This window comes from Molothrus ater, chromosome 24, assembly GCF_012460135.2.
Source record: "Molothrus ater isolate BHLD 08-10-18 breed brown headed cowbird chromosome 24, BPBGC_Mater_1.1, whole genome shotgun sequence".
Lineage (NCBI taxonomy): Eukaryota > Metazoa > Chordata > Aves > Passeriformes > Icteridae > Molothrus > Molothrus ater.
In genome coordinates, this window is record NC_050501.2 from 6,838,564 (window position 1) to 7,110,036 (window position 271,473).

The following is a 271,473-nucleotide window of genomic DNA, read 5'->3' on the forward strand; positions in this document are numbered from 1 at the left end:
CGAGGTCCCTCTGGCTCCCCATACCTGTGCCAGCTCACCTGGAGCAGCCGTTCAGGTGCTGCCACCAGCTGGAGGGCAGAGCCTGGAGCTCCTCACCTGCCCAGGGCAGAGCCCTCAGCTCCTCACCTGCCAGGCTCCTCACCTGTAAAAGAAGCAAGGCCTTTGCAGGCACAACAGGCTCTGCTTAGCTTTTATTAATGCATATTGCAGCTTAGAGCATTTGGGAAATATCCCAGACTCCAGGACTGCTTTGGGAAGAGCAGTGGAACAGCAAAAGCCTGAGGAAGGGAACAGGAACAGCGAGTATTGGACGTTACCGTCTTGTTTTAGGAGGAGCCTCAGCTGCTCTGTTACTGCAAGGGCCAGGCTGTGAGGAATTATAGTCCATCCATCTGCTTCCTAATGTCTAAGTCACACTGAAATAAATAATTCAGCAGCTCAGGGTGGGGATGGGCAGAGGAATTTCTTCACCACTCCTGCAGCCATTCCCTGCAGAGCTCCTGAGCTGCCCTCACCTGATGCCAGGGGACCCTGGGCAGGGGCACAGCTCGGGCTGGGCAGGACAGGGATCCCTCTGAGGGCACAGCAAGCACCCACAAAGTGGGAGTGTCTGGAGACTCCTGGCACAACCAAGCCAAATAAAACCAAACAATGTCTTCAGGAAAAGCCAGGTGCTGAGTCAGGTTCCCAGAAGGAAGCACCTGAGTGAGAGAACACCTCCACAGTTGTGTGGCCAGGTAAAGGCTCTCGTGTTTGTGAGGTCTCCACTTGGGCAATGCAGTCAGCTCACTCAGCAGAACACTCAACACATGCTCAGAGCAAAAACCACTCCAGCAAGAGCCAGGACAGCTCCATCCACAGCAAACGACTTCCTGCAGACAAAAACCCCATGGACTCATCTCATGTGTGGATGTGAGCCAGGACACCCAGGCCCAGGCAGCAAACTGGGAAGCTGCTGAACAAACTGGGCTGATAGACCCCACCCAGCTGGTCCGAGGGGTCCAGACACAAAAACATCCCCAGAGACCCTGCCCAGCCGAGAGAAGGCAGCATTTACCTGTTCCTGGCTCTGAAATCCTCCCAGGAAACACATCCTGGTCCTGTGCACCAGCAGGAAACCCCCAGGGCTCCTGCCCAGCCCCTGCCCAGAGGGTGAGAGAAGGTCAGCGGCCAGGAACAGAGCCCTGCAGGTTATCCTGGGGTTTGCACTGAAATTGGGAAGTGCAGAACTGGTCCTCCAAGTCCCAGGGTCAGAGGCTGGGCCACCCTCCATCCCTGAGCTGATCCTGTGGAGCAAACCCCACATCTGCTGCCATGAGCTGGTGACATCACAGGGACAACCTGGGAATTCTCCCCCCAGGCTCAGCTTTTCCAGAGCTCAGTTCCAGCATCACACCCTGGAAGGCCCAGGTTTCCCTGCAGGACAACAAACACTTCCCCAGAGGCTCCTTCATTTGCATCCAGACACCAGCCTGGCAGTCAGGATCCCCCCGGCGCCACCAAATGGATGAAAATGTCTTTGTGCACCTGGGACTGCAGGAATCAGCCACCCCCTGGGCAACCCCCAGCCCAGGATCCCCAAGCTGATGAGAACAGGAATGTAAAAGCCACAGCACAGCAAAGAGCACAACTTTTACTTTATAAAAAAGACCAAACCAGAACATTTAAGGCCAATGAGTGCAAAAGAATCTCCCATAAGACACCACAGGTGAACCAGCTTCAGGGACCATCGGGTTGACAGTCTTCCTCTCGGTGAGTTTTTTGGGGGGCTTGGGGTTTTTTGGCTAGTTTAACCCCCACATGCTCACTCTTCACACCCAGCCTAGCCACTAAAATGTGTATCTGCTCTGTAGCAGTGACTGCAGCTCTCTGCAAGCCCAGCTCACCCCTTGTCTCCAGCACAGCCCACAGAGCTGTGTCAGTGTGACCCACGTGAACCTCAGCACACAGCTCTGAGGAAACTTGTCCAAATAACAATGTACAAACCCAGGAGAAGCAGAAGCCAAGCAGGTCCCTCAGGACAGGCAGCATTTGGAGGGAGGTGACCTCACACAGCTCCCCTGGGAGTCCCAGCCTGGCCTTGCTTCAAGTCTTTCCCTTGTATAAACTCGATTTCTCATCAACCAACAGCTTTAAACACAAAGCAGGGAGGGGAAGCCAAATCCAAGGCTCAGTCCCTTCCCTTCGTCTTTGAAATATCTCTGTCAGTGCCTCCAGGTGTGGTCTCAGTAATGCCCCTGATTCCTGGAAGCACACTCTGAAAACAGCCAGTGGTTTACAGAAACAGGCTCTAACAGGGACTGGAACCGTCCATTTCAAAGGGTTTTGGCCTTTTAGAGAAGCCTGAGAGCTTGTGAGAGGAATTAAATCCTTCCTCCCTGCCCAAACCTCTGAAGAGCAATCACAAGCTATAAAATAAAGGCACATTTCAACTAAGGCACATTTCAGTTCAATTAAGGCACATTTCAGTCCAACTGAAGCACATTCCAGTCCATCTAAGGCACAAAACCATGGTCCACACCGAAGCCCAGGGCCTATTTGGGCTTCCCTCTCCCCAAAATCCAGTGGATGTGTTTATCCTATGGCTGGTGAATTAAATGAAGCATTTTCTGCTAATGTCCAAGGGCACCCAAAGCTCCAAACAAGTCCCATGGCTTGACATGTTTACTTTGTGATAAACAACCAAGTGGCAACACCACAGATGCAGCTTCCTCCTGCTGCAGCCCTGCAGGTCAGCTGGCACTGAGCCCTGGGGACAGCAGTGCCCATCTCCTGCCTGCAAAGGGAAGGACAAGGTGCTGAGTGCCCACAGGAAAAGGCAGGGGCCAGCAGTGCCTCACAAACCCTCTGCTGATACTCTCAGGAGCCTTTCCTTTCCAGGCAAACCAGGGGATTGGAAGGGATTTTTAGCAGAACAGTCAAAGAGCCCAGTTCTGAACCACAAGAAGTCAGGAGTGAATGGAGTGTTCCCCTCACCTGCCACAATCCTGCTCCAGGCTCTCCCAGAGGAAGCACGCACAGAGGAGTGGGGAGAGCTGCTGGCAGGCAGGCAGTGTGTGCTCCTGGAGTGCAGCAGAGCTGATCCCCATGGTCTGCTCGTGCAGGGGCAGCCCAGCAGCCACCCCAGCCCCCAGCACTGGCCCTGAATCAGGGGATGAGCCAAGAGGCCACAGATTGAATGAACCCCATAAAGCGGAACCTTCTCCTCAGGCAGCAGCAGGTGACACCAAGGCTCAGCAGGGAAAGGCAGATCTGGAAACACCATGGGTGGAAGACTTTGGGTTGGTGGGACCAGTACAGGCACTTTAAATAGAGATTTGGGTCCCTGCAGAGCAGGATCTCAGCCTGCACCTCAACATCAGCACCAGCACAGAGACACCACAGTTATTCCCTATCCAAGTTCACTCAGGCAATGCAGGAAGCAGAACTGTACAACAGGTCCTCAAAGCAGGGAAAGGGCTGAGCCACTGAGGCTGCTGGAGCTAAATGTGATTTACAGGAATCACAGAGGCACAAGTTCTCTGCTACTTCCTTGTCCATCTTCTCCTCCCTGGGCACACATTCCACCTCCAAGTTCATTAGCTCCGCAGTTTGCTTCCTTGATTGTCCATAAAAACCAAAATATCCAGTGAAGTTCAGACAGCAGGAGAATCTGGCTTCAATAAGGATCAGGGAAGACTGGGGGAAAAAAAATTAAACTTGGCACAACACACTCCACATGGAAGGAGGAGGAGGATTGTGACTGCAGCAAAGGCCTGGAATGCCTCCCTGCTGCTCGGGTCCTTTAACAGTACACCTGGAGCAGAGGGGCCCCGGACGAGTCAGTCTCTGTGTCCTGGAAAGAGGAATCTCTGCTGGTTGGAGAGCCTTGGGGAGGAGAGAGAAGAGAACAGACAGTGCCATTAGCCCAGGGGAAGCACAGCAGCCTGGCACTGGGGAAGCAGCTGCCACAAAAGGCTTTGTGTACCATGAGGGAGGAGAAAGCCACACAAAGCCATGGCAGGGAACAGCCCTGCCTGCATTGCAGCCATCTCCCAGGACAGAGCTGCTGTGCAGGAGGAAACTTGTCTTGTAGCCCTGGGCTGCTCTCTGGGAGGATAGAGCTCGGGGCAGCCTTGCCTGCTTCCCTTTTGCACAGTTCCTTTTGTTCCCAGTCTCACCCAGCTGTGACCTCTGGCAGTCACACCCCAAATACAGCCCCAAACTTTGTCAGGGTACAGAGAGACTGAAATCTCTCAGGACGGGTCCTGTGCAAGGACAGGGAATGTGCCACACTTGGATTTCCCCCTTTTCAGAAAGATCCACCAACCCAGGGAGGGTCCGAGCTCCATCGCCCCCAAAGCCCAGGAGAACCGAGGGGAGCCTGAGGAGCAGGGTCAGCTCAGGCTGTGTGGAGGGTGAGGACGTGGCCAGGGTGGGCTCAGGGCTCTCCTCTGCAGCCAGGCCCAGCCAGGGTGTGTGTTACCTGCGCTGCTGTGCCGCCTCATGTTCCTGGCCAGCACATCCGCCGGGGTCTCCTCCGAGATCTGCACGGCCAGCTCTGCAATGCAAACCAAGAGGGCCTGAGACAGGGAAGGAGGACGGAAAGGATGACTCAGCACTAAGGATCCTGTCAGGGAGCACCCTCACGGAACAGCACAGGCACAGTCTGATTCTTCCCATTGCTTCTGCCATCGTCCGGACAGTCTGAGCTGTGTCCTTAAATCCCAGGAGCAGCCTCTCTGCTAATCTGGGAAGCACAACACCCACACTGTTTCCTCTGGGAATTCTGGATATCTCCTTGCTCCCATACTCAGCTTTTCAAGGTTTTTCTACAACAAACTGTTATAGCCTGCTCTGGAGCTCAGACACTTGAGGCTGCTCCCAGAAGGAGGAAGAAGCAGAAGCTCTGGTGCTGTGGAACAGCCCTTCCCTCCTCTTGGCAGGAATATTCACTGTGTGGAGGAGGTCTGGGCTCTGAGGACACACTGTCACAGAGTCTAAGGGTGGCATGAGCCAGGCAGCACATGGGAGAGAGCCAGCTGAGTAACTGGACATCCTCGGGCATGAGCAGCTCGTCTGGTCCTACTAGTTCAGTTTGACTCACTGTTTTTCTGCCTCCCTCAGATGAGCACAGGCAGAAGCAGCAGCAGCAGCACCAACCCAGCTATTGCTCAGCACAAACCTCATGGGCAGGGGAAAGACAGGCTCAAGAAAGCCACAGCACAGGGAGGAGGGTGAGAAGCAGAGCTCTGCACTCACACACCCCAGCACAAGGTGCCCACTGGGTACAGAGCAGCCTCCAGCCCCGCTCCTGCGCCACAGCTCGGTGGCTTTGCTGGCACAGCCCCCCTGCAGCACCCAGGGACCCCCGGCACCCCCCGTACCGTCCTGGCTGATGACCATGGACTCCAGCATGGTCTCGTTGCCGCTGTCGGGCGCGGTGCCGCGGCCGGACGGGTCCTGGTGGCCCTGGCTGGCCGGGCTGCAGATGTGGGGCCGCACGCGGCTCTTGCGGGTGCTGATGCGGATGATGCCCCGCACCAGCCGGCACTCGGCGTCCTGCTCGTCCAGGTTGTAGTCCTGAGTGATGCTGTTGATGAGGTCCGAGATCTTGTTGGTCTTCTCCAGGAAGACGGTGTCCGAGGTGCACTTGGCCAGCTCGTCAATCTGGTGGACGCTGAAGAGCTCCGTGAGCTTCTTGAAGATCAGGACGTCGATCTGCCTGCTGGACATGGAGCCGTTCAGCTCGCTGATGTCCACATCGGACTCGTGGAAGGAATAATATTCCTCTGAGCTCCGGTGGCTGCTGGGGAGCGCTGGCTTTTCTATGCTGTTCCTGAAGGGCTTCTCCAGCAGCTCCTTGCAGCAGGAATCAGATTCCACGTGGTGGTTGGTGTTCCTGTTTGGATAGACAGGGATGCCCTTCAGCTTCACGTCTGGGTAACTGAAACTGCTGCCCATGATGGACTTCTTGATCTGGTTCCCGTTCTTCTCAGCAGGAGAGGTGTTGGTAGGGCTGTTTGGCAGCCGCCCATTGTAGTCTCCATTCTTCCCATCATCTGTGGAGGTCTCAGCGGGCCCTGGGTAGGGAACGCAGACACTGCAGTCCTGGAAGCAGCCCCCACACGTCACTATGCAACAGAAAACAGCCTTGTACGTGTTCCAGGCCTGAGACAGGGAGGAGCAGCAGAAGCCCTGGTTTTGGGGAGCCTCTGCTGTCCCAGAGATGAAGGTGATGGTCTCCGCCTCCCGGCCGTTGGGGTCCTTGAGCTCGGCCTTGCGCCCTTTCCTGTCCCGCATCTGCTGCGCTCGGCCACGGCTCGCTTTGATCTCGGAGCCACTGAGCACCTCCAGGCTGACATCCGTGTCCCTGCTGTCCCTGGAGTCCCTGGCTGCCCGGGCCCGCAGGGGCACGGCCTCCGGGCAGGGCTGCTCCCTCTGCCGGGCGCTGCTCAGCTCGGGGGGCAGGCGGCTCCTCCGGCCCAGCATGGCTCGGCACTCGGGCACCTGCAGGACACGGGGGAAATCAGAGCAACCCAGCACCACCAGCCAACCTCAGCGAGCTGTCCGTCAGCACAGAGGGATCTGACCGCCAGAGGTTCCCAAAGCCAACGATTTACAGGAATATTTTGTGTCAGGACTCACGCTGCTCTCACTCAGGGCCCGCGTTCCAGGGCTCTCCCACCACCTAAGCCTTGCTGCTTCCTTTGGGTCAATGCTCTCCTCAGAAGAGAGATGCTTTAAAAGGGCTATTTTCAGACATCAAAATCCCTGTAACCTTCAGAAGAGTTTCCTCCACGCAGCTGGAAGAGGAGTCGGCTCCAGAGCAATGAAGGAGCAGCACAGCTGGAGGTGGAGCCACTGACAGGCTCCAAAGGGAAAGTATCTTTTTTTAAACAACTTCCCTTTGTCTTGCATTCCTCAGGATTAGGCTGGGCCCTGACAGCACTTATCCATTTCAAAACACATCGTGCCCAGGAGGAGATGACAAGCAATCCATCATTATGCAAGCTGCCAATTCCAACTCCACGTTATTTGCTGCTATTTCAATTTAGAGGATTTAGCAATGACAGCATTACCAACACTAATGATTTTTGCCAGTCATGCTAAGGTCGGGCGATGTCAAAGACTTCCCTATGAAAACCCAACGTCTTCATCTGGATTAAGGAAAAGACCTTGTCAACAAGTTGGTCTCTATTAAAGGTCTCAAATCACCCCTCATGGGAACAAAACCTTTACAAACCCTACAGAAACAGAAGCTCCAGAGCAGACTGTGCTCAGCTGTGCCAGCACAGCTCCTGCAGGTCTGCAGGCAGGAGGAACTGTTTTTACAGTGAGCCTGTCACATTCTCTCTGCACAGAGCCAACCTTCACACTCTGGCACGTTCATTCTCCCTGGTTTTAATCTTTTTATTATTAAAGCTCAGCACGGGGCGATGTGAGGAAAGTCAGGTCAGGGCTGTCACTCTCCACTTCTGCTGTGCCTTTATCCCAGGCTGTGGTGGGTCCTGGAATTCTCCATGGTTTCCAGGCTTCTTGGCTAATGCTGCTTGCACCTCCAAGAGATCCTTTCAAACACTAATTAGGGTAATTAATAAGCAGTGAGAGCCCAGCCATAGTGTAAGTGTTGTAGGGCTGTCCTTGTTGTTTTACTGTAGACTTTCTATAGGGCACCTCAAGCATGAATAAATAAATCTGTCAGACCTTGTTAGAGCACTGCCTCTTTCTCCCTGGTTTTTAAACCCAGAGTCACATTTTCCCCACAAAGAAACAGGCCCAGACTAAAAGCCAGGCAGTTACAGCACACCACTGCTTTCCAGGAATATTTTGGCTCTGTTACCCTGTGAAAATTCATCCCAGGAGCTCCCTTTGCACATTCCTGGGCAATATGCAAAATAAAAAGCCCCAGATGCTCCAATTTCAGTGCCGAGCAGGCAGAGCTCCCTCACCTCAGCATCACTGCAGAGTTTTGATTGCTTTCACTTCAGAACAAGTCAGGAGTTATTCCCCTCAACTTCCTCATTTCTGTAATGCAGTTCAGAATTTAAAAACAGACTGAAAAAAACATGAAGTGAAATGAAAACATCTGAGCTGAACTGGGAACTGCTCACTGGGATGTTTCTTCTCATTCCAAGGCCTCACTGAGAGACCCAACATCTGCATTGCACAGCAACACTCCTTTATGTAACAACAGACAATATTCTGAGATTTCAGAGCATCTGGGACAGAGACAGGAGCATTATCTCAGCTCTGAGGAGGAGACCTGCAGGCACAGGTGTCAGAGACAGCTGTGGGCTCACCCATTCCCATCACAGCCCACACCTCTGGGACCTCTGGACCACTGGAAAAGTTCCTGAGGAGCACAGACAGGACACAGCTCCAGCAGCTCCCCCAGCACAGGAACGGGCTGGACCAAAACCCCCAGCCACAAATAAATGCTCAGACCACAATCCACATCCAAGTGTTACTCACACGATGGCTGGGAGCTTCCTCTGCTCTCACACAGGCACTGGGAGTGACTGCAGGTCCCTCTAGAGAGCCTCAGCATCTGCTCCAGAGGAGCCAGGAAGGGTCCACAGGGGGTTTGCAGCACTCAGAGTTAGCCAGGGTCTAAGATCTTCATTGTTCAGAGGGAGGGATTTCCCTGGAAAGTTTTAAAAAAGCTCAGTTAAGTTGTGAATCTCCTGAACAATGTCACATCCATCTGACAATAACCATGCTGCCAGTGTTGCTAAATTCAGGAGACAGGATTCACACACTGATGCAGCTTCTCTGAACTCTGTGGAAGCATCCACAGCTGGGAAATGTCCTAAGGAGCCTTGCCAGGAGCTGGAAGTCACCTGTTAAGCTCCGGCTCTGCACTGCTGTGCTGGCAGCAGGAGGGATGGAGATGCTGACCCAGGGTAAATGTGGATGCAGCATCGTCCCTGTGCATCCCTGGGGACTCAGCATCCCTCTGGCAGCTCTCTGGGATATCAACAACCTGCCCGAGGAACTGCCTCGTGCCAAACCCTCCCCGGTGCCCCTGGCCCAAAACACCCACCCCGTTCCAGCTGACAGCCAGGGCTCCACCACGGGGCAGGCAAACAACGTTTGACCCTTTTCCCTCCCAAACGAAAGGGAAGGAAAAGGGGAGACCCACCTGGGCACCATAGGGAGCTCCCTCTGCCTACCTTGGCCCCCAGCATGAGCTCCAGGCGGGGGATTTTGGGGAGAGGAGACGCCGGCAGCAGGAGCAGCAGGAGCAGCAGGAACAGCCCCATCGCCGCCTGCCCTGCTCTGCACCGGCTCCCAGCGCGCCCCCCGCTCCGTTTTCCAGCCCTGGGAATCAGAGCCGGTCCCAAACCCCTGGGAGAGCTCCGACCGCCCCCAGCCTCCCCAGGGCCAGCGGGAGGGGACAGCGGGAGCGGCCGGTGGCGGTGGGGGCTGCCCGCACCGGGGCTCCCTGCGCCGGGGGCAGCCCGGGGGCCGAGGGGAACCCGGTGTGGGGTGACGGGGGAACCCTCCCTCCCTGCCTGCCTCCCTCCCTGCCTCCCTCCTCCTGCCTCTCTCCCTGCCTGCCTCTCTCCCTGCCGGTCGCGGCCTGCGGCTGCCCCCGGGCCGGGCCGGGAAGCGCCGGGCGGCGGCGGCGGCGGGGTCGGGCCGGGCCCGGGGCTGATGCCGGGGCTGGGGCCCAGTTTGTGCCCGGGGCCGGGCTGGGGTCGGGGCCGGGCCGGGGTCGGGGCCGTGCGGGGCCGGGCCGGGCCGGGTCTCGTTACCTGCGAGCCGGGAGCGCGTCCGGCCCCGCCTCACCTGGGCCAGGTGCGCCACGTGACCCGGACGGGCCGCGCCGAGGGACAGCAGAGCGCGGCGGGCGAAGCTGCTCCGGGGTCGGGCACGAACCCAAGCAAACCGGGAACAAAGCCGGTACAAAGCCGGGCATAAATCCGGTGTAAACTCGGGTAACAAACCCGGCAAAAGACCGGGCACAAACCCGGCACAAACCCCACTACAAACCTGGGTACAAACCCCGGCACAAACCCAGGTACAAACCCGGCACAAACCCCAGTACAAACCCCGGCCCCAAAGGTGCGTGCCCCAAAGCCCCCCGGTGCCAGGGTCCGGTGCCGGGGATCCCTGCCGGCCCGATCGCCTCCCCGAGTGTTCCCACCCCCGAGGATCCCTGTCCCGAGGTGTCCCTATCCCAAAGAGCTGGTGATTCACTCCTGGGGTCGGATCCTGCCCCGCAGGTTCGGAGGGCAGCAGGCAGGGAGCCCAGTGGAATGGCAGCGGGGCACTGAGTCTGCTGCTGGATTCCAAAAGGATGGTGGGACAGGGAGCTGGGTCAGCCCAGGAGTCTTGGGGCTTAAACCTGAAATCCTGATGCACGATTCCTTCCCTAAACCTGCCAGGATGAAAGAGCAGCGCCCGAGTCCCTCCTGCCCTGGTAACTGGGACACCCAGGAAAAAAACCTGGGGAGCGGCTGAGAGGGAGGGCACCGACGTTAATTATTGCTGCCTGTAACGAGGCTTGGCTTTTCTGGAGCACATCCCAGCGCGGGGCTCTGCGGGGACTGGAGATGAGGCCGCTGCTCATCCCTCGGCTCCGTCCTCCTGCATCCCTAATCCCCGTGTCCCGGGGCAATGCCGGGGGCTGCGCTGGCTGCAGGACGCAGGGCGGGGTCGTGTCCTGGTGTCTGTCCCGGTGTCCGTCCCAGTGTCCCATCCCAGTGTCCCGTTCTGGTGTCTGTCCCGGTGTCCTGTCCCGCTGTCCCGTCCCCGTGTCCCTTCCTGCTGTCCCGTCTCGGTGTCCCATCCCGGTGTCCCATCCCAGTGTCCTGTCCCGGTGTCCCATCCCAGTGCCTCGGCAGAGCAGCACTGTCAGGGAAGGGAGAACGAAGGGAGAACAAAGCTCCCACCGGGTTTTTGTATCACCGAGGTTTATTCTGAGCGTTGCTAATTGCAGCCTCCTCGGCTAAATGATTAATAGCTCACCAGCCCGAGCAGGAATCCTGCAGTGCCGGAGGGGTTTGGGGACTCGGGCTGTGCCTGGCCTCAGGGCAGGGACATTTCTTGTCTTTTTCTGCGATTTGCCTTTCCCGGCCCCTGTCTGCTCGCTGCTGGGATGCGCTGGGCCAGCCTGGAGACACAAAGGCTGCTCTGGGGGCTCAGCCTCACTGCCCGGTGTCCCCAGCTCACCTCCTGGACCTCATGTCCAGGCACAGTTGCTGCCCCTTTCCGTGTCCTTCTCTCACCCTGGAGCAGGGCCTGGAGCTGGGAAGGCGTCAAGCAGCGCAGACGTGGGGGGTGGCCCAAAAAAGCGATTATTTCTGAGCAGGCAGTGACGGAGCAGGCGCCTCCTGAGCTCCCTCCAACCTCTGCCATTCCAGGGTTTCATTCTGGGGAATGGGGGAAGCTCAGGGCAGGACCCACCCCGGCCCTTTCCCCTCTTGGGGGGACCCTTGAGGGTCCAGTTCCACCAGATCAGAGAAAAAAAATGAGAGAGGAGGATGCTCTCTTGGTTTTAATTCCTGCGTGTCCCCACAGTTTTTTGGGCACCCCTCAACTTCCACACCCCATTTCGAGCAGCATTTCTATCGGATAGATGAAGGCTCAGCCCAGCCTCCGGCTTCCCCCCAGCCCGGAGAGCTGGATGGGGCAGGATCCGACCCCTGAGGAGCTCGGGGGGCGCTGGGGCCGTGCTCCGAGGCGGGCGGGGGATGCGGCGGCAGCCGGGGGTTGGGATGGGACGGGATGGGGTGGGATGGGATGGGATGGGACGGGCCGGCCGCGGGGGCCGAGCAGTGACGCAGCAGCAGCCGCTGACGCTGCTCCGGTGCCTGGCAGACGTGTGGCAGCCTGGCAGGAGCAGGAGTGTGATGCAAAGCACAAGAGATGGGGGTTTTATTCCTCCTAAGGTAAAGAAAGCAAAAATGTCACCAGCCCCGTGGGCGACATCCACTGAAGGCCTGGATGTGGTTCTGCCTGAAACAGATTTAGGCTCGGTTTTGTTTTTGGCTTAGGCTTTTATTCCAGTCTGGGGGTGGGATGAAACCTTGACACCTGGTTTCTGTCATCTCTGCTGCTCCGATGTGAGACCCACGCAGCTACACGCAGATGCAGCCGCCGCGGATGACATTCCAACAGGAGGAACCCCAAAATCCAGGCTCTGGGGGGAGCAGCGTGGCAGTGGCACCTCCTGCTGCAGCCCCCTGCCCCGCCAGCCCACTCCCAGCTTTATTAACACCGTGTAAACGACGATGACGGTGGCAGCGACCTTGCTGTGACAGCCGCACATCCAAGGACGCCCCGGTGCCCGGGACAGCCCGGCCCAGCCCCTCCCAGAGCCCCAGTGCCCCCGCGGTGCCCTTCTCAGCGCTCCCACCGGCCCCAGCTCCGCATTTCCCTCCAAGGGAGGGCACTTTTCCAGCTCCGGTAACGCCCCCGGCCCGGTGCCGTACCGAGCTGTACCGAGCCCGGTGCCCGGGACTGGTACCGAGCCCAGACCCCTGACGGTGCCATACCGGGCCAGGGCTGTACCGTACCGAGCCCGGGACCCATCAATGCCGGCACCGGTGCCGCGCCGAGCCCGGTGTAGCACCGAGTCCATAGCGGTCCGGTACCGGTACCGGTGCCGCGCCGAGCCCGGGGCCCATCGATGCCGGCACCGGTGCCGTACCGAGCCCGGTGTAGCACCGAGCCCATAGCGATCCCGCCCCGGAGCCGCGCCGAGCCCGGTGCCGGTGCAGCGCCTGCCGGTACCGAGCCCGGGGCTGCGCCGTGCCGGTCCGGGCTCGCGTGTCCCCCACCCCCTTCCCCCGTGCCGGTGCGGAGCCCGTGCCGGAGCCGCCCCCGCCGGGGCCGAGCCGCCGCCGCCGGCGCCGCCCCCGGGCTATATATCCCCGCCGCATCCTCCGCCGCCGCTCCCGCTCCCATGGCTGCAGCGGCGGCGGTACCGGCACCTCCGAGCCCCTCCGGCGGCGACGCGCAGCGCCCGTCCCGCGGCGGCCCCGGCGGCGGCAGCGACGGCAAGAGCGGCGGCCCGGGCGCGGTGGAGCTGGCGGCGGCGCGGCGGCGGCTGGTGGCGGCCGAGGGGCGGCGGCGGGCGGCGGCCGAGCTGGAGGGGCGGGTGCGGCAGGTGCACTGCGCGCTGCTGCACGCCGAGCTGCGCCTGGCCGCCCGCGCCGAGACCCTGGGCCGCCTCGGGGCCGGCGTGGCCCAGGCGCAGCTCGCCCTGGCCGCGCAGAGCCAGCGGCTGCAGAAGGGGCTGCGCCGCCGCCCGCGGCCCCGGCCCGGAGCGCTGCTCGCCGCCGCCCGCGCCCTCCGCAGCTGCGTGCCCTGGGCCCCCGCACGGAGCCGCGGGGCCGCCGCCGGCACCCCCGTGCGCCGCCTGCCCGCCGCCAGCCGCGGCTCCGCGTAGCGCGGCCCAGGGGCTGCGGGGCGGCCGGGGGGCGGCGGGACCCGGGGGGTCGGTGGGTGGGGACACGGGGGGCTCTAGAAGTGGGGGACGCCTTGGTGGGTGTGGGGGACCCCGCAGGATCTGGGGGAGCCCGTGGTGGGGGGGATCCGGTCCTTCAGAGGGTTTTGGGAAGGGTAAATGGTGGGGACGTGGGAGGTTTGGGGAGCTAGGGGGGTTTGGGGTGGTTGAGGGGGTTTGATCCGTGGGGAGCCAGGGGGTTTGGGGGCTCTGAAAGTGGAGGGACACCTTGTTGGGCTCACTGGGGGAACTGTGGGAGCCAGGGCTGTGGGGGGGTCCAGTAGGGGCTGGGGTCCTTCAGGGAGTCCTGGGGAATCTGGTGGGCTTGGGAGACCTGGGGTCGGGGGCTCCTTGGTGAGTGTGAGGGGCCTCGGGGACCCTGCAGGATCTGGGGGACCCACCTGGTGTGAGGCAACTCAGTGGGGTCTGGGGTCCTTCAGAGGAGTCTGATGGGTTTGGAACTGGTGGGTTTGGGGGTTACAGTTGAATTCTGCAGAGTGTGAAGGGTCCAGGGGACCCTGTGGGGTGGGGGAACCCAGCAGGGTCTGGGGAATCCGATGGGCTGGAACCCAATGGATTTGGGGGTCCCAGAGGGATCCTGCAGGGTGGGGGAGGTCTGAGAGGTCCACTGGGATGGGACCCAGGGGCTGGAAGGGCTTAAGCATCCTTGAGGGTGCCAGGGAGATCCTGCAGGGTCCTGGGGACTCTGTGGGGTGGGGGTACCCAGCAGGGTCTGGGGACCCCAACAGTGGCCCGAGGGGTCTGATGGGGGGAGACTCTGGGGTATTTGGGGTTCCATAGGGGACCTTGTGGTATTAGGGCACTCCAGGGGACCCAGCAGGGTCTGGGGACCTTGGGGTGCCCTGAGGGGTTTGGTGGGGAGAGCACCCCTGAGGGCTGTGGTGCTCGAAGGACCCTGCAGGGTCAGGGTCCGGGGTGTGCAGTGGGGGGACAGACGGGGGGCACACAATGAGGCTGGGGGACCCAGCAGGTTCTGGGAACCTCCCTGGGACCGGCAGAGCCCTCAGAGTCTGGGACCCCTGGAGGATCTTGCCAGGTTTGGGGGTGTTCATAGAGGAATCTGCTGCCAGCACCCCCAGCCCGGTCTGGGCCGCCTCTCCCCTGAAGGCAGCAGGTTCTGGGGCAGGGCCCCTTCCCCGCCTGAGCCCCGCGGCCCCCGGGAGGGGACCCCAGCCCTTGGGACACTGCTGGGACTGTGACTCCCACGGGGCAGCCCTGGCGTGGCCCCTGCGAGCCTCGGCGGAGAGCGGAGCGGGCTCGGGGCCACCGCACCCGCAGCACCCCGGGCAGCGCTCGGGCTCCAGCCCGGACGGGACAGAGCGGGACGGGAGCGGGGCTCGGGCTCCGCTGGCACCGTCCAGCCCAGCGAGCGAGTCTGGGACTGCTCCATGACCGACCAAACCACGCGGGGACACTGAAGGCTCCCGGGGCTTCCAGCAGCGTCCTTGGGGACACCCAATGCCACCCGGGGGCTGAGCCGGTCGCTGCGGGCTGGCAGGAAGGCACGAGGCGGAGATGGGCTCGGGGTGAAGGATCCCGGTCCGGGACGAAGGATCTGTGTCCGGGACGAAGGATCTGTGTCCGGGACGAAGGATCTGTGTCCGGGACGAAGGACTTCTCTCTGGGATGAAAGATCTCTGTCCGGGATGAAGGATCTCTGTCTGAGATGAAGGATTCTCTCCAGGATGAAGGATCTCTGTCTGGGATGAAGGATTCTCTCTGGGATGAAGGATCTCTGTCCGAGATGAAGGATCTCCCCCGGGATGAAGGATCTCTCTCCGGACTGAAAGCCTGTGCAGGGCCCTGGTGCCGCTGTCCCCGCCGCTGTCCCACAGCCCTGAGCCGGCCTCAGGACGGACGCTCGGTCCGGATGGGATCAGCCCGCTCCCGCCGGGAATTGCGGAGGCTCGGCTGGCCCCGCTCCTCCTCCTCCTCCTCCGCGCCCCGCCGCCCCCGGTGACCGTCCCGCACCGAGCCAGCAGCTCCGCTCCGCCGCTCCGAGCTTCCGCAGTGGCGCTCCCCAGCAGCTGCATGAACCCCCCGGAAAACCTAAGTCCCTCCGCTATTTATTTATTTAAATCTAAAATACCAAAACCCTGGGTTTGGGCTGGGGTGGGGGCATTTCACTGACCTCCAGCTATTTATTTATTTAAATCTAAAATACCAAAACCCTGGGTTTGGGCTGGGGGTGGGGGCATTTCACTGACCTCCAGATATTTATTTATTTATTTATTTATTTATTTATTTATTTAAATTTAGAGCCCAGACCCCGGGTTTGGGCTGGGGTGGGGGGGTTTCACTGACGCCCTGCTATTAATTAATTAAATATTTAGTTTACTTATTCAAATTGAAACCCCATGCCCCGGGTTTGGGCTGGGGTGGGGGTTTCACTGACGCCCGAATGTGCCGCCCTCCGCTGGTGTGACAGCAGGTCTGTTGTGTAACCCTGGCTGCGCTGCCCGCACCGTGCTGCCCGCGCTCTGGAATAAACTTTGGTATATATTTTATTCATGACGTGCAGTGTCCTCAAGTGCTGGTTGAAATATAACCGGGAGGGTGATTAGAACGGGGATTAGCAAATAAGCCCTGGTAATGGCATGTAATTAATACCAGAGTGGATTTCTCTGATTATCAACCTCTTCCCTCCTCTGAGTGTGTGGGGAGATGGGGAAGAATATGTTCAGAATTCCTGCAGCAGGACATCACTGTTATATACATAAATATATCTATGTCTACGCCTACAGACATGGTCTGTCCTGAAAAACTCACATAAGGTGACAACAAGGCAAACTTGGGTGACAAACAAGGCACAGCTTGCACATAAATATCTGCAGAAAATAGGTGGCAGGGAAATACCCAAGCTCCCATCCTGCCTTTGCAGCCCCACGCTCAGGAGCTCTGCCTTTCCCCTTTAATCCCAGGGTTTGAGCAGCTCCTGGTTTTGTGCTGCCCAGCGCAGAGCTGTGAATGCTCTGACACCTCTGGTGCTCCCCAGCTCCTGCCCTTTCCCTCCCCAGGGCCGGGGAGATTTTCCTGTGTGTAATCCCAGCTGGAAGGTGATTCCCAGAGCCCAGAGCACAGTTTGCTGCTAAGAGCAGCTTAGGGGTCTCAGCCAGGAGAAGAGACACATTATCTCTCCTGGCTTTCAATTAATAGTATGGAATGCACAGCTTGGCCTTAAATCCCTTGATTTTTTTTTCCCTTTCTGTGGTGATTATTTGCAAATCAGCTTTTGACCTGATTAGACTTAGAGGAAATGCAGGAAAAGACCTTAAATGTATAATAAATCAACTCCATTAAAGCAGAAAGGCCAAAATCATTAAAAATCCCTGTGTGTGCTGGTTCCTCCCCACCCTTCAGTCTCAGTAAGGATACAGTCTCACCCCACTCTGTATTCCTGGAGTATCTTCAGCTGGAACATGACATCCATTACAATCCTCACACTTATTCCCATCTTCCCCCAGGACTGGGGAGGCTGACGCAGTCAGTGAGCACAGGAGGGTTGGTGGAAGGGCAAGGAGAGCCCAGGGCTCCTCAGCAGCCTGCAGAGGGCTGGAATGAGGACACCCGTCTGCCCCAGGTGCCCAGGGAATGCCAGGCAGGGGCACATCCCTCTCCATCTCCCGGGGACTGGGATGTCCCCATGTCCCGCAGGAGGGGCAGAAAGGGCTGCACCAGGGAGGGGGAGGGCAGCTCTGGCCATGGGCTTTGGACTGGAGCAGCTCCCCAGGCTGGGCTGGAGTGGGAAGTCCCAGGAACAGGAATTGAAAGGAAATGGAAGCTGGCCCTGAGCTGCCTTCCCTGCAGGAGCAGGCAGCACATCCTGCAGGAATCTCCAGCTGGAACCATCACTGCTGGGGGGTCCTGGGCCCGTCTGGGGGGCAAACACAGAGCAGCCCCAGCATGAGGAGCCAGGTCCCTCCATGGCTCCAGGGCAGAGCAAACACAGAGCAGCCCCAGCATGAGGAGCCAGGTCCCTCTGTGCCTCCAGGACAGCCCCGGGCTGGGGAACAGAGGGATTTACATAACCCCCTGCCCTCCTGCAGCACCCTTACATAACAGCACCCACACTTGTTGGGTTTATGGGATTACTCTGTTACAGACTTTCTGGGAAAAATGAAATTAATGCAGTGTGTTAATACCTAAGCCTGGCTTCTCCCCCTTCCGCTGATAATTCCTCTGGGCTGGGCTTGGTGGAGTGGGTTGGTGTGGGGGGGAGATGGGCACAGGCACCCACGGGCAGGGACAGAAACTGCCCAGGGCTGAAATGACTCTGGGAGATTGGTGGGACAGAGGGGGAAGGCAGAGAACGTGGGAGGGTGAGGGAGAGGGGACAGGGATGGTGCAAAAGTGATGAAGGGCGGTAAAGGGATGGGGCGAGGGTGATGGAGAGGGTCGGACAGGGACAGTGCCAGAGCGATGGGGACAGGGGACAGGGACAAGGGACGGGGACAGGGGACAGAGGACAGGGGACAGAGGACAGGGGACAGAGGACAGGGGACAGTGGCAGGAGCCGAGGCCGCCCCCGCTGCGGTCACGAGAGGGCGCTGCGGGAGCCGCCGGAGCAGCCCCGGCCGCGCTGGTCCCGGTGCCGCTGGTGCCGCTGGTCCCGGTCCAACCTGGCCCCACTGGCCCTGGTCCCGTTGGTGCCGCTGGTCCCGGTGCGCTGATCCCGCTGGTCCCGGTCCAACCTGGCCCACTGGCCCTGGTCCCGTTGGTGCCGCTGGTCCCGGTGCCGCTGGTGCCGCTGGTTCCTCTCCAGCCCTTCCTCCTCTCAGCGGCGATCCCAGCCCCAGACAGCCCCAGAGGGTGGGAATTGCCCCCCTGGCCTCTGATGCCCCCGTCCAGCCCAGAGCCTGGGCTCCCCAGAGCCTTGTGCGGGGTATTTCCATCTTCCTGCTCCCTGGGACCAGCCGCCCTGTGCTTCATCCCCGGTCAGGTGTGCTGAGAAATGCCCAGAAATCCTTTATTTTCAGTGCCCAGAAATCCTTATTTTCAGTGCCCAGAAATCCTTCATTTTCAGTGCCCAGAAATCCTCATTTTCAGTTCTGTCCCCCGGGCCTGCCGGGTGGGGGACACTGCCCAGGGCCTGGGGGTGGGCACCCTGTCCTCACCACCTTATCACCCCCTGTCCCCAGCTCCAGGGGTCTTGCTGTGGCTCTGGGCAGCTCCCAGGCCTGGGAAGGCATTCCCACGGCACCTGGATGCCCTCACTGTGTTAAGCTCCTCTTGGTCCACTTCTCTCTTCCCCACTAAAGCTCTTTAAGTCACTGATCTCGTTAAAGCTCAGCAATCGGGTTGTTTTGCCCTGCAGGTTAATGTGCCTAATTCCAGCCCCACTGTGCCCGCACTGGGACTCCCTGGCCCAGCCCACGGCTCCCCCTGCTCGGGTCCTGCCTGGTTCTGACCCGGGACGCCCCCCGTGGATCCCGGGGGTCCCGGGGCAGGGGTGGCAGGGTCTGGGCAGTGCTGTCCCCTGGGCTGGCAGGGGTGGCTCGGGGGTGCTGCAGGGCTGGGGCAGGATGCTGAGCTGTGCCTCGGGGTCCGTGTGAGCCTGGCGGGTGCCCCAGCGCCAGCCAGGGGTGTGCCCCGGGCCCTCCATGGCCTGGCAGGGCTGGGATGAGGCTCGGGAGTGGTGCCCACCCTGGCACAGCCGCACCCCACACGGCCCCTCTGCTTTTGGGTGAGGAACGGCAGAAAATGTCTCAGTCAGCCCCAGCCCCTCCTCACACCCCTGCTCCAAGCGTTTGGAGATTTGTGCATCCTTTTGTAAAGGAATCCTCTAAAGGAAATGGGGTAATTAATTAAACAGGGTAATTAGTGCTGCCACGCGTGGGTTGTTAAGGCTTTTCTCCCTCCAGGAAGGCCGGGCTGGAGCTGGGCACAGCCAGGACTGGCACAGCCACGCTTTTCCAGGGTTCAGGTATCCCTGCCCACCACCTGCACCCCGGGGCTGCCTGATCAGCCCCAGTTTCCCAGCACAGAGCAGCCTCTCTGTTTCCAGTCCTGGCTGCCCCAGCCCGATCACCACAGCTGCTCCTTCCCAGGTGTTCCGTGTCCCCAGCCCGGGCAGGATCCAGGGACTGCGTCCCCAGCAGAGGGGAACCTTCCTCCTGCTCCTCCCCAGAGCGGATCCCAAGCACCCTGGGGCCTGCACCTGCCCCTTCCCTTCAGCACCAGGGCTTCCCTGCACCCGCAGCAGCCAAATCCGTGGGTTGGCAAGTCCTGGGAAGGGCAGAGCAGTGAGGAATGGTCCCCAAAATAGCTCCATGACGTGTGCAGCAAAGGGCAAGGTGCTGCTGAGTGGCTTTGCCTTGCTCACTGTCCCATCTCCTGCTGGGGGAGTGGGACAGATCCCCCCTGCAACCTTGGTGCTGTGATTTATAATAAATATATAAAATTCAATATGAAGTGGAATGGGTAGGTGTGAAGCCCAACTCCCAAGCCTGCAGCAGGGATGCCAGAGCTGACTCCAGGGACACCCCTCCCCTGCTGCTTCCTTCCCTGCCCCTGCTAATCCCCAGCACTCCGAGATGACAGGAGCCCTGTAACCTGATCACGGTTCATTAAGAGCTTTAATGAGATTAATTGCAAAAAGCACCAATTATTGCTCGCAGCCCTTCCCTCGGGAGGATCCAGAGATCCCTGGGCTCCGTGTGCTGGCCTGTAGGTGAGGATTTCCTAAAAACTGCAGCAGCAGAGTCCTCAGAATGGGCAGATTTGGGGGTTTGGGGTTCCCAATCCCAGAGTCCTCAGAATGGGCAGATTTGGGGGTTTGGGGTTCCCAATCCCAGAGTCCTCAGAATGGGCAGATTTGGGGGTTTGGGGTTCCCAATCCCAGAGTCCTCAGAATGGGCAGATTTGGGGGTTTGGGGTTCCCAATCCCAGAATCCTCAGAATGGGCAGATTTGGGGTTCCCAATCCCAGAGTCCTCAGAATGGGCAGATTTGGGGGTTTGGGGTTCCCTTCCAGAGATGCAGCTCCAGGTTTCCACATGTCCCTGGGCGTGCCGGGGGACACCAGGACCCCCGGAACAACAGCCCCGTGCCCAGCGCCCCCCGGGCAGCGGGAGTGCCAGCCTGGGGTCCCGGCGGTGTCCCCGGGCCGTGCCAGCCCCGGGCCGTGCCAGCCCCGCGCCCCCCGGGCTGACGCCGGGCACTAAATCGGTCGGTGACGGGCAGGAAAGGAATCCAGGGAGCAGAGCCAGGCTCGGGCTCCTCTCGGCGCTCCCCGCCTCGCCTCTTATGGAGCGGAGCAGGAGGGAAGAGGGGCCGGGAGCAGCTCCCGTTATGGAGAAGCCCTGGGGAAGCCCTGGCTGAGCCCAGCAGGGCACGGGGGGAACAACGTGCTCGGGACACGCCACCAGCCCTGGGCACAGCCGGAGCCTCCCGCCGCCCTGCCCGGCTCCGGGGGGCCTGGGAGGGACACCCCAGGGGCTGGCAGCTCCAGAGGCACCGGGGACAGAGGGACAATGGCAATAAAGCACAGAGGGACCGAAACCCAGCGGGAGCACAGGCAGGGCCACACTCCCCCCTGACAGCTGATGCATCTGCGAGAGGAAGAGGAGGAGGAGGAGCTCACCCCAGGCTCTGGTGCCTCGGCGGGAGCAGCCAGGCCATCAATTTACAATGAATATATAAAATTCAATGTATGAGATGGGCCCTGGCCTCACCCCGGGCTTTCACTGCCTCAGCTCGCAATGAGCTCTGGCCCTCGGTGCCCCAGGCTCGGGTCCCTCTGCAGGGCAGGAGCAGCAGCTGGGGAGCTCAGGAGCTCCTGGGTGTTCTGACAGCTCGGGCTGCCAGGGCACAGCCCTGCCCAGCTTCACACACGGGAGGATTTGGGGGAGATTTGGGGCCTTTGAGATTCTCCAGCACAGAGGGCAGGGCAGAGCCAGGCACGGCACAGACCCAGCTCTGCCTCAACACCCCCTCCCTCATGTCCAGAGGGATTTTCTGAGTCCATCCAAGGGAGATTTCCCTTCTGGGTTGCAAATTCAAACCCATTTTGTGCAAAGCCACGGAGCACAAAGAGGCTCCAAAGCCGAGCAGCTCAGCTCAGTGACAGAGCAGGGCACAGCTGAACCCCCACGGCCGAGTGCAGCTCCTGGGAACCTCCCCTGGAGCCGGGCAAGCAAATCCTCCTGCTCTTTCCCACGTGTTGTTGCGCTGCACAAATATTTGTTTTGGAAAGCGCTGCCTTGCCCCGAGCCCCGCAGCCAAGGCCGGCCCTGGCACCAAGGCTGCGGCCGGGACGGGTCCTGCCCGAGCGAACCCGGCTGCAGCGAGAGCCGGCCCGGGGCCGCATTCCGGGCAGGGTCTCTGCTCGGAGCAGGGGCTGCTGCCCCAGCCCTGGGCTCCGGCGGGGATCCCTTCCCCAGGGAGAAATGCCCCGGGAGGGCAGCCCCCATCCCCGGCCCTGGGGGCAGCACGGGGGCTCAGGGCTCTCTGGTGTCCACGCCAGGCTGGCAGCCCCCAAAATCCTGGGAGACAGGCTGGGGATGCACCTGCAGAGGGAGAAGCCCTGCTTGGAAGGCTCGGAGGGGGAATCCCCGCCTTTCTGTGCCGTTCTACGGCCTCTCCCCGCTTCTGGAAATGCGCTTTGGGCCGGCGGGAGCAGCAGACGGGGGCCGGGCCCGGGGGGTCTCCGGGACAGGAATTCGGGGCAGGGACCCCGGGCCGGCCCCCGCACGGCCGGGACACTGCCCTTTGTTTGCAGAATAAAGTTAGCGCTGTTACTCAGCCTGTCGCTATTCCAGCAATCCCTGCCTCCACTTTCGCTCGGCAGCGGGAAACATTCCTGCCCGGGGCTGCCAAGAAAAACCCGCACCGGAGGGAGGGAGGGACACCGGGGACCGGGCACGGTTCTGGGACCGCGGCTCCCCCGGCGGGCACCGCACCCGGCTCCGGGACACCGCCCCTTTTCCATCCCAGGAAAACCCGCGATTCCCGCGGGGAGCTCCATAATCCCAGCCATCGATAAACTTTGGTCCCCTGGGTGACCAGAGAGCAGCAGAGGATGCGGGGACAAGATGTGTCCCCTCCATGCGTCCCCGAGGTGAGGCTTTGTCCCCGGGTGCCACCGATTTCCACGGAAAGTTTTGCTGATGCCAGGGGGGCTCCCACACGGAGCCTGGGATTGTTTTCCCTGCCTGTTTTCGGCTCTTTCCTTGTGATAGGCAAAGCCAGCAGGCTGTCCCTGAGGTCCCCGTGTCCCCAGGAGCCGGCCGTGTCCTTGTGCTATCGCTGCCGGCCGAGAGCTCTGATAACCCCGTGCGAGGGGGGAAGCAGCTGCCTGGAGGAGAAGCTGTGGCCAAATCCCACACAGCAGCGCCGTCCTCCCGCAGCCATTCCCCCTCCGGCCGGGGCAGCCTCATCCCGGCGCTCCCAGCTCCTCCCTGGCATCCCTGCCCGGTGTGGGGCACTCGGAGCTGGGTCACAGCCTTGTGGGATCCCCCTCCATCCTCCCTGTCCCTCTGCTCCCTGTGCCCCGGGGAGATGCTGGCGCCGCACCCTCAGCCCCTCCTGAGGAAAGCCCACCCACCACCTGCCCACTCCTGAAACTCCCTGGAGATCCCTGCGAGCACCCAAACCCAGCGGCTGCCAGAGGAGGAGGCAGAGAGGCCGGGGCAGCACAGCCCCTGCTGGGGCTCCGTGCTACACTGCCCGAGCTGGAACAAAGGGAGGACAGGACCCAGGCCGGGAACGTCCTTTCCCAGCCCCAGGGACATTAAACAAACCCCAAAGCCCATTCTCCCCGTGTCAGCCTCGCAGGTCAGCCGAGGTTTGATCTACAGCCCGGTGCAGCAGATGGAAAAACTCCCAGGGAGGGTTTTGGATCAGGTCCTGGCGTTTTTCTGCTGCTGGGACACTCCGTGCCATGGGGAGCCCCAAAGAGCTCAGCTCATCCTCCAAAGGGGATCACAGGGATGTGTTTTCCCCACTCCCCTCTTCCTGAGAGCTGTTAAATCCTTCCTGTGACTGGGAGTCAAAGTCTGAGGGCTGAGCCACAGATCTGCTCACCAGCCTGGAAACATCCTAAGTTTAAAGCTCAGCTGCACTGTGAGCTCCCAGAATCTCAGCCCTCTGAGCTCCCATCACCTGCTCTGCTTTCAGCCCAGGACTTTAACCCAAATCCCCACTTTCCACCAGAATTTCAGCCAAGATGAAGCTGTATTTCCACTCAAGAAGAGCTGCTGAGAGCTTTTGCAGCAAAAGAAGACAAGTGGCAGAAAGGGGAATGGCTTTAAACTGAGTAGGTTTAGATGGGATTTTAGAATAAATTCCTCTCTGTGAGGGTGGTGAGGCCCTGCTGAGCTTTCACCCACCAAGAGCCCCAAGCCCTCCTGCCCAGGGCTGCTGTCCCTGCACCCCCAGCCCTGCCTGTGCCACCCCCGGTCCCTCCTGGCTCTCTGCACACCCGGGATGGCCTCGGGCCCGATGGGGTAACCCAGCCCGCCTGGATAAAGCAAATCATCAGCTCAGTAACCACTGGCAATTAGTGCCATTAGCAGCGCCACCATCTCCAGCTCCCTGGGCGTTCTGGGGGCGGAGGGCCCGGCCCCTCCCGGCTGAGCTCAGCTCTGACGTGGGCCCTGCTGAGGATGCTCTTACTCACGTTGTGCCCTCCTCACGTCACGGAGCAGCAGCACCCTGCCCAAAGGAGCAGGCTGGCTCCAAAGGCTGCCCTGTTCCCTGAAGGGCACGCTCCCAAACCCCGGAGCTGCTGCTGCTGGCAGCATCTCCCACTGGGAGAAGGTGACAGGCGCTCCCCAGCCCTCCCTGCCACCCCAGGCAAGGGCTGGCTCTGCGCTGCCTTCCCACCGTCCGCAGTTCGGGGTTTTTAGTCTCTGATCTCAGCTGGAGCAGCCCCGGGCAGAGCAGCACCTTTGGAGGGGCTGGTTCCTGCCGGACTGGCTGCAAACCCCTCTGGAAGGGGGATCCCAGCCCGGGGGCTCGGCCCGGCCGTGGAGCCGGCCGGGGCTGCGGCGAGCAAGGAGGAGCAGGGCAGGAACCGGCTGGACTCGTTCCACCGGTGACATCGGGAAGGGTGACTGCGAGTGGCACGTTAACCATCGTGTCCAGTCCCTAAGGAATGCACCCGGGATCCGCCAGGGGAGCACCCCTGGGTGAGTCACGGCACGGACACGCGGATTTAGCCGGGATTTCAGCCCAAGCCTCCTCTAATTGCATATTACTAGAGGGATGCTTAAAGTAATCAGCTGTTCCAGCCACGCCGGCACGGGGGGGAGGGAGGAGGGCTGCAGGGGTGTCCGTACCTCCAGCCCCTCCTTGGATTACAAGGCACAAATATAGGGCACACAAACAGCCCCGGAGCGCTGCCTTCCCCTTTGAAGGCAGGGTGACACTGCTCCAGCCGAGCCCGGGCTTCGATAGCAGCGAGATAAGGAGGGTAAACACGCCGTGGTGGTGGAGAGGGCAAGGATCAACCACCCCAGGCAGCCGGGGCTGTGTTCTGTCCCCTGTCCCCATCCTGTGCAAAGGGAGGGTGGGAACGGCCCGGCAATGGGAAAGGAGCGAGCTGCTGGCAGTGAAAACGTGAGCTCTGTGCTGGCAGAAAATGCGAGTTCTCACCTGCACAGGGAGAGATAACGCATCTCACACCGCCCTGCGCTCCCCGGGCGCCGCTCCAGCCTCTGCCCGCTCCGGAGCCGCCGTCCCGCCCTCCAGCCCTCATCCATCTGGGAATGTCGCTGTTTCCCCAGCCCTCATCCATCTGGGAATGTCGCTGTTTCCCCCTGGCATCCCCCTGGCATCACCCCCCTGGTGGGACGGGCAGGGTTTGGGGTGCAGGGGAGCAAGGACACCCCGTCCTTGGCCTCTCCCTTGTGCAACACCTCCAGGCTGCGGTGACAAGGCAATTGATTTCTTTTCCTCCTTTCCTCAGGAAACGCCTCTGCCCTGGCTGTCAGTCATCCCCCTGAGCACCTCGGGATGCCAGCGGAGGATTTCAATCAAATTCGTCAGAGCCATCGTGTTTCCACAGGCTGGAATGTGTGTCCGGGCCCGGGGATCCGCCCCGGTGAGGGAGCAGCGACCCAGCAGCAACTCCCAGCCCAGCAGCAGCTCGGGCACGTGTGGGTCATTCCCGGAGAAAAGGAGCAGGGATGAGCGGGCATCCGGGAGTTTGGGGCAGGCTGGAATGCCGTGGAGCGGGCAGGAGGCTCTGCAGGAGCTGATCTGTTCTTGCGGTGGCTCAGGAGGGACGGGAATGCCTGAGCTGCTCGCTCCAGGCTGGATCCAAGGGGCCAGAGGTGGGAGAAGGTGGCTGTCAGGGAAGTCATGGAGCTGCTAGCCAAGAAGTCTGTGGCAACCTGTGTTTGGAGCTGAACAGAACAAATACTTCATGTACAGAGGGGAAAAAAGCTTTATAAGGGTTCCTCTGCCTGTGCACACAAGAGGTTCTACACCCAGGGGTGCTGGGCACTGGAACAGGCTCCCCAGGGAAGTGGTCACAGCACCGAGTCTGCCAGAGGTCAGGAAGGGTTTGGAAACCCTCAGAAGCACACTTGGGGTTGTCCTTGATGCTCTGGGTGGCTCCATTCCAAGTCAGGGTATTCCACAGTTCCAGCAGGAGCTCAAACCCTCTGTGGAGCAGAAAAGGCTGAGCCTGGTCCCGCAGCAGGGCCAGGAGACGGGATCAGAGTGAGGGACAGAGCAGAATCCTCACCCTCAGCCTGCCCTGTGCCAGCCCTGGGACAGGCAGGGGGCTGTGCCAGCCCCGGGCAGCCCAGCCCAGGGCCGGGAGCCCTCGGGGAAGGGACACATCAATGGAGCGTTTGTCCCGTGCTTGGCAGCGGGTGCCGAGCCCGAGCGCGGCTATAAATGGCAGGGGAGGCACACAGACAGGCTGTTCTCTCCTCTGCTGCAGCCCCAGGAGCAGCCTTCACAGCCGGGACGAGGAGGAGGAGGAGGGCAGCCAGGGAGAAGCACTGGCACGCTGCAAGGAAAAAGCTCAATAGAGATAAAATGAAATGGAAATGCTGTGCTGGGTCTAGCAGCCGCCCGCACGGAGCTGGTGCCACCCTGGGCACAGGGCCAGGCTGGAGGCAGCAGGGCTGCAGCAAGATGCTTCTTGCATGCTGGAGTCAGGACAAATTCCTGCCGTTTCAGTGAGCTTGGAGCACGGCCAGGTGTCCTTCCAGGAGAAAAAGCTGCAGCTGCAAAAGCCGCAAGCAGCCCCAGGAGCGCTGCTGCTCTGCAAGGCTGGCTGGGTTTGGATGCTCCTGCAGCCTGTGCAGAGGGGCTGTGGGCACATGCAGCACCGTGCCTCCGTGCCAGCAGCCCTGCTCCCAGCACCAGCCACCGAGCTGGGCACTGCCCAGGCCATGGGCTGCACGTAGGGACTGTAATTACGGCCCTGAAGGAACGGCCAGCCCCGGCCTCAGAGCCAGGCTGAGGGGAGCCCTGCAGCAGCACCTGAGCCTGGATTGCACCCAGCACAGCCTCAGGCACATCCTGACTGATCCATCACCCCCTCTGCTCAAAGAGGAAAATAATGACAGAATACAGGCTGTGAGAAAATATATAGGTTTTTTTTTTTATTTGACAATTAACAAAAGAGGGATGGGAATCTGGGCTGTAAACATTGATAGCTCCTTTCTGATCACAACGAGTACTTTCCACCAACATCCCTTTGTATGCTCTGATCCACCCAACAATGCCCAGCCAACTCTGTCAGGGCTTTTGCTGCTCTGCTCAGGGTCACAAATCCAGAGGCAGCTTATTCACCACACACCCACAGCAGGAGCAGCCACTCACACAGGAGACAGCTGAGGGACTAAGATACTTCAGAGCTGCTTCCATCGGTGATACACACTTGGAAAAGGCAGGAGATCATGCTGGGTTTGGGCCAGAGAGAGGGAAACATCTCTAAACCCAGCAGGTCGGAGAGAAATGAGCCCTGCAAAAGGCAGAGCCTGCCCAAGCAGGGACAGGGACTGTGGCAGTGCCAGCCCAGCAAGAACACCCCAGCCCTGCTGTCAGAGGGAAGCTTTGGCCCAGGACTGTGAAGATTTGGAGATGCAGAGCCAGCAAGTCTGTCCCAAAGAGGGACTGGCACATCCTCAGCTCCATTGTTGCAGTGGAACCAGAACTGCCTGGAGCTCGACAGGGGGAAGTGAAACCTCATCTTGGGCTGGAGGGCAGCCAGGGCTGGAGGAGCTGCACCCAGCTGCCAGCCCTGCCACCCGCAGCACACGGCTTTTCCTGGGACACCACAGCCCTCCCCAGCCTCAGCCTCTCCTCCTCCAGGAGGAAGGAGCCTGCAGGTGGGTCAGAACCAAGCCCAAGGGCTTCAGGCACCTCTTGCTGCTGTCAGCAGCAGGGATGGAGCCATGGAAAGCCAGCAGGGAGGGTCCTGGTGCCACCCTCCCTCTCCAGCAACAGGGAAAGGCAAAATGCACAGCTCCAAAGAACAGTGTCTAAACCAGACACCTCCCCAGCTGCAGGAGGGCCCTGACAGCAGCCACGGCGCTCCCCAGGGCTCAGAGCTGCTCTGGACTCAGGCAGATCCAGACCAGGTGCCCAGCCTGCCCCTTTGCAGCTGCCCAGCTGGTCCTGAGCCTGGCTTTTGGTGGGAACAGGGTTGGGTCATCTCCTCATCACACCACCCAGATGGACAAGCAAATAATAAAAATAATCCAACAAAATTGAATACACTGTATTTATTCGTAACAGATTCTAAAGAATCTAGTGAGTCTATGTCAAGCCCATCGCATGACAAGTGATACAGGTGTAGGAAAAAAAGGACATTTAAAACAAAACAACGGAAAAAAAAAAAGAAATCAAGTGCCATTCAAGCTACTGGAATCTTCCAATTGCCCCCTCACAGGAGGCAGCACAGTATCACTGCAAGGTCTAGAAAAATTCAGGTTCAAGCCACTCACAAGAGCCCCACCACACACACTCCATTAATCCAAAGTGCAATCTCAATGGTAGGTGACCCTGTCGAGCTGTGGCTGTAGGGGATCTGCTCAGACACCTCAAAGGGAAGGAGGCAATTTCAGTTTACTGTGTCTGTGGGTAGGAGCAGCCTGTAAAAAACACGCTACATGGCATCTATGTTCCATTTCAAATGCAAGGGAAAAAATCTCATCTTCCTCAAAGCCACAGCAGTGGCACAGTCAGGCTCCCAAGAGCAGCCCTAAACCAGTTTGACCCTGCCTGGGAAATCCCAAGCTCCCAGCACAGGGATGAGGCTCTGGGGAGCTGGGGACTGCCATGAGGGCTGAGCTGAGCTCAGGAGGCAGCCAAAACCTGCAGCAAGCACGGGGCCAGTGCCACTCCCCAGCTGCGGGTGCAGGGAGCAGAGCTGGGCCAGCTCCAGCTGATGCCAAGAGCCACCCCCACCCCTGGCTCCCCATTCACACTGCCCCCACCCCAAAAAAGGTACCAATCTGGCTATACACATTCCAAGGATCTAGTCTTTATTTCAATCTGTCCGGGTATTACAGTTTTGTCACAAAAACAAAACAAAACAAAAAAAAAAAAAAACCCAAAAAACACGAGTTAGTAAAGGTACTGGAGTAGGTCAGCCCCGGAGGCAGCACCAGGAAGCCGCGCTGGTGTTCCCGAGCAGCATCCCTAGGAAATGCCTGCTGCCTGCCCACTGAAACCCGAGACCTCGGGGCTCGGCAGCCCAGGCACCTCCGTGAAAAACTTCTGTGCTCTGGACACTCAACAGCTTCAAAGCCACGCCGGGCTGAGAGAGCCAAACCCTCCAAACACCAGAGGGTCTGCTTAGAAGACATTGCTTCCCTAAGGCCAAGTAACTTCACCCCCCCTTCTGGCCCCAGGCTCCATTTCTAGCTAGAGAATGAATTTCAAATGCTATCAGTGAATCACAGAGCTGGGAATGGGCGGCTTTGGAGATAGGACCTGCCCAAGGGATGATCTCCAGCATGAAGAGGTCTGTCCACCTCCCTGGAGGACACAGCGACAGCTGGAAATGACTGACCAGCGACCTGGATGGTTTGTGCTTCAAAGGACCAGCCTCACCTTCCCCATGGCCCAGCTGGCCTGTGGCTTTGTGCATTAAAATCACACTGCATGTCAAAAAAAAAAAAAAAAAAAAAAGAAGAAAAAAAGAATCGGAAGAGCAGCATTTCAAATTCCCCTAGAAAAAACAGGATTAGGTTTGGCAGCCTGGGCCAGGCTCCTGGACAAATCATCTGCCTCACTATATTTTGGCACTGCAGACTTGGGAGCTTGAAGAAATCCAAGTGTAGGTCCCTGCTGCCTTTTTTCCAGCAAGCCCTGCACAGCCTTTTCCACCATGCACTCCCCCCCTCCCCAGCGCTCCCAGTTTCAGGCAATTCCAACCCCCCAGGTTAGGCAGCCCCACTTTGGCAGCCCCTGGCTCCAAGCTGGTCCTTCACAGGCAGCAAGTCATGCCCAAACCCCTCAGCCACAAAGAACCTGCTCTGGCCTCAGCCAGGATAAGAAATGATCTTGTGACCCTCCCACCCACGACAGAAACATTTTCCTCCTCAGACATTCCCCACTCGAGCTCTGGGCCATCAGCCCCCGCAGAAAATAATAAAGTTTACAGTACAGTTGTGTTTATATTGTTACAGGCACTTAAACAGGATTCTTTGGTCCTTCAAAGGAATTAGCCACCCTGGCTTCTCTCGGCAGAAACCACAAGTTTGCACACCCAGAACACCTCCTGCACTAAAAAAAAAAACAACCACAATTCAGATCCATTTCAGGGCAGTGCAGCTCTACCTTAGCATAATTCTACAGTCTCCCCTCACACACCCCACCCACCCCATTGCCTCCACAATTCCATAAGGAGTCATTCCCATAACACTGCACTTCCCATCACAGTGTACAGCAGACAAGGCTCGTCCCAACAATCCCAGGAACGAGACACTCAAGCAAGAGTCCAGGAAGTTTCCTTTTGTTGCAGTTCTGGGAAGGTTGGTAGGTTTCATTTTGTTCCCCCCTCCCCACCCTCCCAACCCCCCAAGGCAAGGAAATACCTTGGAGGACAGACCCCGGGGTTTGTCCTGGCTCAGTTACAGGGAAGCCACGTGGGGTAAGACTGATTGCAAGGCAGGAAGGGCTGCACGTGGGTCACGTAGTAGTTGAAGTTTATTTCACTGACATAAGGGGCTGGCTGGTAGAAGCAGGTAACGTTTGTGACCGTGGGGATGATGTTCTGCTCAGCCAGGACCCTCACGGCCAGCATGGCAATGAGGTTCAGGGTCTGCCTCCTCTCATGTCCCATGAGGCAGACTGTGCTCTCGTTGACCACCCTGTGCAGGGTCATCAAATAGTCATATCTGTTGCTCTCCATGCCCACAAAGTGGCTCTGCAGGTAGCACTCCAGCTTCCTCAGCTGCTCGCCGATGTCAGAGAAGTCTATGAAGAACCTGGAGCACATGTACCTCTGCAGGGCCTTCATATCCACCTCGGACTTGGGCTTGAAGCCCCTGACCAGGAGGTTGCAGTACTTGAGGAGCCCCCCGCCGCGGATCTCCTCGGGGTTGCGGGTGGCGATGACGCGGTGCCGCAGGTGCTCCATGGCCTCCTCGAAGTCCCCGTACATGCTCTCCCCGGTCACCGTGGGGTGGAAGTTCTCGGCCATGGGGTTCTCCGAGCACTCCCCGAAGAGCAGGAGCGAGTCCAGGATGATCTGGAAGGAGTCCACACTGAACTCGAACTGGCGGCGCAGCGAGTCCACGAACTTGAGCTCCACGTTCTTGCCGCTGTTGTTGGAGAGCGAGATGAGGCTCCAGCGGTCGGTCTCGTTGCACACCTTCACCAGCTTCTGCACATAGGCCTCCTTCAGGGTCATGGGCGTGATCTTGTCCTTGTTGACTCCTTCGGGGAGGAAGTCCAGCAGGCAGTCCATGACCACATCTTTAACCAGCTGGAAAACGTCCTCGGTCTTCAGATCCACCCCGAAGATGAGGTCCAGGTCCTTGTAGCCCAAGCCACTGTCCTGGTGCAGGACGTGACTGGCAGCTGAGCCGTTCAGCCTGACGTTGTGCACTGGGATTCCCTTCTTCTCCAGGCGGCTACGGACAACCTGAGACAGAGACACAGTCAGTGAGAGGCAGGAGGGAGCAGCCTGGGGCAGCAGGAGCACTCCCCGCGTTCGTACAGGTCACTCCAGTGCAAGACAGTGAAATAAAAAGCTAATCCATTGGAAATAGGTCACTTTGGAAAGCATCCCGAGTCCTGCCAGCAGCTGGGGTGGCTCTCCTTCACTTATTCCCTGGCATTAGAGATCTCACTGCACAGGATCAGCTGTTCTGCTTCCAGTGCAGGGTCTGCTCTCCCTGCCTTCCCCACTCTGGCCTGGAGGCCCTTCCTGACCCCATTTTTTGGGGTGGTCTCTGCCCTCTACATCCCCTCCCAGCTCCAGTGACCAAGCCAAGAGCAGCCGACCCCAAAGAGGAGGTGGCAGCACAGTCTGCAGCAGTCCCTGTGGATTTAATCAGGGTGGCTCACTCCTTTTAGCCATCCCTTCGGACTGTCAAGATTCATTAAAGGCAAATCAAGATGCCAGAGCAGCTCAAAAGCCCCAGCCAGGCGTATGCAAGTTCATGTCCCAACTAGTAAGTGTATCCTAACAATTTCCAGTGTGTCAGAGCTTCGTGCTGAGCTTGGCGTGCTATCAAGCACAAGAGGCAGCTTTCATCTTACGGGTGTTACTCCGGTGATTTTAATGCTGCCTGCTCAGTCCTGGCACACCCAGCAGCCCCTCCAAAGCTTTGTTCATTTACTGGGAAGCTGAATCACCTGCCTGATTACTTAACAAGCAGGAGGCTAAAATAACCCCCAAGACCATAAAATAAACTATCTGGACACCAGCTTATAATTTGAGTTTAACTCAGCTCAAAGATCCCAGGAAGATTAGGTTTGCACCTTCCAGCAGAAGCTCTCACCACATCTCATCCTGTCATCCTGCTTTCGTGTTCCCCTCCAGCCATTTCCCATTTTCCTGGGAGTCCCAACCAGCCAGCCTAGAGCAAGGCCATGGCTTGAAAGAGCCGAAGCTTGGGACACAAATGGACAAATTGGATCATCAAGAGCCAGTCTGACTGGGCCCTTCAGCCCTGTGAGCCTGCCCTAGTTTGAGAGGCCCCACAAACTCTGCATTTTGGCTGCCCAAAACATGAACTTAAATTCCAAGCTGCATCACAAGGGCCAAACCCTCTTGGCTGCCCGGGGCCTGAGCAGTTCTGGGGGAGAGCAGAGGCGTTACAGATCTGGTCCCAGCAGCAGTAAAGCTGCCTCTCCATGGGTTTTTTGGGAGGAAGAACACAGAAAAGGTCAGGGACTGCAGCATGGCACCCTCATCACCTCCCAGACCCTCGGTGACCGCGCCAAGGGCCACCAGCGAGTTCTGCTGCCTTCCCAAGAACACCCCAGAGCAACCCCACTGCTGTCTGCACACCTGGGAGGCTGTCAAGGCTCAGGAGGCAGCTTCCTGTGGTGCTTCCCCTCTCTCCATGAGCCACCCCTGCTCAGCAGCTGGGCTCCTCGCCAAGCCCGTGGTGACAGTCACATGCCAGGCACAGTGAACCAGGGGCTGCTCACCCAGGCCACACCTGCCCAGCCAGAGAATGAAGCTGTTTTCCAGGGCCGACAGTCTGAAAGGATGGATCTGCTCCTAGAAGACACGCAGGGCTGTTGCCCCAAAGCGAGCAAACGTCACCCAGGGGAGCTGCTGGCCTGGCCCTGCTGCCAGCTGGAGCCACTCACGCAGGGCACAGCTCCAGCAATGCTCGTGCACTCAGAGGCTGCTCCCAGTGCTCCCAGGCTCAGAGACACAAGATATAGGTCACAAAGTCTTAGATGCAGAGCTGGGCCCAGTGCTTGGAGAAGATCTTGTTCCAGATTAATTTCCTGACCCCAGAGAACATTTGCTTAACCCCTTTCTGGTCACGGCTCAGGAGCTGCAGCGTTCTAGGCCCACAGGCTCCAAGCTTACTCAAGTTCCCCAGGCTGTCTGTGTGAGATATACTCAGAAAACAGGGAAAAGACCCAATTGCTCCAGTCAGTGTTGTCCCAAACCATCCCAGAAATCTCCAACCCAAAGAGCAGCAGGGAGCAGAGCACTTTGCCATTTCCTGGGAGCTTCCACCCAGCAGCCCTCACCTGGAGCTCATCCCCCCTGGCTGCAGGCAGTGGGTTCAGGGCTGCCTTTTCCCCCAGAGGGCTGGATATTTGCAGGGTTAGGCAGCTGCTGACCTGCTTCCCAAAACAGCAGCTCACCTTCCGTGTGGTTGGGATAATTGACTGTGACAGCCAGGCAGGAGCAAATCCTGCTGCGTCCTGACCTGCGCCTCGCAGCTCCCTCGACAACAACAACAGGATAAATAACTGCCTTTTGGGTTACTTGTTCCAGCTTAGTCAGCCCTAAACACAGGCTCTGCCAGCACGGCCGGGCACAATTACAGCCCTCAGCTATCCCGTGCTGGAGGCTGCTGCTGGCAGCACCCTTTGGGCAGCCCCATGAGCTGCTGCAGTGTCGGTGCTGCCCCAGCCAGGGCAGCCTCCTGCCTGCAGCTCTCACCATCTGCCATTCTGCCCGAGGCAGCCAAACCCAGCCCTGCTGCCCCCGACAGCAACTCGAGGAATCCCAGACCTGCCTTTCAAATGTCACCCTTCCGTCTCCCAGGCTTAACTCTGACTCTTTCTCAAGCAGCTGAGGCTCCAAAATCCCGGTTATTGTGAAAGCCAGTTGGGTCTTAGCGCCGTGAATAGGCTTTTTAATTAGAAGCCAACATGCCCGATTTTACATTTGATGAGTCATTACTGAGGAATGAAGTCGCCTCCCAAATATGAATATGCATCAGCTCATTCGAGCTACATTGTTAGTTTAATATTAAACACAGTTAATACTTGATGGTTAAACTAAGAGGAGCTCGTGAACAAGCCAAAGTATCGGGCAGGCTCTGGAGAATTCAGCCAGGGGTGCCCAGAAATCAAAGGACACGGACATTTGATCCGGCCTTTGAATTAATAACTCTGCCTCTTCCAGCACGAGCCCAACATGTCCACCAGCACGAAGCCATTTCGTGGAAGCAGCTCCAAAAAAAGCCACTTTTGCCCTGGCCACACACATTTCACTGCTTTTAAGGACAATAAATTAACTCAAAAAGAGTAGGAACAAGGTGAGAGGGGAGGAAGCCAAGCAGGATCCATGGCACAAGCTGCAGCAGCTGCAGGGATGGGGTGAGGCATTCCTGCTGTGGCTGCTGGCAGGGGCCAGCCCCACCGGGACCCCCGGGATGGGAACTGAGCCCACAGCAGCCCAGGATGATGCGGGCCAGTCCCCCCAAAACTTCTACCTCCCCCCGGAGCAGCCAGGCCAGGCTGACAGGACTCAGAGCAGGCTGCTCTGGTGGAAGGTGTCCGTGCCCATGGCCGAGCCGCTTTTCCCGAATTCCAAGCCTGGCAGGAGTCAGCTTTGGGACACTGCTATGGGACACAGCAGGATCTCGGGCTGTCCCGGGCAGAGCGTGCCGGGCTCCCTGCGGTCCCTCAGCCGAGGCCATTCCCCGATGTTAATTTAAGGTCCCTTCCAGCGGCTCCGCGCTCCCCGGGCCCGCACCGGCCGTGGGAGGAGGCCGAGGTGCCCGGCCGGGCTGGCTCGGGGCCCGCCGGGCCGGTTATCGCCGCCTCAGCACTTTTATTTTCTGCCTGACCCCCGCCGGAGCGGGGCAGAGTCCAGCGGGGCCCGGAGCTCGCCCCTCAGCCCTCAGCCCTCGGCCCCGCGGCCCCCTCACCTGCACGATGGTGCGCGGCCGCACCGACAGCGTGGGGAAGTTGCCGCGGCCGTGGATGGGCACGGCCTCGCCCAGGATCTGGTCCAGCCGCTGCACCTGCTCCCACGTCAGGACGCTGAAGCGGCTCCCGCGCTGCTCCGCGCCGCCCGGAGCGGGCCCCGCCGCCGCCTCCAGCATCGCCCCCGCCGCCGCCGGAGCCGCTCGCCCGGAAACCGCCCGGAAACCCGCCGGAAGTGCCGGTGCGGGGGGAAGCGGGAGGAAAATTTAAAAGTGGAGGGGGGGGGGGGGGGGGGGGGGAAAGCAAAAAAACAAAAACAACCCCCCCCAGGGGCGCCGGCGAGGGGCGGGTGCGAGGGGCGGCTGCGCGGGGCGCGGCGGGAGCGCGGTCGGTGCCCGCAGGGACTCGCACAGAACCGGCCCCGGCCGCCCCCCGCCCGCCACCGGCTCCGCTGAGCGCTGCGCCCGCCCGCGCCCCGCCGCGCCTTTTATGGACCCGCGCCGCGCCCCATTGGCCCGGACCCCCGCCAATCCCGGCCCGAGCCCGGGCCCAGGGGGAGGAGCGCGGCTGGACCGGGGCCAATCGAAGCGGCGATTAGGGGAAGGGGGCGGGGCGAGGGGCGGGGCGGGCCCGAGGACACGGGCGACAGCGACAGCGCCGGGGCACACGGGTGGCACAGGGTGGCCCTGGGGTGTCTTGTGGGACCCCAGCCACGGCCTTGGTGTCCCAGTGAGTCGCCTCGTGCCACAGCAGTGCCCTCTGATGTCCTGTCGGTTCCCTTTGGTGCCCCATTGGTGCCCTTTGGTACACCCTGGTACCCTTTGATACCCCACTGATGCCCACTGATGGCCCACTGATATCCCACCGATGCCCGTGATGCCCCACGATCTGATGCCCCATGAGCTGGTGCCCCGGTGATGCCCCATTTGTACCCCAGTGCCCCACAGATGCCCCATGATCTGATGCTCCGTTAATGCCCATCGATGCTCTGCAGGCTGGCGCCCCATTGATTCTCCTGGAGTGATGCCCACAGTCTGACACCCCACAGATACCCCGTGGTCTATCACTCCACAGCTCAGTGTCCCCATCCTGGCATGCCCAGCTCCCCCTGGCCCTTGTCCCTGGCCAAAAGGGCCCCCATGTGCCAGCTCTGGGTGCCACCCTGGGGCGATGGAGCTCCAGGAGCTCAGAGCCAGCCCCTGAATCCCAGAGCGTGGCCCAGCTCCCAGCTGAGCCACCGCCTCCCCCTGGGGCCAGATGTGTCCCCAGCCTCTGACCAGCCATTTCCTTTCATCCCAACAATCCCCATCCCTCTGCAGCGCTCATTTCTCACAGCGTTTCACCCTGCAGACATTTCCAGCAGGGCCCTCCCTCCCTGCTGAGCTGCTGCCCCGCGGCCCCGGGGATGGACAGAGTGACTCCAGCTCCACACCTGCACGGCCACTCCCATTGCCCGGCTCCTGCTTCCAGCCGGGATGCTCCTCGGGAGCCCAGAGCCCCGCTAGGAGCTGAGCCAGTGCTGGTTGTGTTTTACACCCTCGCGGGGTTTGATTGCAAGAACTCCCCTGAAAACTCCCGAACATCCATCCTGGGACTTTCCACCTCAGGGAAGGCGCTGCAGCGCTCTCCCAAGATGCAAAGTCTGGCTCAGAATATCTGCCACATCCCAGGGCTGGCTGCTGGGAGCTGGAGCTGGCTGCAGAAAGAGGAGCTGGGGGAACTGGGGTGCTCAGGAGCATCCTCAGCTGGGGCTGGGGGGTAGGGAAGGGCAGTGGAGCCCTGATTCCCTCTGGAATCCTCCCCATTCCCTGATGCACTGACAGCCAGAGGGGCTCCCGGGGGTCCCCATTGGGACGCTCCTCCTGCTGTGGTCTTTTCCTCCCTGGCTTGCACCCCTGTGACTCCAGCAGGCTTCTCCACCGGGATGAAAAGCTGCTCCCGGGTGCTCCCCGTGAGGCTCCCAGCTGGGGCACAGGACAAGGGCAGCCCTGCTGGAAACTGATTTTCCAAGGAACTCGATTAAAAATCAGGCAGCTGCCTCTCATTGCAAAACCCTTTTGACGTTGCTGGCAAAAAGACTGGATCAGGGAGGGTTTCCCAAGAGGCTGAGACGGGCCGAACGGCTTTGGGGATGGCTCCATGCACCGGGGGATGCAGCAGGAGGAAGGGCTGATGGGGCTGAGCACCCCACGGGCCCGGGGGACCCCGGCTGTGGCAGCCCTGGGGGATCCAGGCAGGGACAGGAGCTGCAGATCCCTCTGGGATGAGCTGGGCAGGACTCTGGGCTGCCCGGGCCCCGGGAGCACCCCAGGACTCTGGTGCCGCTGGCTCCGGAGGAAGCCTCGGCCCGCTGCAGGGAGCTGAGGCGCCCAGCCGGGCCGGCGGAGCCGCTCGGTACCGTCCACCCACGGGTGGTGACCCCCGGGACCGAGCCCGGCGCCGGGAATGGCACCGGGGCCGCTTCCTTCCCGCTCAGCAAGGGCCAGCCCGGCCTTTATTCGTTTGTTTTGCGGGCAATTAAGGAATAATCATCGTCTGGGGGTGAAACGCGGGCGGATCCTGCCTCCCGGGGGTGGCACGGGGGTGGCGGAGCCCCTTTGGCCACACGGGGGTGGGACACGGGCGGCTCGGGCAGCCGGGACCCCGCTGGCCCCGCGGGTCTGGGGTCCGCAGCATCCCGGGCCCCGCTCCGTGCCCCGGGGAGCAGCTGGGACAGCCCGGATCCGGGCACGGGAAGGAGCGCGGGGCACAGAGAGGACCCCCCGACCCGATGGGAGCCCCTCGGGGCGCTGGGGACCCCGGGCAGGCCCGGGCAGCGGGAACTGGGGCACAGGAGCGGGAAGCGGCCGGGACTGGGGCAGTGGGTGAAAATCTCTCCAGCCTGCAGGGAAGGGACCTCGGGCGCTCCGTGACGCGCGTGGGACGGCTCCGACCCACTCGGCATTAGGCAGGGCGTGTGCCAACTCCCTGAGCAAGCAGAGGGACCCAGCCCTGCTCCCGGAGCCACCAGCGTCACGCAGCCGCCCCGCGGGAGCCGCAGCGCTCCCACGGCACCGCCACCGCGCCCGCGCCACCGTGTCCCGGGCTGGCCCTGTCCCCGTGCCCCGGCAGCTGCCACCGGGCGGGCACCGCTCTGCGCGGCTGCCCCACGCGGGCACAAAGTGTCCCCAGGCAGGCACAAAGTGTCCCCTCTCAGGCACAAAGTGTCCCCTCTCAGGCACAAAGTGTCCCCAGGCAGGCACAAAGTGTCCCCTCTCAGGCACAAAGTGTCCCCAGGCAGGCACAAAGTGTCCCCAAGAGGGCACAAAGTGTCCCCACGAGGGCACAAAATGTCCCCACGCGGGCACAAAGTGTCCCCACGAGGGCACAAAGTGTCCCCAGGCGGGCACAAAGTGTCCCCACGCGGGCACAAAGTGTCCCCACGAGGGCACAAAGTGTCCCCAGGCGGGCACAAAGTGTCCCCAGGCGGGCACAAAGTGTCCCCTCTCAGGCACAAAGTGTCCCCAGGCGGGCACAAAGTGTCCCCACGCGGGCACAAAGTGTCCCCAGGCAGAGTCCAGCCATCCCCCTGCACAAAAGCCACCATCCCTGGCCAAACACTCACTGTCCCCAGCACAGCTGCTGCTGTCCCCACTCTCGTCACTGTCCCCACGCCCACGCTGCTGTCCCCATGCACATGCCCGGGTCCACGTGCCCCTGTGGGTTTAGGAGGTGGAGTCCTCTCCATGGCCTTGTCCAAATCCTCCCTGGGCAAACACGGTTCCTGGACACCTCCCAGGCGCTGGAGCTCGCTGTCCAGCCCCGCTCACTCCCACACAGCCCGTCCCCGAGGTGCCACCGCTCCTCGCCGGCCTCCCTGGGGCAGCGCCACCAGCTGCTGCTGCTGCGGCTGCAGCTCTCCAAAGAGGCAGGACACAGCAAGGCTGGCTTCGGCATTAGGGGCGCTGTGAGCACTCACTGCATGGCATGAGGGGCGTCACTCTGCTGCCACTCTCTGATCTCAGCCTGGCGTCCCTGTGTCACCACCCTGGACCCCCAGACTCGGCCACATCCCATCCTGGAAGGGATGATGAGTGATGCTGCCGGAGAGGGGCCACCCGGGAGGCTCTGGGATGAAAGGGAGCGCAGGGTGTCATTACCGCAGGTGACACAGAGCTCGGGAATGGCACCTGTCACCTCCCCTGGCTGCTGCAAAATGCTGCCCGGGGAGTGGGGGGGACACGGCCCCGCCGGGCCGTGGGGACAGGGACACAGCAGCGACCCCAGCACTGATGAGCCTTCCTGTGGATCTGCCCGGGGCTGCCACTGGCTGGGGACATCCCTGTCCCCTGGCAGCATGACCTGTGTGTCCCCAGGCTCGGTGGCTTCCCAGTGACACCAAGTGCTGTTTTTCTTGGCATGACTTGTGCCTTTCCAGCCCTGGCAGGGGATGGCCCATCCCGGTGCCATAATTGGGCCTGGCAGGGAGCACAGCCGCTCCCTTCGCTGCGGGTTTTGGGCCCCGGGTGACACCTGAGTGCCCTGCAGGTGGTGGCAGCTCCAGGACAGCCTCGCTGTGCCCTCTCCTCTGGGGACAGCCGGGAGCTCTGCTCTGGAGGCTGCTGAGCCTGCAGCTGCTGGCTCACTCGGGCACCTCGAGGGCTCTGGGTCCCTGCTGGGGCCATGGGGACAGTCCCTCCCCTCCTGCCACCCCCTGCCCAGGCTTCGTGCTGGACCACAGAGGGAAACTGAGGCACGGGAGAGCCCTTCTCCTGGGGGGGGCAGAGGCAGCAGATATTTAATCCTCATGGAGGGGAGCTGTGGAAGGGGCATAAACACACAGTGGAAGACAAGGTCATCCTGCTCAGAGTCATCCTTTTCTCCCTGTTCTTGGTGCCACCACCAAGGCCCAAACATGCTTTGGGAGGGAGAGGGGGACATGGAGCACAGGGGGAGCACACAGAGAAAAGACATCACTGCCAGGACCGTGGGGCTGGGGGGACACGCTGGGGCCCCTCCATCCCCCGGCCCCAGCACTGCGAGTGCTTTGGCAGTGGCTCAGAGGTGACAGCACAGCCCTGGAGGGATCATTAGTCCTCCCTCATTAAAAAAAGTTACTCACCCTTTGAGACAGAAACAAGAATATCCTGGAAATGCCTGGGTTTGGGGAGTTCTCGCTCTAAAGGTATGACTGAAACCAGGCTGCAGGTGATGCTCCCCAGCACGTGGGCAGGTGAGTTACCTGGGCACTGCCCGGGGCTGCTGTGCTCCTGCTGCTTCCTCAGTGTCCGGGGTGGGCAGCGTCCAGTGTGGGCAGTGTCCAGTGTGGGCAGTGTTTGGGATGGGCAGTGTCCAGGGCGGGCAGTGTTTGGGATGGGCAGTGTCTGGGATGGGCAGTGTCCAGGGTGGGCAGTGTCTGGGATGGGCAGTGTCCAGGGATGGGCAGTGTTTGGGATGGGCAGTGTTTGGGATGGGCAGTGTCTGGGTGGGCAGTGTCCAGGGCGGGCAGTGTCTGGGTGGGCAGTGTTTGGGATGGGCAGTGTCCAGGGTGGGCAGTGTTTGGGATGGGCAGTGTCCAGTGTGGGCGGTGTTTGGGATGGGCAGTGTTTGGGATGGGCAGTGTCCAGTGTGGGCAGTGTCCAGGGTGGGCAGTGTCTGGGGTGGGCAGTGTTTGGGATGGGCAGTGTCCAGGGTGGGCAGTGTCCAGGGTGGGCAGTGTCTGGTGTGGGCAGTGGACAAACCACTCTGGACCCTGCTCGGGATGCCAGGGTGGCACCCACTAAGCTGTCACCGCCTGTCACACATCCCTGGGCACCTCATGGTGCCCCTGGGGCCAGCCCTGCGGCGGGGTGAGCCAGCCGAGTCCCGCCGCAGGCAGGGGGACCCTGGCGCTCAGGTATTCGGGCAGGTGAGCTGCGGCCGCGGGATGGCCGCGGGCTGAGTCACGGCTCCGGCTCGGGGCTTTGCGGCCTGGAACAAATTCCCATCGCAATTCCCCAGAGCGAGGGGCTCCGCTGCCCCGGGACACCCCCGGCCCGGGGGCTCTGCTGAGGCTGGAGGGATCCGGGGCATTTTGGGGTTTGGAGCCGCTGCTGCTCCTCACCCGGGTGCTGCCTGGAGCCTCCTCCCTCTCGGCAGCCCTGGGATGCTGGTGGGAACTGGCTCCTCTGGGAGGGCTCCTGGGGAAACCCGGGAAGAACATCACAGAGCTCAGGTGTTCCCAAGACCCCTCCCCTGGGCATGGAACATTTACCCCCCCCCCAAAAGCCGTGCTGCAATGCCAGCACGAGGCAGGTGCTGGCCCTTTCTCCATGGGGACAACACACCGCGGTCGGGATGGGCAGAGCCGTGCTGGGACACCGGGCTGGCATCCTCGGGCCGTGCCAGGTGATCCATCCCCCGGGAGACCCTCCCTACACACCCGCACAAGGTGCAGCTCCAGGGAGGGGTTTGGGAGCCTCTCTTGAGCCTCTGTCTTTGCCACAGCTGAAAACATCCCCCTGGGAGGGGGCTCCAGCTGTCCCTGAGCCGGGCAGGAGGGTGAGAGGCAAACTCTCCATGCCAGCAATGGGGATGGAGAGTCACAGCCACCTTGTTCCTCTGGGACAGCCGGGACCATGAGGCAGCACCAGGAGCTCGAACAGCTGGAAAAACCCCCACTAAAAATTAACATTAATTTATTAGAATATTTATGATAAAAACCAAGAATCTCTTTACATGTGGGTTTGGTTTTTTTTTTTTTTTCCTTTTTATACAAGAGAATTTCCATTGCTTTTTTTTTCCTCCTGGAAACAGAGCAGGGCAGCAGGCAGGCGCAGGCAGCGGCGCGGGCGCTCGCCCCGGTGACGCCGGCCCTGGGGGTGCCAGCGGGGCGTGGAGCGGGTGGGACGTGGCACAGGTGCCCACCAAGGCAGCGGGGCAGAGCGTGGCAAGGCACGGCACAGGGAGGGGACAGCGGCCGGGGTCCCCGGGAGGGGCGGTGAGCACCCCGTGGTACCCACGGTGGCACACGGCGGGAGCTGGGTGGCACAAGGTGGGGGACAAGGTGACAGACACAGGACACCCCTGAGCCCGGGGAGGGCTGCAAGCCACCAGAACATCCGGTGATCCCTCCCAAGCCTTGGGGAAAGATGGGTCCTTCAGGACCCCTGGCACCCCCAGTCGTGCCCTTGCTGCCAGCCTTTGGGATCCAAGGTGTCCCCGCGCTGGGAGAGCTGGCACTTGGCTCTCCCCAGCTCCTCTCGCTTGCAGGGGGGACAAACGGACAAACAACCCCCCCAGCACACCCCGGGCCCCGTCTTTGGTTAAGGAGCAGCCGCTGCCGCGCTGGCACAGGGCGAGGGGCCGAGGCTGGCCCCCGGAGGGTCCCCACGGGGACAGGTGACAGCAGTTCCAGGAGGGATGGAGAGGCTGCTCAAAGCGAGGGGGCCCCAGCTTCCCCCCTGCATGGCTCTAGAATATTTCTTTGAAAAGACCTGGCATGAAATGTGAGGCCAGGAGGGAGGATCCCAGGCACAGCCGGGCCCACGGGGAAGCTGCCAGGGCACAGGAGCAGCGGCAGGAGCCCGAGGTGTGGGGAGGGGCAGGGAGTGTGTGTGTGTGTGTGTGAGTGTGAGTGTGTGAGTGTGCGCCAGCCCCCTGGCAGCTCCTGCTGTCCCATCTCTCCGCTCCGGAGCAAGGCGAGGGGCAGGGAAGCACAGGAGGGGAGAGGGGGAGCTGTGCCATGGGGAGTGATTGTGGAGACCCCTGGTCAGAGCCGGCCGCAGGTCCTGAGTGGGTGGGCACCTCTGGGGAGCCCCGCGGGGGCTGTGAGGCACCTGCAAATCCCAATCCCGGGCGGAAAATCATCCATCACCCCCAGGCCACGCGGCCCAAGGAGCCCCGGGCATGCCAGGGCTCCTTCCCTGCTCACTGGGGCCAGCCCAGGGCTCGCTGGGCAGAGCTGTCCTGGCAATCCCAGTCCATCCAGGACAGGCTCCCCTGACTGAACCCAGTGTGTAGTGACAAGAAACCAAAACGGAGAGCAAAGAACGAATGAATGAACAGAGAGAGAGAAACGATTTGGAGGCTTTGTGCCAGCAGCTACTGGCCCTTGGGGATGAAGGGCTCCCCCTCCTCGGGCTCGGGCCGCGGGCCGGGGTCGCTCAGGCACCGCAGCATCCGCTGGTTGCTGGGGCTGTCCCCGTTGCCCGGGGTGAAGACGTCGTCAGTCCCCGGGGAGGAAGGCTCCTTCACCCGCATCACCAGCCCCTCCTCATCCTCCTCGGGCGAGGGCGGGAGGCCACTGCAGCCCTTGGGCTCCTCGCTCATCAGGTCCACGGACTCGGGGGACTGCGGCGAGGCTGGGTCGATGGTGATGATGGGCAGGTTCTCCGAGTCCTCCTTGGGCTCGTAGGCCAGCGGGTCTGGGAGGCACAGAGGGGTCAGGCAGGGAAGGGGGGGGTCTCAGGGACCCCCGGTGATGCACCCCAGATGTTTTTTTGGGGCCGGGGTGCTTGGGCTGTCTCGCTGATTTCCAATCCAGCTGTGTAATTCCTTTTCCCGATTCCCACAGCCCGGTGGAGCTGCCGGCAGCCCGGCTCCATCGGGAAGGGCGAAGGTGCCCTCTGCTGATGAGCCGCGGGCTCGGCAGCCGCGGCACACCCGACACGCTGTCCCCGGAGCGGGAGGGGACGCACAGGACAGGGGGAACCGAGGGTGCCAAAGCAAATGTGCCATGGACAAACTGGGAGTGCACTGGCAACAGGTCCTGGGCTAAGCGCCCCTGATGCCCGCCCCTGAGGAGGGCTGGGAGGGGCACGGACAGAGACGTGGCTGCGTGGATGGAGCGAGCTGGGCTCCAGAGGGACTGCCCAACCTGCCTTCCCAGGGGAATTGTGCTGGGAGCCAGCTGGGCGCTTCTGCTCGGAGCAGCAACCCTCTGGGGCTGGGCTGGATGGGCGGGGGCTGGGGACGGTGGGGCCACAGGGAGCTGAGGAGGCGCAGGACAGCTCCCAGGGCGCCAGGTGAGGGCAGTGCCGCTCCTCCTGCAGCCCCTCCCACCTACCTGAGCCGATGCGAGCCCGGGACATGGTGGGCGAGTCCACCTTGTGTGCCGGCACCGTCAGGTAGTTGTTCATCTGCAACGGGAGCAAGGCACCGTCAGCAGCCTGGCCACAGGCATGGGCAGGGACTGGGCACAGGCATGGGCAGGAGCAGCAGTGGGACACAGAGGACACGGGCACAGATCCTCCCAGCCTTGCTCCAGGGACTTGCTTGGGGCCTGGGGCAATCAGGACCCCCAAGGCTTGGGGTCACCCTCTGTCATCAAAGCTCAGCCCCCTCCCTTTGCCCTCCCAGGCTGGGAAGCCCCCCTGGCCCCCATCCTGCCCTGCCCTGGTGTTCCCCCAGCACCTTCTGCTCCAGCTGCCGGGCCTTCTGCCTCCTCAGGAGCATCTGGTTCCAGGCTTCCTCGTAGGGGTCAGCCACCAGCGTGTGCCGGTTGTAGGATCGCAGCTGGGAACAGATCCCAGAAAAGGAGACAGGTTAAAATCCCTCATGGAGAGGGAAAGAAAGGTCACAGCCCCATTTGTCCTGGAGATGGATGGAACAGCCACCAGTGGGCAGAGCAGGCCAGGCAGGCTCGTGGCTCATCCCTGTGTGCCACCACAGGATGCCTGATCCCAACCCACCCTGGCCCAACGAGGGTTTAAGGGCTGGGCTCAGCCACTGACCAAATCAGCCTGACCCTCAGACTATCCCAGCACCATCCCAGGAGGAAAAGCCTCCTGGGGAAGAAGAGTCAGGCCAGGAGCCCAAGGCACAGCAGGGTGAAGGGCCCAGCTGAGGGGCTGGTGGGCAGTGTCCCTGCCTCTCCCAGCGAGGCAAAGGGGACACACAGTGCCAGGGGACACCTCACCCTCTGCCTGGTTTTCTGCAGGTTCGTGCGGAGGATTTTCCGGATCTCCTCCTCCTTGTCCTTGGACAGGGCTGGCAGGACGCGCTCCAGAGGGAGGGTCTGGGGGTTGATGTTCCTGCACGGACAGACAGGATTTAGAGCCACCCACCATGGGCTGCTCACCCTGTGGCCACGAGCAGGGAGCACTCAGGGTGCCAGGGAGGGTGCCCAGGGCAGGGAACTCACTGGATGGAGACGGTGGAGACGGCAGAGGGGATCTTGCCGATGCCCCCGCTCTCCACCAGCTCGATGGCCTGCTTCATCTCCATCTTGTGGTAGAAGGCGATGAGCTGGGGCTCCTTGGAGCGCTCCCCCGCGATCAGGCACTTCTTCACGTACTTCTTGTTGAAGCGGTTCAGCCTTCCCAGAACGGGGCACAGGAGGGGCAGCCACAGCTCAGCCCTGGCCCTGTCTCACTCCCCACTCCCCACTCCCCAGGTCAGCACTGCTGGGCTCAGTGCTGGCTCCAGCTCCACCAGCACGGCTCAGGCCAGGCTTCCCCGAATCTCTCCCAAGCCAGGGTCTCTCCACAACACCCAGCACCTGCTGGTACCCACGAGGGATGGCCCTGAGCTCCTGCAGGGACTGGCCACTGGCAGCTCCCACCCTGCCATGAACCCGCTGTGGGTGGTGAGGCCAAGGGGTGCAGCCCTGCAGCCTCCCTTGCTCCCAACCCATAATTCCCCATAGTGATTCTGCGTGTGGATATTAAAGCCTGGCACAGAGCTGTGAAACCTTCTGGGTGGTGACTGAAACCCTTCCCCAGCCACCAAACCTCCCCACTCACTTGTCCTTCCAGTGGTGATGCCCGTAGTGACCACAGATATCCTCGATCCCTGTCAGAAGGTGATCCAAGAACTGGAAGAGATGGTCCAAGGCGTGAGCAGCTCGGAGGGCTCCTGCCCACCCCCTCCCTCCCCTGACACCCACACTGACACACGGGGAGGGCACTCAGGGTGTGTAAAATCAGGGCTGTGTGTCCAGGATGGGCTTTGGGAGGGCAGGATGGACCCACACAACCGGGCTTGGCTCTACAGGCACTGGGGGTCTGGGTCAGAGCGGGCACTGGACGACACAGACAGGGCAGAGCCCTCGCTCTGCCCCCTTACCTTGGGCTCTGATTTAGGGGCAGGTCCCAGTGACAGAGGTGGCAGAAGCAGAGAGAGCAGAGGGCTAAGGCAGCGCGCGTTACCTGCGTGTGGATCTCCTCGTTGATGGAGCGCTTCGTCTCCTGCTTCTTCTTCACAGCCAGCAGATCCACCAGGGGCCGGATGGTCATGCCCTGGGAGGGAGGGAGGGAGAGGGGGGTTAATCTCAGCCCAAGGCACAGTGGTGGCGGTGGGATGGCCTCAGCAAAGCCAAACTGCTGTCAGTGTCACTGTGCAGTGTTCTGGGGACGCAGTGACAGGGTCAGGGATGGAGGCTGGACAGGGGCTCCCCGCTCTGCACATGGGCACGAGAGCCCCCTTTCCCTCGGAAAGCACAGCCTGGGTGCCACCCACCTGCACGAAGACGGTGAAGAAGATGACGGTGATGATGGCAGTGAGGAACATGTCCCTCATGCCGAAGTGCTTGTAGTCCAGCAGGTAGCCCAGCGAGAAGGCGATGGCTCCCCGCAGGCCCCCGTAGGCGATGATGAACTGGTCCTTCGGCGTCAGCTTCACGATCCGGAACTTGTTGATGAACCAGGTGAGCACAAGGACACCTGGGGGAGCAGCACAGTCCTGGGTGAGTGGTCAAGGATCCCTTCCAGTGCCACAGAGCCCACCCTGCAGCTCCTCAGGGGCTGTCTGCTCATCTCTACGTCCCTGAGCAGCTTCCACCCCATGTCCGGCACCACCACGGCCTCGGCCCCATCTCCCCAACACCAATCAGCAGCATGGGTGATGCCCACAGTGGAGCAGTGCCACCCAGGCATCTCCAGCCTCCCCTGCAAGGCAAACCATCATGGTCCTGAGAGATCACCATGACCCAGGTGGCCACTCTGGCCAGGCTGGACAGGGCTTGGAGCAACCTGGTATGGTGGAAGGTGTCCCTGCCCGTGGCAGCTGGAACAAGATGGGCTCTAAGGTCCCTCCCAACCCAAACCATGCCATGATTCTTTTACCACCCTGAGGGCTTTGCCTCCACACTGACACTCACCCAACACCCTGGCGATGAGGCAGAAGAAGAGCGTGCTGATGACGAAGGTCCAGTTCCAGTAGTGGTGACCAGCCACGGTGGAGACACCCAGGAAGATGAAGATGAGGGTCTCGCTCACACTGCTCCACATCTTGAGGAAATACTTGATGGTGGTGTGGGACTTGTGGGAGATGTTGGCTTCCACATAGGGCCGCATGACCACACCAGCAGCGATGAGCCTGGGGGTGAGGTTGGGGCCCTCAGCAGCCATGGGGACATGGGGACAGCCCCAAGCCCTGGTCCTGCAGCAGCATTTTGTGTTGTGACACTTAACTCCAGGGTAGGACAGGCCTCGTGATGCCAGCTAATATTCAAGGCCTCCACAGAAGGCAACGTGAGGTTTCTCCTTCCCCTGGCAGGGCAGGAGTGAGCACTGGAGCACAAACCCATGGTGTCCTGAGTGCTCAGCAGGCCCTGCCTGCTCCTGTGTGCCCGGGAGAACAGGAACAGGCTGCCAGCACCCTGGGATCTGTGGGACACCTCCCAGACCCACTTCTCTCATGTCCCTCCTTGCAAATCCCAGCCCAAACACACACCTGGGCCTCACAGGGCACGCACTGACCAGGCTGGGCCAGCCCGAGGACTGTGGTCACACACCCCACAAACCCCCCGACGGTCCTGGGCAGGAGGGCTCCCCCTGCCCGCTCCCACTCACGCCATGATGCCGGACAGGTGGAAGAGCTCAGCAGACAGGTAGGCCATGTAGCTGTAGAGGAACACGAAGAGGGGCTCGATGACGCGGATGTGTGAGGTGAAGCGGGACGTGAAGGCGGCGATCACCCCGTAAATGACGCCCACCAGGACCCCGCCCAGAGACACCACGAAGAAGCTGAGGAAGCCGAGGATGATGTCCAGGATGGTCACCTGCTCGAAGCTGGCAAACTCCTCAAAGAGGTGGTAGAGGACCTGGCAGGGAGAAAGGAGAGCAGGGTTCAAACTGTCCCTCTGGTAAGGGACAGCCTCACCTCGGAGGAGACCTGTCCAGGGAGCGTGGCACACCTGCGCTGAGCTGTGTCCCTGCTTGGTGACCCCAAGCCGGGTGCGTGGCCAGGGCTCACACCAAATCCAGCTGCTGGTGCTTTGCTGTGCCAGACACAGACCTGGGGGGAGCAGCTCCCTGTCCTCTGTGCCCACAGGGACACACAAAGATGTGTCTGGGACAGCTCTGCTCTCCAGCTGTCCCAGGAGAGCCTTTGGTCACCAGCCAGAGGCTGTTCCTGTTTTCCCAACGAGCAGGTCAGGACGGATCCAGGCTGGGGAAGTCCTGACAGATGCATGGAGAGAAAAGCCTCCATCTGCCCTGCCCAGCCCAGAGAAGAGCCCAAGCCCTTGAGGTGGCTTCTGCAGCTGAGGGAAACCTGAGGGAAGGACTCTGGGCTGTGCTGCCTTCTCCCACCCTCAGACACTGCAGAGATGTTAAAGCACATGTCAGGATGTGAAACAGGATTTAGGGCATCCTGCAGGAATAGCAGCACTTGCAGGCAGGGAGAGGGCGAGGTGCCAGCTCCTGCCTGTGGGGCCAGGCCCTGGGTGGGACAGGGGCAGGGGCAGACAAAGGCATTCCCCAGGGATGAGAGTGGGGACACAGACCCTGCAGGCACCCCTCTGCTGGAAAATGGGGGAGAAGTGCCTGGAAAAAGCCCCGTGGTGGGACAGAGTGTCCTTTGTCACCAGGAACCTTGTCAGCAGGGGCTGAGCAGCCAGCTCCGGAACGGACAGCTGGGATGTGGGAAAAGAGCCAGGAAATAGCAGTGGGTTAGGAGTCAGTTTAGAGGTCAGCTCTGCAGAGAGGAGAAGGCCACGCTGACAGCCAAGCCAGCACCTGGACAGTGATGTCCTCTGGAAAGGGAGCAGGCCTGGCCCCACCTCCCAAGGGTCCCTGCAAAGCTGCTGCTTGCAGTAGGGCTGAGGGATGATGCAGGGGGGCTGCCGGCCTGGCTTCAGCCCCTCCAGTTCTCCCCTTTATCCACAGCTGATGCGCTGCCCTCCCACCTGCTGGGAGCTGGGGGACAGCAAGGGTGACCACGAGAAAGGAGACAGACGGAGCAGCAGCTCCAGGGCAGCTCTGCCCGGCCCAGGGTCAGCCCCTCGTGCTTCCCCTAGCAGGGCAGGCACGGGCACAGCAGCAGCTCCAGCCAGGAGAGCAGATTCCCCGAGCCCATGGCTCCAAGAGGCTGGCTGGGCAGGTGCCCTCAGCCTCCCCAGCCCTCCGAGAGAATGACTCCACCTCAACCCACCTCTGCGGTGTTTCAAGCCTCTACTTTTAGCTTTGCACCTGGACAGGGTTTGGTCCAAGTGGAGCTGCCAGGAGGCAGCTTGGCATGGCCCTGACAGCTGCCACCACCCCGGGATGCTCCTGCACTGAGCAAAGCCCACGCCCTGGGGCACTCACGACGGTGACGGCGTCGTTGAGCAGGGACTCCCCGAAGACCAGGATGTGCAGCAGCTCGTTGATGTGGATCTCCTCGAAGACGGCCAGCACGGCCACGGGGTCCACGGCCGAGATGATGCTGCCGAAGAGCAGGTTGGCCAGCAGGCCGATGTGGTTGAGGCCCGGCCCGCCCAGCTGGCACACGGCGTACATCAGCCCCCCCAGGAAAAAGGCGTTCCAGAGCGTGCCCACCACGGCGAAGATGAGGATGGTGCCCAGGTTCTCGGTGAAGGGGCGCAGGGGCAGGAAGTAGCCGGCATCCAGGATGATGGGGGGCAGCAGGAAGAGGAAGAAGATGTCCGACTTGAGGATGGGGGGCTTCTCACCCACCCCCTTGATGAGCCCCCCGACCAGAAGGCCCACCACGATGAGCAGGCAGCTCTCGGGAACGATGCTGGACACCGAGGGGATCACGTGGAAGCCTGGAGAGAGGGAGAGAGGAAGAGACGCGTTGGCTACAGGAATGGAGGATGCTGTCTGCAGGGGACACCCCTGCCGGAGTCAGGGACCAGTTCCCAGCCCTCCCTGCACTCCTCGTGACCCGTCACTCCCTGTGTGCCTCAGTTTCCCCTCCTGCCCCGCTCTGCCACGTGGAAACTGCAGCTTAACCAGACCGTGGTACTGCTGGTCTCAGGCCAGAACCTTGGGAGCCCCAGCAGCAGCAGGTGACAGCCACCCCTGGGACACCCCAGGGTCTCTCCCTGGACCCCAGGGTGACCACGGCAGGTGTCCCTGCCTGTGACAGCCCTGCAGCACAGACAGCTCTCTCCACACGAGCAGGCCCTGCTCCAGCTCGTCCCCCTGCAGCACTGCTGCCAGGCACACACAGGCAGTGGCATTTCCCCCCCATCAGACAGCAGCCTGCCCACCAGTGCCACTACTGCCAGCGTGCCAGGCACGGCCCCATCCCCGGGCATCCCTGGCACAGGGCACTGTGGGATGGGAGCTGCTGCTTGGTGCATTTCAGGATGCAGTTCTCCTTCCTGGAGGTCTAACCCGGCTGGTTGCAGCAGGGACACGATGCATCCTTGGGGTGAAGGTAACAGGGAACACATCTCCCCCTTTTCCAATCCCAGCCCCAAAGGCAGGCAGGTCCCTGGGGCAGCCCTGGCCCGCTGGGATGACATTCCCACCAAGCACCCCCAGCGGGCATCTGCCAGCACACCAACAACACCCACAGAAGGGTTCTGGGCTCCCTGGATCTCCTCCCAGGCTTTATAATTATTATTTTGAAGCGAGGCATATTTGTTCCCTGGCAAGGGAAGCAGTTTAAAATAAGGAACCCTGCCTTGGCATGCCGTGTTCCTCCGTTCCTTCCGGCCGTGCCATCTGCAGCAATCCCACAACAGATTCAATCCCCTGCAGAAGGAGCCAGATCCCCCCCGAGCCCGCAGGGGCCACATCTGTGCCACGGCCAGCTCATCCCTCCTCCAGCTGGGCAGACACCCCAGCTCCCACGGGAAAAGGCCTCGGTTCCACAGACCCTCCCTCGGGACCGCAGCCCCAGCCCAGCCCCGAGCAGGTCCCTGGGGGAGGATCAGCCCCCAGATCCCACCTGAGCTGCAGGAACAGGCTCCAGCCTGGGCCAGCCCAGAGGATTCACCGCTCCAGGAGCCATTCCAGCTGCTCCAGAGGGTCCCAGGTGCTGGAGGGACGCTGGCAGGAGCCTGCACACAGCTCGATGGGCACGAGGGGAGGCAGGAGGGGCTGGGAACACCCAAACCCTGTCCCAAGGCACCCCCAGCACCCAGGCACCTGCATCCAGGGACTTCCCAGCCTGGAAGCAGCTCCTGATTTGCCCCCATGGGATTTTTTCCTCTTTCCTGGATCCCCTGGAGCCCACACAAGCTCTGAGCACCCCAAGGCAGCCCTGGCACGGAGCTCCCTGTGGGAGGGGAGGTGATAATCCCTTTTCCATGCACAGCTCATGCAAACCCTGGGAAGCACCGACCCTTCCAGCACACCGGGCAATTTCTGGCTGGAATAAGGCTTAAAGCCACAGGAGCAGCGAGAAGCCAACAGCAGATCAGTTTTTGCTTGCTAAGTGTGTTCAATCATGAATAAAACACAAACACTGACAATTAAGCATCTCTCACTTCTTCCACACAGGCCCCAGGATTCCATTAAACTGGAACATTCGTGTGCTGATGGGAATTCAATGGTTTACAGCCTTTTTGTAGGGCCCTAAAAATACACTTACACGGGCTGCATTTTAATTATGCCTTTGATTTCACTGAATCTGAGCCATTTTTTGCTCCCTGCTTGCTCCACTCAGTATTTTTAGAGCATTCCAGAGCTCATTGGTACCAATCTGTTGGAGGGAGCCAGCATCCCACTTTGGGATGGGGGTTACTGGTGGCAAGGATGAGGCCAGGCAAGGGTGAAGTGCTTTGATCCCAGCCCTGTGCCTGAACTTCCCTCCTGGAAGATGAGGAAGGCTGTGGCAGGATGCTGGGAGATGACGATGCCCAGACGAGGGGCAGCAGAAAGGGTAATAAGCCTTGATAATGGCTTTAAAGATTATGATTATGATAATAATAAGAACAATAAAATAATAATAATGTGACCCCTGATCCCAAAATCCCCAGCACAGGGCATGCACAATCACCCAGGCTTCCTCCTTTGGAAAACAAACTCCATGGGAGCAGCTCCCTCCCACCAGCATCAAACACCACCTGAACCATTAAAAGAGAGACAGTTGGGTTAAACATGAACCCCAAGAGGTTGAGCAAACACAGAAAAGGAAATGCAGGAGATAACAGCTCCTGTGAAAACAGCTCCGTGCCCACATCACACAGCCAGCTCCCATGTGCCCAGCAAGGCACACACGGGGATTGCTCACTGGTGGTCAGCAATTCCTTGGGCTGGGGCAGAAAGGAACCAGGGACAGGATCCCCAGTTTTAACCACAGACTGAGCACTTGCAGATCTGGAGGAAATCCCATCCTTGCAATTAAAGAGATTTTGGGCAAGGAAAGCTGGTTCTGACAAAGTTTGTTCTGCAGCTTCTGGGTCTTTATTTTGGGGTCAGTGGATTTGCTGGACGGGGAGGGAGCAGGGAAGGGAGCACAGGACACAGCTGAAGGGCCCGGCACGTTCATGGTTAAGCCGGATGCTCCTGAGGCTTCACCCCACATTCCCAAACACCCACGCAGGGACACGGCCTCAGAGAGCCAGGGTGCTTCCAGGAGGATCCTGTCAGCCCAGAGGAGGCACGAGAAAGGAGAGTGCTTACACAAACCCTCCATCCCGGCCAGGTTCATTGGAGCAGCTGCAGGCTCCAGCAGGCAGGCTGGGGGAACCACTCCATTGTTAACCAGGGCTAGGAGCTCTCCCAGCCCCGGGGTGCTGCTCTGGAAGGAGGTGGTGCATGAAGGGGCAAGGGGGCACTGAAGCCCCCCAGGTGATGCTCTCCCAGCCCCGGGGAGCCCAGGCTGGTGCTGCTTGGGGCTGCAGGGAGGCTGGGAGTGGAGCTGGCTCTGGGAAGGAGCAGGCATGCTCAGAAGGGCTGCCCTTCTGAAGGACACTGCAGAGAGCAGGGCTGGAGGAGACACGAGTGTCTGACAGCACAGGGGCCCCTCCAAGGGCCACTTTAACCCTGCAGGACACCTGGCTGGGCAGGCCCTGCAGAGGGGCAGCAGCAATCCCAGGTGCAGGGGCGTGCAGCAGGTGTGCTCACCTTCCCACATTCCTGTGTGACACATGGAGAGCCCCACAGTGACACTCTGCTGGCTGAACCCCAAAATCACAGATGTGTCACCAGCCCCGGGGACAAGTGATCCACGCAGCCGTGACTCAGCACCGTGCCCTTCTCTCTGTGTGGAGGGAGCAGCAGGGAGGGAAGGAGGGCTGGGCTGGGCTCCAGGGGCTGCAGAGCTCCCAGCCCCAGGATCTGGCGTTCCCACGCTGTGTTTGGGGCAGGTCGAGGATGGGGTAAGACCCCAGCACGGTTAAAGCCCTGTGAGGAGGGCAGTGCAGTCACACAACATTTTGCAACTGGCTCCCAGGGGAACATCCATCCCAGTCCTCCGGAGTTTGGCTGCAGCTTCTTCCATGTATCCTCCACCCTCACAAAAAACACAGTGGATTCCTCTCTTCCCTGGCCTGGCCAGCTGCTGCCCAAGGATCAGCCAGGCTCTGCTGACTGCTGTGGCCTCCAGCAGGGATGTCAGGGTGTCTCTGCTCTGCTTCTCCCTTGAAAACGGAGCCGGGTCCAGCGGCAAAGACAGGGAACAAGGAGAACGGAGAGAGCTGCACCAGATGCAACGGGGAAGCCTCGAGGGAAGGGGATGAAAATTGAACTTGCTCAAAAGGAATTAAAAAGCTGGTGCTTTACACCTATAAATAGAGTGAGGCCACGGCTGGTGTCACCCTGCCAGGAGAGGGGGTAAAACCGCTGTACTTAAATTACATTCACTGCCTCTCACAAGCTCCAGCATCACCACGTGCCCTGAAATCCCAGCCCCACAGAGCTCCAAGCTGCCTCATTCCCACAGCATCCCACTGGGAGGGCACATGTGGGGCCAGGACGCAGTTGGGCTTTGCCAAACCCTTTTGTGTTTCACCAGAGAGCGGGCAGGGTTTTAATGCAGGTGCAGCCCACCCCAGTGCTCCCCTGCAGCTCTTTTTGGGTTGGTTTCAGCAGCTTGGGTTGATTTGGGCAACCTTTTAAGCACCCAGTGGCTTCAATGTCCAGAACGGAAAAGCGTTGATTTTCCACCCCAAAATGCCATTTCCTGGTGAGAAGTTGACTTCTTGTTTTTTGTGTTAAGGCACAGGTACAGAAAGTGCTTCTAAGCGAAACAATTTCCTCTAGAACAAACCAAATGTTTCATTCCAGCCTCATTATTTTGTTGTCGCTAATTACGAAGCAAAGCCAAGAACCAGGAAGGTAATTAATTTATGCTGCTTTTTGTGAGTCATGACTGAATGCAGATCCCACACAAGGGCCACAGAGCCACCCTCCAAACCTCGCCGTGGGCACAGTGTGCAAAGCCAGAAGGGAAAAGCAAAACATCCAGCCCTGGTTTCAGGGTCACTCCTGCACCCCAAACTCGGGTGGGCAGGGGCTGCAATCAGGCTGGTGCTCAGGACAGCGTCCAGCACTGCCCCACAGCCCCCAGGCGTTTTCAGGAGTCAGGATCAGCTTCATCCACATGGGATGGGATGAAGCCCTGGGCTGGTTCCCAGGGTCTGTGTGCCCACAGTGCCCAGCACAGCCTGGCTGTGACCCTGCCCAGCACACAACATCCCCAAAAGCCATGCTGCCACAGTCCATAGCCATCAGGAGCCCTTGCCAGATGAGGAAAGGGCTGTTTTATTGGCCCTTGGTGTGACATTATCACCCCTGTGCCTACAGACCTTGCTCAGCCAGCTCGCCCCACCCCACACACCTGCCCCTGGTTTTTCCCCTCTCTCCCCCCTCAAGCAAACAGCCCGGGGCACAAGGAAGGAGCTCCTGTGACAGGAGCCCCAGGGCTGCCTGGTACAGCCCCAGCCCCCAGGACCAGGTGTGTGTGGGAAGGTGACCCCCTGGACCCTGCCTGCTTTGCTGAAGATAAGAACAGGGCTGATAGCATCAGGCCAGCCCTGGGCTGACTCAAAACCTGAAAGCCACAGCACAAAAAGCAGACACTGCCCGGTGCCAGCCCTGCTGCAGCTCAGCCAAGCAGCCACAACCCAGAGCCTGAGCTGGCTCCACACTGGAAGACTCTGAGAAATGGCTTGGGGAGCCCTCACGGTACAGCCACATCAGCCAGAGCAGGAGGCTGAGCTCGTGCAGCCCCAGGGAAGAGCCTTCATCCCTGAGAAACAACAGATGCTCCCCTCCTCACTGTGAGAGGAGGGGCTGGCAGGCAGGTGCAGCAGGGCTGTGGTGTCTGACAGCTTCACTGTCCTCTTGCAGCACCAGAGAAATTCATCCCAAGGATGATGATGATGATGATGATGATGATGATGGTGGCACTCCCAGGAAACCCCGAGGTTGTCCCTCCCATGTGGGGCTGGGCCTGGAGATGCAGAAAGGTCCCCAGAAAGCTGAGCAGCCTGGGGAACAGGACCAAAGGCATCACTGCACCCTGCAGCAGCCAGAGGCAGGAGCTGCATGCAGATGAGCCCAGCTCCCCACCCGCCCTGAGACCCTCCAGGAGCAGCACGCTGCCCCTGGGAAGGCAAATCCCTCCCCAGCGCAGCGCTGGAGGGGTGCAGGTGCAGTGTGTGAGTGCTGCAGGTGTGCTGGGCCCCCGTGGCAGTGCTGCAGTGCTGCAGAGGGAGAGCACACAGCAACCCCAGCTCTGAATCATCGCAGGCACCCCGGATCCCAGCCTGCCACAGCTGCTGAGTGCACTCACAGAGGAGCTGTTTACACAGGACATCTCCTCCCTGGGCCCCATCCAGCCTCAGCACCCACTCCAGCACAGGAATGGGCTCCTTGGTCTGCTGCTCCACACCCCAGGGGCTGTGCCCCTCTTCCCAAACACCGTGGGACAGCTCTGGGAAGCCTGGCGAGCTGTGATCCAGCACTCCCTGCACAGCACACACTGCTGAGCCAAAGAGCTGCAGCCATCCCTCCATTAAACCCCAGCCCTGGGAAGGACTGGGAGGACCTGCAGCAGCAGCCTCCCCGCAGGAGAAGGTGCCCACACACAACCACAAGATGCCCTGAGAACAATCCATGGACAGAGGCCTTTAGAACAAACACTTGAACACTTTTTTTTTTTTGAGAGCAGCAAGGGCATGTACCCTGGTTTTATCTTGAAGCACTCACAAGAAATTAACAGATCAATTGGGAGTCTTTTACTGAGCTGGTATTAATTTCCTCCCAGCTGTAAAAAGGAAATGAGAGACAAAAGACATTAAATGGACTTGCCCACGTCCCCAAGTGAGTGGCGTGAGAGCTGGTGTGAGAACCCAGCAGCTCCCAATTTCCAGTCCTGTGTTTAGATAACGCTTCTCCTTCACACCAGAAGGGAAGGCAAGGACACTCTGCAAGAAAAGCACATATTAAGAAAGACCTGATTGCCATTAAAGACTGAGAGGCCCAGGGCCCTTGGACTGTCACCCCATGGCTGCAGCATTCCAAGTAAGGAGGAAAGCACAGAACCAATGGGAGGCTTCAAGGCTTGGTGCCACCACATCTGCAAAAACCCTCTTCCAGGCCCAGCTGTGCACAGCTGTGCATGGAGCAGCTCTCCTCCACCCCTCTGCAGGTCTAGAGCTGCCCTGGGACAAGACACCAAGCCCAGAGAGCTTTGGGACACCAGAGCAGGGTTCGGTGCCCCCCGGTGCCCCCGGTCCTGCTGACTGCATTCCTCGAACGGGCATGTTCCAGAGCCACTCCCAAACCACAGCTGCGATCACCAAACCTGTTCAGAGCCTCCGGGCAGGCTCCACACAGCTCTCTAGGGCGGGACCGTGACTCTTCAGCAGCCCATGGCACTCACCCAGCAGGAGCCAGGCACGGAGGCACTCGGGGACAAACTGCCACCCAGGTTCTGCTGTGGGTGCTTCGAGACTCACTTTGACTTTTCTCCACCAGCTCTGGATGGGTGCAGCTCACAGCCAGGCCTGCAAGGCCGGGATCTTCCCGGCACAGCTCATTTACCCTGGAAAAGTGAGTTTTCTACTGGGCAGCAGCATCCTCATCCAGGTTTATATCCTTCAAAACCGTGACAGCAGCTGGACTTGTGCGTTTTGAGGAGGTTTAAGGTCTAGAAAAACTTCTTTAGCTCCAGGGAAAGGGACAAGGAGCTAAACATAACTCACTCTCACCAGCCACGCTCTTCCCAGATTCCTTCAGCTGCTACAAGGCGCTGGATGCCTCGAATAGCTGGGTTAGGAGGGGTCAGTGCCAGGGGATTTCTGGAATAGAATGCTCCCAGTTAACATCTGCGTGCTGCAAAGGGAACCTTCACACTGTTGGATGCAGATGGATGCTCTGGAGCAGGGGGGATGCAAACAGACAGTGCCTGGTCACCCAAAATAAGGCTCCAGTTGCTCTCCCAGCTCCTTACCCTCAACCACAGGACACAGCATTTAATTCCCAGTTCCTGCTGACCCTCGAAGCCTTGGGGAGAGTTAAACCTGAGCCAGCCTGAGGTGACCACAGACAAACTCCCCAGGCAGGGCGATGCCAATGCCCTTCCCAGGAAGGGCAGATTTCCTACTGGGAACACGGGCAGGAAAGACAAACAAAAGCTTTTCAGGAAACAACCTGTTGGTCTCCACTCGGACAGCAGGGAGGAGGTAATTGCAATTAGCACTGATTACTACCGGGCTTTGCAAGCCCAGACAGAGTGACACCACTCTCAGCACACGCCAGCAGCGCGTCCGGAGCCAGCGCAAGCACCCGGCCACTGGCACCTCTTCCCAGCACTCAGAGACACCATCCTGGCCTTCAGCACCATCCCAGCACTCAGAGACACCACCCCAGCACTCAGAGACACCACCCCAGCACTCAGAGACACCATCCCGGCCTTCAGCACCATCCCAGCACTCAGAGACACCATCCCGGCCTTCAGCACCACCCCAGCACTCAGAGACACCATCCCAGCACTCAGAGACACCATCCCGGCCTTCAGCACCATCCCAGCACTCAGAGACACCATCCCAGCACTCAGAGACACCATCCCAGCCTTCAGCACCATCCCAGCACTCAGAGACACCATCCCAGCACTCAGAGACACCATCCCGGCCTTCAGCACCATCCCAGCACTCAGAGACACCATCCCGGCACTCAGAGACACCATCCCAGCACTCAGAGACACCATCCTGGCCTTCAGCACCACCCCAGCACTCAGAGACACCACCCCAGCACTCAGAGACACCATCCCGGCACTCAGAGACACCACCCCAGCACTCAGAGACACCATCCCGGCCTTCAGCACCACCCCAGCACTCAGAGACACCATCCCAGCACTCAGAGACACCATCCCGGCCTTCAGCACCACCCCAGCACTGAGAGACACCACCCCAGCACTCAGAGACACCATCCTCAACCTTCCAACACCACCCCAGCCTTCCAACACCATCCCAGCCTCCAACACCATCCCAGCCTCCCAACACCATCCCAGCCTTCCAGCACCATCCCCAGCCACGATGCTTCTCACACCCAGCCCAGCCCCTGGGAGCAGCAGCTGACACAGGAGAGGAGCTGTTCCTTCCAAGCTCACCCCCAGGGACCAAGGCTGCTGTGGGAAAAGTGTTCCCGAGGGAAACCGAGGCACTAACAGGGCTGGAAACACCAGCTCTTCTCTTCAAAGGCCTGTATGTGCTTAAATCTGTGCCCCTGGTGTGTCTGCTCTTAAATCTCCAGCAGTGGGGTGGGAAGCTGCCCTCTCTCCAAATCCGTCATTAGGATTTAGCATGCCGTGACTCCAAAATGCAGAATAATTCCAGGCACTGGAAATAAACCGGTGCCACGGGGTGTCTGCTCTGCAAGTGTGTGTCTTGCACAAGAGAGGGGAATTATTTCCCTAGCAGCACCCTCTGTTCAGTGGGATTTAAGTGCTGTCCCTGGAGGTCGATTGTATTGCAACTTTCTGGAGACAAAGACCTCAGACGCTGGGTTGTTTGTGAGTCACTCCTGGGCAACCCAAGAAAACGTGTGTGTGCTCTTCTAGCTAAAAAAGTACTTTGCATTCCTAAACTTTCCACTCCAAAAACCAGCCCAACTTCAAATGAGCCTCAGCCGTGCCCTTCCTATGCAGGCAGGTTCTGGGAAGGAACCCCAAGAGACGTGGGGTGATGCAACACCAGATTTCTGTACCACCAGAGGTGACACAGCACCAGATGCATTCTCACTGCTCCACTCCAAGCAAGGCTCAGCCTGGATCTTGCCCCTTCTGACAAACAGGCAGCAACGAGTGTGCGCACGCCCGTCTGCTGAGCTTTCAGTTTGGTTTCCTCCTTCCCAAGCAGGAACATACGAGCTCTGCTGCCCCAGGAAAGAGCCAAAGAACAGAACACGACGAGATTAACACACAACTGGAAGGCATTGTGAAATCAGAGTGGTCCCTGAGACATCCAACACCACGGGGAACAGATGGTGGGACCTCAGTGGAGTGAGAGGATCGACCACCAACACTTGGTTCAACCCAAACCATGCTCCTCTGCTGTTTCCTTGGAAGCTGTCTGATCTCAGAACACTGAGGTTTTCATCAAACCTACACTGGCAGTTTTGAGCCCCAATGGATGAGAAAAAGCTGCTGCTGACTCAGGCAGCCCAGTGCAGGGATGAGGTGCAACCCAGCTCCAGCTCCACTCAGCAAGGCTGTGTTTTCACAGAGTATTCCGTGTGGATTTCGGGTTTTATTTGAACAAATTAGGCCTTGGGGACCCAAAACAGAAGGAAAAAAAAAAAAAAAAAGAAACCAAATGTTTACAAGGCAGCTGCAGTAACTCATCCCCATTACTGTTGGTGCCCACAGCTCCAAGGATGCTGTACCAAGGACCAAGCCCTGCATGATCCTGGGACAGGCTCAGAGCCCCCACCAGCCCTGCACCTACAGCCAAAACCAGGGCTTGCAGGAGGGAAAAGGGGAAGGATTGTGATAAAGAAGCATTTATTTGCAAGTCTAATGAGCATCTGGTTTGTACAAGTGCTAGAGAGATATCTGTGTCTCTTCTGCACAGAGGGGCTGCAGTCCCTCTGTGCCACAGCATTGTTGTCACCCCAGGAAAAACCCTCTGCCCTCCACCACCACCTGGTTCTCCCTTCTCCCATGTGCAATCCTCAAACCCCAGCAGACTATTTAGCTACATTAACTGCGGACAAAAGACTCGTCCTCCACCCCACTAATTCCCAAGGGAACTCCAGCATCTCTGGCTATCGTGGGCAAGCTGTGGTTGGGTGATTGGGCAGTTTGGGAGGAAGGATGTGAACCAAACAGGCCAAGCATGAACACGTTCTGTTGTCACCCCACAAACCAGCCCAGGTGACCTGCAGGGCTCAGGGCAGGAACCGCTCCAGGCCAGCCCCAAGCTGGGCTCTGGCTGCCACAGGACTTGCAGCACCCACATCCCAAATTCCATCCACAGCCTGTGTGGGAAGCCAGCCCATCCCTGACCCCAGCACCAGGTCTCCAAGCCCTTGTTGATAAATGGGATGAAACAAAAGCTTTGGTTCCTGAGGGCCCCGAGGTCCAGAAGCTGCCACAGGCAACAGGGTCCCTGCAGGGAGCAAAGCCAAGGCTGCAAGGGAGAGTAATCCTGCCTTAATGGACATTGGGGCTCACCAGGGAGGAATGGCTGTGATTACAGACCTGCTCTGCTTTTTCCACTCCATCACCATCCCGTATTTCACAGCAGGAATCTTTCACTCTCCCGACCATAATTAAACTAATGGTTTTCTCAGATCCATGGAGGGAACAGTTTGGATGTTTTTTAGCTCAGACACCAGCAACGGGCAGATCAGAGAGGAAAAAATAAATGCTGTGGCTGTTTTTTCTGAGATGGCAAAGCAGGGGAAAAGGGAGCCAAAGCATGTTTAGATCATCCCCCAACAAGGAAGTGGGAATGCAACAAGTCTGCATTGGAAGAGACTGTTTAAATTCATCATCACGACAATTTACACTTCTGTGGCACCAGCTGCAGCAGCACTTCCAAATCCTTTCTGAACAGTCACTCCCAAGGCCCAGCTCCCCATAGCAGCTCCCTGGGACAAGGGGGGACACTGGGGTGATCTCTGAGCTCTCACCAGCCCCGTGTCTGCAGCCAGCAGTGATAAGCCAGGTTGTAAGACAAACATCGCCACCAAGAAGGAGACAAACGTTTCCCTCTGGCCCAGAGAGGGAACCTGCATCAGCCAGTGCCAGGATCCAGCAGGAACAGCCCCTTGTGCCCAGCCCAGCCCTGCCCATGGCCAGCCCAGCACAGCCAGCCCAGCACGGGCCGTCCGTGCCCAGGGGAGCCACGCCTGGGGTGGCAGAAGGGCCACAGAGAAGACCCCGGCACACTCAGGGAATCACACACACGAGTTCCCACCACTGGGCAAAGCTCCTCTGGCAGTGTTTCCTTGCTGTGCCATTCCAGCCTCGCAGGTGGCACTGGCAGAGGCGTCCCCACGCCAGTGCCTTTGCTCTGGGCTGTTCCTGCTGTGTCTGGTCTCGAGATCCAGCTCTTCCATCCAGTGCCACCACCACAGCAGGTTTCCTACCCTGCTTATCAACCCACAGGAATCTCCAGTTCCTCAACTCGCAGGGCTCTGTAGGACCTTGGGGTGGCCCCTCCAAAAGCTACGATTCCAGGGCAGGGATGTGGGCTGATAAAAACGTTTGAAAAGCACCCAAGTGTTTTAGCACCCAAGAGTTTTAGCACCCAAATCTCGCTGCCAGCCAGCAGCCACCAGCTTCTACAAACGTTTCTCTGGCAATTTTGAAATTGTCTCTTCTCCTCAAGGCACAGGAGCCACCCCCCATGCCCTGAGCCTCTGTGGGGCTCCACAACCCCACCTGCACCCCCATCAGGTTCTGCCCTTCTTCTCCCAGCTCCTATCACCAGCTCACAGGCCCTGAGAGCTTCCCTAATCTTGCTGCTCTGCAGGCACAGCAGTGCTGGGGAGCACTGGAGCTCTCCAAAGCAGTGTCACCCAGCACCAGCGCTGTGCTGGCACGGAGGGCTGAGCTGTGACACCAAACCTGCCCAAGGCACCAGCGTGTCCCCACATAACCCACCCCAGCACAGCTCTGGGCTCTGCTCGCCGAGCCCAGCTCCGTCCCCAGCTCGTTTTACACCAGCCCAACAGGCACAGGTGGGGACACGGTGGGGACGGTCCTGCGAGTGCCAGGCTGGCGCTGGCAGCCGTCACTCGGTCTGCAGGGGCAGGGAACACCCCAGGCACAGCAGGGCTGCCAAGGGGGAAGGAGAGACCCAGCAGTGACTCAGTGACTGTCGCAGCAGCAGCAGCACGCGGCAAGCGAAGGAGCTCGGCTGCCTCGGCGGAGCCAGCGCGGTCGCTGCTGTGGGGACACAGGGAGCGATGTCCCCACGCCCTGGGTCCGGCTGAGCTGGAGCCCATCTGCCCCAGAGCAGCAGCCTCAGAGGGCAGAGCTCCGCGGTGGCTGGAGGGGGGCTGATAACACCCGGTGCTGCTCACAGCAGCAAAGCTGCCCCACGCTCACCCCTCAGCAGGAGCTGGGGCTGGGCAGCAGCTGGGAGGGGACACTGCTGGCACTGTCCCAGGCTGACCAAAGGGATGTTGCACACCACATCAAGCAAAGGCCACAGAGGAAGAGAGGGTGGGCAGCTCTCATTAGGACGTTTGCTTTCCGGAGCAGCCACAATGCTGCTGAAGGTACTTCCCAGGAAGTGACTGGACATCATCTGCTGATGGGAAGTAGAGAATAAATCTTTTGTTTCCCTTTGTTTCTGCACATGGCCTTTGCTTTTGCTTTATTAAACTGCCTTTATCTTGATCCATGAGGATTTTTCCATCCTAGTTTCTCCTGCAGGGAGGGAAGTGATAGAGCAGCTTGGTGGGCACCAGAATCATGGAATGGTCTGGGTTGGAAGGGACCTTAAAGCCCATCCAGTTCCACATCCCCCACCCCGGGCAGGGCACTTCCACTGTCCCAGGTCACTCCAAGCCCTGTCCAGCCTGGCCTTTGACACTTCCAGAGATGGGGCAGCCTCAGCTTCTCTGGGCAGGCTGTGCCAGGGCCTCACCACCTCCTGAGCATGTTATTTCTTATATCTAATCTAAACCTGCCTTCATAAAACCACTTCTCCTTGTCCTGTCACAACAGGCCCTGGTATGAAGACTCTCTCCATCTGGGGGAGATGGACTCCCAGAGAAAAGAAGGAAAGGCACCACCCAGCTTTCAAACCTTGGGCTCAAGACATTTATTTTAGGTTACTTTCCAGTCAAGGTGAACCCACCACACCCTGCCATCTCCCTGAGCTGGAGTGGAATGGCCAGGACGCTCCAGGGGAAGCCATTTGGTGCAGACAGACAGCAGGACATGCCTCAGTGGAAGGTGGCTAATGCAATATCGCTCTCTGCTTCCTGGCTTCAGAAGGAAGGGCCAGCATGGCTTTGGAGGCACAGGTAGCCCCAGCTCTTCTCCAAGGTGGGTAGGAGCTGGTGCTCACCACAAAGCTCTGCCTGCTGGGCCCAGCACAGCCAGCAAAGGCTGACCACAATCTGTTATTTACATTCCTGACTCACTCCTTCCCTTTCCCTTGAAACCAGGACGTATTTACAGTCCAACTTGAATTCCCCTAAACGTCTCTGGGAGCCACGTGAGCTGAAAGGTCAACCCTCAGAGCGAGGAGAGCAGGTTCTCCTGCAGGGAATCCCCTCAGCTTACCAGCCTCTCCCTGGGCAGGGTGTGAAGGAACCCCTACAATGCCCCTGCAAACCTGGGAGAAGGGCACAGAGAGCTCCTACTGGGGTCTTTGGGAAGGTCTGGCCTTCTGCAACAATACAACAGGCCGAGACAATGTCTGGCTGCAACCTGCAGCTGCAAAGGCTTCTCCTGGCAAAGTCAGGCCCCCACCAGACACGATCTGCACATGGTTGTAGCTGCCCCTCACTCCCGCTTCCCCTGCACAGCCTTAAAATATCATGTGAGTGTTAAGTAAAGCAGCCAGCAGCAGCTTCCCCTTCTCCACGGGGATTGACACAGCAGGAACAGCCCACGCCTGCAGGACACGCAGGGCACATCCCCCTGTGCCCTGCCAGGTGAGGAATCCTCCAGGAACAAACACCTCTGAGGCATTTTACAAAACATGCAGCGAGAGGGGAAGGGCTCAACTCACACCTTAGATCCCTCAAACAAACTCACAGTGAGAGCTGCTGGAGAAAGGACAAATCCCCTGGATGGGACAAAAGGAGGATGCATTTAAGTCTGAAGGGCTGTCTAAAGCATCAAGAGCAACAGGGGGAAACTGAGCAACAGGACAAGGTCAGGTTGCATCTCCTGGCCTGGAGCAGAGCCCTGGGAGTACTCCTGAGCTCCTCGACATGGTCACCCTGCACTACCCGAGGGTGACACCCTGAAGTGACTCACAGGGTTGAAGACTCAGTTTTGTAGCAACTTGTGGCTCAGTCAGCAGCTTCAGCCCAGCAAGGAGAACTGTGGAGCTGGAGGGGAGCAGGCAGGAGGTGCTGTCATGCACAGCCCACACCCCGGGAATTCCTGTTCTTGGGAAAAGATGAGGTTGGTCCCCTCAGGATCAGCCTGATGCATCAATAAATGCACACTGACAGTGTGGGGAGAAAGAGGAAGCGCTGCAAATTCCTGTTCTATTTATCACCCCCCCTTGTTCTCTTCCTGGAAATGGGATGCTGCAGACCCTGTCTAGTGTAGGGAGCCTGGAGCTGTGTGAGCCCCATCCTGCCACTCCAGGCTGTGCTGCCAGCAGTGCCCCGTTGTGCAAGAGCCATCCCTGTGTGGAAAAAAGCCTATTTTGCTGCTGCTGAACAACACCCTGTGATCCAGGGCAGGAAGGACGGGGCTGGGATAGGGACACAGAGCACTGAGAGGTTTTTGGCTGCTCACAAGCACAGGGAGCTGTACCTGCAGCTGGGGAGCACCCTGCCAAGGCAGCACGAACAAGAAATGCAAAACGCTGGAAAGGAGGCCAAGGACAAGGGTGTCCCGGGACTGCCCTGCTGCCAAGGCCCTGTCACAGCTGTAGGTAAGCTAAGGTGTGGATTTTGGCATAACCAACACCTCTGGAGCTCTGCAGAGCACCTGCCACCTCTGCCAAACTTGCAGGGCAGCCTCTCCTAAAATACCCCCCTTGAAACACGCAGTCTTGCATAATACTTGTAGCATCAAAGACCTGACAGCCGGCAGCCACAACTTTTCCTGCAGCAGCACCACCGAGCCCTGGCTGCGGGCAAGGGAGGCAGGAGCAGCTCCCACAGCAGCAGTGAAGTGGCACAGAGTGCTGAGTGTCAGCTCCCCATAGGAGCAGTGGCACAGAGTGCTGGGTGTCAGCTCCCCATAGGAGCAGTGGCACAGAGTGCTGGGTGTCCCCTCCCCACAGCAGCAGTGGCACAGAGTGCTGGGTGTCCCCTCCCCATAGGAGCAGTGGCACAGAGTGCTGGGTGTCCCCTCCCCACAGCAGCAGTGGCACAGAGTGCTGGGTGTCCCCTGCCCACAGCAGCAGGGGCACAGAGTGCTGGGTGTCAGCTCCCCATAGGAGCAGTGGCACAGAGTGCTGGGTGTCAGCTGCCCATAGGAGCAGTGGCACAGAGTGCTGGGTGTCCCCTGCCCACAGCAGCAGTGGCACAGAGTGCTGGGTGTCCCCTCCCCACAGCAGCAGTGGCACAGAGTGCTGGGTGTCCCCTCCCCATAGGAGCAGTGCCACAGAGTGCTGGGTGTCCCCTCCCCATAGGAGCAGTGGCACAGAGTGCTGGGTGTCCCCTCCCCAGAGCAGCAGTGCCACAGAGTGCTGGATGTCAGCTCCCCATAGCAGCAGTGGCACAGAGTGCTGGGTGTCCCCTGCCCACAGCAGCAGTGGCACAGAGTGCTGGGTGTCAGCTCCCCATAGCAGCAGTGGCACAGAGTGCTGGGTGTCCCCTCTCCACAGCAGCAGTGGCACAGAGTGCTGGGTGTCCCCTGCCCACAGCAGCAGTGCCACAGAGTGCTGGGTGTCCCCTGCCCACAGCAGCAGTGGCACAGAGTGCTGGGTGTCCCCTCCCCATAGGAGCAGTGCCACAGAGTGCTGGGTGTCCCCTGCCCACAGCAGCAGTGGCACAGAGTGCTGGGTGTCCCCTCCATCCCCCCGAGCTCTGCTCGCTCTGCTGTTTGCCAGCTCTCCCCGTGGCCCCGGCAGGCCCGCGGCCCATTGGCCCCTCCTTTCTCCTCCAGCTTCCGCACAGATATTCCTGATTTCATCACTCCCTGCTCTGGGAGCAGCGCTGAAGGCGCAGTGCCACAGCAAAAGGAGCCCCGCGAAGGGAGCCCTGCCTGCCCAGGGAGAGGCTCCTTCCCCAGGTCCTTTTGGGGAGCGCCAGGAAGGCACAAACCCCACCTGGTTCCAGCCTGTACTGACTGCCTGTCTCCCAGACAAGCCTCCGGGTCTGAAGTGTTCTCACTCCTCCGCCTGCACGTAAATAAAGCACTCGGGAGGGACTGTGGAAATGGGGCTGCACCTGCCCACGCACGCTCGCAGCGGGCTGGGAAGGGGATGGGGTATTGTGAGCAGTAGCTGGGCAGGAAGGGTCTGAGCTCCTGAGGGTCTCTCAGACCCCTCCAGACCAGGACAGGGCACAGTTTACAACAGGAACCAGCTTTAGAAAGCTCCCAAAGCAAGATTTCCCTCAGCAAGCTGCAGCGCCCCATAACTGAGTGTTATTAAACCACTGATGGCAACTGAGGAGCAAAATGAAGGAGCACAGAGCTCCCTTCCCTCCTCACCTGCTCCAAGGCAAACATTTCACCTGCCCCCCTCGCTTTATCACCAGGGATGGGACCAGGGCCAGCTCAACCTCTGCACTGCCGGGGACAGCACAGCAGGTTCCATCACGTCACAGGTTTGGGCTAATTCGGCTGGTATTGATCCAGCTGCAGAAGTTTGGAAAACACTTTGTCAAGAACCCCCGCCCCGGCAGAGGGATGCTTTGATGCTTTCCCAGAGCGGGGCATCCCAGGCTCATCCCAGAGGGTGACTTTTCCAGCCCCAGCTGCTCTCTTTAATGCGGGAATCTCGGGACGCTTTGCAGCAGAGGCGAAGCCACCCCGCTCTGCTGCGGAGGGGGAGGAAGGAGAGGCCGAGCGCCGGGAGGCTTCTGAGGGACTTCTCCAAGGTTACAAAAAGCATCTGTGGTTCAGAGAGGAAGTGAGCAAACTGGGTGCTTCCTCCCTGGGTGTCACAGGGAGGAGAGCAAACCTGGTCCCAGCAGGGGTCAGGAGCATCTCCAGGCCGGCTCCCAGGTGGGAGATGAGCAGTCTGTGGGAGTGGAGGGACCGGGATGCCGCTGTCCACCAGGCCCAGGACAGAGAGCCAAGGTCGCGGGGAGAGCAGTGCCCAGCCCGGCCCGGCCGGCCTGGGAGCTCTGCAGAAGATGTGCAGCAGATTTTGCCCTGGGATGTTTGGGGTGGTCCCACCCTGGGATGTTCAGAGGGTCTCTCCCTAGGATGCTCAAAGGGTCGCTCCTCGGGATGCTCACAGGAGCCACTCCTGGGGACGGCTGGGGGTGCCTGTCCCACCCGGCCGGGGGGTCCCGCCCCGGGATGCTCGGCGGGTCTCTCGGGGCAGATGCTCACGAGGGTCCCTCTTTGTGATGCCCGGGGGTCTCTGTCCCATTTGCCCGGGGGTCCCTCCTTCTCCAGGCCCTGCCCAGGCCCTTTCCCACCACGGACCCCCCCACAACGCGCCCACCTACCCAGCTTCATCAGGCAGGCCAGGAGGATCCAGAGGGAGATCTCGAAGGGGATGCGGACGTGCGTGTAGTCGATGCCGATGACCGGGAAGGCTTTGCGGTGCTTGGCGTGCCCCTCCGCCGAGCCGTTGGCCGGCTGCTCCTTGAGCGGGTGGATCTCCTCGGGGGCGGCGGGCGGCGCGGCCGTGAAGCCGGGCACGGCGCCGCCGGGCAGCGGCGCGGGCTGGCCCTCGGAGGTGAGCATGGGGTTGGCCTGCAGGACCTGCCCGGGCAGCAGCGGCCCCAGCAGCAGCAGCGCCCAGGGCAGGGCGCGCAGGGCCGCGGCGCCCATGGCGGCGGGCTCGGGGCGCGGGCGGGCGGGGGGCGGCGGGGCGGCCGCGGCGGCGAGGGCTGGAGCCGCCCCGCCACAGCCCGAGCGGAGCTGGGGCGGCCGCGGCGCCGGGCTCGGCCCACACAGCGGGCGGGAGGCGGCGGCGGGAGGCACCGGCGGGGCGGCGCCGGCGGCGGGAGGCGGGAGCGGGGCGGGGAGCGGGGCGGCGGAGAGCGAGAGGGAGGGGATGGGGATGGGGATGGGAGAGGGAGGGGATGAGGATGAGGATGGGGATGGGGATGGGGATGGGGCCGGGGCTGGGGCCAGGAGAGCAGCGGGGCTGTGGGAGGGGAGCGGACAGGGGGAGAAGAGGGGAGAACGGGAGCTGGGGGTGCTGATGGGAGAGGGAGACAAGGGAAAGGGGAAGGGGAGAGCGTGCAGGGGCAGAGGGTGCCGGGGCAGAGGGTGCTCGGACAGAGGGAAGGTGCAGGGGAAGGGGCAGAGGGTGCAGGGGAAGGGGCAGAGGGTGCAGGGGCAGAGAGTGCTCTGCCAGGCTGGCTCGGGGGGAAGCGCAGGAGGGGCCGCACAGGGAGCGGAGCTGTGCGGGAATCAAAGCCCCAGAGCGCAGCCCGGGGTGCCGGAGCACACGGGGACAGCGGGCTGTGCGAGCAGGTGTCTGCCGCTGTCGGGGAGCGCAGCGGGCCCTGCCCCGTGCGCCGGGGCTGGCAGGGACGGGGGTGCCCCGGACCGAGCGGGACCGGCCGCGGGGCGCGGGCACGGGCACGGCTGGGCAGCCGCTGCCTCCTGCTGTGTGCGCTGCCCGCAGGGGCACAGCCTGCTCTGCCTGTCCTGGGTGTGCAGGACAGCTCGGGGGGACAGGGGGGCTGCTGGCCGCTGCTCTGCGCCCCCGTGGGGCTGTGCCCCGGCCCGCTCGCTGCCGGGCCCGTGCCCTTCTCCCCGGTGACCGCTCGCTCGCCCGCTCTGTCTGAGTCACCAGGAAATCTGATAAGGCTCCAATGAAACCTCTGGAGCAGCCTGGGGGGGCCGTTGGCACCGCTCAGCCACCCTGATTTCTTGGCTCTCCTCCACCACCCTGACTGTCACATGTGCGTGACCAGAGCGACCCAAACGGGTTTTTACCTGCTTTGCTGCCCAAACTTTAGGTGCCAAGGGGCCTTTTGGTAAAGATACAGCCCTTAATTCTTGGGAGAAGTGTATGGGCCCTTTCCATGACATGTGGCGGCTGAACCTCGAGCTTTGAAGGTGACGTTTGCTGGTTTGCATCAGTCACATTCTTGATTTAAGCCTCCCAAAGCGCTAGTGGTCAGAAGGCTGCAGGGAATAGGGAGGGCAGGAGGGGAACCTGTGGCAGCTGCAGGATGGAAAATCATCCCCAAACGTGACCCATCAATTAAAGCAGATCATCAGCCCCAGCAGGAACCCGCTAGGTGTGTCAATTCCTCTTTTCCGTTTGGCCGTGTGCTGGGTAGCCAAATTAATCTGTTTTAGCAATTAAGCAAGAAACCCTGAGCGTTTCTTGTTCTGAAGGGCTTAGTCATATCTGGGTGAAAAGCCTGAGCTGGTAATGTTTGGGTTGAGGCAGGACTGTGGGCAAAACCATGGGGGCTGCTTGGCTTCCAGGAGCAGTTCCTGGAAGCTAGAGCAGGTACAGAGCAGCTGGAAATGCTCCTGTGGAACCACTGGCTCGGGTTTTGCTCCCTCCTGGCCCCAGGATCAGCCAGAGCTGTGGTGGGGTGAGGATGCAGCACCCAGGGAAGGCCTCGTGGCTCTGGCAGTGGGTTCCTGCTGCTCTGCGTTGGACGAGGGCCTATCAGCCTGTCAGCCCTGCAAAGGATTTGCCTTGGTGTAGGTTCTTGGCCAAGAGGAAATTTCCTTGCTCTGGCCTGAGGGTTTTAACCTGCAGACAAATCCCAGTCCAGCTCCAGGTGTCTGCAGGACAAACCACTTACAGGGTAAGATCTGTGTCTGTGAAACTGCATTTGCACCCTGGGACATCCTAACTATGGCACAAGGTGTAAAATTGAACTTTATGTGCGTGTTGTGGGGTTTTTACACTGAATTCCCTTTTTTCTTCCGTTGAGGATAGAAAAGGGGACAAGTATTTATTGAAATGCCTTTTTAAATTAATAATAATTAAAAATGTCTTTTTGTATGACTTAAATTTCAACACTGTGAAAAGGGCAAGCTCTCAGGCAGATTTATTCCTTGCTCCCTGCACCTTTCCTTGGAACAGCCACAGCCCTGTTCCACAAGGATCCTTTCCAGGTGTGGTTCTCCTGCAGGAGCTGGGACCTTGTTTGCATTCCCCGGCTTTCAGACTGCATCAGGAAACTCCAGGTCTGACAGTCAGAACCAGCAAGTCCTGCTTGGCCCCAGCCCTGGCATTCCTGTCACCAGCTTGAGAGAAAATCCAGCTCGCATGCCCCAGTTTCCTCTCCACCAGCAAGGAAAACTTCCATGTCAAGGGCATCTGAAGCCTGCCTGATTTTCTGCGCGGAGCTTTGGGTCCCCATGGAGATGGCATCTGAGAAAAGAAGATAAAACCCTTTTGTGTGGATGGATCCCGATTATTATTTGTTTAATTAGAATCTGGACTGATGCAGAGGCAACAATTAACAATTACCTTCTGTAAAGGACTTTGACAGCAGCTGAATAGGTTAATGACTTGCAGGATGGAGACAAATCATTGCAGCTGTCATTTATGAGGCTGGAGGTGCGAGGAGGAGTCCTCAGGCCTGATGTCTCTGATTTAAGGGGCTTTTCCTCCTTCTTTTGGAATAACCAAGTAGGAATTTTCTTCTGCCGTGCAGCTGGGATTATCTGGGAGCCAGGGAATTGAGTTCCAAATGAAAATTTAAACTATTCATTACACTTTATTAGCAGGCTTCAGGAATGCTTAATTGTGGAAATAAATTATAGGGGAGGCGAATGGGTAAGTTTTTGATGTCTTTCACACACCTCCCCTTTTTGGGAGGGTTCATTAAGAGGATTGGGACTGGGCTTGCTTGTCCTCAGTGTCCCCAGGGCGGGCGGCCGCGGGGAGGACAAGGCGAAGGGAAGGATTTTGCAAACACTGCCACCCCCTGGCTCTTTGCTCTTTATTTTATAAAGAGTTTCATTTTCCGAGCAGAGCCGGGCTCGGTGCTGCTGCAGGGAGGGGAGATCCCGCAGGGTCAGGGGGCTCAGCTCCTCTGCCCGGATCAAAGGCTGACAGGACTGGGTGAGGACGAGAGGAGCGTCAGGGTGACCCAACTGCAGCTTTCCAGCACCTGGAGGAGCCAACAAGGGTTGGCTCAACAAGGAAAAGGGATTATTTGAAAGGGTCTGGAGTGACAGGACAAGGAGGAATAGCGTTAAGCTGGTGGAGTGTGAGTTTAGATTGGATTTTGGGAAGGAAATGAGGGTGGGCAGGCACAGGGTGCTCAGAGCAGCTGTGGCTGCCCCTGGGTCCCTGGCAGTGCCCAAGGCCAGGCTGGACACTGGGGCTGGGAGCACCTGGGACAGTGGGAGGTGTCCCTGCCATGGCAGGGGTGGGACAGGGACATTTCCAGGGACAGGAACAGGACCCTCAGCCCCCTCTTCTCTAGGCTGGACAAACTGAGTGACCTCAGCCCATGCCTTCCTGGTTTCCCCTGCAGGCCCTTCACCGTCCTGGCCGCTCTGGAGCGGTCCGAGCTCAGTTTTGGGGCTCTAACCCCCAGGTTTGGGGAAGGGGAGGCGGCGGCCATCACTCCTCCTTAACTACATCTCCCAGCAGCCCCTTCGCGCCGCCACGCTCCCGCCCCCTTGGCGCCGATTGGCGGATCTCTCCTGGTCAGTTTCCTCCCTTTCCATTGGCTTCGCGAGCTGTCAGTCCCGGCGCGGCGGCGGGCAGGAAGGGGCGGAATTCACGAACGGGATTTACGCCTTTTGCGCGGGGCGGGGCGCGGCGGCGCGCGGGGGGGGCGGTTGCGCAGTTGGCGTGGCGCATGCGCAGCGCGCGGCGGCGGCGGGGGGCGCAGCGCAGCCCCGGACAGCTGGCGGGGGTACCGAGGGCCGGGGGCGGCGGGCACGGCCGGGGCCCCGCCGCGGCCCCTGCGCTGCGTCCCGCTCTGCCCCGCATGGATGGAGCCTCGCAGCCTCCGGTGCCCGCTGCGCTCGCGCCCGGCAGGCCTGACAGGTAACGGGCCCCCGCGGGCCGGACGGGCCCCGCCGCCCTGACAGAGCCCCCCAGCCCGGTTCCCTTCCGTGCCCGCCACCCCCCGGTGCCCCCTTCCCTTCCCTGGCAGCTGCGCCCCGTACCCGCTTCGCTCGCAGCTACATCTGCCGTGCCCCTTGTCGGTCAGCCGGCCCAGTGCCCGTTCCGTGGCAGCTCTGCCCCCGGTGCCCCGTTCCCCCCGTTCCCTCCCCGGTCAAGCACACCTCGTCCCCCTTCCCTGTCAGCCTGTTCCTCCCCGGTCAGCTGTGCCCCTGTACCCTCTTCCCTGTCAGCTGCCTGCCCTGCAGGCTCCAACTCCTTTCCCTGACAGCAGCATCTCCACGAGCCCCCTTCCCTCTCCGCTGCCCCCCTCGCCTCCCTTTCCTGACATTTCCCCCACCCCAGGCTCTGTGCGGTGTCCCCTTATTCCCCGAGGTGTCACCCCCTTCTCCTTACCAGGGGTCTGACTGCCTTTAGGGATCTCTCCCTTATCCATCCTCCCACCCCAGCCCCTCACCCCCATTTTGCCCAGGCCCTGTTCCCCCCAGCCCTGCCTCATCTGCTGGTGCCACCCCTGCCAGGTACAGCTCCTGCTTTCTGCCTCCTTTCCCCCTCCCACCCCAGCACTGCCCTGTCCTCACATTCCTCTCCCCTTTCCTGGGTGTGACCCTGCCCTGCTCCCTCCTCTGCTCCCTGTCCCCTGGCTAAAGCCTTCCAGAGCCGTTCCCTGCCCTGCTGGGTGTGCTGCAGCCCCTTTCCTTGGGGAGGGGGCCGGCCTCTCCTCCCGTGCCAGTTAAACTCCTCCAGGAGCTGCTGGGCCGTGTGGATCTTGGCGCTGGGGTGTTGCCTGTGCGGGCCGGGGGTTCTCTGTTCTCTTCCCTTTTCCCGTGGGTGTGTCAGCTGGGGTCAGGGGAGGCAGGGTTGCAGTGGGAGGGCTGCGCTGCCAGCCCCGTGTGGCCTGAGTGTGTCAGAGTTCCCCTGTGCTGCCTCTGCCAGGGCTCCCCTCTCACCTCTTCTCCTGGCTCCCTGCTCCAGCCATCTGTCCTGGGGAGCCACTGCTGCTCCTGACAGCTCCTTCCGCTGGAGAAAAGCCTTCTTTTAACAAGGTGTTTGCTGCTAACCAGGGCGTTCCCTCTTGGTTCTTCAGGTTTCCTTAAAACAAACATTTCCATCTACACTTATGTATTTTAATTTGATCTGTGACCTCTTGGAAAGTCAGAAGGGCAGGGAAATAAGTTGTGAGGATAAAGAAGCCTCTCAGGGTGGGTTCTGGGTGGTGTTTGGAGGGGTGAAATAATTTATAGGTGCTGAAGGGAAGGGTCTAAGGAATCTTCCCTTGGGATGAGCTGTGTATCCAGAGACTCGTGGTGTGCAAAGTGTTGTTTTTTCCAGTGACCTTGAGTTCGGAGCCTGAGACACTTGGGCACATCCAGGCAGTTAGGAATGGGATTGCTTGTTTGAAAGTGCTGATTTTGGGAGTCCTGCTGCTCTGGGGAGTTCCTTGGGGCAGATGGAGCTTTCCCAAAGGGTGCTGGTGCCAAGGCTGGGGCTCTGCCCTCCTGTGCAGAGCCCATCGCTCTGTTGCTGTGGGTGGGAGGTGCTCAGGTGGTTCCATGAGAGGGAAATACAATCCAGCCAAGGAGCAATCCCTCAAATCCAGGCTGTGTTGGGAGCATTTGATGTTAAATTGATGGAATTATTTGTGTTATCAACGTGGAGGTTTTGTCTCCAGGCTTGGCGTGAGTGTTCCTCTCCGTGCCCTGGAGTACCCTTTGGAAGTGTACTTTCCCAGGAGCTTAAGGGGCTTTTCAGTGGCTGTCAGTGTAAACAGAGCCTGCCCAGTTTGGAGCCCATGGAAACGTGTGCCTTGTTAATTTTTGACTGTGGATCTGAGCCTTGCGAAAGCCCCGCTTGCGCCCTGCAGTTGTGTGTGGCCGCAGAGGCCAGGGCAAAGTGCAGGAGCTGCAGGTGGGCTGATCCTCTCTCTGTGTGCTCAGGGAGCAGCGTGAGCAGGGGCTGTCACTGCATGCCCGGTTTTTCCTCCTGGCCGGGGTGTTCCAGGCAGGTTGGAGCAGTGAGGGATGAGGGAAGGCTGTCCTTGAAGGGTGATAGGGAAACGTGCCCTGGTGTCATCCAAGGAATAACCCCAGAGAGGTCACAGGTCACGGAATGGGGTGGTTGGAAGGGCCCTCAGGGATGGTTTTGTGGCAGGGCAGCAGCACCTCCCCATCCCAGGCTGTTGCAGGGCCTGTCCAGCCTGGCCTGGAGCACGGAGCCAGGGCTGGGTTGTCTCTGGCTGGAGCCAAAGGGAAGCTGCCTGTGGAGTCAGCCCTGGTAGCAGCAGTGCAGATCTGTCCTGAATTGTCCCTCGCTCTGGGACTCCATCCCTCATTCCACCAGGGGCTGCTTGTGCCGGGTTAGTTAAAAGCCAGAAGCTGCCAGAATGGGATAGAGCAGAATTTGCACGGTGGTTTTGCCCAAAGAGGAACATTCTTTACCAATTTCCATGGTGGAAGTTTCGAAGGAATTTCCAATTCCTTTAGTGGTGACAAAGACAGACTCTTTGGAGGGACTTCATGTTTGGAGGCCTTTGAGTCTGAGAAATTGGGAGGCACAGTTGAGTTTTGTCTGATTTTTATTACATATATTTTGCAGAAGATCTAAAAGTCTTGGGAGATTTTGTTTTATTCCAGGGTCAGTTTGAAACTGGAGACTGGATCTGCCTGTACAGTGGTGGGGTCAATAGTCTTTAGTGTTAAGAACAGTTAATATTTATTTAATTTATTTATTATTTATTTATTTAATATTTGAATGAGGTCACTGTCCTATCCATGGGGACTGGGAGTCTGTGGTCAGTTGTGGCTAATGCTCAAAATGTGATCTGGAATGAGAATTTGGGCTTCTTATTCCTGTGTCTGTGATTCCATGGCAATTTAAAGGTTGCCAGGGCCTTTGTAGTTGGGGAATACCTGTTGAGCAACAAAAAATAGCAAAGGGAAAGGAGGAAAGGCTCTTGGAGCCTTCTTGGGCAAGCAAAGGCACAAGGTCTGGGAGACCTTTGAGCCCTCTACAGCATCCAGTTGCCAAATCAAGCACTTTCCTGGAAAGAGACACCTTGGGCTCCTGCATTCCTGTTGGACTGGGTTTTATCCAAGCCCATTACCCAAGGTCTGATTTCTTGGGTGATTTTCCTTGCCTGTATTTTTTAAGAAGTAAAGTTAAGATGTTCCACAAGGGAGAAAATGCTGCACAGAGGAGTCTCTTGTTGAAAAACAGAATTTCTAACAGTCTGTTAAGGAGTGGTGGTTTTGGGGGGTTTGGCTATTCCTTCTCTCTGTTTATACAGAGGGGTTATGGGGTATTAATGGTTTTGCAGTGACTTATTTAGCTCTAAATTGGCCTCCTGGTGTGGGTTATTTATGGCTGTATATGGGAGATCTGGATCTTCCCTTGCTCGTGCATTTTCCCACGTGTGTCCTTGGGGTTGTTTGGTGCTGTTGGAAGAGAAAGGAGCTGATTAGAAATTAGCCATAACTAGAGGTGGGAAATGTGACAAAAATACTCCCAAAAGAGCAGTGGGGAGGTGACGGCCTGCCTGGCACTGGCGTGGTGAGGTCCTGAGAGCCAAATCCAATTGCTCTCAAAGAGGGAGAGAAGAAATCTGCCTGTCAGGGAAGAGGAGGAGGGAGCTGGATGGTGCTTGGAGAGGGGAGACTGCGGGCAGAGCCTGGGGATGTTGTGGGGCAGCTCTGAGGAGAGTGGAAGGCACTGAGGTGTGCTGGGATATTGTCCCTGTGTCTTTTGAGGATGGACTGGGGAACAACCTGAGGCCGTTCCCTCTGCTCCTGTCCCTGTGCCCTGGAGCAGATCCCAAATCCCCCCTGGCTGTGCCCTCCTGGCAGGAGCTGTGCAGAGCCACCAGGGCCCCCTGAGCCTCCTTTGCTCCAGGCTGAGCCCCTGCCCAGCTCCCTCAGCCCCTCCTGGGGCTCCATTCCCTGCCCTGGACACGGTCCTGCTCCTCATTCTCTCTCCCAAAGTTTGGGGAAGCAGCTCAGAAACCTTTCAGGAGCTGCAGAGTCAGCAGATCCACCTGCCCTTGTGCCCAGATGCTGCTGCTTCCTCCCCTTCCTGTCCTTGGGAGCCATTCCCAGCTCCTCAGGGAAGTTGTTGGGGCTGCCCCGTCCCCAGGAGCGTCCAGGGCCAGGCTGGACAGGGCTTGGAGCAGCCTGGGACAGAGGGAGGTGTCCCTGCCATGGCAGGGTGGGACAGGAAGGCCACTGGAAGCCCTCCTGTGGCAGCAGAGAATCGGATGAGGGTTGCCAGGACTCCTGTTTGTTGCAGTGTTTCTGTGAAATGCTCTTGTTTCAATGAATCAGCATTTCCTCATTTAGAAGAGGAAAATTTTGGCTTGTTCTGCTTGGAAATGTTTTTAAACTAGAAGGTTACATAGGACAAGATGGGTGTTGGAAATTTCATTTTTATTCTTTTTGTTGTTTTAAAGAGAACTGTAGAAATGTCTGAATGGGCCAGGCTGTGGGGTGGAAACTGGGGAAGTTGCAGCATTTCTCAGGGACTGATTGATCCTTTGCTAGGCAGCCTGTCCAGCTCAGGGTTGGGACCATCACTCTGCAATTTGAATATTTTTTTTAGCAGAAGTAGCCAATTCCATGGGGTTTCAATTATTTAGGTTAGTACATTAAACTCCATTAAGAGTGTGCAAAACTCTTAATTTCTCCTGGAAATTCAATTTTAACTGGTCACCTCTTTTCTCTTCCTGAGGTAATTAGGTGTTCAGTTGTGACTCATGTTGTGATTTCCAAGGAATGTTTATGCCCTTTTGGATGTTTTAGGGGTGTTTTGCTGATAATCCAATGTAGTAAATGAGAGAAAAGATGTGGCCCAAAGCATCAATGCTGTGTTTATTCACTTTGTTGGTTGTAGAATTTGGGAAACACGACATTGGACATGAGTGGTCATGGAATGGCGGGAGGGAAGCCTGGGGCAGGAAGCTGCTCTGGGCTCACGGGGTCTCTGCTGGGACAGAAACATGGATTTTCCAGGCTGATGCAGTCCTGGAATTCTGCTCATGCTGAATTTCTCCACAAACCGGGAAGGGCCTTGAGTCAGACATCCATTCTTCCGTTGTTTCTCCCCTGAGTTTCTTCAGGAGCCTTTGTTCCCACCGTGCCAGCTGTTACCCCCCGTGTCTCTGGAGCTGGCAGCGTGTGCGTGGCCTAACGTGCGGTGTCCCCGCCGTGTCCCTGCTGTGTCCCCGGCTGTCCTGCAGGTAACTGAGCACCCTCAGCGTGGGTCCTGGCATGCTTGGATGCACAGCAGCTCTTCCCACTGCTTCTCTTCGTCTGCCCCACTGCAAGAAGATGGCAAAGGCCAACATCACCAGAGACATCATCCACAGGCAGATCAAGGTAGGTGTGAGCCCGTGTTCAGTGGTGCTGGCTGGAGAGAGGGGAGTCACTGCTGGAGTGGGAAAACTCCTGGTGCTGCCTCTGCTTGGGAGCCAGATCTCTGTTACTTACATATTGATAAGCCCTGTAAGGAGCTTAGGAGAACAAACACACAGGACCTGTCACTGTCCTTAATGGAGAGCTGGGATGAAGTCTGGCATGACAGGAGCACAGTTCCTCTCCCTGGCCTGGTTTGCCATCAGCAGCTCAGTTCCTTCTGAGCTGAAGAGAGAAATAGAGCTGCTTGTGTTTGGGCACCACAAAGGCCCTTAGCCAGCTTCCCTCTCTGCTTTCTGTGTTCTCCCCGTGTGATCTTGCCATCAGAGGTATTTCTGACTGTAGTAAAGCTAATGATCTCTGTCACAGCCTCTCTGTCTCCTTTCCTTTAGAGAGTGCTGTGTTGCTTCCTTTGTGTAGGGGAAAAAAAACTTGTGCAGTGGTGGGATCAGTCATCTGATGGCTGCTTTGGTGGAATATCAGCGTGAAAGGACTGGCTGCAGCAGACACAATAGGCAATTATTGCTGGGACTCAGAGGCCTGAAATCATTTGCAGCTTTGCTGATAATCAGCATTCAGGAAAGGGATCTGTGAGTGGCCAGAATAAGGAACTGGGAGCTCGAGTGCTCACTTTGCAGTTTGGTACCAAACTCGGTTATAAGCTTGTAATTCAATCCATGTGCAAAGATTTGTTTTGCTGCCCTAACAAGGAAGGGCTGGTTCTGTGGTTTGAGCCCTAGCCTGGGACTGTCTCAGCCTGTCTGCTCTGTCAGGCTTTGACGTGTGACCTTGGTGCTAAGTCAGGCAGTTCCTTGTAGGAAAAGCAGTGTCCTACCCCACAGCCCTCACAAAGCCACTGGGGCTGCAGCAGCACAGAATTATACCTGCAGCACCTTGCATGGGCCTTGCAGTGCTGCAGGAATGCTCTCCACAAAAGTACATCAAGGGGTTTGAAGTCTGTCATGGAAGCTCCTACAAAAAGCCTGGTTTGTTTTGCCTCCAGTCCTTTTATGTCTGTCTCCATTCTGTCTTCAAATAGCTTTTGGTGTGTGGAGTTCATTACTGAACACTGGGCTGGGAAGGGAATTCAGCGCTTCTGTGTGTGCTCTGGGACTGCTGATGTGCTCTGAGCACCACCAGGGTGGTGTTTTGGGCACCACCAGGGTGATTTTGGCATTGGTGTTCCCATCTCTAAATGCTGGTGACAAAGGACTAAGTTGACAAGTGTGGCATGGAGTGAGACCCAGCTGGGTCAAGTCCTAGGGAAAATATCCATTTAGATGCTCCATCCAAAATCTGACTGGCATTCTCTCTCCTTCATTCCTGCCTCTGCAGTTGGCCTTCTTTCATCAGAGCCATCTGCTGATGCATCTGTGAGCCCTGTGAGATCACAGGGGAAACAACTGTCCTGCTTTCCTTCACCTTCATTTGTACTGACGCAGTTCTGTGGCAGCTGTTCCCATCCCTCTGGAACAGGCTGTGCGCTGCAGCTCTGCTCCCTGCCTGAGGAACAGCCCATCCCTGAAGGCAGCTGGCCAGTTCCACTCCAGCTCCTCACCCCGTGCTGCTGCTGCCTTGGGACAGGCTCTGCAGTGGCACAGTTCTCCTGGGCAGCTCAGGATGGAGGTGCTGCTGAAATCCTTGCCAAGGGATAATAGCAGGCATTCCCACGTTCTTCCCTATCTTCTGCTTCAGGCCCCAGGTAGGGTCAGCTTGCTCTGCCTCAGTGTGGGCCTCCCAGAGCTGGTTTGGCTCCTCAGCTGGAGCCTGGCACTGAGGTACAGAGCATTTTAAATCAGTTCAGGGGCAAAGATTAAGATTTGTCCACCTGGAGATGTTCAGAGGATGGGAAGGCTGGAGAGGGACTTGTCACAAGGATGTGTAGTGATGGGACAAGGGGGAATGGCCTTGAGCTGAAGGAGAACAGGGTTAGATGGGATATTGGGAAGAAATCCTTCCCTGGCAGGGTGGGCAGGCCCTGGCACAGGGTGCCCAGAGCAGCTGTGGCTGCCCCTGGATCCCTGGCAGTGCCCAAGGCCAGGCTGGACAGGGCTTGGAGCAGCCTGGGACTGTGGGAGGTGTCCCTGCCATGGCAGGGGTGGCACTGGAGGGGCTTTGAGGTCCCTTCCCACCCAAACCATTCCGGGATTCTGTGACTCCCTTCTACAGTACAGGACCTGTGGACCCCCCCAGTGCCCGGTGTGGTTTTTAAGGCTGAAGAATGTTCTCTGAAAGAGCAGGAGGAGTGTTTGTTTGCCGTGCTCAGTGTGGTGCCTTTTGCCCCTGCAGGAGAGGGGAGCGCTGGGCTTCGAGCGCCACTACCACGTCACCGACCCCTTCATCCGCCGCCTGGGGCTGGAGGCTGAGCTGCAGGTGGGTGTGCAGGGGGAAACCAGCTCCTGGGGGTGCTCCTTGCTGCAGGAGGGCATGAACTGCTCTGGTTTAGCAGGTCACTGCTGATTTCTTGGTCCCCCAAACTGCATCAGAGCCAGGAGCAGCTCAGTGAGAGCTTGCGTGAGCTTTCGGCACTGCTGGTGCACCTAGAGGAGAACATTTAATAGGGTGGGCACCACCTCATCTCAGCCCTGCCTGGTGCACCTAGAGGAGAACATTTAACAGAGTGGGCACCACCTCATCTCAGCCCTGCCTGGTGCACCTAGAGGAGAACCTTTAACAGGGTGGGCACCACCTCATCTCAGCCCTGCCTGGTGCACCTAGAGGAGAACCTTTAACAGGGTGGGCACCACCTCATCTCAGCACTGGTGCCTGAAGAAGACAATTGGCAGCTGTTCAATGTGCTCAGCTCTAATGGGATCCCTAAGGAACAGGTTGTAGTGCACTCTGACATACCTCAGAAAAGGTTAAGGTTATACAGAATATTCTGAGTTGGAAGGGATCATTGAAATCTTGAGTGAACAGCCCCATCTGGGGGTCAGACCCTCAACACCCTGCTCCACCCAACTGAGCCAACCTCTAACACATCCATTATCTTGGTTTGGGGGAGAAAAGGGTTATTTTGTCCCCCTTTTCAGTCACATCTCCCACATCAAATGGTGCTCAACACTCCCCCACTTCCTGGTGCAGTCGTTGGTAAATGTGGATGAAGATGGATGATGTAGTCACCCAGCAGCAAGGTGCTTCTAACAGAGCTATCAAAAGTGCATTTTCCCTGTGTTCCCAGAGTGCCTGTACATGTAATTTGTCAGCCTAGCCAAGGGCTTTGGAAGCAAAGTCACCTTTCTGTGTGTGCAGCAGGATTTCAGCTGTAGCCTCTCAGACTAAACTGCCATTTTATTCAACACTACCTTTTTCTATTTGTTTCATTTTGCCTTTTCTACCCCAGCTGCTCTACCATGTCTGTCTTTTCTGGAGGTGCTTATCTACCAAGTGTGTGGAGTTCTTTGCAGGGTTGGAACAAAAAACCCTGCTTTTATTGGAAGAAGTTATTTGTGAGGAGCTCAGCGTGTCCTTGTCTCAGGACAGCTCTGTTTGATACATCTGAAGTTTGACTAATGCCATCTGCCCTTGCCTCCTTCCCTCAGGGTCACTCTGGGTGTGTCAACTGTCTGGAATGGAATGAAAAAGGAGAGTAAGTATGTGGCTTCATTTGGGGAATCTGCTAAGCCATAACCCCAGGTTTTCCCAAGACTAGGATGTAGGTCATGTTATCATAAGCAGCTGCTTCCCATTTCTAGTAAAGTGGAGCTCAAGCTCAAATTTTGAGCTGTAGTAGAGCTCACGCTTCAAAAGAAGCTTTATTTTGTTAAATATATCTGGATATTATTAGAAATGCCCCTTTAGTGAGTTCAGAAGGGAAATGGTCAGACTAAGAAGTGGAGATTGAAGGCTGCTTCTCTTCTCTTAAGTGGTATTATGGATTATAATGGATCTTTAGGATTTGCCCAGCTGGTGGTGACATTTCCCCACCCCCTTCACCACGCTGTTAAAAGCTGCTGCTGGGGGACAGATATCCAAGGGAAGGAGGTGGAGAATTCACCCCTCTGCAATTTGAGAGGGACACTAAAGAGCAACTTCCAGTAACCAAGTGGAATGAAGAGTTTCTGTGTGAGAAACGAGTGGATTGGAGGAAGAGTGGGTATTTCTGCACATGCCTCTTACAATGTCCAAAGTCTGCCCTCTGATACTCTTCAGAATTATTTACTAGTGAAAATTTCATGTGCTTGAAAGAGAATGGCTAAGTTTAAAAGAGCTGAGAGTCACAGATGTCAGATTCCTTTGGTCCAGATGGATGGACAAGGCCGAGAGCACCTTGCAATGACTTTAAAAGCAGTTTGTGGTTCACCCCACGAGCCCTGGGGCTGCCTGGGCACCTCAGGAGCCTGGGGATGGATGCCTTGGCTGGGCTTCAGAGATGGTGTGGAGCAGTTAACACAGCCAGGGTAGTGGGGAAGGTGGATGCCCTGCATTTTGCTGTTGACCAAACACTCCTGTTTTCCCACCACAATGTGGGTGGGATCCTTCAGTCAGCTGTGCTTTCTGTGGAATTGCTTTTTGTCTGCTTTAGCTCCTAGACCTGGCTGGAGGGATGGGTGCACGGTGAGCAGCAAGAGCGAGAGCTGAGGGAAGAGAGGAAATGGGCTGGTTAGGGCTGAATTAACTTAATGGATGTCTGTGGTCAAACAGCTCCACAGACCCGGGCACGGTGTGGAGCAGAAGAACTCATGGTGCATATTTGTCTCCTGTTCCTTGCAGCTTGTTGGCCTCTGGCTCCGATGACCAGCATACCATTGTGTGGGATCCTCTGCACCACAAGAAACTCCTTTCTATGCACACAGGACACACTGCAAACATCTTTTCTGTCAAGGTATGTGCTTAGAAGGAATGAGCAGCTAACAGAAACAGCAACCTGGGCAGTAAAAGGATAAATCCTTGCTAGAAGACATTTTTCTGCAAACAGTTTTCCCCCCTCCAAAAATTTAATATTTCTAATTATGGGGTAAAGGATTAAATCAAATGTTGCACTTAGTTTATGCAGATGCCAGGCTTATTCTCTCAGTGAATTGGAAGGAAATGGTTGTAGCAAACTGGGATGTGTGATGAAGGCACTCTTGTGTCCTGCTGTAGCTGGTGACTCTTGAGTGTGCACGCTGACCTGTGTACTAGGGAATCCCGTGGGTTAGCCCACGTTCCTGGAGCAGAATTCCTGCTCTGTGAGTGCCAGGGTGTCCCTGTGAGCCCCCCAGTGCTGCTCCAGGCTCAGTGTCCATCCCTCTGCCGCAGTTCTTGCCGCACTCGGGGGATCGCATCCTCATCACGGGAGCTGCAGATTCCAAGGTGCACGTCCATGACTTGACTGTCAAGGAGACCGTGCACATGTTTGGAGATCATACCAACAGAGTGAAGCGGATTGCCACGGCGCCCATGTGGCCAAACACCTTCTGGAGTGCAGCAGAAGATGGCTTAATCAGGTACAGAGTTCCAGCTGGTTTGGTGTTGGGAACCATCACAATGTGTGCTGTGCACAGACCTGAAGAGAAGCTGTACTAAACCGTTTAAGCTCATCTCTCCCTTTGCTAAAACTGGAAAGATTTATCTTGTAGAATCATAAATACTCTCCTCAGCTCCTCCATTTTCCTCACTGCTGGAAATGGAGGCCAGGAAAGGAACAGGTCATGACTTGGGAGTTTAATTTGGAACTTGAATAAATCTGTGCACGTTGTAGAGCTGTTTTTAATCATTATCCTGGTACCGAGGCCTAGTGTGTGCTGTCCCAGCTCAGGACATTGCACGAGTCTCTTCCTGCTGCTTCTGTTACCCTGTGGTGCGTCTGCCTCACTGCCACCCCTTTGCAGGCAGTACGACCTGCGGGAGAACAGCAAACGCTCCGAGGTCCTGATAGACCTGACTGAGTACTGTGGGCAGCTGGTGGAGGCCAAGTGCCTGACGGTGAACCCCCAGGACAACAATTACCTGGCCGTGGGGGCCAGCGGGCCCTTTGTGCGGCTCTACGACATCCGCATGATCCACAACCACAGGTAACAGCACCTGCCTCTGGGGCAGAGCCCTGGGGCTGGGATCTGGTGGGAAGAGGGACCTGCAGGGATCCAGCACTCTCCTCTTGCTGGGAAGTTTCACTCCGTTTTTTCTGACACCCAAAGTCTTTTGGCTGAGTGCACCAGGGTGGTACGAGGCTGGTGACCCCATAACTGTGTGGGCAGCTGTGTCCTCATGGGTGGACAAGGAAAGCCAGTGAAGGTGAGGCTTCCAGCAGCTGACTGCTGTGCTTACCATGAGGCTGTTCCTGTGTCTGTAGGAAAAGCATGAAGCAGAGCCCCTCAGCTGGCGTGCACACGTTCTGTGACCGGCAGAAGCCCCTCCCGGACGGGGCAGCTCAATACTACGTGGCAGGTACGGCCCTGCTCCAGGGGTGACCTGGGGCTTCACTGCTGCAGAAACAGTTACCCATCACACACAAACCCCTGCCCAGGGCAGCTCTTCCGTGGGGTGTTCCATGGAATTGCAGGTTATTCCACTGGGGAGGTGAGCCAGCCTTGCTGCTTTTTGTCCAGCATAAATGTGTTTTTGTCACTCCTGCTGGAAAGTGAAGGGTTGGATATAACCTGGGCTCTATAGGCTCTCCTGGAACTGGTCCCAGTTCAAAATCTTTTTGGCACAGAAGTGACTTGTCCTCATCCTGCAGATAAAGAATCAGTGATGCAGTATCTGAGCAATCTAGATGACATTTTTCTCCAGTGCTCATTATTTACTATGTTTTACCCCAAAATGTTTGGGTTGTTTGTTTTTTTTTTTACAATCTCTCAGACCACAATGTTCAGCAGACCAGTTCTGACAGTCCTGCTCCTGATGATTCCCACTAGAGGATTCCTCAGGTCCCCTGAATTGGTCATGCAACACATCTGCTGTCTGAAGAACAGAACCTGTGTGTGAGCTGAATATTTAGGAGCTTTGGTTTCCTTGTGCTGAGGGCTTTATTAAGGAAACCTAATTAAGGGGTTGAGGATGGAGGTATTTGCAGATGGCCACAAATCACAAAAGCCAAATCCTAGAGAATCCCCAAAACTGAGATTTGCTGGGTTCTGGAGGCTCATTGTTAACAAGGCAGTTTTGTGGGGTGGCTGTGCAAAATTGGAATGATGGAATCACAGAATGGTTTGGGTTGGAAGGGACCTTAAAACACACCTTGTTCCACCCCATGCCATGAGCAGGGACACCTTCCACTAGACCAGGTTGCTCCAAGCCCCATCCAGCCAGGCCTTGGACACTTCTAGAAATGGGGCATCAACTCCCAGAACCTGTGAAAAGGCACCTGTGCATATTTTGGTTCCTCATGGAAGGATCCCATAAACAGCAGGAAATGGAAAATCCTGTAGGTGCTTGTGCTCCATGGCTTTGCTCTTTAAAAGGGAGCAGCTGGGCTAGGACAGAGACAACAGTTGAGAGTTAAGCCAGTAATTCTGGACTTGTCCTCTCCACAGGGCACCTCCCAGTGAAGCTCCCAGACTACAACAACCGGCTGAGGGTCCTGGTGGCCACGTACGTCACCTTCAGCCCCGATGGCACCGAGCTCCTGGTCAACATGGGAGGGGAGCAGGTAGGGAGGCAGAGAAGCTTCACCTTGTGTCACTGGACATTGTTGTGTGCTGTTGGAAATAGGTACAGCAACTTCTCTGTGGGTAATGTGATGGATTTTAAACTGCATTCTGATTAATTCAGACTAAATACTTGGGATTAGGGATGTATTTGTTACGCTGTCACTGATCAAAGTTAAACCACGTTCTGTTGTGGTTTTCCAATTCACATTTCACTCTCCGGAAGAGGGGAAAGAAAATAAACAAAACCAGTTCTGGAACTGACCTTTGTTGACCTAGAAAGGATTTCATAACTCATTCTTGAAACATCAAACTGCTTCTGTAATAGAATGTAGTGACTAAGAACTTGGAGAAGCAAAGGCCTTCACCTGGAATATTGATTGCTTTAATTTTAAGCTCTGGGTGTTACTCATGGATCTTTTGTAAAGCCTATCAATGGAATGAGAAAATCCTCCTGACAGCATTAATCAGCGTGGATTAAACAGGACCTTTGCTCGTGGGCAGGTTGCACTGTGCTTGTCCTCTCCAGCTCTTTCTCACACTTGCTCCCTTTAGGAGAGGGTGAGCTGTGGGTCTGGCCTGGGCTGTCCATTCCTGTCCCAGTACAGCTTTAGATTGGGATTTCACAGAGCTGCCCTGGCAGTTTCTTGGGAAATACTGGTTTCATCTTAGAGAGACTTTTCCTCAGTGTTCTGCCTCTTTTCTGTCAATAGGTGTTTGGTTTCTTCATTATCATGCTGTTAATTGAAATACCTTAGTTGCTTAATTGAAATATGAAGCTTTCTGAGCAGGTTGGTCAGTGGTCAGGTCATCTTTTAAACTCTGCAGGTGTGGAGTAAGATCGGGTTCCTGTTTCTCAGTGTTGTTCTCTGAACTGGGCTGGACTGGGACACACCCCAATTACTGCTGCCATCCCTTGTGTGTCCATCTATAAAAAAGATTCCCAGTGAGAAAACTGGAAATAGCAAACACAAACATGGAACTGTGTACCCACTGAGCCCTCTTTTATTTCTGACTTGAGCATCTCTGTTTTGCAGACTTGTCTCATGCTCTTTTTTCCTTTCCTCAGGTCTATTTGTTTGATCTGACATACAAACAGCGACCATACACTTTTCTCCTCCCAAAGAAGTGCCACACTTCAGGGGGTAAGTGTGATGCTGTCACAAAGGGAGCGAGCAGCAGAGGGGAGTTCTGCATGCAGGGTTCATTTTCAGGGTGCAGGGGGAGAATGAAGCAGGGTGTGGGTGTTGCTGGGCTGCTTCTGCAGTGCAGTTCATACCCTGGTGCCAAAATCCTTCTGCAGTGGCACAAAACATGAGGGCAGAAGTGACCTGTGGAGAGAGGGGTGTGGGAGTTGAGAGTGCCTGAAGCCTTAATCAAGGATTAAGCAGAGTGTTGAGTGGTTGAGGTCCCTGGTATCCTCCCAGACCATTCCAGGATTCCACGATACTGAAATCAGTGTAAGGTAATTCCCTTGGCACTTAGTTCTCTGTGTGTCTGGCTTTCTGATCTAGAATTGTATTGCAAAGGACACTGCAGAGATTTGTAAATAAAGAGGACAAATCTAATCCAGGTGGCTGGAGCAGGTGGAATCATGGAAGTTTTGTTTCTGCTCTGATGGGCTGTCGTGTTGGGTTGGCCCTGCTGTAAAATAAACCCTGTGTTTGTATAATCTACACTGATACTTAGCATGGTTGTATGTATCTTTTTCTAACCCTCAGAAGTGCAGAATGGCAAAACCTCAACCAATGGAGTGTCCAATGGGATCCATCTCCACAGCAACGGCTTCCGCCTGGCCGAGGGAAGGGCACACGTGAGGTGAGGGCACAGCTGCCCCTCCTGGGCTTCTGGGGCTTTGGCCTTGCCTCTCACAGGGTGAGGGGCTGCCACGAAGGTGTGAACTGCAAACCCCTTGCCCTGTTCCTGGGTTGCCAAGTGGCCTCTGTCCTTGGGCTGTGAACAGGAGTCAGACCAGGCAAGAGCATCCTGGGACGATTTTTCCTCTTATGATGAATTAAGGTGGACAAAACTAAGAAATTATTTTTCATGCCTGGAAGCAAAGTGTCCTGAGTGGTGGTTGCTTTGTGGCCTGTGTGTTGATAGTGGTAGAGGCTGGCAGGTGAAGGAACCTTGCTTCCCTCTGCCATTTTTTGGGCAGTTGCCTGCTGCAGACTGAGCTGAAGCAGCCAGAATTGTTCTGTGGCAGCACTGGAACACTACTGCCATTCCTAGCGTGGGAGCTGGGACTGGATGGAGCCTCTTCTATTGCTCCTGCTGATTTCTTTCTTTAAAACAAAATGCATTTGGGGTGAAGGAGCAGCAGCACATCTTGGTGGCTGTTTTTCTTCCAGCTGATGAGACTTGGTTCAAAGTCAAGACACTTATTTAATACCATATATGGGTAGTCTGGGTTCTTCCAGAGTCACTTTGTGGATTGTTTCAGCTCCTCTCCTCTAGATGGCCCCTCCACCGCGGCAGCAGGAACGGGGCTGGAATTTTGGGTGGTGGAGCATGGGCCTGGTGAGCTCAGATGCTTCTGCATGTGCATTGTTGTGCATTGCTAAAAGAGCAATGGAAACGTTGTTTATTTATGCAGTCGAAACAAAGACCTATTGGTGAAGTCTGATGCTTAAAATATCCACTGCTCAATTTGGAGTGCGTCTCTGTAGATGAAGAAAAATTGGAAACAAATGATGGTCACACTGATGTAATGAGACTGCCAGAGGGTGGGGGGCCTGGCACAGGGTGCCCAGAGAAGCTCTGGCTGCCCTGGCAGTGCCCAAGGCCAGGTTGGACACTGGGGCTTGGAGCACCCTGGGGTAGTGGAAGGTGTCCCTGCCCATGATAGGGGATGGAACTGGATGGGCTTTAAATTCTCTTCCAACCCAGACTATTCTGGTATTCTGTGGTCAAAACCAAACTTTCCTCTTAAACTCCAGTTCTTCAGGTCCAGAATCCCTTCTGCCTTTTTTTGAATCTTTATGAGGAAGTTTAGCAAACATTAGCTAAGCTGCAGCTAAGCACTGCAGACTGTGACCTGGAGTGAAGGACTCACAACTCACCTGTGCTGCTCCCTTGTTCCCCTGCAGCCCCCAGGTGGAGTTGCCCCCGTACCTGGAGAGGATCAAGCAGCAAGCCAACGAGGCCTTTGCCTGCCAGCTGTGGACACAGGCCATCCAGCTGTACAGCAAGGCTGTGCAGAAGGCCCCCAACAATGCCATGCTCTATGGGAACAGAGCTGCTGCCTACATGAAGCGCAAGTGGTAAGGGGCAGTGCCACTGCAGGGGACTCCAGGGCCACCTGGCCCAGGGGCCTGGTGTCCCTCTGGCAGGGGGGGTCGGGGATATCAGGCTGAAACACAGCTGGGCACCTCTGGCACAAAGGGGTGGTGCAGCAGTCTGTGCTGGACAAATTCTGGGGAGGCACAGCTGGGATGCAGCCCATTGTGTCACCTACTGATGTGCTGGGTGAAATCCTGCTCCTTTCCTGTTTAAAAAGCAACCCAAAATCCACATCTGATTCACAGCACTCTGGATGTCTCCAAGGGTGTCTGTGTTTCCTTGGGTGGTTCTGATTTGCATTAAAGAAGGGCTCTTAAATCTGCTGTCAACACATGACGTAATGGTGACTGTGCTTTGTAACATCCCATGACAGGAGGTTGTTTTAGGGCTGCTGGGGTGGCTTTGCTGCTGCTTTCTCCAAGTACCTCGCACTGCAGACACCCAGACCTGGTGGTTCCTGTGTTACCCCAGTTAACCCAAACACTCTGACTGGAAACAAACCTCTGGGAGGGGTCTGGGGAGGTGGCAGATCCTTGCAGTCTGCCGAGGACTCTGCCCTGCTGGTTGCAAAACACCCTGTCAGCCTCTGCAGTAGGTGATGTCTGCTCTGACCAGTGGCCAGAGCTGCATCTGCAAGATACAGCTGAGTTATTTTAGTGCCTGTCCCCTTGAGCAGAGTAAGACTAAGTACCATGACTTGCCATTAACATATTTAAAATAGCTGTGGTCCTTCATCTCCATTTGCTTTGTGAGGATATCCTTCTCCTCTCCCTGCTGAAATCCCCAGTATGAATTCTCTTCTCTTCTTGCCAAGATAAAGAGCAGCCAGCAGTTGTTGTGACTGTTGGTAACTGGCCTACTGGCTGTTTTGCAATAGCAGAGATTTGGGAGCTGCCTCAAAAAGACCTCAGTGTTCAGAAGGAGAAGAACAATAGGTTGGGATTAAGGGATGGAACACAGAAGCTGAGTGCTGATCTCATGAATGACATTTTTCTTATAGGAATCGTTTTTCCCAAAGGGTGTTGGCACATCTGAACCTTTCAGTGTGGCAGCTACTACTTTGCCACAGTTTTGGGTAGCAGCAAGATGTGGAAAACACACACAGTGGGTTTCTGTGGCATGCAGGGGGTAGGATTTAAATAGCACTGAGGTGATACCTTCCAGGTGCAGAAAAGGGACACTTTTCTGCTAGGAACAGTTTGTGGAGTGTGGGGAAGGTGGCTGGGATGTCACTGAGCAGGGGGAGAGGCAGACAGTGACCCAGGCTGAACCACCACGTGTCTCTGAGGTGTTCTTGATGTCTGGAGCTGGAACAGGTACAGGCCACCCTCAGAACCCTGCAGGTTCTGCTTTGGCCTCATTCTCTGAATAACAGAGCAAGAGAAAAGGAAGGTCTGTAATTTCCTAACCTCCCCTTGTTCATCTCCCTTAAGATGCTGCTCATATTTTCCAGCACTTCTAAGGCTGGCCTTTGAAATTTTGCTCCTAAAAGCCAACTGCATCCCCCTCTGGATTGCTTTCAGCAGTCCACGTTGGCAGTTCTGAGCTGATTTCTGGTTTTGCACAAGCTGAGTCAATCCTGTAACAAAGGGAGAAGGCAGAGCCTGCTTTACATCCCACCATGTCCATTTTCACACCAGTCTGTTGGGCTGCCAGTGCTGGTAGTTGAGCTTGAAGGATGTTTGAGGGTGGCAAAGCAGTTCAAAAGCCCAGTCAGGTGTGCAAGTGTGTGACACCTGTCTGTCATCCTAACAGGTAGCTTGCATTCCCTCTTTCTCTGAGTACAAATGGCCCATTGCTGCGTGTCCTGAGTTAACCCTGGCAGCCCTGCCGAGCCACGTTCCTGCTGCACATCTCGTGGGCAGGGCTGGGCTGTGCCCACCTGGGCAGGAGGGAGCTGCAGGGTGGATGGTTTGAAAACCTGCAGGATTTGGAGCTGCCCTTAATAAGGCCAGACACTGAGACGCCTCTTCCCTGTTCACCTGTGCATGAGGAGGAGATCCTTGCTGTGAGGGTGACAGAGCACTGGGACAGGCTGCCCAGAGAGGGTGTGGAGTCTCCTTTACTGGAGATATTCAAAAACTGGACACAATCCTGAGCAGGGAAGGTGTCCTGCGTGACCTCCAGTGGTCTCTTCCAACCTGAGCCTTCCTGTGGTTCCCTGACAGAGGTTTCACGTGATCTAAAATTGTTGCTCTGTGAATTCATCCTTTCCTTGGGAGTGTTTCGGACCTTGGTAGGTGCAGTGCACAGAATCGTGGAATGGTTTGGGTTGGAAGGGGCCTTAAAGGCCATGTCATTCCATGGCAGGGACACCTTCCACTATCCCAGGCTGCTCCAAGCCCTGTCCAGCCTGGCCTTGGGCACTGCCAGTCGCAGTGAGGCATGTAGGTTACAGATATGAAACATTATCATTATTATTAACTATTATTAACCATCAAATGGAGCCGTGGCACTCTGTTCAGGCAGCGTTAGGCAGGTGCGTGAGCAGTTGAGGCTCGGTGCTGGCACGCCAGGTGTCTGCCCTGCCAGCCTGAGCTGGGCACCACACAGGGCTCAACAAGTCCCTCCTGCTTCCAGAGCACAGGCAGACAGCCTCATTGCCAGCCTCATCGCCCCAGCCCTGAGCTCAGGCTGTAAACAGGATACAAATACCCAGAACACTCCATCTGCTCTAGCGCTCACTTCTAAAACTCCAGCGATTTTCCTGTAAAGGTAGAAAAGGTTCCTGCTTGAGAGGTTTGTCCCTTTGTGTGAGAGATCCTGCAGCTCCGGCCGGGCTGGGGCCGAGCTGTGCCGTGTGTCCACACAGGGGCACGATTGAGCTGTGACAGGGAGCCCGCCTGGCACGGGAGGGCTCTGCTGCCTGGCCAGAGGGCTGCTGCATCCTCCATCTTCAAAGGACTTCCCGAAATGTGCTGCAGCAGGGAGCTCTGCTCTCTCGGATTTGAAATGGCAGGTCAGGGCTGGCGGGGCAGCCTGGTGTGGTCACATCCCAGAGCTGCCTGTGGGCGTCTGCTGAGCCCTTGGGAGGCTGGGCTGGGTCAGGTGGTGCCCCCGAGTCACAGCAAATGCTGTTAGTGAGCTCCTGGGGTGTGGGATTGTGTGGAGAGCTGGAAACAACAAGCTGTGGAGTGAAATGAGGGCTGGGAAACAGCAGTGGAAAATGTTTGCTGTTGCTGCCTGGGCTGGCTAATGCAGCGCTCTGCTTTCCTCAGGGATGGGGACCATTACGATGCTCTGAGGGACTGCTTGAAGGCCATTTCCCTAAATCCTTGCCACCTGAAGGCCCATTTCCGCCTGGCCCGCTGTCTCTTTGAGCTCAAGTACGTGGCAGAAGCACTGGAGTGTCTGGATGACTTTAAAGGGAAGTTTCCAGAACAAGCACACAGCAGTGCCTGCGATGCACTAGACAGGGACATCAATGCTGCCCTCTTCTCCAAGAGTGATAACGGTGAGTGCTGCTGCTCCTGGGCTGCTCCAAGGTTACACTGAAATCTAATGAGCACACAAGGACCTTCCTCCTTAAACTGCCCCTCTGAAGTAAAGCTCCAACTTCTGAGAGAGATTGATTGTTGCTGTGCACAGAAACTGGCCTGAGCCTGTTCTTTCCTTGTGCCTGGTCCTGGCTTGCTCTTGAGTGAGAGTGTGATAAAAGGAGTCTGATGTAGCCAGGAGATAATCTGGAAGGAAGGAAGCTCATGCTCTGAGCCCTGCTTCCTGCTGGAATCGTCCTTAACTCTTCTCTAAGGCTGCTGGGGTCTCCTGGGGTGTGTTTTGCTTAGAAGTCCCGCAGCGGTGCTGAGGGAAATGTGTTGTCCTTGCAGCTGAAGACAAGAAGGGGGGTGGCCCCATCCGGCTGCGCGCCACGGGCCGCAAGGACTCCATCTCTGAGGATGAGATGGTGCTGAGGGAGCGCAGCTACGACTACAAATTCCGGTACTGCGGCCACTGCAACACCACCACTGACATCAAAGAGGCCAATTTCTTTGGCAGGTATGCTGGCAGGTGGTAGCAGGGGTGCAGGACAGGAGTGAGCAGCAGCAGGGTGATCTGCTCTGTGGAAGTAGCCCCGTGTTACTGTTCATAAAATGACACGGGCACTGGTTTGGAGGGTTGGGATGAACTGACAGGAGCCCTCCTCCCATGCTGCTGCATGAGCAGCTGATGAGGAGCAAATCCACAGAGGACCTGGTTGGGCTAGCAGTTCAGAAATCCATTTGGGATTGAAAACAGGGCTCCTGGGGATGCAGAGAGCCAGCATGAGGAGCTTTATCTGGATGTGCAAGCATGAGGGGTGTCAGCCTGCTGATGATAGAAGCTGGGTGAAATTCTCAGCCTGCTGGAGCCTGGCTCTGGAGCGTGACCCAGGCTCTGCTCCTCTGCCCTAGCAATGCCCAGTACATCGTCAGCGGCTCGGACGACGGCTCCTTCTTCATCTGGGAGAAGGAAACCACCAACCTGGTGCGTGTGCTGCAGGGGGACGAGTCCATTGTGAACTGTCTCCAGCCTCATCCCAGCTACTGCTTCCTGGCCACCAGCGGCATCGACCCGGTCGTGCGGCTCTGGAACCCCAGGCCGGAGGTAAGAGCTGCCCTTGTTGTGGGATGCTCCTCCCTGCTGTGTTTTCCCACTGGGATCTCCCTTGCAGCAGCCCCTCCTCGGTGCTGAGTGCTGTCCCCTGTGTCTTGCAGAGCGAGACCCTCAACGGGCGCGTGGTGGTGGACATGGAAGGTGCTTCCCAGGCCAACCAGCGGCGCATGAACGCGGACCCGCTGGAGGTGATGCTGCTCAACATGGGCTACAGGATCACAGGACTGACCAGCGCTGGGGCTGCAGGCTCAGACGATGAAGACAGCTCAGAGGGGCAGGTCCAGTGCCGGCCCAGCTAAAACAGAACTGCCTCTCCTTCCTCTAAATGTTTGGCTGAAAGGGAACCGAGTTTCCTTGGTCCTGAACTTTCTCTGGTGAATGACTGCACTGTTTCGCACTATGCACAGGGTAGGACAAGCTGGCAGGGGCAGGAGCGGCCGTCTCTAAACCATCACCTCCTCCTCCTCCTCCTTTTCCATGGCAGTGCAGTCCGGGGTTTGCCTTTAGTGGAATTTAGTCCCAACAGGGGTCTTTGAGTTGTCTGTGAGCAGTGTAACTGGTGATTATTTTTCCAGAGCTGCTGTATGATCTGGTACAGGGGCTGTTGCCTGCATTGCAGGGGGGATGTTAAATTCCTGAATAAAATACAAACCTAGGGCAGGGGTTATGGAATGAATTTACTGCAGTGATTTTGAAAGCTTGACTGTGCTACCAGCCTGTCTAGAGACCCTTGGTTTATGGCTGTTGGCTATGAAACACCTGTTTTGTCCCATAACATCTATCTATCTTCTGGCTTCCATCTCAGACACGTCAGCAGATGTAGCTGTGCTGTATTGAGGGCTGGAGGTTGCCTGTCTTGTGCCCCTGTCGTAGCTGAGGGATCAGTGAAGGCACTGGGTGTGTGCAGCTCCACGGGGCAGAACGAGCTTGCCCAGTTCTGATATTCCCTCCCGTGGTCCCTGAGCCCGTGCAGGGAGGTGACAGCAATGGGCACAGGCTGGATCAGAGGCCCAGGACTTGTGTAGCTAAAGCTGCTGAGGAAAAGGGCAGGTGACAGCACCTCTCCATTGCCCAAGGTGTGTAGCTGTGTTCACTTCTCTCCATGTCACCAGTGCAGGAGCTGAGGCTGTTGTCACTGTGTGAATGATACAGCTACAGTCTGGATTTGTCAGAAGCAGCATTTTTGTGCAGCCAGCTGCTCTGTCTTGGCCAAGGTGGGCCTTCCCTGCCTCTTTGTTGGTGTACCATCAGATGGATTCGTGGTCCTCTCAGGAACCCTCCTTCCTCTCCCCACTCCCTGGCTGGCTGCACAGCCAGGGACACACCTGGAAACACAGCACTGTACTTCCATTCCTTCCCCCTCCTGTAACACACAGCCCTGTTGTCCCCTCTTGCAGTTGCCAAACACTAAATACCCCACAGATCTTACACAGCTGTGCTACAACCACCTCTGGAGGTTGTTTTTTCTAGGACTATCAACTAAGACCAAAGAGCCCCTGGAGATCTGAACCGCTCTGCGCTGTCTCGTGTCTCTTCCTGCCGAAGGTCTGAACATGTTAGCCTTGGTCCCAGGGGTGTGAGGTGTGTGTCTGGGAGTGTGTGCGCATGTGTGTGTGCTGTTCTTCCATGTGCTGCAATCCCTGGTCTTCCTGTTGCTGCCGTGGAAAGATGAGAGGCCTCCCTTTCCTGCCCTGGCTGCCTCTGGCTGCCAGGCACCGCTGAGCGCAGCTGCGCGGGGCTGCCTGAGCCAGGGCTCTGCCTTCCAGAACAATCCTGGAGCCGAGGAGCCAGGGAGGGCAGCTGGCAGCGTCTCTCCGAGGACACTGCTCCTGCAGAGAGAGGGCTGGGGGTGCCCTCGCACGCTCTGCTGCTCTGGCCGGGGCGAAGCTCACAGGGACGGCTCCCCTGCTCTGCCCGGCTCTGGGGGCAGGACCAGCAGAGCTCACCTGGCCAGGTGTCCCTCAGCCCCTGGGCCAGCTGTCCCTCAGCCCCTGGGCAGGTTTGTTGGTTTGTTTTCACGCAGTACCTGTGACTGTTGAGTTCACCTGGCTGGGGGTGTGCCCAGGTGCACCCCCGGCATTTGCTGCTCTTCCAAACCCAGAGGCAGCAGAAAATTCTCCTCACTTGGGTGGCTTTCTGACATGGTCTGCCCTTTCCTTTTTTTGCTTAAGGCTTCCTACTAGACGTATCCTCTTCTTTTTTTTTTTTTTTTTTCCTTTCCCTCTTCTCCTCCCACTCAAACTTTTTTTTCAGCTTTCAGTAGACAACGTCTGTAGACTTTGATTTTTAAACTGAGAGACTGAGATGGAAAGCTCTGAAGAGAACAGACCTCTCCCTCCCCATTCACCTTTTGCTGTGGCAGCTATTTTTTGGTTTTTTTTACCCTTGTGAGACAGTGCAGCTCTTTTACCTGCCAGTTGCAGTGTGAAAGCAACCAGATTCCCTGCCTCTGCAGTGGGTTGCTGTTTTTAATGGCTGCTTTGGTTAAAAAAAAAGAAGATTAATAATAATAGGAGAGAAGGGGAGAGAAAAATCTCTCTGCCTCTAGCCCCTTTTCCCCTTGCTGTGGGCAGATTACCTGCTTGTCGCTTGTTAACAAGGAATTTGTATTTATTGGTGAAGGAAAAAAAACGTGCTGGGGAAGTCAGGAGAAGATGTTGCTTTATTGACCTCTGCTGTTTACTTCAACCCCCTCTTTGGGAAAGCTTCTTCCTGCTCTTTCTGGTTAACTCTTTCTAGCCTGGGATATGCAGGGATGCCTCCTTTATTTTTGTATTCTAGCAATGGGCTCTCCGTTAGGAGACTCTAGGATTCTCTTAGTGTTGCAGTGACCATTGCTTCTCGCTTTTTTGAGTACTAAAGACGATCATCTCGTAAACTTTGCCCCTGCAGTTGTAGAGGTAACACACGAGCCTTACTGCCCTCATTAGAAGGAGCAGACAACTTGTTTCTCTGGTCCCTGGAAGAGAAAGGGTTAAGCGATTAAACAATTCTTTGTTCTAGTTCTTTCTTGGTGTCGTTTTGTTCGGGGGCTCCTTGTGGTTTTGTTGTACCTTTCTGCTCTGCGAGGGTGGGTGGAGGGTGGCCTGGTTGGGCCAGGTGCTCTCAGTTCCTCAGGCTCCAAAATGTGCGTGGGAAGGGGAGCCCAAAATGTGGCCCAGAAGCTGTGCTGGCCACAGAGTGAGTGCTGAGTTAATTCATGCAGGTTTGGGAACTCAGGGCTGGGGGCTTTGGGGCTGCCAGCACCGGGGTGGGGACGGCAGCAGCTGCCTGGAGGAGGGAGGGAGCTCATCCTGCAGAGCTGCTGCAGCAATCCCTGCTCTGAGGGCGCCTCCCCAGAGACAGCAGAGCTCTGAAATCCTGGGGAGGCCCCTGCTGCCCCCGGGAGCCCGAGGGGCCTCAGAGCTGCATCCATCAGAGCCCACCCTGCCCTGGAGCTGCTCTGAGAGGGCTGGGCACAGCCAGGTATCTGCCCAAGTCACCCTTCCCGAGGTGCTCTGTGACATTCCCTGCCTTACATGGTGCACCCATCACCAGCCTTTGCACCCAGAGGTGTTCCTTTGCTAAAGGATTTCATAAACTCACTTCTTCCTCTGGATTCCTCCCAAGTATTTCCTTGCTCTCCAATCTGCAGGCCTTAAGGGAGAGCTAGAAAACCAGGCTGTTATGCTCAGAATCCATTTGAACTCTTCTCTTAAAAATTCCTGTTGGACACCTTTCAGCCGAAGGTCTTTTGAGGCCTCTTCATTTCAAATCCTGTCTGATATAAATTATTGCTTCCAAAGGCAGCTCTGCTGTAACAAAGCAATGAGCATCCATAGCTGGAATTGGCAATCAGCTAATTGGGTCAGCTCTTGGAGTGAGTGGTTGGAAGCTCAGTGTTTGAATTGTGGGTGGAAATGGGTAGAAGGACCCAGAAAATTAGTTTTATTTGTCATTTGGATGAGAGGATTGGGTTGAGGAGGCAGAGGAGGGATATGCTCTGGGATGTGGGGGGAGGAACGTATTTTCAGCCTGACAACTTCACTTTTCTGTGATGGAACCATTGGCAGTGCCAGCGACAAAACTGCAGAGGGCTCAAGATGGGTCCTGTGTGTGAGCAAAATGGGAGCAGGGAGTGGGAATGTGCCTGCTGTGGGTGCTGGAGGAGCTCAGCCCTCCTGGCTGTCCAGGCCTTGCCTTGCGGGACTGGAGACTGATGGGGGTTTAGGGCTGCCTGGAGGGGAGCTGGGTTTTGTCCTGGATTTCATGGCCGAGCAGTCGCCACAACCAGCTCTGGGCTCTGGGAGTGCTTCCAGTGTGCCCCTGGGAAACTGGGGCTGTTCCTTGAGCCAGGGAAGCTGCCCCGTGCATTGGGGAGGGAGAGAAAGGGAGGAGGAAAAGCAGCTTCCAGTGGCAGGGAGAGAGAAAAGCCTTGAAGGCTGGAGCTCAGGGCTGGGGTGGCTCAGGGCCACTTTGGGGAGGGTGGCTGAGGCTGGCGTGTCCCCTGGGGCTGTGAGTGGCACCAGCAGAGCCCGAGGGACCTTTGGGCTCACACTGAGCCAGGAGAGGCTCTGGGGCTGCACAGAGCAGAGCAGGGGATGGCACAGACAGAGAGGGGAATGGCACAGCCAGAGCAGAGAATGGCACAGCCAGAGCAGAGAATGGCACAGACAGAGAGGGGAATGGCACAGCCAGAGCAGGGGAACGGCAAAACCAGAGAGGGGAATGGCAAAACCAGAGCAGGGAATGGCACAGCCAGAGCAGGGGATGGCACAGACAGAGAGGGGAATGGCACAGCCAGAGCAGGGGAACGGCAAAACCAGAGCAGGGGATGGCACAGCCAGAGCAGGGGATGGCACAACCAGAGCAGGGGATGGCACAGCCAGAGCAGGGGATGGCACAGCCAGAGCAGGGGACCAGCATGAGCAGAGCAGGGTAACAATCCAGCGCAGCCCAGCGCAGGCTCCCTGCGGCCGGGGAGGACGCAGGCCTGGTGTCATCGGCAGCCGAGCCTCGGTGACATTTGCAGTGTCAGCCGGGGGAGGGGATCCCTCCTGAGGGCTCTGGCTCTGCCTCTCCAGCGCTGGGGCTCTCACAGCAGGGAGGGTGCCCAGGGCAGGGCCTGGCTGGGCGCCCGCTGCTCCGGCTCTGCCCCGAGCCGGCCTGAACGGGACAGCCCCGGGTCCCGGCTGGGCTGGGCTCCAGGCTGGGCTGGGACAGACCCAGGGACAAACCCAGAGTGCGCCGAGCCCCCAGAATGGGCTGGGACAGAGCCACAGTTTGTGCATCTCCCCATGGCTCCCCTCAGGAAGGCTCCGGACCCGCTGGCCCCGCCGTCCTGAGGGTGTCTGGCTGAGGGCAGGCACAGGAGCCATCCCCTGGCAAAGCCTTTTGTTCCTCCTCAAATGAGAGCTTGCACAAACAATGATGGCACCATTCCTGCTCTGCACATCGATCCAGGGCTGTAGTCAGGCAGGAGAGCTGCAATAAAACCCTGGCCTTTAATTTTATGCATGGAGAACTTCTTACCTGCTCTCCCCTCCCTGTGCTCCCCCCCACAGCTCCTTTTCCAACTGCAGCTATTTTTCCCTGCTGACTTCAGGTGTTTTGTATTCTGCTTAGATCAATAGCAGCACAACAGCAGCAGCTTCCCAGTTGTCACTAGGAAGACCCTGCTGTCAGCTCCAGCTCAGCCGAGCTCTGCCGGGGCTGGAGAGCCCTTGTGCTTCCCTGACAGACACAAAGAGCTGCGCAGCCAGCCCGTGCTCTATTGATTCGGGCTTTAATTATTATTTTTTTTAATCCAGCCTGGGGAAAGCTGTGTTCTTCCCGAGCTCCAGCAGCGGGGTTTGCCTTCTTGCACTCGGTTCGGGAGGGAGAGAGGAGTCACAGCTGCCCCAGGAGGGAGGTGGCACTGCAGGGACACTCCTGTCAGAGGTGGCACTGCGGTGACGCTCCTGTCACAGCTGCCCCTGCAGGGACACTCCTGCCAGCGCTGTCCCCGCCGTGTGGCTCTGCCAAGGAGCTGCTCCCTGGTGATATCCTGCTTAGCAGCCTCCCAGCCATGAGCAGGAAGAGCAAATCCATTGCCTAATCCGAGCGATGTGGCAGGACCACATTAGCTGATGTGAACATTGGCCCTCGTTTGTGGCTTTTTCACAATCTCTGATATTTATGTTGGCCTGCAGCAAATCAATGCCAGGGCTTTTTTCCTTTGCCGAACAAAAAGTGTTCAGTGAAACACAACCTTTGTGTGCATCTGCCATCCCGAGTGCCAAGATGGAATCAGAGAATGTTCAGGGGTGGAAGGGACCTTAAAGGGCATCTCACTGCACCCCTGCCTGGGCAGGGACACCTTCCCTTGGCTGCTCCCAGCCCAGTGCCCAGCCTGGCCCTGGGCACTGCCAGGGACCCAGGGGCAGCCCCAGCTGTGCCAGGGCCTGCCCGCCCTCACAGGGAGGATTCCTTCCTCTTGTCCAAGCTGATTTCCCCCTTTCAGTTTGAACCCATTGCTCTTTGTCCTGGAAGAGGAAAGCAGAAACCAAAGCGCCAGCCATGGCTTGGCTCTCCAGTGTTTGATTTGCTCAGCTTTCTCTCTTTTTTTGGAGACAGACTGTTTTGTGGATTCCTTTCCACCAGACAGCTCAAGGGGAGCTGCTGTGGTCTGAGGGCGGGGAGGACACCCTGAGAGGGAACTGGAGTGATGTTTTCTGCTGCCCAGTGGCCCCTCCAGAGGGGAGGGCCCCTCGGGGTGGCCCCTCAGGTGGGCAGAGCTCACCCCCGGAGCCCTCGGGGTCCAAAGCTCTTTGTGCCACTGCTGCTCTGCCCTGGAACGCAGAACACCCACGGCCAGGCCCAGCCCAACAGGAGGGACCAGGCAGGGAGGGGAGGAGGGCACAAAGCAGGGAGAAGCCTTTGGTGAAGGAATGTTGGTAAAAAGGGGGAGCTGTAAGTTTGTGATGAGTGTGGGGAACGGGCTCTGTCAGTCCCCAAACCCCCTCGGCTCTGTGCTGCCTCTGTACCACATGCAGAAAGGGATTCTTGGTTTATTTATATTAATTTTATTTATTTATTATAAGAGTGTTTGTTTTTATTGCCAAGCCCTGGCAGGGCAGTGCCACCACAGCTCTCCTGGAGAGCCCTGGCTGTGCCATGAGGGGAAATGAGCAGCTCCAAGGAGAATGGGGAGGGACGCAGGGCTGGAAGGGGGCACGGGCAGCTCTGCTGAGCCTGGGGCAGGACAGCCCCAAACTGGGCTGGGCTGGGGCAGCCCTGACCCCGCTGTGCTCCCCCAGCCCCGCGGGTCTCACTGTGCTCCCAGGGTTGGGGTAGGTGGGGATCTGGAATAAACACATTTCTCCAGCTTCCTCCTGTAGTTCGAGTTTAACTTCCTAATAAAGCGATTGTTATTTTCCTAACCCGGGGCTTTCCCTCTGCTGGTGCTGCTCTGACAGTTCCTCCCCCGTCCCGGAGGCTCCGTGGGATGATGATTTCGGATTATTTCTGATGATTTCTGATTATTTCGGATAATTTCTGATTACTTCGGATAATTTCTGATGATTTCTGCCCCTGAGCTCCCCTCGGGGCTTTAGGGGGCTCCCCCTGCTCCCGGCCCTGGGGGCCCAGGCCCGGACCTGGGCTCTGGTCCTGCGGCTGCGGCCCCGGCCCATTCCCTGTCCTGTCCCGTTCCCATTCCCGTTCCCATTCCCGGCCCGGGCCCGCTCCCGGTTTCCCGGTGCCCGGAAGCGCGCGGGCCCGCCGGAAGTGACGCGCTGCGGGCGCGCCCCGGGCATGGCGGCGGCGGAGCCCGGGATGAAGCAGTTCAATGGCGGCGGCGGCGCCGCGCCGGACGCGGAGCGCGGCCGCTTCCCGCACTGCGTGGTGTGGACCCCGATCCCCGTCCTGACGTGAGCGAGGCGCCGGGGCCGCACCGGGGCGGGCGGCGCGGCGGGGGCCGGGCCCGGACGGGACCCCCGCGCCTCCCCCGGGGCCTCCCCTCGCCTGTCCCGGGAGCCCCGCGCTTCCCCCGGGCCCTTGAGCTCCTCCCGAGCCCTTCTCCCGGGTTTCCCCCTCGCCCCTCCCGGTCCCCGTTGCCGCTCCCGGTTCCCGCCTGCCGTCCCGGGGCGCTCGGCTGCCGCGGGGCCCCGGCCCGGGACGGGCTCGTTCCGCGGCCGTGGGAGCAGGGGAAGGCCCGGTGCGGAACGGGCCTGTCCCTGCGGGAGCGGAGCGAGTCGGGAACGTGGGAAGCGCTTTTGAGCGCAGGGATCTGAGAGCAGCCCGTGCCCCCGGGGAGTCTCGGTGCGTTCCTTTGCATCACCGGGACCCGCTGTGCCTTCCCGGCCAAGCGTGGGCAGGCTCCAGGGAGAGCTCGGAGCTCTGCTCCGCTCGTGAGAACGCGCAAAGCTGTGGCTGTGGGGGTTGTCTGGGCACAGCGAGGCTTGTTTTTCCACCTGCTCTTCCCCCGGGTTCCCGTCAGGTGATGTTTGCCGAGCCGGGCTCCCAGTCGGGTACAAGATGTGGGGTGGGGTGTGCCGGGATCGGGAACGGCCCGGGGAGAGGCTGCACGTCCCCTCCTGCCGTCTCTTTGATCCTTTTTATCTCTTTTCTTTTTTGATTGCTTAAAACTTTCACCTCGGCCTTTTCCTGGAGGATTTTCCAGAGCTTTTTTAATATTCCTAACCCCAGCTGAAGGGAGCTGCCAGAGCCACCGAGGCCCTCAGGGAGAGAGGAGAGGGAAATCAGGGAGATCAGCAAATCTGAGGGTGCTGGAGTAGGTGGGAGAGGGCTGGAACAGGACCTGGAGTATTCACTCCCATGGGATAGTGATGGAGGAGGTGGCATGTAGGTGTGATGAGGAAAGGGTTTGGGATACAGATCTGGTGGTGGAGGTTGGGATATAGGTCTGAGGGAAAGGGTTTAGGGATATAGATCTGGTGGTGGAAGGGGGTTGGGATATTGATCTGATGAGGGAAAGGTTTGGGATGTAGATCTGGTGGTGGAAGGGGGTTGGATAAAGGTCTGCTGCTCCCTGGGGCTGTAAGCACCCATCAGGGAGAAGGTCAGTGAAACACTGGGATCTTTTAGAGGAGGGAACGCCCTTGCCAGAGCCAGGAATTCTGTTCTCTGTCAGGAGAGCTTGGATCTGGGTTGCTGTGGAAAGCTGCAGCGTGATGATGGCAAGGTGGGCAGGGCGACCTGGTTTTTGGTTGCTGGAGTGGAAAGTCCGGTTTTGTGCCCAGGCAGTCCCTGCAGGATCTGATCTTTGTGCTTGGCTGCACAGAGGGGTTTGTGTGGCTCTGGGGCTCGCCCTGCCCTGCGTGCCTTGCCCTGCCCTGCCATGGTGTGCACGGGGTGCTTTGGGGTGGGGTGCTGCTTTGGGTGGGTGCTGCTTTGGGTGGGGTGCTGCTTGGGGGGGTGCTCCCTCCCAGCCTCCTGCCACGGGGCTGGGGCTGCTCCCTTGGTGTTCTCCCTGTGCTCCGGTCCCTGCCAGCCCTTGCCTGGCCCCGCTGCCATGGCAGGAGCAGGGCCAGGTGCCCCCTGACGTGTCCCTGTCCCTCGCAGGTGGCTGTTCCCCATCATTGGCCACATGGGCATCTGCACCTCGGCCGGCGTCATCCGCGACTTCGCGGGGCCCTACTTTGTGTCCGTGAGTACCCCTGCCCTCCCCTGCTGCTCCTGCTCAAATCACACCTCCAGGGCCCTCTCAGGGTCTGGGCTCCTTCCTGCTGCTCCACTGGAGCTCATCTGGGGGCCTGATAATAATTGGTGAGGAGAAGGGGAAAAGAAATCTCATGTTCAGGAGTTAAATTCTCTTAATTCTGAGGAGCAGAAGTGCCTTCAGCTGCCTCAGCGTGGCTGTTTCTGTCGTGCTGCTCAGCATCAGGTGTGTGCCAGGCCTCTTAAGCTGCTGAGGGTCCAGAGGATTCTGAAAGAAAAGAGGGTTTTAATTTGGCATAATTAATGCTCCCAATAGATTGAGACAATTGCAACCAAGGGTTAACAAAATATTAACACTTAAAGAGAAAAAGGGAGGGGAACAAGGCACTTGTAGGTAAGTGGTGTCACTGAGTGTGGAGTGTAAATGTGCCCAGAGCAGGAGTATGGGAACAAGGAGAATCCTGACCCAGGCACCCCCAGGATTGGTGTGGGGCAGTTGGATCACTCAGCCAGCCACCTGTGGGACCTCCAGCACCAGCCATGCCCTGAACATTGCCTTCAGCCTCCTGAGACAGCTCTCCTTTTGTTTTTGTAGGAAGACAACATGGCATTTGGGAAACCTGTGAAGTAAGTGCTGCATGTTTGTATTAAACTGAGCAGCTGCCCTGCAGCTCCTGGGGACAGACAAGCTGTGACACTGCTTTTCCTGGTGCTCAGCTGCCCTCCTTCACCTTGGTGGCAGCTGTGTCCCTGCTTTTCAGGAAACCACATTAAATTAAATCTTTTTAGCAGCATGACAGCAACGTGGTGGTGTTAATATCCAGAGCTGTGTGGAGCCTTTGCTAGAGAAAAGGAAAAGAAAAGGCTAAACTGTTCTAGGATGATGTTAACCAGTGCTCTGAGTAAACACTGCCTGGCTGTGCTGGTGAGCTGAGGTCTCTCCCATCCTGTCAGTGCTGGCTTTGTGTCTCCCAGGTCAGCTTTGTGTTCACAATGGCTGGGGGGTTCCTTTGGGACGTGGGAGCAGCTCAGGGCTGTCCCCTGAGCCCTGTGATTTCTGTCTGGGGTGCTGAGCAGCCTTTCTGCTGCCTCTGCTTGTCTCACAGCTTGTATGGGATAGAATATAAGAAAATAAAGATAGTGTAGAAAGTAATCTTACCCCTAAGGAGTTGCAGCTGGGCCAATTATCAAAGATTAGGAGCAGGCCTGACTTTAACAGGCCACAGCTGTACCCAATGAGAAGAAGATGCTGTAAAAGAGTGGGGTGGCTGGGTGAGAGGGGAGCTGGGGTCAGTGGCTGCTTTGTGAAGAGGAAAGAGTCAGTGCTCTGAGGAGCTGCCCAGGAGAAACACCAAGAAGGTGTGAAACTTCTGCAATAAGGAGACAACAGCATGGAACCCCTGTGATGAGATGGCAACAAGAGCTGGGCTCTGTGCACTTCAGAGGCGCTGGCTGTGCAGGGCCAGGAGTTGGTCTCTGAGCCTCGTGGCTCCTTTGACGCTGTGATTCCACCAAGGAGCAAGCACTGGGGCAGGTGCAGCAGTGGAACCATGCCAAGGAAGCTGTTCTCACCCTCCTAGGTACTGGAAGCTGGATCCCAGCAAGGTTTATGCCACGGGTCCCAACGCCTGGGACACGGCTGTGCACGACGCCTCCGAGGAGTACAAGCACCGCATGGTACAGCTCCTGTCCTGTCCTGCCTGGGGGGAGGCAGGGAGGGAGGGTCCCCCAGGGGCTCCAGGCATCCCAGAGACACTCTGGATACCCTGGGAGTGTTCAAGGCCAGGTTGGAGCAAGGAGCTTCCAAGTCCATCCAGCCCAAACCATTCCGTATCTCTGCAGGGCTGGGAGGGATCCCTCCTCGCCCCACTGTGGGGGGAGACCTGGGGCTTGCCCACCAGGGCTGGCAAACCTCAGGGACAGGATTTCTAATCCCTTTTTGTGTTCCAGCACAACCTTTGCTGTGACAACTGCCATTCCCACGTGGCTCTGGCCTTAAACTTGATGAGATATGATAACAGCACCTCCTGGAACATGGTGAAACTGTGCTTCTTCACACTCCTCTACGGGAAATACGTCAGGTGAGCTGAGGGACAGCCTGGATTCAGCAGCAGAAGGGGCCCTTTCCTTCTCCTGAGCCCTCTGAAGCATCACCTGGCCCACGGAGAAGGGAGAAACACCCCCCAAGCCGTGGGTGTGTTGCTGGTGCTGTCACTGCCTGTGCTCAGCAGGAGAAGCAGGAGTGCTTGCTGGGTTGCACTAGGTGCTGCTCCCAAAATCCTGTTTCTGGCTGCTGGTTTGGAGTGCCTGGAATTTGAGAAATGCTGGCTAAAGCAAATCTCACTCTGTGTTGTCTTCTGGCTGGGATAGGTCAGAACATAAGGTCACAGGATGGCTTCTCTCCAAGGATTACTGGTTTCCCTCCCCTCTCTTGAGTCTTGTTTACATAAAAACTGGTCTGATTTCCAGCTGCTGTGGAGCTTCCCACTGCACTGCAGAGGGAAACCCCGAGCTTTCCTTAAGGAAAGGCTCATGAAGCTCCACTTCTGTGCAGTCTTCCCTGTCCTGGAGGAGCTGCTTCACCTGCTTTTGGACAGCTCCAGCTGTCTTGGTTAAATCCACCAGCAGTCGGAATGACAAGCCCTGTGGTAATGGGGTTTCGTTTTTTGTGGCCTCCTGTCACCATTCCTGTCTGTGCAGGGATGAAATGGGCTTGTCTTTGACTTAATTTCAGCTGGAAGGAGACTCCAGCCCTGTTGTTTGTGGTTCTAACTGAGTCTCAGCTTTTAACACCAAATTTCCAGGATGGGGTGTGTGGCAGTGCCAGCAGCAGGTAACAGTCAGGCATCTGTCTCCCTCCGATTTCTCCAGTTGTTCTCCCATCCTTTTGTCTCTGCTGGTTTCTCACATTGAAACCTTGTCCCCTTTTCCTCCTGCAGCATAGGGGGCTTTGTGAAGACCTGGCTGCCCTTTGTCCTGTTCCTGGGGGTGATTGTGACCGTGGTTCTCACCCTGCACCTGCGGTGATGGCAGCCCTGGCCCCCCCATTCCTGAGCACACAAAGGAAGAAACTGTGACTGATCCAGCAGGATGGAGGCCTGGGGCTCTGGGAGCCTTTTCCAGGGAAGGTGGCAGCCCCACTCCATCGTGACAGCTCATCTTCCTCTCCTGGAGCTAGCTTCTTTTCCTCCTGTCTCTGTTCTGTCGATGGTGTCTCCCGGTGTCAGGGGTCTGGAAGCTTCTGCCCTCTCCCTTTCTGCAGCTGGGGAGGTGGGAATGGGATCAGGGGAGGGGAGGGGTGGGCACCTTTGCTTTCAGTGCCAAGAAAAGCCTCAAGGCAGCTCTGCCTCCTGCAGTGGCACGAGCAGATCCACCTTGGGAGGGTCTCTCTGAGCACCTGCTTTCCTCCTCCTCACCAGATGCTTCCTCAGTTCCCTGGGTCTGCAGTTAGGAGTTGCTGTTCTCCCTGTGGCACACCTCTCCAGTAGCACACATTCCAGAGGGGAGGTGTGGGTTCTTGTGGGAGGCTGGGGTGCCCCAGCACTCAGGGATGGCCCCAGCAGTGGCAGGAGGTGAGGTGGGACACTGCTCGTGGCAGGGCCGGCTCCCCTGGTCCTGCTGGTGAGCCTGGAAGGGCAGGAAAGCTGAAGGGCTGGCTGGGGAACAGCTCATGGCAGGGTGCACCCCTCAGGAGCCTGCTGCAGCTTGGGGAGGCAGCCCTTGGTCCCTTTCAGCTTGTGCCAGAGAAAATACCACTCCCCTGCTTCTCCTTGGGCTCTCTGTTGCTAAATCTGGCGCTGCAATCCTCACAAGCCACTCGTTTCCCTTTTATCCCCGAGCTCCCAGCAGGGCAGGCAGCAGCTGGGGCAGGGAGCTGAGCCTGGGGCTGGAGCAGCTCTGTGGGAGCAGCCCCTGAGCCTGGGGCTGGAGACGGGGTGGAGGCACTGGGAGCTGCCTGTCTGGCTGGGCTTTGCAGCAGAAACTGGGGCAGAGGCTTCTCCTGGCTGGTGACTGAGGAATGGTTTAGGGAGCTTTGGGGAGCACAGCTGGGCACGGGGGCTGTGCAGGGATTGGTGTGGGGAGCACAGCTCAGGTAGGATGGGCCATGGGGGGGTTGTTCCCGAGTGCCAGGCAGGGAGGGAGTTTGGGTGTGACCTGGAACCCCTCCTGCAGCTGGGTCTGCTCTGCAGGGGCTGGGTTTGGAGGGCTCTGAGCCAGGGCAGTTTTAACCCCAGCCTGGCTGAAGGGCCACGTGCAGCTGAGCGGGTCCCTGCTGACTGCAGAGGGGGAGAGGGGCTTTTCCACTCACACCTTTGCCCCAGTACCTGATGGGTTCCAAGGAATGCATTTCAAGGAGTGCTTGTGGCCAGCAGGAAAGCTTTCCTGGGGTCCCTGCCATGTCTGCAGCTTCCTCTGACTGCAGAGCCCGCTCAGTGTCAGCCCTCTGGTTCTCAGACCCCTCCCCAGGTGCCACTTCCCTGCTCCTCCAGCCATGTGGGAGGGTTGGACCCTCCTCGAGCTCGTTTCTGTGCTTCCCCTGTTCCTCGGTCACTTTTAAACCAGCCCTTAGACCTCCTGCTCATTGTTGTCCCTCTGTCACCCCATCGTGGCCTGAGCCCGGAGCTGGAGCAGCGCTGGCTGCTCTGTGCAGTCCCTCCCTTCCCTTCCCGTGCTCAGAGCATGGATGGAGGCTGCTGGGGCACCCAAATCCTGATCGGAGGGAGCCGGGAGGAGAGCACGGAGCGCTGCGAGCTCTGGTCTCCGCCCAGGAGCGCTGCCCAGCGCTGGGAGAGGGGAGAGCTTCCCCTCGCGCTGATTTCAGGGCGATTCCTTGGAGTGCCGGCCCCGGGGCTGGATCCACCCTCAGCAATAACCTCGAGCCCCTCCCGTCCGTGTTTTATCCACGAGCTCTGCAAGAATTGCCAAAGCTGAGACTTGGGGGTGTCAGGGGGCCCCTGGACTTCCAAAACCCCACTGTGAAATTCCCTCTCGTTTGCTCCTGATGCTTTTTACCAGAGCGGAGTTTGGAATGGCGAGGGCGAGCCCCCATCCCTCATCCTTTGTTCCCTTCATCTCTGCGGGGCGCTGGATTTCTTTGTAAATATTTAAACTCTGCTTCTGTGGTTTCATAATCCCGACGGCAGGGAAATAAACTGATTTCTGTGGATATCTCCCAGTGCTGTCTCTGCTCCCAGCCCTCAGGCGAGAGCAGGGTTGGGATCAGGATCTCCCTGGCCCCTCTCCTGCCCAAAGGATCCCGAAGCTCCCACACCTTTGGCTTCATGAACTCGCCCTTTTCCCTGCTCCAGGGAAAACTCCCAACCCTGCTGCTGGGAAGGAGCTTTGGGGGGCAGGAGAATTCCCCACCCCTGCAGTGCAGGAAGAGTTCCCGGGATTTAATGCCGGGGCAGGGGCAGCCAAGTGTTCTGGGGTGGGAGATGCCTTTTTCCAAGGCTGATTCCCTTCAGCTGTGAACAGCTTCCCTTTTGTCTGTGTCCTTTTTTCTGGAGGCGCTGCTTTCCCAGCTCCTTTCCCTTCCCAGCCCAGAGCCCCCATCGTTCCCAGGGGAGGGGACGCCTGGCCTGGCCCTGGGGCTGCCAGGAGCAAAGAGCCAGACTCATTTTCCCTTCTCTCAGCAGGGTCTGCTGCCTGAGCTGGGAGCAGCGGAAGCTGTGCCTGCTGACTGCAGATGCAGCCACTGATTTTCTGTTCCATCTGACATCCAGAGGCTGGAGCTGTGGGCAGGGAGTACATCAGCCTTAAAATTAGGTTGTGTCCGAGGCCAGGGGATTTCATGGTGCAGCCATTTCATGGAAAACCACCTGGATCCTCCTGCTCAGCCCCTCCAGGCAGCAAGCCCAGCTCCTGCGGGCTGGCAGGCGGCTCTCAGGGCTTTATCCTCACACATCTGTCGCTGGGAGGTGAGGTGAGGATGCAAAGCCCCTGGGACCGCAGGGAGCCTCCCGAGCCTGGCAGGGTTTCCCAAACAATCTCCGGCTGCTGCCGGGAGCTCAGGGGCTCTGTGGGACGAGCTGTGGGGTTCAGTCACAGGAGGGAAGCTGTCGGGCCGAGTGTGCCCCACTCAGGTGCCCCGGGCAGGAGGCTGCTGTGCCAGCCCTGCTCCCCTCTGCTCCAGCGTGGCCCCGGGGGCCGGGAATGCTGCAGGATGGATGGAATCCATCTATCCATCCATCATCCATCCCCCATCCATCCATCCCGGAGCGACCCCGCTGCTCCCCCGCGCCCTCCTCGCCTGGGGCGGCCGCGTGTGACCGACCCCGCCGGGCAGCGGGGCCGGAGCGGGGCTGGGGGTCCCGACCTCCCTCCCTGCGGGCAGCCGGGAATGTCCCCGCCTTTGAAATGCGGTCACTTTTGGGCAGCTGGCCCGAGGGGAGCGGTCCCAGGGGGCGCCCCCTTTGTGGGTGCATCAAAGGCTCCCCCAGGAGCGATACCCGTGCCGCTGGGAGCTCTGGACGCTGCGGGGGCTGCGGTGCCTCCCAGGCTGCGGATCCCTCCTTGTTTCCCAGGCAGGGGAAGGGAAGGGGGGCCAGACCCAGCGCCGGCCTCCCAGCCAGGCCTTGAGTGCCATTCCCAGCCAGAGCCACAGCTGGAAACCCCTCGGGCTCCCTGCTCTGGTGTGGGGATTTGGAATAAAAAATGAAAAGGAGGAGCAAGCAAAGGGCCCCCAGCCCCAGGGAGCTGGGGTCTGTCCCTGTGGGAGCTGGGGTCTGTCCCGGGGGATGTGGCACCATTCCCGTGGGTGGCACCATTCCCGTGGGTGGCACCGTTTCTCTGAGTGCCACATCACCGGGCCGGGGAGGGCAGAGGGCACGGGAGGCTGAGACCCCAGCAGAGGAAGGGGCCAGGTGTCCCCATGCCTTGGGGGGACACGTGGCCGTGCCAAAGCCAGGATTCTGTGCTGCAAGGGCTTCCCCACCGCCCAAAAATCCACTGCTGGGTCCCCGCCCATGCTCCAGTGCCTGCTCCTGCCTCAGTTTCCCCCCAGGAGAACCAGACTTGCCTGAACCTCCCAGACCTGAGGAGCAGGACCTGGAAGGGGAGGAGGGCTGGGAGCAGCTGGGACTCGCTCCTGGCAGCGCTGGCTCGGGGCTGCACCCGGCTGAGACAGAACCTGCCCATGCCCCTGTGCCCCGCAAGCTGCCTGCAAGGAAAACCATCCCCGAGGGCTGGCCCAGCACCTGGCTCAGGTGCCAGGGTGCTCCTGGGTGCTCCTGGGTGTCACCGGTTGGTGCAGCCTCCGTCCCCAGCACCCGAGGCTGTGGCTGAGACCCAGCGCACTCTCTGCACCCCTGGGTCAGCAGGGATGGGCTGGGACACACTGCAGGACGTGTCCCACTTCTCCTCACGCCCTTCTCCATCCCATAAGGGCTCCTCACTGTGGGTGCTGCAGAGCAAAGGGCCCAGGGTGCCCACCTGGGGTGACCCAGAGCTGAGCCCCAGCCCACGGGAAGCCCTGAGGGGACTCAGATGTCCCCACATCCCTGTTCCTCTGCAGAGGCCTGGCTGCATTCCCAGGACACCCCTGGGACGGGGGGATCCCCTCCTCTGGGACCCCCCCAGAGCTGAGCAGCGAGAGCCCTGCAGGGGGACAGGGAGGGAGGGGAGTGGCCCAGGGACAGACACACGAAGCCACTGCCGAAGTCTCATTTCCTGAGACACCAGGCTAAAAATAATCCCCTTTTCTTGCAGTCCTGTGCTCGTCAAGTGCTGCCATCTGACATCAGAGCTGGGGGGGGAGCCTGTCCCCCACCCCCAGCCAGCTGCTCTCCCTCTGGCATCGAGGGAAACTGAGGCACAGGTCCTGCTGTGGTGCTCCTGCCCGGGGTTTATCCCTGCCTGGCACTGCTGGCCCCATCCTGCGTGGGGCTGAGTGCCCAGGGTGGTCCTGGCTGCTCGGGAACCCCGGCTGTTCAGGGCAGGATGGGGGTGGATGGATCTGTGGGGCAGGGAATGGGGGAGCCATGCCCTGGGGGTGGGATGGGATGGGGGAACCACGGTTTGGGGAGGGGGCTGGGGCCGTCCCGTGGGCTGGGAAGGCATTATGGACTGGGGGCACCCTGGGGATGGGGTCCTGCAAAGCCCCAGGGAGCTGGGTCCCCACGCTTTGGGGTGGGGGCTGCAGGGGGCGGGTGTGCTGCTCCCCCAGCCCCAGCACAGACCAGTGCCCCCAGTTCCCCCAGGCGCTCTCCCGGGAGCCCCAGAGGCACATCCTGCCCCCAGCCCCGCTGTGGCACCAGGGGGGGACATCTCCCACCCCCTCCCCTTTTCCACACCTTGGGGTCTCCCCCAGGCTTGGGGTGCCCCCGTCCCGGGCGCATCCCCGCTGCGCCGCCCCTTCCCGGGCGCTGACGCCTCCCAGTTCAGCCCAGTTCAGCCCAGTTGAGTCCCGTCCGGCGGGTGCTGCTGGCTCCAGTCCCTGCTTTGGTGCCGCCGGGCGCGGAGGCGCTCGCAGGGCTGCGCTTGAGTCACCCCGGGCGCAGCCGGGCCGGGCCGGGGGCACCGAGGGCTGCCGGGGGCACGGAGAGCCCCGCACCTGGGCAGGTGAGGGGGGCGTGGGGCTGAGCCGGGCCCGGGGGGCTGAGCGGGGCCCAGGGGGGGCTGGTTTCGCTCCTCTGGCTGCGCACCCTCCTCCCTCTGCGCCCTCTGTGAGGAGCGTGGGCTGGGGGCTCCCCTTTGAGGGTGACTGTTCTTGTCCCCACGCCGTGACACAGACCTGGCTCTGACCCGAGCCCCCCGGGATGGGTCCCCTGGTGCCGGGAGGAGGCGTGGGGGGGGCTCCGGGCTCTGGGACCTGCCTGGGGGCTGGGGGGGCCCCCCGGGAGGGGCCGGCCGTGGGTGCACTTTGGGGAGGGGGCCTGGGGGGCGTTTCACACCGTCTGGACCCCCCCCCCCCAATCTTGTCGGGCTGCCTGCAGTGAGAAAAGGGGGACGTGCAAGCCCCGGCTGGGGCCGCTGGGGAGGCTGAACTGGTTTGACTGGTGCGGGGCGGGGGCCGGGCGCCAGCACCCCCCTGGGGGCTCCGCTGCTCCTTCCCGGCTCGGTTTGGGGCACCCCAAGGGAACGGGGCCTGGCTCAGAGCTCGGTGACATTTTTAGGTGGTGGCTCTGTTCCGGGGCGGGGGGACCCCCCCGTGTGCCGGCTGTGAACAGGATACGAGCGGCTGCGGCGGGGAGACAGCGGCAGCATCACCCCCGCCCCCGGGCAGAGCCGGTTCGTGCCCCCGGGACCCCTCCCGGCCCCGGGCAGAGCCGGTTCGTGCCCCCGGGACCCCTCCCGAGGCGATGTTGGGGGCCGGGGGCTGGTGGGTGTCCCAGGGCGCCCGAGGGGGACAGGGGGCGTTGGGGTTCCCTGTGTGTGCTGGGGGGGGTCCCTGGTTTGCTGTGGCGGGGTTGGCACCCACTGTGCTCAGGTCCTGGGCTGGGGGGTGTCTGACACCCCGGGGGCACCTGTGGGGCAGGGAAAGGACCCTCGGAGAGGCTGGGGACAGGCTGGGACAGGGCCACCCGTGGAGCGGGGTCAGGGTCACCTTTGGGGCTGGGGACAGGGCCGCTGGTGGAGGGGGGACACCCCCGGGCTTGGCTCTGTGGGTGCCCAGAACCTGGGGCGTGCCCGGGGCGTGCCCGGGGGGGTTCAGGCTGCTCCTGCCCCACGGCTGCTGCAATTTCCTGCCCTCGGTGACTCCAGGCAGCGCTTTCCCAACGCCGGGGACAGGAAGGGCCGCGGTGAGGCAGCGCCGGGCATGGGGCAAGACCCTCTGGGAGATGTGATGGGCTGAGCACGGCCTCGGCCTGCTCCGGGCTCAGCCCATGGCGGGGGCAGCCGAGCCCCTTCTGCCATCTGTCCGTGTGCCCTGGCAGCCGGTGAATCCCTGGGAAAGCGGCAGGGGCAGAGCCAGCCCTGAGCAAACACGCTGGGCAAACAGCGGCCGCGGGCAGGGCTGGGCTGGCACGGAGCCGGCAGCGGGAGGAGCGGCCCGGTGTCCCCGGGCTGCCTGTGCCCTTCCCGGGCACCCTGGGCCCCGGCCCGGTGTCCCCTGTGTCTGTGGCCGTTCAGGGGCTGCGGGCTGAGCTCGCCCCGTTGTCCTCGCAGCGGGATGAGCGCGGCGGATCCCGCCCAGCGGCCCCCAGCTGCCCCTCGGGATGCTGGCATCGCTGGTGCACGCCCGGCGCGCTGAGCCGCCCGTGTCCCCGCGCTGTCCCCGCGCTGTCCCCGCGCTGTCCCCGCCGCCCCGCATGGCGCTGCAGCCCGAGCCGCCGCTGGACCTGAGCTTCCTGACGGAGGAGGAGCGGAGCTGCATCGCCCGGGTGCTGCAGCGGGACTGGCAGCTCCGCCGGCGGGAGGAGGGCCGCGTCAGGTGGGCCGGGGGTCGGGGTCACCCCTGGGGACAGCGGGGAGCCCCCAGCAGCAGCTCCCTGGGGCCTGAGAGAGTTCCCTGTTCCCAGAACAGCCAGGCCGAGGGTCCCCTGCCCACCCGGGGATGGGGTCACCCCCTGAGCTCAGGGTTTGTCACAGCAGCACCGGGGGTCCCGGAGGCCCTGGGGAGGGGTCCTGCTGTCCCCCAGGCCCTGCTGGGGCGGCTCCATCCACCGGGGAGGCTCTGGGGCGGTGGCACAGGGGCCGATGGCAGTGCCAGCCCGGCGGTCCCAGTGTCCCCCTCCCGCCCACCAGCAAACTCCGCAAGTCGGTGTCGGACCCGGCGCGGCTGCGGAGCCTCACCGGGGACTGGTTCAGCGACGCCCGCGCCCAGCGCCACCAGCACCCGCTGGGCTCCGACCTGGTGCGAGCCTCCATCCGCCGCAGGAGGCGGCCCCGGGGTACGCGAGGGGCACCGGGACCGGGCCGGGGCTGGGCCCGCTGAGCTCCCCGGTGCCCCAGGACGGGGTGGGGGACAGGGCTGGGCCCGCTGAGCTCCCCGGTGCCCCAGGACGGGGTGGGGGACGGGGCTGGGCCCGCTGAGCTCCCCGGTGCCCCCAGGACGGGGTGGGGGACGGGGCTGGGCCCGCTGAGCTCCCCGGTGCCCCCAGGGACGGGGTGGGGGACGGGGCTGGGCCCGCTGAGCTCCCCGGTGCCCCAGGACGGGGTGGGGGACAGGGCTGGGCCCGCTGAGCTCCCCGGTGCCCCAGGACGGGGTGGGGGACGGGGCTGGGCCCGCTGAGCTCCCCGGTGCCCCCAGGGACGGGGGAGCTGGAGCGCGGCCCCAGCCTGGAGGCCATCGATGAGCCGCTGGCTGAGGAGAGGGAGGATGAGGATGGCGCGTTGGAGACGGATGAGAGGTGAGGAAGGAAGGGCGTCATCCCGCAGGTGCCCCGGGGCTGGTGGCATCTCACTGGCACCCACTGGGGGTGGCACGAGGGGGCTGGAGGGGGCAGAAGCCCCGGTGGAGGGGACGGCGCAGTCAGGGCTGGTATCTGCCCATCTGTCCCCCACTGCCTCTCACCATCCCAGCATCTGTCTGTCCACCATCCCAGGGTCCATCTGTCCCTTGTCCCACTGTCTCTCACTGTCCTGGTGTCTGGCTGCCCACCATCTAGGCCAAACTAACGGTGGTCTCTTCCCGCAGTTCTCCCCCCGAGGAGGTGCAGGAGGCCACTGAGCCCCAGGTGGGTCCCTGCTGGGGAGTTAAGGAGCACCTGGACCCCGGTGATGGGTGGGGTTCACCCTGCAGCACCCCCAGTGCCATCCCAGGGTTGTGCTGCACTTGGAGTGATGGGAAATGTCCCACAGAAGGTCCCATGGGGTGTCCCTTGGGTTATCCCTAATCCTGTCCCAGGAACACACAGGGGAGGGCTGGGCCGGGCTGGGGGAGCAGCTGGGGGAGGAGGGGGTGCCCGGGGTCCCCTCTGATCCTTTCCCTCTCAGCCCAGCCCCCCCGGCCCGGCTGTGGAGGGGACCCCGGGGTCACAGCCCGTGCTGCAGGGTGGCATCCCCCCGAGGGAGCAGGACAGCCCAGGTGAGCGGGACCCGGGTCAGTGCTGGGGGGCTGGGGCTGGAGTCCCCCAGCACTGCAGGGACTCCCCTCCTGCCACCCCCGGTGCTTGGACCCCCGCCCACCCCTTGTCCTTGCAGGTGACACGGGAGGTCCCTCCCTGGGCTCGAGCAGCACGGAGGAGGATGAGGAGGAGGAGGAAGAGCCGGACTCGGCACACGGCAGCCACAGCGCTGGGCAGGTGGGATGGGGCTGGGGGGGCTCTATGGAACTTGGGGGGCTGTATGGGATTGGGGGGCTGGAGAGGGTTGTCAGGAGTTTTGGAGGTGTCTTTGTGGGGTTTTGGGGACCTGGGGGGACTGGACAAAGCCAGCACAGCATGGGCTGCACCCAAGCACCAGGCACTGCTGGGGACTGGCTGTCCTCAGTGGGTCTGGGGGCCCAAGGGGGGGTGCTGACCCCTCTTTGTATTTCCAGAGACCAGAGACCCCCCAGACGGATCAGACGCCCCCAGAGCCACTGTCCCCACAGAACGGCCACACCCCCCCGAGGCTGCTGAGCACCAGCTCCTCCGTGTCCAGCCTCAGCTCCTCCACAGTACGGGACTGGGGTGGGGATGGGAGTGGGAATGGGACTGGGAGTGGGAAAGGGACTGGGGCTGGGGGTGTGGTTTGGGCTGGGAATGGGACTGGGATGGGGATGGGAGTGGGACTGTGGCTGGGAGTGGGGTTGGGGCTGGGGCTGGGGTTGGGGCTGGTGCAGGGTGGGCAGGGGTCACCTCCCCATCGCCCCTGCCTGTTTCCCGCAGCTGAGCGGGAGCCTGATGAGCCTGTACAGCGAGGGGGAGCTGGGCAGGGTGGCCGTGCGGGGCTGCGTGCAGTTCTCCCTGCGCTACCAGGCTGCCGAGAAGGAGCTGCAGGTGCACGTCCTGCGCTGCCGCCAGCTGGCCGAGGCCAAGAAGCAGCGCTCGGACCCGTGAGTGCCCCAGCCCCGCGGCACTGCCCAGGGGACGCCCCTCGGCCCCACTGCCCCCAGCTCGTTTCTCGGCCGCAGGTACATCAAGACCTACCTGCTGCCCGACAAGTCCAACCGCAGCAAGCGCAAGACCGCGGTGAGGAAGAGGAGCTTGGACCCCGTCTTCAACGAGACCCTCAAGGTTCCTGACCCTCCTTTGGGGTGGGCTTGGAGGGTCCCCGTGGCTCAGACTGGGTGGGTGGGGTGGCTAATCCCACCTTGTGTCCCCTCCCCACCAGTACAAGCTGGAGAAGAGGGACCTGCAGGGCCGGACCCTGAACCTCTCCGTGTGGCACCATGACAGCCTGGGCAGGAACCTCTTCCTGGGCGAGGTGGAGGTGGCGCTGGGCACCTGGGACTGGGCCAACACGCGGCCCGAGTGGTTCAGCCTGCAGCCACGGGTGAGCTGCCCACCTCCCCAGCCCCCCGTGGGTGCAGTGCCCCTGTAACCCCCTGTGCTCCTCAGGTGCCCATCCCCTCGCACGGCCTGGCCAGCCGTGGCAGCCTCAACCTGGCGCTCAAATTCATCCCCGCCGGCTCGGAAGGTGAGAGGGGCCCGTGGGCAGCCAGCAGGGCTGGCATGGCATGGCATGGCATGGCATGGCATGGCATGGCATGGCATGGCATGGCAGGGTGGCCCTGACCCCTCTGGCCCGCAGGAGCGGGGATGCCACCCACAGGCGAGCTGCACATCTGGGTGAAGGATGCCCAGAGCCTCATCCCGCTGCAGAGCGGCACCGTGGATGCCTTCGTGCAGTGGTAAGGGTGGGGGTGACGCTGGGGACACCCGAGGGGCAGCTGGGGCGTCCCCCTGACCCCAGTGTCCCCCCAGCTACGTGCTGCCCGACGACAGCAAGGCCAGCCGGCAGAAGACGCGGGTGGTGAAGCGGAGCCTGAACCCCCTCTTCAACCACACCATGGTGTACGACGGCTTCCAGGCCAGGGACCTGGCCGAGGCCTGTGCTGAGTTCACCCTCTGGCACCACGAAGCCTTCTCCAAACGCCAGCTGGGCGGCATCCGCCTCAGCCTGGGCACCGGTGAGAGCAGGGGCTTCCAGTTCCCGGGGTGTCCCCAATCCCCTGGGGTGTCCCCAGGGTGTCCCCATCCCCGGGGCTGACGGGGTGCTCTCCCCGCAGGCAGCAGCTACGGGCTGCCCGTGGGCTGGATGGACTCCACGGCGGAGGAGCAGGGCGTGTGGAAGCAGCTGCTGCAGCAGCCCGGGCGCTGGGTGGAGGCGCTGCTGCCCCTGCGGACCAACCTGGTGCCCCGGGGGTAGCCCCGGCCCCGCGGAGCAGCTGCTGCCAGCGGGACCGCGGGGTCTGTGCGGGCTGGGGTCTGTGCCCTCCCCTCCAGCAGCAATGAAGTGGCACCAGAGGGCACAGCTGGCAGCTGTTTATTGCTGTGGGCACATCTGGCAGCTTTTTATTGCTGTGGGCACATCTGGTGGCTGTTTGTTGCACTGGCCAGCATCCCCTGCCTTCTCCCTCCACTGTGGGGCTGGAGCTGCTGCTCCCAGTGTGGGGCTGTGCCCTCCATCCCCCGGGGGTGGGGGCCCTGCTCTGCCCGGGTGCCCCTTCTCTTACTGGGGTCCCCCGCTCTGGGCTGCCCACCCTGGCTCCCAGTCACTGTGGGAGAACAGCCAAATCCACAAAGGTGTTTTTGCTGTCCCAGGACTGCTGGGGCTGGGGGGTGACAATGACACGGACACCAGAAATTACAGGAAAATCCTTTATTGGTTTCTGTCCCCCTGTTCCAGCTCGGGCTCTGCCCGGTGTGGGGCTGGGGCCACCAAGGGTCCCCCAGTGCCCCCCATGGCCGTGTCCCCTGGTCCCTGGGTGCCCTGGGCGAATGGCAAGCACAGGGTGGGGGCCCAAGGAGGAATTCAGGGCTGGAGGGGCCCCCCCGGCCCGGCTGCACCCCTGGGAGCAGCCGGGGGGGCCCAGACCCCCGGAGCACCCCCAGGCACTGTGCAGGGCAGGGGGGTGCCTGTCCCGCCCTGGGCTCCTGGCTTTGCATAGTCGTGGTGGGGGGGCTGTGCAGGGGGGACACCAGCGGTGGCCTCTTCACCTGGGGGGGCCGGGGACAGCGACCCCCCAGCCTGGAGGAGCTCAGATCCTGGGGTTGGACAGAGAGGAGGCGTAGCAGGAAAGGTCCTGGGGGCTCCACCCTGGGGTCCCAGCCCCTCACAGCCCCAGGGAGGGGTTTGGGGTGTCCCAGGGCCCACCCACACCAAGAGGGAGGGACGGGGGGTCCCCTGCACCCCCCCAGCCACAGCAACCCCCGGACACAACACAGACACCACCTGGCAGAGTTTAATGGGGGCAGCCCGAGCTACAAGTGTCACCCCACAGCACACGGCACGCAGCCCCCTCCCCAAAACAGCACACAGAAAGAGGGTGGGGGAGAGGGCCCCCCCGAGCCCCCCCAGAGCACACAGAGGCACAGCAAAAGCACACAGCGAGGCCCTGGCTCCCCTCCTCTGGCAGGCATGGGGGGATCCGGGCATGGATGGGTGCTCCGGCCAAAATCCTGCAGGGAAAAGCACCCGGGAGCCCACGAGGGGAAGAGGGGACCCCCCGGCCCCACGAGCCTCAAGGCTGTGGGGAGGCGGTGGGGCAGGGGGTGCTGAGAGAGGGAGGGGGCCAAACTGGGGCCAAACTGGGAGCCCTGCGGTTCCTGTGCTGTCAAGGAGGCTCAGGGTGGGGCTGGGGACGCTGGGGACACCTCACTCAGGTGGCAGAAGGGGCTGTATGGGGCTGCCCCCCCGAGGGGCTCCATGCCAGAAAGGGGCTGAGGGGGGACCCCCTTCCTTTCCCTCCCTAACAACCGACAGGAAACAGCAAAACCAGTTGGGAAACACCGTCATGCAAACCAGCAGGGAGGGCCCACGTCCCCCTCTGCCGGGGAGGGCGAGGCAAGGGCGAAGCTCTGGGGGTGGGGGACACCCCCTCCCCTCTGCCCAGCACCTACTGGTTGTCCTCTCTGGCAGCGTGGAAGGAAAGAGAGAGGGGGCCACGGCCCCACATCAGACACAGCGATCCTGGGGAGTGGGGACAGCACCGAGCCCCACGGCAGCTGTGAGGGACACATCTGGGACCCCCCCCGACAGCTGTGAGGGACACATCTGGGACCCCCCCCGACAGCTGTGAGGGACACATCTGGGACCCCCCCCGACAGCTGTGAGGGACACATCTGGGACCCCCCCCGACAGCTGTGAGGGACACATCTGGGACCCCCCCCGGCAGCTGTGAGGGACACATCTGGGACCCCCCCCGGCAGCTCGAGGGACACATCTGGGACCTTCCCAGCCCCAGGCGGGGCTCAGAGCCAGGGCCCAGACAGACAGACAGACAGAGGGGGCAGGACAGCCAGACAAGGGGACAGGCAGGGGGATGTGAGCCCCTCCATCTCCCAGATCATCCCCTGCAGGGTGGGGACAGACTGGCACAAAGAGCCACGGGACACGGGACTGGGGACACGGGACTGGGGACACAGGACAGAGGGGACACAGGACAGAGGGGACACAGCACTGGGGACACAGGACACTGCCCAGGTGAGCCAGTCCTGGCTGTAGGGGGGGGCTTGTCCCGGGTCCCCCTCCGTCCCTCCCGGATCCCCGGGGAGCACAGGGGGCGCTTACAGCGTTTGGTAGGTGCTGTCCTTGGACTTGATGAACTTGAAGAGGAAGAAGGCCACGGCCTGCAGGCACAGCACCAGCACCATGCCCCCGATGAAGCTGGCCGTGTCGAAGCCGGGCGCGTGGAACTCGGGGCTGCCCGTCAGCGGGGCGCTGGTGGTGGTGGTCCCTGGGGGCCGGGGAAAACGGGGGCTTTGGGGAGCCGTGGGGGCTGCTGGCACCCCCGAGCACAGATGGGAACACCAAAGAGAGGGGGTCTGGGGCTGCTCAGAGAGGGATGGCAGCTGCCAGCCTGGGGCTGGGATGTCCCCACCAATCCGTGGCTGTTGGGATGGGCTCAGCCCCTTGCCAGAGCAGCTGGAGCTGCAGGAAAGGAGCCAGCAGCAAGAAGATCCCAGTGGATCAATAATTCAGCAGGCTCCAGGCTCCGGTTTCCTGCTGTGCTCTCCAGTTCCCCCTTACTGGAAGAGGCTCCTGCTCCACTCCCAGCCAGGCTGGAGCTGGCAATTCCCAGCAATGCCGGGATCAGGGCTTGTTCGGGGCGGGCTGATGGGTGCCATGAGCCACTGCATGGCCCAGTGCAGAGGGGGGACAGGGACAGGGCTGTGACTGGGGACAGCGGGTCATCCCTTGGCCCAACACCGAGTTCAGCTCTGCTCATCCCTCCCAAAAGAACGTGAGCTAGAGAGGGAAGAGCCTTGCTGGGACAAGTCCCTGGTCCCTGGGGCACCCAGGACCCCCATCCCACTGCCTCCCACCCCTCCCCAGAGCCACTAACTTGTGGAGTGTGTCACTGGCTCCTTGCTATGGGACCGTGGAGGCTCCTCCGTGTGGGACTTCAGTGCTGGAGAAGGCAGGGACAGAGGGAAGGGGGTAAAAGGGGTGTCAGGGGACATTGCCCCACTCCCCTGCAGCCGGTCCCTGTCCCGGTGATGGGATTTCAGCCCCATGGCCCTGGCAGCAGCTCTGTCCCAAAGGCCAGAGGGTCTGGGGGGTTTGGGCTCGGGGTTACCTCGGCACAGGGCGCTGCTGTTGTAGAGAGCACAGGTCCCCTGCACTGCTGAGCCTCTCTGCACGCAGCTCCCTGCTCCTGGGGGGAGAGGAGCAGAGTTTTCCAGGCATCCCAAGCAGGGCAGCCAGGGCTGCCCAGGCCCAGGGTTGCCCGGGGCACCTGAGGGGTTGGGATGAGGAGGTTTCATTCCCAGGGTGGGCATCCCCCTGAGGGTCTGGGAGCGGGGGCTCAGAGCTGCACCCGCAGGGCAGAGCCCCAGGCAGGGCCTTGGGAGCAGCTGAGATGGGGAAAGCAGCTGGGCCTGGGCACCCAAGGGTGCTGAGAGCCACCAGCCCCGGGCACTGGGGCGCTGCTGAGAGCCCCTCTCTGCGCCCACCCAGCCGAGCCCCTCACCTGGCTCCTCGGGGGCCCCTCACCCCTCACCTGGCTCCTCGGGGCCCCTCACCTCACCTGGCTCCTCGGGGGTCCCGCAGCCCACCCAGACGCAGCCGGTGCCGTTGTGAGAGCGCACAGCTGTGGTGCACAGCTCGCAGGAGCTCAGCTTGCCACACTCTCCTGCCAAAGCCAGGGAGAGGCCGTGAGGGCAGGGCCAGCACCCACCCTGCGGCCCTGGGGAGGGGGCTGCACCCCGGCCCCACGGAGGGGCAATTCTGATGGTGCAGCAGGAGGGATGAGGGCACATCCCACAGCACCAAACCCGTCCCCATGGGGTGTTTGTAGCATCCAGCCAGGGGACAGCCACAGCTGCCAGCGCCCACCCAGCTCACACAGGGCTCCCCCATCACCCACAACGCAGGAAACTCCCCCAGCGCCGGGGTCGGGGATCCTTGGTGGAGGCTGGAATGAGAACAGCAGCAGCTCCGGCCTGGCCGGGGTCACCCGGGCAGTGTCCCCGCTCTGCCCGCCCCGGCCATCCCGCGGGACCCCCGTTCCCGGCCGGGGGGGCGGTGAGTCACCGCTGTTTGCGGAGCTGCTCTTCCCCCGCTCGCGCTCATCATTAATTTACAGCGCTGGCTGCGGAGGGAGGCTGCGGGAGCCCTGCCCGCGCCGCGTCCCGCGTTTCCCCATCCCGGGAACGAGCCGGGAGCCGCTCCCCACGCTGCGGGTGTTTCAGGCTCGCAGGGCAAACCCTCCTGGCAGGGCTCGCCGGGGGCTGCTGGGGCTGGCGTTCCCCAGGGGATGGGACGGGCACAGGGCGCCCTGCCGGCAGCGCTTCCCTTTGGAGCCGCCACTGCAGCCCCCAGCTTTGAGGGCTCCCCAAAAACCCTGCGCGGCTGGGAGAAAAGCCCCTTCCCATCTTTCCTAGGAAAAGCCAAGGGGGCAACTGGCGGCGTAGGGCAGGAAGCGGAGATGCTGCGGCCCCATTGCCATGGCTACGGGAGGGGGTGGGCACGCCGCTGGCCCCCCCTCCAGCATTTGGAGACCTGCCGGGAGCCAATGGGAAAGTAGGACTTTGTTCGCAAGGCTTTAGGCAGGTTTATAATTTATTTTTATCGCGGCAGGCGCAGGAACCGACGCGCGAGCGCAGCGCTGCCAGCTCCCGCTCCTGCCGCCAGGTGTGGGGAGGGAGGGGGCGGCCCGGGGCACCCCCGCTCCCAGGGGGAGCACGCGTGGGACGAGTCAGGGTGGGAACTGCAGCAGCCGGGGGATGGGAGCGGGGGAGCAGAGGGAAGCCTGGGGTTTGTGTAATTAATGCCCGGAGTTGCAGCACCTCGGAAAGGAGGGGACGGCTCCGCTCCCCTCTCCCCACCACGAGATCCCCACAGTTTCTGGGGAGGAGCCTGGGCCCTGCTCGCCGCTCATCCGCTGCGGCCCAGCGCACCCCCCTGGCCCTCGGGGGTCCCAGCCCCCGAGCACGGCCGGCAGCGGGGCAGGGCTCCCTCTCCCCCAAACCAAGCTCGGCAACCGGGTCCCGTGGGGGCGAGAGAACCCCTGGCAAAAACCAACCCCCACAAAAAAGTTCAGCTGCCCCGGAGCTGCGAAGGCCCGAGTGCCCCTCCCGCGCCCCCGGCCGTACCTGCGCGGGTGGGAGCGGGTCCGTGCGCGCAGAGCAGCGCGCACAGGAGCGCGCAGCGCAGCGCCGCGGGGCCCGGCGGGGCCATGGCCCGGCCCGGCTCGGCTCGGCCCGGCTCGGCACGGTCCCGGCGGAGCTGCGCCCGCGGATCTCCCGGGAGAGCGGAGCGGAGCAGATGCGCGCCCGCGGGAGGCGGCCCCGGCGGCGGCGGGGGAGGGGGGGCGGCCCCGCCTCGTCCCGCCCCGCCCCGCCCCGGCGGGCCCGGCCCGGGGCTGGGGGGGCTCTCGCGGGGTGCGTCCCCCCCGCCGCGCCCACCGAGCGCCCACCGAGCACCCATCGGCCGTGGGAGAGCCGGGGCTGCACGGACTGCACAGGTGTGCCCCTGTACCCCCTGTACCCCCTGTGCACACCTGTGCACACCTGTGCACACCCCTGTGCACACCTGTGCACCCCTGTGCACACCTGTACCCCCTATGCACACCTGTACACACCTGTACCCCTGTGCACACCTGTGCACACCTGTACCCCCTGTGCACACCTGTACACACCTGTACATACCTGTACATACCTGTGCACCCCTGTGCACACCTGTACACACCTGTACTCCCTGTGCACACCTGTACCTCCTGTGCACACCTGTACCCCTGTACCCACCTGTGCGCACCTGTACACACCTGTACCCCCTATGCACACCTGTGCACACCTATATACACCTGTACACACCTGTACCCCCTATGCACACCTGTACACACCTGTAGCCCCTGTGCACACCTGTACCCCTGTACTCCCTGTGCACACCTGTACCTCCTGTGCACACCTGTACCCCTGTACACACCTGTGCACACCTGTACACACCTGTACCCCCTATGCACACCTGTGCACACCTATATACACCTGTACACACCTGTACCCCCTATGCACACCTGTGCACACCTGTACCCCTGTGCACACCTGTGCACCCCTGTGCACACCTGTACACACCTGTACCCCTGTGCACACCTGTACCTCCTGTGCACACCTGTACACTCCTGTACCCCTGTACACACCTGTGCACACCTGTACACACCTGTAGCCCCTGTGCACACCTGTACCCCTGTACACACCTGTGCACACCTGTACCCCCTGTGCACACCTGTACCCCTGTACACACCTGTGCACACCTGTACACACCTGTACCCCCTATGCACACCTGTGCACACCTATATACACCTGTACACACCTGTACCCCCTATGCACACCTGTACACACCTGTACCCCCTGTGCACACCTGTGCACACCTGTACACACCTGTACACAGCTGTACCCCCTGTACACACCTGTGCACACTTGCACCCCTGTGCACACCTGTACCCCTGTGCAAACCTGTGCACAAACCTGTACACACCTGTACACTTGCACACACCGTGTACACTGCACACACCGCACACCTGCACATTCTGCCCGCCCTGTACACACCTGCCCGCTCCGTGTGCCTGCAGCCGGCCCGTGCCCAGCGCCCCGCACTCCCCGCACTCCCTGCCCGCTCCAGGGCCGTGCCCGGGACACTCCGGTCCCTGCCCGGGCTCCGAGGGGTCCCAGCAGAGCCGTAGCGCGGCCCGGGCTCTCCGGGACCCCCTCTCTCCTCGGTGGGGACAGATCGCCGGCTTCGAGGAACCGGCGCGGGGGAAGAGCCTGGAGGAGCGCAGCCCTGTCCTTCCTCCTCTCCTCCTCCTCCTCTCCGGGGGCAGAGCTCCCCGCAGCCCCCCCGGCCGGGCATTCCCGCTCCTCGGGGCCCTGAATTATTCAGCCCGGCTGTGGGAACGTCCCACGGGGACGCACCGGGAGGGGAGGGCGCAGCGCAGCCCCGGCCGTGCGGGGGCAGGACGGGACCCATCCTCGACCACCCCGCACCCCCTGCTCCGGGCCGCCCCCTCCAGCGGAGCCCCCAAACCTCCGCATTGCGGGGAGAGCGCCGAGGCCGCCCCGTGCCCCGTTCCCTCCTGGCAGCACGGTGGTGCCCCGGGCTTGGGGGGTCCCTCGGGGGCTCGGGGGGTCCCTCTGGGTTCGGGGGTCCCTCTGGGTTCGGGGGCGGCGCGGGCGGGGGCGGGCGCGGGGCTGGGGGGGGCGCGGGGCTGGGGGGGGCGGTTGTTGCTGTTTTTATGAATGAGCGGCGATTACTATGCGGCGCGCGCGCTCCCGCGCTGCCCGCGCGGGCGCTGATTGGCTCCGTTGCGGCATTGACGTCACGGCGAGGCCGGGGGGCCGTGAGTCACCCGCGCCGGGCCCCCCCGGCCCCCGGTCGGTCCGGTCGCTATAACTCGGCGGCGCCCATGGCACCGGGGCGGCCCCGCGCAGCCCCGGCAGGTGAGTGCCCGGCACCGGCGGCACCGGCGGCCCCGGCGGAGGGGGACCCCGCTCTGGCGGAGCGCCGCGCTACGGGGAGGGTGGCGAGGGGCGGCCGTGCCCCCCCAGCCGGTCCAGGCGCTGCGCTGCCGGCCCGGGGAGGGCTAGACCCCCGGGTAAGGAGGGACGCCATGGTGGGGACGGGAGGGGGTCTGCTCCCGCGGGGTGATGAGCGGGGGGCAGGGGGACCCCCTTTACCTGCTGCCGGGATCCCCTCACTTCGGTGTTTTCCACTGCCAGTCCTGCTCCCCTGGATTTACCCATCAAAATCAGGCAGTGCCCAACCCCCAGCAGCTAAGGCAGGCAGGAGCAGGGGTGGTGTGTGTGTGTGTGTGTGTGTGTGCGCGCGTGTGTTCCCTTCCCTTTATTCACCTATTTATTTTAAAACTAAACCATCTCATCCAGAAAAATCCCCTCGGAGCAAGCAGCGAGTGCACTCTCAACCTCCACTGCTCTGCCCACCCTCCTGAGGACAACTTTTGGGGGCAGGCAGTACTGTCCCATCGGGGCAGCTCGTGGACAGCAGCTGCTGAGGGGCTGCTCCTGCAGGCCAGCCTCTGCCACCATGATGGAGAAAGGGCCCCCCAACTCCAGCGAAGGCCAGCAAGGCTGGTTCTCAGCCAGGAATGGCAGCGGCAGCTCCTTGGACCTGGAGTCTGTGGTGCAGCCCCTCGCCTTGAACCCGTGGGATGTTGTCCTCTGCATCTCGGGGACCATCATCTCCTGTGAGAACGCCATCGTGGTGGTGGTCATCTTCTACACCCCGGCCTTCCGCGCCCCCATGTTCCTCCTGATCGGCAGCTTGGCCACCGCCGACCTCCTGGCAGGCGTGGGGCTGATCCTGCACTTTGCCTTTGTGTACTTCATCCCATCAGAGGCCGTCAGCCTCCTCACCGTGGGGCTGCTGGTCGGCTCCTTCACGGCCAGCGTCTGCAGCCTGCTGGCCATCACCATCGACCGCTACCTGTCCCTCTACAACGCCCTCACCTACTACTCGGAGAGGACGGTCACCAGGACTTACATCATGCTGATGCTCACCTGGGGAGCCTCCATCTGCCACGGGCTGCTGCCCGTCCTGGGCTGGAACTGCCTGGCGGAGCCGTCGGCCTGCAGCGTGGTCAGGCCGCTGACCAAGAGCCACCTGGTGCTGCTCTCGGCCTCCCTGCTGGCGGTGCTGGCCGCGATGCTCCAGCTGTACGTGCAGATCTGCCGGATCGTGTGCCGGCACGCCCACCAGATCGCCGTGCAGAGGCACTTCTTGGCCAGCTCCCACTACGGCACCAGCACGCGCAAGGGCATCGCCACGCCGGCCGTCATCCTGGGCACGCTGGCGTCCTGCTGGCTGCCCTTTGCCATCTACGGGCTGCTGGGGGACTGCAGCTCCCCGGCGCTCTACACCTACGCCACGCTGCTCCCCGCCACCTACAACTCCCTGCTGAACCCCGTCATCTACGCCTTCAGGAACCGCGAGATCCAGAAGGTGCTGTGGGCCGTGTGCTGTGGCTGCGTCTCCCCCTCGCCGCCCTTCCGCTCCCGCTCCCCCAGCGACGTCTGACCCCCCCATCCCTCACTCACCTTCACTTCACTGCAGCCGGGGGATTTGCTCTCATGCCCCCTTTTCATGCAGGAGCTCTTGGAAACAAGCAGCTCTTCCCAGCCTCGTCCTTTTTGGGCACAACCCCTTCTTCTCCTCTATTTTTCCACTTTTTGAATAGAGAGAAAGACATATTTTTTATCCATAATATAATCTATATTTATGTGTGAGAGAGAGGGGGCTGATCCTCATATTTTCTTTAAAACTATTTATGATGCTTTATTTTTTTAAGGGTGGGGAAACGCCAGGAACGTTCACCCCACTCTTGTTTTTTTTACAGCCTTGTTATTTACCTCAGATAGTCAGAATATATTTTATACATTTGGGGAAGGGGAGGAGAGACTCGTTGCCAGAGGAGGAGGGACTCAACCCCCTCCCCCCCTTCTCCAGCCACCCATTTATTTATTTATCGGTATTTGAATTATTATTTAATTTGATTTCCATGCCTCCCTCCCGCACCCAGTGCTGGGCCCTGCTGCCCTCTAGTGCTCGCTGCCTTCAGGAGGGGGGGCTGCCCGAGCCTCTGCACCCCCAAACCCACAAGTTTTGGGGTCCCCTGTGTGCTGCCACCCCCCCCCCTCACGGCACCCAGGGCTCCCCCTGCCAAAGCCTTTCTTTGCACTGGGGTTGGATTTGCACATTTCTGGGGAGATGGATGTGAAGGGCCCCTCGTGAAGGGCCCCTCGTGAAGGGGACCCCTGGGGATGGGGACCCCCTGGGATGGGGACCCCTCTGGATGGGGACCCCTCGGGATGGGGACCCTCGGTGGGTCAGGGTGGGGGGGCTGCTTCTTGTTTACAACTCTGGTAGGGGAATAAATCAATTTGTGGTATGAGGTGCGGCTGTTTGATGCTGGGGAGGGGGTGGGACGGTGTTTCCCGAGGGGGCAGAGCAGGGGGAGGTTCCCGAGTGCCACCAGGGCCATCCCTGCTCCGTTTCCCTGCTCCCGGATGAGAGATGCCGAGTGACAGCGCTTCCCGCACCCATCACATCCTGTTAGCAGGAGCTGGCCCGGGGGGAGCAGCACGGAGGCCCCTGACCATCCTCATCCTCACAGCCCCAGCAGGCACAGGGGCTGCATCCGGCTCTGCTGGTGACATCTGACACGTCCCCCACCCGGGGATGGCAGGGACTCATTCACGGCTTCCATCCGAGGGGTGCAGCCTGGGCCCTCCATCCAGGGGAACGGCGCCTCTGCCTCCAGCTCTGCTCCCGGTCCCTCTCCTGGTGAAGGGGGCACGGGGGCCGTGCCCAGCACCCCTCGCTGAGATCCCCAGAGTCGCCGCTCACATGGGATCCGAGCAGCCCCCCGGCGGCCCCAGCTGCCTGCCGGCGGCAGGGAGGGCGGGTTAATGATGGCAGAGCTAATTAGGGCAGCTCGGCCCCTCGGGTACCGCCCTGCGCGCCCCCCGAGCCGCCCCGGCCGGGCCAGCGGGGCTCCCACGGGAATTTGTGCATCTCAGATGCGCTGGGATGCGGCAGAGCCCGGGGCTGGGCGCGGCCGGGGCCGGGGGTGTCTGCGGCCCCCAGGCTCTGCTTCGCCTTGGCTCGGGACCTGGTGGCAACCCCGAGGGCCGCGGCTGTTTATTGCAAAGGAAATGCAGATTTCCCTGAGCGCTGGCAGGGGCTGTGCCAGCAAGTGATGCGGGGAGGGAGGTGGGGCTGAATGGGGGGGCCGAGGGCCCCACAGATTGTCCCCTGCTCTCCCAGGGCTGGGCTCAGGCTGGGGATGGGGAATTTCGGGCTCCCCCTGTCCCCAGTGAGGTTAAGCCAGAGGGTGGAGCTGTTCATTCTACCCCAGGGCCCCGCTGAGATCCCTCAGGAGATGAATCCCAAGCCTACCTCCCCCAGCAGTGAAAAATCCTGCAATTCCCAGCTCTGCTGTGCTCAGGGGCAGTTTTTACCTGGTGATTCTTATATCAACATCACATGGCAGCTGAAACTGCTTTTCTCTCCCTCGTGCCTCCCCTGCTGATGTCTTCAGAGGGAGCTTCTCCACGGTGTGCAAGCCCATCCAGTTCCTCCCACTCCCCGGGCTCCCTGTCACTTCCCCTGGGGACAGGGTGACACACCAGAGTGTGCAAGGCACAGAGGCAGCACCATTCAGGTGTGCTGGAAGCCCTGCTCAGGCTCCCACCCAGCACAGCCAGTGCTGGGGGGCACAGGGCTGCAGCCCCCCATTCCAGCTCCTGGCAGGGCTGTGCTGATGCTGTGCTGAGCTTCCCAGGCTGCTGGGGGCAGGCAGAGGGCTCAGGAGCTGTGGTGACAACGTGGCACCAGAAGCCATCACAGCTCAGGCCAAGGCGCTTCCCCAGCACCAGGAACTCGGGAGCTGAGCCCCCACTGAATCCTTGTCACCCCCACCCCGAGAATGTCACCCCCAGGCATCCCCTGCTGCCAGCACGGGGTCATTGCCCAGCTCCGTGTGCCCCTTCCCGGGGGGAGGAGGCACCTTTGGCTCCCGCCTGTGGCCGTTCCCTGCTCCAGGAGGGCTGGGGGAGCCTGGGCCCTGCTGGTCGCTCTCCAGCCAGGCCAGAGCCATTCCCGGCTGCTCCAGGCCTTTGGGGGAGGATGGAGCAGGTGGGGACACACAGCAGGGCCCAGCCTGCTCCCTTTTGTGTGGAGAAAGAGGCAGAAAGTGAAGCTATAAAAAAGAGTCAAATCCATCCAAGAAGGTGCCAGAGTGCTGAGCAGCCACCCCCACGCCAGGGATGTGCAGGAGAGGCTCGGGAGGGACCAACAGCCCAACTTTGGGGTTAAAATATGAGCTAAGAGAGGTGGGCATGGCCTCACCCCAGCTGTGCTCGCACATCTGGCAGGGCCAGCCCTTCCCAGGCTCCCAGCAGATGCTGCAGGCACAGGCAGCTCCTGTCTCCAAGGCCTGGCTGTGCTGCAGGGCAGGCAGGGGGGTGGGCTGGGGTTCTCTCCCCTCTCTGCTGGCAGCAGTGGGGCCCAGATCTGGCTCCAAGCACTTGCCCTTGGCCACCGTGCAGGTGAGAGAGCTGGCAGCACCCACAACAGAGGCAGGGCTGGTCCCAAACCACCCTGCTCCAGCCCTGGTGCCAAAACCTCCGGGGTTTTGCCAGATGGGGGAGGGAAGGAGGCTGCTGCTACTGCAAAACCTCCCCCTGGCACCCTGAACCCCAAGTGGCCTGCCTGGGGTGCAGCTGAGAGCTGCCCTTCCCAAACCCCACCCCAGGGCTGGGTCTGTGCTCTCAGTGCCTTACTGAGTGCCCATGATGGGACCACGAGTCCTGAGGTGCCTCCTCCTGCACCACCCTGGGACCGCCGGGCCATGGGGAGGGCTGGCAGCTCCAGTTATGGGCCTGGGTTACATTTAAATGAGAAACCTCAGCCCTAGCTTGGGGGATTTTGTTTCCTTGGAAGCGGCAGCAGGCAGGAAATGAAGAAAACACGGCCCTGCTGTAAGTGTTTTACCAAATGCCGGAGGCAGCGGGAGGCACTTCCCAGCACAGCCCGGCCTCGAGCATCATCCCCGGCCACCACCACCACAGCCACGGCTCTGGGGCATCCATGGTGCTTCCCGGGGAGGGAGGCCTGTCTGAAAGGGCTCTGCTTGGTGGGAGACAGCAGAGCTCAAGGAGAGGGGCTCAGCAGCCTCCCATTTTATCCCTGCTGCCTCGTGCCACGAGCCCACGGCTGTGCAGGGACCCGGGGCCAGCAGGACCCTCTGCTCTCCACAGAAAGCCCCCAGAGGACCAGGCTTCCATGCTGGCTCAGGGCTGGGGCTTTGTCTAACTGGATGGGCAGAGTAATTCAGCCCTGGCCACCTCCCCAGTCCTGCCTTAAGCCCTGGCCATGGCGGCGCTGGCCTTTGCAGAGCGGCTGAGCCCGGTGCAGAGCTGCTGCCCTGCCAGACTGCAGAAACTTGAGCTCCAAATAACATAATTCCTCTGGCACCCCGTGGTTATTTGTGAGCTGCTGTGAGCAGATGGAAGAGTTACAGATAAAGCCATCCGCAGCACGGGAGCCGATTGCCTTCCCCACACACCCGCGTAGGCAACGGCAAAGGCAGGGAGGAGGAGAGAAAAACCCACCAGGCAGCGGGAGCGCCAGAGAGGAGTCAGCCATTTCTGAGGGGCTGAGCTGCCATCTCAGCACACCTACGTGCGAGGAACGGGGACTCTCTGCTGGCACCGGGCCCTCCCAGGATGCTGGGAGAGGGGAGCGCTCTCCCACCGCCCGTGGCCGCCTGGGCAGGGACGGCAGCGCCAGTCGGGGGTGACATTGGCACGGCGGAGCTGCCACACACGGGGAGAGCAGGCTGCTAACGCTGATCCGAGCTGGCAGCGCCTGCACTCGCCTCGGTCCCAGAGGGGGAATTAAGGGAGAGAAGCTGACGTCAGTGGTGGAAAGGACACACAGCCCACTCGTCCAAGGCAGCCGGCAGCATCTTCTGGGTGTTGCTAACACCACCTTGAAGGAGAAAATTAAATAGGTCTTTGGAGACGGGGGCTCCTGTGAAGGCGCAGCCTGGCCAGCTGTGATCCTGTGCCGAGTCATGTGGAAGAGACAGACGGGCACGGAGAGGGATCAAAGGCCGGGGCCGAGCTGGGTGTGCCAGGGCTGCGGAGCTGCGGAGACGCTGCCCCAGCTGCGGCAGCAAAGCGCTGCTCACGGGCAGGGCTGGGGCTCACACAATCGATCACTGCCAGCCTTCTCCTCCCTGCACCCGCTAAACCTCAGCCTCCAGGAGCTTCCCCGCTCCGCGGAGGGTGGAAGGATAGGGCTCTGTGGGTTACCCAGGAAGGCAGATCTGGAGCTAAGATCTCCCTGTTGTTTAGGGGGTTAAACCAGCACAAAACTCACCAACACCCGACTTCCAAGGGCTCCCACTCCAAAAGCACAAAGCTAGGTGTTGTCCTGAACCCCAGAAAAGCAAAGGCACCACCTGGCCACAGCCACGCCCAGCCTAAGGCAGCCAGGAGCTCCAGTTGCTCCTCCCTGGCTCCAGCTGGAGCCAAGGGCTGGGACAGGCAGCTCGAGGGAGCGTGGAAGCCCCAGAGCTCCCTCCTTCCCCTGCCCTCTGCGCCCCTGCACGACTAAAGGCCTTGCTTGTTCAGGAGCTGGCAAGGCCAATTAATCTAATGAGGTTTTGCAGCCAGGGACCATTGTCAGCCAAGAAAGGCACAGCGCTGCGGAGCGAGGCACCGGTGTCTCCTAAAGCCAAGGGAATTTGGCAGAGCACAGCCCGCGGTAAAAGCAGGGATGAGGAGCAGCAGGGACAGAGCCTTTTGTTGCTTTTCACCAAGCAGCGAGAAAACAGAGCCCCACGGAGCGAGGCCAGACGAGGCACCTGAGCTCGGGGCCAGCAGCCACCGCTGCCAGGCACATTCACTGCACGAGGGAGCTGGAGCTGTGAAATGGAGGCAAAAAGCTGCTGCAGCCCCTTCCCAGCCCAGCTGCAGCCACTCTGCTCTGCAAGATGGAGCCCGGGTTCATTTCCTATGGCAGGGAGGGCTGGAGGGAGGCTGGAGGCTGCTCCTGGTGGGGCTTCCTTGGCGCTGGGACCTCAAATTGCCACTGGTAATAGCCCTCAGCCCACCTCGGCGTGGAAAAGGTGTCTGTGCCGAGGTGTTTGTCTGGGCAGGAGGCATTTGGCACCTCCACGGACTCTGGGCTTCCCAAGGGACGCCCTGGTGGCTGCACGGAGGGCACAAGGACAGGCACGACTGGCTCGGGTGGCCCCGCACCTCCCACGCTCCCAGGAATGAGCCGGGTTTGCCCAAAGCAGCTGGGGCTGCCCCTGGATCCCTGGCAGTGCCCAAGGCCAGGCTGGATGGGCTTGGAGCAGCCTGGGACAGTGGAGGGTGTCCCTGCCCCCGGAATGAGAGGAGCTTTCAGGTCCCTTCCAGCCCAAACCTTCCCAAGTCACACAAAGCCACAGCAGCCCCTGTGCCAGGCCCAGCTCACAACCCCACAGTAACACACACAGGCACCGACTGGATAGAAAGATTTTATCAAGTTTTTAAAAAGAATCAAAAAAATGATTACTTTTTTTTTATACACGTACATTACAAAATATTTGCAGTTGGGATCTTCATCCAGGGGTTACCGAGCTGATTATTAAAAACAACAAAACAAAGCAGCAGGAAATCTGGCTTGTACAGCAACTGACAGGGAAAAGCACAGACATTACATGGGAATACGGAAGGCAGAGTCTGCACTGGGATGTGCAAGGATGGGCCAGGGGCAGGCTCTGATCCCCCACACCCACTGCTCCCTGCAGAGTCCGGCCATCAGTGTTTGTTTTGCAGGGGTAAAAACAAAAACCAACCTGACAAATCTACAGTATTTTGCTCACATGTTTGGGGTTTTCCGTCCTTTTTTCTTCTTTCTAAGCAGAGTTTCACTGCTGAAACTCCTTTGGTCTGAAGTGAGGAACCCCTTGCACCCTGAGAGTATCCATCAAACGTCGCCCTTCCACCCCCAGCCTGGCTGGGTCCGTGCAGGGCACTTCCCATCCCTCCTCTCCCACCTTATCTCCTGCTCAGCAATAAACCCCTAAGATATAAGTGGAATAATTACTCTTATAAATATATTTATATCATGTAGGAAAATAAGGCACTTCAGGAGGGGTTACAGCTTGTCTAATTCTATGACATTCTAATCAGGAAGAAAAATGGGTTAGTTTCTGAAGTGAATTAAAATGAATGTTAATACAGTAATAAAAACATCGGATCCACTTCCACTTCAAGGCTTTGTTTAAAAAGGAAAAGAAGAAAGCACCCCCGAAATCCAACAGCAGTGAAACCTGACCCGGGGCAGCTGCATCTGCCCTGCCAGGCAGCTCCGTCCCAGAGCCCCTCCAGGGCAGGAAGTTCCAAAAGAAACACGTTAAATAAGTTCACGTTCTGAAAAAAAAAAAAAAAAATAAAATCCAATCTCCCCTTTCCCTGACATGACACTTGCAGGACTCCTCAGCCCCTGGGAGCTCCGGGAGCCCCTGCCCGGCCCTGGCCGGCGCTGTGGCTCTGCTAAGGGAGGAGAAGCAGTGAAGGTCACCGGGCAGAGCCCGGGGAGAGCGAGCGGCGGGGCAGAGGCTGCCGGGAGCAGCAGCCGAGCACTGCGGGCGAGGACACCGCCAGAATGGTTAACCAGGCAAGGCAAGGCAAGGCAAGGCAAGGCAGGGAGGGAGGGAGGGAGGGCGGCAGAGCCTGCCCGGACCCGCAGCATGGGCGAAATGGCTGCGAGGGGCAGCAGGAGCGCAGATCGTGCCCTGGGCTTTGGGAAATGCCTGGGGGTCGCCCCAGCCCCACCAAAGGGGAGGAAGAGTAAGAGTCCCCACCAGGAGGGCAAAGGTGGCAGGGCAGCCCCGGGCTTCCAGCGCAGCTGCTCTGTATTGCAAAGGTTGGTTTTGGCACCTCTCCTCCTCCCCTGCTGCTTTCAAAAACACTGAGCTCACTTGGTGGCCCAGAGCTCTGCGATTTTGCAAGGACACTCAGAGATGGTCCCTCTCTGGAGCAGCTGTTTCTCAGGGATCCCCACATAGGCTAAGGCAATCAAAGATTTAGGAAAAAAAAAGGGAAGGAATCAAAGGAGATTTAAAAAACACTCCAACAACCGACCTCCCCTACCCGTCCATAACCCTTCTGTTTAGGATCCTGCAGTTCTGATGCCTGCCCTGGGACGGGATTTGGGAGCAGAGGGTGTTTCCAGCAGGCTTGCAGGGACAAGGCAGTGTCCCTCCCGCTGCCTGGAGGCCAGAGGAGCCACCTCCAGCCGTGCCCACACAGCAGCATCCTTGTTGTGCAATAGGCAGAGCGAGGGACGTGTCCCAGGGCCCAGGCACGGCCCTGCCTGACACACCATCATGGGGCTCGGGGAATATGGCACTTCTGCTATTTCAGGCGACAGGAAGACTCGCTCCCCTTTCCCAACAAGGGCTAAGTCTAGTTAATGCAATCTCAAATTGAGCCAGGTTTGGCATTTGCGGGCTCCGCGCCTCCCTGTGTGATCCTGCTGTCAGCCCAGCTTAGCTCAGGGCCCGTTTTTGCTGGGAACTTGTCTCTCAGAGCAGCCAGAGGAGGATGCTCGCAGAAAGAGCAGCAGAACCAGGCAGTGCCTCTCTCATCCCCTCACCCAGCTTGCAGCGACCATCCCTTTGCATTTCCAAGCCTCTCAGTGCACTGCACTCCAGGGGTTTGCTCCCTCTCCAGAACCTGGCACTAGTGCTGCTCAGGTGCTCCCTGGCTGCAGACAAACCCGAAGGTGCTGCCATCCAGGGAGCCTCTGGGGCCTCACTGGCTCCCAGCTGGGTCTGCACCCCTGAGCCCATCCTCCAGCCATCTCAACACACACACACACACACACACACACACACACACACACACGCAGGGAATCAGTAAGAACTCATGGCGCAAGCTGAAGCCATCAATCAACTCCCAAGCAGGATTTCCAGCCAGCCTCGGGCAGAGCCCAGCGTTCCAGGTATCAGCAACATCATTAAAGGAGGCGAGGCAGGGAAGAGAGACAGGCACAGGCTGGTGAAATACTTCAGGAAAGGCAAAAAGATGGGAGAGTTGGTCTTAGTGGGACACACATCCCACAACAGCTGGACCCATAACCTCAAAAAGGCTTTGGAATTGCTTTTTGCATGACCCTTACTGAGTCATGTCCAAATTAAAATACACATCAGGGGTATCTGGGTTAGATTTCCAAGATATGCTCATATTCTATGTAAGGTAACATAAAACAGCAATAAAACCGAGGTCAGCTAGTTCAAATTCCCCATTTTCCCCTGCCAGTACTGGATCTATAGTGAGCAGTCTGGGAATTAATTCACAGGGTTAGTGAGGAGAAAAAACGTTCTCTTAAAATTAACTAATGAATTATAATAACAAAATTAGGGTAGGTTAGGTCTGATGTAACTGATGGGCAACTCAGTTCATACACACGATGTTTTTAGGCACACAAACTCCCCTCCCTAGGGGGAAGGGAGAAGAAGCAAAGGCAATACCAGCATTTAAGTCCCTGTGTTAAAAGTACGGTCACCCCGCTAAAAAAAGCACCTCTCAAACTGCCCTGGCAGGCCAAGGACCACCACAGTGCCTGGTGCTCAGAGAACCCCTCCCCACCCCATCTCCCTGTCTTAGGCACTGGATTTGGAATTTTAAAACACAATCTCAGCATGAATTGGAGAAAATCAGCCCGGCGAGGTCTGGCCACCGCTCGGAGCTGACCACAGATGTGTCCCAGTGGGGCAGTGGCTCTGCTTTCCCAAGAGTGGGAAGCTGAACAAGCATCCTGCCCTGGTTTTACATCCCTCTGTGCAAGTCTCCTCTTGGCAAAGCCGTCCAGGAGATTTGAGGAAGGTAAAGGCAGCTTCTAAAATAAAAAAAGTCTCTCCTTACACTGCACCCAAGGCACTCAGCACCCTTGGAGCTGGGAAATGCACCCCACACAGGGTGATCTGGAATTAATACTCAGGGTCAGGGGGGAAGGAATTGTGCACTATTGCCAAAAACCTGATTATGTGACAGTGGGATGCAGCAGAGAACTGACATTTAAAGCCCATTTTCTTGCAGCACTACCAGTATTCACTGGCAAGGAAGAGCCATCAGATCAACTGTCTGCTGTTGCACTGAGAAAACCAGCTGAAAATGTCCTTCATCCAAAAGGCCACATGGCCACAACAGGATCATCCATCTTTACTTTAAAAATCCCTCAGGATGGAGGGTTTATATGTGCTCTGCCTGGTGGCATCAAAAATCTGGAGGTTTAGCTCTCTTTTAAATAAGCAACCGTTACACCCCCTCCAGCTAAATCCCAGCGCCGCATCCTCAGTGTCCGTGAGGAGACCTTTTGGAAAGGCAGAGCACGGAGTCCTGCCAGAGCTGCAGGGGGAGGGAGAGGGGAGACATGCTGCTGGTTGTCTGAAAACCCTTGGCACATCTTTGGTGACGGGATGAGAAGGCTGTGGTGCGAGGTTTGGCCACCTGATCCGGGAAGAAGCGAGCCCAGGAGAGGAGGGAAGGAGGGGCGGGAGCGCGGCTAATCCGACCACTCGTCCTCGTCGAACTCGGAGGAGTCGTCCTCGGAGTCGCTGTACTCCACCGCGATGCGGCGCGACAGGATGGTGGCCACGTCGTTGCCCACCACGTCCCGCTTCTCCTGCTCCCGCTGCTCCTCCACCTTGCGCAGCTGGAAGCCTGGTGGGCACAAGGGAACAGAGCGGATCACGCCAAGCTCTTGGTGCGCACTGAAATCTCCCTCTGTCACCGTGCTCTGAGCGAGGCAGGCTGGGGTGTTGGGGTAATGGTGACAGCCAGCATGGGCTGGGTGGGGAGGTGGAATGGGAAGCAAATCCCTCGTGTGCCCCTCCCCAGGGTAACCCCAGTGCTGTACCTTCCCCGACAAACCTGGATCACACCAATTCCGGCACTGCCGTCTCCAGAAGTGCTGGGGGAAGCACAAAACCCAGCAAGGCGCTCACGAGGGTGGCAGACAAGGAGGGACCACAAGGGACAAGCCTTGAGCAGCAAGGCAGTCACACTGCTCCCAGGAGACAGCTCCCAAGGGCTTTCCAGAGGCAGAGGAGAGCGCTGGCATGGAAACGCAGCCTTACCTTGCCGAATAGCCGACAGCAGGTCGCTCCTGGCATCGCTCACCGCGGGCAAGGATGACTTGGGCTTGGATGTGGAGGTGTCGGAGGGCGGCGGGGGGGGCGGGGGGCCATCCAGGCCGCCGGGAGCCAGCGGGGGCGGGCCCGGGGGCGGCGGGGGCGGCGGCGGGGGCGGCGCGGCCCCAGCGCCCGGCTGCGGCCCCGGAGCCGCGGGAAGGCCGGGGTAGTCGGCTGCCGGGGGAGGGGGGGGCGGCGGGGGGGCAGCAAACTCGGGGTGCGGGGGGAAGGAGGGCGGCGAGGGCGGCGGGGGCGTTCCCGGGGACGGGAAGCCCGAGGGGGGCGGCGGAGGGGGGGCGCTCTCCATCAGGGGCGGCGGTGGAGGGGGAGCTGGAGGGGGAGCGAAGCCCGGCCGGGCTGCGGAGGGAGAGCCGATCGGGGGAGCTGGCGGTGGGTGGCTCGGGCTAACCAGGCTGGACCGTTTGGGCCCTCCAGAACCAGAACCTCTTTGGTTGTCTACAGGATAGCTGTGGCAAAGGAACGAGAGAGACAGGGAATCAGCCCCGAGGCCAGATCAGACTGTACAGTCTCTGTGTTAATGCAAATCATGTGTGTTTGCTGCAGTCCAGACTAAAAAATCCAAGTTCCAGCTTTAACTGATGTTTCCACGAGACCTCACCGCTTGGTTTTAGTTCCCTAGCACTGTTTCGTTTGGCCTACACCTCCAGAAAAAGGAAAGCTTCTAGGGACGGCAGGAATGCTGTCCTCCATCCCATCTCCCAGGCTGAGCAGAACATGAGCCACCTCACTCAGAGGTTAGAGGCCAGGTGGGCACATCCGAGCTCAGGGCAGCTCCTGGCTCCAGAGCTCCTGCCATCACCCCTCCCTGAGGCCAGGCCTGTGACACACCAGGCAGGGATCAGGGAAGTCTGCTGGGATAACCTGCGCGAGGAGGGCGGGGGTGCCAGGAAAGCATATGCTCTGAACACCTGCTGGAAGGAAGGGATCTCCTCCCTGGTTCAGCAGCCACGTCTCAGAGCTCGCCGTGGGGAGTGAAGGGGAGGACATGGGAACCCAACGTGCTCTTATGGAAAACACCAAGGCAGGAGGGACTGAATCTCCCACTGTGGAGGCTCCACTTCCCCTGTGACAATGTGACATCTTGTGCAAGGGAAGCCCCAAACTGACACCTCCTTCCATGGCAAGACAGAAAAATAAGGTACATTTGCCACAAAAACATCACCATTTTTAACAGTGTTGATCCAAAACAGACTCCTGGACATCAAATCTACCTCCCAGGGTCCCTTAAAAACAACCATCAAAACAAAACCAGAAGAGGGGAGATCTGTGGGGTTGGGCAGAGATCTAAGCAACTGCATAAGGCAGCGAGAGCTTCATCTGAGAGCTCATGTCTGCTCTGCCCAAGAGGCACAGGCTGCAGAGTGCAGTGCTGGGTCTCTCTGACACATCAGAAAAGCCTTTGCTGCAGCATTGCTGCCTTTGGATAAGATGGACAGAAGCCAAGCAGCCCTGTCTATCAGACAGACTTTCTCTTGTTTGTCTTGACTCTGTTTTAATGTCCTTAAAAAAAAGAAAAAGTCCACTCTTGTTTCGGCCTTTGCGTCTTGAGCCACTGCTGGACTGTAACTCTCATCTCTGGAGGTGCCGGGGAGTCACCAATTCATTCAATCCGAAGTAAATGACCTGAACTTGCACCCAAGTCTCTGGGAAGGAGGCAGCTGCTGTGCTCAAGTCCTCGAAACTTAAATACATCTCCAGTGCCCATGTCGTGCATTTCTCACAGATCAGAGCAAAAGAGGTTAAAGAAGCTGTTCTTTGCAAGTCTCTGTCATGGAATATCCTGAGTAGGAAGGGACTCACAAGGATCATCGTGTTCAACCCCTGGGTCTGCACAGGACACCCCCAAGAATTCCACGATGTGCCTGAGAGTGTTGTGCAAATGGAACACAAGGAACAGAAGTCCATGCTATGGAACAACTGTATTGGAAAACCACAGCAATGGGGCCAAGCCATTCACTGGGACACGGCTGTGGAGTACATCTGCTCTAGCTCTCCCCTTCTGCCTGGGAATGGTGATGGTGGCTGGGATTCATGGAGAGCTGTGCTGCCTGTGCCTGCAGTTGCACCTCCCTTCCAGACAGGAGCATTCTGGTTCCCATGCACCACCCATTGGGAAGTTCTGCTGAACTATCTCAGCCTGTCTCATGTCATCCTTTTACACCACCTACTACTCCCTGCTGACAGAAGGGATCCCGTAGGCTTACCTAAATTCCAGCGGGGGCGGAGGCAGGCTGTCATCTGGGAACGAGGGAGGTGGTGGCACAATGGAGTCAGTCTGTGGCGGTGGCGGGTAGCAGCTCCCATCCATGCTCTCGCTGGAGCCGATGCTGCCGTTCTGATACACCATGCTGGAGGGGTACCTGCGAAAAGCAACATAAACTGCTTGTTTCGAGAGCTCAAGTTTGTTTCAAATGGCTAAAGCTCATTTTTTACCCAGAGAGTTGTCCAGAGAGGCTGGCTGCTCCTGGATCCCTGGAAGTGTCCAAGGCCAGGCTGGACAGGGCTTGGAGCTACCTGGTCTAGGAGAAGGCATCCCTGCCCATGGAACTAGATGGACTTGAAGGCCCTTTCCAACCCAAATCAATCCATGATTTTACATCATTAAAAAAACCCTTTACTTCTCAAAGACTCCTACATGGAGGATCACATACACCTGTATGTGTTTGCTCTACGTAATTCTTTGGCTAAAATTTGCTCAGGTGCTGCCCTGTTTATGGCTGCTGCACACCAGAACAGCAGGAGTATATCTTTTAATAAACAAGCAAACACCTGAAGAAATGCATTTTTTTTAACACTTGATTTTGTAAAAGCACTTGAGAGTGTTTTGACCAACTTGGACTTAAAGAACTTGCAGTTATACTGAGTATCATCAGTGACAAAAACAGGAGATACTCAAAGATGCCAAAAAACAAGCTCGAGAACAGAATATCAAAATGGAAACCACAATGCCATTAAAACAAGTATTCAAAGCTGGAATAGTACTGAAAAGAGACTCTCATGCTTTTAGCGGACTCATTTCACTGTGGGGAGGGGGAACCACCCTATTTATGGGGGCTCTGCACCCCAAGTGAATCCAAATGCAAGAACACACTCACATGAGAAAAGAGAGGAGCAAGAAAATGGTGCTGTTGTGCTGCTCGATTCCCCTGCTAGAAACCAAACCTGTTCTCTTATTAAACTAAAAGCAAGTTTTATTTTTAGCTGGAGAGTGTGATTTAAAGAGAGATTTTTTTCTTATATGAAAGGAAGCTGCAAGGAAGAAGAGCATTGTGGGGAATTCGGTCTGCTTCCAGCCTTGCTGGTGTCAAAAGTTAAATGAATTCCCAAGCCAGAAGTGCTAAAGAGAGATCTGTAGCTTGAAATACTTGGATGGGGACAGCCCCCGCTTCAGCTTTAGGGTGTGAAGAGCCATTTGTGAAATGTAACAAAGCCATCACACAATGGCACCGGGATGCCACCCTCGGCTGGGTGAGAGGGAAGGGCATCGCTGTGGGGCAGAGCCAAAGCTCCCAGCACCTCTGTGCCCACAGGCAGCGAGAGCAGCCAGAGCCACTCCTGCCACCTTGTTCCAGCTCCCTGATTTATTTGGCAAATTTTAAATCAGCAGGCAGATTTACTTGGGAGAATCTGATTAGTGGCAGTATCGATCTGGATTCGGGGGAGCTGCAGCGCAGGGTGAACTGCATCCCAATCACCCAGCCCCAGACCTGCTTACCCAGCAGGACCATGCTTGTCCTTTGACTCCACAAATTCCTGTCCCATTTTCAGCTTCTCCCACTCCTCTTTCCGGGTTTTGATTTTCCGTGGATTCACATTTCCTCGGTTCGGATTCTCCTTTTTCTCTTTCTAAGAGAGGAGGAATCAAACACAAGCTTTATTTTGCTTTAAATTCACTGGAATAGAGAGGGACAGGACAGACCCGGAGCACTTACAACAAGACACATTCTCAAAGAGGATTTTTAGTTTACTTTCCTGATTGCTGCACTCCCCAAAGATCTTCCATATAAAAAAGCTGGAGCACAGACAATATAAAAAATGCCAGACAACATCAGGTTGCCCAGGGCAGCCCAGACACAATGCCCTCATCACCTCCTGGCATAAGCAGCTTGAGGGCAGAGTAAAAGCTCAGTTTCCCAAATCAATTTAGGCTTTGGCCTCTGTGTCGAGATGCCCAAATTTCACCTTCACCCTGATGTTGTTCAGTGCTCTGGGGTGCAATATGGACACTTGCCCACAGAGAACTGGGCTTTATATATGGGCTCACTCCAAATTCTAACACACTCTACATCTCTCCTTTGTTATTTTTCATTGAAGAATCACAATCTGTTTTCATGCTTAATACTCCAGTTGCTCAAAAGCTAAATAAAGTATGTTAAGACTATATCTCTTATGCTATAATATAATTTAACATTAAGGCTCAAAGACAGTGGCATTTGGAAAAACCAATTAGAGGTATCTTTGTTCTCTTTTATTAATTAACAAAGATGTGGGTAAACCAGATAAAACTTGACTGAATTGATCCCACAGGAGTCCAAAAGTGCAAACCTGAGTTTTGGATAGTAAATTTGGAGTCCAAACTTTATTAACACTTCCCACTTCCTCCTCCTCCCTTCCTCACCCTATGTTTCCGCTTTTCCTTCATGATATCCTTGGTGTCCTGAAGCATTTTCTCCTTCCAAAGGTCGAAGAAATATGAAGGATCTGTGTAGAATTTAAGCGCCTCTTTGCCATCATCCCTGGAACAGGAGAAAACCACACAGACAAGGATCAGGTCACACATTTCTTGGAAGGAAGCACAAGGCACTATCTCAGACATCAGAGTTCACAAGTGCAGTGAGATGGTCACAGGTGCTGTTCGTGCCTCTGCCCCCGTTTCGGAACAGGAAGAGCCCCCCATCCCAGTCACCCCAGCTCTCCCACATCCCACTCCTTCTGCCCTCACACAAACTCTCCGTTACTCAGCACCTGAAGAGCTCAACTGCTCTGAGCAATCACCAGGAGAGCAGCAGGTCTCTGGCTTCAACTCCCTTTTGTTTGTGCTGTATTTTGGTGTGAAAAACCTCCTCCTGCAGCTCAGGAACCCTAAATCAGAGCAGCAGCGTCCTTGAAGCTCCTGAGTGAGTGCACACAGACTCCCTCTCCTCCCACTTTGCAGTGCAGCCGCGTCTGGCAGGAGACAGCTGCCTCCAGCTATCTGTAATTACTTTTTACCTGCTCAGAAGATATTTATGGATGTGGGATAAGCCTCTGCATTGTGACCCCCTTTACTTCTACTACCTACAAGATGGAATCAGAGTGGGACTGCTCAGAACTGGTTACACAGCCAGTGTAGGTCCCACCAGATGTCTCAGAGCAGACACTGGAGGGCACAGAGCATCACCATGCCTGCTGCAGCCACCTGGGTGGGAGCCACCTCCAGGTGAATGCTCTGCATCTCTCACTGCAGCTCTTTGGAAAGGAGCCATTGGGCTACAGAGGAGCACAAGGAAAATGCCTCATCTGCAGCACACCCAGCATGGTTCTGCAGAGCCAGCCACACCTGGCCCCAAGGCACTCACAGAAGTGACAGCAGAAAACCAAAGAGATCATTTTGTAGCTACGTTCGTTTCTATGACCTCAAAAGCAAAGTTTCACATAATCCAAAGGACAGAGATTTCCTGGTGGATTTGTTTAGCAACTCAATTTCCCAGTGGAAACAGCTACTTCAGTCCAGCACAGCACGGGGAAGGACCTCCCTGGCAGGTTGGGAGGAAGAGGTTCTTCTCTGCAAGGGAACAAGGGGGTATTGCAGCCCTACCTGTAAGGTGAGAGGATGTTGAGAGGTGGAGGGGTGTTGCAGGTCATGTAGGTTTCAAGGACAGGCATAGGGAGAGAATCTCTGTCAAAGAGCTTCTGGTCCTGAGTGGTGGAGCTTTTGAAGGCCTTCCTGCTGTTAATGCCTTGCAAGGAGACTGTAAGGAAGAGGAGAGAACAAGTGAAGAACAGCTTGACCCAGGCCAACGACCCTGCAGCCCAAGCAGTGAACATCTGATTTCAGTTGGAGTTCTTGGCATGCTTTGCAGTTCTTAAGGTCAGGTTCCTTTTCCCACAGATCCCTTGGGAAACCCATCAAATCTCCAGCGTGCTGCCAAGATCTGCTGCTCCATCAACACAGCTCTCCCTCGAGTGGCCCATGGAGCCCCTGTGACCAAGCTCAAGCAGCTCATCCACTGCCACCCAACTGCTGAGAGCACGTTCCCACGTGGAGAGTCACTGAAGAGCAAAGCTGTCCAAGTGCTCTACTGGGAGGCAGGGAAACAGTCCCTCTCAGCCCCAGAGAACACATTCCAACACCCATGGCTGTGTCATGCTGGGTTTATGGTGCTGAACCAACCACGCTGACTCAACGAGAACCTTCACCATGCTCAGCCTGTGCTCCACTCCATTACCTTCCTCCTCTTTGGGATCCAGCTGAGTGACCTTGACTTGCAAGCGGTCAACTCTCTCGACGAGAATGCTCACCCGAGAGGCAAAGGTGTTGGCTTGAGTAAACAACTCTCCAAATATGTCTTCTGCAGATTTACCTGCAATATTAAAGTGTCCACATTACCCTTATGAACCACATAAAACCATACTCAGTCTCTCAGCTTGTTTTCAGAAAGAAAGAAAGAAAGAAAGAAAGAAAGAAAGAAAGAAAGAAAGAAAGAAAGAAAGAAAGAAAGAAAAGAAAGAAAGAAAAAAAGAAAAAGAAAGAAAGAACCAACCACTCTTCTTTTCAAGTTTGTCAGGGCTGAGTTTAATATCCAGGAAGAAAGCGCTTTGTTCCACCAAAACCTGACATTTCCAAGGGATCTTCAAGCAATAAGGAAACAATTGAGACACACTTTAAAGTCTATTGGAGTAACAAACTAAAGAGGGCTGACAACACTACACTGGTCTGAATGTGGATGCATCTGAAGGTCCTTTAAGATTCTCTGCTGTTCTGTTTATTAGACAAGGAAATACAGTTAGATTTTTATTGCTCTGGAGAATCTCAAAGGCTCCCAGTCTCCAGCAGGCCTGCTTCCAGGGGAGCTGGCACACATTTGCAAGCTCAAAGTACTCTGAAAGTAGAGAGCAGACCCAGTCCTGGATCCTGAAGCTGGAGCTGAAACCACAGCTGACAGCACTGACCCTGCTGTTCCTTCAGGTGGCAGTGTCTGAAAAATTGATGCATTCACATTGATTCCAAATCAAAACCAAAGGGGAACTTCTCAATCAGGGACATTCTCTCTGGAACAGCTTGGACTGCCCAGTGGGCTGCTATGACAAGCAGCATCCATGGTTTGGGCCATGAGAGCTGAGCCTGGGGCTCAGATCAGGAGCTGCACCACTTACAGGAGTAACAAGAACATGGCCCCATCCTTAGGAGTTTAAAACCTACAGTGCAACAAGAAATGGCCACAGGTAGACAGAGGTGGCAGACCTGGAAGAAACCCAAGAAGTTCCACTGAGTCCTGCTCTTTTGTTCTGCTCCCAGGCACAAGCCAAGAGGGGAGCCCCCAGCAAGAGGACAGGGAGAGCAGAGCAGACTTGGCACCGAGCGCAGACATGGGCCCGTGGTGTTCCACTGATGGGAAACATTTCCAGCCACGGCTGCTGAGTACAAGGCTGCTCCCAATAAGCAGTCTGGTTTTGAAGTGCATCATCATATGGTCAACAGTTTGCTCTGGAATCTGTTACTCCTAAAGATCCTCTCCGACATTCAGGAAAGAAAAACCAGTTGGAAGTCTAATTTCAACAGCAGTTTTGGAAAACATGGTTGTCTACAGAGTCAGAGAGACAAAGCACCCTTGCACAAGGCAAAGCGAGGGCATCCCCCAAAGCCCAGCTGCACAAACACTCCCAGCTATCTAAGCTGACATATCAACTCCTTGTTCCTGCTTCCAGGAGATCTCCTTACACTGCCAAGCACGGGGAACAAGCCAGGTTAAAATTCAACCTTCTCCACCCCTTTTGGAGGCAATGCCAGGTCCAAGTGTTTGTAGAAAGCAAATGCTGAAGGTTAACTTCCACTGACCTCTTCCTTCCACCCTCCTAGGCAATGCAGACTCTGCATATGCTCAATTAACAAACCCAAACTCATGAGAAGGATTTTATGTTTGGAGATCTAAGGGCCAGGTAGCTCTCGTTGTAGCCAAGTTTCATGAAGCAATCTCCATTTTCAATATCAGCACAGACCAACTCTCCTATTTGACCCAAAGAGAGTAAAAATTTATCTGTGGGAAAATGCAAAACCTTCCAGCAACAGTTCAAAAAAAGAAAAGTTGCAATTTCGTTTCTATTTCACAAGAAGTGAAAAACATTTCTGAATTTCACAAGGAACTGCAACAAGCACTAGGGGAAAATTAAGTCTTTGGCTTGCAAAGTATATTTCAAGTATTAAATAATATATATACTGGTTTTGACCCTGAAGAGAGAAGAGATGGTCTGTGTTTGCTTGCCTGTGTAAGTGCACCTGGAGTTATCACCCAGCATCTCACATGTCGCCTGAGCTTCACAAACACTTTTAGATGGGGTGAGACAGAGATTAATTTTTTAGTTTAGTTACTTTGACTGCAAAAGTGCAGCTTACAATCAGAATTATCTTTGTCATGCACTGGCGGGAAGACAGACAGCATGATTTAATAGGTCCTTCCATCTTTAGCTTGTGGATTCTGTAAAATCACACAAAACCGCGCAGTCGACTTATACAAAGTGCTCCCAGCTGCGATAGTAACGAAGGGTAAACTCACTGGAATATGAAAGTTTGACAAGATTTATGTTTGCATCTTTGTAAAGAGACTGTGGTGCACCAGGCATGGCTGATTATTCACTTGACAGGGCTGTCACAGCCTACTGAACCTGCTCTACGTTCCTGTAATAGTCAAGGTACAAGGAGAGAGAGAATTTGTTTTTTGGAGAGAGGAAAGGGCGGGGGGCAGGAGTTTGGTCATTTGGGTGCAAGCATAGTCTAAACACTGCTTTATTTAAAATAGCGCTGACCCTGGGGAAGGGGACGGTGCTCAGCATTTCCCTCCCACCCGCCCTGCTCTCCTCTCACACCAAGTGTCAGCAGGAAGCGCCTCTCTTCTCCTCAGTTTCCCTCCAGGTACCTGTGACTGGTCCAGCAGCTCACACCTTCTCCCCGCATCCCCCCAACCCAGCTCCCAGGGTACCTTCCCAAAGAAGAAACCAGGCTGTGATTTGGCCCCCAGCGCCTCAGAAGCAGAGCAGCTTGGAATATCTGTGCAAAGAAGGTCTAAACCTGTGGGATCTGGCCAGGGCTGTCATACTAACCCACAGTGTCTCTGAACAGGATGAGCCTTCCCTGCAGCTGGGCTTTGCACAGCTTTACTGCCTCCTTCCTCACCATTTCACACGCACGAGATGGATTTCACTCACACTCCACAACCATCTTGGCTACCAGACCTAACAAATGAGCAACGAGGGCCAGTTGAACACGAGCAGAGAGCCTGGTCTCGCCTGTGCAGTGACATTTCTCCAACCCAACAGAATGTGACACCGACTGGCAGCAAACACGGGCCCAGATTTCAGTGACAGCCATGGTTTGCACTGCTGGAAAGAGGCTGCACCCAAACTTTGCCTGCCACATGGCGGAAGACAAGGGCTTGCTTTGCAGAGCAAGCAGAAGGGCTTGCAAACACCCCAGAGAAGCTAAACAATAGATTAATTTGATTATCAAAGTCTCGCTTCAAGGACAAAGGTGGTTAATCAGAACCCAGAGCACTTCAACAGAGAATGCAGTCGTCCCGGAGAGACCACAATTAACTCTTGGTTTCTCCTACGGCATGTAGGCCTCTGTTTTCCCTCCAGCTTTTCCAAGGCTATGGGTCAGCCCACTGGAGAGCTGAGCCAGGCATTGCTCCAGCTCACGCTGCCATTTGAGTGAGCAGCCCCAAACCACCGACGCTCTGAAGGCACCACTTGGCTCACACAGGTCTTTGGGTCTCACAATGCAACAAACAGCAGCAGGGGCAAACTGGAGCTTCTGCATGGGGGCTTTAATTATCTTTCATTAAAAATAAGACTACTGACATGGTGTAGATTCAACAGAGTCAAGCTCCATTTAGTAGCGCATGCAATTACAGGCACGTTCTCTGACACAAGATCCTGCCTGCTCCGAGAGCCTCCCATTTTACAAGCCTGAGTTGTGCTCCATCCTTCCATCTGCAGTTTCACTGCAGCCTCTCACATGCACACACACATACACACACCCCCCTCCCCATTTTCTCTTAGATAGGAAGGCAGTGGGACCAGGGATATGAAATTAGCATCAGATTTCTTTAGGAAAACATTTTAGCATTACCCAGGGAAGGCAGATGGGGGAGAAATAGGAACACGAGAGTAGAAAGGGAGCTAAATAAAGAGCAGTAGCGACTCCTGAGGGCAACGCGCAGGCTCGCCATGGTACTCACTCAGGCTGCCCAGCTGTCGAATGACATTTGCCAGGGTGATGTTGGTCACGCATTCCAGCTCGCTCGGAACGCTAGGCAACGTCTGACGGCACAGGTGCCTTGGCTCAATGTTCCTCGTTACTAACGGCATGGTGGACCTGCTTCAGGCACTGTTCTGAAAGATGAAAAACAACCCAAAAAAGAAACAGGAAAGGATTACTCAACCGCAAATTCCAGGCACACCAGAGCCATGGTGTTCGTTTTTCCTGCTCTCCAACAGCTTTACTTATAAGCCTTCTTCCCCAGCTCCCCACCCTGAGAAAACTGGTTCATCAGACATAAAGATCCTCCTGTTCTCTGACTTGCAGTGGCAGCAGAGCCCCACCAGCCCAGGTACGGAGGCAGAGATGGAGCACTCCACACCTCCGCCCACGCTGCCCGTGCTGCCGCAGCCCGAGCCCGGACAGGGCTCCTGCCTCCCGCGCTCGCACCCTGCCGGGCACGCCTCTCACGAGCTCCTCTTCAGAAACATTCCCAACTCGCAATCAATAGTTGCTTAAACCGTGGAGATGAAGGCAGGAGATGTTATTACACAAAAAAAGAGAGAACAAAACAGGCTTCCCCCAGCACGCCAAAGCACACGTGGTGCCTCCCTCCTGGAGCAGCACACGGGGCTCTCCTGGAACAACAGGAAGCGCTTGCAGCTGACCAGGAAACTTTCTGGTGACTGTTCCTTATCCTGCAGGCTGCACCCCTCTTCCCTTGGGAAATCCCCCGGGGATGAGGTTTACACTGGACCATTGTTTTTGTGCTAGAGCGGTTTAAGGTTGAGGGAGCTCTAATCAGGATGCAGGACTGGAGTGTGCTCAGAGGCAAGTCAGGATTGAATTGTACAACAGGCAGGACAAACTTCCAGTGCTTTAAAAAACTAATAAAATAAAAACCCCGGAGAAAAACCTAAGTGTCTGGAAGTTATGTTTTGGACGCTTTCATGCGCAGGTCAGTGTCTTGAACTAACAAAAATCTCCTTTGCTAAGAGGCCCAAACATTTAAGCCTCAAACAGCTCCCTCCCCAGTCATCCAGCTCCAGGAGGGAGAAGGAAACCTGTGTGACCAGCTCACTAGAAGGAGCATCATACATGCCTGAAATCTTTAGGACTAAGTGAAAGCAAATACATCCCAAGTTCTTGATTAATTTAGAAGGGGAAAGAATCACTTTTCTAGGTCAGCTGAGGAACAACCCAAGAGAAGCAGGCAGCTCCCATGTGATAGGCATGCGGATCTGCTCGGGCTGGGTGTAAAAATAAAACAGGAAGCTAACAGCTTGGGGAACATGGCTTCCTGTCACCACCAGCAAAAACCCAAGAACCATAAAAAATCAGCTGTTTGCTCTTGACTTTGAGCCACCCTTTGATAGTCTCTGTGGCAGCTGGCAGCTTATCTTTGAGGTCCAGGAGTCCTTCCTGGATGCTTTTCTATCAGGGTGTTAAGAGGAAGAAGTGGGCATTATCCCTCCTAATTACCTCAGAAGCCAGATTTTGAATTGCTAAATTTGACCCATTAAGGCAGAGGAGTTCAAGAGCCGCAGCACCGGGCGCTGGGATATCTCCCAGACAAGCAGATGTAGGTTGCTACCATTTTGCAACGCCTCTGTACGAGGGATTTCACAGCATCTCAGAATGCCAGGATGGTTTGGGTTGGAAGGGACCTTAAAGCTCATCCTGTTCCAACCTCCTGCCATGAGACCAGGATGCACAGAAAGGGTCCCCAAAACCGAACGCCTTACGGAACAGGGGAGCCAGATCTGCATCCAAATAAATAAAAGCAAGACCCTCTGAGGATCGAGTCCGTGTTGTTTTTCCTCGTGTCCACTGCAGCCATCAGTAACTGCTGGGATATTTAAAGGACAGGGTGAACTAAGGAAGGGCTCTGACCTTCCCTTCCCAACACCCCGTGTTTTATCGATTCCAGCCCAAGCCCTACAATCTTTTGTCAGCTTTAGTGCTTCATGCCAGACAAACTTTCCCAGCTCCCCCCAGACTGCAGTCTGCACCAACAAGCAGCTCTCATAAACAAGGCAGCATTTGCAGGCTGCCTGCATCCAGCTTCTCCCCTGTGCTTCCCCAGGGCTTGGCCAGGGAGCACACACGGTGGGATCTGCAGAGCTGGACTGGACAGCCTGGCTGGAAACCTTCCAAGGTGGAGGACAGGCAGAAGGAAAACAGCAACAGGAAAAATAAGCCTGGAAGTGGGGGACGAGATGTGAGCATTCTGTAAAAGGAGACAAAAAAACCCCCCAAGATGATGAGTAGCATGGTTGGATAAATGCAGGTAACACTGATCTCTGCAAAGATGGGGAAGACAGGGCAGAAAATGGGAGCAGTGCCTCAAATACCAAAAAAAAAGGCTCTAAATACACTGCCTGCATACAGACACCCCAAAAGTGCTTGCCTTCAAAGCATGTTTTGAAAGTAAAACAAGGAGTAGTGGTGAGAACTGCATTTCTTAAAAGAAAGACTAAGGTAGAGCACATGTACAGCACAGATTTGCACTGGCGCAAGAGAGCAGAGATAAAGGCTAAGAAAAAGGCTCCCTTTATAGCCCAGCTCATCCTGCCAGCCACCCTCCCAGCCACACTCCACTGCAGAAGGAGAGTTTTGCCCTCATGATCACAGCAGGGCTTCCCAAGGCCATAGGGACAGCTCTGGTGCCCCTAAGCCCAGCCAGGATCCAGCAAACTCAGGGATTAAATTAACCCTGGGGGGCACTGGAGACGATCAAGGCAGGAAGGGCAGGACGGGCTGTGGACAACCACCCTGCTCTCCCAGCAGCTTTTGGATACGAGGCATTTTAAAGCAAAAATTCCTCTCTTCCAAGCAGAAGGATGAGGAGCTTCAAGATTTTAGGAAGGAAATCTGGGACCTGCAAAAAGAGCAGGTGATGTCCCTACAAGAAGACTGTAAGACATTGCTTCTTCCTGGAGTGTTTGGAGGGTAGGATAGAGATAACAGCTAATGGGCTCCTGTAAAACCTTCATGCCTTGTGAGTAGGTGGGACAAAGATTAATAGTGTGGATTGGAAAATAAGTGGCGTATTTCAAAAGCAGCAGTCAGGTAGGGCAGCAAACCAGGTGGGGAGAAGGGGCAAGGTATGAGAGCAAAGGGGGAATGGGGAAGAGGAAGCAAAACACTGGAGGCAGCACAAGGCATGAGCTGGGGGCAGGGAGGAGCCACAGTAAATAAAAGAAGGGACAGAGCTAAAAAAGCTTTCTGGGAGGCTCATGCTGTTATTCTTTAAGAGAGTCATTAAGGAGGCGACTGACAGCGCAGTGCCACGCACGGGCCATCCAGAACCGCTTCACTTTCCGTGCTCAGGGCACGACAGCACAGCAGAATTCCACCCTGGCTGGCCAGCCTGCTCATCAAGCATTAGTCACTGTCACACAATGACCACAGACCATATATTATAACTAAATCCTACCATTCAGATGCAACTTAAACGAATTGCAAGGCCGAAAATCCTTATCTTTGGGGCAAAGATAAACGTTTCTATTTGCTTATGAATACTGGAGATTAGATTTCTTTTGAGAGTGTAGAGTTTTGGGGTGCAGACACTGTTTGTAAAGAAGCTGCAAGAATGACATGGGCGCAGAAGAGCTGTCCTGATCCCAGTGTAACAGGAGAGGAGATCAAGTATGTTAGAAGTAAAAGGAAACTGCCTCTAGAAACAGAAAACTCTGCAACAGATTTCTAATGAATATGGAAAACAAAGAAAGGCATCAAATTGAAACACAGTGAGAGAAAAGAAGTTCAGTGATCTCTGCTGGCTGGAAGAGCCCTAAGGAAAATCCACAAACCCTGCTGCATCAATCCACGTTCAGAAGACTCATCCTCCCAACCACTGTGCTTCACACCTTCTTAAAAACAAGGAAACAAATTATTTTCCTCTCACACTTGAACCAGACCCTTCCTACCTGCTCCCAAACACTTCCTCTGAAGCCTCCAAGTCATGACTTGAATCACAGAAGGCTCCAAAAGCCTTGATGATGTTGTGAGGGCAGTGACTAAAAGCCAAACCATCTGAAAGGCCCAGCTTTGCCCCGCAGCTCCTTTCCCCTTGTGCCCCACCTACACCCGGGCATTGCCAGGATGCCTCATAATTTCCCCTCTCCCAAAATGCTTATGCAGGCTCTGCCGAGCCCTGGCCTGCTCCAGCCCAGAAAAAAGTTTGCTGAGCACAAAAAAGCCCTGTAAGCTGAATTCACTGCTCCCACATTCCTTCTGATCTTCCAGCCTCAACTGGCACCTTGTTTCCAGGATTCATGGGGTTTTTGCTCCCCATCATCCTTCCCAACAACTCCTGTCCTTTCTCACTGCACACACTGTGGCCTTGGATGCCTCGTGCTTTCCCAAGAAAGCAGGATCCATGAGTGGAGCTTCTTCCCATGGCTGCTGCTCTGACACCCTGCTCCTGCCACAATAAGCTCTCACCTTGAACGTCCTGCTCACCAGCTTCTAAGAGGATTCTGACTTTGGCAATTAGTTCTGTAAATACTCTTGGGCACTGGGGAACAAGCGTGGCCCAATACAGGCTCGAGAAAGGGGGGGAAAATGTGTGACTTGCAATTCTTGCCTTTCAGAATCCTGCACTTTAAGCAAAGCTGAGGTAAATCCAAGATAAGCGTGCTGCTCCAAGATTTCTTATCAGCAAGGCATTGACCGCTCTCCCCGTGAGCTCTGCTGCAGCAGATCACTCAGGAATCCCAGCTCTGGATTAGAATCAAGTACAATTGGTTTGCTTCAAACAAGAACTGCCAGTCCATAAACCCCTCGCACAAAGCTGTGTCTTATTGACTATTTTTAATAAATAGGGCTGGCACAGTAAAATTGAACAATTGCTAGGAACAATAAAGGAGACAGACTTTGATTACAACTATTGAGAAGCAATACGGGGATGTTTTAGCATTGAGTATTTGCTTTCCAAGGCGAGTTCTGTCAACTGAAAACAGCAACTCGGAGCAAACACTCCTTAAAAAGTGTTTTGGAGCAGAGCAGAAAACAGCACTGCACAGCAAGAGAGGAACCAGACCCGTTTTTTGGGGGTTTTTTTGTAGAGCAGGCAGATAGCACAGTCACTGTGGTGGTGCGGAGGAGAAGGCAGGCAGGACTCCAAGGCGAGCCCTGCGGATGCAACGCACACAAAGAGCTGTAAATAACAGGTGAGGTGGAGGGAGAGATCTGGCAAGGTTCTCCTCACTGGTATTTGACCAGTTAGCATAGCGTTACTGGGAGTCACCTGGGTAATTCCCCGCTCAATGTGACACACAACCTCTTAGATCAGGGACCATCTGCAAATAAATCTGGACCCCAGCAGTGAGATCATCTGTCATAGTGTCTGGTGTAGCACAAAGCACCTAAGGAGGGCAGAGCGCTTTTTTTGGGGAAGGGAAGGGAATTTAGGGCTTGATTTCCAAGTACGTCAGGGTGACCAACCACCCTGCCCTCGGCAGGGCTTACAAAATCCTCTGCCTGGACACAAACAGGCAGCACAGTCAAGGAGACCAAGCCTTGAGCTGAGCGCTTTGGAGAGCTGCCTCTAGGAGTGCCCATCGGGGGACTGGGCACACCAGCAGGTCTGGGAATGAGGGGGAAAGGAGATAATCAGATCTGAAATTCCCATCAGTATGAAATAAGACTTAACTCAGTAGCTTGCCAACGCAGACCGACTGTTCTTTCTAATGTCTGTGACAACTCTGCTTCAAATTTCAAGCTTCTCTCAGCAGTAACTACTCCCCCATGTAGCTGTAATGGCCAGAAAGAGACTGGCTTTTATGTAACCCCAAAAGACTTGCAGAAAGGGAAGCAGCAGCCACACACACACACACACACACAGAGGGAGAACTGAGGGGGAAAAAAAATCAGCAGAAGGCTCTGCTGAGTGCTCAGGGCTATATCCAAGCTCACAATGCAGCCACAGAGAAGTGGGATGCGGCAATCAGAAATGCTCCAGTTCCACGCTCCGAGAGAGACCCAGCAATCAGTGCTGCATCCGAGCAATAGGGAGCGAAATTATAGAGCAAACTGCCATGTGATGCCACAAACTACTCCATCCCGCCAGCTGTAACAAGTATTCATTCCCAAAAATGCATCACAGGCTCATCTGTCATTACCAGCCCAGCCTGCCAGCAGCTGAGCAGGAGTCAGCAGTGAAGGGCAGCTGCAGGGCTGCTTCCTTTCACAGTGGTCTATTCTCCCAAAAAACCACGGGGGAGAAGGACGGGTGGAACCCCCCCGGGTGCAGCAGAAAACATTGCCCACCATCTCTCAGCAGCCGGTGGGATGGGAAGCACACGCTGTGTTTTCACCCACCATCACACAACAGCTCTCCTGAAGCAGGATCTACTGAAAATCCAGGACCTTTGGGAGAACGCACTTAGCTGATCACAAAAACCCACATCCACGAGCCCTCTGGGTACTAATAGCGCACTTCAATCACCAACTGGAGAGCTCTGCAGGCCCGAGCTGCCGGTGTTACCAAAGAGATGCTTGGACAGTAACGTGGGGCAGGAGCAGCGCTGCCCTTTTCCACAGCCACGTCCCCACAGCGGGAACGCCAGCCCTGATCCCGCAGCATGGCCAGGATTGTACAGCGTGCAGTCCTTGACACAACCAACATCCAGCCCGCTCCAATCCCAGAGTAAAAATAAACCTTTTTTTCCCTCCCCTGCCTTTCCCCCCCCCCCTCCAGTCTGCTGGCTCTGAAAAATGCAAAAGAGGCTCAGAAAGCCATTTTCTGCGGGTTTTTTTGTCTGGCTCATGCATTATCATCATCATTTACTGCCCTCAAGGGGATTGCACAGGTGTGACTGAAAATTTGGCTCTTCCTTTTAAACTTTTTGTTATCAGCTTTGCTGAAGATGATCTTGCTGGAATAAATACCAGGCTGCTCTCCTGGAGAGGGACTCGCTCAGAGCTGTTGTCAGAAATCTGTCTGGGGGTGGAAGGATGGGGGTGTCACTAATGGGGAACATACAGATCCTCCTGGCTTCTGCTGGAGTGCTAATAGAGCCAGCAGTTTGACCTAGACTTTTATTTTTTTAATTCCTAAGAAACAAACCATTGCACTAATTAATGTTTCCATTCATTTAGCTGAAAAACAAGTTAAACAAAGAGGGTCACCTGGTGTTCCTATCAATACCTGACTAGGATACAGGCAGAACAAATGCATTTAAATAAAACTCTAGAAGAGACGTGACAAGAGAAAGGCAGTTTAGCTCAATTAAAGAGAGCTGTCACAGGGATTTGATTCTCAGAATATAGAACTATTGATTAAACAGGAATTAAAGCTCCAGAACAGAAAGGTTTCAAGGTCTTTGCTGTGAGGGTATACATCAGGAGAGAGAGGCAGGACTCCTTCAGCGCCGCAAGAGCTCTGGCTTTGTTGCTTCCTAGGAAACAGGAGCAGCAAAGGGAGCAGAATGCTCTCTACTAAACCTGTGAATAATTTGGGCAAGGTCAGTGACAACACAGAGCGGCATCACGAGCGTCAATCAACAGGTAGCTTTGGTGTACTTGGGTATTGAAAGCGCACAATGGGCTCTAAAACCTTTCAGGAGTATGTAGGGAGAGGTCTGGGCAGGTTTCAGTCCTAGAATTCCATAATCCTAGAATGGTATGGGTTGGAAAGGGCCTTAAAGCTCATCTTGTTCCACCCCTTGCCATGGCAGGGGCACCTCCCACAGTCCCAGGCTGCTCCCAGCCCTGTCCAGCCTGGCCTTGGGCACTGCCAGGGATCCAGGGGCAGCCCCAGCTGCTCTGGGCACCCTGTGCCAGGGCCTGCCCACCCTGCCAGGGAAGGATTCCTTCCCAATTTCCCACCTAACCCTGCCCTCTGGCAGTGGGAAGCCATTCCCCCTTGCCCGCTGTCCCCCTTCAGGTCTCCTGGAGCCCCTTGAGGCACTGCAATGGGCTTTAAGGTCTCCCTGGGGCCTTCTCCAGGCTGGACATTCCCAGCTGTCCCAGCCTGTCCCCAGGGCAGAGGGCTCCAGCCCTTGGAGCATCTCTGGACTCGCTCCAAGGGGTCCATGTCCTCCCTGTGCTGAGCACCCCAGAGCTGGAGGCAGCACTGGAGGTCACCAGGGTGCAACAGAGGGGCAGAATTTCCACGCCTCAGTCAGTAACAGTGCCAAACTCACTTCAAAGGGTCTGGATAAGACAGCATGCAGGAGGGAAGGCAAGCAGTGCCCCTGGCCAGAGCTGCCCTGGAGGTGCAGCAGGAGCCCCTGGCTGCGGGGATGGCTGCGCAGAGCCCCAGAACCACAGGGCTGCCGCCTGCATCCCGGCCTGAACCGCGCTAATGAGCACAGCTCTGCTGCCTGCCCTCCCCGCAGCCTCCCCAGGCACAGAGAGCCTTGTGTCTGCCGCACTAACAAAGCCCAGCTCACAATACAGCAGCGCATTCTCATTCCTGGGCAGCGCTCGGTAATTAATATGGAAAGAGAGGGTGTGCCTTCTTCCCCCTAAATGACTTATTCGTTAAGTTCGAGCATATTTTAACCTTCCTTTTCAGCAGATAAACTCTGTCTCATTTGCAGCTAAGCTCAGCCTTCCCTTCTTTGCCACACACTAAACTATTTTGATTAATGAAAGAGTAGGAACAAACCAGTTCCAAGTGTTTTCTATAGAGCTCAACTGCTCTTTCAGTTTCAACTCACGCCTAGATAATTATATCACAGCTCTGAGTGCCCCCACCCTTCTGCTGCACTTGGGGAATACTGGAAAGATAAGTCTTTTCTTAATTATTAAATGTAAATAGCTCATTAAATATAATCCAATTACTTTAATTGTAAGAAAAAGGAAGTAATTACAATATGTACATGTATTCTTGCCTGAACAGTTTTAATATCTTAAATGAATCTTTGCAGCATTAATATTTTAAGTCAACCTTTGACATGAAGGGAGAGAAAAAAAAAAAGGACATTGACTCCCTGATATTTTCCACAAGTGTTCTATCTGCTGGGATTTTGGTCACAAAAAAACAAGAGAACAGCCTTGAGCATCTAAGTCAAAATGGTTTATAAACAGCATCTTAATAAACTCAAAATAATACACAGGCTTTCCATTGTGGAGGGGAAAAATAAATATATAAACACGATGCCACGTGAAGAGCCTGAATATGCTTTTGGGATCTCAGGAGCCCAGCAAGATGGGCACTCCTGTGAATGTGGGAGAACAGGCAGGATCCCATCACACCAGCACCAAAAGCCATCGCACACCTGGGATTTTCCAGGCAGTTTTTCCCCACACCTACGGTCTGTCCTGTTCAGGGGTGGGGAGAGGAAGCAGGGCTGGGCGAGAAGGGACTGCTCCACATCTGGGATTACCCTGCTCTTCCACGGCAGCGTCCAGCAGGCGATCCCACAGAAATGCTGCATGCAGGGCTTGTGTGTGCACAGCCATCTGTGCAAGGCACAGGCACGGCTCAGGATCCCGGGCTGCCCTTTGGGATTTGCAGGCAGAGCTGCAGGAAGCTGTGAGGAGCAGTCCTCTGGTTTTGCTCAACAGCATGACAATCCCTGGACTCACTTTCTCCATCCCTGCAGCCAGCAGGACTGAACAACCTTCCAGCAGGCTCCAGCAAGGCCCCACTGTTTCGATCAGCCCCCCTGGTCTGACAGAGAGGGGTCAGGTTTCAGCTTGGCTGTGGTGACAGATGCCTGTGAAATCTCCTTGGGACAGGCAGAAAAATGTTCAGTTTAAACTGTAGTTGTTTCCATTTTGCATGTTCTGAGCCCAGCAGTGATCTCACCTTACGTAATCTCCAGTGCAAACTCCAGGCTCTGGACCATCCAAACCTATTCAAGGGTGTTTGAAACCATAAAATCCTGGAATGGTTTGGCTTGGAAAGGGTCTAAAAGCTCATCTCATTTCACCCCCTGCTGTGGGCAGGGACACCTTCCACTGTCCCAGGTTGCTCCAAGCCCTGTCCAGCCTGGCCTTGGGCACTTTCACAGATGGAGGCTGCTCTGGGCAGCCTGTGCCACAGCATCACCACCCTCACAGGGAAGGATTTCTTCCCAAAATCTAACCTAAACCGGCTCTTTCAGTTTGAAGCCATTCCCCCTTGTACCACCCTCCTGGTCCTTGTCCCCAGTCCCTCTCCAGCTCTCCTGGAGCCCCTTTAGGCACTGGAAGAGGCTCTGAGGTCCCCCTGGGAGCTTTCTCTTCTCCAGGTGAGCACCCCCAGCTCTCCCAGCCTGGCTCCAGAGCATTTCCATGGCCTCCTCTGGACTCTCTGGCAGCTCCACATCCTTCTTGTGTTGGGGGCCCAGAGCTGGATGCAATACACCGGGCAGTGGAGTACAGGGGGAATCATCACTTTATTGAACTGATCTTTTTGGGAAAAGAGAGATTGGACCGTATTAGGGATGCTAAGGATGCAGGCCTTTCTAGCCAAGCTTACCACAAGGTCTATAATAAGCTGCTTTATGGAAACGTCTCATGTGAAGCCAGCCCCTAGATGTAACCTCCTTGATACAATATTGAATTCTCAATAGCAACCAAAAGGCTATTTTGTATAAGTTAATTACAGCCGTTTTTAATTTAGCTTGCAGAAGGGAAGCGGCCAGTGATTTCATGCTGCCCTAGACAGAAGGTAAAGGTTTTCCACAAGCTGTGTTTATAGCTCCATGCTTTCCTCCAGCAAAGCACCGGCCCCGCAGCTGCTGGTATTGAAAGAACAGGATCTGGGTGTGTGCGTGGTTCTCTCTCGCCTGGTTGGGTTTTTTTGCAGCTGCAAGGCCAAACCCATGCGAGTGCGTGTGTGCTTTTTCTTATGGTGACAAAGGCAGGGTGCCTGAAAGGGAACTCGCTTCCGCTCTGGCAAGCACTCAACCATTTGCTGGGCTAAGGGGTGGTCGGGGAACTTTCACCCATCCATTCAGCCAAGGCCGCTATTCCCCCTCCCTCCCAATTAAATCCCATTTTTTGCACTCCATGCATGAACTGCAGCCACACCAATACATCAGATATTGTGGCTGATAGCCTCCTCTGAATGCCACTTAAAGCCCTCCAGTGCGGAGCGCTCTGAAAGCAAAGCATCGCTCATTCTGTGAGCCACAGAAAGAGATTTTTGCTATAGAGAGACCTGAAGTAAGACTCTAAGTAGTAGGAAAAGGGCATCCAGAGAAAGAGGAAATGAGAAATTAAAACCACATTCAATCTTATTAGTGGTAATACAATAGGTCAACAAGAGGACTTTGCACAACTCCACAGCATGGGAACAATTTATGCAGAACTTGGAGCACTGACACCAGCAAGTTTGGAGTTTACCAAAACCAGCAAATTTTGTCAGCACGATTTAAAGTGCCCAGCTGGGAGGGGGCTGGAGGGGGATAGTGCCTCCACGCCTCGCAGGGGAGTGTGCTTAGGAAATGAAAATGTGAGGAATACTCCCGCTCCTCTTTCTCCCTCTGAAACATTTTCTCTCTCAAGGGATTTCCAGCATCTTACGAGCACAGCCTCTTTGAAGTGCTGCAAAGTGGCATTGCTCATCATTTCAGTAATGATAGTAAATAAGCTCCAGTATTTTGTTGATCCTTTTCCTTTTGCTTTACAAACAAAAGGTCAGAGTCATTAGCCCAGTTTGATGAGTGGGGAGAAATGGAGGCTTGGAAGGGGCAGGTTGTTCTGGAACATCACTGGGAACACCAGTGAATGAAGAAGACAAGTCACAGGACTTTGGATCAGCCACACTAGATCACCCAGCCTCCAGATACCCCACGTACTCTCTCCATCATGGCCAGGCACCAGATGCGGCAAGAAAAGAGCATGGGAACAAGAGCAGCACAGAGTTTGAGTTCTCCCTGCTTTTCCATGCTGCAGCACCCCACTGCACCTTAAAACCATGTGGAAACAAACACTATCATTTAACTGTCCTTCACAGATTTCACTTCCCTAAACGGTCTGATCAGTTCCTTAACTGATGTATCCGTGAGATCATGGGGCAGCAAATCCCATATTTATTATGTTAGGACACTTCCTTTTATGCCCTCTACTTCACAATTAGGGGATTTCAATCTCAAATCTATGTGTGGCTTTGCTTCACAAAGGAGCTGTTCAAATAAATTCGTCACCACTCACATAAAACAAGCCCCTTCTGAGTAGAGGGTTTGCAGGCTGCATCTGCAAGGCCAGCGTGGACAGGCCTTGGAGCAACCTGGCCTGTGGAAGCTGTGGCAGGAACGAGATGAGCTTTAAGGTCCCTTCCAGCCCAGATTGCTCTGGGTTCTATGATCAAACACAAGAGAAGTGCTCAGTTCTCAGGGAGCACTTTCAGTATGAACCAAAGGAATAACTCGTGGTTTAGGTTTGATTTACAGCAGCAGTGAGAACAAACCATGTTTAGTGGCTGGCTGTGTCTGACCCATTCTGGACTGTGCACTGCTTCCAACAGCAATGCAGGAGAACCCAAACCTCACAAACAACCTGGGAACAGCTCACCTGAAGCAGTGACACAGCAACAGCCTCCCAGGCAGAATTTCCAGCCCTCGGGAACCAATGCCAACTGCTGCTGCCTCACAGGCATCCCCCGCCTTCCTCTCACCACCACAGCATCCCTCAAAGCACCACTTCTCCCCAAAACGGGTCTGGGGTACTGCAGGGGAAGAGGGGCTGACAGGGAAGGCACTGAGGGAACGGAGCAGGTCACCACTGACCCATCTGTGAGAGATCCATCAAGCCTCCTGGTGCTCTGAATTCCTCCATCAAAGCCCCTGGCAGAAGCATACTTGAGATATCTGAGCTCTGCCACTCCACTTCTCCAGCAGCAACCTAACACCAGAGAGCTTTCCTGCAATTTCAGGAATTAGGGTAGGATCTAGATGAACTATTTCCCAGGCCCATTACTGTGGGGAAAGAGCTGGGATGGAGAATGTGATTAGCAGCTCACGCTGCTTGCTCAAGAAAATAATGTGGAAGTTCACATTTAAGTTCTTCTGGGAAGGGACCTCCCCTCCTACTGCCTCCCAGGCAGGGAAAAAAATATCCTGCAAACCTTCAGATGGAAAAAGAAATGTCATATAAATGAGAATTAGGCCTGAATCTGATCACCTTCTACCAAGCACTCTCTCCACAGTGAAGCCTGATCTGCCCCCCATCCTCAAAAAAGAACCAACGTGTCTTTTTATTACACAGAGTTGCAAAAATACAAAAGGAAGTAAATGTCACCAGGGTGGTTCTGTTCTGAGCAGTCATTTGCTTATTACCCAGAAGCCATTGCTACATGCCTTTTTTAATCCCGTGTTTATAAATACCTAAAGTATTTAAATAAATGTTAATCTGCGGTAACTAAGGCCCTGATCTCACAAATATTTATCCTTGCACAGTGAGAATAAACACTCAAATACACAAATTTCTTACTACAGATCCCATTTCAGCCAGAGTGCTGTTGAAAAAAGTAACACACCAGAAGACAGGCTGGGAAAATATCTGCATTTTGCCTTCCTGGGTGTTCACAGTGTGTCACTTTCGGGCTGTTTCCTGTGCATTTGTTGTAGAAACGGTACAAAGGAGCCAGGGCAGAGCTGAGCCACCGGACAGGGCCGGTTGTGGCTGCTGGAGCCCGCAGAAGGAGCTCTTGGCAGTGCTTTTTCCTGGTGTCCCATTCTGCATCAGGACAGCAGGAACTTTATCCACAGCACATGCAAACACAATCGCTATTCAATCCCTTTCCTGGTTTGTGACTGACTCATGAGCAACGCATTTTGCTCAGCTGAATGACCAAGGGCTCAGTATTATCATCAAACCAAACAGAGGCAAACCCAAAACCTTGCATCTAAAGTTATTAAACATTTTGAGTCCAGAAAAACCCATTGAGAGAAAATATCTAGAAGGATTAAAGCCAAGTCTTAACACTTGCTGAAATCTTCTTTATTACAATCTGTCAAAGAAAACCTGAATTTTTGAAAAACATTAATCCTACCAACCTTTGTTCTTCTATCACCACAAAAATATAAAAAACTAAACCCAGGAAAGGGATTTGTAGCTGCAACTTTATGCACATGAGGCAATCACTGAAGTTTTAACCCCTCCACCCACACACCGTGATTATCTAACATTGGTGAATGAAATCAACTTTTCCTAGACCAGCCCTGAAGAATGAGATATATTCAAAGCACGCTGAGAAACTGGGTGGGGACTGATCAGAAGGGTTGTATTCCTTGCCATGAATCACTGTCTGCAAATACCTTCTCAGTTGTAACTCACAAAAACATACCATTTCTGTGTGGTGTGTCACATTAGTCATAGGGAAACCAATTTTATACTGGCATGAGCCATCAGAAAGGTTTTATTTCTTTAAATTAATGGAATCTGGGACATTTACTTTTTGATCTCATTACCAGACAAGACAAAAAAAAAATATCACAGTTCTTTTTAAAACCAGTGGAAAATATATAGTTTAGGGAAGAGTTTACACTGAGCTCACCCCTAGAAGTTTATCCTCACTTAGAAGGCACAGCAAGGCTTCACCTCATGTCAGGTGGGCTACAAGGGAGCGGCCATACCCACTCCTCCAGGCTTTAATTGGTGCAGAAATGGAGGCTTTGGAAGGTAAACCCCAGAAAGTCTGGTCCCACCATCACCAACACATCCAGGGATAACAACAGTGACAACTGCAGCTTGAGCCAAGATCAGAGTCAGGCAGCTCCTGCAAGCTCAGGTCACGCTCTGTCACTCAAACTTCACGTTTTGAAGCACATTCCTTAAAAAGAAATAAAACCCCCAAAGCGCGCAGGGCTCTGTGTGTGGTGAGCCCTACCCCAGTGCTGGGATAACGCTCCTGCCTGGCTCAGGACACGAGGGGCATTCAAAGCCACTCCTGGACTGGCTGTGCTCTCGTGGGGAGATGGTGGCTCTGGTTTGTCTTTAACTCAGCCTGGGATTCAACCACGAGCTGGTTTCTATGGCAAAGCCCACTCAAGGTCAGCAAGGGACAAATCAGAACGAAAAGTGTCGCAACGCAGCGTTCCGAATTCCTGCAGCATAAATTCCTGTTCAGCAGCCACTGATTCTGCAGATGCAGAAAATGGGTGGAAAACATAACTCCTGCCCTTCCTCATGTGACCGAGTGTGCAAGACTCAGTACTTCCCATAAAGAGGGACTTCCCAGGCCTGTGGAAGTGCCCCTGCCCGGGCCGGGGAATCAGTCTTTAAGGTACCTTCCATCCCAAACCATCCCATGATTCTATAAAAGCAACATTACTGCATCAGTTTTCTCTCAGGGAAGCACATCCGTAGCCCTCAGCTGGCTTACAACATCTTTTAATTTCAACTTCTCCCTCTCACGAGTCTTCAGGAAGGACACAAAAGTGTGAGGGTTACAGAGGGCTGCATCAATTATGACTCTGCCTGCAGCTGATGTATTTAACAGAAGTTTTTTTAATCATTATTAATAGAATTTCATGTCCACCAACATCTGCAGTGCTGAAAGATTTAAGACTTTCCGTGCTTCCTAGCGCTGAACTCCCAGCATTAGCACATCCCTCAGCCCCATCAGTGCTCTGACCTATGGAGAGGTGCCCAATTCTCTTGTTGCCTCTAAAGAAAGCCAAACAGCAAGGCCAAATGTGAAACTCTGACAGGGAAATAAAAAATCCTACCAAAGGAAGGTCCTTGAGGTCAAGTGACAGCTAACAGGGAGAAGCTGCAACCCTCACCTTTCTCCAGACTACCTGTATCCCAAAGTAACCCCAACAGTAACCTGAACACTGGTGAGGTACAACCACAAGGACATTCCAAGTAACTTATTTCTTCTCTAGAAGAAATACAGTCTGAGGCCACCAGGAGGTCAGTGCACTATCCAACCATACCCCAAGCCTTTATTCAGGGGAAAAAAACCCCAACCCATTTCCCTAAGCACACTACAGCACCCACGGGGGGTGACATCAAGCAGTTGTAGATTTCATGTGCTGTGGATGGGTCACAGACAAGGGGTGACACACGCACCTAAAAGTGTCCCCAAAGAGATCGAGGGGTGCACCCCGGAGTGAGGCTGGAACGCAGGCAGGACAGAGAGGATTCCCCCAATGAGGACACCCAGCTCCCACCCAGACAGACTCTGGGCACGGGCACAGAGAGGTTTTCACAAGTCCCAATGTCACACTCAGGCAGCAAGTGCCTGCAAAGGGAGGGACCCCTCTGCTCCCCGCGCTGCTCCCCCTGGAAGGGACCCCGCAGCACCCCCTTGGTTCCTGGGTCCCCCAGCGTGCCCCGCTAGGCCAGACCTGCGGGACAAGCCCAGGGCAGCAGGGACCGGCCGGGCCTCGGGACAGCCCCGCAGGGACATCTCGGTCACCCAGCGCGGGGCTCGGAGCGCCCCGCGCAGCCCGCCCCTACGCCCGATCCCCCCAGGCCAGGCGGCGCGGGTACACACCCGCACCGAACCGCGACCCCGGGAGGGGCTGGGGCAGTGTCAGGCCGGGGATGGAGCCCTGGACCGGGACGGAGCCCCCCAAACCCCCGCCCGGGACCGGGCAGCAGCGGCTCACTATGTGGCAGGAAACACCGCCCGCTTTAACATCAGCATCCACTATTTGGCAAGGGCCTTGCGGCCCACTCCAGCGCCTCTGCCTCTCTCTCCCGGGAAGAGACGGCCCGGGGGGGCTGGGGAGACCCGCTCGCCCCTCTCGCACTCACCCTGTCCGCGGCTGTCCCCTCCGCGCCCCCGGTCTCACTACCACCAGGGCGGGCCGGCCCGCCCGTCCGCCATTCCACGGCTCCCCCTCCCTGCCCCGCCGGGCCCTCGCCCCGCCTCCCCCGGCCGCCGCGCCGCCGCGCCATTGGCTGCACGCTCGCAGATGCTGCCGCGCCATTGGCTGCGGCTCGCTATCCATCAAAGCCGTCCTACGCCACTTTCGTACGGAGCTGGCGCAGCGGAAGAACCGCACCCAAGCCGGCCGCGCAAAGAGAGTAAATAAAGAGAAGTGTACCATGAGGGGACATAGACGGGGGGAACCCTGGGCGGTCTGGGGACAGATTACAGGGACAGAGGAGAGACCGCGCTACCAGCCACAATTGCGACGTATTAAAAATGCTTTGTTCGTTTATGAAAGCCAGAACTTGATATTCTTCCAAGTGGCATTGGAGAAAAGAGCTCTGTGTCATTTCCGTACCTCCTCCGGAGAGCTCCGCCTTGGTGTAGCCTTTCGCCTCTATGGTCTCCCGCCCTGCGAGGAAAGTTCCACCTGGGGGAGCGGGGGTGTCACACCAGGGCGGGGCGGCGGCGCCGGCCATGGGAGCGGGGGTCGGGGTCTGGGGTGTGGGGTTTCGGGCTTTGGGGTTTGGGGTCGGGGTGGGAGCTGTGGGACGAGGCATGCAGGGTCAGGGGACAAGCCTGCAGGAGAAGGCCTGGAGGGACGGGGTCCCGGGGAGAGGCAGGGGTTGGCAGGGGACAGGGGGTGCAGGTGACAGGGACAGTGTCGGGCTGGCACTGGGACCGGAGCCTGCAGCTGCCACGACTCCCGGGCCCCCGACCCACCTCAGCCCGTGCTCAGGAGGGTGTTCCCAGCCCCCTGCAGCCCCCAAAGCAGGTTCCCCTCAGAGGGGTCCCGAGCTGGGCCATGGGGACAGACCCCCGCCCTCCTGGCTGGCCAGGCAGGGGCGATGGCTGCTGGAGCCCTCCGGGTGATGCTGATTTTGGCTCCCTGGATGACTTGATGAGGCTGGGAATTAAAGTCAGGGATTAAAAGAGGCTGGAGTAGTGAATAGCGCTGCTGGGGACAGGGGACGGGCCCCGGTGGGTGTCCACAGGGACAGGGCAGCACGTGGGGGTCACAGCCCTGCTCCTGCCCGGTCCCCAGTGCAGCAGAGATGCAGCAGAGTCCTGGCATGGCTTGGAGTGGAAGGGGTCTTAAAACTCATGCTTTGCTTTGAGCCCTGTCCAGTGTGGCATTGAACACTTTCAGGGATGGGGCCAGCATCCTGCAGCCCATCCTGGTCCTCGGCAGAGCTGGGGTGATGCTGATGCCCTCCAGAAACTGCAGGAGCAGAGATCTGATGAGAAATTCCCCCGCATGGCATTCCATGCTTCTGCTGGTGCACCTGGACATTAAATCCTGCCTCCCTGCCTGATCAAACCAAGCCTGTGGGCTCGATGGGGAAGAGGGAGCGGGATGAAGGGCACTGGCACAGACATCCATCTCCTCCCTGCTCTGTGCTCCTGCTTCAAACCAAACCACAGGGAGTAAATCACCGGCGCTCCTGCCAGGCAGCAAACAAACCCAGGGCAGAGCCGGCAGCCAGGGTCACTGCTGTGAGCGTGCCTGTCCCTCCTGTCCGTGCCTCCTGTGGCACAGCCTGTGCCTGCCCCGGGGTCCTGCTGGGAGAGATGGACACACAGACGTACCCAAACAGCCATTTCTTGCCTGTTTTTGCATCGCTTTGCTCCATGAGTCCCCACCTCTGCAGGATGGTCAGCGCTTCCTGGTGCTCCCTGGTGCCCCGTGTGTGTCCTGGCAGGATGGGATGGGACACATGGGGTGCACAGGGTGCACCTGGGGTACCTGGGATGCACAGGGCACATGGGATGCACAGGACACCCGGCATGTCCAGGGTGCCTGGGCTGCAGTGGGGCACAAGGGATGCACTGGGGTACCTGGGATACTGCCCCAGTACCCCCACCCTGCCCTAGCAGCCCCAGCTCTCCCCTGCAGGTGTGGGCCAGGGGCTGAGGTGCTGCTGGAGGCCGCTCAGCTCCATGTTTTCCAAGCTGCCAGCGAGCCGTTCCCTTGAAGATCTGCCTCTATCTCAAGGTGTCACAGCCTCAAGGGACCTACCTAATCTGTATCTGCACTGCAACCTTTATCTCTCCTGCTCTGTTTATAGCTGCTGAATAAAAGCTGCTAAACTGCAGGATCCAGCCCCCCCCCCACTGCCGTGCCCCCCGACACTTTTTTCCCTGGTTCTCTTGCCTGCCAGGTGTTTTCCTGTGTTCTGCTGGAGGTAAATGATGCTCCAGAGCATGGGGAAGGGCAGCCAGGCTGCTCCTGCCGCCCACCTCCCTCCCAGGGGGGCTCCAGCCATGTCCAAGCCCTTGATAGCCCCTGTCAGACCCTGGCACAAACCAGTGCCTCATCCCAGCCCTGATTCCCTCAGCGTGGGCTTGGACTCTGCTGAGAGCCAGGTGGGATCCAGGAGGTCCAGCCTCATCCTCTCTCTGCATGCTCCAGGGACTGGGAGAGGGGACATTCTCCACGGGAGGGAGGAGATGGCAGCTTGTTGAAGCCTCGGATGTCTCTTCCCTGGCCAACTGCCCCTATCCCAGCAGGCACAGCTGCATCCCTGCTCCCTGTGGGAAAGGAGCCAGGGCTGTGAGCAGCAGAGCTGTGAGGAGGCTTTGGAAACGTGCTCCCAGTTCTTCTCCTGCATCCCTGATTCCCACAGACCTGGGGTGCACAGGGACACGTGGCACACCGGGGGTGGAACGGGGCTCACGGGATGCACAGGGTGCCTGGGCTGCTCAGGGTCCTGGGATGCAGGGAAGAGCCAGCATGAAATGATGCCCACGGGGTGCCTGGGCTGCCCGGGGTGCCCAGGATGCACACACAGGTACCTGTGCTGCACAGGGCACCTGGGAGGCACAGCATGGAAGGGGTGGGTGGGATACCTGGGGGGCACACAGGATGGGATGCGTGGGATGCCCTGGGCTGTCCGGGATGCTCAGGAGATGCCCGGGATGCCCAGGACGCTCAGGAGGTGCCCGGGGTAGACGGGATGCAGAGGAGGTGCCCGGTGTGCCCGGGACACTTGGGAGGTGCCCAGGATGCTCGGGATGCCCAGGAGGTGCCCGGTGTGCCCGGGGCACTCGGAGGTGCCCGGGAGGTGCCTGAGGGGTGCCCGGGACTCTCGGAGGTGCCCGGGAGGTGCCTGAGGGGTGCCCGGGACTCTCGGAGGTGCCCGGGAGGTGCCTGAGGTGTGCCCGGGACGCTCGGAGGTGCCCGGTGTGCCCGGGGCACTCGGAGGTGCCCGGGAGGTGCCTGAGGGGTGCCCGGGACTCTCGGAGGTGCCCGGGAGGTGCCTGAGAGGTGCCCGGGACTCTCGGAGGTGCCCGGGAGGTGCCTGAGGGGTGCCCGGGACTCTCGGAGGTGCCCGGGAGGTGCCTGAGGGGTGCCCGGGACGCTCGGAGGTGCCCGGGAGGTGCCCGGTGTGCCCGGGACGCTCGGAGGTGCCCGGCGCGGGGTGCCCGGTGTGCCCGGGGCGCTCGGAGGTGCCCGGGAGGTGCCTGAGGGGTGCCCGGGACGCTCGGAGGTGCCCGGGAGGTGCCTGAGAGGTGCCCGGGACGCTCGGAGGTGCCCGGGAGGTGCCTGAGAGGTGCCCGGGACGCTCGGAGGTGCCTGGGAGGTGCCTGAGAGGTGCCCGGGACTCTCGGAGGTGCCCGGGAGGTGCCTGAGAGGTGCCCGGGACGCTCGGAGGTGCCCGGGAGGTGCCTGAGGGGTGCCCGGGACGCTCGGAGGTGCCCGGGAGGTGCCTGAGAGGTGCCCGGGACTCTCGGAGGTGCCCGGGACGCTCGGAGGTGCCTGAGAGGTGCCCGGGACGCTCGGAGGTGCCTGAGAGGTGCCCGGGACGCTTGGAGGTGCCCGGGAGGTGCCTGAGGGGTGCCCGGGACGCTCGGAGGTGCCCGGGAGGTGCCTGAGAGGTGCCCGGGACGCTCGGAGGTGCCCGGCGCGGGGTGCCCGGTGTGCCCGGGACGCTCGGAGGTGCCCGGGAGGTGCCTGAGGGGTGCCCGGGACGCTCGGAGGTGCCCGGGAGGTGCCCGGTGTGCCCGGGGCGCTCGGAGGTGCCTGGGAGGTGCCTGAGAGGTGCCCGGGACGCTCGGAGGTGCCCAGGAGGTGCCCGGTGTGCCCGGGACGCTCGGAGGTGCCCGGGAGGTGCCTGAGGGGTGCCCGGGACGCTCGGAGGTGCCCGGCGCGGGGTGCCCGGCGCGTCCCCGCGCCAGCGTGGCGCGGGCAGTGGCTGTGCCGCTGACATTTACTAATCAGCTCTCACCCAGCGCACACCCGCTCCCTTCTCTTGCTGTCTTGTCTCCATGGAGACTCCGCAACCTTTGCTCACTCGTTAATGGTATCTCAGCAAAAGAAACTCCAACGCCACCCAGCCTTCCCCTCCCGGCCCCGGGAGAAATCCTCGCCTCTCACCTCCATCCCCATCCCCTCCTGCCGCTGGGGATAAAAGGGACGAGTCCTTGTTAGCGAAGGACCCAGCCACGGGGGCAAGTTCTGACGGTGGCGCGGGGAGGAGGGAGAGCCACCATCATCCTCCTCGCCGCCAAAAAAACAAGGCCGGGGGATTTTATTGCTGTGGCAGCAAGGACGGGCTCCATTCATGTGGGATTCCGGCCAGCAGCCCCTTTCCTGCCTGATTTATTGAGCCACGAGGCTTGGCATGTGGTTCTGCCTGGGTTTCTGTGTTCCCCCATCCCAAACCCACAGCCCAACACCCACGGAGCCACCCCAAAACCCTCCAGAGGGAGTGGCTGGTGCTGGGAACATGCTCCGTCCCCGGTGTCCTGCTCTCGCTGATTCTGTTTTCAAATTAACATGGGAAAGATGCCCATTACCTGCTTCCAGATAATGACTATGATTAGGCAGAGCTCTGCTGCCAGCCGAGATCTGAAGGATTTCTGTGCTCTCCAGCAGCGCTTTGCCAGTGCAAAAACAAGAGCAATAAAGTGTAAATAAAAGACTAAAGGAAATCGTGGGTCCATCAGCGGATGGGGTGTGTGGAAGGGGCTCTAATGATGGGCTCTCTGCAGTGGGCTGGTGGCTGCAGGCTCCAGGCAAGGGAAAATTGGAGAGGGGCTGTCCCAGTGCCTGCACCCCATGTGAGAGCCTAGCTCGGCCCCTGCTTGCTGGGAACTGGGGGTTTGGGGAAGGAAAATTCAAGATGTGCATGTGTGAGGCTGTTCTGGGGGGACTCCTGGCCCTGCAGATAGAGATGGGGGTTTAAAGAGGGGGCAATAAATAGCTGGATCTCCTGAGATGACTGCACCAGCTCCCAGAGCGCCCAGGGTGCTCCCACACCTCCCCTGCCTCGTGGTGTGGCACTCTGCACCCATGGAGCAGGACAAGGGACCCCTCTGTGCCAGGTGTCCAGGGGCATCTCCAGCCCCAGGCCGCCAGAGACCCCTGGGCAGGGGAGGCTCAGGATGTGCAGGGAGCAGCACAGGACCCACCGGGGCTGAGCTTGTCCCCGTCCTCTGGGGATGCTGGGATGTCACTGGGGGCTCTCGCCCTCATCCCCCTGCTGAGGGAGGCACAAATGCCCTGCCTGTGCTGCCCAGCTGAGCTCCAGCTCTCTCTGAGCCTGCCGAGATCCCCCCCAAACCAACCCTAACCCAAGGCCCCCTCACCACGGCCAGAGGAGATGGAAAACCTTGGCTGTGGCCATGAGTTCAGCTCACTGAGAGCCTTGGGGTGGCTCTCACCACCCCTGGGGCAGAGCGTCCCTCCCCATGAGCCCACGTCACCCACTGGGCTCCCAGTGTCAGTGGGACGGGCGCAGGGGAGCCCGTCCTGGCCGGTCGGAGGCAGGCAGCTAATCTGTGCACAGATTAGGCAGAGTTCCCAGCCATGGAGGTTTCTTCTTCTTCCTCCCCCCCTCAGTGATAACAAATAATAATATAATCCCCTTAATCCCTCCCCGAGGAGCCGGCGTGAACTCCCGGCCGGGAAGCACCGCGCTTCTGCCGCTGCTGATAACTCACACCCGGGGCCCCCAGAAAAACAAACGCCGTGGCTCTCACGTTGCCCCCCAAAACTCCATGTGCTGCCCTGTGGCTCCCTCTCCCCACATCCCCAGACCCCCCCATCCAGCCCCACTGCCATCCTGGGAGGATCCAGCACCGCTCCTGGTTCCTTCCCTCCCCGCGAAGCCATCACAGCCCTGCAGAGCCCCCAGACTCAGCCAAAGGGGGCCCATTCAGGGCCCCCATGGAGGCTCTGCCCTCCCAGCTCTTACCTCCTCTGCAGCAGGGAAGTGGAGCACCCCAGGTGCCCCTGCGCCTTCTGCTGCCCAGGGACAATGCCAGGGGTGTCCCCCCTGCACCCTCCTTGTCCCCAGGGGGACACCCTGGGCGTCCTGCGGCTCCCACGACACCCCAGCTGAGTCCCCAATGCTTTGTTTTAGAGATGTGGGTGTGGGGAGCATCACCTCAGCCCCAGCTGAGCCCCCAGTGCTTTGTTTTAGGGATGTTGGTGTGGGGAGCATCACCTCAGCCCCAGCTGAGTCCCCAATGCTTTGTTTTAGGGATGTGGGTGTGGGGAGCATCACCTCAGCCCCAGCTGAGTCCCCAATGCTTTGTTTTAGAGATGTGGGTGTGGGGAGCATCACCTCAGCCCCAGCTGAGTCCCCAGTGCTTTGTTTTAGGGATGTTGGTGTGGGGAGCATCACCTCAGCCCCAGCTGAGTCCCCAGGAGTGCTGGCACGGATCCTGCACCCCCCACCCATCACTGGGGTGCTGGGAAGGAACATCCAGCTGCCAAATCCCCCTCCCTTCCCAGGGACCCCAGCCTGCTATTTCCCCCCTGGTGCCGAGCCCTCCCTCCACCACCATCCAGCAAATATTAATAACAACCCTGCAGCCGCCTGTGCTTTTATTCCCTGGCTTTGCTGGCCCTGGCTCTGCTGAGCTCAGCTCCTCTGGGTCCAAAATGCCTTTTAAAATTACCAGAGAGTGGATACCCCTGCGAGCACGCTGCCCCTGCTGCCCCCTCGTCCCTGGCACCCTCCCGGGGCCAGCAGCACCCATGTGCCACCGGGAGCTGGGTGCCATCCGCCCCCCTTATTGCAGAGGCGCCAGGCTGGGCTTGATTAAAACCCAAGTGAAAGCCAGAGCCAGGGCAGAGAGGGGGATTAGATCGCTCCGGGGAATGTTAATGGACTCCAGAGCTTTCTGCCCGGCTGGCGGCTGGGCTGGATCCAGCCCTGGATGGGCAGGCGGCTGCAGGAGCGCGCCTGGACCCGGCAGGGCGGCAGGAGGGCGGCGGGGACGGACACGCGGCGCTCGGAAGCGCCTTCCGCGGGCCTGGCCGCTGCTCTGGGAAAGGCAGGGGTGGTGCGGTGCCCCGGCTGGGCTCGGCCGGGCTGGCACCGCACGGGCTGCCCACGGCGGGCTGGCACCGCCGGCACCCACCGCACCCCATCCCCAGCCCGGCTGCACCGGGAGCGGAGAGTGCGGGGTGGCGGCGCCGAGGGGGCTGCAGGAGGCGCTGCCCCTGCTGCGGGAAGGGCCGGGGCCGGCGCAGGTGCCGCTCCGGGGGTGCCGGTGCCCCCGACACCGAGCCGCTCCCCAGCCGGCTCCGCTGGATTGCGGGTCTGACGTGGGAAATCGCCTCCCTCCCTCGTTAGCTGTGATTAGCATGTCAAGTGGTTGAAGTTGGTGGGTATAAAGGATGCGAGCGAAGAATAATGGCTTCAATTTTCTTCACGGCACAGCCATTAATTTGAAGGAGAAGGGGGTGTCCAAAGCTGCCGGCAGCTCCAGCCCTGCGGGGCGAGGGCGGCTCCTGCTGCTGCCCTGCCGGGCGAGGGGGACACGACCCGCGGGGAGCCCGGCAGCGGCACCGCCGTCCCGTGTGCTCCCCGTGCCAGGCGATGGTGCACAGGGGTGTGCAACACGTGTGCAATCCGTGCCGAGCCCCAACACCGTCCCGAGCCCCCGCACACAGCCCCGGGAATGAGGAATTCCCCCGGCCCCGGCCCCGGGTGATGGGCAGGGAGGCAAGGCAGGGGCAGGGGGGCAAATTCCTGCCGTGTTTCCGAGGGGATGGTGGCAGTGGAAATGGAGGCAGAGCTGCCTTTGCCAGGTGGGTGTCAGATCCTGACACAGCCCTCTGAGTGTCCCTATGTCCTTCTTCCCCATGGATCCAGTGCTCTGGCTCCCTGCCGGCCCAGCCCTGGATCACTCTGACGTGCAGCATCCCTGATCCCACGGTCCTGCAGCATCCCTGGTCGCCAGGCTGCAGCATCCTGAGAGGCCAGAACCCTCCTCCCAGCAGAGCTGCTTAATTAAAACCATCATTTCTATCCCCAGGCACAGCCAGGCACCAGGACCTGGCTCACCCCACATCCCTGCACACCACGTGGCCATGCTGGACTCCCCCTGGGTGCTCCCAAATGCAGCTCCCAGAAACCTTCCAAAAATCCACGCTAAACAAATAAAAAAATAGCAAAACAGTAATTTCCCCCCAAATTTTGAGCTTTTCCCTCCTTTCCCCCACCAAACCCAGGCGATGCTGGGCTGTGCTGATCAATCCCCAACAATCAGCCCCATCACGAGGTTTTTCAGGCTCCAGAGTGGCTCATGCTGCTTGAGAGATATAATTGAGGCTTTAAAAAAAGACAAAAAATAATAAAATAAGTGAAATCCAGCTGTGGTCCAAGCAGCCAGTCATACCCAGCGAGGCTCTGGTGTGCCAGGTGATGCTTCCTGGTGGGATTTACCTACCGGGGGGAATTTCATCATTCAGGGCTGCTTGTTGTGACCTGAAATGGCAGAGAGGAAAAATGGGGTGGGAAAGAGTAAATTTGATGCTCATGGGAAGCATCATATTGGAGGCAAGCTGGGAATGAGGGGTCGTGGACCCCCAAGAGACCAGCCAGGAAGGGTCAGGGGGGAGCCAGAGGGGGGGTTCAGCACGTTGGGATGAGTGCTGGAGGCAGGCACGGCACCACGGATGGCTGGACCCCCCAGCCTGCTCCTGTGCCTCGGTTTCCCCCCGTTGTGTCACAGTCAGGGGACATTTGGTGCCCACCAGGGTGGAAGCGCAACATGGGGGTGCCCCCGATGGGTCCCGATCCCCCCGCCCTGTCACTCTGTGTGAGCACGGTGGGAAGGAGGGGCTACAACCCTCACCCCACCCTCCCGGCACCCCCCAGCAAAGAGGGGGTCCCTCAGCATCCCCCCACCCCTTCAGCATCCCCGGGGGCTGGGATGGCGCTGCAAGCCCGACCCCCCGCTCCCGCATCCATCAGAACGCGCCGCGTGTTCCTCTCCATAGCAACCCCTGCTCCCGGCCCCCCCAGGGCTCCTCCGCAGCCCCGACCCCGCTGGCACCGCTCACCTGTCCCACCCTGGCACCGCTCACCTGTCCCAGCATGGCACCGCTCACCTGTCCCACCCTGGCACCGCTCACCTGTCCTGGCACTGCTCCCCTCTCCCACCCTGGAATGCTCCCCTCTCCTGGCACCACTCACCTGTCCCACCGTGTCACTGCTCACCTGTCCCACCATGGCATCGCTCCCCTCTCCTGGCACTGCTCACCTGTCCCACCGTGTCACTGCTCACCTGTCCCACCATGGCATCGCTCCCCTCTCCTGGCACCACTCACCTGTCCCACCCTGGCACTGCTCACCTGTTCCACCGTGTCACTGCTCACCTGTCTGCCTGTTCCACCCTGGCACCGCTCACCTCTCCTACCTGGGCACCGCTCACCTGTCCCACCGTGTCAGTGCTCCCCTGTCCCACCCTGGCCCCTCTCCCCTCTCCCCCCCACAGGTAGCTGTGCCCCCCACCCCCGACCCCCTCTCCTCTCCCGGAGGCTGCTGCCTTCACCTTCCCAGGCTGGAAGTTGGTGCATTTCTGAATTTTATTTGCTTTGTCCTTATTTTCCTTCTCTCTTTGCTCCTTTCTGGCGGTGGCGCTTCTCCAATCCGTCTCCTGTGCTCCTGTGCCCCTTCCCCCGGTGGTGCCAGGTGGGCAAAGCCCCTCCTGCCTGCAGAGCCCCCAGAGTGCCACCGGGCCCCTGGCACTGCCCCCCAGACCCCCGGCTGGCACCGATTTGTACCAAAATTCAGCTTTCTTGGTGCAATTCCACCCCTGAAATCCAGGGAGGGTCAGCATCCCTCCAACACCCATCCCCGGCACGGCCAGGCCGTGCTGCCCCAAAAAAGAGAAGCAAGAAAGCAGCGGGCATCGCTCAATATATAGGTTTCTTTTTAATATAAAAAAAGTGCCTATTAAAAATTCCTTCCTAAATAACACAAAAAGACCGTTTGAGGGGCAAAGCGGGGGCCGGGGGGGCTCACGGGGGGCCCCTCTGGCCAGGGCAGCACAAGCACTGCACAGGGCAGCTGGGGGGGCGGGGGAAGGAGGGGGTATTTTGACCAAATTTGGGTAGTTTTCCCTTTTTTTTTTTTTCCTTTTTTGTGAATTTTGCCTTTTTTATCCATTTCAGGGTGGTTTTCTTCTCTTTGTGTGTGTGTGTGTGTGTGTGTGTGTGTGTGTGTTTTCTCTTTTTTTGCACAACCCACAAAGCTGCACAGAGATTGCCAAACTCTTGAGGAGGGGGGGGACACACAGGGAATTTGTGGGAGGAGAGGACCCCGAAGCCCACCTGGCACCCACACACGCACCCACACCCTGAGCTCGCCCCCACCGCCGCCCCTGGGGACCCTGGGAAAGGGACCCCCCTTTACCCCAGCCCCCCCATTCCCCCTCCCCACCAGGAGGGTCTGTGACTGATTTAGTCCTTTTTTTTTTTTTCCTTTTTTTTTTTAAAGTTTTTCTTTCTTTTGTTTTTTTTTTTTTTTTAACTCCTTTTTTGTTTTTATACAAATTTGGATCTTTGGGTGTGTACTGCCAAAAAAAAAAAAAAAAAACCAACCAAAAAACCCAACAAAAAAAATCAAAAACCCGCCTTCGTTCTTCAGAATAATAATAAAAATAAAACTCAAATCATCATTGAATCATTAAAAAAAAGGCAACGGAAACCCAAGGAACCCATGCGGAAGTTGCACACCACAAAACCACAGCAGATGTACAGAATGCAATATACAAGACACGATTTATAATAAAACATTATATACAATAAATAGGTTATTGTCACTTTTTTCTTTTTTTTCTTTTTTTTTTGTTGCTCGATCTGTAAATAAATTTTTTCTCAGTGCATACTGGGGGGGGTTTTGCTCTTTTCTGCTGCATATTCACCTCTTGGATGCTTTAGGCCAGTTCTCCATCATTTTTGGATTCTCCCTCCGGTGCATGATTCTCTCTCTTTTTTTTTTTTTTGTGATTTTTCAGCTTTTTAATTTTTTTTTTTTTTTTATCCTTAAACATTTTTTTAACTTCTTTTCTTCAAAAGTATTTACAATTGCTGGTTTTGTGCAGAAAATGAAAATTAATCAAATAAAAAATAAAACTTAAAGAGTCCCTCTGCTTCTGGCTGGGAGGAGAGAGAGAACGCGGCGCCGGCGCCACGGCCGAGGCGGGGCCGGGGGCGAAGCGGGGGCGGCGGGGCGGGGTCCCCTCCGGAGGCGGCCCCCTCCTCTCCATCTCCATCTCATCTCCATCTCCATCTCATCTCCATCTCCATCTCCATCTCCATCTCATCTCCATCTCCATCTCCTCTGCTCTGCTCTGCTCTGGCGGCCGGAACGGGCGGGGGGCGCAGGGCTGGGGGTGCTGGGGCTGGGGGCAGAGGGAGAGAGGAGTGAGGGTCCCACCCTGGGCTGCCCGTGCGCCCCCGGCCACCCAGCACCCGCGGAGCGGGGCTCCGGCACCCCCAGACCCGGGGGCCGGGTCCTGCTTCCCAAATCTGGCACCCATACACGCAGAGCTTGGGGTCCTGCTCCCCAAATCTGGCACCCCCAAACCCGGGGACCGGGGTCCTGCTCCCCAAATCTGGCACCCATACACGCAGAGCTTGGGGTCCTGCTCCCCAAATCTGGCACCCCAACACTCAGGGCTCTGAGGGGGTCCCGTTCACCCCAATGTGGCACCCAGGGGATCTGGGGGTCCCGTTCACCCCAATGTGGCACCCAGGGGATCTGGGGTCCTGTTCACCCCAGTCTGGCACCCATGTCCCAGAAGATCTGGGTCCTTCTCATCCAGCCTTGCACTCTGCAGTCCTGATCGTTCTTGTCTGGCACCCACGTACCCGGGGCTCTCGGGTCCTGCCTGCTCCATCTGGCACCGAACAGGGCTCTGGGGCACCCCACACCCCCTCACCCTGGCACACCCTGGCTCCTGCACCCCACAGCCCAGGCTCCAGCCAGCCCCAGGCACTGCAGCCCACAGGGTCCCCAGTTTGGTGCTTGGTGGGACAGCACCCAAGGGTTCACAGCCCAGCACGGGCCAGGGGCGCCCTGAGGGTGGGTGTAGGTGGGTCAGGGAGCCCCCAGGGCACGGAGCAGCCGGCACAGCCTGGCTGGGAGCACAGCTGGCACAGCTGGCACAGCCACTGGCTGGGGAGCACAGCTGGCACTCACCTGGTGACAGTGGCGTCTCCGAGCCCCGCTGGCGACGGTGCCAGAGCCTGGAGGGGTCAGCGCTTCACCACCACCCATCGCTGTCCATCCGGCAGGAGCAGCCCCGGGCGACAGCGGACGGGGAGGGACAAGAAAAGAAAAGAATCCCCAAACAGCCTCCCCGGGGCAGCGAGGGGCCCCGGCCGGGCTGGGGGCAGGGGGCACCCAGCGCTGACCCCCGGATCCCCTCCTGCCCTCCCTGCCCGCGCCCCTGCGCCGGGCCTGCGCTCTGTCCGTCCGTCCGTCCGTCCGATTGTCCTGCTGCGGGGCGGGGGGGGCGGCAGTCCGGGAAGCAGAGCCGGAGCTTGGCAGGCGGAGTGGGTTTGAGTGCGGAGGGGGAAAAACGGGGGGTTTCTCTCTTCATCCATTATTATTAATTTTTTCCTTTTGTTTCACTTATTTTTTATCTTTTTTTTCTCCTTTTTTTTTCTTTTTTTCTCCTTTTTTCTTTCTTTTTTTTCTTTTTTTTTTTTTTTTTAAGAAAACAAACAAACGGTTCCAATCCCAGTTAAATACAGAACTTGAAAAGTGTTCCAGAAAAAAGTGCTGGCTAAATTACCTCTGAAAGAGAAACACAACATGGAGAGAGAGGGGGACACGATGAGAAGGGCCCTGAGGGTCCCCTGTGTCCCCTCCTGCCACCCTCGCTCCCAGGTTCTCCCCCACCTACCCTGTAACAAAACCTCGTTGTCCCGTTGGCACGTCAGCAGACACTACAATGAGGTGACCGTAAAAGTGTCCTCAGGGTGTTGTTGCTCTACCATGGGTCCCAAAAACCCGCTCTTCTGGCTGGGGGCCATGACGGGGTGCCCTTGGGGTGCAAAACTGGGGTACCTGTAGTTGTCCTGCAGCTGCAACATTGAGTCTCTCGGTACGGGGGAGATGTTCAAGTCATTGATCAAGGGACAAGCGTAGGGTCCTCGGTGGTGGGCCCGGGACATCTCCAAGGGCTCCTTCTCGCCCTTGGAGGGGTGGGTGCTGCTCGGGCTGCTCAAGTGGGGGTTCAGACACGGGGGGTCCGTCCTGCCCATGAAGTCTACCAGCATGCCAGCCCCCGCCTTGCCGTCGTAGGAAGGGCTGCGGGTGCTGGCGTTGGGGGAATACCAGTACGGGGGGTTTTTGCAGCTGGGGGAGTCATAGTGCGCTTGAGGCATGGGGAGGTCGCGGCAGGCCAGGTGTGGGGCGTGTGGCAGGGCCCCCCCCTGCATGCTGTGTTTGAGCGAGTCGCAGGCGGGCAGCTTCCGCATGCTGCCTGCCCGCAGGTCCTCCTTGAAGGCCAAGGTCGGGGAGCAGTTGGGCGAGAAGGCTTTCTGCAAACCGGCCTCGAACACAGTCTGCTGGCCGGGGGCTGCCAGCTGGTGCGGGAGGGCAGGGAAGTGCTTGCTCTCCAAATCCGGCTGCCCCAAACCGGGGGAGTCGCTCTGGAACCCCTGGACAAAGGTCCCATCCGAGGGGGTGGAGGGGTTCATGGAGTAGGGGCCGGTGTAGTCACAGGGGTCCCGCTCCCCCACCCCGAAGCCCCGGGACTGGGAGGGCAGGGGGGACATGCTGCTGTCCCCGCTGTAGTAGTCCAAGCCCAGGTCCGTGCTGTCCTGGAACAGGGGGTTCACCGCCTGTGACTTGGTGGGGAACTTGGCTTTGCCCGTCCCCCTCTCCTTCTTGGAGGCACAAGCCCCTCGGGAGCCCCGGGGCTGCCGGGGTCCCGTGTTCCTCTTGGAGGGGTACACGGAGGAAGATGAGGAAGAGGAGGAGAAACTCAGGTGGGAGGTGTCGAACATATCCACCTTCTTCCGTCGGCCTCGACCGGGCTTGGAGTTACTCTGGAAGAGGACGCTCTGGTTCCAGTTGTAGCCAGGGGCGGAGGATGCCTCATTCCAGTCCATCATCAGCTTCTCCAGGCTGGAGAGGCTGGACTGGCCCTCGCTGGAGGACGCCTCGCTGTTGGCGCGCCGGTAACCAGCCGGCTGGTTGAACTGGGTGCTGTCAGAGGAGGACTCCGAGAAGGTCTCAGAGACCGTCTGCTGCTTGGCTTTCTGCGGGGTGTAGTTGGAGATGTCCAGGATGACGTTGGGTTCATTGAGGTGGCACTCGAAGCCCGGGTTGTAGAGCTGGCTGAAGGCTTCTGAGCTCCAGTCCAACCCTCCGTAGCCCTGCCGGAAGGCCCACGGCGCGGAGCTGGGGAACTGCCGGCAGTTTTCAGGCGAGGGCTGGAAGGACGCTGACCCCTTGGGCACCATGTAGCCGCCGGGCGAGACGGTGCTGGCCCGGCTGTCGCAGCGCAGGGGGGTGTGCGCGGCGCTGGAGAACTGCCCCCCCTGCTCGGCACTGTTGAAGAAGGCAGCTTTTCCCAGCGGCAAACTGGGACCAGCTGTCGGTGGCGCGTAGCCGGCACTGTGGGCACTGCTGGGCGAGGACGGGAGGCTGCTGCCGCTGCCATAGGCGAAGCTGCAGTCCTTGCTGTTGGGGCAGTCCTGTGCTGATGGGTACTGCTTTCCTGGCGGGAACACGCTGGCGGGTGCCACGCTCTGCCCGGCGCTGCCGTAGCTGCCGTATGGGGAGTAGCCAGGGGGTGCCGCTGGCCGCCGGGTGAGCCGTGGGCGACCGGGACACGGCTGATGGCGGGGCCAGTTTGGGGAAGGACTCGGTGCCCCGGCACTCGGAGGAGCCTTGGGTCACCCCGTAGGCGCTGGAGGCGCGGCCGGGCGGGAACGCTGGCCGGCCCTGCATGGCCGCGTGGAAGGCCTCGGCACCGGGGTTGGCCGCCGGCACTTTGCCGCCGCGGGCCGTGTAGGCAGCCATGCCCCGCTGGCCGGGCAGCGCGGCCGGGGGCGCCGTGTAGGCGGCCGCCGATTTACGGGACTCGGAGCGGGACGCGGAGAGGGCGAAGTCCAGCAGGTCGGAGGAGTCATCGGAGTCCAGCAAGGAGCGGAAGTAGCCGGTGAAGAGGCTGTGCCGCTCCGGACCGGTCTCTGTCTGCGAGGACGGCGCGCTGCCAGCGTAGAAACCGGCACGGCCAGAGGAGCCCGACTCCAACCCCGCGGCGTGGAAGGGTCTCGCCTCGGCCCCTTGGTAGCCACCGTTGCGTCCAGGCTGGCCGCCGGGGTGGCTGTGGTGGGGGGCCCAGGGGCTGCCCTTCTCGCCCCCGCCCCACTCTGCGGCGGGGCCGTCCCCGAAGCTCTGCCCGGAGTTGGGTTCGGGGAACAGGGCCCCGTTCTTGCGCGCCCGTCGCTTCCGCTTGGGCTTGCCCACGGGGTCGGGCTCCAGCCGGCCGCGCTTGCGGGGGTGCACGGGGTCAGCGTGGAGGGCCGTGGGGGCTTTCTTCTTCTTCCCGATGCCCTCAAAGAAATCGCTGAAGGAGCAGCGTGCGGCGCGGGCGGCGTGGCTGCCCCCACGCCCACCGAAGCCCCCCGCCTTGCCGCCGCGCCGGCGGAAACCCTGGACCCGGTGCAGGAAGTGGGAGATGCTCTGGGTGTCGGGGGCTTGGTGGATGGACTCGGGCTCGCTGGGGGTCCAGCAGCGGGGCGGTGAGCAGCGCCCCGAGCACTGGCTCTGTCGGTTCAGGAAGGCCAGCTTGGCCAACACATCCGAGTAGTCGGCTTTGCTGTCGTTGGTGTCGGCGATGTAGGAGGGCTGGGGCGAGGCCAGCTTCTGCTTCCTCCTCCTCCTCTTCTTCACTTCTGGGGTGGGCTCCTTGGGCTTGGCCTGGCCCAGCAGCAGGTTTTTGGGAGGCCGGCCCCGCTTGCGCTTCAGGATAATGGGCATCTCGCCAGGAGGGAACACCACGACCACGTTGCGCCCGTTGTTCTTCATCTTGAGCAGCGGCGTGGGCTCCATGGAGCTGCTGGCTGCCAGCTCCTTCCCCTCCAGGTTCAGGTTGCTGCTGAGCGATGACACCTTGTAGGTGGTCTTGTTCCTTCTCCCCAGGGACACGGGGATCTTGGCCATCTTCACCACCATCTTCCTCACCCCCCGGCACTTGCTCTTCTTCCCTGCCGTGGGGGCTTTGGGCATCTCGTTGGGGTCCAGCGTGGTGGGAGGCGGTGGCGGTGGGGGGCTCAGCACCGGGGTGTCAGGCTCCTCGGGCCCGGGGGGCAGCTCGGCGGGCAGGGTGAGGGGGGACAGGACGTGGCTCTCGGGGGTGATGTCCACCCGGCGCCCTCGCCCCGCCCTCCTCCGGCGGCACAGCATCTTTGGCTTATCAGTCCGGCGCAGGGCGTACTTGCGGTGGTCTTCGCCACACCGCCCGGCCCCCCGGCCCCCGCAGGGGCCCCGCTTCACCATGGTGCTCAGGGGACACCCCCCGAGCCGGGGCTGCAGCCCGTGGGGCCGCAGAGGGTCCCCGGTGCCCGGCTGCGCCTCCAGCAGCTCCGAGACGGTGCCCAGTGGCTGTGGCTCCAGCAGAGAGGGCTCAGTGGGCAGCAGCGGGGGCTCCAGCGCTCCGGGCAGTGGCTCCAGGGTCTGCAGCCCCAGAGGCTCCGCCAATGGCTCCAGTGACTGCAGCTCCAGCGACTCGGACAGAGGCTCCAGCGACTGCAGCTCCAGAGACTCAGAGAGCGGCTCCAGCGACTGCAGCCCCAACGGCTCCAGGTTTTGCAGCTCCAGCGACTCTGGCAGCGGCTCCAGGCTCTGCGAATCAAGCAGCTGGGGCTGTGACTCCAGGGACTGGGAATCCAACAGCCGGGATTGGGAGTCCAGCTCTTGGGCTGGCAGCAACTGGGGCTGCGGCTCCATCGCCTGCGACTCCAGCAGCTGCGTCCCTGGGCAAGCCAGGGAGGCCAGCTCGTTCAGGATGTCCGCCTCGGCCAGTTCCGAGTAATCGCTGGCATCGGGCTGGGAGCAGCCGGCTTCATCCGCCGGAGCTTTGGAGACGTCCCCCACACCCACAGCGTGTCCTGGGGGCTGTGGGGTGCTCCCCCCGCCTCCCTCAGCCTCTCCGTCACGCGCTGGGGGCCGGGGATGCCGCGACGGGTCGGATTTGAGGAGCACCCCCCGCTCCTCGGGGCTGCGGATGCTGTTGGCCAGGGAGGGCGAGGAGAAGAAGCTGTACTGGAGGTCCCGGTCAGCGGGCAGGAGGCGGCTGTCCTCGTGAGCCCCACCGCCGCCACGGAGGCTGCCACAGTCCAGGTGCACCCCGCTGTTCTTGAGGTCCTCAGAGAGGCGGTTGAGGTCCTTCATGATGTCGATGAGCTGCACCACAGGGTGGAGGTTGATGTGCCCGTTGCCGCACTTGCTGCGGAGCAAGGCGAGGATGCCGTCTACGTTGCAGCGGCCCGAGGCCAGCGTCGCGTTGGGGAAGGTTTTGGGCGCCCGGTCGCGGGCAGATGCCTCCTCTGTGCTGCCCCCCAGGATCCGGGGCTCCCCGGCGCAGCCCAGCAGGTCCTCGGCCGCCTTGGTGCCCCCGTGGACGCTCTGGCAGCGGTCGGCCGGGTCGCCGTGCAGCAGCGAGCCTGCCTGGTGCTCCCGGCCGAGCGCGGGGCACGACCCCTCAGGGAAGCTGAGCACACTGCAGGACAGCGCCTTCTCGGCCGGGCAGGCGGGGGGCCGCTGCACCGGGTGTCCCGGCGGGTAGAATTTGGGCTCTCGGACGTAGTCGGGCGAGCCACGCACAACGCTGGTCGTTACCACTGGGCCCGGGGGCTTCACGCGCATCCTGACCTCCTCCTCCCCCGCGTGCCGCTTGGCCGAGCAGTTGCTGACATGGGGGTCAGGGAAGGTGACACCAGGACCTACGGGCGGCAGAGACGGGGACAGTGAGGCTCCACAGGCACTGCCGGCCCAAACCAGCCAGCAGAGCCTCACTCCAACCCCCTGTTCCCAGGGATGAGGCCCCCACATCCATCCCCCAGCTCCCTCCGCCCTGTCAGCAGCCATGACCCGACTGGCACCGCAGGAATGTGACAGCCCTGCTCACAGCTGGGAAAACGGGGCCTTGGGGGAACTGGGTGCCCTCCCCAGCTCAGGAGCAGCGGGCTGGATGCCCTCCCCACACCAGGAACTCCGGCACGCTCCCCCTCCCCGGTGAAGACGGGTGAGGCTCTGGGTTTTCCCACCCCACCCCAGGGGCAGAGTTCGGGTGTCTGAGGGGAGGGCCGGGGCTGGGACTTACCCTCGGCTTTGCTGCTGCTCCTGCTATTGCACTTGAGCTCTCTGCAAAGGAAGGGGTGTGCAGGGTCAGCCCCACACGGGGGGGGCCTCGCTCAAGTGCCCCCCACCCCTGTGCCAGTCCCTGCACGGGACGTACCAGGGGCTGATCCTCCCGAGCTGCCGCGCTCCGGCACCGTGGGGCCGCGGGGCATGGGCAAAGAGGGGGAGGCTGCCTCTCCCCTGGGGGACAGAGGGGCCAGGTTTGCGCCCCCCTCCCGTCCCCAGCAGCCCCTCCGTGGGGCGGGGGTCCTTTGGTGGCGCTGCCACTAGGTGTCCCCGGCGAGCCGCGCTCCGGACACGCGGGGGGGCTTCGCCCGAGGTTCGCTCAGCACCTCCCAGCCCGCATCCCACCCACCCCGAGCACAGCTGCAGCCCCCACCCGCGGGGCCACTGCCCGGGGCCACCCCTCCCGTCGCCGGGACGCCCCTCGGTGGCGCCTGCCTCAGTTTCCCCTCTTGGGAGGGGTCAGCGAGGGTTGTGGTGGGGTGGCTCGGGCACTCACGGGTGGGTGCCGGGCACCACGTGCACAATGCACAGGGGCTGCAGCCCCTCTGTTCACCCCAAAATCCCAAGCCGGGAGGCTGTGCAGAGCCGGGGATCCCTTCTCGCCCTGTATCTCCCGGGCAGGGATGGACAGAACATGGGCAGCAAGATGTGCCGCCAACCCTCGCTTGGTGCCGCACCCCGTTTTCGGGGTGAGGCCCCAGGTACCTGTTGCGGGGGTGTTTGCAGTGCAGGTTCACTCGGAAGCTCCTGCTGTCGCCGTCGCTGCCGGGCTGGCGGGGGCCGGAGCCCTGGGCACGCGGGAACCACTCGGCTGGCGGGCTGGCACCGTTCTCCAGTGCGAGGGGCTGGCAGGCGACCGAGCTCCCATCTGCTCGAGAGAGACCCCGCACATCAGCCCAGCCGCCCCCTCCCCTGGGAGTGCCCCCCTCCCCGGCTGCCCTGGGCGCCCGCGGGGCTGGGCACACCATGTGCCTCCCGTTGACGCCTCCCCCTCGAAGCCACGGCCCACGGGGGCACCCACGTTGTGCCCTTGGCCCCATCACGGGATGCCCGGGGTGGCGTTTTGGGGCAGGACAACCCTTTCCTCCCCACCGTGTGCATGCCTCGAACCGGGGGCTGCCCATATGAGATACCCACAGCATCTCCCAGCAGGCTGTAGGCACACGCGTGCTCATCCCCATGGATGTGCACATTGCACAGGCGTGTGTAGAAGCTCTGCCCCCCCCCTCTCCTGCAGAGGCACCCCCAGCCGCTGCCCGTGTGGCTCAGGGGTGCACGGTGGAGCCCCCGAGCCCCTCGCGAGCCCCCCGTGCCAGCACGGCCGCCTGTTTCCCTCCCCAGCGCCGCGTGTGAATCCCTGCCGGTTGGCTCCCTCCCCCAGCACACACCCGCAGACACACACACGCAGCCGCTCGGCGTGATCCAGGCTCTTCCCGGTGTCTGGATTAGCGTGACAACTTATCAACAAGGCAGGGAAAGAGAATTCAAACCTGTCAGTCCATCCGCATCCCCCCCTTTTTCCCCGTCTCCCCGCCAGCCTTTGGGCGCAGCGCTGGCACCGCGGAGCTGCGGGCACCTCGGTGTAAAGTTACACCAAGGGCTATGTGGAGCAGGAAAATATGTGCTAGAAAGACCGGTCTCGTCTCTGCTGAGGCTGCTGGTGTGCCCAGGGAGCTGTCGGAGGGGAGGCAGGCAGGAAGGAAACAAACGGGAGGTTTTCCAGAACAGCCGCCGAGAGCTGGTCCTCGCTGCACAGGCTGCGCGGCTCCAGGGGAGGTTTGGGGTGTCGGGGGGTGTCCGGGGGTGTCGGGGGTGTCGCGATGCCACCCCCCAGCCCTGCGCCGCCGTTCCCCGCTGTGTCCGTGGCCCACGGAGCTGCGGCTGCTTCGGCAAACGCTGCGGGACGCCCGTGGGTCCCCACCGGGTGTGGGGGTCTCTGGACACGGCATCGCCCGCGTTCTGCACGGTCCCCGTTGCCCACGGTCACCCCCGGTGTGCAGGGGATGCTGCAGGCTCAGGTCGCAGCCCCGACCCCACAGCACCGGTGTCCGGTTCTGCGCCGGTCCCACGGGGGGACACACACGTGTCCCGCGACACGCGGGGGACACTCCGTGCGCCGGGACCCCGCCCTCGCCCCGTGCAAAGCGCCCCCATAGCGGGGACCACCTGCACCCCCCGAGCATCCACCCACGCACCCAGCGCGGCGTGGAGCGCAGGTGGGAGCGGCGCTGGGGAGGGGGCTCCGGGACGCGCGGGGGGGCGCACCGGGATGTTCGCCGCGCTCACTTTCACCTCCCCGCTCAGCCCCAGGCAGCCGCCACATGTTTCCCATTAGGCTCTCCGGACCTCGCCATTCCTGGCTTCCTCGCCAGGGGTAGGGCCTTTTTCCTTATTTTTTTATTTTCCCCTTTTTAAAAAAAAAAAAAGAAAAATCTTTTAATTTTTTTTTCTCCTCCCGGGTTACAAAACACCAGCCGAGACCACACAAGCGAGGAGGGACGGAGGGAGAAGGAGAGATAGAGATGGGCGCCGCGGGCGGGGGAGAGCCGGCCAGACCGGGTGCTGCGGCGGGGCCGGGGGGGCGAGGATGAAGAGCGGGGGGATGAAGCGGGCGAGATTGCAGTCACCTCCGCTTCCCACCTCCTGACCCCGCAGCCCTGCAAAGATAACAGCCCCCGAAGACTGCTGACTCGCCTCGCAGAAATCCAATATCCTCGCCTGGTGAACTAATCGACTACCTGGGCTCCCACCTCCCCTGCCCGGGCTTAATCCTGCTGCTGCAAAGCTTTAATTAGTTTAACGGTTTCAGGCTTGACGGAGGTTGGCGGCGAGAGGAATCAGAATCATGGAATGGTTTGGGTTGGAAGGGACCTTAAGACTCATCTCCTTCCAGCCTCCTGCCAGGGGCAGGGACACCTTCCACCAGAGCTGCTCCAAGCCGGCACGATGTCCTCCACCTCCCCCACTCCACCCAGACCGGGCTCCCCTTTGGTGGAAAGGGTGCCGTGGGGTGGCAGCACGAGTGTGCAGGGGGCTGCAGGCGCCCCCAAGCCCCCCTGAGCTCCCCGAGGCTGCTGGCACCCAGCCCCGACCCGCAGCGCTGGCACCGGGCGGGCACGGAGGGGCCGGCTTGGCACCGGCGCGGCGGCGGGGGGATGGAGGATTGGCCCCGCAGGACACGGACGTGGTTTGGTGCCCGGCTCCGAGGCCACCCAGACGTCAGGGTGGGGCCGGAGATGCCACCGGGAGACAGGCAAGGCGGCAGGGACACAGCCGCCACACAGATGGGGACACGCTGGCCCGCCGCCTCCCAGCCCGCCGGGCGCCCTCCCCACTGCCCCGCCGGCCCGGGGCTCCTCGGGCACCGCGGGGCGCTGCCACGCTTTGGGGTGGCCCTAAGTGCCCCCACAGGGGCGCGGGGCCCGTCCGGTCCCGCTGTCACCCGCGTCCCGTGGGCACAGCTGGCATTCCCCGCAGGGGCGCGGTGCCCTGCCTGCCCCCCCAGTGGCACGGGGGTGTCCCGCTCGTGTGGCACACGGGGACGCCGCGGCGGCGCCTGTCCCTTGCACACTCACACTCACACACCAGGGTGGCTTTCCCCCCGATCTGCGGGCACCACGGGGGTGCAGCTCCCCTGTGCACGAACCCCCCCACCCCCGGGGCCCCGGGGACCCTGTCCCCTCCGCGCCCCGTCCCTCGCACCCTCCCGGGCCCCTCCCGGGCGCCCCCAACCCCCGCCCCAGCAGCTCCCCCAGCCCGTCCTGCGCCTGCTGACACCAATGGAAAATCCCCTCCAGTGACAGCTTCCTGGCAGGCGCTCGCCGAGGGTTTCCGTGCTCCCCAGCCAGCCCCACTGGCCACCTCCTCCCTGCGCCACGCGGGGGGTCCCTCGGCTTCACCCCCTGCACGCCGACCCCCACACCCCCTCTAATTCAGCATCACGGACCCCAAAGCACGCGGGTCCTGCTCCCTCCTCCTCCTCCCCTCCCTCATCCCTGCCCTCCTCTCAAGTGGGGCACCCATCGGTGCCAGGGGTGTTTGGGGTCCTCTCTGGGCACCACTGGCAGCTCCCAGAGCCCCCACCCACCCTGGGGACCACCCACCCTGGGACTGGGAGCAGGGCAGGAGCTGGGGGTTCGGGAGGGTGGGCACAGATGGGTGCTGGGGCACACAGTGCCTGCAGGCAGCCCTGACCCTCCCTTCAGTTGTCACCCCAGGGCTGGAACCCCACTGTCACATCCCCCCTGCCGTCACCACGTCCTCCCGCTGCCCTGACTCCTCTGCCATGCTCTTAATTAGGAGATGGAGCAGATGGCGCCTGGGTTTCATCTTAGGTAACGGGTCCAGACAAGCTGCTTGGCCGCCAGTTCCCATTGTGGGGCTAGGAGAGGCTTTTTTGGGGTGCTCCCCAAGCAGGGAGCTGCTGAGGGGCCCTGTGCCTCCAATGCACTGCGGGGATGCTGCAGGGACCCCAGTGCCAGAGGGGATTGGCTGGCATGGGGGGCAAACATCCCTGGGTTCTGCCCTCTCACATCATCCCAGGGTGTCACATGCCCAGGGCAGGCTCAGACACCCACCCTGGCACTGGGAGGAGGGTCTGGGACCACTGGGCTATGAACAAGGGGTGCCAAAGGTCTTGATACCCTCTCATAACCCAGAGCTGCAGGAAGGTGGCTGGGGAGTTCATTTCCCTGCAATCCCCCTGGCCCTGGCTACAGGGACCCCAGGGACACTCCCATGCTGCTGGGGACAGTGTTGAGCCAGGGACGTGGCCCTTCTCCTGGCTCTGGATGTGCCACTGGGGTCTCCTGGAGCACATCCCCCCGTGGCTGGTGGCATCCCCAGGCCTGGGGCTCCTGGAGCTGTGGCACCCTGGATGGGCTCAGCCCTCAGCACCAGAACGTGGCACGGTGCCCTTGAGGTGGGCAGGGGTGGGGAGGCCTGCTCAGGCTCCTATTCCTGCTGCTGCAAGAAACCATCTCCCCTGCAAGGACCTTCTCCCTCAGGAGAAATGATCTATCCTGAAATGACCGCCTTCCATGCAAGGACCATTTTCCCTGCACGAAACCATCTCCCCTAAAGAGCCACCTCACCTGCAGTGGGCACTGACCATCTCCCCTGCAAGGACCATCTCTCCTGCAATGGCCATTTCCCCATAAGCCATCTGCCCTGCAAGGGCTCTCCCCTGCAAGAACCACTGGCCTTCAAGCACCATCTTCCCCACAAGGACCATCTCCCCTGCAGTGATCATCTCCCCCATGAGAAATTGTCTCCCCTGCAAGGACCATCTCCCTCTAATGACCATTCCCCCTCCAAGGACTGTTACCCCTCAAAGACCATCTCCCTGTAACGCCCATCTCCCCACAATAAACCATCTCCCCACACCAAGCCCCCTCCAGCGGCCATCTCTCCCAGCAATCATCCATCCCACCTGTCAGGAGCCCCTTCCCCCGTGCAAGGACCCCTCATACCACCCCCCAGACGTGGGTACCCCGCTGCCCCCAGGTGCTGGGGGCGCTCAAGTGACCCCCGTGGCATCGCCCAGCGTGGATGCAGCCCCCAACTCCCGTGGTCGTGGAGGGGTCTGACCCCCCTGCCTGGCTCGGGGGGGCTCGGGAGCGGCTGACAGATGGACGGCAACGATGGTGGCACCTCGGCCGGCTGGAGCCCAGCGCCGCGGTTCAGAGCTAGCAGGGAACGGGCTAAATTTAGCTCTTCCCTCGGTGCCAGCTTTGTTCCCCCGCCCCGTCGAGCCGGCGCGGGAGGCGAGCAGCCCCCGGGCCCCCTGCTCTGCCCTCTCCGTGCCCGCGGGAGGCTACGGGGCACACCAGCACTGGTCGCTCGGGGTGCCAGCTCGGACACAGGGCGCTCCCGGCTGTGCTTGCCCGCGGTCCCCGTGCGCCGGCGGAGCCCGGGGGGCTGTGCCCGGCGCGGGGAGCGCACCCCAGGGCCCCCGCAGCGCGCTGGCAGCCCTGAGGCCGCGCAGATGGCCGCGGCCCCCCTCCCCGGGCTCCCTGTTATAGCCACAGCATGAGTCACAGCCCCGGTGCGTCCCTGCCCAGCGCCGGCCGCGCCGGGTCATGTAACACCCGCGGGCGCGGAGGGGGCTCCGCCGGCTGCCCCCGGCACCCCCGCCCCGGCCCCGGCCCCCCCGGCAGCTCAGAGCCCCCCGACACCCCCTGGAGGCCCCGGGGTCCCGGCGGCGATGCCCGCGCTCCCCGCCGGGGCGCTGCGGGTTAACGCCGAGCGGAGCCGGGATCCTGCGAGGCCAGTAACATTTGGAAGGCGCCAGATGGACGCGTGCCCATGCCGAAAGCTCGCTCGGCACAGCCATGCTCCCCCGGCGTGGGGCTGGGGGGCTGCCCGGGGCAGCACAGGGGCGCCCGCCGGGAGAGGAGGATGCTGACAATGCCCACCGGGCTCCGGGGCCCGCTGGCGCCCACCCACAGCCCACGCCGGGCACCGGAGCCGCCCGACCGCAGCCCCATCCCGCAGGCCGTGGATGGGGTGCCGGGGTCCAGGTGCTGACACCGCGCCGGGGGGACCAGGTGGGGACCGAGGGGGGGTCTGGGTGGGGGGAGAGCAGCCAGTTGCCTCCCTTGGCCAATTTTAGAAACTGGCTAGACAAGAAAAGCAGAATGAGCCGGGCAGGATTAACGGCCGTGCTGGTGTCAGGGTGGGTTTTTTTCTTTTTTTTTCTTTTTTTTTTTTTTTTTTTTTGTGGGAGGCACACACGAGTTGAGCGGAAACTCCTGGCTGTGGATCCTGTTTCCTGGGAGATGCGGCCGGCTGGGGCCGAGCTGGGGTGTGGGAGCCACTGGGGACGATGCCAGCAGCGGCGGGATGGGGCAGGGGTGTGGGGAGGCAGGGGCAGCCCCTGCCCCATCACGCCAGCGGCCTGGCACCCCAAAATATGCGGGTATGGAGGTGGTGCACCCTCTACCAGGCCTGAATGTGCACAAGATGGTTGAGAACATGCAGGTGTGTGCACAGGTACGTGCACAGGGGAGGATTTGCACACGCGTGTGCAGACAGGGCTCGCACAGGGGCACCCACACACCCCCACAGCACTGTGGGCACCAACGGGCACACAGGTGGGTCACACATGTGCCAAGCACGTACAGGCACACACAGACAGGTCCAGGAACACGCACAGGCACTGGTGAGCGCACTATGGGTGCACACCTGTGTTACAGGTACACAGACAGGTGTGCCAGCACCTGGAGGTGCAGCACCCACCTCTGTGGCACAGGATCACACCTGCTTGGAGGTACAACCCCCCATGGCAGCACACACAAGCTGCAGGGACCCCCAGGCACCCAGAACACCAGGACAGCACTGCACACCCCCATCCCATCCTCTGGTGCTGGCAGTGGAAGCCACTGGGGTTTGACCCCAAAACACAATTCACTCTCCACCCTTGAGAGGCCACGGTGGTTCCCCAAAATCTGGGGGTGTGAAGAAGGGGTGTGCCAGTGCCACGCAGCAGGGACATGGATAGCGACAGGGAAACTGAGGCAGGAGCAGGGTGGGCAGCACCCGGGGTGCTGATGGGAACAGGGAGCTGCAGCCAACTATTCCAGAGGTCCTGTAGTGCCCCAGCCCCGGGCTGGGCTCCCACCCAGCTGCCCCCATCTCCGGTTACAGCGCGGCTCAGGCTCCCCGGGGAGGGAGACTGGAGCAGCCAGGTCTCTCTGCACCCACCCACACCACACTGGCACCCCCGACCCAGCCCCCCGGAGCACACACACCCACAGACACACCAATGTTTGCTCTCCCCCCTCGCCGAGGAGCTCTCCATTAAAATTGGAAGAACACAACTTGCCGGCAGAGCCCCGGCACGGATCGTACACAGCCTGTCACTCACACATCACTTTGTAGATGCCCATAAATTGCTTCATTACCTCTTCTAATTGAGGAGAACGCAGCTGCTGTGGGGCGGTGACGGAGCGCCTTCCCTTTGAAGGATGCCTTGCTCGCCAAAGACGGGTCCGGCAGAGCCGCAGAGCCCCACCAACATCCCAGTAATAATAATAATAGTAATAATAACCATAATGACAGTATCCACGCAAAATCCCCTGGAAAAGGGCAGTGGGACTCGCATGGGATGGAGCCTGCTTGAGGGAGGGGGCTGAGGGCCTTGGTGGCCCTGACTGGTGGGGAAACTGAGGCACAGGGAAAGATGCACCATGCACATGGAAAGGGCGGGCACAGAAAGCCCTGCATCGCACTGGGACCCTGAAGGGGAACACGGTGGTGACAACATTTAGGGGAAACCCAAACTCAGGGGGTTGAGCATCTCCCTGCCCTCAGATTTGGGGGGCCAGGAGAATGCACAGCACCACCCAAAACTCCCTGGAGAACTTCCCACCCTGCTCAAGGGCTTCATTCTCCCATCTTGGCCGGCACGGCGCCAGGGGTCCTGCCACCCCCGGGTGCCCTGCTCCCTGCACCCCATCCCCACAGGGGCCCCCGTCTTTGTCTGGCGGCGGCGGGCGGCTGCGGCTGGGCTCGGTCCCCTTGCAGGATACTGCAGAAGGATTTACTGTATTGCAGCTTGTGCTGGCTGCAGCCCAGCGCACAATAGATTAGCTGTAGCCCAGGGCAGCACGTTGCGGGGGAAGGAAGGTGGGATTCATCCGGCTGCAGATTGCAGGGCATTTGCTGCAGTATCCTGCAGGATCCGGACACTCGCTCCGGACACCCCAGCACCCTGCTCCAGCCTGGCACGGGGACCTCGAGGGGCTCCTGCAGCCCCCTCCTCATCCCCTCCATCAAATTCTACAGCAGGAATGTTTCTCGTGGCCACACGGGCTGGGGGACACCCTGCTTGTCCCCTGTCCCCATCTGGAGGTCCGGAGGGGCTGCAGTCCCCGATGGCACTCGGGTGCTGCACAGGGGGACACCGGGGCCCCCCTCGCTGGGTGCACAAAGCTGGTGCAGGGAGGGAGCCAGGGACTGCAAGCAGCACTAATTGATCGCGATTAATTCAGCTCCTACCTCCTCGGGTGGCAGGAGAGATGCTGAGACACAAGCGCAGCCCACAGAGCTCCCCAAACAGGCTCTGCTCCCCCCTGCGCCCCCCGTTCCCCCCTGGGGCCCGGTCCCTGCGGGTGCGGGGGTCTCTGGTGGGTGTGCAGCTCCTGCTGCTGCCTCAGAGGTGCTGGGGATGGGTCCTTGGTTGGACCCACATTCCCGGGGTGCTGTTTGAGGGTGAGGGTCCTGCTAGCACACCACCCTCCCCCCCGAGATGCAGGGATGGCACACAGGGAGATGATACTCAGGCAATGGCACAAGGGAGCAGATGGGCCAGGGGTCACTGATGGCCTGGTGGTGACACCGTGACATCTCCAGCATGTCACCAGCCAGTGGGTGCAAACCAGGGGACGCAGGAGTGCTGCTGCCACCTCCTCCAGGAGCCAGATGCCACCCCACGGGGATACCAGGCACCCTGTGGGCTCCCCGCAGGCGCCGCGGGCGGGGGGACCCCGGTGACCGTCTGGATTTGGAGGGGTTTGGAGCCTGCAGATTCCGGCTCCATAATCCTACGTGGGATGCAGTTTCCACAGCAACAGCGGGTCAGAGGGCAGCGAGGGGAGCCGGCTGCTCCGCTTGGGATTGCAGCGCTGCCGCCGCTGCCGAGCGCCGCCGGGCGAGGTGTCGGGGCTCGGGGTGCCGGGCGCGGGGTGCCGGGTGCGGGGTGCGGTGCCCGCCGGACCGCGGTGCCGAGGGCAGGCGGCGGAGAGGGGCCGCGGGGGCGGCCGGGCTGGTGCTGCCGGGGAGGCGGCAGAGGCTCAGTGTGGCGTTGTCAGCAAAGATGTCACTAATTGTCTGCAGGAGCAGCAAACTCTCGTTAACCCTTGGGCAGCCGGCGGCGGGGCCGGGGGCACCCGGGCACCCACGGCCGAGTGTCCCGGGGCCGCCCCAGCTCTGCCGCCGCCCCGCTTGCGCGGCCCTGGCAGGATCGCTGCACCCACCTGGCCCCAGCGTCGCTGCTGGGACACCAGCGTGTCCCCGCTGGCGGCCGCGGGCAGCCCCCTTGTCCCATCGGCTCTGCCTTTGTCCCCATTGCTGTGGCTGCGCCACACGTGGGCAAGCAGGAGCACAGAGGTTGTGCCAGGGCCACTGAGCAGGGTCACCTCCATCCCCGGCCACTGCCACCCCTGGTCACCTCCTCCACCTCCGTCCCTGGCCACCTCCGTCCATCTCTGTTCCCAGCCGTGTCCCCGCAGGCACACCCAGCGAGCTCAGGGCGTGCAGAGGGTGCCCGGCACCCCACCACGGCCCCCTCCCGACTCGCAGCACACTGCACACCTCACCCCGGCTCCATCCTCACGGGAAAAGGACGCGCGGTGACGCTCGGGCACAAGGCAGGAGCACCCACCCTGCCCCGGGAGGCTTGGCCAGGGCTGGCACAGGCGCACGCACCGGGCCAGAGGCAGAAATGGCTTTTCCACCCCAGGCAGCCCCAGGTAGACCTGGAAGCGCTGCCGGGAAGCGCTGACGTGGGCAGGAGCGGGCGGGGGCGGCGGGGGGAGGCCGGGGCCGGGGTCAGCAGAACGCCGCCGGCTCCGCTCGCCCCTGCCCGCCGTTCCGCCGACCTTTTGTTCCCATCCCGCACCTTCCCCAGCGCCTCCTGCTCCCGGGGCTCCTGTCCGGGGGGCCAGGGCAGGGGGCCCCTCCGATCCTGTGGGTTTTGGTGAGCAGGATGTGCCCAGCGGGGCTCAGGGCACAGGGACCCAAATGGTGAAGGGGACGTGGGCACATCCAGCCCCAAGGTGAGGTGGCTGAAGGAGGTTGTGGGGGCTCTGTGTGGGGGATCTGAACCCAAACCTAAAAACCTGACCCCCACCTCCCTGACAGCCCTGGGGGACGAGGGGGAGGAAGGTAGCACGGCTCAGCATCCCAGGGAACCCATCCCAAAGCACAGCCAGCCTGGTGAGCTCAGTGAAGGGGATGGATCCTCCACAGCAGTAGAAAATGTGTACAAAACCAGTGCTCCCACTGCAGGCAGCCACTGGGACTGGAAAAATGCCGGGCACAGCCCTCTGCCCCCCTTCCTGGTACCCCAACAGCCCGGCAGCACACAGGGACACAGAACTGCTGGCTGAAGCTCATCCTGCACGGGGACAGCCCCGGGGACCCCAGGAGAGAGCCCAGCTCCCCCCACAGCCGCCCTGCGAGGAGCCGGGCTGGGCAGGTCTGGACTCGTCCAAAGACTCTCCCAGCCTCCAAGGACTTTCGGCTGGGATTTCCTGTGAGGGACGCGGGTCTGCAGATGTCACAACACTCCGGGATTTCTGCTCCATGAGCTCCTTGGACCCACACTCGTGTCAGCCTCGTGGGTGCCCATTGGTGGGGAGCCCTTTTGCCAAGGCTCCCAGGGTAGCACTGTGAGACTGGGACAGCAACACCGTGCCCAGCATGGCTAACTGCTCCTGCAGGGCATCCTGCAGCTGGCACTGCCTCCAAACAGCTCCTCAGGGCAGCCCTGCCTGGGGGCCTCCTGGTCCCTGACATTCCTTCCAGCCCTTCCAGCTGGAGTGCAAACACTCCCCTGGATGCAAATTCATCCCACTGCAGGGTGCAAACCCAGAGCTGGGTGAACCCCTCCCCTGGATACAAATCCACCTCCAGATACAAATCCACCCCTAGATACAAACCCTCCCTGGGTTCAACTATTCATCCCTGGGCGCAAACACATCCCTGGGTGAAAATTCATCCCACTACATGGTGCAAAGGCACACCTGGGTGAAAATCCATCCTGCAGTGATGATTTATCTCTAGATGCAAACTCATCCCTGGGCCCAAGTGCAGCCCCAGGGTGCTGCTGCTCCCCAGAGGGTTCCGTGCTCGCCTCTCCTTCCCCAGCTGCCCCAGCCCAGCCCGGTGTGGCTCTGTCCCCCAGCAGTGCCACAGTCTCCTGCTGCCAGCCGCGCCCTCCGGATCCGCAGACAGGTCTCTCCCCCCAGGCTCCCTGCTCGGTGTCTGGCTGAGCTAAGCGTATTTAGCGCTTTTAATTGTTCTTAATAAATCAATCCCGCCAGCCCCTTAAATCATTTTTGTGGCTTCCCTCGCAGCCGTCCCCGCGGCCGTGCCGGTGTGGAGCCTGCTGTCTGCAGCGCTGCCGGGGCCGTGGCCGGGATGGGGCACTCAGGACACACCCCAGCAGCCACCCCACTGCCCCTCTGGGGCGGTCAGGACACAAAACCCACCCCAGCAGCCACCCCACCGCTCCTCTGGGGCACTCAGGACACAAAACCCACCCCAGCCCACCCCACTGCCCCTCTGGGGCACTCAGGATGCACCAGCCCACCCTGCTGCTCCTCAGCCCCAGGAGCTGCCTGAGGGGGCTCTGCCTGCCGGGCAAGGGCCCCATGCCTCAGTTTCCCTCCCTGCGTGGGTGTTTTGGGGATGCAGCAGCTGCTTGCCTTCTCCCTGCTGTGTGGGCTCAGTCACCCCCGTACTGCAGTTTTTGGGGACACTGAGGGACCACAGGTCCCTTCTCTCACTTCTCCTCCCCTCAGGGCCAGAGGGGAACAGAGATGGTGGCAGTGGATGTCACCCGTGTGGCACTGCTGTCCCTGGAGTGTGGAGGTGCCTGGACAGATGTGCGCTGTCCTCCAAGCCCCTGGTGCCACCATGGACCCAGGGACACGTGCCATGCCCTGCCATGCTCAGAGAGTGCTGAGCCCCCGAGGGCACAGGGTGAGGCCAATCCAGCTTGGGACACCCACGTGGGATCAGTGCAGGCCCCAGTCCAGGTGATTTGCTGAGGCTGGGATGATGCTGACACCCAGCTGGATGACAGCACTCCTATTTTGGGGTCACATTACATACCCCACACCATCCTGAGCACCCTGCAGCATCCCAGCGCTCCCTCCTGCTCCATCCACATCCAGCAGTGCATCCTCATCCATCCTGCCAGCCAAGGTGCATCCCCCTCCACTGCACCGCTCAACCCTGCATCCTGCACATCCCAGCACCTAACCCTGCATCCTGCACATCCCAGCCCCTAACCCTGCATCCTGCACATCCCAGCCCCTAACCCTGCATCCTGCACATCCCAGCACCTAACCCTGCATCCTGCACATCCCAGCCCCTAACCCTGCATCCTGCACATCCCAGCACCTAATCCTGCATCCTGCACCATCCCATCACCTAACCCTGCATCCTGCACATCCCAGCACCTAACCCTGCATCCTGCACATCCCAGCACCTAACCCTGCATCCTGCACCACCCCAGCCCCTAATCCTGCATCCTGCACCATCCCCAGCACCTAACCCTGCATCCTGCACCACCCCAGCACCTAACCCTGCATCCTGCACATCCCAGCACCTAACCCTGCATCCTGCACCATCCCACCACCTAACCCTGCATCCTGCACATCCCAGCACCTAACCCTGCATCCTGCACCATCCCCAGCACCTAACCCTGCATCCTGCACCATCCCCAGCACCTAACCCTGCATCCTGCACCACCCCAGCACCTAACCCTGCATCCTGCACCACCCCAGCACCTAATCCTGCATCCTGCACATCCCACCACCTAACCCTGCATCCTGCACATCCCAGCACCTAACCCTGCATCCTGCACATCCCAGCACCTAATCCTGCATCCTGCACCACCCCATCACCTAATCCTGCATCCTGCACCATCCCACCACACAACCCCACATCCCATCCATCACCATCCCGCCAACCACTCCAGCCCTGCTGGCATTTCTCATGGAAAGGATGAACACCCAGCACCCAAGTGGGATCAGCACAGCCCCCAGCCCTCTCCAGGCTCTCAGGGCTCAGAGTTGCACAGGGGTGACAGTGACACCCAGCTAGATGGCAATGGTCCTATTTTTGGGACACACTTTGCACCCCACCCCATCACCAACACCCTGCAGCACCTCCCAGGGCACCCTACCCCACATCCTGCTCCATCCCACCAGCCAAACCCACACCCTGAAGCATCCCATCCCCTAAACCCTCATCCCAGCCATCACCAACCCCACAAGCACCATCCCACCCACCCTCCAGCCCCGCTGGCATTCTCCACGGCAGAGAGGAACACCCAGCACCCAGGATGGCTGCCGGGGGACATGTCACCGAACAGACTGTGCTGGCTTTGGGCAAAAAACAAACCCGGCAGGGCTTGGAGGGAGAGAGCTAACCTTGACACAGTTGCAGCAGTCACTAATAGCAGGCAATATGCCTGTTCTTGGGGGACTGTTGCAGTTGCTAAGATACTGGCAGCCGTGTGAATGGAAATGGGTCAGTAAACCTGTGGAGAGATAGTGTGACACTGTAACCGGCACAGCTGTTGCAGCCTACATCGAAATCCCACCCTTTCAATATTTATCACTCTCCGCCTTCGGTTCCTTCCTCCCAGCAATTTTTTCCACGTTGGTTTTGCCCGGGGTTGGTGAAATCACCCCAAAGACTTTAATGAGCTGAGAGGTGGTGGAGCGATGGGATGGGGTGGAAAAGGCGAGGTGCAGGGGGATGAGGAGGGAAATGAAAGCCCCCACTTTGGGTGGGTGCCTGTCCCCCCCTCCCCGCCCCACTCCATGAGCAGGATGGAGCCAGTTCTTGGAGAGATTTAACAGGAAACAGGCTATAATCCCCCTGGTAGGAAAACGGGTGAAAAGGTCAATTTACTTCTGTCCCCGGTTTAGGCACTGTGGTGAAATTACACACTTGCAGGAGCCGCTGCGCATGGCTGGGAGAGGAGGGAGCAGTGCCTGTGTCTGTCCTGGCTGTCCGTGTGTCCGCCCCGAGCCTGCCCAAGGCACCCCAACCGCCAGCAGCACCCATGAGCCCCAGGGCAGCCCCGCAAGTGCCACCCATGCATCCCAGCTGCCCATCCCGTGCCCACAGGTGCCCAGTCCCGACCTCAGTGCCCCAGCACCTCCCAAATGCCCCAGCACCCTCTAAAATGCTCCAGCACTGCCCCCATGCCCAAACTGAGTCTCCTCAGTACTCCAGCACTTCTCCAAGTCCTCCAGCATCCATCCAACACTTCAGTATCCCCACCCCAGGTACTCCAACATCCCTCCAGTGTTCCAGCATCCTCCCATGTACTCCAGCACCCCCATGACAAATGCTCCAGTGTCTCTGTAAATGGTCCAGCATCTCCCCAAACACTCCAGCACCCCCAAAAGGCTCCAGCCCCCCCCCACAACACCAAGCCGTGATGCCACCACCCCCTGCCCCACACTGGGCTCAGCTCCCCGCTGCCTTTGGTGCTGCCACAGCCCAGCTGGGGTGGGAAGGGTTGGGCTCTCCCTCCCCGCCAGGCCCTGGAGCCGGGACACAGCCACGGGAGGACGCTGTTCCGTGTCCCTTGTCCCTGCCCCAGACTGTGCCGTGCCCCTTGTCCCTGCCCCCCGGCGCTGTCCAGGTGCAGGGCAGGCTGCTGCTGCTGCTGCTGCTGCTGCTGGGCTGGGACCCTGCTGCAGGGAGGAGGGTGAGAACATCTGGTCGCAGGGAAGAGGGACAAGTCCAGGGAAAAATGCCGAGCTCCTGGAAGAGGCCCTCACTGCCTCGGCTGGGGTGGAACAAGGCCCAGCACCCCTCTGTGCCACAGCTGTACCAGGGAAGGGAAACTGAGGCAGGCAGTGTGATGTGGGGTCACGAGGGCACCGGGGTCACCCCAGCTCCCCGGCTGGAGGAGCATCGGCCATGATTCCCAGCACCCGGGGGGCAGCAGGGAGGGAAGGGGAGGCTGCAGGGAGCGAGGGGAGCAGCGAGATCTGCTCCTCCCAAAGACGCTCCTGCCACCCCCCCGCAGGTGGCTGGAGCAGAACGGTTGATATGGAGACAGGGAAGCACAGACTGTCTGGGTAAGGTGACATTCGACAGATGCCAGGTTCAGACTCGCTCCAGCCAGTATTCCACCCCCTCCCTGCCTGCCTCCAGCCCCCACGCAAAGGCATCTGCGGGGGGAGGCTGGGCAGGTGGGGGAGAGGGGCACCCTGAGATCTGCTGGGGGGTGAAATGCCACCCTGTCCCCATCCTGGGGTACCAGCGCCCTGAGTGTCCCTTGCCAGGGCAGACTGGGAGCCCCTGGATCCCCAAGCCTGGACCCCGGGGTGCAAGCCAAGGTGCCGTGTGAGCACCCACCCAAAATGATGGGGAACCCTGCCCCGTGCCAGGCAGGCACAGCTGGAAGATGTGGGGGACACATCTGGGGAAAGGATCGCCCCCCAGCACCCTGATTGCACAGAGGGCAATTAGCTGATGCCTAAGAAGAAATGGCCCAGCTTTGGGGGGAGCACAGGCTTCACACCTCCCACCCAGGCAGGCAGACACTGGGCATGACAGCCCCTTGTCCCCAGGCTCATTGCCCAGGGAGGGGTCCCGGGCTGCCAGAGCCCCCTCCCCAGCTGCAGTCCTGTCCCTCTGCCCCTCGGCAGGATCGCTGCGCCCTCTGAGCCCTGCAGGCTGGAGATCAAAGGGATGCTGGAGGGATTCCTGGCATGCTGCAGGCGGGCAGGGAGGGACAGGGCAGCGGCACGGGACGGGCACCCCCGCACCCAGAACAAGGCTCCCGGTCTGCAGGGAAAGCAATGGGGTGACTGGTGGGGAGGGGAAGGACAAACACAGTGGGTGCAGCACTGGGAGGGGTGGGGGGAGCCCCCAGCAGTCTCCTGTCAGATCCCCTTGTGCCAGGGGTGCACCCCCAGACCCCCGGCGGCTGGAACGGCTCCCCGGGTCCACCGAGCAGGATGAGGGGGCTGCCAGCCCACACAAAGCCCCTCCAGCCTCTCCCCGTGGCCCGGCTGCTGCTCCCTGACCCCCTGTGCGGGGAGGTTGGGAGCTGCTAATGAGCTCTGAGCTCGGCCCTTTCCCAGCGCCCCGGGCCGGGTGGCCCCGGCAGGTGAGGGCAGCGCTCAGGGACTCCGTGGGACGGACTGCTGGAAACGGGAGGCGCCTGCTGAGGGGCTGCAGAGCCTCCGGCATCGGCAGGATGGGCTCCAGCACCGGGTCCAGCTCCTGTCTCCTCTTCCTCACCCTCTGTCTCCCAGACATCCCCAGTCTGCCCCGCAGAGATGCTTGGCACGGCCCCAGCTGGACACGGCACTAACCTGGGGACACCCCGCACCCCCAGAGGAGGGGACAGAGCCTCTCTCCTTCCTGCCCCCTCCACTGCATCTCCCTCCTTCCTCCTTCTCCTCTCTGCCCTAAAGCCAGGCGGATTTCACCGCTCTGCTGAGCTCCAAACTCCACTTCCAGATTTTCAGAGCGACCTTCTGGCTACCTGGATCCGGCACTGCAAGATGCCCTCTCTGATCCCCCCTCCCCTCCGGCCCCCCAGCATCCCCGGGGGAGCCAGGGCTGGATGCAGCCAGGAGCGGGATGCAGGGGGAAGCCAGGGGTGGCCGAGGAGGAGGAGAAGGAGAAGGAGGAGGAGGGAGAGGTCGGGCTGCACCTGGATGCAAGAGCAGCCTCAGGAGGCTCGCGTTGTTGTGTTTAATCCAGCCTGGCCCAGGGAAAGGCAGGAGCATGGTCAGAGGGAGCCTGGCAAACCCGCTGCACGTGTGGGAGGTGCTGCCGAGGTTCCTGGGGCAGCCTTTGACCTCGCTGCCCATGCGGAGGGTCCCCCAAAAGGGCCCCCGCTCTCCTTGGGACACTGTTCTGCAGGGATGGGCTCACTCCCCAGGCTGCTCTTGCCTCCCCAAGCCCGGATCCTGCCCCAGGGGCAGCCATGGGTCTGTGGGACCCCTGTGTCTGGCTACCACTGATCACAGATAACCAGGGGGAAGAGGGAGGAAAGAAGGGAGGAAAGACATAAAACTCACAAAATATCCCAAACCCCCATTCAGGCACATGAGGCACCGTGAGGTGTAGAAAAGCAGAAAAAAAAAAAAAATCCATGGAAACAGCTGGAAAAAGCCCCAAAGCCCCAGGTCACCCCCACACGCTGCCCCCTGCCCTCACTGCTCTCCCCGCTGGTTATTTCCAGCCCTCTGCATCCCCCCTCCTCCTCCTCCTCCCCGTTCCCTCCCGGCACCCTGCTCTCCTCCGCTCGCTCTTGCATTCTGGTATTTGGTGTGTTCCTCAGCTGCAGGAAATTCCTGATGCTCTCCATCATGCAGGCTGTGCTCGCATCCCCCGCCCTGCCCGGCTCCCCTCCAGAGGACAGCCATGTGCCGGACAGCCAGCCCAGCGCCGCCATCCTCCCTCCCAGCCACCGCATCCACCGCTCTCTCTTCGCCTTCTCCTTCTCCTTGGGCTTTTTTCCCTTCAATTATTTTCAACTCTAACCCTGCAAAACTCCCCCTCTCCATCTGCGCCAGGGGCTGAAGCCGCCCAGCTCCGGCCATTCCCCTGCCTGGCTTTTCCCTCCTCGTCTTCCTCTCTTCGCGAGACCGCTCCTGATCTTATTTTAATTCGTCTCAGACGGTGTTGGAGTGTTATTTTAAGAGAGAGGATATGCACAGACATTGTGTTTTCTGCTTTTTCCTGGCCCCAAGCCAGGCTCTCTGGGCTGTCAGCTACCCACTGTGTTGCAGTCACGTGTGGGAAGAGGCAGCCAGAGCCAGCCTCACAACTCCTGGTAGCAACATGGAAATCAAGTGTGCACTTTCTTCCCTCTGTATGTGTCTGTATTATTAATAGCGTCTCTCTCCGTGAGTTATCCATAATGTATCCTAATACCTGTCCGTGGGTAAATGATGTATCAGGGAGCGCTCCCGGCCCTGGCTCCGCGCGCCACCGAGGGGGGACAGGCGTGGTGGCAGTGCCACCATCACCCCCGCGGTGTGGCAAGGGGATGGGGGACAGGACAGAGGGATGGGGGTGCAATCTGTAGCCACGAGCTGCGCCGGTGTGTCCCAGCCTGCTGGCAGCCTGGTGAAATGGGCATGTGGGGAGCAGCGGGGTGTGCAGGGAGGATGGGGCCAGCTGGCACTGGGATGGCACTGGGATGGCAGCGAGCGATCCCTGTCACTGGCCAGGAGGTGCCGGGGGACACCCATGTCCCACGCTGTGGGCACTGGCGCTGGCTGCCCTGAGCTCACAAAGGAATGGGGCAGGTCACTGCACACCTGAGGGACTGCAGGAGGCTGGTGGGCGGCAGGGGAGGTGCAGGATAGACACACGGCATGGGCTGGATTGATGGACACAGCACAGAGCTCAGAGCTTGGCTTTGCAGGACACAGAGGATCCCAAGAGGCTCCACTTTGGCAGGAGATGCCCAGAGGAGTCCAGGGGGCTCCCAGCCCCAGGAAGCTGAGCAGGGCATACACACACACCCAGAACTGGGGCAGCACCCAGGCCCCTGCGTGCAATGACAGCTGGTGCTGCCCCTCTCCAGGCTCTGGGGTCCCCTCTGCATCCTGGGGATGGAGACACCAGGGCAGGTAAACAACCAGGGGCTTCCCAGTGCTAACCAGTAATATAGAGACCACATATTGATCCATACTGTGCCTACACCCCCATTACACCTCTAAAGCAGATGTGCCTGCAAGAGCACACGGGCACGTACATCCCACCCACCCCTGTGCACCACCTTGACACACAGATGTGTGCAGGGGCTGTTTGAACGTGGGGCTGCCAGCAGTGTCCCCAGGCAGCAATGTCTCCAACCAGCAGTGTCCCTGCCTGCAGTGTCCCTGCCTGCAGTGTCCCACAGTACCCCCACACATCCCTGCTGGGACGCCGTGCCCATGCCCACGCACCGTGCCCAGGCTGCTGCAGCGTGCAGGGACAGAGGAGCAGCCCAAGCCCAGGGGTGCCCAGGCGGGGCAGCCCTGCCCCCCAGCACACAGCGGGAGCAGTGTGGGTGCCAGCACCCAGCTGGGGTCACGGGGAGCAGGAATCCAGGAAGGCGAACTGGAGCTCAAAGCTTCACATTTCTGGATTCTGGTTCCCGTTTCTGCTCCCGGCTGTTTCCATGGAAACTGGCGTCGGACCTGGGAAAATAAGGTTAGGGTTTGCAGTGGAGGCCCACTGCCAGCCTGCCTGCCTCTGCGCCCCTCCGGCCCTGCCTCTCGCCAGGGCACACGCCCGGGTACCCCCATGCCTGTACCCACACGATGCTCAGGTCTGGGGTTGAGCCACACTGGCACCCCCTGGCATCTTCCAGCACCCTCCGTCCTCCCAGGTGACCCCTGGGAGCCCGGCAGGCACTGGGTAATTGGGGAACTGGAGCCACCGTGCTGCTCCCTGGCGTGCTGGTGAGGGTGGCAGTGGCACCCACTGGACCCACAGCCCTTCCCTGCCCTCCCACTCTCTTCCCTGGGGCTCCAAACATGGCACAGCTCAGCCTCCATGGAAACTTCCCAACAATGCTCATGTGGCCATGGCAGCCCAGCAGCCCCACTGGGACCGGGGTCACTGAGACTGTCCCCACTACTGACACCCCATTTGCGGGCTTTACAAGGACCCAGCCTCAAGAGTAACATCATCCTCCCCTTCCCCAGCTCAGGATCCCCAGTTGCTCCAGGGAAGGTGGGGAGTTGGAGGGGGGAAGAGAACCAGGACACGACACCTCGGGGGAGCCGTGAAGACTAATGAATGGAGGCTTTTAAAAAGCACTTTGACTGAGAAGTGCTATAGTAGGAACTAATTATCCCTCCCGCCTGCGCGCACCCTCGCACGCCGGCGCAGCCGCGTCCTGCTCCCTCCCGGAGCCACAGCTGCAGAATCACAGCCAACCCCGCGCTGCACCGAGCACCAGGCGGCCACGCCAACCAACAGGCACTGCCCTGCCTGGGGAGGATCCCCTCTGAGACCCCTCCTGTGCCCCCCGTGCGCCTGTGCCCCCCGCTTTGCCCCATGGCCCCCCTGGCAAAGCTGGCAGCAGCAGGCTGGGGGCACAGGGTGGTGCTCACCCCCCTCCTTGCACTGGGTTTTTGGGGAGTGTTTCCTTTTTAATTGAAATCCGCCATTTTGCAGTGATGGCAGGTAGGCTGGGCCTCCTGTCCCTGTGGATGCTCAGGGATGGACGGCACCTGGCACGGCGGGGAGGGCGGCGGAGCTGGCACAGACCCTGTCCCCTGCAGCTGTGACCCTGCGGCCCGGCCAGCGGGACCAGCCCCTCTCCCTGCTGCCCAGCTCCCAGCAGCAGCCAAGGGCAGCGGGGAGACGCAGGGAGACGCCCCAAATGCTCACCCCAGCAGGTCCCCACGCAGCCACCCTGGAGCACCCGCAGTTTTGGGGCGGTGCCGGCGGTGCTGCCCGTCCCTCCGCACCCCTGGATTGGGATCTGGCACCATCCCATCCTGCCGGCCCAGCACTGCCCGCTGCCCCATTTCGCATTCCAGTGTGGGCCGGCCCCGCTGCCCTCTCACTCCCACCCCCACCCCGGGCTGCGTTTCAGCTGTTGTTGAATTCTGTCCAGGCTGGATTCATCACAAGAGCCCTCAAGCGGCTGCAAACAAACAGAAAAAACAGGGAGCAGGAGCGCGCAGAGCGATCGATCGGCGCTGGGGGGGCCTGAGGCCCTTTGGCAACGCCAGACCAGCCTCAAATTCCTCACTTCCAAGAGAAAAGGAGCTGGGGATGAGCGGCAGGAAGAGGGGGATGGAAAGCACAACAGCCACCAGGCGCTGGACCATGGCGGCGGAGCCCCCAGGCACGGTGCTGCGGCGATGGGCACAGAGTGGTGCTGCCTCTCCCTTCCTCGCCGAGACGGGCTCGAACCGCTCTGAAACTTCCCTCTTGTGGTTACTGCAGTCAAAAAAGCAAACAGGAGACTTGGGTGCATTGAAAAAGAAATAGGAAACGGGCACAAAGGGTGGGAGCACCCGCAGGGATGGGGTTTGCCCCGCAGCGGTGGCACTGGGGTGGGTGCTGGGTCAGGGTGCCCATCCTTGGGGCAGGGGGGAGAGACCCCTCACCCTGGCACTGCAGAGGGCAACGTGGGGCATGTGACGGGCAGCTGTGGCCCCAGATCCCAGGGAGGGATGGTGATGGCAGGGGAAGCAAACACCAGCCCCGCTCCGGTGGGAATTGCCACCCCTGGAGCTGCGGGGTCAGGTTGCTGCGCCTGGGTTTTTAAGAGGGGCTGGATAATTTTTACCACCACTAACGATCCCATCTGTGCCTGACACGCTCCAGCTCCGAGCCCAGCATTCCGGCAGGGCTCCCACACCTCCCTGCCAAGCCACTCCAACTCGCCTCCCCCTGCCTCGACTGCTGACGGCACAGGGCCCGTGCACGGTGCTGCTGGCACAGAGGGCAGCCATGCTCCTGGCGTCTCCTGGTGCCACCACTGTACCCTTCCACCGTGCTCTGGAGGACTGGGGGTGACAACCATGGGGTGGCCAATGCGGAGATGTGGCAGTGACAGGGATGCTGCACAGCCCGGGGGCACAGAGGAGCCTCTCCAGCTTCAAGGAGAATTTAACAGGGCTTTTTTTGGCAGTAGTCCCTTGCAGGGTGACACTTGCTGTCCTCTCTGTGCAAGGACAAGGACCCTGGGATGTGCTGGCACCATTTGCCCTCTTCCTGGCTCCAAACAAAGACCTACTAGAGGATGCTGCTTTTTGGGAAGGGGGTTTGCAGCATCTTGCCTGCAGAACTCCCTGCCAAATCCCATCCAGTCAGGAGCTGAGGGGCACAGCACTGGTGCCTGCAGCACAAGGCTCCTCTCCCTGCAATGTCAACCTGCTGCTCCACATCCAAGGCTGCCCTTGGAAAAGCTGTCGGCTGCGCCGGCTGGTTTGCCAAGCCCAGGACAAGCTCTTTAGCTCGACTCTGCCAGAACAGATGCCTGGGCGACTGTAATTCTTCCTAGCATGGATGGAGGGGGGGATGTGTGGAAAAAAACCCAACCTCATTTAAGCATTGCAGGTGGCTGTTCCTCCTTTCCCCAGCATCCACAGCATCGCAGCCCCCCAGAGGGTCCCCCAAAACCTGAGGGGTGAAGCGGGGAGAGGCTGGGTGATGCCAGGAGGGAAGGCAATGCCCAGAGGGAGGCTGGGGTGGCACAGCACTCGCTGGAGCTGAGCAGGGCTCTGCTGCCAGCTGGGGAGGAGAGAGCGACCCGCTGCAAGGACAAGTGGGAAGCGCGAGCTCGGCGTGCCACCGGTGTCCTTGCAAACGCTCGCCTGCTCTGTCTCGATGCTCCCCACAACACAACGAGCCCGTTCTCATGGCAATGTCCTCTCCAAAGAGCGCAGGGAAGGGAGCACGGTGACACGCTCTGGAGGGGCCGTGCTCCTTGTTCCCCCAGCACAGCACGGCTGCAGGGCAGGAGCTCCAGCCCGGCCATTGCACTGCTGGAGGAGGCCGGCAGCCTTTCCACATGGATATTTTCTTCCACTGACTGCAGTTTGGGGCTGCCAAAAGCCAAAACAAGAATGAAACATCCCATTTTGTTGGCAAAAATTCAAGGCAGGGTTGGGTTTTTTTTTTTTTGGTTTCGGCCTTTTCCTTTTTTTTGTTCTTGTCTTTGGTTACGAACGGAAATTCCCTGCCATGAAATCATGACGAAACCCCAAACCAAAACACAGCTTGGAGTGAAACCTTCACCCGATTCTCCATGGATCCCATGTGGGGCTCGTCCCAGGGCTGGGATCACCCCCACACAGCCCTGGGACGCGGGACCGAGCCCAGACCTCATTGCCAGCCCCAGCCCTGTGGGAGGTGAGGGGATGTTGTGCTTGGGGGCTCCCTCCAGGGACTGGATGTAATTCCAGCCTTGGAATGTACCACTTCCAGCCCTGGTCTGCACCACCCTGCCTTGGTGATGGCACCTGGCAGCCGGCACCAGGCCTGACAAAGCACAGATTTGTCCAAAGGGAAACTGGTCCCTATGGATGGGGCCAAGCAGGGACCGGGATTGGGGTGCCAGTGGCTCCAAGCATATCATTAGAGCAGTGTTTGCTCCCAGGAAGGTGCTTTGCAAGAGCAGTTGCTGGGAAAGGCCTCATCCAGCCCATCCCAGGGAGTCCGGATGTGGCCAAGCCCTGGGGCTCACCCCTGCAGCCTGCCCAGCATTCTCTCCTCCCATCCCCTCTTCCCACCAGATGTTGGGGCTGGAGGATGAAACAGCTCTTCCCACCCCGGTCCCTGCCGCATCTGCCTCCAGCTCCCGTTCCGGAACCTGGATCAGCCAGGCAGGCTCAGCGAGGCCGAGCCTTTGTCCGGCCCCCTCCCTGCCGCGCTGCCCTTATCAGGTCCAGCCCAGCCGCCTTGCCAAGCGCCGGCACAGGATGGCGGCAGCCCGGCCTGCTGGGGCCCTTCTCTCCTCCTCCTCCTCCTGCCCCAAAGGCCCTGCGGCCATGTCACCTCCTGCTCAGCACTGCCAGCACCTCTCCTCCATCCCTGCCTGTCCGCAAAACCGGCAGACCCCCCCTCACTGGTGAGTGCTGCGCCCCAAAGCACGCACTGGGCACAGCATCACTGCATCACAGTGTCACTGCCCTGCTCCTCCCTGGGGGCTGCAGCCGAGCAGGGCTGGGTGAGGCGGGGTCCGGGGCAGCGTGGAGCCGGGTTATCTGTCTGCAGAGCTCCGTGTGCAGCAATTAACCTCAAGAGAGCAGCCGCGGCTCCTGCCAAGAACCACATTAGGTGTGTGTGGCAGCGTCTAGACATGTGAGAGACCAGAGGCCTTGATCTGGAGGAAGGCGGCTCCATCCCTTCCCCCAGCCCTTGCCCGCCGCCCCACAGGGACCCCCTCGCTGGGGTCTGGCCAGCACCGAGCACGGAGCACCGGGAGGGAGCGGGGACGGCAGCGGGAGGCTGGGCTGAGCATCCATCCCTCCGTGTGGGTGTGGCTCCAAAGAGCTCCGGGCTGGGCTGTTAGACCAGGACCCTCCTGCTGGGCACACGGCATGGCACGGCACGGGATCCTCATGGGTGCATACCCTCAGGCCCCCAGCCATCGCCGGGAGGAGGAGGGGGAGGAGGAGGAGGAGAAAGGTGGTTGCAAGCACTGCCTGAGCCATCTCTCGCCAGGAGATGTGACAAACGTCCCATGGAGCCAGCAGCAAGCCCTGTGATGAGCCCTGGAGCAGGGATGGTGGGAAGAGACCCAGCTCGCTGCTTCCCCATGCCAACCCTGTCACCTGGGGCAGGTGGGATGGAGCCAGGTGGGCGCCGTGGGGGCTGGGCACCCTCCCTGCCAGTGCCCCTCACACCCATGACACCCCCTTGCTCTCACCTCCCGGGTGCAGCCACCCCAGACGGCTGCAGGATGCTGGGGAGAAGAGATTTTCCCGACGTTAATTAATTAAAATAAACAGCAAATTAAATACAGCAAAATTAAAATAGCTCCGGAAATTAATTTTCAACAAAACCCACCTGGAAAGGCTGGATATTTAAAGAATTAATGGAGCCCTCTGAGACCATAAAGAACCGCTGAGCTCCCAGCATCCACCAGCCCCCTCCGAGCCCGCCCGGGGACGCAGGGCTGCGGGGAAGCTGCGATGGGACCTGGAAAGGGACCTTGGGAAGGGACCCAGGATGGGACCCGCACTGCTGGCAGCTCCTGCCTCGCAGAGCTGCACATGCCTGCTGCTGCCACGCTGGGACGGAAGGACGCTGGAGAGATGCAGGGACGCTCCACACCATCCCAGTGGGAAGCACCGGCCCCAGCTCTGCCTTGGTTTGACACAGGGCCCTGCAGGGGCACCGAGCTCCTGCCGGCTTTGCCCGGTGGCTGGGGGCAAACGCTGCGGTCCCTGTGTCACCCGCTCGAGCACAAGGACGTCCCCGTCACCCTCCTGGCCAGAGCCCGCTGCACCGAGGGAAACCTTGACCTCCAAACCCCATCTGCTGGGTGCCCCGGGCCCCCCACAGCTCTCCCCACGCATAATCCCCCGGCCCAGGCGGGATTACTGTGCAAACTGGCCGCGCAGCCGGACAAAGCTCCTTACCAGGCTCGGCGGGCAGAGCGCGGGGGTCGCGGGGGGCCCGGCGGGGCGCGGGCCCGGCTCCGGGCGGGCGGCGGACGGGCCGAGGTGCCGGGGAGCATCCCCGCGCCCGCCGGGCTCCGGCCCGACACCGGCACGGCTCGGCACCCACTTTGGCTGGGCTGTGCCAAACCGCCCGGGGCCGGGAGGCCCATCCGGCGCCAGCCCTCCCACGGCCGAGGCGGCGTTTCCTCTCCCTGCGCCCAGCGTGCGCACAGGCACCGGCGGGCGAGAAAAGGCTCCGGAAGGAAATGGAGAAAGCAAGACTAAGCTGGCAGGTGGAGAGCAGGAGGGGCCGCGGTCACCTCCGCCCCGGTGCGGGGTGCCGAGGGGCACCTGGGGGTCCCCACCTCGCGGGGGTGCCCGGCTGCGCTGCCACCGCTGGGCTGCTCTACTTCACCGTCCGGGGAAACTGAGGCACGGCGGCCGCGGCTTCATGCGGAGGCCCTGGCGCTCTCGGGCAGGGAACCGCTCCCCCCCGCCGCGGCCGGGATGACACCAGCTCCCCATCCTCCTCCCGCTCCACCCTGTTCCTGCAGGAACCCAGGAGTCCGGGCTCCGGGCAGGCAGCCAGGGCCTCCCTCCTGCTGCCCCTCCCGCCCTGCCTGCCCCGGCCCCGCGGCCGGCTCGGGCCCTGGCTCCGCGTCCCTGCCCGGTTCCCGCCGGCACACACCTTCCCACCGCGTGTCAGGGCGACCTTGGAGCGCTGCCGCGGCCGCTCCGTGCCAGACTCCGCGGCGATGCCCGCGGCACGGCCGGGGGTGACGGATCGGCAGGAAGGGGGATTTTTTTCCCCATTTGTTTATTCGTTGGGTGGGTTTTTTCCCTTGCCGGAGACAAAGGCAGGCTGTGTGCCCGGGCGCGGGGTCCGGGGGGTGCCGGCGGTGCCGGGACCCCGTGGCGGTGCCGGGCCAGCCGCGCCGGGGGCTCTGGGTGGCCGGTTTCCTCCGCACACAGATGGCTGTTTCGACTCAGTCGAGCGCTTGACCTAAATCTCCTCCTGATCCACGGGAGCTGCAGTCCCTCAGCAGCACAGCTCAAGGCAAGGAGGAGGAGGAGGAGGATGAAGGGGGGGACCGCGGCCAGCTGCGGACCGGCGGGAGGGTCGTGCCGGAGGGCCCCCACCCCGGGTTTGGCAGCAGGGCCGGCGGAGGCGGCGGTGGAGGGAAGGAGGGAGGGAAAGGGGGGGTGGAAAAAAAAAAAGTCTCCCACGCTTCGAGCTCCAGCGCCGGCCGCCCGCGCCTGCGTGCTGCACCCACCGGGACCGGGCAACCGCCCCGCCGGGCTCGACGCCCCGGCAGACCACTTCCTCGGAGAGGGGCCCGGCGGAGGAAGCTCCAACGGCTCGAAAGTTTCGCCTGTGACTCAACCGCTGGCTGGGGTGACGGAGCCGACCCCGCAAAGGGGGGGGGGGGGGCTGGGATCCCAGGGGTTCGGGGCATCGGGGTGGGGGATTTTTTTGGGTTCCCCAGACGAGGGTTGTCTGCGAGGCATGGCGCTCCACCCCCAGTGTCGGAGCAGCCCAAACCGGCTTCCCAGCGACAGCAGAAAGCTTTTAAAATCCCCTACGCGCGGCATGACTCACTCCAGAGCCAGTGCCCAAAACAAGCTCCGACACGGAGAGGAATGGCGAGAGCAGGGATGCTGGGGGCGGGCAGGAGGGGCTGGGGAGGGCCGGGGAGGGGGAAAGGGGGAGACAGAAGGAGGGAGAGAAAAGAGAAGAGGCAGAAATAACAGCATCTGAAACTCTGCCTGCTGGAGGCTAATTGGTTCCGGCACAGCCTGGTTTGTTTGGCAATGTTTCCTCTAATCCTTCAGGCTCCGCGCTCCCGGCCCCAGGGACATGGGGACATCTCGACACCCGGCCAGCGCCACTGCGGCACTCCCAGCTTGGACCCCCTCCCACTCGCGGATGCAGATGGATGATGCTGCGACCGGCTCTGCCCACCCCGGGGTGCCCCCGAATCCTCCAAGGCTCTGCACTCCCAGCCCCAGGGACACGGAGACATCTCAACACCCAGCCGATGCCTCTGTGGCACTTCTGGCTCGGATCCCTCTCCCACCCTGGGATGCTGAGGGGTGACGCTGGGACCACCCTGAAGTCCTGCTGGGGCTGCACCCTGCCGCGGCGACATCCTGGGAATGGGATCTGTGGTGACACCCTGGGGATGGGGTCCCTTCCGCAGCGCTGGGCGCAGGGATGCTCGGAGGGCTGGGGCGGCACAGGGAAGGGAGGGGAGGGGAGGGGAGGGAAAGGGAAGGGAGGGAGGGGAAGGGAGGGGGAGGCCCCCACGGCCCAGCATGGCCGAGCCAGAGCACTAGCCAAGAGTCGGCAGCTTTGTTCCAGGTGCCGGCTCCCTTTTTTTCATTAGGCTAATGGGATGCGGATGCATTATTCCATTCCACATGCTGCTAATGAACCACTCAGGCCAGTGCATTTGCATTAATGTGCAAAGCACTGGAGGAGGGTGGAGTGGCTGCATCTGGCCAAGGCTGACCTTCCCTGCACCGCCCAGCCTCCCCAAACCGCACTGCGCTCCCACCACTCCCCCACCACCCACCGGACCCAGGAACTCCTCGGGATGGCTCCGACCCACATTCCAGGACAGCAGGACACTGAGCCGCCTCATACTTGCTGCCCACGTTGTCCTCTTGCCCGTACCGTGCCTGGCCAACTACACCACCCCTTCCCATATGGATCATGGACGACACCCCCTGCCAGTGCCCCTCTCTGTACCCTGTCCCCAAAGCACAAGTGACCACAGCATTCCTCCTGCACCCTTCCCTGCTCCCCAAAAAGGGATCACTCCCGCCTCCTGCACGGAAACCTGCTCGGCATGTCCCTCCTCCCCGGTTACTTGGACTGGGACCTCCCAGCACCACCCCAGAGCTCCCCAGGGGAGCAGGGGGCCCTCTCCAAGTCCCCCCAGCCCAGAGCTGGCAGGCAGCGCCGGGCGCGGGCGTCACTGGAGCCCTTGGGTTGTTTGTTACGGCTCCCAACTGCCTCTGTCCCCGGAGAGGTTTCGAAGGCGAGTGACCCACGAACTGGAATGCGCAAAGCCTCCAGCAAACAGAGCCAGCTGCCTGCGCCCGCGCAGGGGGGGTGGTGAGGGGAGAGCAGCCAGCCCCGGCACGGCACAGCACAGCATGGCATGGCACAGCACAGCCCCAACACAACTGCACAGCCCCCATGTCCTCCCAACGTGGGCAACCACCCGGCTGAGCTGAGATAAGAGCAGCCCATTGGTCTTGCCAAGTCCCCAGTGTCATCAGCTATCGTCAAGGTCCCCAGGCCCCCATGTCCCACTTCCTCCCTTCCTCCCAGCCTGTTATTTGGCAGCACATGGCCTCCCAGAGCTGTGCTGGGATCGTGCTTTGCCCTCGCCTGCCTGCAAGACGAGTCCTTGGGTGGCCGGAGGACCTTTAGGACATGGGACAGCACAGTGGCAGTGCCAGACCCCTGGCCTTGGTCTTTGCCACCTCCCAGGTGCTGGAGGGCTCCTGCTGGAATCAGGGTGGGTGAGCACAGCCCTGCTTGCCCCGGGTGGGCATGGCAGGGTCTCAGCAGCTCCGTGCCCGGCAAGTGTGCGAAGCCCCTTGCTGGAGCGCGTGCACGCGGGTGTCTGGGTCTGTCACAGCCCGGTGAGCAAGTTAATCTCAGGCTCCCTGACACGTGGAATAAAATCGCGATCCCATAATGGAATTCATTCGTCTTCCTGTCCAGGCAGAGAACAAGCCCTCCACTGCCCGCTGGGGCTGGGGCTGGGCCAGGCCAAGGTGGCCAGTGCCCAGCTCCCTGCCGGGGTCCCTGCCGCACCCACCCTCCTCCCTGCCACAGGACCACACTGGCACTGCAGCGACGCTCCTGCGAGCGCAAACCCAGAAAGGGGCCAAGCACTGGGTGCTGCAAAGTGTTCCCTTCCCAGGGGACATCAGCCACGTCTGTGGGGGCAGCTGGGGTCACCAAGGAGGGCTGAGCTCCCCCAGAGTGATCCGGGGTCCTGTCATGCTGGAGGGCAGGCATGGCACTCATGAGGGGGGAAAGAGAAACTGAGGCAGGCAGAGGTTTTGGGAAAGGGCAATCCAGGTGGCACGAAGGGGACAGGGGAAGATGTCCCTCTGTGCTTGTGTCTGTCTGTCCCTGCTGCTCCTTCTCTACTGCAAGTGCCTTGGCCAGGCCTGGTACAGAGAGCCCATCTCAGGGACTCTGCAGGGATGGCACCATTTGGGGAACCCATGGGCGACCCCAGCACAACCCAGGGACTACCTCATCCACAGCCAGGGGTACAAGTAATGGGGAAAATCTCAGGAGTGTGGGCAGGGCAGGAGGCCACAGGGTTGCCATGCTGCTCTGTGCCTTGTTTTCCCTCTGGCACCCACGTTGAGGCCACCCCCAGGCAGGAAAGTGGCCCCGCGGCCAGTAGAAGAGGAGGAGGAGGAGGAGAAGGAGAAGGAGGAGGAGAAGGAGGAGGAGGAGGAGGAGGAGGGCTGCTCCTTCTCGGGCACACAAAGCCCCTTTCATAGGGGCTGAGTTTGGATTTCCTCTGCCAGCCCAGCACCTCGCTCCTCCTGCCCTGCCAGCAAGGCTGTGGTCAGAGGGGGAAGCTGGCGGGTGGGACACCTGGGGGGACACAGGGACCTTCAGGTGGCTTCATCCCTCACCCTGACCATCCCCATGATTTTCGCCTCCTGTCAGCTTTTAATTACACCCCTAATAAAAGTCGTTTTGCAGGGGAACAGGAGCTTTGTTGCTCAGGAGCTCATCTGCTCCTGCTGCTCCTTTCCTGCTTTAGACTGTAATCCTCAGCTGGGGACACTGCAATTAGCCACCATGGAGCTGGGCACCGTGTCACGAGGATTAGGGCTCCCTTCGGTGGGGAGCTGGGGGACCCAGCCCTGGCGGGGGCTGATGGCTCTTTGCAGGATGGGGTCTCCCCACTACAGACCCCAAAAGAGGGCACCAGCTTAAGAGCCCCTCTGAGCCAGGCATGCCCCAGCTGACCTCCTCTGGGCACCCACTGCCTGCACCCTGTACGGCATCGGTGCCACTGGGTTTTTTGGGGTGCACGGGATCCACACAGGCCCTCTGCCAAACCCCCTGCAGTCCCCCCGTGCAGGCAGACCCAAGCAGGTCACCCTGCCAGGGGTCGGGTGGCTTTGTGACTCTGGGGACAACAATGGGGCTGGGAAGACCAACAGGAGCCTCGACCCAGAGCTCTGCATGCCTGTGAACACTGGTGCCCATCCCCAGGGCCCTGTGTCCCCGAGCGGGGCTGAAGGGGGAAACTGAGGCACAGGGCACCAGGTGCCCACGATGCACACACTGAAGCTGGAGAAGCTCCAGTGACACTGGTGACTGATGTGACACTGGTGCAATTTCGGTGACGTGGGACCCTCGTGCACGTCTCCAGCATGGCAGAGGCGTCGCTGGACCCCTGGAAGGCCCTGAAAGGAGCCCGCGCGTGGCTCCCGGTGCCTGTCGCCAATCAGGCTCTTCCCGGGGCTGCACGGGGAGCGCGGGCGCTCGTTAGCAGCCGCTCATTAAGAGCCCTCCGGGAGGATGAAGGTACCGGGGGCACCTGCACCTCGGTTTAATGAGCTGCAGCACCATTAAATGTTGGAGGGGACCTCGGGCACGGTGGGGGTGCTGGTGCGGGGGCTGCCCCCGCCCTGACCCCCACCCAAAGCGAGGTGGCCGCGGGAGAGGAGGAACGCGGGGAGTTGAGCCACGGTGACAACTGAGACGGCGGCGGCAGCTGCTGCCAGGGACACCCCGAGCTCCCCAGCAGCGCCGAGGGACACCCTGGGGACCCGTCCCCCCTCCAAGCCAGCACCCACGGGCGCTGCACAGAGAGAGTGACCGTGGCCAGAGCGGGACAGCGGTGCCCGCCACGACAGCACCTCTGGAGCCTCAGGGTGGGCACCTTCCCACTCGGGGTGCCCCTGGACTGAGAAAGGGACTGACATCCTGTCCCCACGGGCCTCACCCAGCAGCCAGAGCTCCCAGTCTAACCATTAAAGCACAGCCTCACACAGCACCCAGAGGGGCCCGCCTGGGGGAATCTCCGGGGGCAGCCCGCACGGGCACGGTGTGTCCCCAGCCCCGCAGGACGCCTGGGTCCCCACGCTCGCACCCACCCGCGTGGGGCTCTCCCTCGTTAATGTTTACTCGGGTTCGTTAGCGCCAGCACATCGCCATGGCAACGCTGCAAGCTGCGCGTCGCCATCCGCGCCGCCGCCGTGAGGCTTGGGGACGTCCCCACGCGTGGGGTCACCGCGGGCATCCACCACCGCCACCCCCCGCCCCGGGCGTGTGGGGCTGGGGGACGGGCTGGGCAGCAAAGGGAGGGGGACACTCCAGGGCTCGCCCCTCCCCGCCGGGGTGGCGCGGCTCGCTGTCACCCTGCCCGGGCGACAGCACCCGCCGCTCACCCCCAGAGCGCCGCCGCCACGCCGGGGCTGCAGCGGGCACTGCCAACACGCCTCGGTGCTGCATTATTTATAAACTGGAGAGCAGAGGGCTCGGCAGCAGCTGCAGAGCCCTCGCGGGCCACCCTGCCCGGCGTCACGCAGCCACCGAGCCCACTGGCACGGTGGCACCGCAGCCCCGGCAGCCAGGAGGGACAGCAGGGACAAGGCTGCCTGTGGGGCTGGCAGAGCCACGGGGCACCCAGATGTCACCCTGGCGTCCCCTTGGACGGTACAGGCGGCTGGGGCGGCACGTGGGGATGTCTGGTGTGTCCCTGTGTCCCCTGCGCTGGCACAGCACCCCAACCTGCCGCCTGCCACTCCAACCTGCTCTGAGCCACCCCAGCCTTCCCACTGCCACTCCAACCTGCTCCTGTCGCGACCTCCCTCTTGTCACCTCAACCTCCTTCCTGCCACCCCAACCCGCCCGCTGTCCCCCCAGCCTGCTCCTGCCTCTGCATGGCCTCACTGCAGATGGAGCTGGGTGATGGCAGCAAAGGGGTGTCCCCGTGCCAGCCCCCCGTGGCACACGGGCGAGCACTGCGAGGAGGATGTGGCCCCAGCATTTTCTCCCACCACGGGCTCTGTTGGCTACGGCAAACAGGTTTTCCTTAAGCTTTGCAGAATCCACCCACTTCCTCCCCCCCTACGAGTCCCACCTCCAGGCTGATGGGGAGAAGGAAGGAGGGGGGTGAAAGGCTGAATTGGGGCTTTTAATTTTTCATTATTAATTTCCCATCGACGCCGAGAGGCACCGGGGCTCTCTCAGCCGCCCCCAGCATCGCCCCCCGCGCTCCCGCGCGCTCTCCAAGAGCTCTGCACCGGCTGAAGCCGAGCCAGGCTGCCGATAGGATTAATTCTGCATGACTGCCCATCTCCGCGGGGGGATCTAAGACCCTCAGGCCTGCAGCAATCTTTAAAATTCCTCCAGCCCAACTTAATTCCCTCTTCCTGCAGAGCTGGCGCATCTGCTGCAGTCAGGCACGGAGAGAAGGAGACGGAGGGAGAGGGGGGGACGACGGGCACCCAGCACCGCCGTCGGCTCCGGCGCCAGGCGGTGGCCCTGCCATGGTGGTCGTGGTCCTGCGTTGTCACTGTGGGGTCACCCAAAGCCATGCCAGTCACCCATCCCATCCCTGTGGGTGGTTTGTACTGGGGATGGGGGAAACTGAGTCAGAGTAGGTCAGCCCTGGATGCAGGGTTCCCCCCTGTTTCCCCCTAGACAGGGGATGGACACAGCCCCCTAAACTGTTGTCACCTCCCTGTCCCTGCTGGGACTCCCCAAAGCAGGAGATTGATGTAAAAATGGGGCTTTTCCATCACCTATGAGCTCTGCCTCTCCAAGCAGGTCTCATTCAGCCCCCCCAGCCCACTCTCACCTTCCAGTGTCCCAAAGGACAGACTCCCAGGGTCGAACATCCCCTGAGAGCACTCAGGGCTCAAGATGCCCTGGATCTTGGGATGGCTCATTAGAAACAGAGCTACTGCTTGGCAAAAGCAGCATGGGGGAAAATCTCCCCTCCTCAGCCAGAGGACAAGCACCCGGTGTCACCCAGAGCCACCCACACCCATCCCCATCCCCGTGGGGCGCCCTGCCCGTTCAGCCACCTCCGGGCAGCGTCAGGACAAGGAGCCCAGCCACGCTGGGGGTTGTCCCCCCCAAGCCCCCGCCATGCACCGCGGCAGCCCGGGGACGGTGGCGCGTCCCCGCTCTGAAGGCTCGGCCACACCGAGGCTGGCAGCCGGCGGGCAGAGCTAACCTTCAGGGGGTGATGGGGAGAGCCGTGGCAGGATGGAGGCACGGATGAGGGATGGATGGATGGATACAGCCACCGTGCTCCAAAGCCTGCTGCACCCACCATCCACCCAGCGCCACGGCACCCTCCCGAGGGGCTGGATCCGGGAGAACCATCCCTTTTGCCTTCTTGCCTCCAAGTTGCCCAGCTCACCAGGCAGCTGAGGAGCGCAGCCCAGCCCAGCTGCTGGCGGAGCTGCGGATACATGCATTTAAATCACTTATATCTTTACTTTCTCCTGCGCTGGCTGTGAGATGGGCTTTTTTTTGCATGCGTAATTAGGGGGTGGAACAGATGGCGGAGGGTTCGTTTAAAGTAATGCATCCATTAAAATAACCTTCGCTGTCGGGGACTGCGCTCCGACAGGGGCCTGTTTCACCGGGGGTGGTGGGGAGGGTGGGGGGGCTTTGTGTGCTGAGGAGGGGGGTGTTGGACATTGGGAAGGGGGACGGAGAGCACATTCCCTGTGGGATACATCATCCTGGATCATGGGATGAAGGATACACCAACCCGTGTTGTCATGAGAGAGCCGGTGCCAAACTACGATCAAACTGGGGGCAAACTGGAATTGAACTGGTACTCTTCAGGGCCCAGTTTCCATGGCAATATGATGGCAGTGAGATGGTGGGGACGCAAAACCCAGGTTGGGGAGGATGCCAACAGTTCTTGAGGCAGGCATAGTGCTTGTGGGTACCCTGGGGTACCCTGTCCAGAGCTGCCCCCCGTGGGGACCGTGCCCACCTCTGTCCCCCACCTACCACAGAACCCAAAATATGCCTGAGTAGGGCATTGCCACGCAGCACCAGCCTTCTCTCCTGTTTCAAACCCCAGGTTCCTGGGAGAGGCAGGAGGGCTTTGTTCAGGCACCGGAGGAGCGGAGGCCAGAGAAAGCAGGAGTGCCCTGCCAGCTCTTGTGTTTCACTCCCAAGGAATGCCGGGGAGGGGAGGGGAACACTGCTCCCCGCCTTCCCGCCCCGCTGGGCGCCCAGCCCGGCTGCAGGGTGCTGAGGCTGGAGGAAGAGGAGGGATGAAGGATGGGGAGGCGGGCGTCGCGCGGATGCCGCGGTCCCACCACGTGCAGCGGGGCTGGCAGCGGGTGGGCTGAGGAGGGGGGCACACGCGATGACACACACCCGGGGTGACACGGCGATGCCAAGCACTGCCTCGGCTGGAGCGAAAAATTCTGGGCAAGAGCTGCCGAGCAAATGTCACACCCCTCTCTGGAAGGAAAGGAGGAGCACCCACCAAAGGAAAGGAGGGGTGCCCACTAAATTTGGGGAGTCCAGAGAGGCCAGGGAAGAGGACGGGGAAGGGTGAAAGCAGCAGTGGTGCCAGAGCCACCCAAGCGTGTTCAAATATTTAGTGTGCACTTGCAAAGGTGCTTCTGCTGCCTTTAGGGCATCGCTGCGTTGGAAGCATCAGAGAGGTGGGAACTGGGGGATGGGGAGCAAATGCCAGCGATGTGCTGCAGGGGGGTCTTTCTTTCCAGCTGTGCTGGGAGGGCCAAGGCACGGGAGCCCAGGAAAGGCAGGGTAAGCTCAGCTTTGCCCTGAGCCTGGCCCCTGCCTCGTTGCCCCCTCCCTGGCCACAGCTCCCAGAGCTCAAGGGACTGCACATCCCTCCATTCTCCTCCTCCTCCTCTTCCTCCAGTCCCATGAGCCCTGCTGGTTCCCCACATTCCTGCTCACTGGCACCCTCGGGTGTCCCCAAGCACTGTCATGGCCTGGGGGACAGCTGGTGGCTCTGGCAACGCGGCACGTGACATCTACAGCAGTGGTGAAGTGCCGAGGGAGGCGATGTCAGGTGCTGGGGCAAGGGACCAAGGGGACATGTGGGATAGAAGGGCTTGATGGGGACCACTGCAGAGGTGCCAGCAGCCAAGAGGGGATCATGGCAGGACATGAATCATGGGGTGACAGAGGTCCCCAGACTCTTCGTTTTGACCTCCCCCACCCCACAGGCACACCAAGGAGCAGCACATTCTGCTGTGCTGGCAGAATGAGGGACGCTGGGTTTCGCCCCATTCCCACATCGTCCTCCAGCCACCAAGCCCCTGCCCCACCGCCCCCACTCCCGCTCACTGATCCAAAATTCCCCCCACTCACCCCTGTCCTCTCACCTGCCATCACCTCCCCATCAAACGCCAGAGTCTCCCTTTGCCTCTCTGGGTGTTTCGTGAGCTCCCTTTGGTGCACCCCAGCACAGCTAGCTCTTCTCACTCCCAGCCAGCAATCCGCCGGGAAAAACCGGTCCCAAAAACCTTCCCCACATCCGCGCCAGCTCTGCGGGTCTGGGGGGGCCGCGGCTGGCCCCCTGCTCGCCAAGAACAATAGCGCCTTGTTCCAGCCCGGCTCCGTCCTCTCCTCCCTGGGCAAAGCCCTGGCCACTCTCACCTCTACGTTCCTCTCGCTGTTTCCCAGCTCCCTCCTGCCAAATCCCCGTTCCCGAGTGCTTCTCCTCCCCGCGGGTCCATATTAAGCTACATTCTCCTTTCAGCTGGGTGGAAAACAGCAGTAATAACCATGTGGAGAGAGCCGTGCCCCCCACCTCCACTTCCCTCCCACTTTGGGGTTCAAATTTCATTTCAGCAAAAAAGCTTCCCCCGCCTCCAATTTCTTCCCCCAAACCGAGTCGCTGTCGTCGCGTCTGATCTCGGCAGGGGCCGTATGGATGCTCAGCTCCTCCTGGTTCAGGATCTGCTGCCAATCTGGACCTTGCAAACTGGTTCTCACACAGCTCCCGCCTAGCACCTCCCTCCCAGCAGTTATTGTCCCTCCTCAGCCACCCCAACCCAGCTCACTCTCCTGCCACCCTGCTCTCTTGTCACCCTTCCATCCCGTTTCCCTGCCTCCTTGCTCCTCTGTCACCCTGCTCCTCTGTCACCCTTCTCCACTGCCATCCTAGTTCCCTGCCACTCTGCTCTCTGCCACCCCTCTCCCATGGCACCCTGTTCTCCTGCTCCCTCTTCATCCCATTCCCTGCCATCCTGATCCACTGTCACCCTGCTACCCTGTTGCCCTGTGACCCTACTCTCCCTATCCCCCTGTTTTGTTGTCACCACACTCCATGCCACCCTGCCCTTCTGTCACCCCTCTCTCAATGCCATCCCCGCTCCCTGTGCCACTCATCTGGTGCTCCACAGGGTGCTCGTGCCCCTGCTTCTGCTGGGCACATCCAAACCAAACCAAACCAAACCAAACCAAACCAAACCAAACCAAACCAAACCGCCGACTTCACTAGGCAAGATTTATTCCCGGCGTTTTCCCGGGGGGCCAGCGGGGCTGGCAGCTGGCAGGGAGCAGAGCGTCCCTGCTGCCTCCAGCCCAGCAGCCTCCCTCTTTCCTGCAGCTGAGGAGCTCATCTCCCTCGCCCAAGGCGCTCCATCCTCCTCCAGATATTTTAGGCCCAGGTTTTGCAAGGAATGTTCAGGCGCTGAGCCCAAGCCGATGCGCTGAAGTCAGCAGGAGGCGAAGAGGGAAGAGGAAAGAGGGAAGAAGAGAGAAGAGGGAGAGTGTGCGTGGGGCTTGAGGCCCTGGAGGCAGCAGCTGAGGGATGGCATGGGATGGCATGGGATGGGATGGGATGGCATGGGATGGGATGGCATGGGATGGGATGGGATGGCATGGCATGGCATGGCATGGCATGGCATGGCATGGCATGGCATGGCATGGCATGGCATGGCATGGCACAGCATGGTGCTCCCTCTGCCTGGAGCTGGTTTGGCGGTGGGAAGGGCAGAGGATTGGAGCTGGAGGATGCCAGAACTGCTTCCCTCTCCCTCTGAGAGGATCAATACCACGTTCTGCCTCTCCTCTGTCTCCCCGTATTGTGCCAGGCCAGGCTGCACCAACGCTCTCCCTCCAGCCTGTCATGCGATTTGGAATGGGAAGGGGGACAGTCCCTGTCAGTCCCCTTCACTGGGGAGGAGAAGGAGATGTTTTTGCGAGGGTGGTCTCCTGCAAACACCTGCCCAGACCCATCTTAGCACCCAGGATCTCCAAGCCAGCCTCATCCCTGCATATCAATCTTTGCCTGCACACCAAACCCTCCCTGTGCACATCAATACCTGCCTCTGTACCAAACCCTGCCTGCAAACTAAACTCTGCCCATGCACACCAATCCCTGCCTGCACCCCCTGCCTTGTACACCAAACTGCCTGCACAGCAAACCCTGCCAGCACACCAAGCTCCACCTGCACAGCAACCCTTCCTGCACAGCCAGTGTTTGCCTGTGCACCAAACCCTGTCCACACACCCTACCTGCACACCAAACGCTGCCTGCACAGCCAGCACTCCCGACGCTGCCCATGCACGTGCAGGCAGCTCCCACTCGCGCTCCCCTCCCTGCTGCACCCTCTGACCCCCGGCATCGCCCCAGACACCATCACCAGGCACCACCTGCCAGCACCCGGGCAGCCCATCACCCCCGAGCCCCCTCACGGCCGAGGGAGTCCCCGGCACACGCCAGCCCTGTCCCGGCCTCGCTGGCAGCCGCGGCCGACGTGCTCCGACAGGTGAGCCCCCGGGGCAGCGTTCCTGCCCGGGCCGGCAACTGTCCCCACCGGGCAGCCGGTTCGCCGGCATGTTCCTTCCCAGCACGTCCCTCCCTCCTTCCCTCCGCATCCAGCCTCTCTCGGCCGGCGAAAGGGGGGAGCCGACAGATTTTAATGAGCTCCCCGGAGGCATCGCTCCGCACCCCCCATCCTCCCGCCTCTTCCCGCGCCCGGGAACCGATGCTCTGAAACACAACCCTCGGTGGCAAGCCTGGAAAAAAACCACAGGGCACATTTCCCCCCGCCTTTTCCCTTCCCTCCTCGCCTCCCCCAGCTTTTTTTTGCTCTCCTGCCGATGCCAAAGACCCAGCCGGGCTCTTGTGCTTTCACTCGCAGCTGCAGCTGCCGATTTTCGCTGTAAGCCCTTGTGCCTAGAAGGCCCAGAGCGAGGGATTCTGGGACGCGGTGATTGAAGACAGCACCAGCACGGAGACCATTGCTCAGACTTTCCCTGTCTGTCGCCCCAACGCTCAACCCACAGAGAGGGAGGGAAAAAAAAGAAAGAAAAAAGGAGGAAAAAAAAAAAAAAAAGAAAGATGGAGAAGGGAAAAAAACCCCACCGGACTGGCGCTCGCCCCTTCCCACCCACGCCATGAACACGCTCGGCTGTGCCAGCACTGAGCACCGGGCAGGCAGCACACAGGGATGGGGTGGGCCCCCCAGCCCTGTGACACCCTGGTGAACTCCGAATCCAACACCAAATCCCACCAGAAGTGCGCTGGATCCCTCCCACTGCTCAGCCCACTGTACATCACCCTAAAAACTCCCAGTGGGGAGCTGAGCACAGCCCAGTTATTTCCCTTTTGTGTTATTTTTAAGGAAAATAATAACAAGGCAGCTTTCGAGCCACTGTCTGCAGCACAAGGTGAATATTGGGGTGTGGGTGCGAGGGGTGGTGACAAATGAGCACGATGCCAGGTCCTCGTGGGAAGCCGAATGCTCACCACAGCACTGTGCCTGCCAGGATGTGCCCCAGAGCCAAGCAAACGCCCTGGGAACATGCCACCATGTCCCCACTGCATGCAGAGCCCCCTGAGGAACAAGGTCCCCAGCACCCTGGGTGTCCAGACATGCCTGGGAAGGTCCCATGGGATCAAATCCTTGCCCTCCAGCAAGGGGCCAAGGCTTGGCTCAGCATGTGCCCCGAGGCAGAGCGGGAACAACTCCAGCCGGGACCGACGGATGGACACGGATGGGAGAGAGGGAACCAGGCTGTGACCCATGCACCCCTATGCCGGCAGAGGAGGGGGTGTGCTGAGCATCTCCTGGCCAGCTGAGCCCTCACATCCCAAAAAGCTCCCCCAGCATCACCGGCTCCCCAGGGAGCGGAGCGCACGGCGCATCCCAGCCCCGAAGTTTGGCGGGCAGTGGGGCGGGGAGGGGACGGCGGTGGGGGAGGACACACATCTGCGACGCATTCAGGGGCCATCCCGCATCCGGGCAGCCCGGCCACAGCCCGGCATCCAGCCGGCCGGCCCCAGGGGGAAAACGCTGCCATATCACCAGGCAAAAATCCCCCCCACATCCCTCCCGCTCCTGTTACCGAGCCCGGAAGAAGGAAACAGCCCTCCCCACCGCTGCCCTGTTTACCAAGAGCTGGTTCCAAGCACTCGGGAGAATAGCAGGAGCATTTCAAGGCCCTGTTTCCACTCGGCTGACACACACTATTTATAGAAGCCCACAATTCTCCCAGAGCTTTCCTCGGGATCTCAGCAGAAATAGCCTGCCCCGGGTCTCTGCTGCCTCCTCTAAGGAGGCCAGGGCAGCGCCAGCCCCTCCAGGCTTCCCTTAACCTTCCATGGGCTTCCATGGCTTCTCCTCTGCCGCCCGCCCCGCTCGGGGATGTCCTTGGCTACCCCGTGGCCGCCACGGTGCCAACCCCTCTCCCCCAAACCACCTCCGCCTCCTGCCAGGCCGCCTCCCGGCGGTGGCTCCGGCCGGTCCGGGAGGGAACCGGGCTGGGGCTGCCGGGGGGACACGCCGGGAGCCGAGCGAAAGCCACCTCCCGCCTGACTGCATCGGAGCGCGGCAGAGCCCCGGGGGACTCGCACCGGGGATGGAGTTGGCCTATTCAGGTTACAGAGACATGGCAGAGCGGAATTTGGCGCCGCGCCATCCCTTCTCCAGCCCCCCCCTCCGCCCTCCTCTTCCACCCCCCGCTCCCCACCACCACCACCACCCTCCCCTGCAAATTCCACAGCCCAGCAGGAGAAGCCAGTGTAAGGGGACACCTGGGGGGGCGAGGAAAGGGGGAGAGGCTTGGGAGGGGGGCCTCGATTCAGACCACGGGGCCCCGATTTGGACCACGCGCCCCCGACTCAGAGCACGCCGGCAGCAGGGTGGGAAGGAGAGCGGGGCAGGATCTGTGCCCGGCGCCCCGGGGGTTCGCTTCTGCTCTCTGTCACGCCAGGATAAATCTGGAGTGACTCCACCGCGCGCTGTGGCACACAATGAGCTCACCCCGCCGCTTTTGGGGGGCTCTCCTGGCAGCCGCGGCCAGGCGGGCTGGACGCACGAGGCCACCTGGTCGTGGGCACGGCCACGTCGTCCCCCCAGCACATAAACAAGCGGGGACTCAGGTGTCTCCACCTGCGCCGGCCTCGGGGACATCAAGCACAGAGGGTCTGGCGTCAGCGTGACCCTGCGGGGTGACTCCAGCCCCCGCCAGAGCCACCGCGGTCCCCCGTGGTCCCTGTCGCAAGCACCGAGGGGCCGCGCGGGGGGGCGGGGGGGGGGGGGTAAATCAGCTGATCGATAAAAACAAATCAGAGGGGGGATGACAGGCACGGGAGTAACAACCGCTCGCCGAGCCCCGCGCCACGGACCACGCAACTTCACCGGCGGGGCTGGGGGAGCCTCCCGCACGCCCCTCGCCCCGCAGCCTCGCGGGAGTGCCCCCCGGGGCAGCCCCCGCTCCCCCGAGCCGGCCTGCCCGGGGACGGCGGCGGGAGGCTGTGCCCCGGGGGGTGCCCCTGTCCTCCGGGGAGCCCCCCGAGCCCCCCGCGCCGCTGACAGGCTCTGCCTTCTAGCGGCCGGAGCCGGCTCTGACAGCTGTCACTCACCGCTCGCGCCCGGGGGGGCACGGCCGGGGGGTGTCCGGGGGGAGGCGGCCGAGCCCGCGGCCACGGCAGCCCCCGCGCCATGGGGGGCTCGCCCCGGGCCCCCCGCGCCCGCACGCCCCTCCCCACCACAAGTGCCATTAAACTCCGGCAATTTGGCACCAACTCGCCGCGCAACTTCAGCGGAGGGGACGGCGCGGGGGGGGACACATGCACGCGACACGCCGCCTCCTCCCCCCCCCGCTCTGCCCAAAGGGGGTGTCCCGAGTGTCCTCCCCCCCCTCCCAGCCCCACACAAAGGCGGGGGTCCCCGGTACTCACCCGCCGGCTCCTGCGCTCCGCGCCCCTCGGAGCCCGCCCGCTTGGGGAGGCTCCTGCCGCCCGCCGGGGCTGCGTCCTGACCGGCCGCGGGGGTCCCGGAGCCCTCGGCACCGCTCGCCACCTTCAACGAGAGCATTTCCAGCGCCTCCTGCTCACATTCTCCCCAGGCAACTCCGCTCCTGCCAGCCCGCCCCCTCCTCCGTCCCCTGCCTGCTCTTTCCTCCTTCCCTCTCCCCCCCTCCACCCCTCTATTTTATTTTTTCCGGGATTTTCTCTCCCCTCTACCGCTTAGCTTATTTTTTTCCCCCTTTTTTTCCTTTTTTTTTTTCTCCCCCTTTTTTTCACCTTTTTTTCCCCCTTTTTTTCCTCCTCTTTTTTTCTCCCCCCCCCTTCGCCTCTCACACACACACAAAAGGCAGCGGAGCGGGAGGCGGAGGGGAACCGACCTCCCCTCTGCGCCTCCGCCGCTCGCCGCCTGCGGAAAGCAAAGAAAGACACAGCGCAGCAGAGCCCTGGCTTGCCGCTGCCTCCCCCCTTCCTCCTCCTCCTCCTCCTCCTCCTCCTCCTCCTCCTCCCTCCTCCTCCTCCTCCTCCTCCTCCTCCTCCACCACCACCACCTCCTCCCTCTCTCTTGCCTTCTGCCGCTCCCGGCTTTGTGGGGGCTGGGATAAAAGGGGGGGAGCAGAGCCGGCGGCCAGGCGCGCCCAGCCCCTCGCTCCTCTCTCCGTGCGCGGCGGGGACCGCGGCTCCGCTCCGCTCCGCTGTCAGCGGCACGGCCAGCATCCGGCACCCCGGGGAGCCGTGCAGCACCGCCGGGGCATGCCGGGCCTTGTAGTCCTTCCTTTCCCCCCCCCTCTTTTTTTTCCCCTCCTTCCTCCCCCCGCCTTTTTTCTCCTCCCAGTCGCTGCGAGGCGCGCAGGGAGGGGCGCAAACGGGCGCGCGGCCGCTGAGCGCCGCCCTGGGAGGGGGGATCCTCACAGAGAGGGGACACTTTGGGGGGGACACCCCGGGGCAGGGTAACCCCCCCGGGCTGCCCCCGCTCGCCGCGGTCCCGCCGGGATGCGCGGGGCATTGCTGCCCTCTCCCGGGTTGCACCCGCACTGCGCGCCCCTTCCTCGGGGAGGCAGGGCTCGGGCACACACACACACACACACACCCCCCACCCCTTCTGCAGCCCCCTCCCCACAGCCTGGGGTGCACGGGTTCGTGGCTGTCTCCAGGACAGCACCCCTGCGCCCTCACGCACCCCACGGAGCCCAGGGTGCCCAGGGTGCCCAGTGTGCCCAGTGTGCCCAGTGTGCCCAGTGTGCCCACGGAGCCCAGTGTGCCCACGGAGCTGAGTGTGCCCAGTGTGCCCACGGAGCCCAGGGTGCCCATGGAGCCCAGTGTGCCCAGTGTGCCCCTACAGCCCAGTGAGCCCACGGGGCTGAGTGTGCCCACGGAGCCCAGTATGCCCATGGAGCCAACGATGTCCATTTTTCCTTTCCTCCTCCCTGTGCCCCCCCCCCAACTTTTAACTCTTTTTTTTTTTTTTTTTTTTTTTTTTTTTTTTAATCAAAAGCTCTCTCTGAGACCTGGCAACATCCCTGCTGTTTGCTAACACCCTGCCCTTCCAATTTTTTTTTTGTATCCCCTCTTGGCCATGTGATGAAGGGAATGCCAGGTGGAAAGGTGGTGAGCAAGGCCCTCGGGACAGTGGTGGCAGAGCTGGGAGCTGCCTCCCAACTTTCCAAGCATCTCATAAGCTCCCTCCCCACAGCTCCACGGAGCATCTCCCCAGCACCAAGTCACCGTCGCTGTTAATGTTCCCGGAGCTGGGTAGATACAATACAATTAAAGTAGATAATACCAGTGATGTTTGTTATGACATCGTGGTTTTGTGAGTGACGAGTGAAGGGTTAACTCCAGGGAATTGGGAATATTGCTTGGCTGCTAATAACACGTGAGTCATCGATGGAATAACACATGGGTGCAGGGAGAGACACAGCACCTGGCTTTACAGCAGCCCTTTGCCTCGCCTGTGTGGGGCACGTTGGGGATTCACCCGTGTTTTTGGATCAACAGGCAGCAAGGAAGGAATCTGAGCTCCAGACACACTGCTCACCCCAGCTTTACTGCTAAACTGGGATGAACTGGTGAGCTTGAGAGCTGTCCTCCAGCTGGGACCTACTGCAACTGGAAAGGTGCAGCTCCATCCCCTCCGTGCACCCCAGCAGGATCAGCTGGGTTTGGGGCTGGGTTTGGGGCTGGGTTTGGGGCTGGCTGGGCTCTGCACACCCTGGGCAGGGATGGGGAGCAGGCTGCACTGCTCCTGGGAGCCGAGCAGAGTGCAGGCCTGGGCTCCAGCCCGGTCAGCAGAGGAATCTGCACACGCAGACAGGATCGCTGCAATTGCTGGTGGCTGAGTGAGCAACTCTGCAGGCTTCCTCGTCCCCTCGCCCTGAATGTCAGCTTTGAATTTTCTTGCTATTTTTAGGGATGGTTCAAAAAAAAAAAAAATAAACCACCAAGGAGTATCCCCTCCCTTCTGGCTTTGCAGGGCTCTGTGCCCCATGAATATTGCAAGGCTGTGGATTACTGTACCTGTGCAGGGACGGGGGGAGAGGGACAGAGGGACAGGGCAGGGAAGAGAGAGAGGTCGTGCAAAACCCATGACATTGCAAGCAGAATGGGTTAGAATGTAAAAGATTTATTAATTTAATCCAAAGCATTAAAAGGTCATGTATTAATCAAAGAGATGCTTAAAACTGTCAAAGTCCTTTGTCAGGTTTGAAGTGCATCTCTATAGTTATCATAAAATATATATATCAGTCTGGCATGGAGCCCCGGGCAGGGCTGGAGGAGGATGAGGACTTGAGAGGGGCTTTGCAGTGGGAGGGACCCCCCGACCTGGCCCTGCCAGACTCCCGTGGGTGCCCAGCACCCCACACTGAGCTGGGTGCCTCATCCTGCTGGTGCCCAGGCCTGGCTTGGATCCCTCCCACGCCAGGCTCGTGCCCCGTGTGGTCTGGGGTGCGTTTGGGGTCTGAGTTTGGGGTGGAGGTGGGGCTGGGAGCGGGGTCCCCCGCTCGTCCCCGCGGGCACAGGTGGCTCCAGCAGTGGCACTGGGGCGGGTGAGCTGTGCCCGTGCCACTCGTGTCACCGCTCCGCGCGAGCTCAGCCCTGCCAGGATTTCACTTCAGCCGGGGAGGGGGTGGCGCAGGCGGGTCCCCGGGGCCGCCCGGGTCACCGGACGCGCTCTCCCAGCCAAGTGCTGTGTCAGCAGCGTTGGCGTGGACTAACGCTACCATCTAGCGGCTGCTCTGCCGCCGCTGTCCCCGCTCGGGCCGTGTCCCCGCCAGCCGCCCCCGAGCAGCCCCCCGAGCCCGGGGCCAGGCCGAGCTGCCCGGGTTTGGCCCCGAAGGCTGAGCCTGGCCGGGCTGGGGGTGGCGGCTGTCCCCCCCAAAGCCACCAGCTCCCGGGGTGGGAGCAGGGGTAGGGGGCTCTGGGGTGCTGTGGGGAGATCTGGGGCACGGGGACAGAGGGCGAGGAGGCAGAGGAAGGTGTTTGATTGATGCTGTGCTGGGATACAGGAGTTGTTGTGGGGAGCACGGTCCAGAGACCCTGACGGGGTCTGGGGGTGGGGGGTCCTGACCTTCCAAGGCCTGTGGAGAGTTGTGGCCAGCCAGGTTTTTGTCTCCATGAAGGCAACTGCGGCAGAAAAGCCCAATTCACCCCCGAATTCCAGCACCAGGCTGCCCTGGAGCAGCAGCAAAACCTTTCCCAGTTTCTCCCAATAAAACCATTTCCGAGCAGCCCCGTGGCCAGCAGAACAAGGCTCCCGCTGTGCCCCTCCCCATCTCCTGTGCTGGCGCTGTCACCCGACCATTCCCACGCCCAGAAAACCCCGTCCCCAAATCCTGCTGCTCCCCCACAGACTGCTGTCACAGATGCTGCTGTTGTCAGTGCACAGCTCTTCCCAATTATCTGTTGTTTTTCCGTGGAAAAAGGTGTCCCCTCACAGTGACTGCTGCTGAGCTGCTGGGTGACTGCAGATAAATCCATCTGTGCCTCAGTTTCCCCTCTGAGGGGACAGTGCCTGCAGGCCTGGATGGGCAGGCTCAAGCCTGGTCAAGCCTAAACCCACATTTTTGGCCATTTTCCACTGTTGTCTGGCCACTGCTGCCGCGGAGACGTGGCTCTGCTCCACGACCAGGGCTCTGCGGGCTCTGCCAGTCCCCGGGGAGCCGGGGCCAGGGGCACAGGGCCGAGCCCCCGCCCTGCTGTGGGTGGGGATGGCTCCTGGGGGGTCCCGAGGGTCCCGAGCAGCCCCCGGGGGTGAGGGCACGGTGGCTCTGCTGCCCGTGCCGGGCTCTGCAGCATCCCCACCCTGTGCCCTGCCACGGGGGGGCTCGCTGCCTCCAGAGCCCCCCGGGCCGGCCCAGGCTGGCCCAGGCTGGCCCGGCTGGCAGAGCAGCCAGGCACAGCCGGGCCACCTGGGCCGGGCAGGTGTGCGGGCAGGAAAGGGGCAAGGGGGCTCGGCACCACGGGGAGAGGGTCCGGAGCACCGGGGGGACCTGGGGGCGCTGGAGGGACCCTCGGGGGCAGGGCAGGGCCGGGCGAGGGGGCTGGGCTGCTCTCTCTCCCCTCTGGAGCTGCTGCTGCAGGGACCAGCCGGCCGGGAGGGGAGGGGGACGAGCACAGCCCCCAGCTCTGAGCTGTGCTCTTCCCCTCGAGCCCCCAGCAAGCTCTGAAGCAGACACAAGCCTGCAGCACCTTAGGAGGGGTCCTAACCTCCCTGCCCACCTGCCCATCGCTGCTGGAGCTCTGTGGAGGGTGACCCTGGGCTGTGCCCACCCACAGCTGCCCCTCCACCCTGATCAATGCTGCTCAGCATTAACATAAAATCGATGCCCCTCCCCTGCCCAGCCTGTGGTCACCCCGCAGCAAAATCCTTTAAACCCCTCACCCTCCTGCTGGGGGAGGAGGAGTATGGAAGGATGGGGACCAGGACGGGGGTCCCCCCTTCAGCCCCCTCACACAGGCACCTGCAATGTGGGGCTCCACATCCCCAAGAGCCTTCACAGCAATGACAGCAAGATGGGGACACACTCTGGTGACGTGGCCGTGGTGGCACAGGGGTTACCATGGCAAATCCACCCGGGTCCTGACCCCTCCTGCCACCAGCACTGCTGGGGACAAGGGGCCTTGGCTGGACATGGAAGGGTGGCATCACTTCAAGCTGGGGCTGGACAGAGAATGGTGGGACCGGCCCCTCTGAGGGCATGAGCAGGCAGGAAAGGGCAGGAACAGGGATGGAGCTGGGGCTGGCATAGCTGGAGCTCACACACCGGGGCCCATCCAGAAGCAGCTCTCAGTCCATTGCTCCCTGGATGGGGTTGGGGTCCCCATAGCCCCCCAGGCCAGCCCTGGTTTATGAAACCTCCAGCTGTGATTAAATAGGGACTTTAATTACTTGGGATGAATCAAATGGACCCTGCCCAGCACCAGTGGGTACAGACTGGGCACTCCAACCCTGTCTTGTGCCAGTGTTGTGCCAGGGTTTGGACTGAGGTGCTCCCCTGGTCTGAAGGCTTTTTGTCCCCTCAGTGGTGGAGGGGGACAGCACACGTCCCCATGGCTGTGGGGACAAGGGACACATTGGGTGGGTGAGATGTGTGTGCCCACCCAGAGGGAGAGGGGGTTTGGGGCTCTGGGTGGGTGCCAGAGCCTGTGTGTGCCACACGTCAGGGGATGGCAGTGCCAGGGCCGTGGCCATGGGGTGCCCTGGCCGTGTCCCCCAGGGCCAGCCCCGTCCAGAGCCCTTGGCCACGATCAGGCACCAGGGCTGTGCCTGGGGCTGCTGGCAGCAGCCGCTGCCTCTCCTGTCCCTGCCACACCATCTGCTCTGTCCCCCTGCCCCGGGCAGCCTGCCACCCTCCTGGCTGGGGCCTGGCCCTTCCCCAGGGATGGGCAAGCAGGGGCACGTCCAGCCCTGCTCCACTCCACAACCATGTGCCGGGGATCAAATGCCCTTGTAGGAGGTGTGAGGATGCCTGCTGGCACCCAGGGATGGTGGCACATCCCAAGCCTCCTGGTATGTCCCCAAACCCCTCAGGATATCCCCACAGCCCCTGGTATGTCCCCAAACCCTGCCCCCCTCCCCATATGCCCAGCATTTTCCTCATAGCCTGAGCCCCCCTGACTGGGGTGGGGGCCGGTCCCTCCTTCCCATCAGTGCTGAGGAATTCATTACCGGCACAGCTGGGCCCTGCTGGGGAGGCCAAGCTGCAAGGAAAATTAACCCCTTCCTCCCCAGCCTGCCAGCACAGGACCCCTCCCTGTCACAGCTGGCAGGAGGGACAGTCCCCTCCTGGGGAGTGCTGGGGGGCTGCAGGGTGCTCTGCATGGGGGCAGCTTTGCAAACCCAAATTCCTCCCAACCCAGCGTTTCCAGGCTTTTATTCGCAAGGGAAGTTGGTGTGTGCCCTCCCCACGTGGCCTTGGGGGCAGGGGGATTTCTCTGCTCCCCTTGGAGGAGCCCCCCAGACCTGTGCCCTGGGGCTGGAGGGGGTGAGGGGGCATCACCCATCCTGGGAGCCCCCTGCCCCCTGGGATGGGTGTTCCCACCCCAAACCCTGTAACTCAGTGTTGCCCCCCAGCTCTGGGCACCCCCAGTGCTTTTGCCCACCTGGGGCAGCTCTTCTCTCTTGGGGCAGGGTAGGGGCAGAAGGACCGGGGCTGCCCCCAGTTTGTTAGAAAGGTTTTATTTCTCTATATTTACAGACTTCATTAAAAAAAATAAACAACAAATCCCTGCCCTGCCCTGCCCTTCCCTCTCCCCATGGCCCTGCCCACCCACAGCCCTGCCCTGGGGGTGTGGGGGCGTTACTGGCCATGGGGCGCAGGACTGGGACCCCGCTCAAAACGGGGGTGCCTGGAGGGGCAGCAGGCAGGGCGGCACCCTCCATTCACATTGACACCCCCCAGTGCCCCCTCGATTCCTGCTGCAGAGGGCAGAGCCAAGCTGGGGCTGCCCCCATCCCGTACCCTCGGCCTGCCCCGCGGGGCAGGAGGGAACAGCCCCTGGGGCAGAGCTGCCCCCGCCTGCCTGGGCCCCCCAGCACTCCCTGTGTCCCCCCTGGCCCCCAGGGCAAGCAGGGGGGGTGTTTGGCTTTCAGGACTTGGCTCTACCATAAAGCAGAGGAGATAATGTGGGGGACAAGGGGGTCCCCCGAGTACTGAGATCCCTTGGGGGGTCGATGGCTGCTTGGGGGAGGCATATAAAATCTCATAAATTAAAGGAGACACCGGGGAGGGAGGGTTTAGATGACCTCCCACAGGTCAGTGCCGGGACTTTGGGGGGCTGAAGCCACCCAGCTGTGCTCCCAGAAGAGATTGGGGCTGGCACGGGGGGCTCCCCCCTTGCCCTCTGCCATTCTGTGGGTCTGGGGGTGTCTGGGGGGTTCATGGGGGCCCCCCACAGTCCCCCCTGCAGCCAAAGCCCTTCTCAGGTTCAAAGCTGGTTGTGAAGGCAATAAAGGGAGTGGAAGAAGGGGGGGCTGGGACACACAGTTTTGTCTTCTCTCTGAGTCCAGCATCCTTGTGCAAAGCCCTGTGTCCGCCCTGAGCACAGACAAAGGAAGCAACCACGTCTAAAGAAAAAAAGAGATTCACCCCGAAGCCACCCCAGAGCCTGCTGGCAGTGCCAGCACTGGGTCACTGGTTGTCCCCGGGCTGGTACTGGGGCTCGGTGGCAGTGAAATAGTCCTCGAGGAAGGACTGGAGGTACTCGAAGGTGGGGCGCTCCTCGGGCTCCCTCTTCCAGCACTGCACCATCAGCTCGTGCAGGGAAGGGGGGCAGCTCCCCGGGCACTGCATGCGGTACCCCCGCTCCACCTGCTCCAGCACCTCGCGGTTGTTCATCCCTGCGGGACAGGGACCCTCCTGCTCAGTGACCGCACCCCCTGGCACCAGCCAGAACTGAGGGGGGAAACTGAGGCACACAGTAGCACTGCCCTGTGGTTTGGGTAGGAGCCCAGTTCAGCATCGGTCCCTCTGAGGGGGAAACTGAGGCATGGGAGGAGCCTTGCCGAGGAGGTCAGCCCCTGTCTGTGCCCTGCCCAGCCCACCCCGGGGGTGCACCTGCCCCAGTGGGCCATACCTGGATAGGGCACACGGCCTTTGGTCACCAGCTCCGTCAGGAGGATGCCAAAGGACCAGACGTCTGACTTGATGGTGAACCTCCCAAAAAGTGCAGCCTCCGGAGCCGTCCACTTGATGGGGAACTTGGCACCTGCAATGGGGCACAGGTGAGCCACGGCTGGGGCTGCCCCTGCACCCAGAGTACCCTGCACCTGGTGCACCCACCTCTGGGGACAGCCCACACCTGGGACATCCCGCACCAGAGGCTCCATCACCTGAACTGCCCCTGCTGAGGGTGGCCTGCCCCCGGGGTACCCTGAACGGGGGGCACCCTGCACTAGGAGCACCCACCCCCCGTGACACCCCCTGCCTGGGGCAGCTCACACACGGGACACCCAGCACACAAGGCACTGGGGATACGCTGCCCCCATCACTTGGGGCATCCATCAACCAAAGTACCCACGCCCTGGGGCACCTGTCCCTGGGGGTACCCATTCCCTGGGGGGATCCAAGGCATCCATCACCTCAAATACCCATAAATTTGGGGTGTCCATCACCCAGGACACCCATTCCCAGCACACCATAACTTGGGGCATCCAAGCCCAGGTCACCCAGCCCCGGGATGGCCATCTCCAGGCTAGGGGACACAGCAGAGGGACAGAGTGCAGGAGCTCCCACCCTGCCGTGCCGTGTACTCATCATCCTCGATGAGGCGCGCGAGGCCGAAGTCAGCGATCTTGCAGACGAGGTTGTCTCCCACCAGGATGTTGGCGGCACGCAGGTCCCGGTGGATGTAGTTCATGCGCTCGATGTACGCCATGCCCGCCGCAATCTGAGGGGCACGGAGCGCTGGAGACCCCCAGCACAGACCCCGGGGGCGCCCCCCACCCTGCACCAGCCCCCCATACCTGGGCAGCCATGTCCACCAGCTGGGGCAGCTTCAGGTAGCGCCCGTCCCCGTCCTTCAGGAAATCCAACAAGCTGCCTGCAGAAAGAAGGAGCTGCCATCAAAGACCCCCAAACCCCACGGGTGCCCTCCCTGTGAGCCCGCAGTGCCCCTGCTCACCCTGGCTCATGAACTCGGTGACGATGTAGATGGGCTCCTCCGACACCACGGCGTAGAGCTGCACCAGCTTGTCGTGCCGCAGCCGCTTCATGATCTGGGCCTCCTCCAGGAAGGCCTCGGGGGACATGGTCCCTGGCTTCAGCGTCTTCACTGCCACCTTCGTGGTGCCGTTCCATGTCCCTGAGTTGGGGATACGGAGTCACTGTGAGCCCAGGGGACAGCCAGCCCAGGACAGAGGGCTGTGTGATGGAGAGGTGTGTGCGTGCATGCTTGTGTGGATGGATGGATGGATGGATGGATGGATGGATGGATGGATGGATGGATGGATGGATAAGGAATCAGGGCAGGGCAAGGAAGGGATCCCTGGGCAGGGATTGTGATCCCACTGCATCCCACCCAGGACAAGGAGTTCCCCTCAACCCCGTACCAACCTCACCCCATTCCCAAGCCCTTTGTGGATTCTGTGCCAAGTTTCAATCTCGCCCACAGAAGTGGGTACCCTGTGGTGCTCCCTGCCAGGACAGAAGGAACCTTCTCCTACCCACTGTGCTCCCCCAGCCCTGGCCGGCCAGGCCAGCCTTACCCATCCACACGTCTCCGAAACATCCCATGCCAAGTTTCCTGTCCAGGGTGACGGATTCCCGAGCTATCTCCCAGGCGTCCTTAGCTAATCCCAGGGTCTGGGGCTTGACAGCAGGGCACGGGTGGGTGAGGAGATGGCACAACCCGTCATTGTACTCTGTGGGGGATGGGGGGCAGGCAGGGAAGAGGAGGGAGGGGATGTGATGGGATGAAGGCAGCATGCATGAGTGGAGGAAGCAGGTGATGCCAGAGGAAGAGGATGACAAAGGTGGGACCCCCTGGCCTGGTGCTGTGGTCCCATCTGCAGTGGGGGTCTGCTTGCCCATGCAGAGGTGACATGGGGCATCCTGGGGGACCCATGTGAACCCAGAGCAGGACGTGGGATAATTCCTCGTGCCAGCAAATCGGTGTCTCTCAGCCAGTCCTGGCAGGCATGAGCTTTTCCCAGTGGGGCACCAGGCCTGGGGGTACCCCCATGTCCCCCCTGCCTCTTGCCTGGCTTGCCCACCAGGCCCTACCCATCCAGACTTCCCCGAACTGCCCATTTCCCAGCTTCTTGAGGAGCTGGAGGGACTCGCGGGGGATCTCCCACACGTCTTTGGTTTTGACTGAGAGGTCGGCCAGTTTGGGGGTTCCCTTGTGGCATGGCACAGCCAGGCGGCAGCACAGCCCAGCCGCCCGCTCTGCAGCACGGGAGCAGGGAGGGACAGGAGTCAGAGTGGGCACGGAGCCCCCAGCCCTCGGCTCCCCTCCCACCGCCCCAGGCATTACCAAGGCTCCTGGATCACCCGCTCACCCCCAGCACAGAAATGCACCCCCTCCACCTGCCCCAGGCACAGCCCCACAGCCCCTCGGCTGGGCTGGAGCCCCAGTCCCCCCAGCTGCACCCGGGGTCATGCCCACTCACCAGAGACAGCAGGAACTCCCTGCACCCTGGGCATGGAAAAGGGGAGACTCAGGGAGCCCCCGAATGCCACCAACAGAACAGCCCCCTCCTTCCCCAGCTCAACCCCCTCAGCCCAGTCTCTTACCAAAGGGTCTTCTGAGCTTTCCCTCCCCCTCCTATTGCCCCCCTTGCACCCCTCAGCCCACCCTACCTATATAGTGCTGGACCAGCTGCTGGACGGTGCTGAACTGGGCACGGGTGGTGATGTAGTACCCCCCACTGTCCAGTTTCCGAATCTTATAGTGCTTCACGTGGTCTCCCTTGGCCTCATCCCAGTCCCGGATGGAGAGGGAGTAGGCACCTACATGGGGACACGGGTCAGGGAGGGACGTGGGGCACAGCCCCTGGTGTCCCCAGCCCTGTGCCTGTACCTTTAGTGGTCTCGCTCTCCCGAATGAGGAAGGTGCCCCTGGAGTTGCCGTGGCACAGCAGCTGCCGCTCCGCGTCTTTGCGCCCAATCTTCCCAAAGTACCACCTGCCACGGCGAGGGGCTCAGTGCCAGGAGGGCACAGGAGGGGACCACGGAACCCCCGTGCCAGCACTGTGGCACTGCCGGGGCTCACAAGGACGCCTGGGCCCGAGGCAGGTGGGGTTGGGGTGTGTCTCCCTCCCTTGTCCCCGCTACTCACTCTTCTGCCTGGATGGAGTCCACAGGGGCCACGTAGTTGCTGGGGATGTAGCCCGTGGCTCCCGAGCTCAGTGACCTGGCCTCCCACCAGTCCCCCTCCCTGGGCAGGGAAACAGAGAACGTGGAGGAGGAGGGACAGACAGACAGACGCGCCACCGTGTGCCTCCCCGCCCTGCACGCAGCACCCCAGACCCTGCTGTCCCCTACCCATCTCTGCTGAGAGCACTCAGCTCATGACCCTGGCCCTGGTACTGAGTGATGGAGCCCAGACAGAGCTTGGGTCCCCAGCCTGGCTCCTGGGGGGCTACCCAAGGCACCAAGGCACCTCCCTGGGGTGCCATGGGGGTGCTGGGGGTGGCAGAGGTCCGGGGGGGCTCACGTGTTGTTGATGATGTGGAATTTCTCCCCTTTCTGGAATGTCAAGTCATCCTCCGTCCTGGCCTCATAGTCGTACAGGGCGATGAAGAGCGTCACCCCCCCGCCTGTGGCACACGGAAGGGACCACGGTGACCCCGGGGTCCAGCCCAGGGCTGGGCAGGACACCCCTCCCTCCCTCCCTCCCCAGCACCGAGCCGCCCGCTGACCTGAGATGGCCCCGCTCCGCGTCTGCAGCACGCCGGAGGTGAAGCCCCCCGGCTCCGCAAAGGACGGGGCCGAGGGCAGGGCTGGCCCCTGGAAGTTGTTGAAGTCGGGGATGCGGGTGAAGATGGCCCCTGGCTGCGTGGGGTCGGGGTCGTACTGGGAGGCAGGGGGCTGCAGGGAGCCCCCCTCGCCCCCTGCCTGCCCCTTGCCAGCCCCCCTCTCTTTGCAGGGCACGCAGCCCATCCTGGGCACCGCCTGTGGGACAGAGGGTCCGTGAGCCCCGCGCCCCCCCGGCAGGGGGCACCCACGGGTGCCAGTGCACACATGGGGAGAGGCCCTGGGGGCACCCTGCCACCCCCCGGCTCACACACTGGCCAGCAGGGGGACACGGGGGTCCCCGTGGGCACGGCCAGTGGCACTGCTGCAGGAGGGCTGTGCTGCCCGGGGGACCCCACGATGTCCCCCTGGCACCCGTGGGTGCTCCACGGCGGCCCCACTCACTGCGACGGCTCCTCAGGTCACTCCAGCTGCTCCATGTCCCTCCAGGGAGGAGAAGAGTCACCTGTGGACACCGGGGAGGGCGTCAGGTGCGGGGCAACACCCTTGCAGGGGTTCAAACACCCTTGCCGTGGGCTGTAACACCCCTCCATGGGATAAAATACCCCTGTACAGGCTGCAACACCTCTGCATGGACTGAAGCACCTCTTCCAGGGCTGCTGCACCCCTGCACATGCTGAAGCACTTCTACCAAATACCCCTGAATATACTGAAACACCCCATAACAGGATGCAACACCCCTGCTATGGGCTACAACACCTCTACACGGGCTGCAACACCAACGACATGGGCTGCAACACCACTTGCAAGGGCTGTAACACCCCTGCCTGAGTTACAACACCCCTGCACAGACCGAAGCACCATGCACAGGCTGTGATAACCCTGCACGAGCCACAACACCCCTGCATGGGCTACAACATCCCTTCACAGGCTGCAACCCCCCTGCATGAGCTAAAATGATCTGCATGATCTGCAACACCCCCACAAAGCTGCAGCATTCCTCCAAGGGCTGCAACACCCCGGTGTGGGCTGAAACCACATCCTCAAGTGGGTTTTTCTCTCACTGCGTCCTCACCACCCTGCTCACGTCCTTTCAGGGCATGTGTGTCCCCGAGGCTGAAGGGGAGCCAGACCCCAAAGCGTCCCCATCCCCACACCCTCTGCTTGGTGGGTGTGGGTGTTTTGGGGAGCGAGGTCCTCGCTCACATTGCTGTGGTCAGCACAGGCTCTTCCGGCCACATGTGGCGAGAGAGAAGGTGTCACAGAGGAGGAGGAGGGGGAAATCAGACCTCTCCTGTCATGGCTATATGGAGACGTCCATCCCCAGCCCTATTACTGCCCTGGCTGCTGGACAACCACCCACACCAGTCTGCAGCCTGGCTCTGTCTCCAGCTGAGAGCGGAGGGAAGGAGCAGGAAGGTGTCCTGCCCTCTGCACTCCAGCAAGCAGGAGGAGACATAGGTTTGGGGTGGATGAGATGTTTCAGGCAGGTTTTCTCAATCATGGTTATTGATTCCCTTTCCTCTCTCTCAGTAGGGGTGGAAAGAGCCCAGCTCTCCCCTTCCATCTCTGCTTTCCACACTGGTGGTGTGGCAAGGCCTCAGCCGTTGCCAACAGGGCAGTGTTGCCAAATCTGAGGAAACTCGGCTGGTTGGGGGTTTTATTCCTCATAATTAGTGGCTATTTAAACTGATGAACAACCCTGGCTCTCGCAAACCCTGTACCCCCTGGGTGGGAATCATCCCCCCCACCACATTCAGAAACTTCCCATTTTGCTGAATTTCAGCGCTGACCAAGCAGTGGAGCTGCCACAGGTGCCAGCAGGGACGGGGATGCCAAAGAGCATCTTGCGGGCAAGTGGAACCCCCTGTGCCACATTGAGGGTTTAGGTGATGTGCAGCAGCATGGCACCCAGGCTTCCCTTTTCCTGTGCACCCAAGAGCCCCCCGAGCTCACCCCAGGGTGGCTCCATCCCCTCACTGCCCACGGGAAGGGGACGCAGCTGGTGCCGTGTCCGATGGCTGCACGGCGGTGTCTGGCTCCAACTCTCCCCAAAAGGAGCTGTTGGAGCTGGGGAGCAGATGGCAGCTGAGCCCTTCCCGAGCTGCCAGGTCCCGCCCGCGCTGAGCCCCAGCCAATTCATCACCCCTGTCCCGCCGGGCAGGGCTGGGCACGGAGCAGCCACAGCCCCGGCTGCCCCTCCATCTGTTCCCCAGGCCCCTGGGACACGGGACAGCTCAGCCCCATCCCAGCTGCTAGACAGGGCACAATATCCCTCGCACACCAGCCCACATGTCACCCACAGTGCTGAGGTACCCCTGGGGCTCCCTCCCTGCCCTGCATCCACTCCCCTCATGGGGTAAGTCAGGCTCTGGGGGGATGCAGCCACATGGAGCCATGTGGGGTGCTGGGAATGTCACACCCAGTGCTGTGGGGACAAGCCATGGTGGCATTTGCCAGGCTGAAGGGGCCACGACGCCCTGGGCAGGAGGCGGCTGCCAGAGGAACTCACACAGCAGCTCGGCAGTGGGAAGAGGAAGCAGCAGGAGCACGGTGTGGGCTGGGGGGAGGAAGAGGATGGTGCTGTGGCCATCAAGGACTGGCAGGACCTTGTGCGCTGGGGATGGTGACAGCTGGCAGGGTCAGGCAGGGCTGACAGCAGGGCTGCAGCCCCCTGGCTATCCTGGATCCCTCCATGCCTTGTCCCACACTGTCATCCTGCATTGCTGCGTGCAGCCCCGGCTCCTGCTCCCTGGGAAGAGGAACCGAGAGGGCTGCACAGCCCAGCCTGGTGCCACTGAGGTTCCTCTGTCCCCCTGTGGCTCTGGAGCTCCTGGGCCCAGCAGGAAAACTTGGGCATGAGGCAGCTGCAGTGCAAAGGGGAAAGTGGCTCATGAGGACACAGGACCTGGCGCTGTGTCACCGGCCCATGCCAGACCCCACAGACCCGGGGAGGGGACAGGAGCCCACATCTGCTCCTTGTTCCAGCTCTGTGGCAGGTGGTGGCGTGTCCCTGCCCCTTCCCCACTGCCCCCAGCCTCAAGGAAACCCCGATGGAGCCCTGCTTCAGCTCCAGCCCTCCCAGTTCACCCAGTGCCTGGTGAGTCCCCTGTGGCTCCCAGTGGGAGCAGGCTCCTCCAGAACAAGGGGTGCACGGAGGGATGGCCCCCCATCCCCTGCATGCCCACAAGCAGGGCTGTTCCCTGGGATGAAATTTGAAGGACTTGCCAACCCCAAAAGTGATCTCTGCAAGGCCATCTGTCAGCCACAGGCCCCACGACAGAGGGGTCCCCTGCCCCCCGCCCTGGCACAAGATGCTCAGAGGAGAGGGAGCCCCCCTTCCCCAGCCTTCCAGCCCCATCGCTGGCTGGGAAAGCAGGATTTCCGCTGGAAGAAGAGCAATTCCCGGATCCAAGGGGCTGCAGGGGCGGAGGGAGGGAGCCGGCCAGGGCTCCAAATACAATGTCCCGGGAGGAGCGGGGTGGGGAGGGAATTGTGCAGGGCAGGAAGCAGCGAGTTCCTGTCCCTCCTTGGGACACACCAAGGATCAGGGACGAAGCAGAGCTGCAGGGACCGGGGGGAGCATCCGCCCTGGCCAGGGCCTGAGCCCCTGCAGCTCCCCCAGCCTCAGCCGCGGAGAGCTCAGCCCGCAACATCGCCCCGAGCGCTGGCTGGGCTGGGAGCCCACGGGCACCTGCGGGGACGGAGGGCACAGGTGTGTGTGTGTCCGCCAGGGTGTCCTGTCCCCTCCCCGGCCCGCAGGTCCCGCACGGTGAGGGCACCATGTGCTCCGCAGGCTCCCCGACGTGGTGTTAATCCCAGTTAGTGCCGGGACGGTGAGCTGGAGCTGGTGGGTGCCCCCAGACCTTCGCACACACCCCGCTGACCTGCTGCCCCCCGGGATGGTGAGCTGGAGCTGGTGGGTGCCCCCAGACCTTCACACACACCCCGCAGCCCCTGCTGGCCTGCTGCCCCCCGGGATGGCGAGGACGAGGGTCTCCTCCCACCCTCGGGCATTCCCAGGGAAGCTGGGAGGGCACAGTGAGAGCAAGCCCCCCCAGCAGTCCCCACCAGTGCCGCGGGACTCTGTCCCCCCAGCTCAGTGGCCGCCTCCCCCGGGACCCAGAGCCACCCCGCACACGGAGGGGGCATCTCCCAGCAGCACAGGGCAAGGGGATGGAGACCCCCCCGCTGTTAGAGGGCTGAGCCCCCACACCCTGCCCCTCACAGCGCACACGTACCTCCTGCCGTCAGCCCTCCTGGCCGGCTGGCATGTACCCCCCTCGCACGGGGCTCCCTCCGGGACCACCGGGCAGCCCCGCTCCGGCCCGCGCCGGGGCTGCGGGGGCGGCGGCCGTGGGAGAGCGGGAGCGCCCGGCCGTGAGCTTCCCCTGTCTCTGCTCGGCTCTGGCAGCCGAGCAAGAGCTTCCCCTCCCCTCGCCCCCCCTTCCTCCCCGCGCTCGCAGCAATGGTTCATTGTACCAGCCGGCCCCGCCGCTGCCGGATCGCCCTCCGGGTCACCCTCCGGGCCACCGCGGGGACCGCAGCCTGCCCGCGGGGCTGCCACGGCGCCAACAGCGTCAGGGGCTCTCCGGTCCCCAGCAGCACCGGGAGACACCGGCGCGGATTGCCTGGCTCTGCCTGCGGGGATTTACGGGGGATGTGCGGGTCCAGCCCGTGCCACGGCGGAGCTGCCCGCGCCCGTCCCCAAAGCCTGGCACAGCCTCACTGAGACCCCCAGGGAGCATCCCCGGCAGGGCACAACAAAGGGACATCAAACTGAGCACAGAGCGCTGTGGCCCTGCAAGGACAGGAGCAAGCAGCCCGTCCGGTGGCAGGACACGCACAGCAGCCACCCGTCCTGCTGGCACAGGCTCCCAGGGGCAGTGAACAGCCCGCCATGCCTGGGGAATGGCAGGTAGCTCTGGGTTGTGTTCTAGGGGTGTCCCACACATCCCCCCAAGATGGGGTGCAGCTCCTATATGGCTCAAGCCAGTCCTGTGTCCATGGATTGCCCACTAGACATCAAAGCCCTTATTTACTCCTTGTCCTGATAAAGTTGCTGATGGGATGACCCCAAGATTTGGCATCGGTCACACCAAGCCACAAACTTCAGTGAGCTCTGGGATTGGGGTAAACCATGCAGACCCCTGAGTGCCCCTGCACCCCGCCTGAGCCCCCCACACCCTGTGTGATTCCCCTGCACCCTGTCAGAGCCTCCCCAGCCCTGCCTGAGCCCCCCGCATCCTCTCCGAGCCCCCTGGAACTGGCTCTGTCCCGGCTCTGCCACACTGTCCTCCCACACAGCTGGGCTGGAGTGGGATCCTTCCCATCTCTCCAGAGCCTTCCTCCTCCTCCTCCTCCTCCTGCTCCTCGCCCTGTAGTTAGCCCTCAACTTGTGACCTCCTGACTCATCCTGAGAGGGAAGGAAGCCGGGCTGACCCCGGCTTGGGGGTGCCCCACAGATCCATCCCTGCACCCACCCGAATGCGGCTTGGGGCGTTCTGGGGCTCATCCCGCACCTCCCGCGCCCCGCGGGGCCCGCGTTGCTCCATCCCCGTCCGCGGGGCCCTGCCGGGACACGCCGAGCCCGGGGTGCCCGTCCCCCGCCAGGCACCACCCGGTGCCGGTTCCTTCCCTCCCCGGGGAGGGCCCGGCCGCCGCATTGGCTCCGCCGGGTTTCGCTTAAAGCCGCCGGGCCGGTGCCGGGGAGCTCCGGGATGGGAGCGCTCCGCTGGCTCGCGATCTCTGCCGAGGGAGCCGGGGCCGGGATGGGAGCGCTCCGCTGGCTCGCGGTCTCTGCTCTCTGCATCGCCGTCCGGGGTGAGTGTGAGCCCCAGTCCGGCGCTGGGGACACCCCGGGCAGGGGAGGGCGGCGGGGGCACCCACCAGATCTGCTCCCGCTGCCCTGCAGGGGAGGTTGGAGTCTGGGGAAGTGGTTTTACTGCTCGTTGGGCCCCAACATTTGCAGTTCCTCCAAGACACAGCTGAGATGGGCGGCAAAGAGGGCAGGTGCCTTGGGGGCTTGGTGGGGCTGGGGGCGTAAAAATAAAACTAAATCGAGGCTTTAACCCAAGGGGTTTAACCCAAGCAGGCAGGACAGCCAGGTGTGAGGGGACAGGGGTGGCAGGGCGGCCGCGTCCCCGTGGGACCCCCCCTTTCTGGGTGCTGATAAAGCGAGCAGGGCTGGGAGGTGGCTGCAGCCGTTGCTGCCTGTGAGTGCCCCGGGATGGCGTGTGATGGGCACCATGGCACAGCCTGGGCTGCAGCCGGAGGTCTGTCCATCCCAGCCTCCCCAGGGTCGGGGGCAGGGCTGCTCCCGGCCCTGCCGGGCGGGGCAGGCGCTGTCTGGGTCCGGGCAGGTGCTGCCTCGCTCCCGGCGAGGAGGGAGGAAGATGCTGAGGGAGGGAAGGGCTCGTTCCCAGCAGTTGTGTTGGCGTGGGGTTGCACAAGCTGGGAGCCCGGGGGGAGGCTGGGGAGGTCACTGGAAGATGCCAGGCAGGACCGGTTATGTCCCTGGCACCCCTCAAACATGCCCTGTGGGGGGGGGGCAGGGCCAGGGCCAGGGCCACCAGTGCTAGGGGTGACGCTGGGGCATCACCCCAAGAGTCACCCAGGAGCTGGGGTTCCCTGGGGGTGCAGCCGTGCAGGGCTTGCTGCAGTGTCACAGCAGGTTGTGGCAGGGTGCTGACCCTGGAGGGTGTCCGTGCCTCAGCGTCCCTTGGATGTGCCTTTGGATGAGCTCAGGAAGCTCTTTTGGCCGAGGAGGGAAGCCCCGGGCTGCAGGGAAGGGGGGCACTGTCTTGGCAGCCTCCCATCCCCATCTCAGCTGGGGGGACGCACACAGCCCCCTCACCCTGCCCTCTCTGCCTTCCAGGACAGGACTATGGGCTCTCCCGCCCACCCCCTCAGTTCGGCTCCATCTACCATGTCCGAGGTAAGGGGACCCCCAGCCCTGTGGGGGGGGACAGAGGATGCTCTGCATGGGTCAGACCAGGCTGTCCTTCCTGCCCCATCACCCCTGGGGCGCTGTCTTGGTCAACTGTGGGTCTGCAGACGCTGGGGGGCTCAGGGAGGATGTTGGGGTGCTGAGGCTTTGGGCTGAGCTGTGTCCTGTGCCGGGGGCTCCTGTGCAGGGGTCATTAAGCTGCCCTACGCCGAGATCGAGGAGCCCTTTGAAGCCTGGTACAACCTGACAGGGAACAAGAGCCGGATCCAGTACTACGGAGGTAAGAGGTGGCACCAAGCTGTGCCCACCCTGCACCAGCAGGACTCTGTGCCTCAGTTTCCCCTTCCCTGGCACAGGGCAGGTGATAACCTACCAGCTGGCAGCGGTGAAGCCCTATGGGATGAGGTACAAGATCACGCCAGAGACAACTGAGAAGGAGGTGAACACCAGGAAGTGCTTCCAGCTGCCTGGCTCCAAGGAGGATGTGGTCACGGCTCAGAGCGTCTTCCCCAGCATGAGGGGCTTTAAGGTGGGAATCCTCAGAGCCCAGACCTGCCCTGCCTCCCAAAGCATCTCCAGGCTGTGGGAGGAGGTGCTGGGAGACTCTCCTCTCTGTCCAAGGGCTGCAGGGCGCTGGGGCCGGCCCAGGACCCGTCCCCACAGCCCAGGGTGCAGGGAGGGTCACTTCCCCACCCGGATCGGGGCCGGACTCCTGGCTCCTTTCCCAACTCCAGCAGCCGTGTTGGGACGTGTCACATCCCACACAAACGCTGGCATTTCAGCATGGTTTGGGCAAGCCTCTGCACGGCAGCTCAGCTCCTGCTGGCCCCAGCCTGTGTCAGGGCTGGGCACAGCACGTGAGCAGTGGGGACAGCAGCTTGTCCCTGAGCTGGACACATGCCTGCATGGCGAGAGCTTGGAAACACGCAGGAAAACCCTGAAATCTCTTCAGGTTTTTGGAGAAATGGTGCAGCCAGACTCCCTGCTATGGGTGCACAGATTGCTGCGCACAGTGGAGTGTCCCCAGGGCACCGCTGAGCCAGACAGGGGTGTTGCACCCCATATCCTTGCCCCAGTTTCCACCCCATGCATGGCTGTGTGCCAATGGCCATGGAGCCACTGGATCCAGCCAGGGAGCACTGGGCTGTGCAAAGGGGCTGGCTGGGCAGCAGGTGGCCTGGGGGAGGTTGGGGTCCCCTCCCTGAGGCCATGTCCCCCCAGTTCCTGCGGGAGGAGTACTACGAGGGCCGGTACTGTGCCGTGTGGCAGAACGTCACCCGCTGGGCGCAGAAGAAGAACGTCTACACCCTGTGGGTGACCAACTCCAGCTGCGGGGTGGCTCCCGTGCACTATGAGATGCGGGGGTACAACAGCCTGCTGGGCTCCCACTACGACAAGTATGAAATCGCCTACACTGACTTCGACAACAGCTACCCGCCCTCCGTCTTCGACCTCCCCATCAATGGTGAGCCAGGGAGGGGCCCCCCATCCCGTCTGTGGGGCTCGGGCTGACAGGGCCCTCTCCTCGGTCCCCAGAGACCAAGTGTGGGGTGCTGCCGGGGACGGTGGCGGAGCACCGCGTGCTGGCAAACCCCATGGAGGACCTGGTGGGCCAGCACCAGCCCTGGGCTCACCGCGTTTTCCACGAGTACCGCCGGCAGCTGGGGCGGCGCTACGGCTCTGCGCGGGAGCTGGAGCACCGGCAGAGCATCTTCGTGCACAACATGAGGTACAGCTGGGGGCATGAGGACCCTCTAGGGGTGCTGTCACTGCGAGGGGGCGGCGGCAGGGCCAGCTGGCGCTGTCCCCGCCGTGTGCAGGTTTGTGCACTCGCGGAACCGCGCCGCGCTCTCCTACACGCTGTCCCTGAACCACCTGGCTGACCGCACGCCGCAGGAGCTGGCAGCGCTGCGGGGCCGCCGCCGCAGCGGGACCCCCAACCACGGGCTGCCCTTCCCCACCGAGCTCTACGCCGGCATCATCCTGCCCGAGAGCCTGGACTGGCGCATGTACGGTACGCGTGCAGTCAGGGGGACACCAGGGCGCTTCGGGAGCGAGTGCTCCTCACCCAGACCTGCGCTCAGTCCCACAGAGCCCCCCTGCTCCCCATCACTGCACTGAGAGCCTGTGGGACTGTGCTGTCCCTTGGGGTGCACATCTGTGAGGTTGGTGAGGCACTGGAACAGGCTGTACAGAGAACCCAGGGCTGTCCAAGGCCAGGATGGACGGGGCTTGGAGCAACCCGAGACAGTGGAAGGTGTCCCTGCCCATGGCAGGGGGTGGAACCAGATGGTGTTTGAGGTCCCTTCCAACCGAAACCATTCTGTGTTTCTATGACTAAAGGTAGCTGGATCAGCACTTGGCCCTGAATTCACTCTGGTGCCTCAGGGACAGATGTGACATCTGAAGCAACATCTGGCTTCACCCATGTCCCCTTAAGCTGGGAGTGACACGCCCAGAGCTTGCCCCTAGGCAAGGGTGGGGGTCCCAGGTTTGCTAGTGCATTTCCCCCCTTCTCAGTTAGCACTGAGATCTGGCTGTGCTGCCTCTGGACCTCAACTCCTGCCTCGGTTTCCCTTCCACCTGCCTCCACCCCTCGGTGCCAACCCAGTTTCTCCTGCCCTGCCCTGCTCTGTTGTCCGCAGGTGCTGTCACGCCTGTGAAGGATCAGGCTGTCTGTGGGTCGTGCTGGAGCTTTGCCACAACGGGAGCCATGGAAGGTGCCCTCTTCCTCAAGGTGGGAGCAGGGCTGAGCCCCATGGTGTGGATGGGAGCCTGCAGGGACCCTGTCCCCATCCTTGGGCTGTGTCCCCCCTGCAGACCGGCGTGCTGACCCCCCTGTCCCAGCAAGTCCTCATTGACTGCTCCTGGGGCTTTGGGAACTTCGCCTGCGACGGGGGCGAGGAGTGGCGAGCCTACGAGTGGATCAAAAAGCACGGGGGCATTGCCAGCACCGAGTCCTATGGTACCTACAAGGGCCAGGTGAGGAGGCCCTTGTCCCTGGTGGCCATCCCAGCATCTTGGGGCTTTAAAGCCACGGTGGGACACACCCAGATGTGTCAGAGGCACTAACAGGCTCTTGAGATGAGGATGTCACCTCGTCCCCAAGGCACCAGGCTTCTGTGGTTCACAGTACTGTCAAAGCCAAGCCCCAGGGCTCATCCAGGCTGTTTTGCCACCGTGTTCCTCAGTTTCTCTTCTTGCAAAACAGGGACAAGGCTCCTCCACCTGTGAGTGGTGCCATGAGTCACTCCATGCCCCGGGGTATGGAGAGGGACGGAGCAAAGCTGCCTGGGGATGGGGATGTGGCAGCAAGATGCAGGCAACAGCCCTCCAGGGCTTTGGGTGCAGAACCAGTCCCCACTTTGTGTCCTTGAGCAACTGGCAAAACACCCCCAGCACCCTGGGCTTGGGAGGACGGCGGGGTCAGAGCCAGGATGCTCTCACAGCCCAAATTCCAGATCACTGCCTGCATCCTCAGGGTCAAGCCTGGGGAGCAGGGTCCCAGTGAGGGATCCTGGTGACACTGTGTGTCCCCTGGGTGTGCAGAATGGCCTGTGCCACTACAACCAGTCTGAGATGCTGGCCAAGATCACGGGTTACGTCAATGTCACCTCGGGCAACATCACAGCAGTCAAAGCTGCCATCTACAAGCACGGCCCCGTGGCCGTCAGCATCGACGCCTCACACAAGAGCTTCTCCTTCTACTCCAACGGCATCTACTACGAGCCCAAGTGCGGTGAGACAGGCAGCACGCGGGACATGGCAGGGCCTGGGTGCCCAGGGAGATGCCAGAGCACCTGGGACCAGCTTTTTGGTCACGGGAGGGGTGGAGGGGATGAGCCCTGAAGTCCTCTGCAGCACTGAGGGTAGCCCTGATGCTGTCCAGACTGGGATGTCCTCTGGACAGGGATTAGTGGGCAGGGATCTTCTCCAGGCTGGGATGGTCTCCAGAAAGGAATGGTCTCTGGAAAGGGAGGACAAGGATGCTCCCCAGACAGACATCCCCAGACAGGGGGGCTCTTCAGTGACCCCTCCTGTGTCCTTCCCTGCAGACAACACTCCAGGATCTCTGGACCACGCCGTGCTGGCCGTGGGCTACGGGGTCCTGCAGGGAGAGACCTACTGGCTCATCAAGAACTCCTGGTCCACATACTGGGGCAACGACGGCTACATCCTCATGGCCATGAAGGACAACAACTGTGGGGTGGCCACTGAGGCCACCTACCCCATCCTGGCCTGAGCCACCCCGGCTCTGCAGGGAGAGCCCTGGGTGGCATCCTCAGCACTCAGCCCTGGACCAGGCCCCTCAGTGGAACCACAGGAAGCTGGGACACAGTGGGACAGCCCCATTCAGTGCTGCACACAGGGCAGGATGGGGGCTCAGCACTGGGCTTGCCAATAAAGACACTGGAAAAATACTGGATGGCTTCTACAGGAGGGATTCAATTGCTGCCCACAGCTGTGCCCCAGGGACACAGATCCCTGTCCCCAGCCTGGTTTTCTTGGTCCTGGGGAGGGGAGGGACAATCCCACCTGGCAGAGCCAGCTGGCTCTCAGAGCCAGTCCCAGACACCCGGGGCAAGGGGAGCGGCTCTTCCAGCTCTGAGGTGGAGCACAAACAACCCCAGGGATTTCTGCTGAGATGAGGAATTCCTGGCGTGGGGGAAGGCCTCCACCCTGTGCCCCACTGCCTGAGCGCCTGCTGTGGCTGCGGGTGGGATCTTTGTCACTGGGGTGTTTGTCAGTGCCACCAGCCAGGTCCCTTCACTCCTGGGGCTGCTCCCCTTTGCACCCTGGCTGTGGCTCAGCTGGGCTCTTATTCTGGGCTCCAGCCATCCTGGAGAGCAGGATCAGAGCACAGGGATACTAAAACAGGCTGGGAAGTTCTCCCTGCCCTGACCCTGGTAGACTTCCACCCTTTTTTGTGGGGTGCACAGGGGGTTTTGGGGTGTGGGGGGGATAGAATGTAAGAAAATAAAGATGGTGCAGAAGGTATTCTTGCCCCTGGGAAGTTGCAGCTGTACTAGTTACCAAAGACTAGGAACAGGCCTGCCCTTGATAGGCCACAGCTGCGACTAGTAAGGAAGAGTGCTATAAAGGAGTGGGTTAGCTGGTCTGGAGAGCTGGAGTTTTTGGCTGTGAAGAGTTGGAGTTTGTTGGCTGTGCTGTGAAGAAGAAGGAGTCAGTGCTGCAAGGAGGTGCCTGTGAGAGATCACCGAGAGGGTACGAGAGCTTTTGAAATATGATGGCAACATTGGGGTGCTCCTGAGCTGGTCACACCCCAGAGCTGTCACACTCCTTCCATCTCTTTTCTTGCTCCACCCCAAAACCTCACAGCCATGGAGAAGCCTCATCCCGAGCCAAGGGTCTGGTGCTGTTCTTGGGGTGTGCAGGCCACAGGTCAGCAGCTCTGACACTGTGGGGGTTCTGGTGCCGTTTTGGTGATGTCCACCCTGGGCATGGAGCTGGGCTGGCAGCGGCAGTGGGCAGCCCAGGGCTCCCAGTGAGAGCTGCGGGCACTGCCAGGCTCTGCTCCCCGATTCAAGAGCCCAGGTAGCAGCAGGCAGCTGGGAAGGGAACCTTGAAGAAGGGAAATGCCATCCCTGACCTGTAGCTGCATCTGCACTGACTCTACCTTCCCCCAAATGGGGTTTTGATAGTTGAGAAGGGACATCCCCCATGGCTACACCCCAGTTTTGTACAGCAAACCACAGGCAGCACCCAGGGAGCTGCACTTCCCTCCAGGTGACACCATATTCCCTTGTTTTCTTTCACTTGTTCACCTGCTTATTTGACAATTTGCTGATTGTTGAAGGGGTCTTTAATCATTCCCAGCAGGGAGGCTGGCTGGAATTCATGTCTGGGAGAGGAATGATCACTGCACAGGAATAATGTGGTTTATGCCGTGGGAGTCCAGGTCTCCAGATCTTTGATTCTCTTGACTGCAGTCAATAAAACATGCTTTGACTTTCAGGGAACCGTGACTTTCAGGCTCCCTTTGGATAGGTGATGTCCTGAATTTGCTGCTGAACACAGAGCTGCAAGTTTTGTATCCCCAGGAAGCATTTACTGAAATTCTGCATTCATGGCATTAGGCATATCACAGTCCTGAGTGTGGGTAGTTCAGATGGCTGGGAACTTAAAAAACTATCTGTTTATTGTATTTGAAAAAGGAAAAAAATAAGAAAGGACAGACCTGAAGGAAGGTTTGCTGTTTGCAGAGCCAGATGTAGGTTCTGGCTCCCAGCCCAGCTGAGCTGTGACCTCCAGACTTCCCTGGACACCCAAACCTCAGAGTGGCTTCAAGTTTTGCAGAGCACAGCAAAGCACAGGCACTCTGAATCCTGCTATTTATTGGAAGCAAAGCTCTGCATTTAAGGTTTCCTTTGGGAGAGGCACCTTGCAGGAAACTCCCCAAATTTGATAAATTGGTCGGGAGATATCAGCTGAGGTTGGTGTTTAATGGAGTGAGAACTGTTCAGAGTGGGAGTTGAGAGGATTTGGGACCCACCTTGAGAACCTCATCTCCTCCTTAGTCTGTGGGGTGGTTTGGGAGCTGCTGAGATAAGCTGACACAGGGATGATCCTTCCTCCTCGTGCCCTGCATCAACCCAACCCTGGGACGGGGATGGCAGCCTGGGGGTGATCTTAGCTCTGCGCTGGGCTCCAACCACCCACCCGAGGCCAGGCAGGACACGGGGAGTGAGGCAACATGGAGGTCACCACCGCAAGCAGCTCCTGGGAGGAGCTCTGTTTCCAGTGAAACAGCTCCTCTGTGAGCGAGAGCATCCAGATCTGCGGGATCAATCTGTCCACACATCCAGAAACTCGGGGTGGGCTGAGTTTGCCAAGCTGAATTATTCTCCGAGGAAGGGCGGCTGGGATTTCATCTGGGTTTGGTTTCTCGCCCTGCCCTCGGCTGTCCTGGATACAGCATTTCCCTCCGGAGGCAGCTGCAGACCTCTGTGCAGCAATGCCAGGTGGCCAGAAAATGTGCTCCAGCCCAAAATCTGGCTGCCTTTCCCTGCTGGATGAATTATCTGTGAAAACCTCTCATGGCTCGCACAAAACAAGGTAATTATTCAGCAGGCGGGGGATCCGCAGAGCCAGAGTATGAAATTATTATCTGTTAGTGATTTACAGAGAGCCACAGACGGTGTCAAGGAACAGCAGCTGAACCAAACTTGCTTTGGCAACCTCGTGGCTCCCAAATGCTCCAGGCGACCCAGAGGGGCTGATGGAGAGCTCAGAGTCCTCCTGTGCCAGGGGAAGGGCTCCTGGGGGTCTCTGTCTCCCCAGGTGCTCCATAAAGGGGAAGGATGTGCTTTACATGAAACCCTGGCATCTTGGGATGGCGAAGACCATGATCCAGGGGAGACTTTTGCTGTCTCGCACAGTAACCAGAGGTTTTTGGGGCACAAATAGATGTCCCTGCCCATGGCAGGGCATTAGAGAGATAATCTTTCCAATTCCTTCCAGCCCAAGCCATGCCACAGTGAAAGAGTGCATCTGATAGATCTGAGCAGCCTTCTAAACTCTGAGGGCTTGGAACTGCTTTGCTGCCAGTGTGGCTCTGCTGGAAAATCACCGAGGCAGAGGCTTTCCAAGCGTTTCTTCTCACACTTCCTTCAGTAGCAGCTTTACAAACTCTCTCCCTCAGCCAAATGCTTCTCCCTTGGCACCCGTGGCTGCTCTGGCAGGTTTGTTGTTCACATTCTCAAACCATTCCTTCTCCTTCAGCCCCAGCTATTCACCACTCCATACCCCCCCTCCCTGATCTTTAGGTTTTAATTGACAGGATAAGGGGGAATGGATTCAAACTAAAAAAGGTGAGGGTTAGATTTTATTTTAGGAAAAAAATTCTTTGCTGTGAAGGTGGAGAGGCCCTTGCAAGGGGTGCCCAGAGCAGCTGTGGCTGCCTTACCCCTGCAAGTGACCCAGGCCAGGTTGGACAGGGCTGGGAGCAGCCTGGGACAGTTTGAGGTGTCCCTGCCATGGCAGGGGTGGCACTGGGTGCTCTTTAAGGTCCCTTCCAACCCAAACCATTTCAGGACTCCACGATTTACCGTAACAGAGCGCAGGCTGCGCTGCCCCTCTCCAGGTGCGCTGTCAAAGCCCCAAATGTGAGCATCCCCAGCCCTCCTCCTCCCGCAGAGCCCGCCCCCGGAGCAGCCCCGAGCAGCGAGGAGGGATCGTTCCCTGCATCCCAGCTCTGCCTCCTGCTTCCCACCGACGGACATTTCCCAATCACAGCCCGGCATCCAGCACAATGCAACTCCTGTCATGAAATTAAGTAGTTCTCCTACACACAGCACATTTGCCCGGTGATTAAAACGAGTCCCCGAGGTAGCCAAGCACAGCAGAATTCCGGTTCATTATGCACACCCACGCAGCCAAGCTAAAAACCCAAGACACTCCCCCAGTCCTTCTTGGGAAAGCCTAAGCAGCTCAGATTTCAGTTTCACCGCTTGCACCAGCCAGGACCGGGAATGCTCTGTCATCTGGTGTAGGAAAAAAGGTAAGGACAGAAGTTTCCCAAAGGTTTAAGGTATCCCTTAAGGTGTGAGAAAGAGGGAAGGGTGTAGGAGCACAGGAACATCCAGCAAATGGAGCAGATCACACAACTGTGAGCAGTTGCTGCCTTTTGCTCATTCCATCTTGGATTTAGAATGAACTTTTAACACCAAAACGCCTTAATTTCCCCCGTTTCTCAAAGCACCTGTTCTGTGTCACGTTGTACAAAATGACAACTACTTGATTAAAAAAAGAACAGTTATTTCATATGTGCAGTGTATGATCTGTCCTTGCTGCAGCAGCTTGAGTCCAGCCTCATTCCCAGAAGGAAATGGGGCCAAATCTCCTCCCTGTTCCCACCTGGAGCTCTCCCAGTCTGCGGTGTGAGCACAGGGAGCTGCAGTTTGCTCTGCCCTGCTGCCCACGAGGGGCAGGTCCAGCTGTGAAGTCAGCCAGGCTGTGCCGTGGGTGAGCAGCTGCAGCTTCTGGAGGCACACGAGAGAGGAAGCACGTTCGCATGGTGGTTTTCCTTTCCCTGCAGACACAACCTCCAGCCACGGCATTCCCACTGCCCCTGCCCTGCTGGTGTCTCCAGCCCTCCCTGGAGTGGTGACTCTGCTCCTTTCACCTCCATCTCAAGGCGGAGATGCCTCCTCCTCCCCACATTCCTGGGCTCCCTTCCTTCCTTCCTGCAGTGCTGACCCTCCTCACCCACCTCCACAGAGCCCTCCCTCCCTGCAGCAGCTCCTCTCCCCAGCCCAGCCTGCGCCAGCTCCCACACTGCTCCCCAGCCGTGGATCTCCCTTTCACCTGGTTCTGCTTTAGCCCTGCCACCAGCCCTTCACCCTGCCCTCAGCTCTTTCCTCGACCCAGCTCAGCTCAGGCCCTTCTCTCAGCACTGTCCAGGCTCAGCTCAGCCCCACTCGACCCTGGCCTGGCCTGGCCCAGCCCAGCCTCTTTTCCCAGCCTTGGCCCACTTCAGCCCAGCCCAGCCTGTTCCCTGGCCCTGTCCATCCCAGCCCAGTCCGGCCATATCCATCCCAGGCTCTCCGACCCTGTCCAGCCCTGTCTATTCCAGGCTGTCCAGCCATGTCCGGCCCTGTACATCCCAGGCCCTCCAGCCATGCCCAGCCCTGTACATCCCAGGCTCTCCAGCCATGCCCAGCCCTGTACATCCCAGGCTCTCCAGCCATGCCCAGCCCTGTACATCCCAGGCTCTCCAGCCATGCCCAGCCCTGTACATCCCAGGCTCTCTGGCCATGTCCGTGTCCATCCCTGTCCATCCCAGCCCTGTCTGGCCCCGCCCCAGTCCCCGCCCCCTTTTCCACTCGCGATCTCGCGCGACCTCCCTCGCGCGTCGCGTCACGCGGGGCCGAGAGGCTGCGTCACGGCGCTCCCCGTGACGTTAGCGCTTCCTCGGCGTGCCCCGCGCCCCGCCCCGGGGCTGTGAGTGACGGCACATTCACCAATGAGAGGCGGCTGAAGCGTGAATGATGCGGCGCGCGGCCAATGGGCGATGGTCGGGGGCGGTGCCGCCCGGGCCGGGCGGGAGGGCGGGCGGGCCGCGCCTGTCAGCGGGGCGGCGGGATGGCGGCGCTGTACGCCTGCACCAAGTGCCACCAGCGCTTCCCCTTCGAGGCGCTCAGCCAGGGCCAGCAGCTCTGCAAGGTCCAGGAGAGGGGCTGGGGGCGCGCTGCGAGGGGGCTTATGGGGGCTAATGTGGGAGGAGGCTGATGGGAGAGGAGTCTGAGGAGGGCTCTGAGGGAAGTGGGGGGTGGTCTGTGAGAGGCTGTGGGGGGTCTGAGGGGTAAAGGGCCTCCTGGAGCTTGTTTGTGAGGGAGAGCAAGCAAGGGAGTGTTTTTAAGGGGTCTGCAGGCTCTTAGAGGAGCTGAGGATAACTGGGAGGCTGTTTGTGGGGAGATCCTGGGAGTATTTAGGAAGAGTGGGGCCTTGAGGTGTGTGTTTCGGGTCCGTGGGGAGCAGTGGGAGGTGTGTGTGAGGGCCGGGAGGTTTTGAGGGGCTGGAGCATGGGCTAAAGCCCTGAGGCTGTTAGGGGGATATGCTGAAGGGCTCTTTAGGGGAGCTGGTTGTCAGCGGGGCCTGGGGGCACCGAAGGCAGTTTGGAGGTGCTGCAGTGGAAGTCATGGGGTTGTTGTGGGGAACAGAGGGGAGGTGGGAGCTCTTCCTGAACAAAGGCCTGGGAGGATCTGGGGACCACTCTAGGAGGTCTGATGGTGTCCTGAAGGGAGTAAGGTGGGTTTTGGAGACAGCCTGACGGGGTGGGGAAGAACAAGATCAGGTGAAATTGGGAACACGGAGCAGGAACTGGAGTAGCCTGGGATCACTGAGGCTGGGACAAGGCAGGTGAACGTGGGGGAATCTGGGGAAGCTGGGATGAGAGGAGAGCATGGCCAGATGTACAGGGAACTGGTGAATACCTGAGGCAGAGCTGTGTTCCTGCCCTGGGAGCCGGGCTGCCCCGTGACCCTCCTCTGTGGGTGTGAGGCACACCTGGCTCACCTGTGACACATGGCATTCCCAGTACCCTTCCTCTTCTCTCAGCATGACTGTACAGGGAGGGAGTGCTTGCAAGTGTGTGGATGTGGTGGGAGTGGAGGGCAGCAGGAGATCTGGGGCTTGGGGAGCAGCACTGCACCTCATGAAACACCTCTGTTGTTGCAGGAGTGCCGGATTGCTCATCCCATTGTTAAATGCACTTACTGCAGGACTGAATTCCAGCAGGAAAGGTAAATGCCTTCTGAGCTGGGGAGTTCCAGGTTTCTGGTAGAATGATCACACCTCGGGAGCTGTAATGCTTCCACACCTTCAGCGACTGAGCCTTAACCTGTAGATTGTTGCTGTGGAGAGCTTGGGAGACCTTTGGCCACCTCCAAAGATCTGCTGGGCAAGTTGCAGTGTCTGCAGTGCACTTGGATCACACCTTTTGCTCGGGTTTTTTTTTCAGTCAGAGCTCAGATGCATTTTCCCATGAGTTTTCCTCTTGCCTGATGTCTGGCATCCAACATTTATTTCCTGCTGTGTGTCCTCTAGCTGGGCTCGTGTCTTTTTGCATTTTGACAAGTTGTGTAGCTGTCAGAGGGAGGATTGGTAAACCCAGGGCTGTGTGTGGCCGTTGTGTGAGGTGTTCCTTCCCATGTTTGTTGGACAAATATACCTCTGCCCTCTCCTGCCATGACCTCCAGAGTTTAGCCTGCCCTGATGCTGAATCACTCATGCTGCCAATTAGCCAGTGATCAAATCCTGTGCTTGTATGGACAAAAACCGGGTGTCATCTGGAGATGCCTTAATTAAAAGACACCTCCTTTGTAATTTTTGGCTATTTATCCTCAGCCAGATGATGGGATGGGAAAAGCATTTTGGTATCTGAGTTGCTAGAGAGGTTGAATCCAGCCTCATCACCAGAGGCAGAGCTGAGAGGAGGCTGGGAGCCTAAGCAGGGATCCTGGGATCTGAGGCGGGCACCCTAAACACAGAGGTTTCATTTCTCTTGGAATGTGTTGATAGAATGATCTGTCCTCCTTCACAGCAAAACCAACACGATATGCAAGAAGTGTGCTCAGAACGTGAAGCTCTATGGCACAGTAAGTGAGGGGGCTCAGCCTCCCCAGCCTCTCTTCCTTTCATCTCTCTTGTCTTTATCCTGCTGAAATCAGAGCAGTTTATGGACTGGCTCAGCTGTAAGAGCATGACTGATCAATAATATGGGTCACTCAAATGTAAAACTTTTACTTTTTCTATTCTTTTAGCACAAAAAAGAGCTTTGCATCTTTTGAGGCCAGGAAATGATCTGTTTGATACCCAGTAGAAACAAGACTGTGCTTACACAGACTGAGATTGCTGCAGGAAGCAGTGATAAATCTTTATTTCCTGCTTGTCTGAAATCTGAAATAGAGATTTTGATTAGTTCTATTTTGTTGTTTTTTCTAAAGATTTCACAGCACTTGATAAATTATCTGAGTGCCATGGCTAAATACACTTAGCTGGAGGCCAGGGATCCAAATGGAATTTTGTCTCCTGGATCAGCATTATACTCTGTGTAGAGTAAGGAAATAAAAGTTTGAAATTATGGGGAGAATAGGAAGGAGCAGTGTGCTATTGTAGCTTGAAGGCTGTTGCAGTTGTTCTTATTTTTTAAAGCCAAAACCCTGCCAGTACTGCAACATCATAGCAGCATTTATTGGAAACAAGTGCCAGCGTTGCACCAACTCAGAGAAGAAGTATGGCCCTCCTCACTCGTGTGAGCAGTGCAAGCAGCAGTGCGCCTTCGACCGGAAGGATGACAGGAAGAAGGTCAGTATTTGTGTTAAAGAAGGCTGAAAAGGTAAAAGGGCTGATCACACTGATCCTCTCTCCATCTTCTTTACATCTTCTGCAGCATTTCTGACAGGACATGGGGAAAGGCTTCTCACTGCCAGGTGGCAGGGTTAGATGGAATAGTGGGAGGAAATTCCTCCCTGTCAGGGTGGGCAGGCCCTGGCACAGGTGCCCAGAGCAGCTGTGGCTGCCCTTGGATCCCTGGCAGTGCCCAAGGCCAGGCTGGACAGGGATTGGAGCAGTCTGGGACAGTGGAAGGTGTCCCTGCCATGGCAAGGGGTGGGACTGGGTGGGGTTTAAGGTTGCTTTCAACCCAAACCATATCTCTTGGTTATAAAGTGTTTTCTAGAGCTGAGCTTTGCTCTGGTTTAGAGCTGTTTAATCTTTGAACCCCTGTGTGCCTCTGCCAGATCTTCTAAGAAAGATCTCTTGAATTTGGCCCAAGAGCTGGCAGAGGAGCAGAGACCTCTGAATGAAGTGTGAGGTGCGATCTGGGGAGAGGGATGGAGAATGACATTTGTTCCATAGCCTGAGGAGCTACAAGTGTCATACCTCTACCAGGAAACCCCTTCATGGCTTCTGTACACCCTGAGTGCCTGTGTAGGAGGTGTGTCTTCTCGAGGCATACTGTAAACATCTGTTGTTTGGAATGCTGCAGCCATAATCGGTGCCCTGCTGAGCCTCCTGGAGCAGACACCCTTGCTGTTTTGGTCTCCAGTGACTGCCGTAACCCTAAGCTTGAAAGTGCTTCTTGTCTTTTCTGTGTTTGCTTTGTGGGCAGGAAAAAAGACCAAAGCTGCTTTCTGTCTCCCATTCCAGGTGGATGGCAAGCTGCTTTGCTGGTTGTGCACACTGTCCTATAAACGAGTCCTGCAGAAGACCAAAGAGCAGTGCAAACACCTGAGCAGTTCTTCCCGAGGCAGCCTGCAGGAGAAGGAGCAGTTCAGTAGGCTCAGCAGTGGCAGCCACTATAACAGGTAACCTTAGGAGGGGTTTGGGCATGGTCTGAGCTCAGGACAGTCTGGCTAAGTCACGCTTTGCTTGTTTGCAAACCTCACTGTGCTGGTACAGCCTTGTGCTTCTTAGTGATCCAACTTACTGAACTTGTACACTGTGAAATCAAAGTTGCATTTGTAAAATTTAATTATTAAAATGCAGATTTTAAGCAGGAGTTCTTCACCTACATGCTACTCTGACTCATTGTTTTCTGTTTATTTTTAGTCTCCAGCTATTCTTCAAGGAATGATTTTTTTATCGTTTTAGCACTGGGAAATACTGTTTTAATAGGATCAAAGTGGGTGGGAATATTTATCTGCCTCTCTGTCTTAGACTGAAAGTCATTCAGGTTCTGACATACAATTTCCTCCTTTTTCTAGCCAGAAAACCTTATCCACGTCTTCCATTCAGAATGAAATCCCAAAGAAGAAAGCCAAGTTTGATGCCATATCTGCCAATGGTGACAGGTGAGCCTGTTACATGGGGAAATTGTGGGCGAGTGGTTTGTTTGCTAAGTTTATATAAGACAGAGTTGTGTGTGAATAACAGGAAGCTCTTATGCTAGAGCAGGGGCCTTGGGCTTTGAGACCTCGAGGGGCTGTCCTAGAACCTGGCAGGGCAGTGCTACCTGGAATCTAGACATAGATTTGAAGAAGAGAATACTGAGCACCTGTACCTGCTTGGATGGAGTAGGATCAAGGTGATGTTGGCTGAGCTCCTCAACAGTCAGGAAAACTGCAGGCAAACCAACTTTATCATCTCTCCTGCAGCCACAGGAGAGAGGGTCTGGTGAGGCCTGCAGGTTTTGTGCTTTGAGGTCTGTCAGACTGATCTGCAGGGAGAGCCTCAGAGGACAGGAGAAGATCCAGACCCACTTCCCATGTCCCCTCCTGCTTTTGGGGGAGAGACAAGCAATCAAACAGCTTTGCTTGAAAGGTTGTGTACTCCCCATCCTGGAGGTGTTCCAGGCCAGGTTGGATGGGTCGTGGAGCAGCTTGGTCTAGTGGAAGGTGTCCCTTCCCATGGCAAGGGGATGGAACAAGATGCTCTTTAAGATTCGTTCCAGCCCAAACCGTTCCATGGTTCTCTGATTCTGGGAAAGCATCGACCCCGTTCTGCTGTCACACTTGATGCTGGATCACGTTGATGCCGGCCGCCTGTGCAGCAGAATGGGAGTCGCTAGCAGAAACAGGAGATTGAGATGGATTTGTATTTTTATGGTCTTGTGCATGCATATTTTCATTCCTGCCTTTCCTCTCTGATTCTCAGCGTTCCTTCCTCTCCCGAGATGCTTTGCCCCCTTATCCAGAGGGCCCCGTCCACGTTGGCGCAGTGGGCTGCTTCCCAACAGACTCTCGGGGCCCACCATTGTCCTGTTGCTCAAGGCATTGACATCCTGAAGTGAGATCACCTATTGTTTTCTCCCCTCCCTCCTTGGGAACTGCCTCCTACACGGGAACTGTCCCTCTCAACAGATCTCTTTCTGAACAGCAGGGATTTGGGAGCATGGAGCAGAGCACAGTTAGTGCCAAAGGGTTTGTTAAAGACACTGGTAATTAATTAATCACTACCTGCCTTCAGTGTCTCTGAGATCACAGATCTCTCCTGTAGATACCGTTGACACCTTGTCACTGTAAAATGCTCCCACGGGAAATGTCCATCCTGGAAGTGTTCATGGCCAGATTGGATGGGGCTTAGGGCAGCCTCATCTAGTGGAAGGTGACACTGCCTGTGGCAGGGGGCAGAACGAGATGAGCTTTAAGGTCCCTTTGACCCAAACCATTCTGGGATTCTATGATTCTGTGAAATAGACCTTTAATAATTTTATAGGGCAGTGGCACCCACAGAGAAGTGTGAAGTACCTTTTATCATCTGAACAGCATTTTCAGTTAAAAGCTGGAAAAATTTAAGGACTAATTGTGACTTAGGAGCCGTGGCTGAGTGTGGAGGGCTAGAATTCCATTGCCTTCAGTGCTGGTGGAGCCAGAGGAGAGAATGGAAACAGGGCCCTGGTAGAGCTGGTGCAGCCCGTCAGAGAGGCCACTGCTCTGGGCTGTAGCACAGCACCAGCTGTTTTTATCTCCTCATTAAAGCCTGGGCTGAGATCTCACAACTCATTGTAACAGCCCTGCTGGCTTAAAAAGACCCAAAAAGCAAAATGACCTGTGCTCTGGGTTGGTCAGCTGTGTGTTTGGAAAGCAGGAGCATGTATTGAAGGAATCAACAGCCTTCCTTTTGCTCTCATGTCAGATATTGTCAGTCTGGCTCCTGCTAAGGCTGTAGGCCTTGCCACAGGCTTTTTTTTGATGAGTTCCAGTAACAAACCAAGTGTAAATTTAGCAACTAAAGAGCTTCAGCGACATGCAGCAGAAAAGGCAAGCTGCAGCTACCTTAAATAGCCAAATGGCTGCATGTCTTGAGAGGAGTAATAATGGGGGTTCCTTAAGTGTGGGTTTGGAGTGGCTGAGTGTTCTTTTATGAGTGAGCCCCCAAATCCCTCCCCTTTATACAACTACCAGATTGTCCCTCCTGAGTCATGCTGGTGTCTGGGGCACCGCCTGAGCATGGAGTTAAGGTTTGCTGCAGCACAAGGGTGTTTGCAGCAGCAGAGTCTGGAGTAAACTGGAGTAAACTCAACCAGCACCTCCTCCCTGCTGAGATCAGCCCCAACATCCTGTACCCCAGCTCCAGCCAAACCTCTGGTGTAGGCCCTCAACTGGGCAAAATTTGGGCATGCTTGAGCTCAGTTGACTTCGGCAACACCTTCAGTCGGGGTCCAGCTTCTCTGAAATTACTGCTTCTTCTTGGATATGGTAGAAATTCCTTTACTGTGTCGTACTGAATTCCCTCTGTTTACATATTTCAGGGTGGTTGTTGCTCACAATAGCTGTGATATGTGGACAGGGTGATTTCCAGCAGTCATTTAAAGGGTATTGAATGGTTTGTTCTGGGTGAGTTCTGGGAGGAGCAAACAGCTCTGTTGCTGCTGCACTGGGAGTAGTTTTCTCTCTCAGTGACTCGCAGCACATCTTGCAGCAGACCTGGCCTTACTAATCCTTCTGTGCTGCCAGTGCCCTGCACACCAGCTTCACCTCCAGCCCCTGCAGCTCTGCTGGTCCTAACTGGGGCACTCTTGGTGTCCCCATCATCTGTGCCAATGCTGGCAAAGTGTTTTTATGCTGCAGACTCCGCAGATGAGCACACTGCAGTCCCTTCTCCTGTCACTGCAGACAAGGTGCTAAATTGTGCTTGTAACACCAGGCAGTGACAGCACTGCTGGCAGGGGGAGGGCAGCAGTGCCTCAGGATGCTCAGCAGTGAAGTTCATTTGTAAAAGATTCTTATTTGCATAGGAAAGTCCTGGCATAGTTTAAAGCTCTGTGACTTGGGCTGTACTGCACTGAGCAGAGGATGTTTTTTCATAGAATCCCAGAATGGTTTGGGTTGGAAGGGACCTTAAAGCTCATCTCTATCTGCCCCTTTCCATGGGCAGACATCTTCCACCATCCCAGGTTGCTCCAAGGCCTCTCCAACCTTGCCTTGGAGCCTTGCAGGGATCCAGGGGCAGCAACAGCTGCTCTGGGTAAATCCTGCCAGGGTTTCACTACCCTCACAGGGAAGAATTCCTTCCCAAGGAATCTATCCCTCCCTTCTGGGAGTGGGAAGCCATTCCCCCTTGACCTGGCACTTCAGGCCCTTGTCACCAGTCCCTCTCCAGCTCTCCTGGAGCCCCTTTAGGCTCTGGAATGGGCTCTAAGATTTCCCCTGAGCTTTCTCTTCTCCAAGCTGAACACCTTCAGCTCTCCCAGCCTGGGTTCAGAGCAGGAGGGTTCCAGCTCTTGGAACATCTCCATGGCCTCCTCTGGGCTTGTTCCAGCAGTTCCACATCCTTTTGATGTTGGGGGCTCAGAGCTGGAGGCAGCTATGCAGGTGGTTTTTGTCTAAGGTGAAATATGGATGCTGGTTTAGTGCCTGGTCTCTGCCTCTTTATGCCAGCCTTGAATAGCTAAATCTTTAATCTTGGCATTTGCCTTGCCTAATTTCTGCCATTTAACAGGTGTGGAGTTTAAAGCAGTCGATTTGGTTTCTATTCCAATCAATAGAGAGAGGCAGGTGCCTTGGGAACAGCTCCATTTTTGTCTTCTGTCTCTGCTGAAAACAACAGGAGCTCATCATTTGCCTTTAATTAGTGGTGTGCCTTTTAGGCTGCTCAGACATGGAGAGCTCATGTCCCCCTGACCTATCCCAAGGGGCTGGATCTTGAGTTTATTTGTAGAGGAAATGGCTTTTTTGTTTTTTTGGTTGGTTGTCTTGATCTGTTTGTTAAAGGAAAAGACTGACTTGTGTTTGGCAGTTTTCCTTCAAATTTTGGAGTCTCAGCTGCTTCTGTAACATGGGGTTTAAGACAGAGGAACCTTTCATTACTATATTGTCAGTCTTTAAAAAAATACAAAGGAAGAGGAAAAAAAATCTGCTTCTTTATTTAGCACCTTAACACATTTGAAGGGGCATTTTGCAGCAGCTGGACAGGAAAATACCAGTCTGGTATTTTATAGCCCTCCAGGAGGAGGTCTCAGGCTGGCTGTTCCCTACTGGTGCGTGCAGAACCCTCGGAGCCCCAGGGATGGGTGCTCTGTGCAGGCTGGTGGCCCTCCTGTCCCTTCCTTCTCCCCACTGGGTGGCAGGGCTGGCTCTCACCTTCCTGGCTTTGCTGGGAGCAGCAGTTGCCGGGCAGGGAATTTTTCATGCTGGAGCTGCTCAGGGAATTGTGGGCATCCCCTGGCACTCTTTATCACCCCAGGGTATGGCAGGAGGGAAGCGTGCCTGGGCAAAGGAATGGTGTGTCTAGGGATTGTTTTCAGCCAGAGGGAATTAGTGAGGAAGCCTTTCTTTTCTCTGTGCTGTTGGTTACTGTTGTTTTTGTTTTTTTTAAATATATTTCTCTCCTCCCCAGCATATTTGCAGTGAGTGGGAAATTAAAGCTGCTGTTAATAATGTGCTTGCACACAGAAAGGTGCTGGAGCACACACCATCATCTTGCACAGCCTCCACTTGGGAAAACTATTGGGAAAGCTTTAAAATGGAGTTGTTCTGTGCTAGTGTGTGGGTATGAACCTCTCTGCCTAGCCCAGAGCTGGATCCAGTGTCCCCAGAGAGCTGCCACATCTTAGTGTGGACTCTGCTGTCAGCATGTTTTAGCCATGCAGGGCTCCTCTGCTCTGGGCTGTCTCTTGCAGACCCTCAGTTCTGAGTTTTCCTCTGCCAGGTTTTCTCTCCCAGTGCCTCAGGGCCATCCTCTGACTCTCAGATCTGGGAAGCTGCCTCTGCTTTGTTTCCCTCTGTAGATCCCCAGCACAGTGGGGAGCGAGCCTTTTCCCCTGCCACATCCTTACTAATGAGTCCTGTCACAGCAGACTGTAGTGCTTTTAATTAGAAAATGGATCATTTCCAGGTGCTGGAGGAGACCCCGTGTGAAGTGAGCAGCAAGTACTCTCTGCCTAAGGGTACACGCTGGGGACTGGAAGCTCAGAGGTAGAAACATCCTGGAGAGAGGCAGAATTTTGGATTGAGACCATGCTTTTCCCACTCTGCTGCAGCTCCCAGCTTTAAAGCTGAGTGTTAACCTACTCTGGAGGCTTTTAAAAAAAAAGTCAGGCTTTGGGTGACCCTGATGATTTATTTCTATTTATCTGATAACAGCCAGACTTGAAGTAATGTAGGTGAAGCTTTGTTGTCTTATTACAGTTCAATTTTTATACAGCAGTTTCAGGTGCAAGTGGCTGGGAGTGTGCTGCCCCCTTAGCAGGAGGAGATAAAAATCAGCTCTAGGGATGGAACAGAAGGCAGGGAAAAATCAGGTGGGCTCCCTGGGCCTTGTGGCTGCAGCCTGTTGTATCTTATGGTCTGGCATATTCCCATAGCACAGGACTGCATGTGCCTGCCTGGGTCACTGGTGTCTCCTAGGGAGGTTTGTGATTTACCAGTGCAGCAGTGACTCATGCACAGATAGCTCTGCTGGTGGTTGCTTAGATTTAGAGTACCTGGTAGTGGACAGGTGATGTGCTCAGCTATTTCTCTGTCTTCCTGGAGAGTTTTTTCCTACTCTGGAATAATGAAGCTTCTCCCTAAATTGCTTTATCATGGCAGAATCATATTACAAGGTCCAGTATGTTTTTTATGCCTTTTCCTTGTTCAGAAAAATTTAGCTGTTTCCTTTTGCTCTGTTTGTTGAACTTGGAGGTTATTTGTTTCTCTTTGTGTCCCCTCCTTGCCAGAATGTTTGTTTACATTCAGTGGGAAGTTTTGCAGTGCATCCAAGGACTGCTTGTGAGCAAAAAGATTTCCAAAGGGATGCATAAAGTTTAATTATCTCTCTGATTGCTGTCTTCAGCTCTCTATTTGAAAAAGGATCATGAATGATCATGAAATGATTCCCAGTCTCCTTTGAGAGCATCCGTGGGAGTTTCCCTGCCTAGTGAAGAGGAGGGTTTTGTTGAGGGCCTCTCCCTGTTCTTTGCTGCAGTTTTTCTCCGGACCTTGCCCTGGACTCCCCTGGCACCGACCACTTTGTCATCATTGCCCAGCTGAAGGAGGAAGTGGCTACTTTAAAAAAGATGCTTCACCAAAAGGATCAGATGATTTTGGAGAAGGAGAAGAAGGTACAGTCCTTGGCTTGCTTCCCCCCCAGCAGGCTGACATGTTCTCACATGTCAGATCACACTCTGACACAGCCTGGCTTTTTATCTTGGAGCTAACATGTCTCGCTGTTTCCAGGCTGCCTCCTTTCCAAAGCCAAAGAGGCTCTCTGGACCCACCCAGGGGATCTCATGTCTGTGACCTCAGCCAGTCCCACACAGCTTCTGTAGAGACACTTTCCATGGCAGGGGGGGTCTGTGGTGAGGGCAGTTGTTGCCTCTTCCAGCTCACTTGCTCCTTCCTGGTTTCTGCACAGATCACGGAGCTGAAAGCCGACCTGCAGTACCAGGAATCACAGATGAGGGCAAAGATGAACCAAATGGAGAAGACACACAAGGAGGTCATGGAGCAGTTACAGGTGACAGCATTGTCAGTTTAACTGCTGAGCTGTGTTGTATCCAGGAGTGACTGAGGACATTCCTGAGCTGTGTCCAGGAGGGACTGAGGACACTCCTGATCAGGACACCCTGTGAGCTACTGCACACAAAGCTCTGCTAATGTTTCTCAGCCGTGTCCTACAGCCTCTGTGCTGCCAGGCAAGCCCCTCCTCAGCTCTGCATTGCATCCCAACCACCATTTACACCTACCTTGCTGCTCTCTACTCAGGCTCACGCTTACTGTCTTTAAAGTGCTGTGTTGTGTCCCTTATGGACTAGACAGGAGCCATCAGACTCATTTTACTTATTGCCAAAATCAGGTTTGAACCTGTTTCTCCAGTCTGCAGAACCTTTGTCAGCTCCCCGAGCCTCTAAATCGCCTCCCTGTGATTTGTGTGAGCAGTAACCAGAGAGAACAAAGGAACAATTGGCAGTTCTTTTCACCCAGTATCTCTAGTCCAAATAAAGAAGTCCCTGAGCTGATGGAAGCAGGGAGAGCAGGATTCTTGTCATGGCTGTGGAAACACACAGCAGACTATCAGCATGAATAGCTTGAGCCACTGAAGGGATCGGGTCAAAGGGGAAGAAATCAGACACAGAAATGAACTTTGCACCGTTTAATTACTTTGGGTATACAAAGATCTAAAGCCCCAGCAATGAGAGCTGGGAGGGGATGAGACAAAAGGCTTCTGTTGCCCCTGAGGAAACAGCCCCTCCTCCATCCACACCCACTCTGGGGAAGTATCCCAGTGGAAGGCAGGCTGGAGGCCTCCAGCTGCTGTCAGAGTGCTGGTGCCTGCCAGAATCCCTTCACAGGGCATGTGGAATGCTGGGATGTGGTGTGGAGAGGGCTGGGTGTGCTGTTGCTGAAGGTCGAGGAGCATCAGATCCAGGAGCAGGTGTGTCCCAGCCACTTCCCTCTCTTGGGCCTTTCCACGTCTGTGCTCAGCTCAGGCTGGGACTGCCCTGAACTCTCTGGTGTCCAGATGTTTTATTTCTGCTGCTATTGGTTGAGTCTCAGGAAATCTTTTTCAATGGCTGCAAAATCAAAGTTCAGATCCTCTCAGTGTATTGTAGGTACTTTGAACTGTTCATATGATTAATTTTTGAACGGTCTCGTGGGTTCTATCATTTTGTAGTTGTTTTTTCCTGTGGGGCTGGGATGGGAGAGCCCTCTCTAGGAGGTTAGAGGTGAGCTCAACATCTGTGCCCCTTTCCAGCTGTGTGCAGGATGTCAGCTGTTTCTGCACAGGGATCCCAAGAGCTAATGATGATCCATGCCACTAAATACCCATTTTCCCCATTTCCAGGCCAAGAACAGAGAACTCCTGAAGCAAGCAGCTGCCCTGTCAAAAGGCAAAAAGCCTGAGAAGTCAGGAGCAATAACCTCCCCTTAAAGCCAAGCCCCCAGCCTGGGAGCTTTCCCCAGCAGTAGCTGAGGAGTGTGGGAGGCCTGCAGGATCGCTGGAAGCCCAAACCTCTGTCTTGTGGACTCCATGGGATTCCTGGTGCGTGTTACCTTCTGACAGCATGCTTGAGTGTGGCCAGTTTCAGTCCATGGGGAGAGGTCCCAGCCTTCCTAAATCCCCCCAAAGTACTGTTTTCTGGAAGAAATCTTTTCCTAACCAGTTGCTACCACTGCCAGCCCTTTCCATGAGCAAACAGGAACCTGCTGCATTAGTGGCTCCTTGCTGGTTCCCATCCTGCTGCTGTGAGGGAATTGCCATGGCCAGTTGTTCTGCAGATAAAATGGGAGCTGCGTGTGGTGGGAGCTGGATTTTTTTTTTTCCCTCGAACTGTTCCTTCTTCAAAAGAGAGCTGAGAACTCACCAGCCCAGCAGGTATTCCTGGAAGGTTGTGCCACTGCTGACAACAGTTGATCCAGCTTTTTGAAGATGCTTCCACAATGGGGGCCATGTATTTATCTTGGAAGATTTTTGTGTTTTGTTTTGGTTTTTTTTTCTTATTTTCTCTGTCAACTTGGCAAACCAAACTGCCTGGTTTTGTGTTTCCTTGTTTTTCTGATCAGAGCTTTTGGGTTGGGAGCCAAAGTGGAATGATACAGCCCCCAACCCACCCAGAATTCCCCCCACCCCCCCAGTGCCCTGGTTATGTGGTGACCTCTGGGATTTTGATGATTTCTGCAGCTTGGTGCGATCAAGTGTCTCTTACTCCATTTCTTTACACAGAGAGCTCTAGGCTCGGATATTCCCTCCCTTCCCCCTTTCCCTGCCCCTTCCAGATGCAGGGGCCAGGTTGGCTCCAGGAAAGCACTTACTCAGGCAGCAACCCGAGCCAGGGGGTGTTTTTTGGGACACTCCAGGGATTTTTCTCACTGCTGATTCCAAACCAGCAGGATCAAAGGGCTATGAGAGTTCCCTGTACCAGGGATGTGCTGCTCCAAAACAGCACGGTTGCCACTGACCCTTACAGCCAGACCAGCTGGGCTAGGTCCCCCCAGGCACCTCTTTTGGGGTGATGGTGGTGGATAAAAAGCACTTGGAGGGGGAGCACCACACAACTCCGGGCTGGCAGGAGCTCCTCGACATCCCGGCCGCCAGTCAGGGAGCGGAGAAACATCTCAGGGCTTGGAGACCCCCGGCAGGGGCTGGAGGTAGGTAAGAGAGCTCATGCTTTTGCTGCAGGGCGGCTGCTCCGTCAGGGCTTTGATGAAGCTTTTAACTAGAGCTTGTGATTACTTTTTTCATCCTTTTGTTTCTTATTTGTTACTAAAGTTGATTTTACTCAAAGGCACTTTTTTTGGGATGATGTTGGCTTCTGGCATGGAAGGAGCACATTTCATCGCACACTGCCATGGGTTTGTTTTTGGTTTTTATAAGAGACTTTTGATGTGAAAACAAGCAAAACCAGAAATTGTTACACTTTGCCTGAGTGTGGCAAAAACTCACCCAGTTTTATACTTTTAGAAAATGAAGTGCATTGGTGGGAGTTTTTTTAACTGTGGGCTTTGCTTTTTTCCTTCCCTCAACATAAAGAAATAAAAAAGAGGGAGAAAGGCCCTGTAAATACTGTTCAGTAGGGTTTTTAATCGTGGTAAATTGCTCCTGCCGTTGCATAGCTGATTTGTAGCACCAACATCGTTTCTTTGTATGTTTGTAATGATGAGATTTTCAAGGGATGCTTTGATTTGTACAAATGACACCTGTAAAAGTGGTTTAAAAAAATCCTCATCTGTGACTGATACTTTGTTTGCTTTGAAAAGGGAAAAAACCAAAACAACCAAAGTACCTCTCCCTGCCTGGAGCTGATTTATCTCCTGCTCTAGGGTTGGGAGTTTGGGGAATGAGACAATATTTTCCCGTTGTTTGCTTTGCTCCTACTTTTTTTTCTATCTTTAAATCCTCCCATCAAGCCTGTTGCTAGGATCCTGGTTACTTGGTTACATCCAGCTTCCCAGGACCCATCCGGCTGTATCTGACAAGATGTATTCCTGATCTTGGCAAGGGGATACAATTGGCACAGACAGAGGGACCTGCTCCTTTGGCATGGAGGTTTTCCCTTTTCCCATGAGAGTTCCATGAAGAAAATTTGGCTGCCTCTCATCTTTTTCCAAGGAAATCTCCAGAGGTCTGAGAGTCTAAAGGGGTTTTAGCTTTGACTGTTTTCCTTATTCGTATCCAGTCTCCTGGTGTACATGGAGCATGCTGATCTTCGAGCAGAGCATGTAAGGAAAGGAGACACTGAAACAATCTTCCATGTCTTACCTGCCCCAGGTGTTCCCTCAGTGTCCCTGTATGGTTTCTGCTGCTTCCCTTCCTCCTCAGAATCTGGGCTGCCCAAAACCACCAGCTGCTGAAAAAAGCAGGAGTTGTCCCCAGCCAACCTCCCTCTAAGGTAACACACCTTGAGCAATTGACCTTCCCTTGCTGTTCAGCTTTCCTGGAGCACCAGACTTGTCCAGTCAGCAGGATGGTAACCAGAGCACTGTCAATCCCAAAATAATTACCCACCGTTGCTTGTTTTTATGTCCCTGGAGAGATTTAAAAGCCATGCAGATGTGGCACTTGGGGACATGGGTTAGTGGTGGCCTTGGCCATCTTGGGGTAATAGTTAAACTCTATGATCGTAGAGAGCTTTCTGAACAGAACAATTCCATGATTCTATGGGGTGCTGAAGCTGTTTTGCACTGGCCAGCATGGCCTGCTCCTGGCTCCCAGCCTGGGAGGGTGTGAGCTGCTCCGTGCAGCAGGCTGCTGTGCAGGAGGGAGATGCTGCTGACAGCCCGAGCCAGCAGAAGCCACCTGGGGAAAGTGCTGCAGGTAACCTAGTGCTGAGCAGGGGTGAGGAACAGATGGGGGATCCTGTGCTGCCACAGAACCTAGAGCTCTGTGCCCACCCGGCGGTGCTTGGTCCCTCCTAGCCCTGCTCGACATGCAGGACTTGTCTGTGGGACAAATGTCCTCCTGGCACAGCCCTTCGTGTCTTCTGATGGGATATTTTTGTATTAAATATTTGGCAGCATCTCCAGCCCATCTCTCCAGCTGGATCATCGCCTGATGCACACCCACAGCCCTGTCCCTCTAATATCCAGAGCTTTTTGGGGAGCAGAAAGGGGAGGGAGAACAGAGGCAGCCTCCCCCTCTCTGCCACCCCCACTTTGCTTGCTCTGTGGTGCTTTTGCTGATGCAAAGGAAGAGATGTGTTTTCCCCTTCAGGCTGATGTGTTCAGCCAGAGCAAACACAGAGCTCATGGCCTCAGGTGGATCTGCAGAGTCATCATGGAATGGTTTGGGTTAGAAGAGCCCGTAAAGCTCATCTTGTTCCACCCCCTGCCATGGGCAGGGACAGCTCCCACTGTCCCAGGTTGCTCCAAGCCCTGTCCAGCCTGGCCTTGGGCACTTGCAGCCACAGCTTCTTTGGGCAGCCCCAGGGCTGGCTGGTGACCAGCAGTACCTCTGCTTGTGCCCCTGTCCTGCAGCTCTGTGGGGTGTGACAGTGCTGAAGGAGCAGGTGACACAGCTGGACTGGGGTGACAGAGGCTAAACCAGCACCTCTGACCCTGGATCATATGAAATGAAGCCCCCAAATCGTGCCTCTGAAATGACACAACTGGAAATACAGAAGTGGAAACCTTGAGCTGGCCAGAGGCACCCAGAGTCCACAGCCTCAGCACAGAGCTGTATTTGCAGAACACCCTAAAAATAGCCCCAGGAAAGGACAAGGACCAGGAGCAATGCCCAGGGACGTTTCTAAGTGGCTGTGCCCTCCTGCATGCAGAGGCTGGGCCTGTGGGCTGTGCTGAGGGTGGCTGTTGCAGCCGTGGGCTGTGCGGCTGGCACTGCAGTGCCAAGGAGCACTGACGTTCTCCTGCTGGCAGGGGCTCAGCCCGGAGCCAGAGGAGGCTGTTGCCAGGAGAGTCCTGAGCTGTTTGTGCAGTGACTCCTGTTTGCTGGGCTGTCAGGCAGCACCAATGCTGTGTCTGGGACAGCCCATGGTTGTGAGGGTGGATTTTTATCCCTTCTTTTCACGTTTTTTTTTTTTTCCTTCTGTCCCTTTGGAGAAACACCAAACCCAGTAAAAGAGTCAAGAGAATCCCAGACCATTTTGATTGGAAGAGATCTTGAAGCTCATCTTGTTCTGCCCCCCTCTGATGGGCAAGGACACCTTCCACCATCCCAGGTGGAAGGGATGGTGGAAGCATCCCACCTTCCATCCACCTGTCCAGCCTGGCCTTGGGCACTTGCAGGGATCCAGGGGCAGCCACAGCTTCTCTGGGCACCCTGTGCCAGGGCCTGCCACCCTCACAGGGAAGGATTCCTTCCCAATATCCCATCTATCCCTCCCTTCTGGCAGCAGGAAGCCATTCCCCCTTGTCCTGGCACTTCAGGCCCTTTCCCCAAGTCCCTTTCCAGCTCTTCTGGAGCCCTTTTAGGCTCTGGAATGGGCTCTAAGGTTTCCCCAGAGCCTTCTCCAGGCTGAACACCTTCAGCCCTCCCCGTCTTTCTCCAGTGCAGAGGGCTGCAGCCCTCCTTGGAGCATTTTTGCCTCCCCTGGGCTCACTCCAGCAGTTCCATATCCCTGTGATGCCCGTACCCGGTGTTTGGCTCGGCCCGGTTTCTCTCTGGCCCCGGGCGCGGGGTCGGGGAAGCGCGGCCGGCCCCGATGGCTGCGTCTGGCCCCGCCCCGTACTGTCATTGGTCTGATTGTTGCTGACTGGTCACGCCCGCGAGCTGCTATTGGTCGAAACGGGCGGGGGGCGTGTCCCCGCCCCGTGCTATGTAACCGTGGCGGGCGCGGGGTCCCGGGGGTCGCTGCGGGGACCGGGGGGGACTG

At 59.4% G+C, this 271,473-nt stretch overlaps 14 protein-coding genes across 22 annotated transcripts; 7 read left to right on the top strand and 7 right to left on the bottom strand.

Annotated features, from left to right (window-relative positions):
- Nucleotides 1-1,619: 1,619 nt before the first annotated feature.
- KDF1 (keratinocyte differentiation factor 1) lies at nt 1,620-8,646 on the bottom strand. Its single transcript, XM_036397023.1, has 4 exons — nt 8,455-8,646; nt 5,367-6,489; nt 4,466-4,540; nt 1,620-3,867 (listed from the first exon to the last, which is right to left on the bottom strand). The coding sequence occupies exons 2-4, from the start codon at nt 6,469-6,471 to the stop codon at nt 3,785-3,787; spliced, it is 1,263 nt and encodes a 420-aa protein (XP_036252916.1). The 5' UTR covers nt 6,472-6,489; nt 8,455-8,646; the 3' UTR covers nt 1,620-3,784.
- Nucleotides 8,647-12,619: 3,973 nt separating this feature from the next.
- On the top strand, nt 12,620-13,381 carry TRNP1 (TMF1 regulated nuclear protein 1). The gene has a single exon (XM_036396891.1). It carries the CDS (start codon nt 12,620-12,622, stop codon nt 13,379-13,381), a length of 762 nt encoding a protein of 253 aa, XP_036252784.1.
- A 16,638-nt stretch (nt 13,382-30,019) lies between these two features.
- Nucleotides 30,020-35,510, bottom strand: TENT5B (terminal nucleotidyltransferase 5B). The gene is made up of 3 exons (XM_036397029.2): nt 35,229-35,510; nt 30,465-31,516; nt 30,020-30,153 (listed from the first exon to the last, which is right to left on the bottom strand). The coding sequence occupies exons 1-2, from the start codon at nt 35,403-35,405 to the stop codon at nt 30,497-30,499; spliced, it is 1,197 nt and encodes a 398-aa protein (XP_036252922.1). The 5' UTR covers nt 35,406-35,510; the 3' UTR covers nt 30,020-30,153; nt 30,465-30,496.
- A 6,355-nt stretch (nt 35,511-41,865) lies between these two features.
- SLC9A1 (solute carrier family 9 member A1) lies at nt 41,866-68,443 on the bottom strand. Its single transcript, XM_036397002.2, has 12 exons — nt 68,091-68,443; nt 49,716-50,176; nt 47,979-48,229; nt 47,285-47,502; nt 46,645-46,847; nt 46,335-46,424; nt 45,930-46,000; nt 45,329-45,502; nt 45,104-45,218; nt 44,599-44,700; nt 44,252-44,324; nt 41,866-43,610 (listed from the first exon to the last, which is right to left on the bottom strand). The coding sequence occupies exons 1-12, from the start codon at nt 68,416-68,418 to the stop codon at nt 43,288-43,290; spliced, it is 2,409 nt and encodes an 802-aa protein (XP_036252895.1). The 5' UTR covers nt 68,419-68,443; the 3' UTR covers nt 41,866-43,287.
- Nucleotides 68,444-72,433: 3,990 nt separating this feature from the next.
- WDTC1 (WD and tetratricopeptide repeats 1) lies at nt 72,434-96,505 on the top strand. Its single transcript, XM_036397011.2, has 16 exons — nt 72,434-72,577; nt 77,883-78,021; nt 80,347-80,430; nt 81,600-81,646; nt 82,771-82,882; nt 83,299-83,486; nt 83,871-84,053; nt 84,332-84,426; nt 85,515-85,630; nt 86,698-86,773; nt 87,350-87,446; nt 88,718-88,891; nt 92,129-92,364; nt 92,738-92,906; nt 93,302-93,494; nt 93,605-96,505. The coding sequence occupies exons 2-16, from the start codon at nt 77,914-77,916 to the stop codon at nt 93,800-93,802; spliced, it is 2,076 nt and encodes a 691-aa protein (XP_036252904.1). The 5' UTR covers nt 72,434-72,577; nt 77,883-77,913; the 3' UTR covers nt 93,803-96,505.
- Nucleotides 96,506-101,273: 4,768 nt separating this feature from the next.
- Nucleotides 101,274-108,309, top strand: TMEM222 (transmembrane protein 222). The gene is made up of 6 exons (XM_036397082.2): nt 101,274-101,392; nt 103,047-103,131; nt 103,738-103,769; nt 104,723-104,819; nt 105,093-105,223; nt 106,082-108,309. Exons 1-6 carry the CDS (start codon nt 101,277-101,279, stop codon nt 106,167-106,169), a joined length of 549 nt encoding a protein of 182 aa, XP_036252975.1. The 5' UTR covers nt 101,274-101,276; the 3' UTR covers nt 106,170-108,309.
- Nucleotides 108,310-113,293: 4,984 nt separating this feature from the next.
- Nucleotides 113,294-117,483, top strand: SYTL1 (synaptotagmin like 1). Its single transcript, XM_036397016.2, has 14 exons — nt 113,294-113,517; nt 113,832-113,977; nt 114,337-114,436; nt 114,724-114,763; nt 115,023-115,113; nt 115,230-115,330; nt 115,567-115,686; nt 115,898-116,064; nt 116,143-116,245; nt 116,343-116,504; nt 116,570-116,648; nt 116,763-116,862; nt 116,936-117,141; nt 117,241-117,483. The coding sequence occupies exons 1-14, from the start codon at nt 113,303-113,305 to the stop codon at nt 117,378-117,380; spliced, it is 1,770 nt and encodes a 589-aa protein (XP_036252909.1). The 5' UTR covers nt 113,294-113,302; the 3' UTR covers nt 117,381-117,483.
- A 335-nt stretch (nt 117,484-117,818) lies between these two features.
- Nucleotides 117,819-122,956, bottom strand: CD164L2 (CD164 molecule like 2). 4 transcript variants are annotated; one of them, XM_036397086.2, is made up of 6 exons: nt 122,771-122,907; nt 121,204-121,308; nt 120,754-120,831; nt 120,520-120,585; nt 119,745-119,910; nt 117,819-118,219 (listed from the first exon to the last, which is right to left on the bottom strand). In XM_036397086.2, exons 1-6 carry the CDS (start codon nt 122,853-122,855, stop codon nt 118,213-118,215), a joined length of 507 nt encoding a protein of 168 aa, XP_036252979.1. In that variant the 5' UTR covers nt 122,856-122,907; the 3' UTR covers nt 117,819-118,212. The 4 variants fall into 4 exon arrangements, with proteins under 4 accessions (XP_036252979.1, XP_036252978.1, XP_054373212.1 ...); XM_036397085.2 differs by lacking the exon at nt 117,819-118,219 and adding an exon at nt 118,226-119,086 and having other exon boundaries at nt 122,771-122,920; XM_054517237.1 differs by lacking the exons at nt 117,819-118,219; nt 120,520-120,585 and adding an exon at nt 118,226-119,086 and having other exon boundaries at nt 122,771-122,956.
- Nucleotides 122,957-125,002: 2,046 nt separating this feature from the next.
- On the top strand, nt 125,003-127,575 carry GPR3 (G protein-coupled receptor 3). 2 transcript variants are annotated; one of them, XM_036397272.1, is made up of 2 exons: nt 125,003-125,110; nt 125,555-127,575. In XM_036397272.1, the coding sequence occupies exon 2, from the start codon at nt 125,715-125,717 to the stop codon at nt 126,702-126,704; it is 990 nt and encodes a 329-aa protein (XP_036253165.1). In that variant the 5' UTR covers nt 125,003-125,110; nt 125,555-125,714; the 3' UTR covers nt 126,705-127,575. The 2 variants fall into 2 exon arrangements, with proteins under 2 accessions (XP_036253165.1, XP_036253166.1); XM_036397273.1 differs by lacking the exon at nt 125,003-125,110 and adding an exon at nt 125,170-125,265.
- A 5,132-nt stretch (nt 127,576-132,707) lies between these two features.
- On the bottom strand, nt 132,708-164,586 carry WASF2 (WASP family member 2). Of its 2 annotated transcripts, XM_036397124.1 has the most exons (9): nt 164,516-164,586; nt 147,843-147,996; nt 143,835-143,969; nt 143,204-143,357; nt 142,025-142,142; nt 141,122-141,252; nt 139,611-139,766; nt 137,332-137,852; nt 132,708-136,915 (listed from the first exon to the last, which is right to left on the bottom strand). In XM_036397124.1, exons 2-9 carry the CDS (start codon nt 147,970-147,972, stop codon nt 136,758-136,760), a joined length of 1,503 nt encoding a protein of 500 aa, XP_036253017.1. In that variant the 5' UTR covers nt 147,973-147,996; nt 164,516-164,586; the 3' UTR covers nt 132,708-136,757. The 2 variants fall into 2 exon arrangements, with proteins under 2 accessions (XP_036253017.1, XP_036253018.1); XM_036397125.2 differs by lacking the exon at nt 164,516-164,586 and having other exon boundaries at nt 147,843-148,246.
- An 11,054-nt stretch (nt 164,587-175,640) lies between these two features.
- On the bottom strand, nt 175,641-226,079 carry AHDC1 (AT-hook DNA binding motif containing 1). Its single transcript, XM_054517185.1, is given in 8 exon segments — nt 175,641-176,282; nt 177,083-177,682; nt 177,792-179,685; nt 179,687-182,847; nt 183,228-183,268; nt 183,977-184,139; nt 225,327-225,447; nt 225,962-226,079. Coding segments are annotated over 2 exon segments (4,935 nt in total). The 5' UTR covers nt 182,771-182,847; nt 183,228-183,268; nt 183,977-184,139; nt 225,327-225,447; nt 225,962-226,079; the 3' UTR covers nt 175,641-176,282; nt 177,083-177,682; nt 177,792-177,834.
- Nucleotides 226,080-232,055: 5,976 nt separating this feature from the next.
- On the bottom strand, nt 232,056-241,686 carry FGR (FGR proto-oncogene, Src family tyrosine kinase). 3 transcript variants are annotated; one of them, XM_036397234.1, is made up of 13 exons: nt 241,552-241,686; nt 237,755-237,815; nt 237,256-237,508; nt 237,051-237,153; nt 236,673-236,771; nt 236,415-236,518; nt 236,195-236,344; nt 235,616-235,780; nt 234,516-234,695; nt 234,358-234,434; nt 234,128-234,281; nt 233,469-233,600; nt 232,056-233,232 (listed from the first exon to the last, which is right to left on the bottom strand). In XM_036397234.1, the coding sequence occupies exons 3-13, from the start codon at nt 237,494-237,496 to the stop codon at nt 233,024-233,026; spliced, it is 1,614 nt and encodes a 537-aa protein (XP_036253127.1). In that variant the 5' UTR covers nt 237,497-237,508; nt 237,755-237,815; nt 241,552-241,686; the 3' UTR covers nt 232,056-233,023. The 3 variants fall into 3 exon arrangements, with proteins under 3 accessions (XP_036253127.1, XP_054373232.1, XP_036253126.1); XM_054517257.1 differs by lacking the exon at nt 235,616-235,780 and adding an exon at nt 235,099-235,254 and having other exon boundaries at nt 237,256-237,815; XM_036397233.1 differs by having other exon boundaries at nt 237,256-237,815.
- A 1,349-nt stretch (nt 241,687-243,035) lies between these two features.
- On the top strand, nt 243,036-248,680 carry LOC118695538 (digestive cysteine proteinase 1-like). Its single transcript, XM_036397141.1, has 11 exons — nt 243,036-243,133; nt 244,188-244,247; nt 244,447-244,539; nt 244,616-244,788; nt 245,481-245,724; nt 245,796-245,988; nt 246,080-246,273; nt 246,905-246,996; nt 247,080-247,241; nt 247,809-247,998; nt 248,315-248,680. The coding sequence occupies exons 1-11, from the start codon at nt 243,082-243,084 to the stop codon at nt 248,500-248,502; spliced, it is 1,641 nt and encodes a 546-aa protein (XP_036253034.1). The 5' UTR covers nt 243,036-243,081; the 3' UTR covers nt 248,503-248,680.
- Nucleotides 248,681-254,363: 5,683 nt separating this feature from the next.
- On the top strand, nt 254,364-268,381 carry FAM76A (family with sequence similarity 76 member A). 2 transcript variants are annotated; one of them, XM_054517201.1, is made up of 10 exons: nt 254,364-254,444; nt 255,459-255,523; nt 256,324-256,378; nt 256,935-257,087; nt 257,931-258,088; nt 258,488-258,574; nt 259,377-259,508; nt 264,630-264,765; nt 265,059-265,160; nt 266,490-268,381. In XM_054517201.1, exons 1-10 carry the CDS (start codon nt 254,364-254,366, stop codon nt 266,574-266,576), a joined length of 1,056 nt encoding a protein of 351 aa, XP_054373176.1. In that variant the 3' UTR covers nt 266,577-268,381. The 2 variants fall into 2 exon arrangements, with proteins under 2 accessions (XP_054373176.1, XP_036253007.1); XM_036397114.2 differs by lacking the exon at nt 259,377-259,508.
- The last annotated feature ends 3,092 nt before the right edge of the window (nt 268,382-271,473 follow it).

Coding starts and splice junctions, on each gene's coding strand:
- KDF1 (XM_036397023.1), bottom strand. CDS start 6,471: ATGCTGGGCCGGAGGAGCCGCCTGCCCCCCGAGCTGAGCAGCGCCCGG. Junction 4,541..5,366: donor CATGGTCATCAGCCAGGACG/GTACGGGGGGTG, acceptor TTTGCATTGCAG/AGCTGGCCGTGCAGATCTCG. Junction 3,868..4,465: donor GAGGCGGCACAGCAGCGCAG/GTAACACACACC, acceptor CTCCTCCCCAAG/GCTCTCCAACCAGCAGAGAT.
- TRNP1 (XM_036396891.1), top strand. CDS start 12,620: ATGCCGGCACCGGTGCCGTACCGAGCCCGGTGTAGCACCGAGCCCATA.
- TENT5B (XM_036397029.2), bottom strand. CDS start 35,405: ATGCTGGAGGCGGCGGCGGGGCCCGCTCCGGGCGGCGCGGAGCAGCGC. Junction 31,517..35,228: donor GGCCGCGCACCATCGTGCAG/GTGAGGGGGCCG, acceptor TCTCTGTCTCAG/GTTGTCCGTAGCCGCCTGGA.
- SLC9A1 (XM_036397002.2), bottom strand. CDS start 68,418: ATGGGCGCCGCGGCCCTGCGCGCCCTGCCCTGGGCGCTGCTGCTGCTG. Junction 50,177..68,090: donor GGCCTGCCTGATGAAGCTGG/GTAGGTGGGCGC, acceptor CCCTCTCTCCAG/GCTTCCACGTGATCCCCTCG. Junction 44,701..45,103: donor TGCAGAAAACCAGGCAGAGG/GTGAGGTGTCCC, acceptor ATCTGTTCCCAG/CTGCGATCCTACAACCGGCA.
- WDTC1 (XM_036397011.2), top strand. CDS start 77,914: ATGCTTGGATGCACAGCAGCTCTTCCCACTGCTTCTCTTCGTCTGCCC. Junction 78,022..80,346: donor TCATCCACAGGCAGATCAAG/GTAGGTGTGAGC, acceptor TTGCCCCTGCAG/GAGAGGGGAGCGCTGGGCTT. Junction 85,631..86,697: donor TCAACATGGGAGGGGAGCAG/GTAGGGAGGCAG, acceptor TCCTTTCCTCAG/GTCTATTTGTTTGATCTGAC.
- TMEM222 (XM_036397082.2), top strand. CDS start 101,277: ATGGCGGCGGCGGAGCCCGGGATGAAGCAGTTCAATGGCGGCGGCGGC. Junction 101,393..103,046: donor ACCCCGATCCCCGTCCTGAC/GTGAGCGAGGCG, acceptor TGTCCCTCGCAG/GTGGCTGTTCCCCATCATTG. Junction 104,820..105,092: donor AGGAGTACAAGCACCGCATG/GTACAGCTCCTG, acceptor TTTGTGTTCCAG/CACAACCTTTGCTGTGACAA.
- SYTL1 (XM_036397016.2), top strand. CDS start 113,303: ATGCTGGCATCGCTGGTGCACGCCCGGCGCGCTGAGCCGCCCGTGTCC. Junction 113,518..113,831: donor CGGGAGGAGGGCCGCGTCAG/GTGGGCCGGGGG, acceptor CCCGCCCACCAG/CAAACTCCGCAAGTCGGTGT. Junction 116,246..116,342: donor TCTTCAACGAGACCCTCAAG/GTTCCTGACCCT, acceptor CCTCCCCACCAG/TACAAGCTGGAGAAGAGGGA.
- CD164L2 (XM_036397085.2), bottom strand. CDS start 122,855: ATGGCCCCGCCGGGCCCCGCGGCGCTGCGCTGCGCGCTCCTGTGCGCG. Junction 121,309..122,770: donor ACCCGCTCCCACCCGCGCAG/GTACGGCCGGGG, acceptor TGGCTTTGGCAG/GAGAGTGTGGCAAGCTGAGC. Junction 119,911..120,519: donor GCCAGTGACACACTCCACAA/GTTAGTGGCTCT, acceptor CCCGGCCCCCAG/GGACCACCACCACCAGCGCC.
- GPR3 (XM_036397272.1), top strand. CDS start 125,715: ATGATGGAGAAAGGGCCCCCCAACTCCAGCGAAGGCCAGCAAGGCTGG.
- WASF2 (XM_036397124.1), bottom strand. CDS start 147,972: ATGCCGTTAGTAACGAGGAACATTGAGCCAAGGCACCTGTGCCGTCAG. Junction 143,358..143,834: donor GGATCCCAAAGAGGAGGAAG/GTAATGGAGTGG, acceptor TCTTCCTTACAG/TCTCCTTGCAAGGCATTAAC. Junction 141,253..142,024: donor AGGAAAAGCGGAAACATAGG/GTGAGGAAGGGA, acceptor CTCCTCTCTTAG/AAAGAGAAAAAGGAGAATCC.
- FGR (XM_036397234.1), bottom strand. CDS start 237,496: ATGGGCTGCGTGCCCTGCAAAGAGAGGGGGGCTGGCAAGGGGCAGGCA. Junction 236,345..236,414: donor GGAGAGCGAGACCACTAAAG/GTACAGGCACAG, acceptor GTCCCCATGTAG/GTGCCTACTCCCTCTCCATC. Junction 233,601..234,127: donor TGAGTACACGGCACGGCAGG/GTGGGAGCTCCT, acceptor GCCCCATTGCAG/GTGCCAAGTTCCCCATCAAG.
- LOC118695538 (XM_036397141.1), top strand. CDS start 243,082: ATGGGAGCGCTCCGCTGGCTCGCGGTCTCTGCTCTCTGCATCGCCGTC. Junction 243,134..244,187: donor TCTCTGCATCGCCGTCCGGG/GTGAGTGTGAGC, acceptor TCTGCCTTCCAG/GACAGGACTATGGGCTCTCC. Junction 244,248..244,446: donor CTCCATCTACCATGTCCGAG/GTAAGGGGACCC, acceptor GCTCCTGTGCAG/GGGTCATTAAGCTGCCCTAC.
- FAM76A (XM_054517201.1), top strand. CDS start 254,364: ATGGCGGCGCTGTACGCCTGCACCAAGTGCCACCAGCGCTTCCCCTTC. Junction 256,379..256,934: donor ACGTGAAGCTCTATGGCACA/GTAAGTGAGGGG, acceptor TATTTTTTAAAG/CCAAAACCCTGCCAGTACTG. Junction 258,575..259,376: donor ATATCTGCCAATGGTGACAG/GTGAGCCTGTTA, acceptor TCTGATTCTCAG/CGTTCCTTCCTCTCCCGAGA.